Source organism: Crocodylus siamensis, chromosome 1 (genome assembly GCF_052110815.1).
Source record: "Crocodylus siamensis isolate JL-2025a chromosome 1, ASM5211081v1, whole genome shotgun sequence".
Lineage (NCBI taxonomy): Eukaryota > Metazoa > Chordata > Crocodylia > Crocodylidae > Crocodylus > Crocodylus siamensis.
The window spans coordinates 250,486,402-250,774,759 of NC_143395.1; positions in this window are offsets into that span (position 1 = coordinate 250,486,402).

The window sequence follows — 288,358 nt, forward strand, 5'->3', positions numbered from 1 at the left end:
ATGAAATCCTCATTCACTGATACAATATTAAATATGTGAGTGCTTTATATAAATGTCAAGCCAATATATTGCACTCACCTCCCATTGTAATAATCATCATCATAAAGCTTTTCAACTTTTTTTTTAATGGAGGAAATTACTAAAAACAATGACAAAACAAGGCAAAGCACTGCAAAGTATTAAGCAAGGCTTACAATTTAACAATATCACTGTTCCTTTTCCACTTGTCTAGCATTTTATAATAAGAAAAACATTAATTTACAATATATATTGTGAGGAAATGAGGAAAACAGTCCCCTAGACATTTTTGATTTGTTGTCACTGCCCATACTGTTGAATACTGTACCAAATTCTGCTTCTTCTATGGCAAATACCAAACACTGGTGCTTTCTTTTTTAGCCTTATTATTGAAAAAACTTGAGCCCCAACACACAAGCTTTTTCAGCTTTTTCCAAATTTTGAAATGTTTGTACCAGTATCAGGCTATTTAAAATGTTTTAGTTGCCTTCCAGAACATAGGCTCACAGACATGTTGCCAAAGGGGGATTTTTCTCAGCATCTAAGCAAGATTTATTATTAGATTGAAAGAAAAATAAAAATCAGGAAAATGGGAATATAAATTGGGGAACAGAGCTAGTACTGTACATAAAAGAGGGAATTATATGAGGTACTCAAGTCTCATATTCCTGAGGTGGTTTAACATTGAACTGAAGCTGCAGGAAGTTCTTAAGGCATTTAGTTCCTTCCCACCTATCACTCCTCATCATGATATCTCGTAGGATTAAAATATGGCCGTTAGTAATCCCATCAGGCAAGGAGTCAATAAAAGTAGTGTTATTACATAGTGATAAAACTTGCTTTGTCTAGTTTATCCATCCATTTCTATTTTCTTTTAGTGACACCTGCATAAACAATATTAAGTTGAGGTAGCAACTTCATTATATTAAAATGAACTAAACAAAATGTACATTCTCCCATTTCTAGAATCTTTTAAAGTCTGGTCATACCAAACTGTAATTTAGCAGGAGCCTTTGAAAACCTCTTTTCACCATTCTTTCAACCAGCCATCCATTTAATATCATTGCCAATTTCTTCTGATTTTTGTAAACACTTTTTGGCAACAGGCTGAATTACGCTTCTGTTACCCTGAATGACTTTAAAACAAAGGCCTCTTCACAAGACCATAATATGGTTAACAAAGAAGAAGATAGTAAAAAGGTCATAGGATGTAAAGTGTGTTTAATATAGAAGCAGAAACAAGACAGAAATGGAGAGTCAATAATGCAGAACTAAGCAAAAATTATGGCACAAGGTTAAAATTAGAGCCTTGTGATGCTGAAATTGGTTTTGGCAGTTCTAGAAATAGTAGAGAAAGCAAAGAGGTTGAGGAAGAGGTAGAATATATAGACAAATGTGCAGATGCCAACAAAATGGCAGTGGAAGAGCAAATTATGAGCAATATGGCAATTTAGCAATTAGGCAATTAATGAGCAATATGGAAAGTGAGCAGTTAGGCAAATAATGAGCAATTAATCAGTCAGGCAATTAAACAATAATGAGCAGTGTCTTTTGGTTCTTAACTATTCATTCAAACTTAAATTTTAAGGACCTTGGTTTCTCCTGTTTTGTAAAGTGCAGTGCTGCCAGTGCTCATTAAGTAATAAATAATAATGATGGGGATTCAGAACACTTTAATAGTAAAATTACTTTAAAAGGCTGTGTTTTTTGCAGCTGTTTCAGTTTACATGAATCTTATTTAGTAAGTGATGTGTTGCCAAGACTGAGATAGTCAATAACAGAGAGGTTAGGGGGAAAACTGCTACCAACACTGGAGTGTCACCATATTTCCACTTTCAAAAAAGAGGATAGTTGTGGGGGGAGGAGTGGATATATGATTGTGGGAGAGCCAGTGCTATTCCCATCCCCTACCCCTGCCCCTCTATACCACAGCTCCCCAACTCTGCTACTGCCCCTCACTCCTGATTCACAGTACCCTGCCCCCCACATCATGCTGGTGCCCCTCACTCCTAACTGCAGCCCCCCGTCTCTGCTGATACCCCTCACTCCTGACCCACAGCCTCCTGCCTCCCCCCCTGCCCCGCTGGTGCCCTTCACCCCTGGCCCACAGTTCCCTGCCCTCCCACCCCTGCCATTGTTCCTTACTCCCAACCTGCAGCCCCTTGCCTCCCCAGCCCTGCCACCCTCCCTGCTGCCCTTGAAGAAGCCCCCCAACCCTTCCCCTGATTCACAGCCTGCTGCAGCCCCAATGTCAGTAGATACCCACATGAGTATGCTCACACTTACCTGCCTGCAGCTGCTGGGGCCCATGTGCAGAGCATACCCCAGCCTACAATTACCTTCTTCTGCTGCCCTTAGCCTTACGCTGCTCCTTGTTAGGGCAATCTGGGAAGTTCTGGGAGAGCAGAAGCAGAGCAAAATTCTGGACATTTGTTTATATTCAAAAAAACACCCAGATTGAGATAGGAGGGCCCCAAAAGACCATATGTCCAGGATAACCCGGATATATGGTAACCCTAACCAACAGGATCATTTTGCTTTGTGTATGCTGGGATACTTTACAAGAAAGTAGGCCAGAGACATAAGAGGCTGCCTGTTTAAGGGGTTTACAGTTTTCAGGTAGATGTGATTGTCCTTAAAGGCCTGTAGATGAGAGTGAAAAAGGTACAGTTTGGGTTGCAAAGGGAAAATCTAATTATAGGAATGGAACACACAAGTATTTGTTAAGGGGAGGGGTATTCAGAACAACTCACATCCTTCATGCAAATATCATTTTCTAACTTTGGGCTGACATTTTCTGGACCAGTATTTATCAGGAATATTTTAGGGATATTTAAATCATAAAACCAATTAGTCTTTTTTTGGAGGTGGGGAGAGGAAGTCAATATGGGCGGAAGGAAGTCAATAAGGTATTCCTTTTTTCCTCTTCCCCAAAGTTCTTTTACATTTGTTACTTGGATAAAGAACTTAGTAAAACCACATTGTAAGATAGCCACTGGGGGCAGCTTTGTGATTGTGTGCTCTTGATGAATGTTTTTATTGTGTATATTTACACATTGCTAATAAATGGTCACCTACTTTTGTGGAATGTTAGATCTGCTAGTACAGAGCTATTACATTACATTATAATATAATATAATATAATATAATATATGCTGTACTAGAAGATTTAACATTCCACAAAAATAAGTGACCACCATATGTGTGTCTATGTGTGTATAATGTAAAACGCACAGAAAAAGAAAACAAAAACAACTTTCCCTTCCCCACAACTAAAAATATCATAAACTGCTTACTTCATGAAATACAGGACTAAATGCTGCACAGTGAATTCTCTTTTAATAGTAAAACGTTAACATATTTCACCCTCACGCATTGTATCTGCTTCACCTTCTGCAGTACCCTCATTAAATCACAAGGCATTGCAGTTACTACAAATGCCAAGTCTGGTGCAAATTAAATTTTAAAATAAACTTCCTGTGAAAAGAAATCAATCTCATGAACTTGTAATGCTCCCCTTATGAGTGCTCTGAGTCACACAATTAAAATTTAAAAGACAGTGATGCCCCAAACTGAATAATATATATTTAACCCCTTTTATCATGATCAGGTCTTTTATCCTAATTTGAGAGAAATGAACTGAGATAAAAATGATGGAATTCCAACATTTAGATTACTGACGACCCCTCTACATGTTCAAGTAAAGGTGCAATGGGCTGTAATGCATGATTGGCATGATTGCATTGCCTATCATGTAGAATATGCATGGCAGGAGGTTTGAGTGTGGGATCACACATTTGATTCCATTGTGCCTTATTGTCAGTGTAGAGGAAGCCTGAAGTCATGATCCTGTCTGTCCCTCCCACCAATTCCAGTGGCTATGAGCCCTACAGCTGACAGGGCTCACACCAGGGGTAGCATTCCCCACATTTCCCCTGCTGCAATGTGGTCAAAGGATCCCACTGTGAACCTTACAGCTGATGAGGCTCACAGTAGGGCAGCATTTCAGGTGTTGCCTCTACTACAAGCCCCACACCAAACAAGGCTAGAGAGAAACTAGTGTTCTCCCCACGGCCAGACCCACCACTGATGAGGTTCACAGTGCGGGCAGCCCTGGGAACATTGCAAAACTTGTCATCTGTAGGGCTGGCAGTGGGTGGTGAACCCCTGTGGCTGGAAGCCCTTCAGCTGGTGGGTCACTCTTTCAATTAATGGCATAATTAGAACAAGGTATAGAGTTATTACATCTTTTTTATGGAATAACTTGGTAGCTTATTGCTTGTCTTACCACACCCTAAATGGGATGAACAATTTGCCTTGCACCAGAGCATGTGGAGGGGTGTACCTTGGGACAACTAGTTACAGCACAGATATATGCCACTGCTGTTTGTCTCCAGCGAAATTCACATTTCTGCTTATGGGGACATGCCCATGGTGTCTACAAATTCCTGGGCATTTTGGTATTTTAGTGGCCCCATGGAAAACCTGGGTGATGCAAGGTGACAGTCTGTCAAGGATTTTGTTTTGCTCAGAAGGGAAGTTGAATTTTTCCAGGTAAAATTGGAATGGCAAGATCAAATATTATCATTTATTATTGATTTCTCTTGCTTTTGTAATAAATGTTTTCTCTAAGTTTTGTAATTTTCTTCTTGTTAGCGATCAGTGTCATTTCAGAATGTTTGATCACACAGATGGGTGTCTCCTGCAAGGACTATGGCCTATAGTGTCATTGTGCAAGCTGGAGAAAAGGTGTGATTGTTTAAACTGACAAAATCCTCTCTGCTAACAGCTGTCAAGGCCTGTGAGAGACAGGTAGAGAGGTAAGACATCCTGTGTCAAGGAGCTGTCCTCTGGCACATCTTGGTTTATTCTCAGTGGTCAGCAGCCAGACAGCAGAGAAGAGTTTGTGGCTGAAGTGCCTCTGAAGGTCTGAGAGGACCCCAGAATGTGCAACCTCCTTATAACAACTCCAGCATTTCAGCTGGCTTGATAGCTGAAAACATTTCTTTTTTTCCATTGTGATGCAGCAAATTGATTAACCTTTTACAGCAAATGCTCTTTCCTAATAAATTTTTCTCCTGTCCTATGCTGGTTCAGTAAATAATGTTTTACTATATTTTCTCCCATTCTGAAAGAAACTTATGAATTTATATTTTGTTTTGTTCTGTATTTCAAAACTACTTCCTCCATTGAAATACAGTGTCAAAATCATATAAGATGATACACATATAAATATTAATAAAGATCATGCACGTATAAATAAATAATGAAATAAAGATTATGCACATATAATCATATATAAAATCATATAAAATTATGCACATATAAATAAAGTAAATGGTATTTATTCCATATTAAAGACAACCCGTGTGTATGTGTGTACACATGGATTACCTTTAATATTTATGGATATGGATATGTATGGAAATGGAGATCTATGTATCTATCTATCTAGATCTCTATAGATATAGATATCTATATCTATATGTATCAGATAAGATTATGCACATGTAAATGAAATAAATACTGTTTATTTCATATTAGAATATTAAAGACAACCTATATATATAATTAGTATAATACATAGTATATACCTATATATATAATATATAGAGAGGTTGTCCTTAATACGTAACAAACACTATTTATTTTATTTATATGTACATAATCTTATCTGATTGTTATTATCCTGTTACTACAGGTAATTACTGTGTTGTCTAGATACTAGCTTTTATTCCTAAGGTCCAATATAATCTGACGTATACAGCCATGATTTGATTTTCCCAGTGGAACTATTGGTTACTTTTTTGGTATGATGTGACAGATGGCGATAGGCATTCATGCATTGTTTCATCTTAAAAAAAAAGATCTGGTCCAAGTTATAAGCAGTTAATAAAATCAAAACACTGGAATAATACATTTTCAACTCAGTATGTTAGTCGTTTCTGTCACACTGGCCCTCATACTTGGAGGCACTCCTTGTAAAATGGCTGTGAAGCCATCTCATTGTCCTCCTTCATGTCCCTTCCTAAACAATTTGTTGCCCTGTTGATGACAAAATCTTCACGATGGGTAGATAGCTTATCATGTATGGTCACACGTTGCCTCTGTCTGTCTCTATCTTCCTTTTCTCCTTTGTTGTACATTGGAGCAAAGACTGTTTTTATGTTCTGTTGCTGTACGGCACTGAGCCAAAGTAGAGCTGCTAGGCACCGTAACAAACACTGCTATTCTTTTCTCAGTTATTGGTACTCAATATTCTCTGTGCTTCAGTACAGAAATAAAAGGCTCTTGCTCTTATTAAACGGATTGCTGATTTCCTTACAAAAACAGAGATGGATTTAGAGAAGCTGAAAAAGCACAGTCTGTGTGTGCATTTAATTGCACTTAATGACTCCAGTGTAAGATAGTACTGTCCCCGACAGCACTATCTTACAGTGTAGTTAGTTAATTTACTGTGCCCTAATACCTGTGACTGTGATGCTTTACTATGGAGCTAATTAGTGTACTCCTTAGTAAAGTCCATGTGTAGATATACCCACTGTGGTCTAGATTCTCAGCTATAGTTAAAATAACTCTGTTGACTTACCTACAGTACAACTGTTTTAAATTGTCAGAGGATCTTACCCCATATTAGGATTTACTATTATGAAATTCCTTCCTTTAGAATATTCTGGTAAAGGGTTACATTGAGCAAATTGCAGGTACTGTGTAACAATGGCAGCTATATTACACAAGAAATAAAGGTAATACAGCTGAGGTCCCTGAAGTGCAGTGGAGAGCCAAGTTTCTTCATAAATATGGCTTGCTGGTTTGCATATCAAGGAGTTTAGTCATAGTTTGTTTTTTTTTTCTCCTCTCTTTTCTCTAAGTTGGGTGGCATATTGCCCCAGAAGACTAGGGAGAAAAAGGTCTTTAGATGTTATGTGGGTGATGCAAGATGCAGAAATGTTCTATTTTGCTTGCTTAGGGAACGCTAGTGAAAATAAAAAATAAAATGTGGCCCCAAAGTTGAATGGCAATTAGAATTCTGATGTACTCTTCTCTAGCTTCATGCCCAAGGCACTTGATCAATGAATTGTTCTGTTCAGAAATGAACAGAGCAATAAATGAATGAGCCATTAAAGATATATCTCATGGGCTCAAGGAATTTTCGTTTAACAAAAGGTCTTTCAAGTTTAATAAAGTATATTTAAAAATATATTCAGGCCCTATATTCAAACCCTTCAAAAGCAAAAACATCATTTGTATTCAGAGAACTTTAGCAAGCTTCCTCATTATAATTTGTGGCATGATCCAGAATGAATACATTCATGTATTGATGAAACAGTTCATAACATGACTGATGCATTCTAGTCTGCAGGATGTAACATGACAGAATTTTGGATGCATAACACATTGGGCAATTTAGCATTTATCCTTCCAACATGTGAAAACTGATGAGGATAAAAGTGATAGTAGAAAACTTTATTAGTTATTCATGTGGTTTGAAAGAACTCCTTTATGGAACGTTGGAATATTGAAATGAAATGAAAATCATACATTGCTTTCAAATTTTACAGGCCTTAATAAACAAACACATCAGGCATGTGGCTATTGAAGTCTTTTGGAATTTAAGCTGAGAATTATCAATTTTTAGCATATGTACTCCAAGGACTCTCATCCCCTTGCCTAGGGGTCCTCATAAAAATAATCTCCACAAAGGCAAATAGCTCTTGAATATTTATGGTTTGGAAGACAGTTCTGCTTTTAGTAAACCCTAAATGGAAATTATGAAAGAGAAATAAAAAATAATACAATTAAGAATTAATATAACAATTTATACCATATGTCAGTATATAATAATTTATAATAATATACATATTAATATAATAATTTTAGTATAATATAATTATTAGTATAACAACAACAGTAACAATAACAACAATAGTAATAACTTTTTACTGCCTTTCTTGGGTTTAGTCAATGCAGAAAACTCTTAAGGAAAGCAGGGGTGGATTTATCATGAAACAAACCATGCTGTGGCATGGGGCCCCCAAATTCAGGGGCCCCCACCGCCGACACTGCCACCACTGCCTAAGGGGGGAGGCCTGGCCCCTGACTGGAAAGTCTCCTGAATTTAATTTGTGGTCCTCCCTTCCATCCAGTGCGTTATGGGCTTATTCAGAAGTTCTGGCCAGAAATTCTGGCCGCCATCCTTCCCCTGCTGTGCCACACTAATTCCCCCGTGGATGTGCCGTGGGGTGGGAGGAGGGTCCCCACACCATGCTGGGATCACAGGGCCCCACTATCAATAAATTCTCCACTGCAGGAAGGTGGCCCTTGAAACTAAATATATAAATATAAACATACTCAAATTGTGATATGGTGAATTTTGTGGAAAATTTGAAACCTGGCTTTGCCTGAGAAAGCAGGTGATACTCACAAAATCCATGAACCAAAAAAAAAAAAGAAAACTTAGTAAAGATAAGATGCTGGCTCCTCAATGGGAACCAACAGTCCTCATGGCACTGTGGTCCAGCCCTGCAGTCTGCTGTGGGGAAGGGAAGAATGCGGGGTGCTGGCTCACACAGGAGCCCAAGATAGCTGCTGACCCCACCTCTCGCTACTGGTTGGCTGAGAGGGCTGCCTGTCATGGCTCTCTACCCCCTCCTCTAATCTGCAGTGAGGGGTGGGGCCATGCAACAAACAGCCCTCGCAACCAATCAGCAGTGAGTGGTGGGGCCACATATTGGACAGCCCTTGTAGCTTTTGATAATTTTATAGACATAACTAAGGTCTTTATCTACTAAAGATTTGATGTCATGAATTCATATTATTTTTATAGCAGGTCTTAATCTTGAAGAATTTACTTGATCGTTTAAAATGCATGTGTAATGGACTATGGGTTTTATTGTGATATTTCCTCATTGACTGTTCAAGTTGGTATAATATCATGTGACTCAGTTTATCTCAATAACCTGTGAAGAGAATGAAGGGTTAAACCTGGACTCCTTATGTGCAGAACTTGACAAAATGAACCATTAGCAGTAGCAAAGTATAAATGGCTTTGTTGATAGATCAACAAAGTTGAGATGCCAACACAAAGGAGGTTCCAAGAAGAGAAGTATGAAAATGGGAGAACAGGCTGGAAACAAGCCTGGCAGTTTCTGGCCAAAATTGTCTAGAGACTGAGGGAAGTGAAAAAGCCTTGGGGAGCTACAGAGACTAGAAAGGAAATAGATGAGTATCTCTGAGGGAGCTCACAGCTATGTGGGCTGAACTGGGGACATAGGGATGGCATGCCCTCTTTGGAAGGGACAGAGAACTGCTGGCTGGCTGGACTTTGGCCCACTAAATGCCTTTACTGAAGAAATTTATGCTGTCCTGCTTGGAGCTGTGGGTTGCAGTGGGTCATCCCAAGAAGAGGTGAAGTCCTTCTTTCAAGAGTGAAACTGGATGCTAGTTCTTTGAGTCAGGGCCACGGACAACCAGATAAGGTGAGGGAGGGATTAAAGCTGCAAGAGACTCAAAGTGTCTCAGAGATCAGACAAGGCTGCAGCAGTCCTGAGCAAGCACCACCCTGGAAGAAACTTCATTTTTACAGCATGTGACAATGTTGCATAGCTTTTCTGTTTTTAAAAATAATTCTAATTAATATATTTTTTATCTCTAAAGATGTATTAACATGACTAAATATATGGAAATGGTGACAATTTAAATAGACATACACTGTTCTCATTTGCTTACTTAGGCTGGTGTCACAGGGTCTTGCTACATGTTACACTTTGGATGTATATCATTTAGACTGTAGTAAGCATTATTACAAGTTTGATTTTTTTCTGAGAAGTCACATGGTAACACTTACTACTATCTAAATAAAGCATTTCCTAAGCACAGGGGCTGTTGAAGACTGTTACACTTCAGTGGGCAGAGGCTAGGCCTGGCAAACACTTGTTTTTCAGTCCCAGCCCTCCCACCCATCAGTCCTAAACCAAATTCTGTGCTGTGCTGGGGCTGGGACTTACTAAGAGCAGTTTGTCGTTTATCTGGAGATGCTCGTTGCCAGAAAAGACATAACTTTGCTACGTTACAGTGACCCTTAGTTTGCACTGTACTGCTTGGATGCTAGCATTTGAAGTGCAGTTAACATTTTTGAAGTGTAATGTGTGACAAGACCCAGTTACAAATGACAGTTCACAAGTACTAACTTTAATACATCACAACATTTCAGTGATTTGCAACTGTTGCGAGTGAACAAGTGACAAGTTCCTTATTTTGTGTCAACCATTTGGTACCATTCCGTTTATATTGCATAGTATCCTTGTTTTGCTATTAAATAATTAAAACTAGTACCAGAGTTTCACAAAAAACATGCTGGAAAAGTAGAGAGTGCTTTAGAAACATATATTCATTTTCATTTACCTTCTGTCAGCAAAATAGATAAATATCATACGCTTGGTTTATTTATCTTTTTAAAGGTTCAGATGTGAAATACTCATTTTGTTACCAATTTTTTAATTGTTTGGTCTAATGATTTCAACATTTTTAATTTTTTCACATTGCACTGATCCAGAGGTATATTCATTTTTCATAAAAACCAGGAGGATTTTTTTAAAATTTGATTATGCAACTAACTAAATAAACAAACAAAACAATTTCCCCATTTATTGGATGATATTACATTATTAAACGTATACCCCAGATACTGAAGCTTGTAGCACATCGCTAATGTGCCTAGAATTAGTAGAGAGACTATTTTCTTTTTGCCCCTTAAGATACAAGTTAATTGCTTTTTTCATAATGTAAACTATCACTGCCGTTCAGTGGTAAGATGACTTCATGGATCCCATGAGGACACTAAAGCTAGTGGTGTCTACATAAATATATTCAATGGTTTGAAAACTACACTATACTCCAAAACTCTTTTCCCTCAATGCATTGCCGGTATTATATAATCCTTTCTCTATAATTTTAGCTATGAATTTACTACAGGCCGGATTCTGCCACCCATCATTTGCATTAAATAATGGCGTTAATCATTGAATTAATCTTTATTGCAGAATTAAGCAGTACTCAGGGCTTTTCTACATTACAGTGTTGCTGTTGCCACAACTATAGCCAACATAGCTATGCTGGCAACGTTCTATGCAGACCAGAACTGAAGTCTAAGCAATGATACAGCTTCATAAACAAGTCCCACACATTTACACAAAATATACAATAACACTTCTTATCCCTCTGCTGCAAAGTGTTCATTATCTAGCACAGGCAAATCCAACTTTGAATAATGATTCAGGTAAGGGAAAGGTCAGGAGAGCTCATTAAGAAGGATGCAGTAGAAAGTGAGTATGCAAGTTAAGGATTTAAAGAATGAACTGCAAGAACCAGTAGACAGCACTTAGGGAGCCAGCAGGAAAATGCCAAATTTAAGGGGTGCCTGAAGCATAGAAGTAGATCCTTATTTATGGTGCATTTGTACATGTGTTACTTTTTTTTGCCTATCACCCATGCATTCTTCCACCAAAACATTTTATCAAATAATTTATTTGATTTTATAAAAATAGTAATTATTATACTAAACTCTCAGTTTGAAATCTCAAAATTTTCAAAGAAAACAGCGAAGAGGAGGATGACATAAAAAACACTTAAAAAAATTGAGACTGAAAAATGCAAATTTTTTCACTGGACTCCCACATTCATCTCTATCTTGCTTCCCTTTTTTATGAGTTCTTCTGCATTTGACTTGCTCTGAACCACAATTGGATTTAATGATAGAATTTTTTCTCCAATAACTACACCTCTCAAATGTCCTCCTCCCTGTATATCAATGTAGTTTTCCTAGTATACCCTGAGAAAGTGAAATAAATCTCCCTTCTACTTGAAGGAAAAATCATCTTTTACATTCAGTTTCTCAGGCCAATGGAAACATGCCTACTTTACTTCATAAATTGCACTGTCACATGAAGCTTGTCAGTATTTCATTTCCAAACTTCTGAATTTAGGAGTTAATGCATTTGCAGGAGAAAAATGACTCAAGTTGAAACCTGTCATGCACTTCTGTGAGACTAGGCACTTTCAAAATTCAAGTGAAATCACAGCAGCTATCATGTTAAGTATGGCAAAGAAAATAGATTTTCTTTTTTAAACTTATTCTGAAAAAAGGAACGTTGCTGCTCATGAAACGTGACAGATTGATCGTCCAAGACAGCCAAGTCCTGTGTAGATCCACAGAGCAGGTACATCATAGGCAGAGGAAATCAGTTTTCATATGACTATTTTAATGTGCCTCGTCTGATCTGAATTGAGACTCTGTAATGTTGAGAGTGTATTTTTGCTTAGGAACTGTGTATTCTGTCAATATGCACACTGATATTTGGAATACCACCACCAGAAACTAAAAATACTCACTTTTATTGACAGGAAATATTTGTGCTATCAGTCATTACTTTCAAATTATTTGGCAAGAATCATTTTGCTGTTTTTACTACAATTACACACACCCAGCCCCTAATCCTTTCCTGACCTGCACTATGGTTGGCCAGAAAGTTTCCACTTAAGTCAATGGAATTAAGTGATTAGTTATCTGGTTTGTTATGAAAGGGTGTCTCTTGGCTTCATTATATGATTTCCATTATAGAAGCTATTAATTTAATAAAAAAGAACCACCCAAACCTTAGCTTGAAGGACTCAGCAGAAGAAAGAGATGGAATCCTACCCATAACAGGTATGAAATCCTAAGGGTCTAAATAAGGGGTGGGCAAATATTTTGACTGGAGGGCTACTTAATGAGTTTTGGGGACCTGTCAAGGGCCACACCCATCTTTCTATCTCTCTCTCTATTGTCATCTCTTCTTCCCTTGCCTTGCCTTCTTTCCCATCCCCTCCCCTCCCCTCCCTTTTCCTCTCCTTTCTCTCTTTTCTCTCCAGTCTCTTTTCTCCTCTCCCTCTCTATCTATATGCTTCTCTCTCTCTTTTTCTTTCTCTCTCCCTCCTCCCTTCCTCCCGCTCTTCCTCCTTTGCTTCTTCCCTCCAGAACTCAGGCAGAGCTGTAATTTGCCAGGAGCCCCAAAGCTCAGTTGTGGACCCAGGCAGGGACTTCCATTTCAGTGGGTAGCTGTGGCATCAGCTGTGGCTGCAGCCAGCAGGTTCTGGAGCCAGATGTGGAACCTGTCGGCAGTGTCACAGCTGATGTTTCTGCCTGCTCAGCCCAACAGAAGCTCCTGTCTGGGTCCACAGCTGACGCTGCTGGCAGGTTTGGTGTTGGTACTCTGGGCAGGATCTTTCACTATGCTGGGATGGTGGTCGCATCAGCTGTGACCCAGCTACCAGTGCCCGTTGCAGACATCAGCACCCACCCACTGAGACAGAAGCCCTGCCTGGGTCTACAGCTGTTGCATCAGGAACTGATGCTGCTGGGTGGAAGCAGTCCTGCCCACCCGGCACCACACAATGGCCAGAGCCACCAGCCACCCATTGGTCAGACCCAATGAACTGGTGACTGGATTGAATCTGGCAGGCTAGAGTGAATCTGTTGGTGGGCCAGATCTGAGCTGGGAGCCATAGTTTGCACCCCCTCACCCCACCCATTCTAAATCTTCTTAGGATTTCACAGTAGCTCTGAAGTCCTATATCCATCTCCCTCAGTGTGCAGCACTCCCATGATGCCAATGGTCTATATGCATATTAACCCCCCCACAAAAAAACAAGGGAAGTCCAAGAGGCAAGAAGAGAACTTTGTCCTTGAAATTTTCTGAAGTACAGAACAATCTTGCAAGTTCTACAGCAGCTTTGAATATTGTAGCATCACACACAAGATTTTTTTCTGCCACAAATACTTCCATTGCCTATTCAAAGCAGAAAAAACTGTAATCCTCACACATTTAAAAATGAAATCTTTATCATGGCCATGAATAGTTAATTTCAAACTTTGTCCTTTTTGAACAGAAATCCCTCTGTAATCCCTTTAGGAAATGAGCTGCTATTTCATATTATCTTTCAGGTTCTGAACAGGCAAAATACAATCTTCTAAATCCTAAATGTACCAGGTTCTTTTTATCAAGTTCCTTTTAAACTATGTAATGTTTCTCTGCATTGCCTTATTTGCTTTAGCAAACAAATTACCTCAATCAGCTTTCAAGGTAAGCATAATTCAATTGCTAAAGAAAGACACAAAGAAAAGATTATGGTTACATCAAACCATTCAGAAGTGGTCCTTTTCCTCTGTTCTTTGGTTAATGGACTACAAAAAAAAAATAGTTGGCTGTCTTCTCTTTAGGGTGAGCTTCTGAAAAACAGCAGTGTTTAAGTTGAAATATTAATTTGGAAACTTGCAGCAGCAACAGGCTTCTTATAAGGAAGTGGTATCTGCTTGAAACACCCAGTAAAAACAAGTTTATTTTTCACAATATCTTATAAAAAAGGCATATTTTTGGAAAGCAAGGCCTTGGATCAGGAAAGCTGTAAATAACCTGAGACCATGTAAAATTTTCATAAATTTGCAACAATTTCCTGAGTATAATCTCCAGCCTCCAGGTTTTTGCAACTGTTCTTGTAACGGGGTGGTCAGTAAAGATGGCTCACTTTTTCTGGTTTTGAAATGGCTGTTTCTAGTTTTTGACAACAAAACAGGTTGTATTTAGCATTTCTCCCTTCATGACATTTTTCATTAAAGGGTTAATTAAAACTTGACACCCAAAGATAATCACTGGAGAATGAGAAGAAAGGGGTCAGAGGTGGGGAAGACAAGATTGTATAAATTGAAAAGGAAGAAAACTTTTGCAGTTCAGGCAGAATCTGCTGCTCAGCATGGAGGAAAAGCAGTCCCTCCCCCTCATTGCTGCTGGGCACTTTTTGCTGAAGCTTCCTGGAGCCCATATTCAGGTTGCCCTGTGGCTTTTTTTCACTGTCACCACTTGCCCACTGGGCAGCCTGGAGGCAGCAGTGACTGCAGTGGAGAAGAGCCACACGGCAGCCTGGACACAGGCCTGGCAGTGGTGAGGGAGAGGGGCTCTTTTTTCCCTGTGCCAGTTAGCAACTCTGCCCAGCTACTGCTGCTGCTCAGTCTGGGTGGGTGAGTCTGGCGCAGATGCAGGGTAGGCCAGGGTTGGGGCTGTGTGCATGGGTTCTGGATGGTCTGGAGCTGGCCTGCTCCATTGGTCAAAATGATGTGTGTGATTAAAAAAATTAATGTGTTAATTTGTTTTTGCATTCATTGCATAAGTTAACTGATTAACTGATGGCCCTACTAAAGATATGATTTTAGATCCTTGAGGTCACTTAAGGCTTTCAATGGCTTTTAGCTAGTGTTGAGAACACTTTTCAGTTGTCAGTATCATACTTATTAATGTGTCATATCGTAATATTAGAATGATAATAATTCTATAGGAAAATAGCTATAATATTTTTACTTTTCAAATAAATAGAATAAATGTTGAGATTAAAGATTTTTTAATAAATTCCAATTACATTTTATATATCTATTTTCTGCATTTAGGGAAGAGACTAAGGATCAAATTTAAAATGTTGAGAAAAACAAATATTTAAATATTGCAAATTATTTTGAGAGAAGTCAATGACTTGATTGACCATTAATTTTATGTATCAGATGGCATAGTAAGAGAGAGTTTTTGACAGGTAAAGGGATAAATACTGTATTTTTTTCCAACTTATTATATCCATAGAACACAATAATGCTTGAGCCTTTACAAAGCAATCACAACGGTTATTCTCTCTACCCAAAAAATTTGCAGTCACATGCTAGATATAATGAGATATAATCAGTGGAGATGATGGGAAGAAATACAAAGTTTAGAGTAATAAACTAAATGCACACATTATTGGTGCTTGCTAAGGCATTTGATTGGCAAATAGTGTGTTTTTTTAAATACTGACTGCACTTTAACTATAGTCTTCTTCTATAGCATACAGAAAACAAATGTTACTTAATGTAACAGGTCATACAGTTCATTTGGGATGTTCCATTCAAAGGTTAGACAAAGTTTGCTCTTACCTCCTATCCTCTAGGCTTGGTTCATGTGTGGATTTGTTTATTGTTGTTGTTGATCATTTTTTCTGATTAACCCAAAGTTTGGTGGAGGGTTAGAATTTTAGAAACAGGATTATTTAACTCCAAATTCATAAACTAGAACATAATATATAGTTAATTCAATTAGCTTCAATTGCTTTAAAAAGTATTTGAACACTATATTACTGCACAGTAAAGAATCTCATGTAGACACTCTCAGTGTGTAGCCATCTCACCATTTGGTAAAATGTCTAACTGCGAATACAGTAATTGGTCTGCCCTGATCAGAAGTACAAGCCACTCTAGCTAGGAGCCTTCAAAGTTAAATGCCATCAGTAACACTGCCAAACTGCAGTGAAGATCCCCAGGTTTGGCTGCAGGCAACACCCAGTGCTTTCAAGGACAAACACCCTGCTCCAACCTCCTTGTCCAACAGGTTTAACAGGTGGAAGGGGAAAAATTATTCTGTGCATGTCAGGGAAGCATGGGAAATACCCATAGAGGAGCATAGGCGGAACTATGTCTAAATCTTCCTTGACTGGTGCTTGTACAAATTCTTCTTGTATTTCCAGTGATAGAAATCCCACAGTTTCCCTAGGCAGTCTATTCCATTGCCTCACTCTTCTAACAACAAATAACTTTTTACTGATATCTGATTTAAATCTCCTTTGCTGCAACTTGAAGCAATTGGTCCATGTCCTCTCTCTGCAGCAAGAGAGAAAAGTTGTTCTCCCTCTTTTTTATAGCAGTCCTTTAGAGTTTTGAAGTCTGCTACAATGTTTCCTCTGAAGCACCTTTTCTGTAAGCTGAATAGGCCTATTTCCCTCAGCCTCTCATTGTATGACTTGTCTTCCAAGAATTTTAGCATTTTTATTGCCCACTTCTGGTGTTGCTGAGTAAAGAGGTGCTATCAGCTCCCATGTCTTGCACCTAATGCTTCGTTTGAAGCATCCCAAAACTACATCCACCTTTTGTGCAGCTCTATCATGCTAGACTCATATCGAGTCTGTGATCTACCACATCTAAATCCTTCTCCATAGTGCTCCTATCTAGCTGGGTGTCACATTTTGTATTTGTGATTTTAATTATTCTCCCCAAGGTATAGCTCATTGAATTTCTCAGCATTGAGTTTCACCTTGTTAATCGAGCCCAGCTTTTCAATCTAACAAGATCCTTCTGAATTGCTGTCCTGCCATCTGTGTTCACAATGCTCCCTAGGTTTGTAGTTTGCTCAAGAGGTTCTCTGTTCTAGCATCCAACCTGTCTTTAACAAACATATTGAACAGCACTGGGCCTAGAACAGGTCCATGTGGAAATATTTGTAAAAGTTCAGGACTACTTCAAGAAGGAATATAATTTTTCCAATAATATCCTTCTCTGTCCCTCCTGACTTCCTCTCCTCCCACTCCCCGGAAAAGCAAGCAGAAAATCCCCAAAGCATTCTATTAAAAAAGAATTCCAAATTAATTCCACTTCTAATTCCAAGTCCAAATTTCCAAGTGAAGCACCTGAAAATTAGACCATACCAGTATTAAAGTTGCTCAAGACATTTGAGTCTTCGTATCTATGATCATATGCAGACACTCCTGGGACCCAATCTCTGATTGTGCGTCTTATTTTAAGCCATGTGTTTTAGTCTATATGCCCTAAATTGTGGGGCATAGAATAAAACCCTGAAGACTAAACCATTGCAATTTTCCCATCACGTTATGGAGAGAGGCACAATCCTTTTTTTTGTTTGTTTGTTTGTTTGTTTGTTTTGTTTTGGAGCCAGAGCCTACCTGTGGCAGGGGGTGAGCTGCTGGCAGGCCAAGCAGCCCCCAGGGCCAGGGAGGCCCAAATCCTTCCCTCCACAGTTGCAGAATCCCCTGGGGCTTTCCAGGCAGGCTGCTACTGGACTGGGGACTGCCCTAACTTGGAGGCAGCACCTGGCCCAATTCAACTGTTCCCCAAGCCCAGCAATTGGATCAGGCCAGGTGCTGCCTCCAAGCTGGGGCAGCACCCAGCCTGCTAGCAGCCCTCCTGGGCTATCCCGGAGAGAGGAGGGAGGAGGGGGGTTACCACTGCTGTAGAAGGAAGGACCAGGACCCCCTGCAGTTCAGGGGCCACTTGGCCTGCCAGCAGCTCCCCTCCTGGCTGTGGGCAGGCTCCACCAGAAAAAAAAATAAAGATCAGGTCCCTTACTGCTTCTGCCTTCAGCAGGCACCTGCTGGAAGGAGAAGCAGCAAGGGGACCAAGCCGTTTTTTCCAGTGGAGCCTGCCTACCTCTCCCATGGCTGGTAGGATGAGCTGACAGTGGGCTGAACAGCTCTTGAACTCAGGGGAGCCCTGGTCCCTCCCTCTGCAGTGGTGGCATCCCCATGACTACCCAGGCAGCTGCTAGTGGTCCAGGTGCTGCCCCAGCTCAGAGGTAGCACCCAGCCCATTCCAGCTCTTCCCCACTCCGAGCTGGATTCCATTGACTCTAGGGTCCTGTGGCACCACTTCCTCACTATTTAGTGGTAGTTTGGGCCCATAAGACCAGCAGTGATTGGTGAGAGTGGATTATCCTGCACACCTTGGATGATGAGCGGTGATTGTAGAACTTCTGCACGTGATAAACCACCTTCATAGACATTGTCATCCTGACGGCCTCTCACATCAAGTGGCAAGACATCAATATGAGCTTACCCTGAGTCCAGAGAAGCAAGTCACCATCACCATCTGGAAGCTCACCATTCTCAACAGCCTCCATCCTATCAGCAACCAGTTTGATGTTGGAAAGTCTGCAGCAGGGGGGATAGTGTATGACATGGAAAACATCATCCAGAATGTGCTTCAAAACCCCTTCATCTAGTTGATCAACCTGCAGGAGGTCATCATCAGCTTCCATTGGATGGGTTTCCCCAACAGTATAACCATCCTCATCCCCATCCTCTGCCCACCCTAAGGCACTGTGCAGCTCATCAACATCAAAGGCTTCTTCTCCATCATCTTGCCAAGGTGTTATCAACCACTGTGGCCACTGCACTCCCATTTTTGATGGCTGGGTGGGTGACAACTCCACTCTCCACCAGATGATAAAGAATAAACAATATGTCCATGGGATCTCCAGTACTGAAAGCAGTGGTGTCATCATCTCACCCTCATAATCAGGGACTCAGATTTACCTCTTCTCCCCTGGCTCATGGAGCCATACATGAGACTTCTGGACCACAGGAAAGATCACTTCAACCACTGTTTCAGCAGGTGCTGCAAGACCATTGAGTGCGCCTTTAGTCAACTCAAGGCTAATGGCACCTCAGTATGCACCTTGACTGACTCGTGTTACCACTGGAATCCTATACAATATTTGAGTCCTCCAGGGCCATCTACCTTCCAATAACAACTGTGCCATCAACATCACCCACCCAAGTCCTGAGCTAACATGGCTCAATTATGTACTGGTAGTAGCAAGGTCACCTACACCCAGCTACACCCCAAATTTGACAGGGTCACCTCTCTGACCCATTCCTATCTGTTTCCCCTCTAGAATCAAAGTGCTTGATCTGGCTCTCATGCACAGGAGGTGGGTGTATGCCAATGTGTGGGTCATAGAGTGTTTGGGTCTGGATCTTCAGTTGTGGGGGTTTGGGGTCTGTGTTCTAGTCTTGGGGCCTGGATCTGTGGGTCTGTGTCTGAGCCTTGGGGATTTTTGCTCTACTTGAGTCTTCATGTAGGTCTAGGGTTACTCCCCCTAGTCTAGGGGGACTAGGTCTTGGAAACTTGAGAGCCTGAATCATGTGAAGGGGACACATCTGCCTCATCCTTCCACATCTCCCCAGAAACCAGAACAAAAGGTGGGGCTGGGAAGAGTGGGGTAGGCTTTCTTGGTCCTGAGGCAGCCTCAGCTGGAGCAGTAGAATGCAGTCTGAGTGCCAGTGTCTCTGTTGGGAGGTGGGGAGGGGCAACACACTCTGGACTGCTGGAAGACCAGCAATTTAATTTTATGTCAATATGGGAGCTGGACAAGCTTGGGTTAAACTGGTCTAACCCCTCTTAATCTAGATTTACACCTCCTAGGACAAGCTCTAACATTAGATCGCTCGCACCATATTTAACTAACTTGAATATTTGCATACCAAGCAATTTCTACCACATTAAGCTCAATTCTATTAAGCTAAATGTAGTGCCTTTATGCATCCATAGACTGCTTGAGCTAAGATCTTCCTCTACCTCTGAATTACTGGAGTGCTGCCCTTGAAGAACTGTTCATTCTTTAAATATATCACAAACACTTGCTAAATACTTAGTCTTCCTGCTCTTGAATTATGCAGACAGAGACCTGGCAGATTACCTCTGCATGCTAATCATGAGTTCTCCCACTCAATTATACAGAGTGTAGGTAGCTCTTATCTTATGAAAAATAATTATTTCATTAATATTGCTCATATATATTTGGCTTGTATCTGCCTAATCATAAGGCTTCACTGGTGTGCTTTCAATCAGAAGGACCTTATATTTGTTCAAGGAGTTTATATCCTTCAAGTCATTGGAGATATTTGTTGGTCATTTCTTTTTTTTTTCAGACAAGCCTTTTATTGCTAGTACTAAAAGGCAGATCTCTAGAAAAATCTGTGCATAAGATAGTAATCATGCTGAATTCACAACAAACTCTGGAGGGAAAGTCATATCATAAGGAATTTTCTTCTTATCTTACCTTCTGGGGAGATCCCAAGATAAAAGACATGTTGACTGCTTTCAGAAAATTGATTTAAGTGCTGTTTCAAAGAAGTAACTATCCCTAATATAATCTTGTCAAGATAGTGTCCTAATTTGCCAGAATTAAAAAAAAAAAACTGTTAAGAATCCTTATGGCTATTACATTAATAATATGCTGGACCCGTACATAGGATACTAAAGTGAGACTCAAGAGAATTTGATTCTATTTAGGGGCCCTTGTTGAGTGACCACAGAGAAGCCATCTTATCTTTTTGTAATATATTTCCTTCTACAGCAACATGGGGATATTTATTTTATCACTATGACCAGATATTCAGTGGACCTCTAGGGAGAATACTGACCCTGAGTAAAACCTCACTCTCTTGTAATTTCACACAGGAACAAAAATATATTCTACTGTACCATTTGCTGAATTGGGGCTTACAGGCACTATAGCCATGTAGTAGTATAAAGATGCTCAAGTTACCTTGGTACTGGGACTGGTCTAGCAGAATTTTATGAGGGCAACTTTACCCTGCTAAAATGCAGTGGCATGTGCTACATAGATTTTATTAGAAGCAATACTGCTAATAAAAAATGGGGAATCAGACTTTATCCAATGTATTCTGTTTTCTCTTGAAACTGGATGTAGATTAGTTTCTTATTTAGGGTGGTATGAAGTTGCACCAATTTATGTAGCTGCTGGTTATATACTTGAATATTATGAGATATATTCTTAAAGAGTTTATATTTAATCATCTTTGTTTTATGAACTACAGAAAACTGTATTACCAATGTACTAAGTCCTACTCAGCAACTATAGATTCATAGATTTCTAGAGTCAGAAGGGTCCTGGTAGATCATTGGGTCCAACCCCCTACTCCAGGCAGGAAAGAGTGCTGGTTACTCAGGCAGGATCTGCCTGCTATAAACCCATGCTGGTTGCCCCTTAACATTGCGTTACCCACTGGCCCCCCACAAATGTGATCCTTTATGATTTTTTCTAAGGGTTTTCTGAGAATAGAGGTGAGGCTAACTAGCCTATAATTACCCAGGTCCTCATTCCTTCCCTTCTTGAAACTGGGGACCACAGTGGCCCTTTTCCAGTCCTCTGGGACCTGTCATAAGTACCATGAGTGCTCAAACAGTTGCACCAATGGTTCTGCTATGTCATCGACTGATTCCTTTAGTACCCTTGGTTGAAGATCATTAGGGCCTGCTGACTTAAGCCCTTCCAAGTGCCTCTTCACTAGATCAGTGCTAACTGTTGTTGGATTGGTATTACTCTCACTCCAGACTAAAAACTCATTGGGAGGTGTATTTGTAACCATGTCCAGGAAAACAGAAGCAAAGAAATTATTACAGAGCTCTGCTTTTTCCATCCTATCAGTTACAAGTTGCCCTAGTCCATTCTATAGTGGCCTTATGTTACCTTGTGCCTTCTTCCTGCTTCCTATGTACTTTAAAGAAGGACTTTTTATTGTGCTTAACATTTGTTGCCAACTTGAATTCTATATTTGCTTTGGCCTTCTTCACCGTTTCCCTGGAAGCACAAACCAAGCAGGTACACTCCTCCTTGGTGGCTGCCCCCTGCTTCCATAGCCTGTAGGCTGCTTTTTTTCTCTTAAGGCTCCCTTGGATTTCCCTGCTCAGCCAAGGAGGTTTTTGGCTCTTTTGCCTCCTTTTGCATGTACAGGGATGGTGTCTCTCTGTGCTTGTAAGATCAGTCCCTTGTGGAACTCCCACCCTTTTTTGACTCCCATCTCACTGATGTGATTACCCTTCAGTCCCACCCTAAACAATCTCCTGAGCTCATTGTGTTGCCCTGTGGGGTCAGTCCAACTCTCAAGATTTCAATATTGCGCTGTTAGACAGGAGGGCATGGTGTACAATTGTACAGGCATACACTCAAAAATCATTTAGGTGGATACACAGACTCCAGATGCATGCACCCCCACCAAGTGTGCACACACACACTACCATTTCAGGCACATAAACATCCAAAATTACCAGCCTAGGCAAATGCATATCTATCAACAATTCAAGCACCTACACACAGTATACAGACCAAAATAAATTAGACTAGAATCAATGACCAATACCTGCACACCCAATACACATACACAGATCACTAATTCGTATATCATGTACACAATGACATACATACCACTCACCTACACATACACGTAGGTGAGTTCCTAACTTGGGTGTTGTGGTGTGTATGTATGTGCTTGGTGTACCTGGGGGAAGGTTAAGCGAGAGAGTGTAAGTGTAGGGGGTGAAAGTTGCTGGGACAGGGATTACAACCAGTAGACTAGAAAGAGCTGGGCTGAGGCTTGTGGTTACTTTAGGTTACTGCTGGTGGAGACTGATATGAAAGTTGCTAGTGCCAGGATTAGATCCAGCAGACTGGAGGGACATTGGGGTAACTTAAAGTTAATTGGTGTCAATTCAAAGCATAAAGCTGGCAGAGCAAAGAAGCAATGCCAGGGGGAAGGCTGAAGGCTGGAGTTGGAGCAGGGAGGCTACAGGGGAGCCGAGAGGTATGTGGGGAGAGGAAAACTGGGAGTGGGACTGCAGGGGGGAGGCTGGAGAACACAGCAAGAGAGAGAATTAAAGAGAAGGCAGAGATATAGGGATTGAGAAGAGGTGGCTAGAGGCAAAAAGTGGTGGGAGTGAGGCTGACAGCCTGCAGAAAGCAACAGGGCTGAGAGCCTGCAGAAAAGGGACAGAGAGGAGGCAAAAAGTGGTGGGAACAGGGCTGAAAGCCAAGAGGGAGAGACAGAGACAGAGACTGGAATTTAAGATAGGGAAGGGTCCGGGCCTCACTAAAACACAACTCAACTCAGGGTTACCAATGATAGTGGTTTCATTGAAAACGGGAAATGGTAACACAATATTTCATTGGTTCCTTTGCGCGCACACACACACACATACAATGGCAGCAGGGGTCAAAGAGGCTTGGTGCAGGGGCTGAAGTCTGGGAGGTTAGAGAGTCCAAACTGGAGGAGGAAATATGCAGGTGATATTTACCTATCCCAAGCTGAAAGTGGGTCCTCGATGGCCAGTTGGGGTCTCCTTCAGCTCGGTGTTGTCCAGAGGGGGGTCGCTGGCAGGGCCTCTGGGGTGGATAGGCAGTGTGACATGGAACTGGTTTGGTCCAGATGGAAATGGCGTTCCCAAGGAGTCAGTCTTCACTACCCCTTTTTATGGGGTAGACTACCTATGACCTCCTATCCTACCTATGATCTCCTCACCTGTCCAAGCAAGGTCAGTCCTATTACAGAGGGTTCCAGACATTCTAACTGAGTATGTGCAGCCATGGCACAATGATGGGTTGCCTCATCTTTTGTTTCTTGAATGCTGAGGGTGGTTCCAATGGCTGGGTCATTGGTCCAAGTCCCTTTCACCTCTACCCCCTTGTAATCTGACCCATAGGACTTTGATTTGCCTTTCTTCTGTCCCTATCTTTATTACAGAAGATGTATAATGTTCCCTAACATATAGAGCAATGCCTCCTAACCTTCTTCCCCAATCTATCCTGCCTGTATAGCCTGTAGCCCTCAATGCCCACTGCCCAGTCATGGCTAGGGTCCCAGCAGGTTTCTGTTAGACCAACCAGGTCAATATCCTTGTCTGCAAGCAGGAGTGCAAGTTACTCCTGCTTGTTTCCCATACTTCTAGCATTAGTATAGAGACACCTAAACCCCCTGATAGTTGCCCTTAGTATTCCCCTATCCTGATTCTTAGTGTCCCCCTTATACTTACCTGATCATTTCCAATGTGCATTTCGTGGCTTGTCCTACCCGATCTCATCCTGAATTTGGCATCCCTGTCCCCTGACTAAGCTACTTTAAAGGTCTATATAGGAAGTCTGCCAACCTGTAAGAGAACAGACTCTTACCTTTTGGAGAGAGATATAGGCCATCCCAACCCAGCAAGGTCCTATCCTGCAAGTACAGATCATGGTCTAGAAAGCCGAACCCCACATGGTGGCACCAGCTCCGAAGCCATGAGTTGACCTCAATGCAGTTGCCATGGACCTGGCTGCAGTCACTAACTGGGAGGACCGATGAGAAGACTACCTGTGCCCCCAAGCCTCTAAGCTTGTTTCCCAGAACCAGGTAGTCAGCCATGACCTGTCCTGTACTACTCCAGGCCACATCATTCATTCCAACATGGATGAGGACCATGGGGTAGTAGTCAGTGGACCTGATTAGGTCTGAAAGCCTCACTGTGATGTCCCAAATCCTAGCTCTGGGCAGGCAACATACCTCCGTATTGTAGGATCCGGGCGGCAGATGGCTCCCTCTATCCCTCTCAGGAGGGAGCCACCTACTATGATGACCTGACATCTTCTCCTCTCACTTCCTGGTTGCCTCTCAGCCTGTCTGGTGGTAGCTGTGGACATGGCCTCCATTGCTGTACTTTCTCCCAGTGATGCTAGGGCATCATACCTGTTTCCCAGATGCACTGGGGGAGTTGTTCCAGTAGTGCGATGTCTAGTTCTGTGACATCTAGATCTGGAACTGACTGTCTTCCATCCTTCTGTAGTGACCACCTCATGTGATGCCTTCCCTCCAGGTGTGTGGCCCTGCAGAGAATGGAAGTACCCGTCAATCTCTTTCTCAACTGCCCTGATCCCCCGCAGCCTGCTGACCAACCTGCTAACTATGTCCATGTTAATATATATATATGTATATATATATATTTTATGTACAAGGCCATTGCCTTATCTATGATAGAGATAAGCAGATGGTTTTGAATAAAACTAGCCCAATACTTCCAAATTAACCCTATTCCAGATTCTGTTTGAGTCTTACTAGGGTGGCAACATTCATCTCACTGCAGCAAGCTGGTTAAGCTGACCAAGTCAGGGGGGTTGAAATCTCCCACTAGGTCATCATGATGGATAATAGTTTAACAAATGAGGAATAATTCATGAGAGCCAACATGCTGACTGAAAGAGTTTCCTTAATTACAATACACTGCTAATGGAACTGCAGTGTCGTATTGTTATACAGACAAAGGAGAAAAGCTGTAGTAGAAAAGATATATAAGTTAACCAATTTCACATATCTGAGGAGACTGAAGGTGAGTAAATAAGTATCAGTACATGAAAAAGTTAAAAAAAGCAATAAACTGAACATGTGATACAGGGACTAAAGCTATGGATTATAAAGCTTCTGAAGATAAATTGAAGATATTATATTGGATCTGATGCAAATGCAAAAGCGTTTAGACTATTGCACTATAAATATAGTACTGCTATGGTATACTATGCTGAAAGGCTCTGAAATGTGCATATGCATGAAAAGTAGAAGTTGATATAAAAGAAAATAGGATCAAAATAATATTGTTTGATGAAGAAGAAATGCAGATGTGACAAAAGCTTGATGGGCTGATAACTTGAGTTTCTGACTCCATGTAAAACATTTGTGACATCTTTGAGAACTGCATCCTCTCAAACACTATCGTTTCTTCTTAAAATTTGGAAAATCTTTTGAGTTATTTTAGATTATGTTTTCTCACCAAATTTCACAGTTAGTGCAGTGGCAAATAGTAATAGGTCATAGGAAACTAGATTAAACTCTATAGAAACACCAACGGTTACCAAGTTAGCCAGTGTTTCAGTGAATAAGATGGTGACATATTGCTTCAAATGTCAGTGAGGTTTAATAGAATAGGTTAGTATTATTTGAATCCTCCACAGATTCTTCGTAAATCAGTAGATTCAAAGGAGGCTTAAGTCTAGAGGTACAAGCCTGGATGCTTTCGTATTAGTGATTACTACTGTTGTAATAACAAATATTACTTGTCCTCCACCAGTTAATCTTGCTTTTTTGAGTCCTAACCTCAACTGGGATACTAAAGGCATGGAGCTACTTTCTGGCAATGCCAGTTGAAAGGCTTTCATTGATGGAATGGATCAAACTCTGGAAATCTGAGGAGTTTAGTTCTCAAACTGGCTTTTCCAGTGTGGCAATAGATAGAATTGCCATTGTACCTTTGAATTTGTCCTAGTATTTATGACTGACAAATCTAGATACCAAAGGCATAAAGCAGATACATAAACTCTAGTGTTTGTCAATCAGACACCTTTATATTATCTTAAGATAAACTTTAAAGAGTTATACATTATTTTAAATCTATTTTTATTGAAATTTTGGAAAATGGAGAATACCAGACACTTTATTATAGAAACTATAAAAATCTATATATTATGCATACATTTATGCTATAGTGCTCACGTAGATTAAAATAATGTAAACTGCATATCAATCTTCAGCCTAAGAATATTGAACATCAGTAGAAGATACTCTCTAATATCTGGATTATAGAAATGATGATAGACATTTAATTACTAATAAGCATTGTGCCTCTATATTTCATATCTAATGAAGGAAGTGTCATGGGCTTTTGCTTAACCATAATGTGAGTAAAAAATGTAAATCTCCTATGTATTATTAAAATCAATTTTAAAGTTCAGATTGTGCCACTTTCTACTGAAGGAGCTTATGAAAAACTTGGCACTTTGACACTTACCTGATTAACACAGTCAATCATTTGCTGCTCCTCAATATCCTGTGGTTAGGTATTTTGTTACATAACCACCTGCTGGCCCCAAGTAAACAGGCATGAAAGGTAAACATTGTGAGTCACAAGGTGGAGAAAAACATGTGAAATTCAATATAATAAAGTACAAGAAAATGTTCAGTGAAAATAATGACCAGCGAGCCATATGTAAAATTCTTTAGAAATAAAAGACAAATAATTGGCAACTTGATAATTCAGAAGATAAATTACAAATTATACGAGAAATAATCACAAAAAAGCAAGAAACCAAAGCAGCTGAAATAAAGGTACTAATAGGTGAGGGGTGAGAGAATGTCATAAGAATAAAGCAAAATAAAAAAAGGGGACTTATGGCGGACCATAAAGGTAAAAACATGACATTAGAAGATAAAATAGACTAGGAAAACATATATTTCAGAGAAAGGAAATGAAATAAAACATACACTTGAGGATTACCCAAATTTATAAAAAGTATGGAGTTTAAATGGTATAAAAGACTGGAAGAAGGCCAATGTGGTGCCTAGCTTCAAGAAAGGGAAGAAAGTGGATCTGGCTAACTATAGGCCCATCAGTCTGACTTCTATCCTGGAGAAGATCTTAGAAAAGTTTATTAAAAGGCCATCCTTCATGGACTGGCCGATGCCAACATCCTAAGGGATAGCCAGCATGGGCTTGTTGCGGGTAGGTCTTGCTTGGCCAATCTCATTTCCTTCTATGACCAGGTGACCTGTCACCTGGACAAGGGAAAAGAGATTGATGTCATATATCTTGACTTCAAAAAATCCTTTGATCTGGTATCCCATGATCACCTCTTGGTGAAACTGGCCAATTGTGGCCTTGGGTTCACCACGATCCACTGACTGGAAAATTGGCTTCGTGGTCAAACCCAGAGGGTAGTAATTGATGGAAGTCACTCATCATGATGCCCGGTGACCAGTGGGGTCCCCCGAGGCTCTGTCCTTGGACCTATATTATTCAACATCTTCATTGGAGTCAGAAGCTGATGACACCAAACTTTGGGGCAAAGCATCCACACCAGAAGACAGGCGGGTGATCCAGGCTGACCTGGACAGGCTCAGCAAATGGTTGGACAGAACCTGATGGTGTTAAACACTGAAAAATGTAAGGTTCTCCACCTTGGGAAGAAAAACCTGCAGCATCCTTATAGGCTGGCAGTGCTACACTGGCTAGCACTACGAAAGAAAGAGACTTGGGGTCATGATTGACCACAAGATGAACATGAGCCTGCAATGCGATGCTGCAGTTAGTAAAGCGACCAAAATGCTGGCTTGCATCCATAGATGCTTCTCAAGCAAATCCCGGGATGTCATTCTTCCCTTGTACTTGCCCTTGGTGAGGCCACAGCTGGAGTACTGTGTCCAGTTTTGGGCTCCACAATTCAAAAAGGATGTGGAGAAGCTTGAAAGAGTCCAGAGAAGAGCCACATGGATGATCAGAGGTCAGGAAAGCAGACCTTATGACAACAGGCTGAGAGCCATGGGGCTCTTTAGCCTGGAAAAGCACAGGCTCTGGGGTGATCTGATGGCCACCTATAAGTTTATCAGGGGTGACCACCAGTACCTGGGGGAATGTTTGTTCACCAGAGCATCCCAAGAAATGACAAGGTTGAACGGTCATAAACTACTACAAGACCGTTTCAGGCTGGACATAAGGAAGAACTTCTTTACTGTCCGAGCCCCCAAGGTCTGAAAGAGGCTGCCATCAGAGGTGGTTCAAGCACCTAAATTAAACATCTTCAAGAGCAAATTGGATGCTTATCTTGCTGGAATCGTATGACCCCAGCTGACTTTCTGACCTTTGGGCACGGGGCTGGACTCGATGATGTTTCAAGGTCCCTTTCAGCCGTAACGTCTATGAAATCTATGAAAATACCAGCAATAGAACCTAAGAATGCTCTAGAAACTAAAACAGGTGAAAAAACAATAGAGTTATATTCATTTTTTGTGTGGCTTGTGTTTCTGAAAAGAAAAGAGGGAGAATAAACAGAAGACATTTAGAAATTAAACTGCAATATGATTTTGAATCCTATGAATGACTGAAATATAACAAACTGAAGTCAGAACCTAAATTGTAGTCTGCCTGCTCTAGTAGAGTAAAGCGCAAAAAAAAGTGGGGGGGGCACTTATTGTCTAGTAGCACTGGAAAAGAAATGATTTCTAGAGAGACACCATATGTACTGGGCGAGAAGTGAAGAATAAGGTGAAGACTAAGTGGAGGGATTCTTTCTTCTCCATGTGTCAGTTATAGCTCCACTGGGTTTGGCACTGGTAAATTTTACTTATTCTTTATAACAGTGGGATAACTGGGTATGTCTACAGATGTGCATTTACTGCTCAGTTACCAAAATTACTGCACAGTACAGGTATGCATCTACATGTGCATGCCTGTACTGTACCATAAATATGCTGACTTATACTGACTCGAGCATAAATCATGCAGGTAGCAAATTTATGCCCAATTAGTTACTGTGCAATAATGCAGATGTAGATTCCTTATTGCACACTAACACTGTGTGTGTGGACTGATTTGGAACTAAAATTTGTCCCAAGTCAGTCAACACATAGTGTTAATGCTCTTTACTTCCTGCATGTGTAGATGCCAGCCTCTTCCTGCTTACTGCTCAGTAAATTTAAGCCAATATAAATTCACATGTAGAGATGTCCACTGAGAAGGAGATTGTGACTCAGTTATAATTTGTCTCCAAGGTTGTTCCAGGCACAGAATATCTTTCATTCTAGATTTCTTCAAATACCAGAGTTGAGCTAAACCTAAATAATTAAAGGATATTTTGGGTTTGTATTTATTTTAAAAATCTGGAATCTGATACCAGACATCATAAATGAAGAGTAAGTTCTGCTGAAGACTGGCATGTTTCTGAAAGGTTATGTTGACAGGTTAAGATGATGGAGCAATGTACAACAGCTAAAGTCTTGTGACATTATATTAGTAGGCTTGGCTTACTTTGATAACAGGATAATGTGTTAATAAATTATATTTTGACCCATGATAGACAAATAATATATATAAATATGGCTAATATATATTGAAAATGTGTTGCAAGCCTTGGGTTTTTTTCTGTTCCAGTATGTCATTTATCCATCTTATCTCTAATCAAATCTCTTTGATAATGAAATTACAGGATTCTTTATGTCAATTCAACAAACATTTCTAAACTAGAATTTAGAATTTTTTCATCAAGTTACTTACTTATCAAAGAATTTCAATTCAGTTCAAAATTCCTTGAGTGATGCTTATAGATAAGGTTTGCTACTTACATACATACAAAGATATCACATAACACAAAATATACAAGTAATAATTCTGAAGCTACTATTTTATCTGAATTTTATTCATGCTGCCTTTTGCATTAAAGCTATAAAGAGCAGTAAAACATTCTTCTTCCTCTTTTTTTCCTAAGTATTAGTCAGTTCTCTTGAATTCTATCCTGAAGTCATTGAAGTGCTAAGAATTTCCCACTTCTTTGTTTTCTATATGGAATCACAGTTTCCTTTTACAAACAATTCTAGGCTTACTTGGCATACAAGCATACTTCACCTTGGATTAAGACTAAACTTCTTATTGAAATGCAAGTGCACATCATGTTTTAATTCTTCACAGGGTATTAACCTACAGACATACCTTCTAAGAATCATCTAACTTCATATAACAAAGTCATAACTTGGGTAGAAAATTATATGTATGAAAATATTTTTTCTTTTTAGCAGTTAAAAAGTTTGGAGTGCATCTACATGTGCTATTAGCATGCTTGTATAAAATTTGGAGTTCACTGCTCCAGAGTTTATTGCTCCTGGGCACTGCATATACACATGTGCCTGGGAGCACAGCATATTGAGCCTCAACATGCTGCAGAGAGGCTGGCTGGGGCACAAGGGTGCTTCAGTGTGGGGCTAGCCAGGAGGAAATGTAGCCACATGCCTACAGTGGTCTAGTTACTGGGGGGAGCTAGAGGCTGCTTCCCTGCTCAGCTGGAGTAGACAGCTTGGGCCAAGGCTAGCCCACCTGCTTTTGGAGGTTGGAGGGGCATTGCTGAGGAGGTGTAAAGCATCCTGGGATGCTGGGGTACTGTGAATTAACTTGAATTTGGAGGGGATCTGGGACAGATGTTCAATAAACTGATTTAACCTAAATCAATTATGTCTGCTACTACTTCTGTCCATGTTTATCTTAAACCAGTTTTGGCCTTTTGAAAGCAATTTCTATGGACAGAACTTCAGTTGTGTTACATATTTGAATCAGTTTCCAACTACTTATAGCAGTTTAAGTCCCTAGCTTGAACATTTGTGAAGTTTATATGAAGTATGCACAAGAATATCTTTTTTTTTCCCTTCTTGTGATCCAATGATAAAATAAATCATATAATTTAAGGCAGTGGGAACCCAGCTTTTGTACAGGCATGTTGTGAGGTAAGCCCTGCCCCTCTCCCCACTCCTCTGAGTGTCACTTGAATCCCGTTCCCTGCCCAATTTGTTGTTCTGTTCTGTTCTCCCTTTCTAACTGATCCATTGCTCTGCTTTCTCCAGCTTGCCCTATCTACTGTGGTTCTCTGTTCTCCCTGCTCCCTGCCAGGTGTGCCATGTACAAAGCAACTTCATTTATGGGTTCTAGCAACTCTGGCTGAAAAAACATCTTTGATACTAGTGTATGTAAGACACACTGGACCTTATTTTGAACTACCAGTACTGGTTAGATCTGTTTACCAACTGATTACTGCAACATGCTTTCCACAAGCCTCTCTTCAGTATGGTCCTTTGGCCCACTTGTAGAATTCCATTCTCTTTCCATTTTAGCTGTGCATCTGTTAAGCATTGCTTGTCTGTTTAGATGTGCATGAGACATAAATGGCTCTTGAATATGATTTCCAGCTATATATATGTTTTTTGAGTAGTTTGACTTTATAGACCACCTGGGTTATGAGAGGTAAGATTCATCATCTTACTACTGTGAAATATTTAATATATAAACAGCTCCAATAGAAGAGGCTGAAATAACTCATTCAACAGTCTGGAGATTAGGGCACTCACTCTGGATATGGAGGATAGGTGTCTAAAGTTTATGCTTGAAGTTAGGTGGAACAAAGAGGCTTTTATCCAAGTCTCGCACATCCCAAGGATGTTTTCTTTCATATGGCTGACTTGGAGCAACAGTTATAAATCCAGTTTAAGGTTACTTAACCAGTCTAATGCACTTGAGGAAAGGGAATATATCTCTGCAGTGTCACTGTCAAATTTGTTTAGAGAGCAGAATATTATCCGTAGTTTGATCAGGGTTGCCGCAGCGAAGTTCTGCAGAACTCCTGGTACTCCATTTGTGCATTAAGTGACTGCAGTGGTCATGCCTATTTCGGATCTGATATAGAACCTTCCATGTTTTTTGTGGAAGGTCAAAACCAGGAGACTTTATTGTTGGGTCGGAAATTAGGTGTTTATTCCGAATCGTGGTTTAATTCCACACTTTCCTCCAAGCCGTTGCACTGTTTCCTACAAAGGCTTGTGCATGTGTCCAGAAAGGTTTCCAAGAGACCAGGTGGTAAGATGGGAGGTTCTTTAAATCTCTATGAATGAGGAGGTCTGGGTTGTCATTCATATGGATGACGTCTCTGTATGGAGATTTGTTGTGGTGAATGTCTGGAGAAGTAACTTTGGCCAGCACCAGTAAAGATTGAATTGCTGTAGATTTTAGGGTTCTGGTGAGAGTATGCATTGCAGAATTTAACTGAACATCCACACATTTGGTGTAAGTGCTCGAAGCCCAAACAGATGCACAGTACTTGGCTGTTAAGAAGACCAGTGCCATAGCAGGGGTATGGAGAACTTCTGCAGTGACACCCCAGCTCATTTTGGTCAGTTTTTGCATTATGTTCACCCAACTCTTAACCTTTGCAGCTATTTTTTGAAGATGATTACAAAAAGTTAGAGTATGGTCAAGTGTCATGTCTAAGTAGGACAGAGTTGGATTATGTCATAATTTTCTTTTTTGAAAAAGTGACATTGAGATGTAAATATGCTTTGTGCTTTGTGGTTGTTGAGTTGAAATGCTGCAATGATGGACTTAGTTGGATTTGGTTGTGGCCTTCACTTGATGAAATATTCTGCCATTATTGACTGGTCTAACACCAACATGTCTTCAATCTCTTTGAAGGTCTTTGGCTGTGGTTAGTGCCAGGTCATCGGCATATGGAAATTTCTTCAAAGAAGTAGCAGGCATATTGCTTATATAAATGTTGAAGACAGTTGTGTCAAGAAAATTCACTGCAGGAGGACATTATTTGGAGTCCTTGATTTGCTCACTTTATCTCAGAGGTAGACATGTATCCATGCCTTGCCCAGAAATGTCCACAAAAGGCAGAGCAGTCTGGCGCATGGAAGAAGGCAGGTAAGTTTTAGCAACAGACCGTACTTCCAAACAGTATCATATGCTGAAGAAAGGTCCATAAATGCAGCACTGATCTTAACATTACTAAGGAAGCCATCTTAAATATTCATGGTGAGGGCAAGCACTTGGTCACAGCAGCTTTGCTGCAGCTTAAAACTGGCTTGTTCTTGGGGGATGGACACCTTGACAATCAGGCTAATCCTTTGGGGGATGAGCTGCTCCACCAGTTTGTTAGTTTTATAAAACAATGATATTGGCCTGTAGCTCCCAGGAACCCTGGCTGGCTTCCCCAGTTTCAGGAGAGCAGTATGTCCCGGGGCGTGGCGAAGGCATGAACCCCAAAGGGTCCAAGAGGGACCCTGGGAGGCAGCACACCATGGGGAAAGGAAAGGGGAAGAAAGAATAAACAAAAACAACTTACCAGCAGCAGGAATCATGGCAGGGCTGGAAGCAGAGGCAGGAATTGCGGCAGAGCAGAAAGTGGCGGCGGGTCCCATGTGGCTTATTAGCCACAGTTGGTTTAAAGGGGAAATAGCTGGGGAAGTGGGGGAGGAGAACCAGCGCGGGAGGATAAGAAGGGAGAGTGAGTCGCAGAGGGGGAGGAGAGGTGGCAAGAGAGCATGGGGAGAAGAGCTCCAGAGTGCACCAGGAAGGTGGAGGAGCCGGAGAACGTTGTGGCTGTCTCACAGGAGGAATCTGAATTCGGCCTGGGGGAAGACGCTACCGTCAGTCCTGACAAGACCCAGGTGTCTTGACTGTATGTAACCCTGGGGGCGCGAGGAGAGCCGAAGCTAAAGGCGTCATCAACACAGGTGGAGAACGATGGATATAGGAGTTAAGAGGGGATCCTCAAAGGAAGAGGGACTGAGACCCTACGTCTGGGATACAGCACCCTGACCAAAATTCATTGGCAGAAAATTCCCTTAATAGGGAGCTTAGCTTATTTTTGTGGGAGGTTATCCCTCCAGCCTTGCTGTTAATTTGGCATTTTCCTTTCACTACTAGTGTGGCTTGTTTCGTTGGCATTGTTCTCTGTATTATTGCTGTTCAGGGCTATTGAGTTAGAGGGAGCCAAGGCCTCTAAAGGTTAGAGTGGCCGAGAAGGAACCAGGGCTTCCTGGGCCCCGGCATGAGCTTAGCTGGAACCCAGAGGGACCCCACATCAAGCAGAGGGCCAGCCGGTGGCAACCCCTATAGCACACTGCTGAGGTGGGGTCTAGGGTGAGGTGCAGGGGAGGTGGAGCCTCGCGAAGAACATCACACTTCGGCCTTGGGGAGGTAGCCAGCATCAGGCAACCAGACTTCTCCACCACTGAAATACCATCGAAGTTGTGGCAGGCGGGATAAGGAGGGGCAGACTGCCTGAAGTGGAAGATCGAGGACTAATCCCTTAAGAGACGGAGCAGAAGGTTACCACCAGGCCCCTGGGCAAGGCAGCAAGGAACCGAGTAATCGAGGCCCGGCGGGTGCACAGTAATCATTGCTTCACACCAGATTCGAAGTATTTGGGTGATCTCCATCATGTTTGAATATAGGTGCAGAATTTACTTTTGAGCCATCAGTCTGAGATGGAGGAAGAAGTCTAGAGGGATTCCATCCTTCTCTGCAGCCTTCCTTCTTTTTGTTGCAGTCAGACCAGCCCTCAGTTTGAAGGATTTGGGGCAGTTGGCCATTGAGTCCTTCAGTTGCTGCCTGATGTTCTACTTGTAATGTTTGTCAAGTAGTTCCTTCAAGTTTGTGACCAACTTTGCAGTGGCAGCGTTCAGTTTGACCTGCAGATTCATAGCTTCTGAAGGGTTAGTTGCTCTTAGTTACCTCAGAAGTTTGCAGGCTTAGCAGACTGAATGTGTGAAATCTGAGGATTCCATATGCTCCATCCATTTCTGGCCTCTGGTGGTGTCCAGGGACCCAAGGAAAGCTGTAGCCAGTGCAGGATTCCCTGACTGTTAGTATTGTTGAAAGAGGTTCCAAGTGTGTGTCTAAGTGTATGTCCAAGCTATTCTTTGTCATAGAGTTTCTTGCTATGAAAAACATAGAACATCTTAGAATTAAAGTCTGAAAAAAAAAAATCCCAAATCTCATATTAGGGAAACAAAAACCTATGTCTTCCAAAACTCTATGTTGAACTTTAATACATATAAAATCATAAAACTAAATTAAGCCACCAATTCTTGGATAGGTGTATAAGTCTAAAACATTATGAACAAAACAGACCTTGAAGAATGTAGGGAAGGAGGAAATGAGAAATTGAAATGTATTTTATTATGAACTCTTATTCCATCACCCCCCATACACTTTTGCCAGTTAGAAACAAGGTATAGGAAAGGAGACAATGGTGTAATTTCTTGAAAATAATTCTTAGCATTTATCCAGGAAATTTTAAGCATTGATTATTCAGTCCTCTAAATAACATTGTAAAATAAGTCACTGCTATCCCAATTTTGGAGATGGGAAAACTGAGATTAAATTTAAAGGTCACGTCTAACTTCATTACATCAGTGAAACTAAGCTGTTAAATTCTGCAATGAAAAGCAATAAAGAAGATGATTCAGTAAAGTCTCATGCTTGCAGGAATGCAGTGGTATAACTTTTAATTCTGGTCTTTAGTTACACTTACTTTGTGCTCTTACTTTACTTAAGCCCAAGTTTTGAGACAGTATCATTTATATTTCATGCTAATTTACCATAAAGTATGTTTTATTAAATAAAGTGACATAAGGTGCAAATGAACTACTGTATCTCCAAGGTGACATTTCAAAGGAATATTTGGGAAAATAACACATTATACAGAAAAACACCCCCCCCAAAAAACCCTAGTGAAAACTGCTGTTAAAGACCTATACTCATATGAAAGCAAATATTTTAAGTTACTAGCAGTAATTAACAAGTGTGTTAGTCTTCACATTTTTGGCATATTACTAGAGCTTAACTTATTTTCTACTCTCTGGGTGCGTCTACACGTGATGCTATGTTTCATTAGCAACGCAATATGGCAATATAGTGTCACAGGCAAAAACCATGATGCCACAGCTACATCACAGTAGCAATGTGCTCCCTCATTATAGCATGCTGTACTAAATGACAGCACAGTCACAATGGCACTGTATGGCCACGTGTAGGCATGCTCACTATGGCTAATAAATTCAGTTAAAAATAAAGATGATGACCTGCATAAAATCTCATTTTGAATTAAAAGAGCATAAATTGGCACATCTCATTATTTTCCCAAATTGCTAATCAAACTTATTTGAGCTTGGGTTAAAGCTTTATTGCTTGTCTGTTTAGACATGTATGAGACATAAAAGGATCTTGAATATGATTTCCAGCTATTTTAATTAGTCAGCTTCTATTATATGCAATACTATACATACAGAGGTAAAATAATGCTTTTGTGCGTGCTCTTAAACAATTTAAATCACATTTATAATCCTAATATCTACATATAGTTATATAGTAAATGTAAAAGCATTTAAGGTTGTAATGGTATAGGCAAAATCATATAATTTGACTGATATAGCTATTACTAAAGCCGGTGTATTCATTTTAATAATTTTCAAGAAAAAAACTGCATGCAATTATCGTTATTAATGCTAGGCTGAATCCTTCAGTTGCAACTAAGTGAAAAATATTCTGATTTAAACATGCAATAAAAACAGTTTGAAGGGTTTTTTAATGTTCTTAAAGGGGCTCCTTGCATGTGTTGAAGGAAAGTCACTGCTGCACTGATTAGTTGATATGCTGAATCCTAGTGGCTATAGCTCTCAGAAGGCAATGTAGATATGCACTATTGTGGACTCACTAAATAAGCTACACAGAGAGAGCACAAACTCAAGTTCACTTCATCAAGTGCTATGAAAGGACATGCAAAAAGCAGACCATAAGATGTACAGAGATAGTAGAATACAAAACACAAAGGAGGGGAAAGGAGGGGAAAGAGAGAAAGAGATGTGAGACAGTGCTCGGAGACAAAAACAAAGGAACAGTAAGTCCATAGGAACAAGGGAGGTCACAAAAACTAATTCAAGTAATGAGATAAGAACCCATAGTCTCTGCTTAAACCAAATAATACAGTCCAGTTTGTGGAAGATTTAAGCACAGCTTGTCAGAATAAGCTGTATGGTAGGTACATCAGCATGTATATTCACCTCAATTCCTTGGGTCTGATATTCATTTGCTTGCATTTTACTGCTTATCTTACCTTACTACTATTCATGGCTACCCATTAAAACCTAAATCCTCCTTTTTTGTAGATTCATACTTTTTATTGGAGTAGTTTCAGTGAAGTCAGTGATATTACGAATGTTTTCAATGAAGTCAACAGTGCTGATCATTTAAGTAGAGGTGCAGGCTGCACTGATTTTAAGGATAGGTTAAAAAGGTAGCTGTCTATATCTGCAACACATGGGTAGCGAGAAAGCAAATGTGAAAGAGTGAAATATGTATTGTTTGCTGTCAATATTATTTTCTTCCTTAAAATTAGCAAAATAGAAATGCTGCGGAACTTGCCGCTGGGAAACAACAGGTGATAAGCATCATTTTTATTCCAGTATAACATATCTGTATATTACATGTCTACATAGTGTGCACATTTACATGTGCTATTAATACATGATTAAGTTACTGCACATTAAAATAAGGTGCAGCAACCTGTGCCTGGGAATGGGTCTATACATGTGCCTACATAGGAACACATTTGTTCCCAACAGAAGCATCTTAGACCAGGGATGCTTCAGGTCCACTACTTTTCTCTGCCCAGCTGCAGCAGCCAGGGGGAGCCCCAGGTGCCAGTCTGGAGCTGGCAAGGGGCACAGGGCTGGTCCCGATCACCACATTGGGGGGTGAGCTCTCCTCGGCAGATTTGGTTGGGTCTTCATTGTGTGTGAATCCTGCCTAGCAGTCATGTGGGGATGGGTACCCTTCCAAGCCCAATGTGCCTCCTGTCAGGTAGCATCTCCACTAGGTGGGGATGCCTCTCTCAGCCATGTGGGGATTGAGCCCTGACCTAATCCCCACATGGCTGGGATGCAGCAATTCCAGCTGGTGGGAAAGTTCTTCTGGCCATGTGGGGATCAAGATAGTCCTAATCCCCATGTAGTGGGGAGACAGCTGCCCCTGCAGTGAGTGCATCTCCCCCAACATCTGACCTTAGCCAGGCAGCTAAGGTAGTGCTGCTTCAGAACAAATTGCTCCTGGTAAGTGTCTACACATGAACTGGTGTGCCATAGTTAATGCACAGTTAAGCTACTACCTGCATTTACAGGCAGTAGACCACTGTTTATTAGTCTAATTAACTGTGCAGTAGCTGCTGCACACAGTTACATGCTGACACCTTACTGTATTGTCCACTGTTCAGTAAAGCATCTTGTATAGACACGAGCTGTGAACATTACAGTAATGCAGGTAGACTAAATAGCACTGAACATTAACAATAATTTGCTCACATTGAAACTGATTGGCCCATCTACTTTGGCAGGTGGTCATGACTGATGTGCTTCCAGTTTGGGATTTAGACTGCCTGAAGCATGACATGGACACTGGTGTAGCAAACCCCGCATTTTTTTTCTTTTTTTCTTTATTTTAAAATGCATTCCCTTCCCTTCCCCAACCATTTCTGACTTTTTTTCTCCTTCTCTATTTCCTATAGATAAGTAAGCTAAGATGTAGGATAAGCTTTAGCATTTTATTTTAGGTAGTAAGTTTTATTTTTCTCTCCCCTTTTTGTAAATAAGTTCCCTGCTATTTTGATATCAATACCCACTGTTTTATAAGTGATAATTATTATGCTTGTACTGCTTTTATATTGTATGATTACTCTTTTAGGCCTATATATGTTAGTTAGCATAAGTCATGTCAAGTTTCCATTTTATATGTCAAGCCTCCATCTTGTGTCCTCTGCCCGGGCATCCCGTGTTGCAACTGTATGAATCACATACCCCTCCCATGTAAATTGGTTCCCAGATGAATGAGAATGATTGGGCATAACTGAAATACAATGGTAGCAGGCCTCTACTGAATGGCCTGTAATGACTGGGCCATCACCTCCCATTGATTCATCCAGGAACCATGGACCTCACCCAGGAACAGAGACAAGAAACCAACATTTGAAAGACAAAAGACCCTGCAGAACCAGCAACTCTACCCCACTATTACAGACACCCGAAACTGCACATCCCTGCATGGAGCACACATGCTCAGTACACCAGGGGCTGACCCTAGCCTGGTCACTAGGGTCACACAAGGTCTGCCCCTATAAAAAGTGTTAATGAAGACTGACTCCTTGGGACGCCCTCTCCATCTGGACCAGCACCATGCCACACCACCTATCCACCCAGAGGCCCTGCCAGCGACCCCCCTCTGGACAACACCTACTGGACCAGGGCCCCTTTCTAAGCTGAATAGGTAGCTATCACCTCCCACCCCCTCTTCAACCAAGGATTTGGACTCTGCTTCTCTTCCTTACCTGGACTCCAACCCTTCCACTGAGTCTCTTTCTCCTGCTGCCATTGCGAGTGCTTGTGTGTGTGTGTGTGTGTGTGTGTGTGTGAATCAGATTTCTGCCTCAGTTTCTTTCCTGGCTGTCTCCTCCTTGCCACCACTTATCTCTCCCCCACACCCCAATTTCTCAGCTGTCTGCCTCAGTTTCCAGCCCCAGTCTACCTTAAGCAAACCCAAGCCTCAGTTCATCAGCCAGCTTATCTCTCTAGTCCACCGGTTCTGGCAACTTTCACTCCCTACACTTTAATTCTCTCTCTCTCACCTGACCCTTCCCCCAAGTATCCCAGGTACCCCAAGCACACACATATACACTGTACCATCCAAGTTAGGAACTTAGCCATGTGTATGTGTAGGTGGGTTGTATGTGTGTGAACTGATGAGTGTGTGTGTGCATATATATGAGTGTGTGTGTGCATATATATGTGTGTGTGTGCATGATATATGAATTGGTGATCTGTGTCTAACTTTTGGGATGTGTAGTATATGTGTTTGAGTTGGTTATAGGTATGCATGTGCCTAGGCTGGTTTGAATGTGTATGTGCCTGAGCTGGTAGTATGTGTGTGTATGCACCTAATCTGATTTGTGTTTGTATATGTGCAATTGTGTCACACCCTCCTGTCTAACAGCACAATATTGAGATCCTGAGAGTTGGCCTGACCCCATAGGGTAACACTGTTACCTGACATGCTAAGTTTACTATGTAGTCATAACATCAGTCATGCCTGGTCATACCTGGTTGCTTAGAAGTTCCTAGATCACCTTGTGTTTACATACATTTATAGTTAGCTGATGGTACTTTTTGTAAAACATCACTGGAAAAACTGAATGTGATATATTAACAAAAATGAAAATTTATTTCTAAATTTGAACATTGCAAAAGAAAAGCTTATGGCACTGGCAATAAAATGAAATGAAATCAAGTATTTCTGAAATAAACTGCTATGGCAATCTTAAAAAGATCTCACTGCACCTCAGGCTGCTGTGGTACCCTAGGAGAGAATCACTGGTCTGAAGTATGATTATACAATTAATAAAACTGTATTGAATTAATTATCAAATAAAATGTTGAGTACCTTATCTGGAAAGGCTTCTTTATTTGATCAGGTTGCAAAGAATCATAGCATCATAGAAAATTAAGGTTGGAAGGGATCTCAGGAGGTCACATAATCTAACCCTCTTCTCAAAGCAGGACCATCTCCAACTCTGTCATCACAGCCAAATCTCTGTTACCTGGGTCTTAAAAACATCCAAGGATGGAGATTCGAGAACCTATTCCAGTTCTTTACTAGCCTCCCAGTGAGAGTTTTTTCTAATATCTAACCTAAGCTTCCCTTGATGCAACTTGAGACCATTACTCCTTGTTCTATTATCTGCTTGTTGTCACCTGCAAACTTGCTCAGGGTCCTTTCAATTCCATCTTCCAGATCATTGATAAAGACATTGAGCCAACCTCTGGAATACTCTGCTTGAGACTGACTGCTGACTAAATGTTGAGCCATTGACTACTACCCTTCAAGCCTGATAATCCAGCCTTACAATCCACTCATTTAACTTGTACTTCTTTAGCTCACTTATGAGATTGTTGTGGTAAACTTTTTCAAAAGCCTTGCTAAAGTCAACGTATATCATCTCCACTATCTTCCCTGCATCCACTGAACTATTCATTTTGTCACAGAAGGCAATCAGATTGATCAGGCATAACCTGTCCTTGGTGAATCCAGGCTGACTGTCCCTAATCACCTTCTTCTCCTCCAAGTGCTTAGCAGTGGATATCTTGAGGACCTGCTTCATGATTTTACAGGGATTCAGGTGAGGCTGACCAGTGTGTAGGTCCCAGGATCCTCCTTCTACCCTTTCTTAAAGATGGACACTATATTTCCCTTTTCCAATCATCCAGGACCTCTCTAATTGGTATGCATTTTAAAAGATGATGGCCATTGGCTCTGCAGCCACATCAGCTAGCTCCCTCAATGCATCTCATCTGACCCCATGGACTTGTACACATCCAACTTTTACCAATGTACAGTAATCTGGGAGCTGACCTTGCCTGTGAAGACTGAGGTAAAAAGGCATTGAGTAAGTCAGCCTTTCTGCATCCTTTGTCACTAGGACGCCTTGCCCATTCGGTAAAGGACCCAAACTTCCCCTGATACTCCTCATTTTACTAACAGACTTGTAGACACCTTTCTTTTTATCCTTCACTTCACGTGCTAGCTGCGGCTCCAATTTGACTTTGACCTACCTGATTTCATCTGTGCATGCCTGAGCAATATTGTTTTACTCTTCACTAGTTATTTGTCCAACTTTACACTTATTAGATTTCTTTTCATGTTTTAGCTCATTGAGGAATTCCCTGCTAAGCCAAACTGGTCCTCAGCCATACTTACTAGTCTTCCTGTAGGGATTGTTGGCTCCTGTGACCTTAGTAAGTATTCTTTGTCATACAGCCATTGCTCCTTGACTCTTTTTCCCCTCACACTGGCCACCCAGGGGATCCTGACCATTGGTTCTCTGAGTGAGTTAGTCTGCTTTTCTGAAATCCTTCCTCTGCTGTTCTCCTTCCTTCCTTTCTTCAGGATCCTGAACTCAGTCATTATGTGGTCACTGCTGTCCAACTTGCCATCCACTTCTATATTTTGTACCAATTCTTCCCTGTTTGTGAATGGCAGGTCAAGAAAAGCATGGCCTCTAGTTGGTCTCTCCAACACTTGCACTCGGAAGGTGGACCCAACCAACTCCAAAAACTTCCTAGATTGCCTGATATTCAGTCACTGCTGTATTGTCCCACCATCAACATATTTCCCTCCCCCCCCCAAAGATATAAGGGTGATTGAAGTCCCCCATGAGAACCAGAAAACATTCCCCTTAAATGTTTAATAGATAAGCTCTGTTTGGCCTGCAATAAGCATAGTTTTTGAAGCATGCAAGGTTTTGTGGGAAATATGATAGTCTGGTGAAAAATGTCTTTTATGAACTACTTTGAACGTAATTCATAATCAATTTGTGGGCATATATTCAAAATGAAAATTATTCAAATTCTTAGGAATGATTAAGAAGGAAATTATGTCTGCTTTGACAGCTGTCAAGCACTATTCTATTATGTTTAACTGCACCTAAGACACTAGCAAATGAAAATGGATGACAATAATTATTAATTTGTTTCCTCAAAAGAAGTGACTGAGATGAGAAAGGTACCATTTCAATTAAAGAACATTTCATTAGATTTTTTTGAATGTTTCAGTTATTATTGATACTGGAATGACAGACCTACTCTTTGAAGAGTTAGAAAAACCTTTGAAAATCTCTCTCAGAAGTCTGAAGCTTGATTGTACACAATGGTGCAGATGTTAAAGGCAGATGTAATGGAGTTCAGAATGAACTTTTTATCTCATACTCTACATATTATTTTAATTTCGTATTTTATAATGCTTCAAGTTGTTATGCTCATGTGGTGGCATCTTTTATACGATTTACATTTTCCTGTGTTTTCAGTAAAGTACCAAGTTGTAATGTACCAACATGTGACAAAACTATTTTCAAAACCCTTAAATGAAACAAGATAGAAAAAAGTAACAGGATGTATGCATTTCAGTACTAATTTTTAAAAGCCTATGATGTTTTAATTTCAATTGTCTATAGTTCAAACCTAAAAGGGGGCTTAATTACAAAACCGGAAAGAAACCTGAACTAATGCAGAAAATAATTTTATATAGTCATTCTTGCCCCCATTTTTTCTATTAGGGCCAGAGCTAGACTCACAGTATCAAAGCAGGCTCCTCATTGCCTAACCCATTGCTGCCCCATAACACTTGCCCGCCACATGACACTCCTATTGCCTCCCCCATTGTCTGTCCCCCTACCACCTGCTTTGTTACTGCCCCCCTCATCACCTCTTCCTCCACTACCTGTAGTTCTGTGGAGGGAAGAATTTAAGATGATCCTCCAATAATCAGATTCCATAACTGGAAAATTATAAAATATATATATATAGATAGAGAGAGAGAGAGAGAGAGTATAGTATTTAATTATCCCTGGGTCATCTTATATTCATACTAAAAGAAACTCATATTATATATGGTACTAAAAGAAACCTTGCTTTTCTCTCCATGGATTGTAATGACTATAACACAACTGCAACCCTATTAGGTCCTTTAGGAAGTAAATTATGCTCAAAGTCTAAAAATAAAGGACTGCACAGGCTAGCCTGCATGGTGAGCTACACTAACTCCAATTTTCAGCAAAGCAGACACCTAAAGAATCTAGTACTAACTGCTAAGAAGACACGCTAATCCTGTCACTTTTCTTCCTTCAAAAGGAGTTAATGGTCAGTTTAGTTCCATCCTACTGCTTACTGTCTGGGTAGACTACAGAGTATTCTACTACTAGGCCCTGCTCTGCTGCTGTCTCTGGCTCTGACTTCTACTGGGCTCTGGGGGAGTGACTTCTTAGTCTCCTACAGCAACATTTGTACAACTGCCATCTTCTTGATTCTCTACAGTCTAAATGTCATCTGCTACTGATAAATATTGCCAGTTTTTAATCCTTTTTTCTGCCATCTGATTATCTGTCTGTGTTTTGCTGCCATTAATTAACTCTGCCACTTTTCACTTCATTGCTGCCATTTGATTAACTTTTCCATTGCTGTCTTTTGGGTTTTGGCCTGTTTTTAATTCATCGCTGCCATTTCATTAACTCACTCTGCCATTTAATTTAACTTTTGTCTTTTGATTTCCTTAGTGTTACCAGTTGATTTAACCTTATCTTGGTATGCTGCTTGACTTGCTATATGTTCCTCCCCTTCTCTATTATCACTTTCTTTATCCATATCTTTCGCTTCTTCCCTCTCTATCTCCTCAACTTCACCTCCTTTAGTCCATGCCTTATTTTTCCTCAATCCCTTTCCTAGGCCAGTATGTGCCTGAATCTATTAGCATTTAAAAAAATATTACAAGTAATCACATTTACTGAAAAGTGTCTATATAGTACATATGATACACACACACACTTGACTTATTAAAAATACTAAATGTCAATAAATAAATAAGGAATAATTATATGTATATATAGATACATCAGCTGTACTTTTTTGGTCTGATTCACTATAAAACACCATGTTTTACTTAAAACATAAAATCATGTGGTTATTTACTTTACTAAAAATACTATATATATAGGCATAGATATAGAATACACTCTATATATACTATATAAGTGCATCTATCTATATATCTATATATGCATCTATACTATATATATATTTATATATATATAGTATTTTTAGTAAAGCAAGTAAAAGCAACAAAAAAAAAAACTATTTAAACTTAATTTTGCCTTCCTGTCACTGTTGCCTTTACAAGGGTAAACATCTCTCTTCAGGCCACCCAAACTCTCCAAAATAAAGCTTTTTATCCTAAACAGGGTACCATACAACAAATGAGTTATATATACAACAAATATATATATATATAGTATTTTTAGTAAAGCAAGTAAACATGTGATTTTATGTTGTCACAACAATTAAATTTCCTTTCTTCTAATGTTCCATACAATACCTTGTCAGGCATCATTCTGCAAGTTCTCCATAGGCTAATGTATTGTTTTCTTTAGTGAATCAGACAAAGAAAGTATAGCTGATAATGAATGTTAAGGACAGGGACTGTTTTTCATATATCATTAAAGCAACTGTCCTTCTTTCTTCTATGCCTGTACGGAATGTCAAACTAAATACATATGCACTGAAAATAAATTAAGGCTTAAATAATATTTTTGAGATTTGAGGACATACCCTAGTTATTAATGTGATACTAGTATTTTAATAAATACACTTAGATATGCACCCTTATTTTTCAGATCAACTCAGTAAAAATTGACCTTCTCTAATCTCTAAATCATATTAATTATGGGCATTTTTTATTTTACTAATTCAAAGTATTATTTTTCCCCTACCTTCTACATTTTCAATATCTATAAATATGTCTAATTTCATGTTTTTGGTAGCTTTCAGACAGTAAACATGCAGTTCAGATTTGTTTCTTCTTTGTCACCTAACCATTAATTTAGAGCACTTTGTTTCTAACCTAGTAATTTTTTTTTTATTAAAAGACCATGGAAAAGGTAGACAGTTTTCTCTGCATCTCAGAGGCCTATTTTACCATTAATTCTTCAAAAAGATTGTCAGTACAAAACTATCTATGGAAACAAAAAGTTGATGGCAATTCAGTGATGACAACAGAATAGTGTATATTCTGAACTCTATAAAACAAAACAAACAAAAAACCCAAACCTTTCTGTAATGACTGCATTCCTTATCATCAGAAGGATGTTACATTTGGAGATGTCTCTGAAAAGTTGGAGGTATTGAGCTTCTGTTCAAAATTAATCTATAATTTTTTTACTTAAACACACTTAGCCTGCTTCCCCCAAGTTTATTTTTCACTATTGTTAAATCAGAGTTCTACACACATTACAACTTCCTTATTCCCTTAGCTCATCCAGTAAACTTTAGTGGATATGAAAACTGGCTTCACCTGCATTGTAAGCTTCTGTCTAATGGAAGAACTGTTCTGCATTTCAAACTGAGTCTTTGCAGTAAGCAGATAGACAATTTTCAACTCCTGTCCTATTGTGTTTGCTTTTCTCTTCCTGCTTGACCTGTTTTACTGTATTCACTTGGTGAGAAAGGAAATGTCCGACTTCTATACCTCTGCCTAAAAGACACTGAGGACTTGAACCTGGCTTTCCCACATCCCTAGTAAGTGCTATAACACTGTTTTATTTGTTATTCTGTGCTACGTTACTGGTTTCTCTTTCTCTCCCTCAGGGGATTGTGGGAGTTTTCAGGATATTGGGTGAGCTAGCATTTTGTTGTTATTTTGTGTTTCTTTTCTTTTATGTTGTTCTTCATAAAAACAGCATGTTACTTTAAGTAGTTATTCTGAATGTAGTTTTAGGCTTGTGTGCAGTGGTGATTTTATGTGGTTTTTTTGGGTTTGGTTTTATTTTTGCTGCCTCATTCCAGCTTTGGCATGTCTGGGTTGAGGGAGTAGAGGCAAACGCCTCCATTTGTTGATGATTCAGAAATTTTGACCTGTGGGCAAGAGCTGAGATTTTCATATCCACATATCACCTCTGATGAGTTTTTTTTTGCAGTAGGAGAAAGTAGTTTATTGCAAAATCTTCCCTGTGTGAGCAAAGCTGCTGTTTGTTAATGCACTCAGCCTTGTTAATCAAGTGGTTAGAGAAGAAATCATTATATATGGTATTTCTGTTCCTGCTCTGCCCCTGTGAAGGTAAAGTTCTTTTTTAAATGTTTCTCTGGTTTTAAAGGATGAGCACTTGGCTGCTGATCAAGCAAAATATGAAAGGTCACCAGTCCTATTAGAAGGGCTCTTTTGGGCTTTAACAGCCAAGAGTTTGGCATTGGGACTTTGTTGGCAAGTTGCCTAATTATTTTATTTTGAATTTTGGAAGAAGGGAAAGAAGAAGGGAGATTTTAATTGTATTCTTGTTGATGAGATACACAGGAGTCATTTGGAGTTGCATCCACTCTTCTCTCAGGCTCTTTAAACTATTTGTTTTTGAGCACTTTGGCTTTACCCTGAGTAGGATCACACAGTAGGTTGATTACTAGTGAAAATTTTCTGGTTATCACTTAGCTATGCTTTTTTTATTTCTTGATATATTTTTATTTATTATCCCTATGCCTGTTAGTTTCCATCCACATGGTCCCTACAAGTATTTCAGATCATGGTTTGTTTCAGTATATGTTAGGTCTTCCCTCCATTCAAGTCAGCCAGCCCTGTTGGAAGATTAATACTCAATTTTTGCATGGTACCCCGTTTAGAAAAATAAGCTTTGTTTTGTAGAGTTAGGGTGGCCTAAAGAGAGATGTTTATCCCTTTAGCGGCAGCAGTGGGAGGAAGGCAAAATGAAGTTTAAATGTTTTTTTTTTTTTAGAAATTTATGCAGCAGACAACTATGGACTTTAGCCAGAGCAGGAAGCAGTATTTGGTCATTACAGAACTTGAGAAAGGTCTGTTAGATAGTAAGACTGGGTTGTAGGAAGACTTGAACTAGAAATTATTCTCCCAGAACTTTTTGGACAGAATAGTTCAAGTCACATTGATTAGGACTCAGTTTTAGGGACTTTTTCAGATCAATGTGGCTACTCCTTTCTTTTTTATCTTGGAAAAATACATGCAGAATGGAAGGTCACTTCAGAGTATCAGCAGAGCAAGTGCTGATGCTATGAAGGTAATCAGAAATATTGCTCTTAGTTTCTTGTTTGACCTTTATGTTGCAGAAATTGTGTCTATTGAATCTGCTCAGGGATCTTCCCAAGGTTTCAGTGTTAGAAATGGACAGAATAAATCATGATGTGATGCTTCCAGAACTGACCCCACCTTAAATACTTTATTCTAGGGAAGGCACTTGACATAAATAGATTGTACATCAAGGAAGAGACATTTGGAAACATCTTGGGTCAGATTTGGGGATGGCCATTTTATGGAAAATTCTGCTGCTGAAGCAGTATGTTGCATGTTCCAAAAACCTGATACCCGATACCAATCTTCCAAGCATTGTCAGGACTTGCTGTTAGCAGCAGTATTACAGGTTAAGCTGTTTCTTTTAAAAATTAAGTAACAACTTTGTCATCAAGATAAAAATATCCCTTGAAGTTCTCCTTCATTTGTCCATGACAGTTGGCATATCCTTACATTAAGCAAGAAAGGCAGGGAAGTAGATATGGGGCACCTTCATTTTACTTAATCAACTTCTAACCTAAAAAGAAGCAGCAGTTTCATTCTATCAATGCAAATCCCACATACATAGCACCATAATTATGTGAGCCCTCAAATCCTCATTTGAACTGTTTTTGCACAATTGAGTATTGATTAGATGCTTGCGTAGGACACACAAGTTTTAACTTTTAGGTGTAGTAGTGGATGAATTTTCTGAATGCTATTCCTCATGTTCCTACAGTCAATAAATCAAGTGTTTGTATGACAATAACAAGGGGTGATAAACAGCCTGAGCATCCTGTCACATATTATGAGATTAGTGTGTGGTTGACAAAGCATTGAGAGGTTCAAGGCATTATTGAATGCCGTATTCAATGTGCATTTGACAAAAATAGAGATTGGATCAGCATCTCAGTGCCTTAAGTTATACTTCTTCCCTATGTATGTGTTGTTCATCCTTCATAAGCGAAGATGACCACATCCAGCGGGTGTGGGGGGTGAGGGGAGAAGACAGAAAGGAAGCAGGAAAGATAAAGTGAGGGAGAAAAGCAAAAAAGGAGAAAGAGAGGAAAAAGGAGAGAGAGGAAAGAGAGAGGCTGAGGGTGATGGCTAGGTCATGTGGGTATGCAAGTGACTTATAAGCCCAATGTTTGCCCTGAACAATGTTCTACAGCAGGGGCAGGAGAGCAGTGAGGACTGGACATGAGAGGTCCTTGTTTTCCTGGCCATGTGCATCATCAGTGCATCTGCCATGCACTGCTGCTTGAAGGCCAATGCTCCTCTCTGGATCGATGACCTCCAGGATAGATGGTCACAAGCAATTTGCTCCCACAACTCTGGGTCAATGCCGAAACTCTTTCCTATATATCCTAATAGGTGTATCAGCATTAATTGGTGTCAGTACTAGAACAAAAATGTGTACATTTTATACTACTGGTATTTCAGTTATTCTTCTTAGAGTTAGAATAGTTTAATTACTGTCACTGTTAAGAATCAGGAGGAAATAAGCTTCAGACTTCTGGCAACAAAGGATATCAAACCGGTTGCTCTAGCAAAAGGTTCAGACAGAACACTGCACTCTGATTTGGCCCTGATGTTCATTTTACAGACAGGCGGGGCAGAACAGAGGTAGAAGGAAAAATCTGATCCGTATTCGGGTCCAGAATCAAAAATGCAGTACTGTTGTCAGCACACAGTCAAGCACTAAATCTTCCTTCACTTATTCATGCAGCAGCAGGACACTAACCATGCTTTCCCCCCTGTATTACCTGTGGCAGGTTAAGGTGCTTTTGATGTCTTTGGGCAACATGGGTTGTAGGCGTTTGACAGGGTTGATTGTGTGGTTTTAGGAATAGGTTAGGCAAGGACTTGTTTGGGATGGTGGGACTTTGACCTTTATCAGGATGAAAAAAGCAATCTAAATTATAAAAGTTCTTGATTTCTACTTCACACCCAGCGCAATAAGTACAAGGAAAGCCAAAGCATTCTGGTTTTCTGGAGAACTTATGCAACATACATGGATCGGGATGCTGCTTTCTTGGGCAGGGGGTTGGATTAGATAACCTTCAGAGTCCCTTTCACCCCTTCCTCCCCTTCCACCCCTTCTCTTTTATGATTCTATGATTCTAAGACAGGGGTGTCAAGTTCTTCAGGACCTGTGGTCTGGATGAGTGCTGCAGGACCAGATGAGTGGCAGGAGGATTATTCATGAGTTGTATTGGGCCCACAGACTAAAGTTGAATCTAGCATACAGGACTGGTTTGGCATAGGTCCCATATGAAGTAGGTGCCATGGACTGGCCCCATGAACCACATGCGGCATGTGTGCATGCGCACATGAACATGGCACTCCCTGCATTCCCCTCCCCACAGCCCTAAGCAGCCCCTTGCAGGCTGGAACTCTGCCCACCTGCAGGGGGAAACCCACTGTTTCCTGCATTTTTCCACAGTGAACAAAAAACCTGCACTCATGCATGATACTTGGAATTTGGGACAAGTGGTGTCCCAGAGTCATTCAGCCCAGGCCCAGGGCTTGATATTCACATTTTGGGACTGGTATGCCAAGTTAGGGATGAGCGGTCACCCTACTTGCTCCATGCTTATTATTTGAATAGATCTAGAAGATCACTCTCCAGTTTTCTGGAAGCTAGTAGTGTTTGAGCATTCTTTTTGTAAATGTATTTTAGATCCAACCATTTGAATTTTCCTGTCTGCTACATGTACAACCAAGTACAGCGTTTCTTCTGTACTACTGGAAAAAAAAATCCAGCTACATTATGGTAGTCCTTTGATTTCTATGGATGGCAACTTCTCAGCAGGTGAAAGGGTTTGATAGTGTTACATCGTGCAACCCATTATTCTGGAAGGATTATTTTTGCTGTTTTTTTCCTTGCATGCAGTGCCAAGGGAATTTCAAAATAATGGCAAGTCTTGTGAAACAGAACAGGACAGAGAATAGAAACACCCCTTTCTGTCTCTTCTTTCTTCTTTCTCCTGCCTCTATTTTTCACCTTGGAAATACAAAGTGCTCACTGAAATATCCTCACTGTGTCAATATTCTTTCACTGTAAACAACAAGTTCAACTTTTAATAAAATGTCACATAAAGACACACATTATATTGTAATGTGTACCTTGTTTCTTTTCAGTTTCCAAAACAGACACATGTCCAACTGTCTAGACTGATTATAATACTATATACTTCAACACATCATTTTTTGCTAATTTAATTATCCAGTAGAATTATGAGAGGGAAAATATAAATATTAATGAAGAGTAGAATTGAAGTTGGGAGTAGAAACTACATATAATAGAAATTTTTATTGTATTATCACATAACAAGCTTTACATATATAGAGTCCATTAAAACAAAGGTCCTTTCTCCCATCTTGTAGAAGTCAGTTGCTTTCCCTACAACATTTAGATACAATGAATAAAAATGATGATACAACTTCTTAGTGTATTCAAGGTGAACAGGTGAATTAGTCATTATTAATGCAGTGACCATTTGATTCTCAAATGAATAAGGTCACAGTATGTCTGGATATTTTAATAGATACAATGTTAAACATACAAGTACCTATATTAAATCATGAAATTAATTAATGACCATATACATATTAATAATTCATTATTTTGGGTGCAAGGATCCTCACAAATAAATATTCTCTTCAGTACATGTGTTTAATTTTCTGCTACTGATTTGCTGCAAACCAGTACTTAATCCCAGAAGGCCTCTTGTAGCGCTTGTTGTATAACAAATTCTTGTGTGCTAGCAGGCATGGCATATTACTTTGTAACTTTAAAGGCTGTAAAGCAGCATGGGGTTGCTTAGCATCACACTAGCATTGTATGTCCTGATGTCTAAAAATCTAGCAGGTGACAACAAAAGGATGAAATGTATTATCTAATTTCTGTGACTTGTGACAAGGGAGAGAGAGAAAAAGATGTAGCACTGAGGAAAATATCTTAAATACAATTATGAAAATGCAAGTAAAATATTGGTCCCTCTAATACTCTCAGAAAAGAGAAAAATTGTATGAGACCTATATTTAGGTCTCATACATGAGACCCACCCTAATCAAGAAGCTGGTAAGTGAAGGGACAATCTTTAAACCAGGCCATTGTCTCTGTTTTCCTCTATGTAGCAGCACTGCTTTGATAAAGGTATCCAATGATGATATCTGGTGCATGTATATCCCCTTATATCTTCTACTACCTCAGTAGCCAGTCTCCAACTTTGTCCTTTTACTGTAGCTTTCATGTAATAATTTTCTTGATCAAAGAATTTTCACATTTGCAATATTTGCTACGATTCAATACTGTAAGTTCCAAACTTGTCTTTTTTGCTTCTTCCTTTTGGGAAGATAAATAGATTCTCTCCTTTCGTATTATATTCTCTATATACATAGTATATAGAGAATATGCTACAATCTGTATGACTCTTTATTACATTTTTCAGGTCTTTTACTTAGGGGTATTTATATACATTCAAATATGCATAAATAGATATAAATACTCCTTGTTTATATAGGTATATAATTTTAGACTGTGACTTATTCCTCATTTGTCTCTCTCCACAGCTTTCCATTTCTGGTTTATTTTCCCTGCAGAAACAATCAGTGAGAAGTTACACCTGATACCCCTTGTATTTCAGTTGATTTTTTTTTGTCCACATCTATGCCTAAGTGGTTCATAGAGCTGAACTGATTGATATTAATAGTTTTCACATGGCTGAGAGGCATTCATGATTTGTATTTGGAAATGATTTGATGACCCATACTTCTGTTTTCATAATTAACACTATTCTACTATGAATCATCCATTCACTGTTTTCTCCTGGGGAGATTTTCATAGTCTGCAGCAACAGTGTAAAGTATCCAAGCCAATTATTTCAGCCATGGAGACTTGGTTTTCTGGTCTTCTTGAGTATTTTGAAAGCTGCATTCAGAGGTCCCTGCTGAACCTTTTTTAAAGTTGCACACTTTTGGCTAACAAGAATGTCCAGGAGTTTTTCCCAGAACTTGATGATTTAGAAGCTGTGGGCTATATCTCTAGAGTTTCCAGAATTTTTTTTGAAAAAAAAATCTTTTCATTGGTATTTAAATTGATTGTGAGTGTCCTAGTTCTGCTTTTAGATTCAGCTTTTCTGAATATTTTCTCCTTGTTTCGATGATGCTTCCTTCAGAAATTGCTTTAAGTTCACAGAGCCTCTCTCAGGAGAGAGGGAGTTTTGTTGCAACTGCCTGTGAAGGTCCTTCATTTCAGTGATTCCCAATCAGGATGCAATGACACCCTGGGGATCTATGGGATCCTTTTAAAGGTACTGCAGGGTGCCTCACGGTATTAGCATGGCTAAATGTGTGTAGCAGGCTCACCTTTCAGAGCTTGGGTTGAGTCCCAGGCTTGAGATCCTGCTGTTTTGATTGATGGAGCCCATCCACCAGTCAGGAAGCAGCAAGGAAAATAAAGTCATGCCTCTTTCCTGAGGGGAGGGGGAGAAGAGCTCCCTTAGACCTGACTGAAGACTGCAAACCGTCAGGTCCAGAAGACTTCAGGGGTGGAGCCCTGGAACATATAAAAGGATCTGCGTGCCCCGCACAAGAGGACATGCAGCAAGGGACTCAAGAAGAACGGAGCCAAGAAAAGCCGGAGAGCTCTTCCTTGGCAGGCAATAGTCCCAAGGATCCTGAAGTTGCCACTGGAGAAGTAGTCTTGGGAGTGGTGTGAGATTGTTTGGGTTGTTGACAGTGCACAGGGACGGTGAGTGGAGACCTGGTCCTGGGAGTAGTGTGAAACTGCTCAGGCCCATCACAGTGCACAGTTCAGTGTAGGGAGCCCAGGCTTTGGAGCCACAAGCGGCAGCTTGAGCCTACAACCCCGGCAGAGCTTTGGTGTCCACTGTGAGGCAGCTCAGGCCTCATCTCCCAGCAAGCAGCCAGGTCCCATGGTGCACAGGGTGGCGCATGGGTCCGAGCCTTGGGAGCCAGGGCGCAGTGGAAGCTGCTTGAGTTAGCAACCTGGCATGAGGACAGCTGGTCAGAGCTTGAAGGGCCTGGCCCATGCTAAGAGAACCCTCAGTGCCGAGCCAGGGCACAGGGAAATAGTAGTGCTGCAGCGTGAGCCTCAGCACCCAGGAGCCAGCAGCAGTGGTGCAGCAGCTGAGAGGAGCTGAGCCCTCATTGCCCGGAGCAGGGCACAGGGTGGAGAGGAGCCCAGTGGCACGGGAGAGGCCTGGAGAGGCACTCCAGAAAAGGAGACTCCATCGGGCTGAGCCCTGACCACCATCACCTGAAGGAGCATGAGTCATTGGGCACTTGGGTCCCACAGGGGAAAGACATTTGGGGCAGGCAAACCCAGAGAAGGGGCTGGGTGAGAAGCCCCCCCACCATCTAGTCAAGACCCTAAGGGGAAGGGCCCCTGGTGCTACCTAGACACCTCCCCAAGGGACCCCATTGGAAGGAGGACTATCTCTTGCCAGGGATCAGGGACTATATTAAGGAAATAGATATTATTAAGATTGTTCATGTTCACGCCCTATAGTTTGCAATTGAAATGTTGTTGTGATGTTGTAAATAGTGTTATTTAGGGTTTGACCTTGGTTATTGGTTAATGTTCACTATAAATATATGTATATGATATTTAGTTCTATGTTTAAGTATATTATAATTGTATATAGTTAAGAAATTTGGGCTTGGGCTAACTCCATAGAGGAAAGAAGGATCTGCTCAAAATTCTGGCATCCCTCTCACAGTACCCCCTCCTGCCTACCCATCCCATACAATTGAGAATAGGGTACACCCTTGGGTGTACCCAGGTTACATGTGCAAGCACCTACATGGGATTCACAAGATAAACACAGAAACTTCAAATAGGAATCTATAGTGTCAAAAATTCAGACCTGTAGTAGAACTGGCATTTTCTGAAGGATGCTTTGAGTCTAACAAGGGATGTCTTCAGTCTACTGACTTGTGCCTTGAGTCAGAAAAGGTTGAAAACTACTGCCTTAAGGGATGGTAGGAGCTGATAAGTTGTGATCTTTTTATCACCATTCTTTCACACACTATTTGAATAGCAACTGATATTAATCACTGAGTCATTTACTGGTACCATGCGTGGTGGTTATTAACTGCCTCAGATTAGCATCTATTAGCTCAAAACAAGATCAGATTCCCACTATACTACACAGCGCAACCACTGAATGACATAGGCAGAAGTAATAGTACTCATTTTATAGAAATCATTATTAAAGATATGCTACCTCCTAGTTCAGAAATTGAAGATTGCTGATTTATTTTATCATAGACTAGTAACCACTGATTCTGAAAGTCACCTGTAATCCAGGTCATGAGGACATGCACTTTAAACTAGACCCCATCTGGTTTAAAAAAAATGTATCCATTCATTCCAATAGTGATTTACACCATTTTAGGTTTTTGCCCTCCACTTTTACTTCCAGTTATGAGAGATATTTGGCCACCATTTATATGTAATTCAGATATTTTTTTGATTAGTTTTGTTTACTTTATTTTCATTTGATTTGAAAAAATCAAGCAGTAAAATCCAGTTCATATTAACTGAAACTCACTTAAAGTCCTATCCCTTTGCTGCCTCTATCCTGATGGTTAAAATACTGCTTGTCTTACAATATAGATTAGAAACTATGTCCTGAGGAAAGTGGAATTTTGTTTAATGATGAAGTTTATGATGCATGAAACTGTACTGTACAATAATTGCTAATTTGTTTTACCTATAAAATAATTCAGAAATTTTCATTTGAAAACATATATTTGGAATCAACATATAAATAACAGTTGGGCACTGTCATGAGTCCAGCACTGAAACAACAAGGTCTCTTGCCTGACTGGTCCCCCATTGGTCCCTAAGGTTCCACCCTTCCTTATTGTTGTCTTTCCTGCCATGTCTTTGCTGTTGTAATTTCATTGCAAGGCTGCCACAGGGAGCAGATACAGGTTTGGGATAGTTCTTGGCTCACTTTGATTTAGCAGGGTCCGTTCACCCCAAGGTATGAGGATCCTGACTTCTCAGGTCCCAGCTTCCACTAGACCCTCACAGGCTCTAAGCCTGTGCTGCCTCAGTCTTTGCTATTAGGTACTCAGTCCTTTGACACACAACCATCCTCCTTCTGAATTATTCAGGTTTCTGCCCCACACAATCCATTGGACTCTGGGCCCTGGGAGCACCCTGGTGGCTTCCAGTCCTCCTCTTACAGCCACACCTAGTCCTCCAGTGTAAATGTAAATCAAAACAGGAGTTTCTGGTCCCAAAGAGCAAAGTTGGGATTAACCTCACCCCATTGTAGTCCTAACACAAAGGCTTGAGGCACATATCTGCTTAAGTTATGGGGCTTCTCCAACCCTTGTGTGGCTCTGGTCTAAGTATAAATCAAAACATGAACATGTGCTCCCAAAACACAATGTTCCTCAGTCAAGGTTAGAGTCCTTCCTCTGTAGGTAGCCTGGGCAGGCTCCTCAGAGCTTTACCACCTGCAACTGCCTCTTCTGGGCTAGGCCATGTGCTTATAAGCCTCTCCTTGGTTCACCTGATCTTCTTTTTCTGTTCTAGGCCTGTCAATGCACATGGGGTGGCAGGTGGCCATTTTATTTAAGGTCCCATTTGCTTTTATAAGTTTGTTTAAGGGGCTGGGCCTGGCTAACGAGCCCTGGGCTCTTTCTCCCTTTTAGTAATGGGGCAAGGGCCCTATTACAGGCACTTATTGTTCAAATGGAATATAGCTGACATTTTTCCTCAGTATGGCACAAAACAGTTTCCATTAAGGGTCTCTTATTCTTCTGGGTGCTTTTCCTCTACTATGAATTAAATAATAATAATAGCAATAGGAGCCATGATAAAGAGTAGTGCTTAAAGTACCAGATTGGAACTCTGTACAAACAACTATGCATGAACAAGTGTGAAAAACGTGGGGCCTCACGTATCAAACTTATAATTTTCAATTATGTCAAGATGCAGCAAATAGATTAAACAGACAAGGTTTTTGTAAAGGGATGTGGTAACAATCAGACTCCCATGTTGCACCAAGCTTTTGCCTAAGAGGATAAGAATACTGGGTAGATTTTGCCTAGGAAACCATAATCTCAGCTTTTCACTGATCATCTGGGAAACTGATTGAGTAGAAACCTACATTTTAGGCAGTAAGCTTTTATGACTGAAGTATTGTATAGAAATCTAAGTCCAAATTAAATGTGCTTTGGAGTTGGTACAAAGCTGGTGCAGGAGTTTGATCCCCCGGCACTGGCAATAAAGCATAATGGGATCTGATTTATGATCCTAAAATCACACCTCCTCCTATGCCCATGTGGAAAGTTAGGAAGAATGCAACCTTCAACTACAGAAGCAGGGGGGTTGGACTAGATGACCTCCTGAGGTTCAGCACCATACCTAGACTCCTGGTGGCCCCATGCAAACTTTTAGTATCAGGCTCCCCTTTACCAGACATAATGATCATAATAATACAAAAATATCCATCTGGGGGCCTACTTTCTTTCCAGGCCCCAGGCAGCTGCCAGGTTTACCCATATCTGGCCCTACTGAGGTCCCCACCAATCCTAATTTTCTGTGGTTCTGTGATTTGTGTGGGTCACACATCAGGTCCCATTACCCCACTACTTGAAAGTCTGGCAGGAGCCTACAGAACATTTTAATACAGGATTTTTAATTTTATGTTTTGGAGTTATTATAAAAGGAGTATGTTAGAAACAAAGGTCTGATGTTGTTTAATTGATATTGTTTTCCACAGTTTTGGTATGTCATTCAGATATTCTGGAAAAACAGAAGAATTAGATTAATCAACAAGTGAAGAATTCAGGAATCATTAATAAGGCTCTCTAATTTGAGTAGGAATGATCCTAAGATTTTAGAAATCCATGATGTTAAAAATAAAGATAAGAAGAAATCTTAATTAATTTTCATCCCAGTGTTAGTAGCACAGAATCTATCAAATGAATAACAGATGTTTTGCAGTACAGAATGACTAAGAGCTAAGTATTGAAGTGAAATCTGAATATGTCAGATGACTTCACCCTTAGAGGTTGCCAGCCTTACCTAAGTTCTTGTCCCTGATCGGGACATGGTCATTTTATGATAACTGCTGCCATTGCTTCCCTTACTTTCAGCTTTTAGCAGGGGAGTACTGTGGGTATTATTACTGTGACCCTTGCTTTCAATTTACTAAACGCTTTGGTATTTTTTTAATTATAGAATCTAATTAAACTTTTTGTCACCTTTTAATGAATTTTCAAAAGTATTGCTCAAAAATGTTGCTTTGGAGACATCTGAGCAATCTTTTCTCTTTTTTTTCCTTTCCTATCATTGTATGCATTGCTGACCACTTGGGCAATATTTGGCATGGAAAAATGTTCATAGAAGCTTAAGATGTATCCTTTGAGCAAAGGATGTATCCTTTGAGCATCCATTCTCTCTATTGCTGAGATGCATGAAATATTTCCTTTTGTTAGATGAAGAGTAATTTTGTTCTTGATTGAAAATGAGCAAAAACTCGCAAGTTTAAATTTATTTGCTAGTTTTCTCTGAGGCAAGTGGAAGACTAAAAATCATTGTTTTTACTCATGTCCCAAGCTGTTGACAAAATTGTACTCGTTGTAATACATTAGAGATGCATAGGAAAGCTGCCTTCTATTGAACAAAGCATGATGTAATGACTTATGAACTAAACTTCAGACAGAGTCTAATATAAATTGTCATAGGTTCATAACTTGATTTCATTGGAAATATAATAAGCTATGCAAGTTCAGGATTTGTGCCTCTTTATTTTATCCACATGCCTCATTGTTAAACATATATATATTTTTTAAGGTTCCTTAAGCATTTGATCCTGTGCTGTCCTCATCACTAACTCCATGTGAATTCCCATTTTTTATGATCATGAAATACAGTTATATTATAACTATTATAAGAGACAAAATTCAAATGTTTAATTTGGAAAGAAGGATATAGAATGTTCCTGTTAAATTCAGCAGAGACTTAGTAGTAGGGAACCGTCAATCGTGTGGATCATGCTGTACACAGAAGCAGTCTAGTCAGATGCCTGATGAATCCATTTGTCACTGACAAGCCAAATTCAAGAGTGACACAGTTTCTTACAAGTTTCACAGATACATGTATTGTCTGAGTTAGAGTCCAAGTTTACAGCACACTGCTTTCTTTTTTCTCTTTCCATAGATCCTCTGGATCAAAGCCACTTCATGTTGAGCTGCACCCAGTGCCAAATGTGCCCTCTAGATCAGTCAGGATTTTCCACGCTCCTCCTAGGTTCCTGTGTTGACTTCATATAATTTTTGCACACATCATGGTAGCACCATAGAGGGTCACTCCACTTTGTAGAGCTATCTCAAATCTCACTATACAAAATTTTTGGGGGGATGAAGTTTTCTCCCATTCTCTTTACATGGCCAATCCATCGCAACATTCTCTTCTTGATAGTAGTTTCTAGTAGGCCTATGCGAATAGAGAACTATTTAATTTGGATTCAGATTCATCCAAATTGGAGGCCAGTGATTTGATTCAGAGATTCAGATTGCTTTTCTTACTCAATTCAGCTGAATCAGCTTCGAAAGATTCGGTGCCAATTCAGAGATATTCAGAGATTGTATCATAGAGTATAATGGGTAATCAATGAAATATCTATAACCTTCATTTTTTGGCTGATTCACATTAAACTTGCAAAGATCGTAGCCCCTGCTGAGGCCACAAAGCCTGACAAGTTTCAACAAGATAGGTGCAGGGGTTTCTGAGAAACTGCACCTTAAGCTGCTGACAAGCAAAACTCATGAAATGGGTGACACTGCATGTTTGTTAAGGCACGGGAGGGGCGCGATGTGTGTGTGAAAACTGCAGGCCTACTAGGCCCTGCTAAGGCCATGAAGCCTGCCAGCTGTCAAGGATATAGGTGTAGGGGGGTCTGGGACAGAAAATCCTGTAGGCAGAGACTTTTATGCTGTTTCTATGTCCCTCCCCCAGACACTGTGATTGGAAGGGCAGTCAGGGAGAAATCACACTCACTGGCCACCTAGAGATGGCAGTCCTTCCCCCCTGCTCCCCCTCCCTCTTCTAAGTTTCTGTTTCCCATGAAAAACTGCCTTCTGAATCTTTTCCAAATTGATTTGGAGGCTCTGAATTGATTCAGAAAGTTTTAAGCTTCTAGCAATTCGATTCAGATTCAGAGATTCAGCCTCCGAACTGGGCTGAATCTTCTCTGAATCGAGTTGTGAACTGAAGCTTTGCACAGTCCTAGTTTCTAAGTGTATCAGTCTTAACTGCTCCAGTATCTTTGTGTTTGTTGTTCTGTCTTCCCACTTTATTTTCAGGACCTTACATAGACAACTCATGTGAAAGTTGTGTAGCATATAAAGTCCATGTTTCTGAATCATAAAGCAGGGATGGCACCACACAAGTCATATAGATGTGCATCTTCACCTTAACTGATAGTTTGCTTTTATTCCATGCACTTTTCTATAATAGCCCAAAATTCTTAGCTGCTTTTTCTGATTCTCTTAGTTCAAGAGAACCTTCTCTTAGGGCAAGATTCTTGCTAATCATAGAACTGAAATAGAAAAAAATGTCAATGTCACCAAGAGATTTATCCATCAGAGTGATGTCAGATGTTGGTTCTTCCATTCTTTTGTATATGGCCAGAGACTTAACACTCACTAAAGTATATATGTGGGAAATACTTTGAGACTCTGTAGTGATGGGTGGAAATCTACAAATCTAAAATAGCTTAGGTGAAATTAAGGGAAACACTACATAATTAAATAAAAGAGGATGGGATGGGAACACTAGTGTAGATGTCTGCTTTTCAGAAAATTCCTGTTCAGAGTAGAAAAAATGGAAAGTATTTGCTGTCCAACCCAAGGACATTGTGTAACTTTACTAACAACAAATAAATATTCACTACAATGATTTGAAGAATAATTACATTAAAACAGACCCATTTGATAATAAGAGAGAGTGAATTTGATCTACTTCTCAAGCCAGGGATGTCAGAAGACTTTACTTTCAGTGTAGTTCTGAATTATCTTGTCTATTTGTTCAGACATTAGTACAAAATACTAATATTTCTGTAGTTCACTTTGTTTTAGTTTTTATCGCTCGTAGTTTAAGTAGTGTTCAGAGCAGATAACTATACCTAATGCAACTCATTAATCCCACATACATTTTTTTCTTTTTTATTTACTCTCAATCTATCTGAGAGTTTCTTAGACATTTAAAAGGATTTTTGCCCATTCAATTTTGATCCTAACTAATACCTTTTACAGAAAAGCTAAGTGTTATTCCACTACTTACAATCAATAATCTGACACCATTCAAGCATGTCCATTAGTTTACAGAATGTCTGAGCAAATATTTGCTGTAACCCAGAATCATTTCACTTAATAATGACTTTTTAAGAAGTCTGAAGATTCTAATGTCTCTGCCCAAAACATCAGCCTAACAGCCAAATTTTCTTTAATCCATTATTAAATTCAATAATCTTTCAATAATATTTCCCTCAATGATAAATATATCCTTGTAAAAAGACAAGTGGGAAGTTACCACAGATCTTTTTCCTCTTTGGGTTTGACTTAGAATCATAGGATCATAAGAAAGTATGGCTGGAAGGGAACTCACAAAATCAACTAGTCCATCCATATGCTTAAGTCAGGAGCAACCCTGACTAAAACATCCTGGCCAATTGATCTGTCTAACCTGCTCTTGAAAACTTCCCAGGATGGAGATTCCACACCTTCTTTAGGTAGCCTGCTCCAGTATAGACTGGTTACTGATAGTCAAAGAGCGCTTCCTAATCTCTAGCCTAAAGTTCCCTTCCTGAAGCTTGAGGCTGATGCTTCTAGTCCTGTGTCCTACAGCCACAGAGAAAAGCCCATCGCCATCCTCTCTGTAATCACCATTCTGGTATTTGAAGAGCTAACAAATCTCCCCACTCAATCTTCTATACTTTAGACTGAATGATCCTAGTTCAATCAGCTTTTTCTCATAAATCTTGTCTCTCAGGCCCCTAATCATATTTTGTTGCTCTGCACTGAACTCATCCAAACAGTCCACATCCTTCTTGGAGTATGGGGCCCAAAACTGATGAGGTCTCACAAGTGCTGAATAGAACAGAAGAATCATTGATCTGCAGGTGATGAGAACTCATTATGCTGTTGGCTGTTTTAGCAACAAGAATACAGCAGGCACATCTACACATGCACATTTACTGCACAATAACCAAAATACTGCACAGTATAGGCATGCATCTACCTATGCAGTAGTAAATATGGTAACTTGAGCATAAATTTGATACCTGCATCATGAAGGTATCAAATTTATGCCCAATTAGTTACTGCTCACTAATGCAGTAATGCTCAGCAACTAAGGAGGAGTATAATAGCATTGCTCAGGCATGCAGAGATGAACTAAGGATGGCCAAAGCACAATTGGAGGTACAGCTAGAAAGTGGTGTGAAGGGTAACAAGAAGGATTTCTAACGATGTATGCCACCAAGCTTGGGAGCATAATAGTTATGCTGGAGGGTAGGGATAGGATTCAGAGTAACCTATAAAAATTGGAGTATTGAGCCAAAATAAATCTCATGAGGGTTAGCAAGGACAAGTGCAAAGTCCTGTACTTAAGACAGAGCAATTCCATGCACCAGTATAGGCTCAGGGTTCACTGGCTGGGCATCAACTCTTCAGAAAAATACCTGTGGGGTTACAGTGGACAATAAGCTGAACATGAGCCAAAATTTTGCCCTTGTTGTAAAGAAGGCTAATGGCATCCTGGGCTGCATTGGTAGTTGTATTGGCAGTAGGTCAAGGGAAGTGATTCTTCACCTCTATTCAACACTGGTAAGACTACATCTGGAGTACTGTATTCAGTTTTGGGCCCTCCACCACAGAAAGGAGCAATTAGAGGAGCAACAGGGGACAACACAAATGGCGAGGGGGCTGGGGCACATGACTTATGAGAAAATATTAAGGAACTAGGTTTATTTCGTTTGGAGAAGAGAAGACTGAGAGGGGATTTAATAGCAGCCTTACTTGAAGGGAGCTTTGAAAAAGGATGCAGCCTGACTGTTTCCAGTGGTGGCAGATGACAGAACAAGGAGCAACAGTCTCAAGTTGCACCAAAAGAAGTTTAGGTTAGATATTAGGAATAATTATCATACTAGGAGGGTAGTAAAACAGTGGAACAGGTTATCAAGAGAGGTTGTGGACACTGCATCCTTGGAGGTTTTCAAGGCCTGGCTAGACAGACCTTTGGCTGGGATGATCTAGTTGAGGATCGTCCTGCTTTGTGCAGGGGGCTGGAGTAGATGAGCTCCAGAGGTCCCTTCTGACCCTAATTTTCTATGATTTTTATGATAATCAAAGTAACTTGGTTCCAGTAAAATATTTATTTATACCAGTTAAGAAACTTGTGTATACAATCATATTCTATAAAAAACGTATCTTTGGTGCATCTACATGAGATGCTAACTGCGCAATACCCTAATAATTCTGCAGAGTTGTGTGTCACAGCATGAACTGTGCTATACCCTACTGCATAGTATCATTAAGCGACTTCAGAGTAGCATCAGTAAAAATGTGTTCACTGGTGTGACTGCACACTAACTCTGGTTACTGCACATTTATTTAGTACTTGATTATACATGTACTAAATTAAATGTACAGTAGCCTCTGCACATTAATGAACATGTAGATGCCTCCCTTGTGTAAAAAAAAAATGTATTCTAATAAAGTTAGGGAATTATTTGTAAATATATTCAGAAACTTTCTAATTTATTTCCATATAGGTGATGTTGTTCACCACAGAACTTTCAATACTCTAATACAGATACATATTTTTGCAATAAAGCAACACAAAAATGTTTTCCATTGAATGTGCATACTTTTATAGTGCACTGAATTAATAAGTAACTGCCCAAAAATGTGCCTTATTCGCCATAAGAGAAAACAAAACATGAATGAATCCAATTAAAATAGTAAATAGATTAATAATCACAACAGAAACAGTAAATATACAAATATTCTTTGTTCCATTGTCAAGTTGCTCTCTTTATGCTAAATTCTCGATTTTCACTTCTCAAGATGCAATGAATAGCACAACATTTTAAAATGTTGTTTGCTTTTTCAGTTCATTAAACCCACACAAAGATAAATCTTCTAATGGCTAATAAATAAATGACAAAGTTCAATCAGGCTGATAAACAAAGATAAGTCCTTAAAAAGACAGATTCAAACAAGTATTCAGTAACAGAAATTAGGAAGACAAAATGTCAAGTAGAGTCTATGAAATATGGATAAGAGTAATGAGAACAATTTACATGATAGTTGAAATCATCCTCTGTGTTTTTGGTAGACTTGAAGGAAATTTATCTGAGTGTAAATGGAAATAGAAATACAGTATATTGAGAAGTGTTGATTGACTTAGATCTGAAATTAGGATGGAGACTAGGTTTTTTTAAACAAAAGCATGTATGGTTTCTCCTTACTGGGACTCAATTTATATTTTCTTATAGCTCTGTGTTCAAATGTTTAATATCAGTAAAGTGATATGCAACACATAAATGGTCTTAGTTTATCCCTGTTTTTATGTTGATCATGTAAACAGCAAGTACTTTGATCATTTTGTTCCCTGACATTTCTTAGGCGGACAAGGTTCCTTGGGTGAATCTAATATTTTTTATTAGACCAACTTAAATAGCTGGGGGGGAAAAAAAAAGCAAGCTTTTGGGTGTAAAAACTCTTTGTCAGGCTGATGAAGTTTCTGTGGTTGGTTTGTGCTCTTCCTGGATGGAATAAAAAGTAAAGAAGCCAGAGGCTGGAGTGTATGCATGCAAGACAGGCAGTCAATGAAGATGTAAATTGAGGAGTCAGTGGGTGAGAGAGAGATTATATTGTGGTGGGGGAGAAAGGGAATGAATATAGCAGTTAAACAGTGGAGAGGTTCCTGGGGAGTTAGATATTGGGCAGGTTATAATGTGTCATAAATCCAACGTCTATATTTAGTCCATGATTTTTTGTGTCCAGGAGGTTCACCCAAAGAACCTTGTCTGTCTAGATCCTTAGACCAACATGGCTACAACCTACACCCCTGACATTTCTTAGGATTTTAACAATGAAATCAAATTATATTTGGAAATCTCTGTTTTCTGCTGCTACACATTCGCCTTTAATAGCAGAGCGTGTTTAACTCTCCTCTGAGCATGTTAGTCCCAAGTCAATGGGCACACACCATGTGAATGCGCAATAGCACATCTACATGTTCACTAATGTGATTAGACTCTTCAGGCATAAATCTGATACCTGCTTTATGTAGGTATCAAATTTAGACTCAAATAGCCTTAAATTGCTAGTTTTAAGGAGTACTAATAGTGCTAATTGGGCTAATGTGCATTAAAAGTGTATGTGTAGACATACCCTTTTAGTGTGTCTAGCATAACTTAATGAGAGCAAGTTCAGAAACGCATAACCAGAAGACTTCCATAGGAACATTCGAGTCCAGAGCTTACCATTTTTCAAAAGCAACTGAAAACTTCACTATTCTCCAGCCCTGCAGGCACTCTGGGTGAAATCTTTAGCTCTATTAAAATAAAATGCAAGTTTGAAATATTTACAGTATGTATGGTTCAAAGAATCCTTTCATGTTAATAGGAAATCCACTTCCATCACATTTAGGGCATGTTACACTTAGGGTATGTTAACTGCACTTAAAATGCCAGAGTCCATATGTTCAAGCAGGAAAATGCGTATTAAGTTCACTTGCCTCACAGCAGTTAGGACTTCTCATTGGAGGAGTATCTCCAAATCTTATTAAGTAGCATTGTCCAACTTTTCCACAGATATAATACTAGCAATTTGTACTGATTGTTGGTTCCAGTCCTGGGACCTTAGAGGAGTCTGGAACTGGGTCCAGTGTGGTCCCAGGCCTGAAACCAACAATCAGCTGATCATTCATCCCAGTCCTAGGACCATACCAGAGTCTCAGACTACTTCCAGTAAAGGGCTACTAGAAGATCTAGTGGTAGGCATCCTGGCTTGACCTCGACTCCTTATGCCTTCCACCAGCAGCAGAGATCTAACTCATCAGAGCTCTCTATAAGGCATGTGGGCTGGGAGATTGCAGTAAGCATTACCAGATGCTGCTCAGAACACACTCTAACTTTAAATATGGCACAGCAATACTTGCTACAACCTAAATAACAAGGCACGTTATACAAACCTAAATAACAAGGCTCCTATACACATGCAAGGAGCTGGCTCTGACAAGCTGGAAATCCAGTGCATAAGAGCAGACTTTTAATTAAGTCTGCTGGAACACAGAAATAAACATGCTCCAGCAGACACTAGCATCATCTGTATCAGTGTCCCTGCACTGAAAAATGGTCGTGGGGTGCTTTGAACTAAAGCTCATCAAATGAGCTTTAGTTCACAGCACCCTGCCACCATTTTTCAGTGTCAGGGATGCCGATACATGTGATACTGAAGCACTTTTAATTAGCACCCCCCCACCATGGAGCATGCCCTTAATTTCTATTAAAAGCTCTATTTTTTCACCCTGCCAAAAGCGATTTTTGTGAAGCACATTCTAAAGAAACAGCTGTAACAGTCCCAACCAGCTTAGGGACCAAGTTCTTTTAGGTCATTTTTTTATGCATGTTGACATGGAGGTTCCAGGGGATTGTAAAAATTAAAGAAGTTAGAAATACCTTTAATTTATAGCAGCTTTTTGAAACAATTGGCTCCAATATTCGCAAACTATGAAAGTTAAATAAAAGGGCAATTTATTCAGAAATAAAGTACATAAGCTTCAATTTTCCAATTGAAAGAGTGTAACTGATCTAATTTTGCTGTATACCATATTTACAAAGCCTTCCAGTTCTGAAATGAAAAACAACATGGGAATTTACATAAGTTTCTGAGGCAAAGGAAAAGCGGTGGTTATGTGCACATGCATGTGTCTGCATAGGGTATGGAGAAGGAAGGGGAAGGTGTAGACTGAAAGGGAAAACTCAGATACTTGTAAATGAATTCTCAGCTGAATTGTTTAACAAGTAAGAGAAGAAAGTTTTCAGGCACTAGGAAAAAATTACTGTAGATAAGGTTTAATTAAGAATTGCTATAATAGCAGGACTGTGAGTCACTTTTAAGTAGCAAGTAGATATATTACAGTTAGGGTAGAATTCTGTTTCCCCATTTTTTTCTGAGAAACTCAATGCAATTTAAAAAATGAATTTCAGTAAAGTGTGCAAGTGCACTACACACCTAAAATGTGGTCAGATAAAACTGACTTAGGGTGTTGACAGACATGGAAAAAACAAAAAAAACAAAACACACTCTACTGGAAGCAGCCACATGTTACTTTGGCTCAGCTCCACAGCATCTGCAGAGATCAGATACATTAGTGGTCTTTGTGGAACTTTTAGCTAAAGCTAATTCAAAAAGGCCCAACAAAGCTCTCTAACTATACAGATGTTGGGAAAGCTGGGTGCAACTAACACGCTGCCTCTTTTGGGCATGTGCTGGGCTCAGTGCAGGAGTGTGCGGTGCTTAATTTAAAGCATCATTTTTCCATCTCTGCAAGCAGCCACATGTCTTGGTGTCTAGCCTTTTCTAGAGGCATAGCAGTACTATGCATTTAGAGCCAGTCTGTTAGACATCCCTAGACATCTAAAGCCCTGTACACCTAGAAAAAACATAATAATGTTTCAGTACTTTGGCTCTAGTTCCTGATCTGATTGGTGACCACTTCAGTAGACATATTGTACCTGTGCAGGGAGAGTTTAGTTAGGCAGGCACAGCTGAGACTTGGATCATTCAGAGGGACAACTGAGGGACAACTGAGGGTAGTCAAAGGAAACTAGCTACAGTTAGAATTAGGGCATTCAAATTAGCTACAGGGACCAGAAAAGCCAGAGATCTGTAAAAGAACCTTGTCTTAGCCAGCTGTAGTGCTGCTTGGTGCATGGTTTAGTCCTGCCCCAGTCCAGTCTCCCAGGATTCCCTCTCCCCCTTTTTCCCTTCTTGCATGCCATGCCTCGATGTTGTGCATCTGCTAGTTAGGAAGGCTGACCCCAGAGACTTTAAGTGCAATTAATGAATGTTGGCTAAGCCTAGCTCACCAGTACTCACCCCATAAACTTGCCCATGCTTCACAGGTATTGCTAGCATTTAATTCACTGTACCTTCCTCCTGGACCTGTCATTCTCTCTTCTTACCCAGCCCTGCAGGGCTTCCTCTCCACTGTTTCTTCCCCTAAAAGGAATCAAAGCATGGCTGTCTTCCCAAGACACCCCTCCCCTGTTCTTCTTCTGTGGCCTCCTACCACAGGAAGCAAATGCAACAGACTGTCCAGACTGTATTTTTAGCACTCATTTTTGCATGTCTAGAGAGGGAAATAGATTTCTGCCCTAAATGTTTGGAAAGAGTTGCACTTGCAATATCTAAGCAAAAGCTTTGGTTCTATGCAATCCCTAAACATATGGAACATAAAAACACCAAGGCTAGGGGCAGATATTACACATAAACTGATTTAAATGATCAGAAACGGTTTTAAACCTATAACAGAACAGAAGTTCAGTGCACATAAGCCAGTTTGAAAATGGCTGAAATCAGTTTGAGATAAACCTGGTTGAACGTAGTATCAGACTTAACTAATTTGGGTTAAACTGATTTATGCAATGCCTATCCCAGACCCCTTGCTGGTTTAAGATAAACCAGACTATCCCAGCATTCCAGCATGTTCTCTGGGCTGGGTGGGGATTTCTGCTTCACAGCAAGGCTAGCCCCTCCCCTCTGCACCCTCACTGGAGCTCTGGCAGAGACTTCCAGGCACATTGCATCTGCATAGTTTCTTCTAAACAGGGATTATTCCTCCATCCCCTCTGCCTTATGCAGACACCTCAGCATTAGCTAGCAGACTACATGCTGGCTACAGTCCCTGCTGTGGGAGGAGACAAAGGCAGACAGACTTTTTGGAGCTAATCAACAGGTAGCTTAAAGTCCTTCCTTGGAAAAGCTGTTTAAGAAGAGCTTGAACTAATAGAGAGAGGCTTTGTTTTCTTAATGGGTCGATAAGCAGTTAGGGGTGATAAGCATTCCCTGCTCCGATGCTCAGGAGGGAATAATAATAGTGTCCTACCAGGGCCTGGCCATGGGCCCCTTAAGCTTAGCACTCTGGAAATGAAGGGTGGGCTGCTCTAGTGCTCCCCTGGCTTCTAGCCTAAGCCACTGCAGGCATGTGCCTGAATTTTTTCAGTCCAGAGGGAATGTTTGTGTGGTTAGAAAACAGTTTAGCCTAACCAGGTAAGACTAACTTGCAAAGATTGAATCAATTCAAGCTCAGGCTTTTTAAAGTCTGTCCTTAGCCCAAATAGAACTTTGTGTTTTTGTTTTTGACTCTTGAGTAACATTTTTTGGTTAATCCACTAGGCTCTTGATGACCATAGCTGGACCATGTACATGACTTCCCTGTAACATACACAGTTTTCCTTCTACTGATTCCTACATAACTCCATAGTAAAGGATCTGACAACTGAGAAAAGACAGAGTCTTTATGGAATATACATGCTGTATTATTTAGGTTACATCGTGCTTGGTTGCAATCTACAGGAATTTAGAGGTATTATGTTGCTACATGAGGGATCTCACTTTCCAATTAATTCAGCATGGAACATGTTGAGAGTTACAGAAGAAAAATATTAAAACAGTGAATGTAAAGAATATATTGTGTACAAATTAAATGTGTTTCTTTAGTTTATTACAAGATGCTAATTCATGTAAACAATAGGATATTCCAGTTTGATTTCACTTAGTTTTTGACCATTTTAAAATTTAAAAATGAAATGACAAAAATATGTTGATTGTCACACAACATTTAGGACCAAAGGAGTAAAGTCAGAACAAAAAAATGAGACTAGATTTCAGCCATGGTCCCAATCCAATTAAATATTCCAAGTGATTTTAAAGCATATTGACTCTGTGCCATGGCCATGCACTGCTGGTACCTCTGTTTGTTGTTTATCACTGGAACATTTACAAGTAACATTGTAAGTAACATTTATCACTTGTATACAGCTTCACAATACTTTGCATAGTCCTTACTGAAAGTTCCAGTAAAGAAAGCATCTTATTCTTTCATTTAAAAATGTAGGCAGTGAATGGTTGATACACAGAGATCCTAGTAAGCTGTTTGGTTGACATTGAAATTGTATATAAAAAACCTAAATCCATGAAGATTATATGGTATTTCAGGATAAACTCGTTGTATAATACCTTCAGGATAAAATTTACTTTTCATGGTGCTCAAAGCAAAATAAGAGTATTTCCCCAAAAGTTTTACAATTGTTATCACAAGTCTGATTTTATAGGCCTTTCACTTCCAAGATTCTATCTGATTTAACTGAAATTACACCCATATAAGGTTAAAGAACAATTTCCATTAACTGTCATCAGCTTTGTGGGTAGATGGAATGTAATACTGGACTTAGTGTCACTATTTTAGCCTATTGCAAGGGGGCTTCCAGTTAGTGTAGACAGCACTCAGAAATAGAAACAGAAATATTAGTACAATGTTTCAGTGACAAAGCTTTCAGTGTGTTGTGCACCGTAGCAGATTCAAAATTATGTTAACACAGGGGAAGGTTTTGTTATGTTTCCTTATCCCTTTTGTTAAAAACAAACAAACAAACAAACTTAAGCAAATAACAGCTAGCTAGATAGATAGATAGAATAGAAGCGCTGGAGCATTGCAAGAAACAAACAAAGTAAAAAAATAGTAAAAACCCCAGAACAACTGAAATTGTTGCAGTCAGTGAAGTGAAGTAAACATGCCCTAATTCAAGTCTTACAATACATGTTCAATAACAAGGATATGTTGTAGGTTCCTACTGATTTTTATGACTTCAAATGTTTATAGAAATATTTGAATAATTATATATGAAGGCTACCCATTTTTGCACATTTTCAGCTGTACTGCATGAAACATCACCTATTCACACTTTCCTAATCCATCTGCTCCTATTTTTCACATGCAGCTGAAGTCTCTTCACTTCTCAGTGAAGCTTAATGAGTGCCATAAAGATCACAAAAATACTTAATTTTGAAAAATATGATTTGTATGCTATACTAGCAAGCTACAGAAATATTTTATATATTAAACAGCGCTAGTAATTAAATCTCATGCTATATCTGTGACAGCATGTGGGTCATGAATTCATCTGGGTGGCAGCCAACTGAAGCTAGTATCTTTATGTTTGTCTGCAAGGTAAATATTTCAAACACACACAAAACTAAACAGCTCTTTCACAAAAAAATTCTCAGATTAAAGAGTGAATTTGCTGCATCTCTTAATTGTAGCTCTGTGGGACATAGCTAGATGGGAATGTGATGTTGCTAATTATGCAGCCATGTTGAGTACATATTTTTTTTACATTTTAGAAAGAAGCAAAATGATGTCATATCACAATGGCCATGTAATAATGGACTAGAAAAACTTTCCAGCAGGGATAGTTTAATTTACAATTAAGAGTCTTAAAAGAGCTACTTGCTTATGTCATTTTAAATAAATCTTGGATTACCATGAGGTTTCCAGACAGTTGAAAAAGGCTACTGTTAAAAGGGATGGCCTGAGTTAACTAACTGATTTAGAGCCTGACATCAATACTAGACAAAATAATGGAAGAGCTCATTCAGGTGATAAACAATGTGAGCATATTTATGTACCAGTGAACATGGGCTAATGGAAAGAAGATCCTGTCAAACAAACCTGATTTATTTTTTTGAGGAGACTAGAAGTCTGGTTGATAAAATAACAAAGATGTTATGTACTTAGACTTGTATAGGAAATTTTACCTTGACTTGTATGACATTTTGCTTATTGTTCTCTTTAGCAGAGAAAAGCACAATAAAAAAAGCTTTCAGTTATTGCTTAAGCCTTACCAATATGAGCAGTAAGTAAGGTGCACGCTTTCAATACGTGTGTTTTGTGTTGAGATGTGGGAAGGCACATTGACTACTAAAACAAATTACCAATGGAAGTGGTGGGTTACATATTTATTGAACTTTCTGGTCAAGGCTTGATGCTGTCCTGGAAGATTTTCTTGAGTAAAACACAAGTTACTGGACTAAGTACAGGAATAATTAACTAAAAATTAATGGCCTGTGGTATATAGGGGTTCTTCTACACAGTCTCTGGGCAAGTAAGGGAGCAATGTCATCTAACATATGATCTACACAATTGTTACTCCTGCTTGCCACACATTGTCAGCCTTCATTTGATGATGATGTCACTGCTGCAGGTTCACAGGGGAGCAGTATTGTCTTCCCTGATCAGGCTTACAGTGGGAGGCAGTGCAGAGAGCACTGTCACCACTGCAAACCTTGTCAGATGTGGGTCTGGCAGCAGATGATACACCTCTATGGCTGGGAGATCCTTAGTTGATGGGGCTTCCAGTCACAGGGTAACACTTGGCCACTAGGGATTTGTGAAATGGGCTATATTTGATTCAGATTTGGCCCAAATTGGGGACAGTGATTTGATTGATTCAGATCACTATCCCGATTTGATTTGGCTGAATCTGAAGATTCGATGCTGATTCAGAGACTCAGCAATTCAGCCATAGACACAATCTGAAATATTTTTTGTGCATATCTCAAGGTACCAGGCATGGCTCATGAATGCTATGATGCTGGGGCAGATGGAGCATCCCACAGAAGTGCACCCCCCTGCCCCCCGCATGCTCAGTGGTGGACCCAGAAGTGGACTGGAAGTACTTGTGGTTCACCTCTGGGTCCACAGCCGCATGTGGGGGACACCCCCCCACACACGTCCCTTGCTCAGCAGCCAGCTGTAGGAGCACCCCGGGTGCCCCCCCAGACCCAGGAGGCACCATTCACAAGCCAGGGGGAGGGTCCCCTACATGCTGTGCAGTGGACCTGGAAGCAGACTAGAAGTGCTTGTGGGATTCTCCATTCACATGAGCATCTCAGCATTCATGAGCCACCTGGAACCTTGAGGTATATAGAAAAAACATTTAAAGCTGTGTCTATGGCCAACTCATGCAATCTCTCTGAATAGATTCAGAGAGATTAAAGGGTCTCCTGATTCGATTCAATTTTGGAGATTCAGCCACCAAATCTGGTTAAATATCCGCTAAATCGTATCAGCAATTAATGGTACAAGTAGAACAAGCTACAATATTATATTATTACCCATTTTTTGTGGACTAACTTTGTAGCTTATTGCTCCTTTTATCATGCCATTAATTGGGTGAATATGTAACTGGCAACAGGTTACCGTTAAAATGTAGATGGTGTCTTAAAGGTCAGGCTAGATAATCTGATGGTTCCTTCTGGTCTTTATTTTACACTTAGGAGTCCTCAGTTGCCCAGATCTCTGACATCTTTAAAATGATAAAGAGATCCAGTGATACTGTTAAGTTTCTCAAATCAGTTGCAGGTTTTGTGTGCACAAAAGTTTGGTTCCCTGAAAAGCAAATGGATGTGGCTGCTAAATTACAGTGCATTGGCCAATCTTATAAATATGTTTCAGAGATGTGCTGATGCTTCCAAAAACAAAGTACCTGCTCAAATCCTTTGCTTTCCATTTTATGATATTCCATGAGCCATACTAGAAATCTCAAGTAGGCAACAGAAGGAGCATAGCTAAAGGTGTATAAATAGCAGGCCTTGAAAGAAGTACTGGTAGGTCAAGTGAGCATTTTAGAATCAATCTACAGGAGGAAAATGAATTTTCCAAAAATGAATGGGAAATTAATTCTGACAGTGGAAGACAATCCAAGATTTATTTTTCCCCTCTCTCTGGGTATCTTTCTCATCAGCAACATATGTGCTGTATGCATTACCAGGAGAACAGAAAACAACTTTTTTGTCTGTATGTCTCAACAGACATTGCCTGTAAATATATTCTGCTTAGTGATTTTTCTCAGTGGGACAAGTTGTCTGACTAAACAACAACAGAATTTAACAGCATTTTTGAAATGTAGATTAGTTCAGGGTTATAAAGGGACTGGTAAATCTGAAGAGTTTTGCAGGAAAGTGTGTTGCCAACTAAGCTTCATAATGAACATCTGGACCATTATAGGTCTGAATCTATAATGAATATTATAGGTCTGAATCTTTTCAAATCCTTACTGAAGATGTTAACTTTACTTTTATGAGCAAGTCTCTTAAAAGTCAGTAAGGCTAATTGCATGGTCTAAAATAAATGTGCAATTATTTTGTAGAACTGGATCCTCAGACTAAACGGTGTGAAAATTGGCTTTCCTGTGAGATGGTTTTAGTTTCTGCTTTATCCCAGGTGACTAAAGTGTAGGAAGATGTGATGGCATTTCAGCCCTTTGGTTCCCACTAGAAATCAAGAAGTGCAAAGATGTAATAAACAAGCATGTTAAAACCAGAAAAAAAACACCCCAGGCCATTTTTTAACAATATAATGTTCTTTTTAAGGGTAGATTGTTTATTGGGTTAATATTCAGTTCATTTTGTTCATAGCAGTTCAACACCCACTCGGGCAAATGAGGATCTGGGCATTTATTTAGAAAGTTTTAATTACATTAAACAGTGAAACTTTCAAAGAGAAGAATTATACAGCAGTTAGTTGTAGGTGGTCTAATGCAGTACAGCGAATCAGGTTTACCGTGTGTATCTAGTTTTACATATTTTAGTTAGCATAATTTGAATGGTAAATAGTACTAGGTGGGAAATAAATTAAATGACCTCCGACCTTTCCACCCACACAGACACATTTTCTTAGTATGTGTATAATCCATATAAAAGTTCCTACTTTATCTAATTCATAAAAATTAAGTCATTTTTAACCGTGGTGTCGAAAGTCTAAAGTGTGAGTACCTAGATCATAAGCATATTTGTTATTTTAGTACAGAACTCAGTCTGATTTTAACCAGCAATTTCAAGCTGGACTTGATGAAATTTTATCAAAACTGGTACAGACCAAAGTAATGTTCAAGGCTTTGATGAATTGGCATTTTCCAATTTCTTTTCATTGAAAAATTCCCACCCAGCTATAGTGACAAACACTTGCAGTTTTTCAGGGAAACACTTTTACTCAAAAAGAAGCAGAAAATGCTTTTAAGTGGCCATTGAGACTAATTTTCAAATAATAATAAAAAGATGCCTTATACAATGTAATCTCTTAATTACAGATGTGTTTAAATGGAGCCAAAGCTCCTTGGCTCTGTTTCACATAGTTAATATTTTTAAAAGCAGAAAATCTGGAAAAATTCTTCTCTAAAAATAAATGTATCCAAAATTAGAAGAACTAGAGATAATTTAAAAAGAAGTAATATAGCCCAAAAAGATGTGCCAAAGGTAAACTCACTGCCATAAACAAAGTAGGCAAACTGATTTTTCATATCTATAGACTAAGCACACCAGACACAAGCAAGACTATAGTGCTTGTCTTATTTACGTCATGGGTACGGCCAGACAAACAGGCACATGCCTCTTGCAGCATTTCAAAGGCATGTGTGGTAGAAACAAAAAAACCTTCCTCATGCTGCAAATTTACAGCAGGGGCACAAGTAGACCTCTGGATATCCAGGGGTCAGAAAATACCCCAGGGGAAAAGAGCAGCAGGCTGAAGCAACCAGAGGCTCAGGTCCTCAGAAGAGATGCTCTGGTTGGCCCTTGCCCCGGTGCTGAAGCACGCTGCCAGGAGATAGACCCAGGCTCCATGATGGTAAGTAGGCAGTGAGGGTGAGGGGGTTGGAGGAGGAGACAGGGGACTATGCTGGCCCCATCTCCTTCCCGCTTCCTGAGCCCCCGGGATCACTGCCCCACCCGGCCATATCCCCTGCCTACCCCTGAGCCCTGCAGATCAATGCCCCCCTGCATCCCCTGCCTGCTTCTCCAGGCCCCCCATGGCTTCCCCACATGGCACCATCCCCCACCAGCTCCCCAGCATCCCAGCAATTAAAAAAAAAGCCCCACACTCACCAACAGCAGCAGCTGCTGTCAGGGTCACTGGGGCTTTGTGGGGCCTCCCCCTCTCAGCACAAGGCAGCATTGGGCAGTGGGGACTGGCCTCAGCTGCCTGGCACCTGCATTGCCATTGCCCCATTGCATGGGTGAGGCCAGGGTCAACAGGGTGTCGCATGGCTTCATGCACTTTTGGGCACCCGGGGCTGCTCAGGCTGAGCTGTGCCAGGCCCTGGTTGACATGAGACAGTGGCAGTGTGGGTGCCAAGCAGCTGGGGCCAGTTCCTGCTGCATTCTGGTGCCCTGTACTATGTGTGTGGGGGTATGACACAAAGCCCCACTCAACCCCCATTTGGGAGCTGCTACTGCTGGTGAGCATGGGGCTTTTTTTTTTTATTTCTGGGATGCTGGGGCTAGGTGGGGCAGTAATGGGGTGGCTGGGGCCAGTGGGAGGTCACCCCATGGTCCCCTCCCCCCTCTTCCAGCCTCTCCCACTGCCTACTTACCAGCCAGGAGGCCCCAGTGACCCTGACTGCAGCTGCTACTGCTGGTGAGTGTGGGCTTTTTTTCTTTTTTTTAAGTGCCGGGAGGCTGGGGCTTTGTAAGGCAGCCATTGGGGAGGGGCTTCAGGAGCCAGTAGGGGATAGGGACGGGGGTGCAAGCATTGGTAGGGCACATGGGTCCCGCAGGGGTGGGTGGTACCCCCTGTGGGGGTTATGTGACCCCTGTTGGGGGGGGCTGTAGCCCTGTGCAGGGCAGTCTGTGAGCTGTGGAGGGGCAGTCTGTGAGCTGTGGGGGGGCATGGGACCCACCTGAGCAGCCCCCCCACAGTCTACCCACATCCACCCACACCTATCCACACACCCCACAACCCTCCCATCCCTCTACAGCCACCCACATTCCCCTTTCCCAAACCCCTTTTTTGCAAACCTCACATCCCCCCCACCACACTCTGTGTGTCCAGCTGCCAGACAGGATGAGACCTGCCGGCAGGAGCTGCTGCTGCACAGGCAGCTGTTCCCACATCCTGGCTAGTGAAGAGATCAGGGGAAGCTCTAACTGCTCTATGATAAAACCAAAGGCAAACAGCAAAACATATAGGTATTTAGAATTAATTTTATTATGGTGATAGAGACACTGGTAGGCTTCCAAACTGCTTTAACACTATAGATATATCAATAAAACATTGCCCAACTGATCACTGTCTCTCTGTCTTTTGCTCTCTCTCCCTATAAATAGTGGTCTTTTGTTTTAATTGTGGAGGAACATGGATTTTGAAGGATTGTACAGAGTGACCTTTTGGATTTTTTTATCAGGGATTTTTCAGTTTTCAAACAGGGAACACCAGAATTCCTGGTAGGGAGACAAATAGGAGGACCCCGGCAGAGGAACCTGCTCAGAGTTGGCACCTTGGACCCATCTGTAGGTGGCTGAATTTCTAGTCAGTTGGGACCAGGACAGTTGAAAGCAGGCAACCACACTGGGAACATCTTCCAGGTGATAGCTGCCCAGATGGCTAGGTAGGGGCACACAGGGCAGTAGTGTTGTACAAAGGTCAACTCTGCAGCCACAGTCCACTGGATGTGCAGTCCCCAACCAGGTCTGGCAGGTGTGAAGCAAGTCACAGCCAGGCAGCATCCTGCCACTGCCAGACTGCTACAGCAGGTAAAGAGTACAGGGAACTCTCAGGGCTGCTTCAGCAGTCCAGCTGGCAAAACAGGTAGTGTCCCCAGGTACCAATTGGCTGGGCCCTGGAAGCTCCTGTCTATTTGTAACATGCAGATATCACGGGCCCCTATTGTATGGGGACTAATGGGTGAATGCTACAACAAAATACTTGGGATCACAAAGGCCAAGAGGGGGTTGACCATCAGGTCTCGGGACTTGGTAGGGCTGTGGATGGGGTGACCTAAAACAAAAAGGTTGGGAGGTAAAATTCAACCAGAATCTTAGAAGGATGTTCTGGTGGTGGAGGGGCTGCTGCCTGGTGCACTCGAGGGTCATGTGCACCAGGGTCTCCCTCTTCCCACAGAAGGGGCAGGAGACCAAAATGTCTGTGAAGCTCACCACATACACTCCCATGGTGACAGCTCCATGGACAAGCCACCAGCTGAGGTTCCCAGTTGCTTGAGGGTTGAGTACAGACTCAGCCACCCCAGAAGCTCCTGAGAGCAAGTACTGATGAGGCCAGGCCAAGGCAGCTTTTTATACTGATGGGTCCAGCATATATGCTGGCCCCAGGCTCTAGCTCCCCCATACACACACACACCGGCTGCAGATTTTGCACCACACCAAAATGCATATCCGGACATGTGTGCTGAGGCAAAAAGCCCCACCTCAAATTTGCACCACTTCCATTCAAGCTGTATGGATGCCCCCCACTATTCAAATCTAGTTCTGAAGAGAGGTTCATAAATGAAGCAATCTCTGAATTATCTAAAAAAATGTATTCAGATATTATTCTGTGTCTGTACAATTATTATTAACACAAAGAAAAGATGACAGGGAGAGCATAGGGAGAAAACATGTGGTCTTGCCTTTAGTCAAGGTGCCCCAGAAGTGGGAATCTCAAGATTACCAGTGAGCAAAAGTAACCAAAACATTTGAAGTGACAACTGAAGGAAATAATCTAGAAAATTCTGCACCCTAGGCTGCACTGGAAGGAAGGAACTTTTATCTGGAAACAAAAAGATAGAAAATAATTTCAATTATATTATCCATTTAAAAATGCATAAGAACAAATTTTGAGACTAACCAGAGTTTATACAATACTATTTCCAAGCTATTTCTGACTTCAGTATCCTTATACTCAAAGGGAATCTTCCAAATATCTTTAAAAGATGTATTTGGAAATAAAATTCATAAGATGACTCAATACTAGGAACCAAGGACTGAACACTGATATTGATTTCATGGCACATAAAAGCCAGGCATAAAGCCCAACATGGGTAGACTCAGAGGGAGTGTCCAGACGAGTTTGGTCATGCAGTATGTGGTGCTACAAACACATTTGCAGCACCACATACCACACAGACCAGTGTTCTCCACACTGCAAATGCACACTACCTGAGTGTGCACTGCTCTGGTTTTTTTTTTTCCTGAGGTTTTTCTTGACTCCTGCATATCCAGGCTCCAATTGGTAGGATCACTGTGGCTGGAGCCCCAGGCCCCCAAGTAAGAGGCCCCCAGGACCCCTATGCCACTCAGAGCAACTTGCCATGTGCCAGGGACAAGAAGCAGCAGTGCAAGGTGTGCTGCCATTACTTGTCCCCAGGGAACCACACATCCACACTCTACATGCATCCACAGAGTGTGTCCAGATGAGCACACATGTGCAGGTTGTGGCACTGTAGACCTGTCTGTGGTGCTGCAAACTACACATACTGTGCCTGCAGGCATTCACCATGCTGCTAATTTGCACAGTGGTTAGTTTTTTTGACATCACTGTCAAAAAATAACCTATGCCAAAAAAGAGCTTGGCAGCAGCATGCACCTCCCAGAACTGGAGCCTAGTCAGCAAGAGCTACACTCTGACAGCTGGCCCAGCTCTATGTTCCTGGATCACCACCACTGGAGCCCTAGGAGGCCCCCAGGACCCCAGATAAAGCTACCAGGGCGAACCCAGGTGCTGGCCCATGCCTTCCCTATCTCACCCAGGGCAACTTACTGTGCATTAGAGTGCATGTACATGAGTGATCCCTGGGGACCAGTAGCAATGGCACAACTATGTGCCTCTGCTACTTGTCCCCAGGGAAACACACATCTGGACATGCCCGGAGGTTCTGGTCTCCCTAAGTAGGGGCTCTGCTAGTGGCTGAAGCAAGTCTTCCCCTGAACCCAACTGTTTGTTGTTGTATATTAATGGTGGAGAGCCTGGGAGGCTAGGTATAGATGTACTCTGGGAATGGTATGCTGTCCACAGTAGTTTGGGCCATATGCTGTACCAATGACCTCTAAGGCCCTGGATTAATTAACTTGCTACTCTCTGCAGTCATAAGCTGAATCTGAGGTTTGTATAATGCATGCACTTTCTAATGGAAGTCTAGCATAAAAAAAATTCAAGTAGTAAATAAAAGGATAAATAAGTTGTGTCACAGTAATTAATATTACAATTTGTCCAGTATGTGGTCAGGTTACTTGTATGTAGCTTTCCATAATAAAATATTTTGCTGCCGTTAAAAACAATGCAGTATTATACTAACTTGAAAAATGAACTTTCATTTACAGTCCTTAATGACTGCAATACTGCATGTGCATTTTCAACCGGTCTTATTATGATAATTTATATTTAACTAAAACACATTAAATACAGACACTATATTAACACAATATTAGAGTAAAGAAACACCAGTAAAGAAAAGACTATACTTGAGAAAAGTATAGGTTTGGTGGAAAATAGTGGCGTATAGAGAGATAAATAATAAAGAAGGTCTTGGATTTACATCTCCACTGTGTTGGCTAATTCACTGTCAATATAACAGCAGAAGAAAATGGTGTTTTCTATATATTGGCACATATGGCCTCCTCACTAGAGCAAGATAGAAGAAGTAACCAGATTGTGCATGTAGTCCCTCTGTCTTCCTCCTAATCTGGTGATACAACTTTGCACTGCCCTATGCTTGGGATGGGCTGTAGGGTTTTAAGCTCATGAAAGTGAGGAAATGCCTTGTTAATAACCCATCACAGAGACAACCTTTACTGGTTGTTTCTTATCTCCCCTTTTCTCTGAAGTACACTGTGAACATTTTCTGTAACAAATACATTACACGTTCTTAACAGAAAATGTAACTCTGTATGCAGTTGCATATTGAGCTGTGGTATGAATTATAGATAAACATTGCTACAGAACTATTTAATAGCTTGTTTTTATGCTGCCTACAAATGAAAACAAAACGTGTTTTTTCATTATATATGTCTGTATTTTTGCATTTAAAAGTACCACGTTAAAAGCTATAGCAGTATAGATTTTAGCATTTGATTTCCTTGTAAAAGGACATAAAAGACAATGGAAGAACTTGGACAAGAACTGACAAATGATATAGACTATAGGAACAGAAATTTACATTGTAGAAACCAAACATTAAACCATTTGTATTATATTAGAACTGCAAAACTAAGAAGTCCTCCTCAGTAGACATGTGTAAATAGAAAAGAACATAACATGTTATTGATTTTTATGTGTGGTATATACCAACATTGGCTAGAACATTCCTACTCTCCCTTTGTTCTGCACACCAATCATGTAGTTGTGGATTTCCTTTCTTCTGCAGTTGTACACACCTTTCTCCTTGACACCGCAAAAGATTTTCCATGTGAATGATATCTGCATTTGGGCAATCACACAGAGGCTGTTGACTGTGGTGGTTGAATATGAGTTATAAGTAGTAGACTACTGGCAGAGTAGTAGATTAGAGGCTGGCAGAAACAGACAAGCCCCTTTAGAGGCATATGGTGTGGCCAGAGTAAAAACCTTTTATCGCCTCTTCAAGTGAACGGACAAGAAAAACTTCACAAAGAGATCTTTGAAGACAGATGTTCTTCCTCTGGGTTTTAGGGCACATCATAAGGGACATACTTACAATGTAACCTGTATATTTTTCAGAGGTGAATACTTGCACAGAAACTACACTAAAGGTAATACAGGCAGCACAAAGAGCTCCTGTTTTGTAAGGAAAACATTCGCTTTCCTGCTCTACCTTCGTAACTTCTTTGCCAGCTCCATTCCTGTGGATAAGGCATAGGGATATAACTGGAGTAAGGGGCTAAAATCAGAGCATAAACATGGCCCAGCAATTTCCAGCCTCTTGGTACTACTGGGAAGGAAAAACAAAAGTAGAACTGTTCCTAGGCTGCTGTTTTATATGAAGAGCAGCCAGCACTCTTTGGACAAGTGTACACATGTGTATGCATACTAATACTTTTGATGATAAGGAGCTCTTCTCAGTTACATTTAAGCATCTGAACTATAATTGCCTCTACATTATATCAAGAGTTTATGGAAGTTTTGAAAAGTACTTTATTCAAGAATAAACTAAACTGGTATTCCTGAGGACAGTATCTATGTTCATGTACACATCCAATTCTATTTAGGTTACATTTTAAGTGCATCCCTTATCACATACCATCAGTAATTCAGATTTCAATATACCCTACTTGTAAACATTCTGATAAAAATACATGTCCAATGTTTCAAAATAGGTATTAGATTCAAATTATAAATGAATAAGAGTACCAGCTACAGCAATTGATGTTTTTGAATATATATCTTGAATGGGAGAAATGCCTTTACACTGTTGGCTAAGGCGACAACATTTTGTAGGTATTAAGATGATGAAATCACAAAATAATGCGATCACTTCATACTTACTGTGGATGCATTATGAAGAATGCATGATATGTCAATATGCTTGTCACCATTAGATTTCTTTTCACACTGGCTTTTCATAATAGTACAATAATGTCATGTGAAGGTAAGTCAATCCAATGGAAGTAATATTGACAAATTATGCATCTTATAAACCATGTCATAAGTATCTAAAATATTTTATGTGCAATGCTGAAAATAAATCACAATGACCTTAATCACTTTAGGAGTCACTGTACAAGCACTGTACTGTGGATATAAAGAGGCTTATTTGGGATAGAATCATTTCATTCAATGTACTTTGGAAACTGCCCAGTTGTATGGCACTGGATAAGAAATTGGAAGAAAAAGTTACTTAGGCCCTAAAAGACATTAAAGTAAAGATGCGATGGACTCTGCTGTGGGATCCCAACAATTGTGCTTCCTGTCATTCCCCACATGCATGGCAGGAGATATGATACCATTGCACCACATTGCCTGAGCTTGGACTCCCCCTGCACCAGCAAGTAGCAGCTGATGGGGCTTCCAGCCACAAAAGCACAGGGGGTATTTCCAGGTCTGGGAGCTCTGATCACCTGAAGGATGCTCCTAGGGTTCCCATGTGATCCAGAGTCTGGGCACTACCCACACATTCAATTAAAGGCCTGATAATCACCAGCCACAAACTTATTGTACAATATATGTAATTCATAGTTTGTCTAGTAACCTTGTGGTTTATTCCTCATCACTTCATTAATTGACTGAATGTGTGACCAGATCACAAAATGCTACTCACAGCAAAAATTGCAATGCAATAGAACAGTTTCTCCAGAATTTTCTTTAAAAAGCAGTGGATGCCTGCAGCTGCTTCTCTCTCTAAGTGGGAATTATATGAGTGATTTTGTACTCAAAAGAAAACAATATACATTATAGAGTAATTCTTCACTGGCAGTTGGTGCTCTTGGTCAATAGGAAAGAAGTTGGTCATGTCACTCAACAGTGAACTCTCTATCTGACCTCCATCATTAGTATTCTTAAGGAGACTCCTCCTTAACTGTAGCTTAATTATGCAGCTAGCATAAGGACTCAAATACAGAAGAAGCAAAACATGAGCAAATGGAAAGATTCTCAGTACTCTGACAGTACTTTGGGATACCCCATAAGGTATGTTGACATCATGAGAACTTGTCTGCTCTAAGAAATGTTTATATTTCATATTTTTTCACATGACTAGGCCCATTGATTTTGCTCACCAGAGTAATCTTGGCTAGGAGCATAAATATTGCAGGATTGAAATAGGATATATTAATATCTGATTAGTAATTTCAAGATATATTGGGAATCAATCTTACCCTATAACTTTTTGTTGCTTTCTGTCCCTTTTACTTGGCTAAATATAACTCAAATAAAAATGAAATATTTGTGTGAACTATGGGATTAAGAGTCTCTTTAACAAGTGACAAAGAGATTATTTGAGAATATATGATTAGGAAATCCATTAGATCATATGATTGTATACGGTGGTTGCTAGGTACTTTGGAGCTTTGAAAGAGGCTGACTTACCTTGCTAGAAACAGGAATACAAATTCAACATGCATTCTATATGTTGTTATCTGTATTATAGGTGTTTATCTGTCCAGGTTGAGTACTGAAAAAAGAGGCAAGAGACTGGCCTACATCCTGATGCTTACCTTCCAAAACATAAGAACAGAGAGTTGTCCCATAGTCTATCTGGCTTCCTGTGACAGGACAACAGATTATCAGCTGTATTGGCCAAACAAACTCAAGAAGGGGGAGGAAGATGGCATGCAGACTAGTAGCAGGTCTTCTTGAATGTGCTAAATTCTCCAAATTTCCCTCTAGCCCTATACACTATATTTAGAGTTGGCTTACTCAAATAGCCTAGAAAATGTTCTCTGACTGGTTTTATTTAAACTTTCTTTGTACCACTGAACCTTTTGGAACTGGATTGAATCAGTTCTCCTGCAGATGTGGAAGGCATCAGTTAATGATCATTTATATTCCTGTGAAAGTTATACATCTGGAAGGAAGGATTCCTTATCTTCTTCCTTCAAGATTATAGAGTACTGCTTGCCACCATCTTGTTTTTCTCTTCACCTTCATTTATGATGTCAACTGGCATGCTGCTTGTTTTTAAAACTTACCTAAGAAACTTACAAAAATATTTCTATCATAGTGAAACAGCATGTAATACATTTGGTTACATTAAATCACTACTATAAACATTTTAAGATTAGATTAGGCAACATATGGACCAAGGACTGGATTCAGTCTGCAGAGCCATAGGGCTTTCTTTGCCTGTGCCTGTGCCTGTGCCTGAGCCTGCATTGGGGCTAGGCAGCAAGGAGCTGTGCTGTGACCAGGTAGCTGGATGATGTGCCTGCTGTTTCTCCCTGCCTCCCCTTCTACTTCTCTAAGGCTAGGGGCAGACATTCAAAAAGCCCAAGCCTGAAGTGATTCAATATTTGCAGGTTAGTTCAATCTGCAGAGATTGAACTGATTCGCAAGTGGATAGACATTCACTTTTCATTCCAGAAATGCAGGCACATGCCTGCAGTGGCTCAGACCAGAAGCCTGGAAGTGCTAAATTATCCTCTCCCTTTCCTGTCACAGGGAAGCTGAGCTGAGGAGGAAGGGGAGGAGTTGCCAGGCCCAAACAGGCCTGAATATAACTGAGGAGGGGTTTAAACCCTCACCTTGGCCTGCAGGGCACAGAAGGTGAGGGAAGAGGAAGCATGACCAGTTGGGGGCATGACCAGTCTCCTGTGATGAGGGAGGAGGAAGAGGGGGAGAGCCCTGCCCGCCACAGTGACTCCCTCATAGCACTCCGGAGGGGGGCTCTTTCCCTGCCTCCTCCTCCTCTGCTGCCACCACCATGGAATGTGGAGGGGGGCTCTGTGCAGTGCTGCCAGGCTCCAGAGGGGGATTCTTTCCTCTCCTCCCCCCGCACCACAGTGTAGGTAGGGGGGCTCTGTGTGGGCTGGGGGAGGAACTCCTCTTTCTCCTCCTCTTCCTGTCACTGCAAGCTGGGGAAGGGGGCTCTGTGTTGTGCTTCCCAGCCCAGCCCAGCCTAGATACAGGGAGCAGCTGTCATTAAGCCACAGCTCCTGGGGAGGGACTTGCCCCCTCTGGCCTGGGCTGGCCCCACTCAGCCCCAGCTGAGGCAGCTGCATGGCAAGGCTGGCCTGGGCTGGGATGCAAGGGCAGGGGAAGGGCCCTTCCCAGGGGCTGCAGCTCAGTAACAGGGAAGCTGAGCCCTGTTAGTGAGAGCAGCCTGGCCTGGCATGCTCAGCGGGCACCTGGCTGGGCAGCAGGCTACTCGGAGGTACCAGTAGGCCTGGATCCTGGCAGCCACTCACTGCAGGGGCTTGCTGAGGACACATGAGCCTCTGTAGCACCTCTGAGCTAGCCTGTGTAGCCCTCTGCCCAGCCAGCCATTACCCATCCATGCTAGGCCAGGCTGCTCTCACTGACAGGGCTCAGCTTCCTTGTCATTGAGCTGTTGCCACTGGGCCAGGCCCTACCCCCCACAGCCCAGGGTGGCACTGTCATGTGGTTGTCTTGGCTGGGGCTGAGCAGGGCCGGCCCGGGTTGGGAGGTGGGGTGGGGCCCTCCACAGTGGCTGCGGCTTATTGATAGCAGCTCCCTGTGCCCAAGTTGTGATGGGCTGGGCAGCGCTGCACAGAGCCCCCCACCTCCACCCTGCAGCAGTGGGGGCAGGAATGATGAGGAGGAAGAGTGTCTCTCCAGCATAGCATGGCACCCCCCTCCCTGCTCTGCGTGAGCTGCCACCTCTGCCTTGTCCGATCATTTGCAGACAGGCAGACCTTCTGCAGTGGAGGGGAGGGAGAGGAGGGAATTAATCCTCTCTCTGCCCACTTTGCCTTAACAGGGCCATGCTGTGATGCATTTAGTCACACCCCTGTCCCTGCTCATGCTAAACAGCAGAGGGAAGGGGCCAGCCCTGCTCTCTAGAGAAGAGAGCACAGCCCAGCCCAGGCCTTCAGAACCTGCTGGGGTGCTGGAGGACTCTGGTTTAACTTAAACCAGGAAGGGGTTTGGGACAGAATTTGCATAAACCAGTTTGACCTAAATCAGTTAAGTCTGATAGCATATTCAACCAGGTTTATCTTAAACCAGTTTTGGCCATTTTGAAATGGGTTTATGTGTACTGTACTTATGTTCTTTTACAAGTTTAAGCCAGTTTCTGATCTGTTAAACTGGTTTATGTGTAACTTCTGTCCCTAGCCTAAGGCTGCAGCATAGGCACAGCTTCCAGCTAAAGGGGAGCTGCACAGGAGTGGGGAGTTAGAAACTGCACCCATGTAGCTACCACTGCCTCTTCACTCCCCCTTCCCTCCTCCCCAAGGCTGCAGTTTCCAGCCAGAGCAGAGCTGTACCAGAGCTGGGATATATAGGGTGGGGGAAAAGGGGGAGAAGTAGGAGCAGCATGGAAGAGCATTCCCTGTCCTGGTACAGCTCTGCTCTGATTGGAAGCTGGACTTGCATTGCAGCCCTGGGGGAAGGAAGGAGAGTGGAAGAGGGAAGGAGAAGCAGAAAGAAGTGGTACAGGCACAGCTTCCCACTCCCTGGCCTCAGCTCACTTTCAGCTCACTTTCACTCACACCATAGCCAGGGATCATGGAGCAAAGAGAAGCAGTAGGAGTGCAAGCATCACTTCCAGCTTTGTGACTGCAGTGGAAATTCAGGGAAGGACAACCTTACTGCTGAGATACCACTGAGGTCACCTGGCCTACAATGGACTGGGGCTGGGTTGTTCTAGCTTGCAGCTTGAAAAAGGTTGCTGGCCCCTGTTTTAAGATAAAGATATATTTAGATAATTTAATTTAAGGTCTTCCCTTATAATATATTCTTTCAGGCCTTGTGGTTTGTTTAATTGGATCTCATTACTGGTCTAGCTGGAAATGCTGACAGCTTCCTTAATTTTGTTGATACAGCTGGTTGTCACTCCTTCATTCTGTGGTCACTTGGAAACAGGCAACAGCCTTTTAAAAGCTAGGACTAACTACAAAAACTAGTTTCTTTTTTATTGCAACCAGTGAGGGATCAGGAAGGCAAGCATTCCTCATTAATGTGTAACAGACTAACAGGAGTTAGGTGGCTGGAAAAATGGAAAAACAAATGTAATTCATATAAACTCACCCACTGGTAACATTTCTTCAATTTTAGGTCAGAAGTGCCTGTGTAATGGACTGAAAGAGCAAAAAAGAGCACACAGGAATCATTTTAACATTCAACAATGGTACAATAGAGAAGTGAGAACAAAAAAATTAACCAAAGTTTCTCAAGTTAGTATATCTTCATTTACTAATGAATGAAAATTGGTGCCATATAATATCTTTCTGTTGACCTAAATTAAATTACTTGTTGATCTTTGTAATGTCCCAACTGGATGCATGTATATATCACTTGTTCTTAGCCATTTCTATATTGTAACCTATGTTAGTTGGAACAAGATTTTAGAATCTCTCTTGTATCTGGTAATAAAGACGAAAATGTCTTTTGAAACTTCTAGCAACTGAGACACAACTCCAGGTTGAAATTCCATGGTCTACAATATGAATTACACATCCTATTATTAATGCTAATAACCACGCCCAATTGCACTAACTTTTTTTTAGCTATTATCTAAAATAGTGACAACTCAAACCCCAAGGATTATCTATAGCCTTCTCTCTTGAGATCTTTTTCAGAACCAAGGTTTGTTTGGTGATCTCAGAAAAAGGAATAATAAAAGAAAAAACATGTTAGCCTAGGGTAACAGGATATAATGTCCATCCTTCTCTGAACTTTGCTAAGTATGTGTTATGTTGCATTGCATCTTGAACCTAAAACTTTGTATGATATGCAACTATGTGAAACTCAGGCTAAATATTACAGACAATTCTGTTCTCTTTGGAGATCAGTTTGCGAATTATAGGTTAGTTTACAAATAAGTCTGGTGCTCTGAACAGAATCTCCATGGGGTATCTATGTCTATCCCCAAAATACCACATAGATTTTTACAATGTTGTCGTAATTGCAAGTCTTTGTCCTTGAGAAACCCAGAAGTAGAAGAAAATGTGTTTTAATGTCAGGACTGAAGAATACTGTTGAAATAGCTGTCTTTGAAAGACACAGAAACTACCCACATTATCAGTTGGTCACAGCAATTCTGCTTCCATGTATACTGAATTTACATAGGCACATTTCTGGGTTTGTTCTATGAAATAAACCTGGTGATACAAACTGGTGAATGTAATCAGCTAACCTTAAAACATCATTAAAAAGGAAATAGCCTTCCTACACCTCTCAGTTCATTAAAAACATGTGAGTTCCTACTTTTGAAATATTCTGTAATGGCAGACCTATATAATCAACAATATTCATTTTTAATTAGGGACTCATTTGAAAACCCCCAAAGAGGTGAAAGTTCCTTATAAACTTTCTGTGGTTTCAGTGGTCCTAAGTCAGAAAGGTGAAGGCATATTCCTTTGCATTTAGCTTCTGAAGATTAGTTATTGACCACCCTGCTTTGTCTACCTTCCTTTGCTTCTGCAGCTGAACAAGTTATGCTGTACTACATACAATGACTTATCAATGGACATATGCAGCACTGTAAATTTTAAAATGTTTGTGTGGAACTTTTGCAAACTTCACTTTGTGGGAGACAGGAAATTTCAGCAAGATTCCATTTTCAAAATGGTAACAGCCATTTCTTGGCTCAGGCTGTGGGAGTATTTTAAAAGCTTCTGTAAAAGGAAGAAAAATCTTGCCATTTTATTTCTTCATGGTGTGAGGGCCTCATATTGTTTACTATTTTCATTGCATTTTGACCATCTCTATTTAAAACAGGAATGTTGAAACTTGCCAGTGCTGGCACAGGCTCCATACACAGGTGTTTTGGACAATGCAGAAAAATTAAACACAGAGTGAGTGAAGTTGAATAATTTTTGGAAGGGGCAGGGATTTGATTAACTGAGAGTAGAATTAAATCTGGAGGCACATAACTAATTAACATAGAGAACTGTTATATCCATATGAGGGAATGCAATGGACTTGAGAGTATAGCTGAATTTGGTGGTGGTAGGGAGCAAGAAGAATGAATATTGTTTACAGCTAATGGATATGTCCCCTTGACTAAAACAGGTTTGGGTTTCAGTTTCAATTCCCACATCACAAATGCATTACTTTTGCACTAGCTGGCAGTTTAACTGGGAAATCAAAGATTGCATAGGCTATGAGTGTCAAACTAACCCAGGCCCCTCGGGCCAGATCTGAATCCTTCTGCAGGGGTTAATGCAGTCAGCACTTGCCCCCACCACTAATGTGAATTCCCAATGGGCCTCCATATCCTACTTGCTTTGATCCTAAATTCTCAGGGCATTTTGGAGCCCTGTAGACCAGTCAACCTGGCTCCTCTTTTCGTACCCCTGGCATAGGCCATAGTGATTGAGTCATCTCTGTTCTTGTTAGGGGAACCCAAATTAAATTTCAAGTAATGACAGAGGTAGTTAGCTGTGTTAGTCTAGAGTCTAAATGTAGGGCAGGATAACTGATGAAGTAGGTTGTTCCCTACAAAAGCTTGTGTCTTTATGAATCACTTGATCTTTAAGGCCACGTACAGGCATTATATTTGTACCAGGAGAAACATCAGTCTTCCAGTTGAAACTGTGTGTGTACAAGCATTCATTCAAATTCTGCTTGGAGAAACATGTCCCTCTGGGGAAAAGATCTTCCAGGTTGAAATCTGGATGTCCCCTGTGAGAGAGTTTTTTAACACAAGAATAAATGTCTGTATGCTGCTGCACTCTCCTTCTAGCCTGGTCCAAGAAAGGAAATGAAGCAGTAGGTCACTGCTTTCTAGGGACTGCCTGTTCTGAGGAATAGGTAGGGGACATTTCCTTGCTGCTTCAGTACCTTCCCAGTCCAGTCTAGTAGCGGAGTGCAGCAGCAATCTGCTGCGTCTTGCCCACTCCCCACATTGGAGGATCTCCTGTACACAGTTTCCTCCACTCCACTCCTTGAAACCTTTAGCTAAGTAAGCCTCTTCCTTCTTGCTGCCACACCTGAATTAGAACTCCCCCACTGCTGTGGTATGGAAAACGGTGGTGAGCAGTGTGGGGCAGGTGGTGGGTAGGTGACAGGCAGTGAGGGAGGTAATAGGCAGTGTGGGGTGGAGACAGGTGGTAGGGGGAGCCAGTTGGGGAGGAGGGCCAAGAAGCTTGACCCCCTCCCTTGGCCAGTCTGAAGAAGGTGCAAGGAGTCTCCCTGTTGTGCCATTGCCTTACCTCTCCCAGGACTGCTAGCAGTCATAGAATCATAGAATCATAGAAGTAGAGTTGGAAGGGACCTTGTAGATCTTCAAGTCCGACCCCCCGCCTGGGCGGGAGAAAAACTGGACTCAAATGAGTCCAGCCAGGTAGGCATCAAGCCTCTTCTTAAAGACCCCCAGGGTGGGAGCTAGCACCACTTCCCTTGGAAGTTGGTTCCAGCTCCTAGCCGCCCTGACTGTGAAGTAGTTCTTGTGGATGTCTAATCTAAACCTACTCTCCAATGATTTGTGTCCATTATTCCTAGTTATGCCAGGGGGTGCTAGGGGCAACAGTGTCTCCCCAAACCCTTCTGGTCCCCCTTAGTGAGTTTATAGACAGTCACCAGGTCCCCCCTCATCCTTCTCTTGTGAAGGCTGAACAGGTTTAGGTCCCGCAGTCTTTCTTTGTAGGGTCTGCCCTGTTGTCCCTGGATCATGCAGGTGGTCCTCCTCTGGACCCTTTCAATGTTGTTCACATCTCTCCAAGGTTGTTGTCAGCCTTTCCTATACTGGGTTCATCCTGGATTGGGAAAGGCATGGAGAGCAGCACAAAGGGGGTGGCTACAGGATGAATCTATGTAAGGCCTGTCAGTTCCAAACTTTTTTACCAGGACTAAACACACACATAACAGTCTATAAATGGTTGTTTATAATGGCATGCAAATTATTCAAAACTTGCAAAACAACCCATTGGTTATTTGCACACTTCCTTGCAATAGTGCTTCAAGGATAGATACCCAAGGACTTAGATATCACAAGACTCTTGCAGAAACATTGCAATATAATTGGAGCACCTAAATGTGATGCCTTGCCATCTATTCGAAACCAGATGAGATGAGATAGCACCTCCCAACAGGGATGTGTTAGCTCCACAGACATTTCATGGGGAAAGGTACCTATTTGGGGTTGAGATTCATTAACTCAGTATTCTTTAGACAACTGCTTGAACTAGACAATAGGAAGTGCTGGGGTGGGGAAAGAGCCATGCCAGAATCAGATCAAGGGTAAGCAGAAGGGGAGACAGGCAGCGGGGTGGAGGCTCTGGGGACAGATGCAGCTTTCCACAACACCTGCCTCTTCCCCCACCGTCTGCCAGTGAGTGGGATGAATTTAAAATTATCCCCCTATAATTAGATACTATACATAGAAAATTAGAACAAATTTATAAATTGTCCATATATAGAATGTAATTGTTGGGGGATTATTTTAAAATCAGGGTCATCTTGGATTTAGGTAAACACAGGATATAATATGCCTTTTGTGTATATGACACGACACATTCTTACTGACCACACCATAATCTTCCTCACCATTTATCCTTCCTTAAAGTTGTCATCTCTGCTATGAAAATATACTATATGATGATATGGGGCTAGGAAAAGAATAACAAATTGGGGCTATAGCAGGATTCTGACCAATGTGCTTATGAGTTACCAAGCACGTAATATGAGTAGTCAGGAGGTTAGCAGGGCAGACATGGAAGGAAGGAAGGAGCATATTGATGATACTGGGCATGTCTACTCATACATTAATGCACCATTGTTACTGCATATTAAGTTTAGTACCTGTATTAACAGCTACAAACTCAATGCATTGTAATTGGCACTATTATGCAGCAGGGCTGTGCAAAATTTCAATGGATGTTTTGTTTTGAAGCTGTTTCAACAAGTTTTGAGCTCAAAACAGTGAAATTGAAATTAAATTAAAGGCTTCGAAACAGCTTTGAAATGAAATGAGGGCACTTGAAACATTTCAAAAGTTTCGAAATGTATTGAGTTTCAAAGCCGGCTTGCTTGCAGTTAACAGAAACTAAGGAGAGGGAGGGGGAAAAGCAGGGAAGGACTGCTCTGATATTGACTACATAGCTGTGATCCTTCCCTGAGGTCCTTTCCAATCCCAGTGCTCTGGGGGAGGGACGGAAGAAAAGCATAAAAAGTATTGTTTGAACTGAGATTTGTCTGTGCTTTCCCACTTAGAAGTGACGCGAGTTTTGCTCTGAACAGTTTGAGGTACAGTTTCCCAGAAACCCCTGCACCTATCTCTTTACAACTTGACAGGATTCATAGCCACAGCAGGGACTAGCATCCCTGTAGTTTTCACCCTGCTGCACCTTAACACACACACAAAGTCACACGTCATGAGTTTTGCTTGCTAGCAGTTTGAGGTGCAGTTTCCCAGAAACCCCTGTACCTATCTCTTTGAAACCTGTCAGACTTCATGGCTTCATCAGGGGCTACCATGCCTGCTGTTTTCACCCCCCCCCCGTGCCTTCACACTTACAAGTGACATGAGTTTTGCTCTGAACAGTTTAAGGTGCAGTTTCCAAAAAAAAACCCTGCTCCGAGTAGGTGCTACCATCCCTGCTGTTTTCATTCAAATCAGGAAATAAATGACAAAGTTATAGGCATTTTTGTTATGATTATAGTGTGAATATGATACAGTGTATTTCAAAATGTTTTTGTTTTCATAGTCTCCCTCTGACTCACAATCTCACAGCAGTTTGCTTCGGTGTCTCAGAAGAGTTTAGACAATGAAACCAAACAAAACTGTTATCTAAATCAGTGGCTGTGTAACTCATTCATCATTATTGTTTATTCATCAAGGTATTGCCCTCAGACAAGTATATCCTGGTAGTTGATAACTTAGAACTTTAAAAATCCTTAAAATAAAATTCTTTGGGACAGCTTTTTGCATTTACTTTCAAAAGATTGCAAGATGACTAGATCAGGATGACAATGCAGGACGAGCATTGTATTCAGTTCTGTGTGTGCAACACATTTCCCAAAGAACATGGAATACAACATCTCCAAAAATGCTTGCTACTGATCACCAGAGACATAATGAAATCTAATGGCAGAATGAACAATTGAAGAAGCAGAAAGACACTAAGTCCTAGTTATTCCTTCAGGTACTACTTATTCATTACAGAATTTCGCCTAATCAACTTAGCATTGAGGTAGCAGTAGGATAGCAAAGGATACCAAATCTTTCTGCTGAAGTTGTATTCTCATAAAGGATTGTAAAACAAAGCTTCTTTAACTAGAAAATAAAAATATCAACAGTAGGCATATTAACAGTAACAACTTTTTATTTTGTGGGGTGCATCCATTCCTACCTTTGACTAGGGCATTGATTCTCCATATCTAGAGAGGAATTAACTTCCCATTTGTAGTCTGATGCCTTTTTAAAGAGATGTTGTAGTAAGGTTAGTTCAGTCTGTTAGTGCTGATTGATGGGAACAGAAAGCACACTTGAAGTGAACATTTAAATTCAGGCTCACAGTAACATTTGCCTCACAGAGACAAATTACAGAAATTATACAGAAGGAGCACTTAAAAACCAGGAAGATGAAAAAAGTCACAACCGTGATAATGAACTTGACCAGAAAGAGCCTGATCTAGCAACAACTCATGCAGACTGAAACAGGAATGGAAATGTCAACAGGGGAATGATACCGCCAAGAAATGACGATTCTAGAAAAACAGATAAATAAAAGATTTGCCAGACATTGGAAAGTGTATTACAATATTTATTACATAAACTTGGGAGGGAATTGCCAGTTAACTTTAACCAACACCTACAGTTGAGTTATTGCATCATTGGGTAAAGTCAAAGGAAGTTAAAATGACATGGAGTCATATAAGAAAGAAAGACAACAGGGCAGATCCAAAGGTAGTATCATGTCCCACCCTATTTTTGAACCAGGCTGTCAGAGCAGCAGTCAGAACTTTTTAAAGCCCTGAAAGTTAGTAAAAATTTCTCCCACTCCCTTCCTGTCCATGTTTATATCACTTCCCCTCCTCTCTTATTTCTTCCCACCTCCACTTGTCACTGCCACTGCCCCTGGCTGATCTGGAGGCTGGGGGAGCTCCACAGGTACTCCTGTGTCACTCCATCCAGGCTGTGTGAAACCAGCCTCACTCAGGGACAGCAGCAATGATGTGCAGGTTACCTTTTCCTGTCTGGTTCCCCCAGGTATCCTCTGTTAGCCTAGAAATAGATACAGGAAGAGGGAACCTCCCTACCACTGCCACTGTCTCCAGCCAATCCTGATATCCCACACACCCACTTTCCATAGCTGCAGTTAGAATATGGCAGGAGGGGATGGACCATGTCACTAGTGGATGGCTGCAAAAGTGAGTAGAGATGGTGAGGAAGAGAAGAGGAGGAGAGGAGAGGGGCTGATCACTGAGCAGAAGGGAATACCAAATGGGTAGGGATTCTTACCAGATTCAGAGACTTAAAAAAGTTCCCAGCTGCTGCTTCTATGGCATGGTCTGCTTGCTATAGTGGGGAGGTGAGGGAGGCCTGGAGCGGGGCAGTGCAGCTACCCTTCAAGTGCCAGACACTGTTCCAGCATTCCCCTTTTGATAAATCCTGGACATGTCTAAAGAAGACAAGGAATGATCTGATAGACAGACCTATATGCTACATTAAAGAAGGTGGTGGATCTAGGCCCCCCAGTAAAACTATAAGCCTAGCCTAGCCTTCCTAAAGTAAAAAAAAAGGGGAAAAAAGGCCACTAGATGTGTAACAAGTTAGTACTGGTGACAATAACTGGGGGGGAAAGGAAACAAAATTAAATGAAACTAAACTGGAACAAGAGTAAATAGCAAAGGCTAATAACTAGGGTTATAAGTGGGGACACCAGGCAGAGATCACCAGCCAGAACCCACTGCCCCTCAAATATAGTCAAAGAGGCTGAAGATGCTGCCCAGTGAAACCCCCCCTGGAGATGTGTGTGAAGGAGTGAGGAGCAAACAGCTCATGGTTGCCTGGGTTCCTCCCAGCCAGGGCCTCCTTCCTGGTCTGAAAGATTGTAAGCTTGGCCAGAACCAGGAGGAAGTTGACCAGAAGGTCCTGGGTCTTGATAGGGCCACAGATGGGAGTGTGTGGTACAGCTACCCCTACAGTTCCAGTAGCTGTTCCCACAGCCCCTTTTTAAGATTATGGCTTTCTTCTGGAAGACAAAATATGATCTGATGGACAGAAGGATTTTAATCATTCATTAACCTAGCTACCTGGTCATCTGTTCTTGACAGTAACATCTCCTATTGTGGTTGTAGTCTCAGAGCCTGGTTGGATGCTAACTAGTTGGGTTATTGCCTGAGAAATGTGTTTACAGGACTGGGGCTTTTAATGACTTAGCTATGCTGGATGCATAGTTCTTAAATGACCAATATTCTGTTCTCTGTTGGACCGTGAATAGGCGAATATCCACTACTGCTACACATGACAAAGTCTTAAGAGTTGCTGTAAGTTATGACTAAACTGGATATTCTCCTGACGGTCTCCAGCATTACATGATGAGATAACATTGTTTAGGTATCTGCAAAAATGCCAGCTGAATTTGGAAGGAATGAAGTCAGTCTCCCAATACCACAGATGGTCCATCTGTCAGTTCAGGAAACCATGTGGTCAGGACTGCAATTGCCAATCTTGTCAAGTTCTCCATATGCCACTGCGGTGTTTCACAGGGTCTTTCCATTGTGTTATGAAAATGCCTATCTAGGGATTTAGTTTAGATCCATTTTACCAGAGTATTTAGGACTACTTTTCAAATGAGGCTTTCACCAGGCTAAGTTTTTCAGTTGTTTCTTTTACTTGGGTTGTGCTATGTGTGTTTAATGAAATGGTATGGTTTCTAATCATATCAGCTTTGTGAACAGTTTGTTAATTTACTAGAAATGGAGCTGAGATGAGTGGAGGAGCTGATCTTTTGAGAGAATTTAAATATTTGTGACTTAGACACAGTGCTGAGTAGCCTGATTTTTCTGTAAGTAACCATTGCAGAAATATCAAGGGAGACAGCTATGGAGTCATAGAGGGCATGTGCGTGAGATGTTTACTGCACAGTTGACTAATTAACTGTGCAGTAAATGTCCCGGCATCTATGCACATGTCCCTCCTAGTGCATATGAAACTAACAAACTCTGCAGCAGAGTAGTACTTGTAAAATACAAGTAGTATCTGACTGCCAAGTTTTTTCATGCACAGCAGTGCATATGTAGCTGCTTCCCTGCCTGGATGGAGCACAGGGTGCTTTAGTGCAGGGCTAGCCAGTGAGGCTTTGCCCCATGTGGAACCCAATTGGAGCAGCCCAGTCTGGCAGGAAACCTGGGGGTCATTCTGACAGCCCAGGGCTGCTCTGACTGGGCTCCACATGCTGCGGAGGGCCTGGCTGAGACATGATGGTGCTTTAGGTTGGGGCTAGTTGGTAGCACACAAATAAATTCCTGAGCAATAAGATCCAGAGTTTATTCATACACATTGACTGCATGTGTAGACACACCCGCAGCATCCTTTAGTAGGTCTAAACTAATCTTTGGAAGCTTTTTCTCTGGTTGACAAGCAAGATGGAATCAACAATTTCAGGGACTATATGATGTACACCTATCATTGCAGAATAAAAGATACTTGAGATAGGTTTTGATGAAAAGAGGTACAGTGGTCATGTCTATAGATGCATTTCATCCAGAATCAGTTTACTCATGAGTAAACTGCTTGTGAATAAATGCTCCCAGGAAGGTGTCTACACATGCAGGGAAGCAGGAGCAGATTTGCTTCCTGAGACCCTGCAATGGGCCCCTGATACCAGCAGGCTGTAGGCTCCCCTTGGATGCTAGCCCAAGGGCTGTCAGGGAGTACTGGGCCAAGAGGCAGCTGTCTCCTGGCTAGGGCTGGGACATTAGACCCTGCCCCTGGAGGGCTGCCTGATGCCAGGGTAGGGACAATTTCCCTCTGCCTCAGCAGCAGGGAGCTTCTGGTCCTGAATTCCTGATCAGGGGCAGGTTGCTGCTAGTTGTCTCACTGGCAGATCAGGGCATGGGGCTAGGATTTACCCCACCCCTGAAGCTCTTTCCAAGCCCCATGTCTCAATCACCCCAGGCAGAGACTGGAGAGCCTGTTCCTTGCTCAGCTCCATGAGTGTGGAGAACAGGCTGGGGATCTTGTTCCCCACTCAACTCCATGCTCACAGAACTGGGAGGGGAACAGCCCTCACTAGCAGGGAGCTCCCAGTGCCAGCTCTGCTCCACTGCAGGGCAAGTACTGAGAGACCCTTATCTCCCAGTTCCAGCTCCACTACTATGGGGCTAGTACTGGGAAACTCTACTTTCCCAGTTCGAGCTCTGAGGTCGTGGGACCAGTGTGGGGAGATAAGGATCTTCTAGCCCTCTGCTTGCCGCTTACAATTATGGAGCAGGGGCTGGGACGTAAGAATCATTTAGCTGCTGTTCTCTGATTGCAATCTTGAAGAAGAGGGCTTGGAGCTTCTTGCTGCCATGGCAAGGGGACATAGTCTCTGCCTGGAGGTGGAGCCGGCCCCAGCCACAGGCAGCTTCTGGGGGCAGGGAGCAGTCTCCCGCTCCTTGCTGGACAGCTGACTGGGAGCAGATTTGCTTCTAGTCAGGCATCTACATGAGCACTACTGCACCATTGCTAACTGAAAGTAAGTTTTCTACTTGCATTTTCAGATAGGAAATTTACTTGTGATAAGCAAGGTTTACTATGCAGTAAGCATGACCACATGTAGATGCACATGCTTACTATGCAGTAAACTACACTATTGTGCAGTTAAGCATGTTGTGTAGATGCTCCCAGTGTCTCCAAACTGAAATGTAGATAATAGAACTTTAAATAGAAGCAGAACCCAGAAACTCTAAAGACCAATCCCCTATTGAAGATCATAGGACTTTATTAATTTACACTAGTTAATGGAGAGGCCCATAATGGTATCAACCTAGACTAGTGTAAATATAGGATAAGGAGAGATTAAAACCCATGACTACTTTGAAGAAATATCCAGAAGAAAGTATAGTTTTAGTCAAAGGAAGAGGAGAGGGAAAGGGTAGAAGGAATCTGAAGATCCTGCCTACTGTCAAATAATAAAGACAAATAGTTGTAGGAAGTCAAGACAAAAGAAGGAAACAAAAACTTCACTCCTGTTCCCTGATTCAATAAGTGTGTCAGGTGCCCCATCAAAGTAGATTATACAGTGATTTTGTTCCCATTTATAATTTCTCTAAATTCGATTTGTGTAATGTATTTAGTTATGCTATGCTTTCATTTTTTATCAATGACAAAATGAAGGATAAAAATAACACCTTTGGTGTATTCTATAATCACCTCCAAATATACATTGTCATGCACTCCTGGCTAATTGGCATGTGAACACATCTTAACCCACTAAATGTACAAAGTTTGCTTATTGCAGCAAACACTTTGAAAGGGCAAGTTCCACAGCTCACTCAGTATAGCTATTTTCATAAGCTTAGGCAAATATTTCTGGAACTTAAGAAATGAGTGTGAATGTTTAATTGCAGTATAATAGTTACATTTACTTGCTATGAATTTAAAGTTATGAAGTTGCAGAACTCCTATATAAGATGCAAGCATGCTGTAGTGCATATGATAAAATCAGCCACTGACTTGTCAACAGTTTTAAAGAGGATTAATCCACTGGAGATGACTGCTTACATTTTGCAAGTTAAAAGCTCTAGCTAAATGTGAAATAGATGGATTCTTTATTTTCCTACACTTTTTTTTTCTCTTAAGGCAAGTTTCTGATGAAAATGTCCCCCATAATCACAAATTTGTGCAGTTGAGATCCCCACATCTGGGGAGACCTGCAGGAGTCAGCCTACTTGGAATGAAAGGGACAGGCTTTACCCTATAACTTCATCTTAGCCCAGTACTTATTCCTTTATGGCAGAATGGTAAAATGCAATACCATTCTTTTTTGCTGCAAAGTATTTATTTCTATATGCATATATCTATCTATCTATCTATCTATCTATATATATATACACACACACACATATACATACTTCTGCCAACCTGCCTTGTGACTGATTTGGTTCATTCAATAGTCTAAAACACACCTTTACGTCATTTTCATTCCCATTACAATAACTGCAACGCACATGTGCTGTTCCTTAGAAAAGGATATCCCAGAACCTATGGTTAATGAGAGATATCATATCAGATATACAAGAGAGGAAAAGAAACATGTTAATAATGAATTTAGACCTGGAAAAAGCTTTTGATGTGGTTGAACATGCTTTTGTGTTTGTGAACTGTTGTAGAGGATGAGGTTTCCACCAAGATGATTGAGTCGTTTAACTGGGAAGTATTTATGAATGGTTACTTGAGTAAAGCATTCCCCATATGAACAAGGATAAGATAGGGATGCCCATTGTCTGCCTATCTTTTAGTGTGCACAACGGAGTCATTGGCTCAGAGAATTCTTGATGATAACCTGATAAGCAGTGTCAAAATTAAATAAAATGAAAAGTACATTGGTGAGAGTGGGGAATTGGGACAATTTTCAGAAGTTCTGAATGTGAGTGATAGAGGATGTAATCAAAATATTGGGATCCCAATGGGTGTCAAAGGGAAAGGAACAAAGCCATGGGAGAAGTTAGAGGTAAAAATGAAGCAGATCTTTGGATTGTGGAGTGATAGAACGTTTTTTTTCAATGGTAAATTGTTTGTGGTAAAAAATGGTAATCTTATCAATCATCCTTTACATGGGAGTGGTGTATCCACCATCCTGGCAGCAGATAAGGAGGGCACAGGGTGAGATATGTGTTTTTTGGAGAGGGAAGTGAAAAAGAAAAGATAGCCAGAGCAGATCTATACAAAGCCAGGACATTAGGAGGTTGGGGAATGCCAGATTTGAAAACTTTGGGTATACTTATTTTATAAGTATGTTCTGAAAAGAGGAAATGGAGGGAGTAGGGAAGACTGCATGTTTCTGCCATTACCCAGCAGGAAGAATGTTAAGAAGATGGAACACGTATGGGGGAGTTTGGAAAAAAACATGGGTGTGGCAGCCACTGGCCCACTCTGAGAAGCTGTACAATTTCTTAAAGGTAAATAAACTAGAAGGGGTGCATCTATGCAAGGTGCTTTACTGTGCAATAGAGCAAATTACTGCCCAGTAAACATCACAGTCTACATGTGCAGATGCTTACTGGGCAGTAATTTGCACTAAGCATGGGTAAATTTGCTACCTGTAAATACAAGTAGCAAATTAAGTCCCAATTAGTTACTGTGCATTAACACATATGTAAACTCTGAATGGGAGCAAATTTGCTCCCAGTTGGTCCCACCACCAAGAGGTCACCTGCAGCTTAGCACCAGGGCCTTGGGTCTGGGAGCTTCTTCAGCCCCAGGACTGGGGCAGCTCTTTGGCTGCCCTAGCCCCAGGCCCTAAAAAGCCTGCAGATACACTGGAGCTGTGGGCCACCTGCAGCCAGCCTCTGGCCACTGACTGGCCCAATAGAAGCTCCTGGCCAGCCGCAACAGCCTGCCTGCACCCTGATCCTGGTCCCTGGCACCATGTCATTGTGTGGCTGCCAGGCTCGTCCTGTCTTACTGTGCTGGGTGATGCCGACACCTGCCAGGCCTGGCAGCATCTTGGCCACCTTCAGCTAGCCTCTGCTCACTGAGTCCTGCTCCAGCTGGCCCCAGGCCAGTTGCAGCAGCCTGCCTAGAACCTGCCACTGGTGCCTGGCACAGCATCACCACACACCTGCCTGTCCTATGACATGCTGTTACGCTGAGTGCTTCACGCACCTTCCCAGGCCTGCCAGCACTGAAATTGGTGCACAGAGGCCCAGTGAGCCATTGAGGGAGTCATGCTCACATCCTCCCCAATGCCACATGCCACCTCCCAGGGACAAAAGTGTTTGACTTGGCTCACCCCATGTCTGTATCGATCAAGTGCATCAGTGAGGCTTTTTGGGGGGCTTTTATGTAATTGCTGATTGAATCAGAGATTAGAGAAAAAGCATCAAAAAGCCCTGCTGAAGACTCTGTGGACCCAGGTCAAACTAATACACTTCCTCTTCCAGTAAAGCCGCATTTTTTCCCATGTCTTTTGGTGCCCAAAGTGTTCAAATATAAAAGGAAAAATGGAAACTATTAATGAGAATGAAAGCTTAAATGAAAACCTTTAGCTGAAGAAGCAGACTATTACAAAACATTGATTTGCAAAACTCTTGATAGCAAAATGATGCCCACATAGTACAAGTTTTCCTTGTGTGTCTCCCATTATGGATATCTTTCTAGGCAGTGAGCAGATACTATGTGCTAGAAGAGATTGTTCCCATGTGCTCAATGATTGATAAAAAGAATTATATTGGCCTAATATTCAGGAGCTTCGTAATGTGTCCCAGTGAAGTTGTGAAGGATGAACTGCTTGAGTCACTCCTTCCTGAGTTATTTCAATCTTCTCTTTGCAATTATCTAGATTTCAAATTTGTTTTGGTCTGGTGTCTTAGGTTTGTTGTTTATTTATTGTAGGTATTTTTAACTATATCTCACAGTATATCTTCTTTTTACTTTTGCATATTTAGCTAAAGCTCTTTAGTAACTTTTTAAAAATTATCTGAAATTTCTTCTAAATGAATCAAAGCCTTGTTTGAGTTATGGAGTTCCCGGAGCATTAAAAACTATAAAACCCTTTTTCTTTTATGTAATTTAAAATTGCCGAAACTAATTTAAAGTGCCACATATTATAGATGAAGTATTATCCTCCAAATGAATTTTTACACTAGTATTTTATAAATCCCTGAAAATAGAGGTATGTAATGGAAAGAACAGAGATTGGCATTATCAGTTATGTTTCTCCTGTAGCAAACAACAGACAGTCATTTTAACATATAATGAAAACATATTTTTCATTTCATCTTAGGCCTACTTGCTCCATTTTCCTAACATTGATTTTATTGTGTAATCATATATCCATTCCTGAGAAAAAGCAGCTTTATAAAATCCCAAGGTAATATCTCTTTGGAATTTATTCATTTATTTTAAAAGTTTCCTTAGGATTTACTGAAGTGTGGACTAGGCAGACATACAAAATGCAATTAACTGTGTAGTGACATTTGCAAAGATATCATATGACATGTTCAGCCTTCACATTCCATTTAAGTATATGAAAGCTAGGGGTCACTCAGTAGCTCTTTAAACCAGCCAGTAACCCAGTTCTGCTCTTACTGTATTCAATGGGAGGAATCACTTAGATTTTTTTGGATAAACTCAATCTTTCATTATCATGGGAGTTTTTTAATGTTTCAGTCCTGTGAACTGCCTCCAAACTGCTTCCTCTGTTTACAATCCCTGTTCTCTGGCTCCCTGGTCATAAACAGACAGTCCAAGTGACCAGGGGACCAGTGAACAGGGAGAAGCAAACAGGATAGTTTGCAAGCAGTTCACTAGTCAGTTTGCAGGTCAATTTGTCACCCCTCTCTTTGAATCATAGCCTGAAAGGTAAGATATTTTTTAATATGTCATTAGGATTCACTAACCTACATAGATTCATAGATCTTAGGGTCAGAAGGAACCTCAGTAGGTCATCGAGTCTGACCCCCTGCCCTGGGCAGGAAAGATCGCTGGGGTGAGACAACCCCAGCTAGGTGCTAGTCCAGTTTCCTCTTGAAGACCCCAATGGTAGGGGAGAGCACCACCTTCCTTGAAAGCCCATTCCATATTCTGGCACCCCTTACTGTGAAGAAGTTCTTTCTAATGTCCAACTTAAATCTGCTCTCTGTCAATTTGTGGCCATAGTTCCTACTTACTCCAGGGGATGCCCTAGTAAATAGAGCATCTCCTATTCCCTGCTGCCCTCCCTTGGTGAATTTATAGGCAGCCACAAGATCACCTCTCAGCCTTCTCTTGCGAAGAGAAGGTCCCTCAGTCTGTCCTCATAGGGCCTTGCCTGCAGGCCTCTGAGCATATGAGTGACATCCTCTGAACCCTCTCAAGATTCTCCACATCCCTCTTGAAGTGCGGCGCCCAAACCTGGATGCAGGACTACACCTGCAGCCTGACCAGTGCCACATAGAGGGGAAGCATCACCTCTCTGGCCCTGTTTGTCATGCATCTGCTGATGCATGATAATGTGTGATTAGCCTTGTTGATCACTTTGCCACATTGACGATTCATGTTCATCTTGGAGTCAACTATGACACTAAGATCCCTCTTCCCTGCTGAGAAGGTCATCCCCCAGGCTATAAGTGTGTTGGTGGTTCTTTTTGTCCAGGTGCAGCACTTTGCTGCACTTTGCTTAGTCTTTGTTGAACTGCATCCTATTTCGTTCTCCCCATTTTTCCAACCTGTCTAGATCTGCCTGGATCCATTCTCTATGTTCTGGCATGTTAACTTTGCCCCATAATTTGGTAACACTTGTGAACTGGGACAGGGTGCTCTCCACGTCCTCATCCAAGTCACTGATGAAGACATTGAATAGCAGTGGTCCAAGGACCAAGCTTTGTGGGAGTCCACTTGCCCACATCTTTCCAGGTCGATATCGACCCATCCACCACCACTCTCTGGGTGCAACCCCTAAGCCAATTTACCACCTACCTGACTGTGTAATCATCTATGTCACAGCTCTTCAGTTTATCTGTTTGAATAGGATGAGATACTGTACTGAAGGCCTTCTTAAAATCCAAATAGATGACATCTACCTCAGTTCCTGCATCTAAGCATTTTGTGACCTGGTCCTGAGAAGAAACAAGGTTAGTCAGGAAAGATCTACCTGCAGTGAATCCATGCTGATTTCCTTTCAGCATTATTTCCCCTGTGGGCTCCCACAAATGTGATCCTTAATGATTTTTTCCAGAGTTTTCCCAAGGATAGTGGTGAGATTAACTGGCTTATAGTTTACTGGTTCCTACCTTCTCCCCTTCTTGAAAATAGGGACCACAATGGTGGCCCTTTTCCAGTTCTCTGGGACCTGACCATGAGTGCTCAAACAGCCATGTCAGTGGGTCTGCTGTGACACTGGCCAATTCCTTCAGCACTCTTGAATGAAGTTCATCCAGGCCCCCTGATTTGAACACATCCAGTCCCACCAAGTGCCCCTTCACTAAGTCTGTGTTAACAGTTGGTGGGCTGGTGTCCCTCCTGTGTCTATCTGTGATCCAGTTGGGAGATTTGTTTTGGTCTGTGTCAAGGGATACAGATGCAAAGAACTCATTGAAGAGCTCAGCTTTGTCCCCCCTCTCTGTGACCAGTTGCCCTAGTTGTCCTGTAGGTATCCTTTGCTACCTTGCACCTCTTCCTTTTGCTCCCTATATACCTGAAGAAGGACTTTTTGTTTTCCTTAATTTTTGTCACCAGCTTAAGTTCTAATCCTGCTTTGGCCTTCCTAACTGATACCCTGCAAGTGCGAGCCAGGGAGGTATACTCCTCCTTGGTAGCTACCACCTATTTCCACAGCCTGTATACCTCTTTCTTTGCTCTTTTCTGGACTTCCCTGTTTTTATGGAACTCCAGAAGAGTTTCCATAAAAAGCTTTTTATGGAAATCTTGGTCTAGCTGCTGAATGTTAGCTGCTAAAATAAAACTATGTACCAAGGTAAGCACTAAGGGGCCCAACAGAATTCAGGACAGGGAGGTACCAAGGGTACCCATCTCTGGGTTTAAATGTCTCTACACTAATGCTAGGAGCATGGGGAACAAGGAGGAGGTTATGGAGCAGGAGTATGAACCTATGGAGGTCACGGAGCACCTCTCTTTTAGACTCACAAAAAATCCTTCTCTGTGACCTCCATAGGTTCATACCCTTGCTCTGTAACACAAAAAGGAAGCTAACAGGAAGTGGAAACTTGGATAAACAACTTGAGAGGAGTATAAAAATATTGCTTAATAGGGCTGTACAAAGCTTCAATCTCTGATTCGATTCGGAAGAGATTCATCTCAATTTGGCAGCCAAATCTCCAAATCTGAATCAAATCGGGAGACCCATTAAAAGGTCCAGAATGAATCAGAAGCCTCTGAATTGATTCAGAGAGATTTGGAGAGATTCAGAGATTTGGAAGGTTTTCAGCAAACAGAAACTGAGAAGAGGGAGGGGCATAGGGTGATCTTCCATATACGGAAAAGGCAGAGAGGGTGGCAGGAGGGAAGACTGCTCTGATATTGACATCTGTAGCAGGCCAGTGACTGTGATCTTTCTCTAAGTTCCCTTTCAATCACAGTGCTTTGGGGGAAGGATGTAGAGACAACATATAAGACTGTGTGTGAAGTGATCCGTGCCTTTTGTAAGGTGTGTCTCTCTTGAAGCATCAGTGTCTGAAAGTCTCTGGCTTGCTAGCTAGTCTCTTTTTGTAAGTAGTATCTAATCCTTTCCTATTTACCCTTGCCTACAATCCCTATTGTTATCCCTATCCATTCCTTTCAACTTATTCTTTCACCAAAATCCTCTTATTTGTTCTTGTTAGTCTGTCTTGATTCTTTCCCCCTGCAAAAAGAACTCTGTGTTTTCCCTGACAGTGTGTCATCCCTATGCAGAGAAAGCACAACACTTATTACACACACACATACACTTTGCAGAATACCAAACATTATGAAGCATGCTGGAAAGGCAGGTGCCAAGTCTTCTGGCAGGGGTGGGAAAGGTAGCAGCGAGAGAGCTGCACGTTCCCCCCACCGCAAACATAGATGCACTCTCTTTCCTGGCAGCAGTAAGTTTTCTGCTGCTATTGGAAGCAAGGAGGTGGTAGCAATGCCTGCACCTGCACCAGCACCACTAACCAGCAGCAGCATGACATTCTCCACTCCAATTTCAGTTCCCAGCATGAGCCTTCTAGTGCCAGAGGAGCTGGATCTGAAAGCAGAGGAGGTGAGGGCCATAGCTAAGGAAATTCTGGGGAAGGAGGGGGAATCTGCATTTATGCTTCACACCCCTCAAAGTTCCCTTAGAGGCAGGTCTTTTCTGGGAGGAGATTGTGGGGGCAGGTGGCTCAGCTCCTCTTGTTGTTGTGCCTCTGCTTGCTGAGGAGGGGGATAAGCAGGATCTCCACTCTCAACCCAGAAGTGGGTGTGCAGTGTAGTATGGGATCATTTTGAGGTGAGATAATCCCAGATGATCACCCAGGGCAAGTACATGAAACACTTTGCCACCACAGCAATGCTCCTGCATCTCAGGAGGCAGCACCCCCTTGCCCTTGTTCTTTCTCAGCCTGGCACTATTGATAGTGCACCCAAAAAGTCCCCCTCTCCCTCCAAAGCCCCCATCCCCAAGAAGCAAAGGCAGACCACCCTGGACCACTTAGAGAAAAGTGGAGACAAAGATGGGTATGTTCTGAAGGTGAGTGAGGTCACCCAGAGCATTGGGGACATGCTTGCTGTCAATGGCCAGCCCTTCTCCATTGTTAACCATTCACATATCAGGCAGCTCATGGAGCTCATGGCCCCATTGTACCAAGTGCCTGCATGCACCACCTTTAGCAGGATTGTGGTGCCATCCCTCTATGAGGTATGCAGGGAGTACTTGATGGAGGAACTGCACAAGACAGGTCCACAGGTAGTCTTGCACTTCACCTCAGACATCTGGAGCAGCCAGGATAGAAATCATGCCTACCTCTGCCTCACAGGACAGTGGTGTGATCAGTCCAGGAACTGGTGGGCTCTCCTTCAAGCAGAGGTGATGGATGAGTCCCACACAGCAAGGGAGATCATGGTGGCCATGAACCGCATGGTGCAGGGGTGGTTCATTAGGCAGAGAGAGCTCACTTGCAGGTTCATGGTCACTGAGACAGGGCTTCTGGTGATGGTTCCTTTACTACCAGCCAGTTCATTTTGAAATCCAGGAAGGTGATGGGCTACTTCCCCCAGAGCATCAAGGGCAGCAAGATGCTGTGGGACAAACAGGCAGAGCTGAGCATCCCACAGCACAAAATTGTGAGGGGTGTGGAGATTTGGTGGAACTCCACATACTTGATGCTGGAAAGGCTGGTCGAGGAACAGAAGGCCATCTATAAGACCTTCTTGGTCAGGGAGATTGGGATCAGTGGCCACTTGAACAAAATGGAGTCAGCTACCACCTTCCAGATCTTGGTGGTCCTCAAGCCATTCCGTGAGGCCACCGAGATCCTCAGTGCTGGCGGTGCTCTCCTTAGCCAGGTGATCCCCATAGTGAAGGAGCTTGAGAATGAAATGGAGAATTTCCAAAGGATCTTAACAGTTAAGAATTAAGAATAATCAGCCACCTTTAGTCACTTGCACCTGAGCAGCTTTTCCCAGACCAACTGCTTTCTGCTTACTGCTCAGCTGAATTGTTCAGTAATGCTTTCCACTGATGAAACTTTTTTGTTATTGCTTATCCATTTGGGGGTATTTTTGCTTAAATAAGATTAGTAGGTTTCTCTTTTTCCCAATGAGTCTATTTTAAATATCATTTTAAATAAGTGTAGCTAATACTCTTTGGTATACTTCCTACATCAAGGCTACTAATCTTCCATGTTATAAGTTCAATCATTTAAAATGTAGAGGTACTGCCAGGAAAGGTTCTTTCAGTAAACCTGATATCTTTTATTAGACCAAGTAAAATAGTTGGAAAAATTCTTCTTTGCAAGCTTTTGAAAGTTCATGGTCTTATCTGTGAAAGGTGTTCTGTAAATTCCCTTTGAGGATTAGAACTGAGAGATTGGAGAAAGAGTGATTGTCTTGTGAGAAATGTGCTCCCACGAGTAATTGGGTATTCTTGTCTTTAATAGATTTTTGGTGTGCATTTTTTCTGGTATGTAGTTGCTGTTTGGTTTTTGGTGGTGTTGCCAGATATTTTCATGTTGGTGTTTTTTACATTAGCACTGCAATCTTTGGTCTTGTTCCACATTAATTTTAGGCAGCTCCTGGAGATCTTAACCCCTGAATTGTTCACATACTAATAGCTGAAACTAGTTTTAATCATATATTAGGCAGCTCAAAGTTACTCCAGTCCAGGACAGGTTTACCTCTGATCCATGTTACATGGCTCATGTTCAATCATGTGGCCATTCTCCACAGATGAGCCACTCAAGTTATAGTCCTCCAGCATCCCAAAATTCAGTGACCCCTCCCACACCCTCCTGTTTTGTGTGTATGAACTTTCCACCTGAACTCTACTGCCCAGGGGCCAGTTCTACCACCAATCCAAGTCCCCATGTCAGCTAGCTAGGTTGCAGATCATGGATGGGTCCAGGAGTGGGGTTTAGGGGAAGCAAGGGAGGGGAGACCAATTTAGGGGGACAGATTGGCTCCCCATGAGCTGAAGCAGTGTCTCCTCCAAAAATGTCTTCCTCACCCCTCCCACCTCTCGCCCCCCCACCCCCCAGGAAGCATGACCAGCATCCCCATACCACAATCTCAAATCCCAATTTATTAAAACATGAGACCTTCTTTAATTTACTTCCCTCTTATTTCTTTTTAAATTATTTTATTGTATTTTGCTTTTCATAATATCCTTCAGTGGCTGATTTGTTCATTTCACCACCCACTCCCCACCCACATTTCCTTTCCACCTTCTGTTTCATTAGTCACCTCTACCCACTTTCATTCTATTAACTCTCCACCACCCAGCTTCATGTTTCATGTTTCTGCATTCCTCCCAATCCATTTGTCCACCTCCCCCCACTCCAAGAAGGGATAGAAGTCTATCCTGGCTCACTAGTTCTGTAGTGGGGAAAAGGTTTTTAGCCTTAAGGCATGACTACTTCAAACTTTGGCTAACATTAACAAGATCAAAATTAGAGCAGCTCAAAGTGCAACATGTAACAAGGCCCTTTTACAACTGGCCAACCTCATCTCCTTCTATGACCAAGTGATTCATTGCCTGGACAAGGGAGATGAGGTTATTGTCATATATCTGGGTTTCAAGAAGGCTTTGGCTTGGTCTCCCATGATGTCCTCATGGCTAAGCTGGAAAACTGCTGCCTCAACCGTCTCATGGTCCAATGACTGGGGAACTGACTCTGGGGTCAGACCCAAAGAGTACTGGTTGATGGAAGCAAATCAACTTGGTGCAAGATAACCAATGGTATCCCTCAGGATTCAGTGTTTAGGCCATTACTCTTCAACGTCTTCATAAATGATCTGGATTTGGGCATCAGATGTGGACTGGCAAAGTTCACGGATAATGCTCCAGTATGGGGGAAGGTGGTCACACTGGAGGATAGGCTGGAAATACAGACTGACCTGGATAGGCTCACAAGGTGGGCAGGCCAAAACCTGATAGCATTTAATGCAGAGAAGTGCAGTGTGCTCCACCTTGAGAGGAAGAACCAGCAACACATGTGTAGGCTCAGCAGTGCTACACTTGCTAGCACCATGACCAAAAGAGACTTGGAGGTCTTGATTGACCACAAGATGAACATGAGCCACCAATGTGATGCCGTAGCTGCCAAAGCAAACCAAACTCTGGCATGCATCTATCGATGCATCTCAAAGAAAACCAGGCACATCATCTACCCACTCTACTAGGCCTTAGTGAGGCCACAACTGGAGTACTGCATTCAGTTTTGGTCCCCCCACTTCAGGATGGATGTGGATAAGCTTGAGATAATCCAAAGGAGAGCCACCTGCATGATCCAAGCCCAAGAGAGCAAGCCTTATGAGGAGAGGCTGGGGGACATGGGACTTTTCAGTCTGGAGAAGAGAAAGCTCAGAGGGGACTTAGTGGCAACCTGTAAGTATATAAGGGGGGTGCACCAAGATCTGAGAGATAAGTTATTCACCAGGGCCCCCCAGCAGATAACTAGGTCTAAAGGCAACAAACTTCTGGGAAGCTGATTTAGACAGGACATAAGGAAAAACTCTTTTATAGTCAGAGTGTCCAGGGTCTGAAACAGACTTCCCCCAGAGGTGGTACAAGCACTTACTCTGAACTCATTCAAAAGGCATTTGGATATATAACTTGCTGGGATGATTTGACCCCAGCAGACTTCCTGCCTATTGCAGGGGGGCTGGACTTAATGATCTCGCGAGGTCCCTTCCAGCCCCTAATGTCTATGAAATCTATGAAAACATACTAGAGTTGCGAATTATCTTTTCTGTTTTCATTTGGAAGTCTACCATGGAACTTGCAGAGATCTCCTCTCTATACATTTTGTATTCATTTTTCATTCAAATATTGGGAAAATGTAATTTATTAGGTGTTGTCCTTAAAATTAAATGGATGCATTCATTTTAAATTAAGTTTACTGAAATTTGATTATAAACATGACAAATTTATTCTAGATAAGTAGTTTGATTTAAATTAACATAATTTATTAAAAATGAAATTATTTATTAATACTCAATATGTACACAATGGGCATGTCTAGATGTGTGTAGACATTTGGTTCCCCATGGACAAGTAGCAGTGGTGCACCTTGCACCACAACTACTGGAGTCTTGGGTCCTGGAAGCCTCCTGGGGCTGCAGCTATGGCGATCCTGCTGGGGAGTGCCTGGCTGGCAGCCGCAGCATAGCTCCAGGCAGCCCAGCTATGCTTTTCAGTAGTGTATGCTACCTAAGCATGTGCTGTTCCATTTTTTTTTTATGTGTTTTTTTTTGACCCCTACATGAGCACAGTTGTGTTTGTGGTGCCACATAGCACACAACTGTGCTCATCTGGACACACTGAATGAATACATATGCACTTTACTACAGAGTAGAGTAATTAGTTCTGCAGTAAAGCATCACAGTCTACATGTGCACTGGTATTAGAGTGCAGTAAACTACTTAACACTATTAACTCTTAAACTAATTAACAGTACAATTGGGATAGTACTGCCAGGGCCAGTACTATCTTACAGGGAAATACTTTACTGCACCAAAACATACATGTAGATGCTGACTGCAGGCATACATTATGCCTGATCTGTCCATCCAGGTGAGGGCTTGCTCTGTCCCAGCTCAAAATGCTGCTGTGGCAGGAGCACATGTAGATGATGCACCTAGATGCAGTGTTCCAGCATGAGCTGCACTGCAGTTTATCACATCACATTGATTGCTCATATAGATTCACCCAATAAATATACATATGCTTTTTTAATGAAAGTGTAGAGAATGAAGGTACAGAGGTGAGTAAGGAAATATTCCACATAACTAAATACAATAAAATAAACAAAAAATATTGTCTGACATTTTTCAGTCCCAGTGGGCGACTGTGTAGTATGGGTGTGTGACTACATGTGCATGCCCATACGGCACAGTAAATATGGTGTCTTATGCCAACTTGGGTGTAAGTTTGATACCTGCATGATGCGGGATGTTAGGTATCCTGCATGATGTGGGATGCATGATGCAGGTATAAAAGTATGTTCAAGATGTCATACGTTAGCATCATGCATGTATCAAATATATGCCTGATTAATTACTGCACAGTAACTACATGCACCTTACAGCACAGTAACACTGGATATGTGGATTAATTTAGGACTAACTGTAGTCACAAATCAGTGCACACGCAGCATTAATGAGCTTTTCACCTGCATGTGTAGATGCCAGCCTATTCCCTTTTACTACTCAGTAATTTACTGTTCAATAAATTTCAGCCAGTGTAAATGCACATGTAGACACACCCACTGAGTTGCATGGAAGAAAAATATTTAATAAGTGAAGAGAAGCACCTGATATCAATTGTATGTAAAAGGAGAAAGGGCTTCTAAAAATGTTAATTGTCCATATTCTAATTGTGGTTAACAGATGTTTACATTTCAACATTATGTGATAATATATAATGTTTGTTGGGGAAAGTGTAATCCAATAAAAGCCATTTCTACATATCTAACTTTATAACTGAATACGCTGGTATAACTTAATTTCTTGAATGTGTGATTTTTACTATAGTTTATTCGGCAGTTCCTTAATAAAGTATTAAGATTTAAAATATTACTGAATCATTACTTTTACTTTTCTCTAAACAAGGATGTCGGGGCTTTGTTATTCATATAGTAACGTTAAAAAGCAAAGGAGTGAATACATTGTTTAGGATGTTTCATTAATATCCACAGATACTGTTAGTTACCAGTCACAAATGACTTTTTGACACCAAAGCTTTCAGTCTTTGAAAAAGAAATGTATCTATTTTCAACTTTTTTCCCTCTTCCTTTCACTTATTTCTCAACAGAAAAAGAAGTCAGGTTAAAAAATAGGTATTGGACGTACTGCTTTCTCAGGGTAGAAAATAGTTAAAATAAAATAAACAGAAAGTTAATTTATAGCTTGCTTTCATGGATGGTTTCTCATATGGTACAAAATAAATAAAAATAACTATTTGAATCTACTTCTTCCATGACAAAGGCATAAAAAATTGGGATTTTTTTCCAAATTCAATAAAATTCAATGTACAGTGTATTTTACTCACTGTATTTAAATGTCTGGCACTTACCACTTTAAACCAAAATGTATTTTTTCCTGAATTCAGTTTGCTTTGAAGAAGTCCACAGGTCTCACAGAAAGTATGACTTTTAATCAGGATAACTACTTTAAAGTAAATCATTGAAGTTTAGAAGAGGGCCACTGAAATGAAGGACTCTACACTCATTTGCACAGGGTTTTAATCCTTTGCTTTCTGTCTTATTGTAATGATACTGATGGGGTTTTCACCACTTTACTCCACTTTAACTTTGTGATTATTTTGACTTTGAAGAAATGTGTCTGTAACCCATTATTACATTTTGAAAATAGCCTACTCTATATCAATCTACATTTTTTCACCTTTCTCTAATTACAGTCGCGTTTCTCCATTCCCTACTGGATATGCCATCTTGATCAAACAATATCTTTAAGATGTACCCCATTTTTCTGACTTTCAACTTAAGAAAAAACTCCCATAAAATAAAGTCACTTTATGAGATATGGGCCATTTTTAGAAGAAATGGTTGTTTTTTAAAAAGTGTATCACTGCTTTGAAGAATGTCATTTACTGTGGTTGTATGACTTATTACCCCCACCATTTTTTCATATTAATAGATTCCATGGCAATTGTGGAATAATACTATATTCATTAAAAATAATAGAATAGTAAGAACCCCAGAATACCGTAGCCATAGTTTCCCCCCCCCTTTTCTCTGTGGAATCTCACCTATGCATCTTAAGATGCCACTACCACAATGGTGGCACAATGGCAGCACAGCTCTGCTTGATTCTGCATGCAAATCTTGTGAGGTGTTCATATATATGCGAATCATGCAAGCATTCACATATATACATGAATGACATGCATCTCAAGGGGCATTTTCCAGTCTGGACCCTAATAAAAAAACTGCATAAACATGAGGCACACGCAAGTTGGAATTGTGTAAATTGGGGGTCTACTGTACATCCATTAGGACCGTGGCTTCACATGGGGTTGCAATGACAACTTTGGGAATCACTGCTTTGTTTCTAAGTAGAGAGGCATCCATATCACAAATGGAACTAGAATGTCAGTCCATCCCAGCAGAGGTTCCAAGGGCTGAATGAAAATGAAATTTAAAGTAGTTCTTCATTCCTACATTGTCCTTTAGGAAGATGACCAATGTTAAATGTCACCATTTTTGTTTAGTTGGATTACCATATACTATTTTTTCCATATTGCCTTCATAGATTCATAGATGTTAGGGTTGGAAGGGACCTCAATAGATCGAGTCTGACCCCCTGCATAGGCAGGAAAGAGTGCTGGCTTCAGATGACCTCAGCCAGATGCCTATCTAACCTCCTCTTGAAGACCCCCAGGGTAGGGGAGAGCACCACCTCCCTTGAGAGCCCATTCCAGATTTTGGCGACTCTAACTGTGTAGAAGTTCCTCCTAATGTCCAGTCTAAATCTGCTTTCTGCTAGCTTATGGCCATTATTTCTTGTGACCCCCAGGGTTGCCTTGGTGAGCAGAGCCTCACCAATTCCCTTCTGTGCCCCCATGATGAGTTTATAGGCAGCCACAAGTTCACCTCTCAACCTTCTCTTGAGGAGGCTGAAGAGGTCCAGGTGCCCTAGTGTCTCCTTGTAGGGCTTGGACTGCAAGCTCTTAAACATACGAGTGTCCCTTCTCTGGACCCTCACCAGGTTATCCACATCCCTCTTGAAATACGGTGCCCAAAACTGCACACAGTATTCCAACTGAGGTCTGACCAGTGCCCAATACAGGGGAAGTATCACCTACTTGGTTCTGTTTGTCATGCACCTGCTGATGCATGATAAAGTGCCATTAGCTTTTCTGATGACTTCATGACACTGATGACTCATGTTCATCTTGAAGTCCACTAGGACTCCAAGATCCCTTTCCACTTCTGTGCTACTGAGCAGGTCATTTCCTAGGCAGTAGGTGTGCTGGACATTTTTCCTCCCTAGGTGCAGCACTTTGCATTTCTCCTTATTAAATCGCATTCTATTGTTTTCTGCCCATTTGTCCAACCTGTCCATGTCTGCCTGTAGTTGTTCCCTGCCCTCCGATGTGTCAACTTCTCCCTGCAGTTTTGTATCATCCGCAAACTTGGACAGACTACACTCACTCCCTTGTCCAGGTCACTGATGAAGACATTGAAGAGTATCAGTCCAAGGACCGAGCCCTGTGAGACCCCATTGCCCATGTCCTTCCAGGTTAATACCAATGCATCTACCACCACTCTCTGGGTATGACCCTCTAGCCAATTTGCTACCCACTGGACTGTGTAATCATCCAAGTCACAGCCTCTTAATTTGTTTACCAGTATGGGGTGAGATACCGTATTGAAGGCCTTCCTGAAGTCTAAGTAAATGATATCTACCCCTACTCTTGCATCCAGGTGTTTTGTAACCTGGTCATGAAAAGAAACTAGATTAGTTAGGCATGATCTACCTGCTAAGAACCCATTCTGGTTTCCCCTCAGCATAATTTTTCCTGCTGGGATCTCACATATATGAGCCTTAATAATCTTTTCAAAGACTTTGCCAAGGATGGAGGTGAGACTGACTGGCCTATAGTTCCTCCCTTCATTGAGCTTCCCGTTAAGATTCAGGTGATTTCAAACATCATTTCTATTGTATTCAAAACCAGTGAAACAAATAAAAATGCTAAATAAATCTTTGGACCCCTCTACACGTGCAGGTAAAGGCACAATGGGATCTAGTGTGTGATTTACACAATCATGCCTCCTGCCACTGCATGTGCATTGGCACTATTGTGGCATTCATGCCACTACTGTGAGCTCCATAGCTGGGGAGGCTTGCATTTGGACAGAGTTCTTCCCACTGCAAGCCCTGCAGCTGGCAATGATGCCACCGCTGCCAGTTCTGTCAGCTATGGGGCTGGCAGTGGGTGGTATACCCCTGTGGCTGGGAGTCCTTGTGCAACATGGTGGAGATTTCCACTGCACATGCCATTTTTACTTTGGTTGAAGTGCTGTGAACACTTGTACACCTATCATTTCAACTAGTGGAACTGAGATTCTACTTGTAGAAATCTTAAATAAGTCAAAGAGAGAAATAGGAAAGATGAAAATGACATGAGGGTGGAGATAAAAACAGGAGCCCAAGGGCCATATTCCAGTGGTATTATAACTGACTTCAGTGGAGCCAGCCTTTCATCCACAGTGTTTGAACCCAGCCCTTCCATCCACAATCATTGTTTCTAATACTATTTTTAAATCCAATATTATTACATATTAGTGTTTTAAATAACATTCAAATAATAACATTAATGGTTTAAACTGGAATATTGCATTTATATAATAATGCTCCCAAGCAGGATCAATATATATCCCCAAGGTAGTAAAATGTTTGTCTCTATAATTCTTTTCCTCTCTGCTCACTGATAGACCAGTAGTTGCATTTTAAAATGTTTTTACATGGCTTGAACATTTTTAACAATTCAAAGTAGTTTTCCACATTAAGTCATGGAGAATAAAAGAAGAATAGGTCATTTCTTTCAAACTGGTCAAGATTTTTCAAATGTTGCTACAAAATAGGTCTTATTTCCATGCCAGCAAGAGAAAGAACATATCAGAATCCTGGCCCAGCTATCTAGCTGGGGAGGGTAAGCACTGCTTCTCATGTAGCCGTTAGGGGAGGATGGCTTCCTTCACATCTGTATAGCTCTAGTTAAAGCCTGGAAATTGTACCAACAGCTTCCAAGGTATTAAGCGGAAAGAAGTAAACTGGGTAGTTTGCATTTCTGTAGTCAAGAAAAATTGCAAAAGTGGTTGCAGAACCCACATTTATAACTTTTCATCAAGAAAATTCGTGCCTATTATACTGGTAATAATGAGACCTGGCCTATGACATCTATGGTAAGTGGTTTTGTTATTTGGGTAGCATGTTGTCTGGTTACATGGGCCTTACCACATTCTTGCTATAGTGAAATTGTTTTATACACTTCAACTTAAGAAGAATGTCCTGTTATCCCCTCCACCCAAACTACCTTCCAGGTGATCAGAAAAAAATTCCTTTATCTTTAGTAAAGGAAAATTATATTCATCTTGTTCAGCTCAGCCTTGCTGTCAAAAGGTAAGAAATATTTCTCAGCATGAATATTCTATAGAATAGATTTTAAAGAAAAGTTTCAAATTACACTTCCACTTCAGAGCCCATTACTTTTTGGTACCAACCTTGATCTGAATAAATGACAACTATCCTGATCCTCCTAACATTGGTGATAAATACTAATTTACTTCAATTAGGTAAAGGCTTGGTCCCCTTGTTTTCAGCACTTGCAGTAGGAGACTAATCAGCGCGAAGCAATTTCCAACTTGCTTTATTAGTTTAGCTACGAAAACAAACACTTTTATGTTTAAGATGAAAGTGAAATATGCTTCCATTTAATCATGCTGAGAAAAGCTTTTACTTTTAATTTTTAAACTTTCAACTTCTAAACTTTGTTTTTGAACAAACCATTCAAAGACTTCTTTTTGTTTCTTTTCTTTTTTCTATTTTAGGCAAAAGATTGAAAAGTTGCTGTTTTCAGCTTTTAAATTTCAGACTAGAGGTACTACTTGATCATAGTCTGAGATGCCAATGTATCTGTAAGGGAGCAGCAGCAGCAGCAGCAGCTAGAAGGATTTTGGTCATGGAGATATCCATTGGGACTCAGTAGCAATTGGTCTATGGTTAGGAAGAGCTCAGGGTGCACTTCTAGTAGGCTGGCTGGTACAGAAGTAGATGGAACTCAAAGCCCACACCTCTACAGTTCCCAATATTGTTTATAAGAACATCTCAGCTGTTTGTTATGTTAAGGGACTATCTCATGCAAGATTTCCACTGTTTTTTCTGGTGATGATGTTAATGGCCTCATCCCATCCCAGGTAAGAGCAGGCAAATATGACCCTGCTTCAGGAGATACCACCTCCTCTGAATTAAAGAGGAAATGATGATAGACATATATTTCTTAAACAGCACTGGACACCAACCTTGGTCCTTGTTGGTCAGCAAACAGTGAATTCAAAGAGCCTATGAATATGCTGATTTTAAAAAGCACATACTGGCAGAATTCCAAAACATTTATGTTCAGTGACTGACTGATATTTTCTTCAGTATTATTCACTGGTAGGATCCAATGGTATTTTGTGTTTAGGAGGAAAATAGCCAAGAGAAAAACTCCTCATGAAGAAATGTTGACTAGTCATAGAAATATTGTTTTCCAAATTACTTTTAATCAAGAACTGTCACCTTACTTTTCTTACCTTAGAAATCAATCATCTGATTTTGTTTTGTTTTGCATTGAATTTCATTATTTTTGGTGGAAATTATGGAAAACTCATGTGCCTAAATGGTCTCTGGCAAATTACTTCCTGGCTTTAATTTTCCAGTGGAACTGATACAATCTTCCAAACCGGGAGTTTTAAGGAAAATTCTCACTGATTATCTTTTAATTATTGAAGTAGAAATAGTTAAACTACAATGACATAGAAGTCACGGAGCCAATTTAGCCAATACCTTATTGAAAGAGATACTGGATTTGATTTCCATCTAAACTTGTATTATTTCATAGTTTACCATATTTCATCAGGCACTTCATTCTTCTGTTGCAATGAGTATAATTTAATACTCACTTAATTTACTTTCTCTAGAAGTTCAGTGCTGCATAATGTCTTTTCCTAATTACAAAAATGCTATAGGCATTTTACTAAAACTCTTTACAGAATACAGAGTGGTCACTCTGCTATTGTCTTCATGAGCCAGAACAAAAAGTGCCTCAATCAAAATTCTGATTAGGCAATGCATCATAGCACACTATTTGAGAAAGAATGATGGACAAAAAATAATATTAGTTGAAATAACTTTAATGTAATTTCTTAGCTTAAGTTTCCTATCCCAGTGCAGTTAATCAGTTAAAATTATGCTAAACTTTAAATATGTGACTAGTTTAATGATGTGCATGGGGAGGTTAAAATGTAACTGTGTACTTTGGTTTCCACAGTCCTGTAGTTCTAAAAGAAGTAATTTAAAAAATGAATTCCATGACTAATATGCTGAAAGTTACTAATTTGGTGCTTAAACAAATGATCTTAGAGATGTTTGCCTCTCCCTTCTTTAGATTCTATTGATATAGAAGAATATATCTTTTTCTGCACTATATAGAAGAGACTGATGATACACAGGATACTAGGAAAATGTGGGATTCTGTCAATTCACTGCTGTTTTAGCTATAACTTAAGAAGTAGCTGCTTGAACACTTTTAAGACTGCCGTGCCAAAATTGCTTTTTAAAGCACATTATGGAGAAGGGAATGTGATGTGAGTTTGGTTGATTAAAGAAAAAAAAGTATAATTTCTGCTGGATGAAACAAAGGGGTCCTATAGATATGTGGGGAGCTTGCTAAAATGTGCTGGCAATTCAGCGTGTCAGAGCAGAGTTGATTAATCAAGTCTACCGGAGCACGGAAATTGATGCACTCTGGCAGCCTTCTGCGTCAGGTTTATCAGCATCCCCGGGTGTCCTCATGCTGAAAAAATGGTGGTGGAGTGCTTTGAAATAAAACATGTTCAGTGAGCTTTAGTTGAAAGTGCCCTGCTGCCATTTTTTTCAGTGCAAAGAGCTGTACAGATGCTGATACACGTGACACGCAGGCACTTGTAGTTAGCACAGCTCATTAATTAAAGCAGCCACATCCCAGAGAACAAGTAAAAATGTCCAAAGATACTACCTGATTGACCAGCTTTAAGGGGCATTAAACTGTGAGTACTGCCAGTATTATATTGAACTAACTCTTGATAATGGTTCTTCAACAAATTTTCCTGAGAAGATAAAAAATATCCTCAAGAATTATGGACTTGATCCTACACTGTCCAAGACAATTGAAGTTTTCCTGACTTTCCTTTGTAGAATGGTAGTGACTTCATGCATGTGTGTGTATAAATCAAGAAAATATACATATGAAATTGATGATCCGCTCCCTGCAACATTTGATGGGAGGGATAAAAATGGTCTATTTATCCAGAACAGCTTCTGAAATTTCTACTGAAAAAGCTTCTTTCATACCCCATCAGAGGTTCTCTGATTTTGTGAAAAGCTTAGCCTTCTCTTTAATATTTTGTATCATTTCTCTAAAGTAGATTGCACTGCTTTCTTTTCTAAGGCTTTTTGTCCTTGGATGCTTGGAACAGAATGTTTTTACTGTATTTTTCCACACTTATCCCAGCAAATTTTTTAGCACTATGTGTATTACAGTCCACAGTTATCAAACTCACCCAGCCCCCACTGGCTACATCTGGACAGCAGCAGTGATAGCCAAGCAACAGAATTCAACTCAGCAATCATTTGCCCCCTGCCACCAATATACATTGGTCCATGCCCCAGATTTAGGCAGCAGACCCCTACTCTCCACTTTGCTGAATTACTAGACTCCCTAACTAGTCCCATAGGGGCCACACAATATGGTTTTGCAGGCTCAGTCTGGTCAGGGGGGTATAAGTTGAACACCCCAACTCATCTATGTTAGTTCTATCAAAATTCAGGTCTGCTGATATCTTTTGTCCCACTTTTAGTTAACATTAATGTATAAAGCACATTTTTTACACTAGAAATGTACACTCTATTCAGTATGTACCATAATAAGTTCTAGTAGCTGGTTCTTTCAGATGTTGTAGAAATATATGAATATGATCGTTTTGGTGCAGCAGGAGGTCTGAAGTTTACAACCCCACATCAAAACACCAAAAAAGAGTTTGTTATTATTAATGGTTCCTTAACTAGGCCATTAGAGAATAAGATACAACTTCAATGGTAATTAATTGGCACTTAAGCAAACATCCAACAACTCCCTTGCTAAGTGATTAAAAATGAGAGTTTTGTCTGTGATTATCAGAACAAAACCTCATTCTTTTAAAATAGTATGTGGTTATAAATCATAATAATAAATACATCTCCAAAAGGGCATAAAGTTAACTTTGCTCTTATTGGGAAGAGAATGAAATAGACAAAAATCATTAGTACTTGATTTATGCTTTGTTTTAAATAATTTGTTTTTCTTTAAACGTGATTTAAATATAAATCACACTTTTTATAATCAGGCTCAGCTATATGAGGTTATGCACTCCAAAATTTAGGTATCCAACATCAGTTTCATTTTTCATATTGTCACTGTAAAGACCTAACTATTTACAGGCTGTATTGTTAAATGGACTATGCACAGGAATGAAACTTGCCAGAAATTCTAATTCTGTCACACTCACAGTTTTCTTAGATGGTTTGGGGATTGTCACTTAAAAACTACACTCTGCCCACCCTCCCCCACATAATAATATTTCTTACCTTACAGGAAGATGCTATGATTGCTTATTTACTAATAGCTATGTCTTTACTGTGCTTTGACTAATTAAAGAGTTACCTGAGGATAAAGTATCATACTACACTTCTTTAACAAAAATATCATTAAATGTACTGAACGTACATATATGGATATTCTAAAATACCTTGTATGGAAGTAGTTTGGGTTTTCTCAGGGAGGGGTAATGTTTCTTTTTAGTGAAGCAGTTTACAGTTTTTCTGTACATATTTTGTCATATCTTTTTATATCAATATCAAAAAGTTATAAAGAAATACAATAGAAATTTTCTGAAGTGTTTTTTACTTATAATTTAATTCATAACTGTCATTCTTTTTCTTATTATATTCCATCAGAATATTCTGAGATCTCACAGATGTTTTTAAATCAGTTCTGCTCTCATTGGATGACTCCTTCAGTGCATAATGACTGACATAGTGGACAACCCTGCAGTTCCAGAAACTGGCACAAGAAACAAGAGAGGGTTCCACTTTTATACTGAAAATCATAGGGGTTAGGGTTACAAACCAATGGGCTAAAGGGAGGGAACTTAATTATCCCCTCCCCCACAACTCCAGACATGTCCCCAAAAACCTGCTTTAGTCCCAGAGTGTTCGAGCTGTTGTTATATCAGATATCTGATAGGCCTGTGTGAAATGGCAAGTATTTACTTTGGATTCAGCTGATTCAGTGATTTGAGCTGGAGATTCAAATCACTGTCCTGATTCAATTCAGCTGAATCAGATGCGAAAAATTTGGTGCTGTTTTGGAGATTTAGCCATAGAATAAACAGGCAGCTGACACAGCTGCCTCCAGCTGGTAAATCTGTTGGGCTTGGGGGAGGGGGAAGGAAAGAGGTGCGAGGACAGAAGGGGTTGGGGCTCGGACTGGGAAAAGCTGCCCACTTGGGGTGGGAGGGCATGTTACTCGGGGAGAAGGGCGGGGGGTGGAATGTGGCCATGGAAGCACTTGGAGTGGAGGCTCTGCCCTGCTCCCACTTGCCCAGCTGGGGCAGTGGGGGTTGGGATGCAGGCTTGCTCCAGGCATAAGGGGGCAAATGGCAGCAGGGCATGGCCCCTGTTCTCAACTCTGCTGTGCCCTTCCCTGCGTTCCACAGTGTCTGGAATGAGGGTGCAGCAGCGCTGGGAATGGGGATGGCACCCTGCTGCTGCTTGGCCCCTTCAGCCCAGAGTGAGCTGTGCCCATATTCCTCCCCCTTTCCCCAGCTGGGCAAGTGGCAGCAGGGCAGAGCCCCAACTCCGAGTGCTGCCGTGCCTGCATCCCATGCCCCTCACCCCAGCTGGGCATCTTGTCCCAGCCCATATCCCTCCCTCCCAGATGCCCCTTCCCTCACCCCTCCGCTAACTGGATGCAGCTGTCAGCTGCCTGTTTAGTCTATGATTAAATCTCCTAATTGGCTGAAACTTTTCTGAAGCTTTTCTGAATTGATTTGGAGGCTTGGAATTGATTTGGAACTTTTAATTGGTCTCCTGATTTGATTTGGATTTGGAGATTCAGTCCCCAAATCAGGCTGAATCTCCTCCTAATTTAATTGGCTACTGAAGCTTTGCACAGCTCTAATATATAATACACTATGGGTTATTCCCCAATTAGTCAGACTCACTTCTGCTCTTGTGAGGGATAGATCTGGCTAAATGAGGAATCCTAACTTCCCCACTCATGGAAGAGCACCCCAAGATTGCCTGTGGTGCCTCTCTGTAAGCGAGGAAAGCAGCCAGATACTCTGGGGACTTGAGGGACCACCAAGCCCCAAGAACATCTGCCTAGGGTAGCTGGAAAGTAGGAGAAGCTCAGGATACCCCTGCTTTTTGCCACAGGCCAAGAGGAATAAAGCAGCAGAGTCTGTTGCTTCCTTTTGTTATGCCACTCAGTTTCCTTTGATGTGGCACTACAAAGTGTAAAGATGTCTATTTGCTCATAATTTTTGCTTCCATAATTTTTTTTAGGATGGCACTCCACCTTTAATGACAATTTTTTAAATCAGATCCTCAGCTGTCTTAAATCAGCAGTGCTGTAGTGAAATTAGTAGAACCATAATACTTTTCAGCTTAACCTTATTTTAATAGGTCTGGAAAACACTTAATACATTGTGATTACAACCACAATTTTAACAAGGATTAATAACAAACGTGTAATGGCAGATAGAATTTGGGATAGCTGATTCACGTTGTTGTTGTTTGTTTATTTGGATTTTGTTTTTCAATATAGATTATTTTAGCTCATAACCTTGATTTGATTGGATTTCAATATGCCTTAGTGTCATTAGTTTCTATTCTAAAAATAATTAAATCTTTAAGGAAATAGTGGTTATAACTCAAAGTAAAACCATTACAAAAATGGTTTTAATCTACCCTAAGTAATCTATCTAATATAGAAATAGGTGATCTAAATTTATATTCAGGAGATGTTAAATTATTTGAAAACATAAAATTGTATTTGTCCAGAACAAAAAGGAAACTTGTGCCATTAAGGCAAAGTTTGAAAAGTAAACAGAATGATAAGGGAACTGTCAATCCACTGTGGCATACCCAGTGCAAAGGTGTCAAACTCTGATATAAAGTTCAATATGAAAAATAATAAATCTAGGTGTACTTTAGTAAATGTTGTTTACTGGAAATCTTATTACTACTATGCTGTTTATAGGATTATTTAACATACTCTGCAGACATCTGTATATATGATATTATACAAATGAAAATATAAATACAGTGTTTAGGCTGAGGTCAATAAAAATGCACCAAATACAATCAAGACACATTTGATAAGTAAAAGATTAATCCTCAAAGTAGTATAGGTTTACCTGATAGAGATATGTCAAAGAACATTTCAGAAACATCTTTCAGAAAGAATATGAATGGTAAATTGAAGGGCTAAATTCTATAAACAGATATACAAAACGTTAATGGTGGCATAAAATTATAGAAGATAGAAGTATTTAATATAAATTATATAATAAAAAGATACAGACATAGATGATAATTTGCAATATCAGTATGAGGGAACTTAGGTCTAGTGTTAATGTCCTGGCATAGTCCTTTCCACATCTATCCTTTTGTTTCATTGAAGATGTGTCATGATTATATCAGATAGGGTTTTTGTTTGTTTATATGCTTGTTTTTCATATTTTGGGGGGAGGGAGGTTGAATAAAATATTAAAATCTATTAAATTAAAAAATAGTAGCATTTAGTTTTGAAATTTTAAGAAGATAATTACTTTTCATTTCACATTTTCTGTGATTTCAAAAAGCTGAAACTTTTTATTTATGAAAACCAAGACTTTCTGAACCACAAACTGTGGTTAAATAATAAATCTACCAAGTAATCATGTGTATGCTCAATCAGTCAAGAAGTCAGGAAAACATTCCATGACAGAATATCACAATCTGTGCTCAGTAGTATCCTCTACACAAGATGCTATGTCGCCACAGCAGTGAAACCACCCAGCCAGGGGCTCACTGCTAGCTGCTCCGCCAGCAGATTGGGGTAGGGGGTTTTGACCTGCTCCTCCCCCACAACTCTTTCCAAGCTCCCTGCCCCCAGTTTGGGAGCTGGGCCTGGGACCTCCATACCACTGGAGCAGGACAACATTATCTCAGCTTGGGCTGCGGCACCAGAGGCCATCTTGGCAGCAAGCAGCTCCCAGGGGGAGGGAGCAATCTCCTGGCCCCATGGTACAGCCGTCTCCTGGCCCCATACCCCCTGCCAGCTCCTGGGCTAGCACCCAGGGGGGTCTTAAACTCCTCCTGGGTGCTGCAGTGGGGCAGAGAAGGGTGCAAGTAATTCTATCCAGGCTGCTCCCATTGGTAGAAAATCTGCTCCCTAGTGCCTGCAGATGTAGACACCTGCCCAGGATATGTTTACTTTACACTAAATTACTTCAGAGTAAACCCATCCAACAGCATTTACATGTATAGATATTCCCAGTCAAAATAAACAAAACCCCCAAAAATAAATAAACACATTTGCTTTCAAAATTAATTAGGCAATATCATTGAGAACAATTCTAAAATATTTTTTGTTGGAACCAAAAAAGTCCTAAGAAATTTTGTTATAAAGATATACTATTTTTGAGTAAAGAATGCCATATAACCATGCTGACTCACTCTAGTTTAATATGCTCTATTTTAAGTTGACAAAGTTGCCAGATTAAGGTATATCGTGAACCACTGTACAATGGGGAATGCTTAAGGATTCTGAAGTGGTAACTTCAGTAAGATTATTTTTAGAGTAAATTACTTCTCAGAGCATGTAAGGATATCACAATCTGGTCTTTAAAGGATTATTTCAAATATGATTTTATTAGGTTTCATCCTTTAAAAACTGACTGGAATACATATCCTTCATTCAAAGTAATTGATCGCAACTGGAACAATACATTCTTGAAAAAAAGATCAAAGGGGCTAACATAAGGAGAGAAAAGAGGTAAACTGAAAGCAGAGGGTATATCTACACAAAATGTTTACCACCTAATTAGGTCCACAGTAAAGTCTCAGCATTGACTCATATGGCTTAACTACGTTGCAGGAAACTAATAAACACTGCCATAGGACAGTGCTTGTCAGCACAAGCATTATCTTATGGCAACATCATTTAATGCACTGCAACACACATGCAGGTGCCGAAAGGGCTGGCTGAGTCATGAGGGTGCTTCAGTTAAATTAACTCTTAATACTTCCCTAGGTTTTTATTCTGTGTCAGCATGCTATCTGAACATCTGTAGCAGGGTACCCTACCCCTGCTTCTAGAAGTGAGGGAGTACAGTGTTAAATAGAAGCTAGCTGCATAACATTAAATCCATCTCCAGGACAGACAGGTAGAAGGCAACAGAATGTAAAAGGCAGGTCAGAGCAATAAGCCTGTTAATTAGAAAGAAGAGGGAACCATTGTGCCTGGCTCTGAGAACTAGAGGCTAGGTGACAAGAAGATGGGAGGCAGAAAGGCTATGTAAGTCTAGCCTAGGGTTAGCAGTTCAGACCAGCCCTGACTCTGAAGAAGTAAAGAGCTGTGGGATACATCCTTGAGTAAGTACATTTTCAGTTGAATTGTTTGTAGCCTATCTGGCAATTTGGGATGGCTGGGAAGCCATGACCAGGGCACCTGGGAAACACCCTGTGGTAGAAGAGGCTGAGGTCCAGAGAAAGAGTCCTGCAAGGGTTGGGGACACAGCAGGAAGCATGGGACTAAAAACTGAGGAGAGGAGAGACAGAGAAAAAGCTGGGGGGACAGTCTTGGTGGGGGGGTGTTGTGGTCACAGGCAAGGACCTGGTGGGTCAGGGAGGCTGAAGTCAAGAGAGAGTGTACCCTGCAACAGTCTGTGCCCTGGATAGACTACATGTGCAGAAGCTGAGCTGTGTAAGGGCTCTCTGTCCTCTGGTCCCATGGCCCTTCAGACAGTCAAGGCCTGGAGGGTCACAATTAGGACCCATAAGGCCTGGTTGTTGCTGGTAATGCCAGGCATAGGGTGTGGACAAGAAGGTCTGGGACCCATGATCCAGAGGCAGGACTGCAAGCCCAGAGACAAAATGGCAAATGAGGCAGGCCCAGAATTCCTAGAGATGAGGGAATGACCAGAAGAGTAATGTTTCGCTTTGTAGCTCATTACAGGTGTCAGGAGTTAATCCTTCTGCCCACTAGTGGTCTTTCACTAGCCCTCACTCTCCAAACTTGCCACACCTTTGATGTTTATTTCTTATGGGAGAAGTCTCTGTATGTCTACAATATCTTGGAGAAAGAAACAAATCTATTGGTTTTCCTGGTGGACTCCCCTGCCTTTTCCAGTTACTGTTTCTTTAAGAGGACAGCACTGTGGCATTTTAGGAGTGTGTCAGGATCTCACCTGACAATGGCCTGATCCCCTTTTAACCTCTGGCTCTGCCATCTGACTGAGTCCACTAGGTAGGACCCAGCCTTCAAGGCTTTACCACTTCTTTCTTTCCTTACTGCTCCCTCTTGTCTGAGGGTGGGTCCACCACACCACCACAGTCCTTTTCCCTTAACTCTGGAGGGTTATCTGTAATCACTTGCTATAAGAAGGCTCATTCTGTCTCATTCTGTCTCTACTCTGTTTAGTCAATGCCCTTCCCTTTCCCCCTCACTTCCATATCCCCACAGCTATATCTCTACTCTGCCTGGGCACTAGGCTTCTGGCCCTACCTTCATCCTGTTTTGGCACTGCTAGGGTCTTCATCACCCTGATAATCCCAATCCAGACCTCCAGTCTCCAATACAAACAAACATCATCCTACCGGCCCAAAAACCCCAAGTCCCTCAAAAATATTTGTTGCAGCTTTCCCCATAGCTGTGAAGGTTCTCTGATAATATTTTTATCCCTTTCCAGCCCATCATAGGCATCAAATTGCTTGCCTCTTGCCACTACCCATCGCTAGAGTTCTGTCTTGCACCATCAGACTGTTCCTGCCCCTCTCTCCCCTGCTTCCCACACAGGAGGGAGGGAACTTACATGACTGAGCAGCCCTATTTCAATCTCCTGATTCCCTCTTCCATCCCAGATCCTGGTGTCACTAATAGACTCATTATTTGACTGACCTTCAGCCCTGTACTAACTGTCAGAGTCTTTGTAACAGGGACACAGGGTCCCTGTTACACTCTGATATGGATAGAAGCTAGAATAAGGCTACCCAAGGACGAGCAAGCCAGAGTGAAGCACCCAGAACTTACTCTGGTCTCTGGCCTCCCATATTTTATTTAGCTATCAAGGACCATGCATTTATAAACATGAATTAATCTCTTAAATTCATAAAGATTTCATTATACTTGAACATACCATAAATATATTTGTTCCAACTGAAAATGTCTGATCCTGATATCAGTTAGATTGGTGTAGTTTCAGAAGAACAATATATTTTTGTAAGTTTGCCATCCTGTAGACTCTAAGTGCTTAATAATAACAGTATTAAGACCCAGGCTAGCCCAGAGAATCTTATATGCTAGCTTATGGTGTTGTAAAGCATCTTAGCTAGTGTGTTAACCTTTTCAAAGTGCTTTTGGCAAATTCTTTTATTAAAGATCCAGTTTATATTCTGACAATGTACCTCATTGCCATATTAATTCACATTTTAGTAAAATAAAAGATAAATCCAATTAATGTGAAACACAAAGCCTGGAGTCAGAATACTTTAAGATTTTTCTTTTGGTAAATGCTGTAGATATCAACAAAGAAAAGAATAATTTGGGTGGCTTTGCCAATATATTACATTTTTTAGGACTTGTTAGGGTGTTAGATAGTTTTCAGAATGCTGTTGCACAAATTTACTAGAGTATTTTTATTAAAATTAAATTATTAGTGCCACAGTCAAACTCAGTACTGGACACTACCATTCCAAATTAAAACTGTCCACAGTTACTTTTCCTGCATTGAAAAAAAAAATATGAGTATATACTTTAAAATAAGGTCATGCATTGCCATGTGTTTCTATTAAATTTTACATCAAGCTCTCCAATATACATGAATCTCACCCACAAGAATATGAAAGTTTGATTATTTTTTGTTGTAGCAAAGAAAATTATCTCTCTCAGCTTTGAAGTAAAAAAAAAATCCTATTTAGCATGGAGAGATGAAAGTTACTATATATAAGTACACAGAAACTGTGAATCTGGCATTTAGAGGAAAAATACAAATCACTTGCCTTGGCATAAATCAATCAGAATGCAAGACTTCTCTGAAAAATGCTTTTGATAGCTTTAAGAAACCATCTAAAATGGAGAAAAATACTGATAAGCCGTTGATGTACAGACAGAGCCTTCTGTCTAAGATGTACTTTCTACTTAAACCAAGCTGTCAATCAAGGCATCTGCACAAACAACATGTTCCATTGCACTAAGGAGATTGGGTCTTTGAGACTCCCATATGTTCCTATTCCTGTAGTCTTATTGCCTGCAGTTTGAATTTGTATATGCACTCTGTTCTAATTGGGAAGTTTCATTTTGACAAATACAATGCATGATTATTACTTGAACTGTCCTCAAATTCATTAATTAATCAAAATCTAATCTAAAGCCTTTTAGGGCTAATAGGAGGTCTTCCATTGACTTCAGGGCATTTTGGATCAGGTCGGTTTTCCCTAGGACAGGTACTGTGATTTAAAGTCAGAGAGCTTCATTTCAGAAATCAATTTTTAAAACTATGCTTTCCCAGGGATATCTATTATTGTTTATGAGTAAAAATTAGCAGAAGACAGACAAATATTTTCCGATGTAGAAAGTTCGCATTCGTATTTGTATATACTTTGAAAAACACAGGTATTCTCTTCACAAAGTAGCAAAGCTAAATCCTTCCTTAGACTTTTTATTTATTATTGATAAACAGGAAGGCTTAAAAATTGAATACAATTCATAATCAGAGAAGATTTTCGAGGTTAAGGAAACCGGGATTATAGTTTACTTAGATTTATGACTTCTCTATAGACAATAACTTACTTTGAAGCTGGTGCTCTGAAGTTTGCCTCTCTTGACAGCATTGCTTTACTGTGTTTAGCACAGGCATTTCTATGTTAATAATTCATTCCTTTGAGAATAGCATTTATTCTTATCATGGCCTTACAGACACCAGCTAAACTCTTACGGCTAGTTATCACTTCAGCTTTTTACTGTAGTCTGACTATCCATGATGCTATAGTTAGGGGACTTCCAATGCTGTTATCAGGATCATATACCTTGGCATTCAAAGCCAACAAATCACACTACACTAACATTTGGCAAATAGGAGGCCATATTTGTGTATTTGTTCTCTACCTCTGACAGAAGGTAGAAGTATAGAAGCTGCATTGATTTAAATAGAAGATTAGCATGTAGGGCAATTTTCTGCAGATTTTTACATGAAAAATATGTTCAGCCATTTCACTAATTAGTAAACCTGGGACTTTTCTACTAGTCTCTGAGATGGTTATGGTCATTAATTGTAAGTGTAAATCAGCTTTCTTATTTGTAAATGTAGCTACATATGTTTAACGATATGTCTACACTGCAGTGTAGTGACACCTAAACTCTTTTTACATAGGTGTCTTTGGTATGAGATACGGTCTAGGTAAGTTAGAATATTACTCAGGACAGGCAATTGTTTTTCAGTTTCTTGGCAGGGTAAATTAACCTGCACAAAGCTCCCTGTTTCCATGATTACACTGTTCTCATACCTGGACTAGCTTGTATAGTTTTAGTTTGCTTATTTCCATGTGTACCCTCACCCTGTTACTAGGAAGCAGATCAGCCTCTTTAAGACTCGAGTCTTCAGAGAAAAGCTCGCCAGCAGAGCAGGGGTTAAAGGCTAAGCCTTGCAGGCTGGTCAGCTGACTGGGGCTGTCAGATGACTGGGGGAGGGCCCAAGCCAGAATTATATAAACCCTGGTCTGAGATAGCTAGAGGAGCCCAGGCTGAGACAGAGGGCAGACTGGAAGACTCCAAGCAAAGCAGCAGCAACTCTGCAAGTGAGAGCAACAACCAGCAGTGGGGACTCAGAGATGTGGAGCCCATGGGTAAGAAGGCTAACTGACTACATTAACTCTTCTTAGTTATAGCCCAGGGGCTTCCTATGTTATAGTATAATTTGGTGGTTTGTGGCTGAAGCCATAAGGGAGGTTGAGCACCCATGGGGGCACAGCTACAGGGGCCAAAGAGTGAAGCACCACAGGGTGCAGCTATAGGGGGCCAGAGAGCCCAGTGCTATAGTGGGTGCAGCTAGACCCTGTCTGGGAAACCATGGGGCAGCCTCTCTTTTAAGAATCAAAGAAACACCAAGACATGGCAGGTGAGTGAAAGGGGGTCTGTGCCCATAAGCAAATAAAAATATATAAAAAGAAAGGACTCTGGGGGGTGCCTCCAGGTGTATTTCAATGTATTTGGGGATGGCACCCTTTTACAGCATGCTATGCTGCAGGTGCAGACTAGACATACCTTAAGAAATAAGGGGACATTTAAAATTCCATCAAAATTAATCAAAGGGTAAACTGGAGACAAAACCTGAGATATATCATTTCATAAGAGTGAAATTCAAGGGCAAGCTCTAAGTCTATATGAAATGGCTATGTTTCATTTCAGATTCAGCCATTTCAGAGGCAAGTGTTTTGTTTCAGTGTTTTGGATCACTGTTCTGTTTCAATTCGGCTGAATCAGTTTCAGAGTTTTGGAGGTAATTAATTCAGAGATTCAGATCTCCTGGTGAGAGGCAAGTACACCTAGGTGACTGCAGGTTTTCCTGCAGCTCCTCTGGCTGTGCCTGCCTCTGTCCCAGCAGGAGGAGCCGTGGGAGAAGCCCCCATGGATGCACTACCCGGCCCCATCTCCCACCCAGCCCAAGCCTCCCAACACTTAAAAAAAATATAGCAAAAAAGAAGCTCAATGGCTGCAGCAGCAGTGATCAAGGCTCATGGCAGAGCCCCACCAGGCATTGTAGGGCAATGGGGAGCAGCAGAAATAGCCCTTCCCCCCCTGTCTGGCACCCTCATGGCGGCTGCCCTATGGCACAAGTGCAGTACAGCTCAGCAGGGCACTGCATGCTATCTTGAAGCTGGGGCAGCTCCAGCAGTCACCCGCCAGCACCACTCAGCTCCAGTGGCCACAGTTCCCAGACAACATGTGGCACCTTACTGAGCCATGCTGTACCTACTCCATGGGCAGCTGCTGCACGGGTGCCAGGCGGTGGGGTGGGGGATGATCCCTGCTTCCCCGTGCTGCAAGGGGGGGAGTCTGCCATGAGCCCTCAGATGCCCCAATCAGTGCTGCTGCATCCAGTGAGTGCAGGGTTTTTTCTTTCTTTTTTTTTTTAAGTGCCAGGAGGCTTGGGTCGGACAGGGGATGAGGCCAGGCAGGGCAGCCAGGGGGGCTTCTTCCACAGCTCCTCCAGCTGCATCTGCTTCTGCCCCAGTGGGGGGAACTGAGGGAGAAGCTCCCATGGCTGCCCTGCCCAGCCCCATCCCCTGCCTGGCTCCAACCTCCCAGCATGTTAAAAGGAGGGCAGTGGGGCTGTGCCAGACTATTCCTGCGGAGCACCTCTGAAACATTCAGAAACATCCAAAACGTTTCCAAAATTTTTTGGATGATTTTTTGTGTGTGTTTGTTTTAGAGATGTTTCAGAGTCTTCTATTTTATTTTGGATTTGGTGTTTCAGGTGCTGAAAAGGGGTGAAACACCTCCAAAATGAAACGGCTGCCAAAATTTCACACAGCCCTGGCAGTCTTTACTGTTCAGAGGCAGATTCATCATATCTAGCCTTGTAACATTAAAGTCTTTCTTAAGCCTTCTGTTGACCATTTGTGCAGACTGAATTTCACTTTGTGTGAATTAAGACAATCAACTAAACAATAAATAGCAAAGGAAGCAGTCACATTTTAAAAAATATTTTAAAACCTAGACTTGGAAGCATCTTCTAAAAAATATTTTTTTTTCTTCCAAAGTCTCATTCTTAGTGAAAGAAGTTTCTTTCTCTTTTACTTCTTTTCCATTGACTAGTTTTCATAAAATTGTTTTATTTTTCATACAATTGCTGCAGTAAGTTTAAGATAAAATCAGTGGAATGCTTACCAAGCAATTAAGCTAACTTAATCTTTTCACAATATCTATAACCACAGCCCATTTTATTTTGGCTATTTCTCGCCTATAATTTTTGCTGTTTCTGGAGCCATGTTGGCAGATGAAAGTAGTTCTCCTGAGGAGTGTTGTACTAAATTTAATTAAGTGGTGGGGTGAATAAAAATAAAATGATGGGTGAGACTATTCTAGTTTCAAATCCTAATTTATTGAACACATATAAAATACCATTATTTACTCAAGGCTTTAAATATAACATCAAACTTCTAAGCAAACCCTATAAACATAAATATTCTTACGGAAGCCTTATGATGGATAGAGTGGTTTCAGCTAGCCAGGTAGTGGTCATGGCAGCAGAGCTGTTGTAGTAGTTGTTTCTTTTCTTGTATCTTGATCTCCCCCAATTTTATGGGTTTTTTCCCCCTAGGTTTTTATATACTTTTTTACAGTTCTCTTCTGTATGTTCTATATACAACTGTGTCATAAATATTCACCAATCACCTTTTACAGCAGTTGTCTTCCTGTCAGGTTGGTGTCTGCATACCATTGTCTTAAACAGCTAACCACATCCTCTTTTAATTGTATTGCTGATGTGGGTTATAAAGAGGTTACCCTAAACTGTGACCCAGATGCTTGCTTTTAGTTAGTGGTGTTAGTTATGTTAGGCAAAAAAAGACATTGTTTATGCTAAGCATTTTACCCTGTAGGCTTTCAGGCCTACAGAGTAAATGTATAGGTTGTGGTAAAAAGATACACTTGTGATAGTGGCCAAAATGAATATTGAATGACTTCTGTGGGGTTTTCTAAAAGTACTAAAGAGTACAATAGAACTCAGAAGCATTATTTGAGTAAGGAGAAAGAAAATAAAGGGTGCTAACATCTATAATTGGGCCAAGTTCAACTTGTTGAAGCACCCATACTGTGCAAAATGTTTGAATTTACAAAATGAATGTGTCCCTGAGTCTAGGTCTAGGCTTTAATTTTATTTATATATATATATTCCAATCCTCAATACTCCATAACACAAACTGTTTTAAACAGCCATTTTATGTCTGCTTTTAAAAAGTAAACTTCTTAGTTACAACCTTTTGGTGTATAGATTAAAGTAGGTGAATAGACAATCACGTCTCATCAGTGAGAGAATTCCTCCTAATCTCCAACCTAAATGACCTCTGTTCTAGTTTGAGGCCGTTGCTACTAGTCATGTTCTCCTGGCCCCAGAAAAGCCCATCTTCATCCTTCTTATAATTGCCCTTCAGGTATTTAAAAAATGTTCTCAAATCCCACCTCAGTCTTCTCTTCTCCAAACTAAATATCTCTAGTTCTTTCAATCTTTCGTCATTAGAGGCTTGGGAAGCATGACTTATCATTTTTGTTATTCTATGCTGGACTCTTTCCAATCTATCCATATGCTAATTGAAGTGTGAAGCCCAAAATAGATACACTACTCCAGGTGTAGCCAAATCAGTGCTGAACAGTATGGAAGAATTACTTCCCTTGATTTTCAAATAACACTCCTATTAATATAACTCAGTATACTTGTATCCTTTCTAGTCACAAGAACACACTGTTAGGTTAAATTTATCCTACAGTCTCCAGCCTGGGTGTCCAGCTTGTCACATGGGTGCCGCAAGTGACATGCAGCAGACTGGTGAGGAGACCGGCAGCACAGTGGCAGATAGAGAAGGGAGCAGAAAGCAGAGCAGCAGGTCAGGAAGGGAACACAGAGCAAGCAGCAGAAACCTGAATAACAGATGAGGTAAGAAAAAGGGATCCAAGTGTCACGTAAGGAGGGTGTAGACCTGATTTGTGGCATGCCTGCTGAGAAAAGATTGACTGCCATTGGTCTACTATAACCTCCAGGTCCTTTTCTCTAGTTCTACAGTCCAGACACTCATTACCCAGTGTTATTGCATGCAGTTATTTGTTGCAAGTGCAGGGCCTGCACTTGTCCTTGTTGAATTTCAGACAATTTTTCTAGCTTATCCAAGTCATTCTGTATCCTACCCCTACCCTCCAGACTGTCTGAAACTTCATTCAGCTTGGTGTCATTTGCAAATTTGTTAACTGGGCACTTGATCCAATCATCCAATAATTAGTAACATATTTAACAATAGAGGATCCAGGACAGATCTTTCAGGAAGTCCACTTAATACCATCTTCCGACCAGAAATTGAGCCATGGATGACTACTTGATGAACACAATGAATCAATCAGATCTGTATTCACCGTATAGTGCTTTGATCTAGTTTGTAGACAGTTTGCTTGTTAATGGTAATGTCATGAGAGACAGTGTCAAAAGCCTTGCTAAAGTCAAGGTATATCCCATCCACTGCTTTCTTTCCACCCATAGAGCCTGCCCTTATCTGAATGATGCTTGCCCCGGAGGCTGGGGGTAGAGGTGCAGCAACTGCCCACAGGCAGTGGGAGTGGTGTCAGTAGTGGGGTGTGGCAGGGAGCTTCTGCAGGCAGACATGGATGTGTCAGCATCAGGGGTGGGCTGAGTGAGGAGTTCTTCCAAGCAGCCACAACAGTGTGAGCACCAAGGGGTGGGGTGGCTGGTGACCACCCACAGACACCAACCACCCAGCAACCAGTGGCAAGCAGGGAATACCTGCAGATGCTGCTGGCAGTGTTAGAAGCAAGGGGAGTGACAACTGATGACCACCTGCAGGTGCCTCAAGCAGTGTTGGCAGTGCTTTTCACAGGGGGTGCACGGCCAATCTCGGAGGGGGGTGCGCATGCACTCATGTGCACCCCCTATGTGTTGCCAATGCACCTTATCATGGAAGGAAATTTGATCAAGCATGACTTGCTCTTGGTGAATCCATGTTGGCTGTTCCTGATCACCTTGTTCTCCTCCAGGTGTTCGACAGTAGATTCCTAGAAGGAATTCTCTATGATCTTTCCAGGTATTGAGGTTAGGCTGATTTGTTTGTAATTTATAACTTCAAAGACTAATATTTTGGCTTCCCAACTGATTAAATATTTATATTTTTGAAAACTTTCATGAAATTCTGTTCAAATCTAAGGAAGAAAAAAACCCCCTCAGAATCAGAACTTTGCATTTTAAAAAGGAAGGATACGTTCAGGGGTGGAGCCAGGGATGGTGCAGCAATGCAGTTGCACCCTTCTTAAGCTGTGCCCTGTATAAACAGTAATCTCTCATACCTCACCAGCATTTTCGTGCAGCTCCTTCTGGGACTTCTGCATGGGCTGCAACTTCTGTATGCTTTTTGCTGCTCAGCACAGGCTCTGCCCAGAGTCCCCAGTTTCAAGCAGCTCTGGAGACTGGTGCTTGTCACTCTTGCCCTCCCTTCTTTTGCCCTGATGAATTTAGGAACGAAGAAATGACAATCAACATGCAGCCTCTGCTTTCACTCAGCTTGGAGGCTCTGTGCTACTGCTGCTAATCCTATTTTCTTCTTTCCCTGCTCCTAAATTCAGTAGGGGATAGGAGATAAGGAAAGGGAAAAAAAGCAGCAAGCTTGGGAGCTCCTTGAAAGCAGGGACTCTGAGCAGACCCCCTACTGGTGAGCCCACAGCATAAAGTTTCACCATTTTGACCTCCTAATATAAGGTTCCCTTGCTTTATGTGGGTTCTGTATGTGCAAACTTGCTCTTATGCGATGACCCTTTTTACACCAAAAAATTGTGATATGTAAGGTAAATTCACTGTTATGCAATCAGTGTGGTAAAAGTCCAGTTAGCTGTTTTGTGCAGTGCATTGTGGGAGTGATGCACACCAAAATATAGTCTCCTGTGTGGATCTGTGCTCCTCACTCACTGTCTGTGATGTGTTCCTCTGGTTGCCATCCCCATTATGGCTTCTAAGCCTCTCTTTACCTTATCTCCTACCCTTCTTCCTGATTCATCAGTGAAGCCTTCGCCACCCCCTCTTTACACCAACTAAACATTCACTGCCCCTCTGTTTGTGTGTACTGTCTGCTGTTTGTGACTACCAAAATTGTCTTGTAGAAGTGGTAGAACTGGGTCTGGGAGTCAGTACAGTCGAAGTCTCAGAATGTATCCCTATTTGTAACATTGTAAAGTGGGTTCCCTTTATATGAATTTCAGTTATGTGCCATTTTCCAGGAATACATGTACAGCATAAAGTGAGGGGAAACCTGTATACCTATTACTGAATACAGAATTGTAATGATAGGGGAAGTGGCCACACCTTCAGGTATGGGGTATATACATGAAGAGGACATTATGTGCTACATAACAGGAGCTGCTGAGAGTTCACTAGAAGCCAGGATCACAGCAAAGAGATGAGGCACATGCATAAGGAGCTCTTTCCCACATATGTGCCCCACCTCTAATGGGAGGTGTGGCTACACCCCTGTCACTGCAATTCTGGGTCCACCAAGTGGTACATTAGAAGGGACAGTCAAAATAGTGAAAACTTTAAGTCTCCACATTTCAGCAATCTGTCACATTCTTAAAAGAAATCACTTTAAATTTAGCTATGTCAGTGGAAAATGATTTCAGTAGGTGCAAGCCACAATTTTAAACAATACATTTTCAGAAAATAAATTAATTCTTAACTGAAGTAACTAAAAATGAATTTTTAAAATAAAAAAACAGAAATGGAAGGAGTAGCCACATTTAGATTTTGTTAAATGTATTCTTCTGTAAAACAAAATTAACTATTTTGAGATGATATTTGAAGATATTAAAAGATAAGGCCCTGATGCAATGCACAACTCCCCACATAGCTAGCCCATTTAAAAAGTCCAAATTTAATTAACTTATTTTTTTCAGTGGATACCAAAATTATTTAGATTACAGGTAAAAAGAATTAAATTTGAAGCAGACAACCCATTGGCTGCCAGCTTTGGCTCTAAATGGCATCCTTCACCCTGACTTGTAATTATCTGACTACATAACTTGAAAAGTAACCAATCTATTTTATTGGCTGGTGAGAGAGAGATGTTACTCAAACAGGAAAAATCAGTCATTTTTCTCAATAATTTTCCTCTTTTTATAGCAGCACTAACTACATCACTCTAGCAAATAAACTGCTGGATATTAGATCTCACATATATTGATATTACATATCTTACTTCATGCCTAGAAATACTGATGATCTTTAAATATGTTTCAAACCTTTAAAGAAGTTCTGAAGTTTGGAAAGACTGAGTAGGAAAAAATTAACTAAGCAATCCTTTAATGCCAACTTTTTATGAAAATATACTGGTATGTAATTAAAACTACCATTCCTTACATGACTGGTACTTAAATGATGCTGTTTTAGTTATGAAATATACACAAGTCCAGCAATTAAACCAATGTATTAATTAAACAGGGAACATCTCTTGTCATGAATTTGAAAAACAGATGTTTCATCCTGATTGAATTAATACTTGACATCAATAGAGGAGGCTATGTAAAACACATTTTGTCCCGCATCCTATTGCATGCATTAGGTGTGCAAATGTGATTCTATTAGACGCTCTGTAAGTCCCTGGTGGGGGGAGGAAATTGCAATATGCCCACATCTTACTCTTCAGACTAAGTCACATGAAGAGAAGAGGAGAAAATTCGAAGTCTGTGGGCTAAACTATCAAACAGTCAGGTGGGTAGGAAGCTGGCTGTGGGGTAGGCCCCAGAGTTCTAATGAATGGATCTATGTCTTCTTGGCAGGATGTGGTTGGTGGTGTCCTGCAGGGGTTTGTGCTTAGTCTAGTGCTATTCAACATCTTCATCAATGATTTGGATGTGGGGGTGAAGAGCTCACTGGTCAAGTCCACGAATGATACCAAGTTATAGGGAAGCATGGTTACACTTGAAGATAGGCTGCAGATACAAGTGGACCTAGGCAGACTGACAAGTTGTGTGGACTGGAACCAGATGAAGTTTAATGTTGAGAAATGTAAAGTGCTCCACCTGGGGATGAACAATCCCCTGCACAACTACAGGCTTAGCAATGCCAACCTGATCAGCATTATGAATGAAAGGGATCTGGGGGTAATAATGGACCACAGTATGAACATGATCCAGCATTACGGTGCTGTAGCCAATAGGTCTAATGATACCCTGGCATGCATCAATTAATGCATCTCCAGCAAAAACAAAGAAGTGATTCTTCCATTCTACTTGGCATTGGTGAGACTTCAGCTGGAGACTGCAGCATCCAGTTCTGGGTGCCGCACTTTAACAAGGATGTGGTAAAGCTTGAGAGTATCCAGAGAAGGGCCACCTGTATGATCAGAGACTTGCATGGCAATCCCTATGAGGAGAGGCTGAGGGATCTGGGACTCTTCAGCATGGACAAAAGAAGGCTGAGAGGGGTCTTGGTAGCAGCTTACTGCTACATCAGAGGCGTACATCAAGGGTTCATTGAAAAACTGGTTACCAAGACATCTTTGGGGAAAACTAGAAGTAATGGTCACAAACTCCTGGAAGACCATTTCACGCTCAACATTAGGAAAAACTAGTTCGCAACTAGGGTGTCCAGACTGTGGAATAAGCGCCCTCCAAAGGTGGTGTAATCACTTACCCTGGAAATTGCCTACCTTTCAAGAGGAGACTGGATGGTCACCTTTCTAGGGTTACTTGACCCCAGTTGTCTTTCCTGCTTGCTGCAGGGGGCTGGACCCAATGATTTTTCTGAGGTCCCTTCCAGACTTACAGTCCATGAATCTGTGAAGGAAGAAAAAGATGATCCACCATTATCAGAGTTAATGGTTATCAGAGACTCCAGGGGGCATGTCCACACAAGAAGAAATGTGCTATTTATAGTGCCTAAAAGGCTTTTGAGGTGCCACAAAACGCATGCAGTGCATGTCAAAATTAGATATGGGGAAGTACCAGTATCTAAACAAATGTGCAAAAAAAATGGGGCAGGACACATGGCTGCAGTATGTGCTACCTGAAATTGGAGCCTGGCTCTACATAGGCCCTCACTACCCCAGATTAGGCTACTGGGGCCAGCCTAGGTGCTGTACCCAGGCTCCCCTTCCACACCCAGGGCAATTTGCCCTGCATTAGAGCATGTATGCAGGGGCATTCCCAGGGGACAAGTAGACACGGAAAAACTATGTGCTGCTGCTATTTTTCCCCAGGGAAATGAGCATGTGTGCTTGTGGGGACACCCAAGGAGTCTGGCATAGGATTACATTTAGCCACCTATTAGGTGGAACAGGATTTGGTCCATTATGTATCCATGCACCTCTGATTTCATATTCCTCTATGTCTTTCCTGTTACTCATTAAAAAATGAAACAAAGATACCTATCTCAGTGTTTGCTAATGTTGGTTTCCCCTTCCATTGGTGATAGTAGACAGTAGATGATATGTCTGTAAAAGAGTATTGTTCCTTTTTTCTTTTTAAAACAAATAGTACTGATTTACAGCTATCGACAGCTTTCTAAAATGACATGAACAAAATCTTAAGCAGACAGCTATTGCAGAGAGGTCTTTAAATCATTTTGGTCACTTATTTTCTTAGTGTACTTAAAAAATTCTTTTATTCCTTAAGTGAGAAGGACCATTGGTCAAATCCTATTTGGAAATTAAAATAAGTGTACCCCTAAAATTATAGAAGATCAATTGTGGTGACTATTATAATTTATCTGTAAAAATAAAACATATGTTAAACTGTTAGGAAGCTGGCTAACTTTCACGTCACATTTTTCCAATTTGACTTCATTACAGGAAAAGGAACAACCCATAATAATTTTGCAAAAACTAAACATCATTCATCACATTCAGCAAATGAATAATCGTGTCCTTTGTCTAGCACTTGAAGCAGAGAAGGCACTTAATACAATTTTTTGGGACCATCATTTTGTGCTGATGAAAAATGTCAATATGTAAACACTTTAGCAGCTCTCCTTTGGTATTTCTTAATCTGTACAGGTCTTGACCAAGGTGATTCTTTCCTCGAGGTTGTCATGGCAATATTGTCTTTTTCAATCTACTTTGTTTGGTCTATGATGTGGGTGGGCAAAGTCCATCCTGTGGGCTGAATCAGACCCATGGCAGACTCCATTTCCTAGAAGCGCCTACCCACATGGCTGAAGCTGGTTTCCACTGAGACACCAGGAGTGGCAGAGTCATTACAGCCTGGGGCCAAGGTTTCCATGGAGATTGGCCCCAGCAGTGCTGGCAGGGCATGTGACAGGGTGAGGAGCTGCTCCAGGGCCGGGATCTTGCGGCAGTGACAGTGTGGTCTAGAGTTGGGACAGAGCTGTGATCCACTTCCTGCATACCCCATACAGGAGTGTGGAGGCAGAGGATTGTAGCTCTGCCCCAGCTCTGGAACTTGCTGTCACCACTGCAAGATCTTACCTCTGAGCACATCTCTGCCCAGCCACATGCCCTGCCAGCACTGCTGGGGCTGGTCTCCACAGAAACCCTCACCCCAGGCTGTCATGACTGTGCCACTCCTGGGGTCCCCATGGAAACCGGCTACAGTGACATGGGCAGGAGCTTCTGGGAAATGGAGTCTGGCCACTGGCTAGATCCACCACTTTGCCCACCCTGATCTATAAATTCAGCTGCTTGTGATGGCTATCAAATCTCCAAAAATTCTGGAACAACAATCCATGATAAACAGCACAAGTTTTCTGTTTACACAGATGCTATCCTGTTCAGTGAAATAAGTCTCTATGTAATATCTTAAAGAAGTTGTAGATGCCCAAGACAGTATTATGTTTATACACCTGTGGGTGCATCAACATGGAATACATTGATGTGCATTAGCCTAATTTAATGCATGATACAGATATGCATCTACACATGTGCACCCTTACTGTGCATTAAAAATGGTTAATTGTACCTAAATTTGATACCTTCATTTTCAGGTATCAGATTTAGGTACTATTAGTTGAAGTACATCAACACATATGTAGACATGACCCACCACTAACTTTAGTGCTGAGCCACTAGGGGGCAACCCTGAGCCTAGCCCCAGGGCTCCTGGCTGGCTGCCTCTCCTGCTGCATCCTGAGCTGCTCTGTGGCAGCCCCTAGCTCCATGATATAAAAGCCTCTAGCCATGTTGTGGCCCAGAGCACACACACTAGGACCTTAAACAACTGTAGGCCCTGTGTGCCCCTTGGACAGGACCCAGTGTGACAGGATGGCCCCTAGGGGTGCCGTGACCTCCCCTAGTGCCCTTGCCTACTGTGCCAAGTCTGGGTCTTTAACACATCCTCCATCTCTCCTGCCACGTCTTTGATCTTGTTAGTTCAGTTTAAGGAGGCTGCCTTCCTACCCTTCTTGGCACGGGGCCGGTCTCACTATGCCGGGATTTCCTCCGAGTCCCGGTGGTGGTCCTCTCCCGGGGCCTACTCGCTATGCGCGCCTCCTCCTGGGCGTCTTGCTGACTGCGCCCCTTCTCGCCCAGACCGGACTTCCCAATGGGCTTATTCCCCTCTCGGGACTTCGTATCTCACAGGCAGTGCCCCACTCGGGCCTGCCTCCCTTATATTCCATGGCCATTCGCATCCCAGCCTGCATCCCGTGCTCTACGCGGTCTCTATGCCCGCCCTCGAGCCTGTAATCACGCCTCGTGTGCTCGTTGCCCGCACTCGAGCCTGTAATCGCATCTCGTGCGCTCCGCTGCCCGCACTCGAGCCTTCTATGCCCCCACTGGGCCCTTGCTCACGCTCCTTGCGCTCCGCTGCCCGCACTCGGGCCTTGTATGCCCCCACTGGGGCCCTTGGTCATGCCTCTTGCGCTCCCCGCCCGCACTCGGGCCTTCTATACCTGACTCGGGCCTATGGCCCACTGGGGCTCTTCCCAATTGGGGCTTCTAATTGGGGCCTGTGCCGGTAATGCCCACACTGGGCTGGGGTCGGGATGCCCCACTGCTTAGACCCACCTTCCTGGACCCACACCCTACTGGGCTTCTGCTTCCACTCGGCTCTTCCCGAAGTCACCCCAATGGGCTGGGGTCGGGACCACCCCACACGCGGCACCCTCCTTGGTGCCAGGAACTCCCCCACCTTACTGGGTAGCTCCTGCTGAGGCCTCCTCCACCCCTACAGCCTCGCCCAGTCCTCCAGTGTAATAATCACAACTCCACAACTATGCTGGCTCACTCACATACCTCTGTCAGGGTTCTCTCCACCCCTGCATCATTGCAGCCAGTCGGAGTGATCAAGCTGCAACCACTGACTCAGGCTGCTCAGCTCGCCCGCACAGCTCCTGCTCCTGCAGCTGCCAGAGGGGAGCTGTGTCTGGCCTCAGCCTTCCCTCCTTATGAAGGCCAAGCCTTACCCCCTGGTGGTCAGCTGATCTAATCAGCTCCCAACTAGTACCTGCTGCCTTAATAACTGGCAGCTAAGCCATTCCCTATCTTCAGTAGCAGGCAACTCAATAGCCCTGCTACCTCTGCCAGTCCTGTCCCCCTAGCCAGAGCTCCTCCTTGGCCATAGGTGAGTGTTGCAAAGGGCTGCAGTCTGATGCTCCCCCTGCCAAGCCCTGGCATCTCCCCAGGGCTGCTTCCTGGCTGCCTCTGGCAGTAGAGCCAGAACCTGCTCCCTGCTATTGCTCACCCCCAGCACTGTTACCTGTGTCTTCAGATGCTGTGGCACATTTGCCTGTGTTGTTTGGCTCCCAGTCCCTGGCTGTACCCCTCTGGCTAGCACTAAGTCCAGAGGTAGTTTGCATGGGGTGGGTGCTTGAACACCCGTATTTATGAGGTCCAGTCAGGTGGGGTACATGATGAAAGGCACTCCAGGATAGCATGGCAGTGCTGAATAAAGATGAAGACCTTGCAAGCACAGTGGATGGCCATGACTAACCACAATTATTGGCTTGGTTGTGCTCACAAGACCATGCCCTTTATGTAGGAGATGACCCAAATTTTGGCTCCCTGGACCCAGGCCACAACCCTGCAGTGTTTACCAGTAGGGTCAACCTGGCTGAATCCACTCCCCACCCTGGACCCTATAGGGGTGACACCTACCCAGAGGAGGGGGTCTTTGGTGTTCAGCACCTCCCTCCCTCCCCCGATACTGCACCCATTAGCAGACCAGGGAGTCCTGGCCAACAGCTGCCTCACTAGCGCTGTACAGCCAGAGCCCTCCAAAAGGAATGGGTAGCCATGATACTGCAGAACCAGCCCCTCCCAGGGTGTGTGTGTGGGGATTGGGTGCTGGCTCACTGCAGACCACAGGCTGAGGACACTGGACAGTTGTCATCACCAGGTATCTGGGTTTTTGTTTTCCATGGAAAAACAGAGGAAACCATGGATTTCCCAATTTTATTAGAGGAAACCATGGATTTCCCTCTTTTGCAAAGAGCTCTGTGAGCTGGTAGAGTTCCAGCCTGCAAAAATGCAGGGAAATCTCTTTGCAAAAATGGCAGGGAAAATCCCAGCCCTGTCTGGAGGGGAAGGGAGAGGGGGCAGGGTAAGGCCTGAGGCTTTTAGTCAGTCCCAAGTCTTGGGTCAGGCTCACTTTCCTTCTGGAGCCTGTGAAGTGGAAATTGCAGGGGGTTTGGGGGTTGCCAGGCAGGGCTGGGGGGACATTTGCTGGGGGCCAAGTGAATGGGAAGGTTTGCTGAGAGCTGGGGGGTTTTGCAGCCAGCTGGGAGCTGGGAGGTTTGCAGGAGCTGGAAGGTTTTGCAGCTGGCTGGTAGCTGGGGGTTTGCTGTGGAGTTTGGAGTGGCTGGGAGCTGGGGGATTTTGCAGCCAGCTGGGAGGTTTGCAGTGAGCTGGGAGCAGGGGTTTTGCAGCCTCCCCAATCCATCTGGAGTGCCCCTTACTTAAAATTGCAAATAGCTCAAATCAAGAGCAAGACCTTAAAAAGGGGATAAGGCAAAATGCTATGTTTAATGATTACAGAAAGCAATTACATATACTTGAACACACCAGTCATACAAACAGACATACACAGACAAAACCACTCCAGTAAGATGAGTTACCAGCAGAAGTTACTCAAAATTAGCAATGGATGGCCAGGTCCAGACTTACTAAGGATATAAGCAGCGGTATACAGGCATGCATGCCTGTGCTCCATGAGGTTTCAGAGAGTGGATTCCCCATCTTGGCTTGTCTGCATCTCACGTCTGTAGGGATTTCAAGTCTTTGTTCATCACTGGGGTTTTTCCAAACTCAGTTTTTAATTAGAGATTGTTTCTTCTGGTTATCTCAACTTGAGGTAATCCTAGTAAAGTTGGTTATCTTTGCCTTGAAGCATTGTGTAGCTTAAATGGTAGGATATGCAAAATTCTTTCTTCTTACTATCTTCTTTGCACCTGATTACAGATGAGTTCTTCAGCCATCCATTAATTAGTTTAATTAGTTTACTGTCTGGTAACTTATACATTGGCACCTTGTTGCTTAAACAATCAATTAAATCTTCTGTTTTCATGCAAGTAGCTACCATTCTTTCACCATTCACCCTCTCGCACAGACACTCATGTACACAGGGCATACAAAGTTCATTTATTCATGTCAAGTGGGGAACAAGCACAAAATGGAGTTTTAGTTGTTCATGCAATCATAGGGATTGATCAAACATAGTAACTAATATACAAAAATTCATACTGCATCCCGCAGGCTGCAATGCCTTACTGCCAGCTGGCTGCATATAGAACACACTCAGTGCTATCAACCACCCTGGAATCAGCTCCTCCATATGCGGCTTCCATTTAAGGGCCAATAGCTGACTCATAGTCCACGTGCAGCTGGCCAGATGGCCACTCCACATCTTCCTCAACACCTTCCTACTCATATAGCCCACAGCCTTTTCCCCATGGGAGTGTTTCTAGTGTTTGCACACATATGCGCACATACAGATGCATACACACATGTACTCCAATACATGTGCACAGGGGTATGTGCACAGATGCACATATGCACACATGCACATATACAGGTTCACACATGAAAGAAGGGCATCACAAGATGGGGAGACTGTAAGGAGGAGTGAGGGCACCAGCAGGGCCATGAGGGCTGTGAGAGGCCTTTAATTGTAATCACAGATTTGGGGTTTTTTATCAGAGAATTTGGGTATTTTTTATCATAGAAATCCAGGATTCCTGGTCATCACCAACAGGGAAGCCCATGTACAGCTTCCAGCATCACCAGCTCCAGATATATGGTAAGTCCTGCATTGGTGGGGTGGGATCCTAGTTCCAGCCCATGCCCCTGGCTTTGGACCCTGCCCCCACTTCCTGCCCACCTGCACGCCCCTTGCCCCAGGCCTCCCCCACCCCCAGCACACAGAGAGGTGGGACATGGTTCATAATGTCATTGATCAGCCTGTGTCCCTGCAACTGGGTGGTCATGGGCCTCTCACACACTAAGGAAGGTGTCAGTGCTGGTGGCAATGTCCTCCTCAGCAGCAGAGGGAAGCAACATGTAGCTCCAGGTGGTGGTGGAGGTTGTGGGGCAGCCTGGGCTTGCCCCCTGTGCTATCATAGCTCAGGATCCTGAACCAGGAATGCAAGTGTGCCCAGGGCATCAAAAGGATCATCAGAAGCAGGGCATAGTGGATCATCCCTCTGCCTGCACAAATAGCTCAAGTTGCATCACCTGGGGCACATGCAGCAGGGGCACATCAGAGCAAAGGTGCCGTGGACAGCCTTCTGTACCCGGCAGCTGTGTACTTGCTCCCCACTGCCCAGGCCATGTTCAGGGCCCTCACAACAGGGCTCTGCCTGACCCCGGGAGGAGGCCATTCAGCACCTCCTGTTCTTGCCCAGCCTCTGCTCTGCACCACCTGCCTGGGCCCAGCCCCACCATTTGCCCCAAGGCCATGCAGCCAAAGAGGTAAAGGTGCCAAATGCAGCACCATGTGTGTACTGGCTCTGGACCGAGGCAGCCAGAAGTGCAGCTTCCTGCTGCTAAGAACAAGCTCACTGCATACTGTGGTAGTTGTGGCCCCTGGACCTGCAGGGAATTGGATTGAGGTTGGAGTGTTGGGCTCTTCCCCCAAGCTCCCCCTCCCCCCAGGACCAAAAGACTGAGAATTTTGTAAATAGGTGACACATTTGAAAAGGTTTTTTTTTTATTTTTTTATTTTTTTTTTTACTGTTGATGGGTGGGGAGGCACTATGTGTTGGGGACAGGGCTTTATGTTTTGAGTGGGGTTGGATTGGGGTGGGGGTTGAGAAGGTAATGTCCTGAGAGTGGTCCTGGAGTGGGACGTACAGGAGGAGGGGGTTGGGCAGGGCCTCCTGCATGCTGTGCCCTGGTCCCTACTGACAAATGCATGGCTGTCCTGGGGCCTGAACAGCAGAGGGTGGGGCAGCAGGGCCAGCACCATGGCCAGCAGGAGCTTGGTTGTTGCTGGCAGGGACAGGGAAAGAGGCAGGGGCTGGGGAAACAGGGTGAGCAAGGAGGGAGCTTCCACATGCTGCTCCTGTGGTGGGATCATGGCTTCTGGGCAGGGAAAGGGCTGGTCAAGGATTAGAGTTTCCAAGATGGCTGCCAAGTGCTGGCAGCTGGGTCTGGTTTCAACATGGCTGCTAAGTTCTAGCAGCCATGTAGCCAGAGATTGGAGCTTTCCCCAGTGGCCACAGTGGCACATGGCAGGGCTGGAGGGATGGGACATGAGGGTGCTTCATTGTGGGGGCTGCCTGTTGGCTAGCCCTGCACTAGAGCATCCTCACCAGCTCCTTCACAGCGTGTTGAGCTGGTGGGGAGCAGTCCCAATCTGGTAGGCTGACCTCTGGGGTCCCCTGGCAGCCAGGGCTTCTCTGACCTGGCTTAATGTGCTGCAGTCCCAGTTGCACATCCCTCAGCCCTACATCCCTGGTGGCATTGAGGGGGAGCTCAGGATCATTAAGGAGCCCTGAGGGAGACCTCAGGCCAGAGGAGGGACCTAGTGCCATGCCCAGGAAGCAGGGTAAAGCCTGGGGGTGTGAGAGAGACCCTGAGTGAGAGGGGTGATGATTAGAGTGCCCCGATGAGCAGGCAAATGAAGGCCCAATGTGGGGTACAGTGGCGTGGCAAGGGCCAGGAGCGAAGTAGGCCAGCAGTTGTAGAATTGCTTAGTCAACTCTCAGGTGAAGGTAGAGGGAGACACCCAACAGATTGCATTGGGGCTGACTGAGGTGTGGAGAGGTAAGCCCAAATCTGGGTGAAGCTGGGTGGTACAAGTCTGGCCCTAAGAGAGAGGAAAATATGAAAGAGTCTGGGTGAGAGCCAGCAGAGTGAATGGGGCCCTGGTGAGAGAGGGGTAGCATGTGAGTGTCTCTCTGGGGCTGTCAAATAGAGATAAAACTGTGTGCCCAGTTTCCTCTGGGCATAGTCTGGAGAAGTAACACACACACAAGAACATCTGCTAGGCATGGGATCCATGGAGGGAAGGTCAGAATGGGTATTAAGACCTTTGTCAGCAGGGTGAGTAAGAGGTAGCCTCTCACCTTAGTAACAACTCTAATATTTTTTTCATCAAGGCGTGGCAGAAAAGCAAAGTGGGTGGTTACCCCAGGAGCAGGACAGCTGGTGGAGACCCAATGAGGAGGCCACTGTGTAACAGTGTGCATGGAGGACCAAAGCTGAATTAGGAGTACAAGGCCTCTAAGAGATGGCTTTAATCTACCCATAGAGTGTATGGATTCACCAGGACTGGAAATGCTGAAAGGAGAGGAAATCCCCATTTGCTAAGGAATTGTAGGGGCACCATATATTTTCACAGCTTCACCTAGCAAACTGTCTCTGTTTGCCTTCAACACCTTGGGGGGAAAAAAGGGTATTTAAGTGCTTTACTTCCTATTTTCAACCTACTTGTGGGGAGAAAAGAACAAATATACATTTATTTATGGACCATGAGAACGATATGCACCTTCTAGACAATGGTTACCAAGTCCTGTTCCTTCATCATGACATCTTGTATCTAAGCACAGTATTTTAAGGTGGATGAACCTGAAAGGAGGAAGTAGAGATACTGGAGAGTATCCAGTGAGAAGAAAACATTACAAACATAATGGAATACAAGCAGCATGCTGAAAATAAAGTATGTTTAGTCTGAAAAAAAGTTGATTAAGGAGGGATACAAGAACAATTTTCAGATGCTTGAAAGAATATCAAAAGATGGGAGTGAAAATTACCTTTTGTAATCCTGTTAACTGGTTTTTTCCATTTTGTACCTCCTAAAAAAAGATACGAAGAACTTTTTTATGAAATGGTAACTTTAAGTTATTACGGAATTCAAAGAGGTCCAGACTCAATAGAAATACAATTGTAACAAAAAAAGTATGTGTTTTTTTTTTTTAAACTTTTTAAACAGCTTTAAAATGTTTTAGTTCTCTCTAAAAATAAATATTAGAGCTGCCAAGATGACCTTAGATAAAATGGTGTTGGATTCTATAGGAACCCTAAAATACCTGAATAGAATGCAATGTACAGTACACAATGTTGTATTTTTAACTGATTTTATTGAATTGGCTATTCTTAACAGAGCCCAAAATGTCAAATGTGCTAGGCTCATTGTTTTAAACTCCCAGTCAAGCCTGTTGAAAATAATATAAGCATTAAAAATATGGTTCTGTACAATAAATTTTGAATACTATACTCCTCAAATATTTAGATGCCTAACTCCAAATGAGTGCAATTTGAGTTATGAATCTGGATGCCCTTGAAGACATGAACCTCCTGATCTGGCAGACGCTCAGTTGGTTCCCGTTACTGAGGCCCTGACTCATGGCCATCTTTTTTTTGTTTGTTTGTTTTGTTTTTTTTGCATGGCTTCAGCGATATTTTAGGAAGGATTAAAGCTCAGGTATTCAGAGCTCTTGATATTAGGAACTGCTGAATAACTCCATACTATATTAGTTCATAAAACAGCATCACTATGGTAACTACAGTATAGCCAATTATATTAAATGTCTAACACAAATACCTATCTTAAATCATCTGGGACTACAATGTTCTGACAAATGCTTGTTAATATCTATCAAACCAGAAACAATTGGGAATTGACTAGATTAAAATTTATTTTAGTCGAACAAAAAGGTGAGTTCCACATAGTTGATCTTAATTTAAACTAATTAATAACTGCCAATATTTGACATCTAATAACAGTGAAAGTTGTAGGTAGTCCATTTTTCCTTCTTTATAGACAAATATTTATACAATTATCTTGCCTCGAACAAGTTAATTAATCTATGTATATCAATGTTGCTTTTATTTTACAATTCTTTGTTGAAAGATGTGATTGATTCAAGTGAAAATTATTAACATGGAAGCTGCAGATAATAATTTAGGTAGAAGCTTCTTATGGTGAAATGAACTGAATCTCAAGTTGCTTCAACAGTTCATTAGCGTAAGTATTTTAGAAATGTGTCCTACCTGGCTCCTGGAAGGCTAATCTTAATGGATGAAATCCTGGTCCCATGGGGTTATAGGGAGTTTTGAGTTCAGGTTTGTATGCTGTCTCTAAAAATCACCAAGAAAGCTTTTCAGTTAGCAAACTCACAAAGAAGTCACTGAATAGCTTTTAAATTAAAATAAGCTATCTTTTATATTTGTAACGCATTCTTTTAGAAAAGAATTCAAGTATAATGCATTCGAAATACTACCTATATTTAGCTGGAGACGTGTGAAATACTCATTTCAGTATGTAAAACTAATTGACATTTTTCATACTACTTTTGGGATTGCACACACCCACCTTATTTCAGATTGAAAATGAGCCTGTTTTTTAACAAAGATTGTTTCCTGATGGAAACAAGGAAGTGCTCCTTCTTTTTCATGTTTTCAGTGCAATGATACTCACTAAAGTGAAGTTTCACAATAAGTGAAATGGCTTTTTGGGGGGAAAAAACCCATATAGAGATATATTGGAAAGGAAATCTGTAGAAGGTTGCTCCTATTTATCTTCCGTATCCCATATATCTGGTGCTTTATGCTGGCAAACTCTAGCATAAATACATATGCATACCCAACCCCACCTCTGCCCTCCCTCCCCCCCCCACGCCCCCTCAGAATCTGGGAAAATAATCCATCTGGGAAAATAAAGTAATATTTTTTTTTTTATTTGTACCTGTTTTGATTGCATTCTCCTGAAACTAATGGAAAATTAGCTTCTGTCATACTTACCCATTTCCCATTGTAGCAGTAAAGAATACTTTCCCACAAAGTAAATTACAAACCAAATGGAGAGGGGTAAATGTACTGAACTAGAGGGAAAAAAAGAGGTCATCAGTTTTCATATGAGTTAGGATCATAGTGTTAGGAGCACAGCAATGACTCATTTTTTGACAATTCACTCAACTTTTAGTCAAATCCATAGTTGGTAGTGATGAAGAATCTTTAAATCATCTACCTATGTAGAAAACCACCTTTGTTAATGTTAAGCATACTCTGGCATGGTAGGGCAGGGCATGTGGGCCTTGCAGGGGAGTAGCCCCTGTTGAGGGGATATAGCCCCTGTTGGGAAGCCGCAGCCCTGTTTGTATTACACTAAGGTATAGCCATTCTAGGCTACACCTCAGTCAAAACACTCCACCTACCATCCCTCCCCTAAAGGCCCAGACTGGGTCCACTGCCCTCTCTGCCCTCCATAGTACTCCAGATTCCCACTGACTACCTTCCCCTCCCACAGTTTAATTGTGGCTGCCAGAGCTGTCAGTCCTGGGGAACAGGCAGGGAAGCATTTAACTGCCTGCCTGGTCTCTGCTGCTCTCTGAGTGGAATCAGCCCCTAGAAGAGGAGCAGCCTGGCAACAATTGTTAACCATTCCCTACCTACTCTCCTGGGGCAGAGCTGGGCAGCTACAAGCAGGTGGAGGTGAGAGCAGGAGTTGTCCTTGGGGTCTCCTCCTGTCCTCCCCTCATGGGAGAATACAAGTAAATGGAGTCACTATCTTGAAAATGATTCAGGCATTTAAGCTCCTCCACGCAGACTCCACAAGTTTTAAGATGTATTGTTTCAGAAGAATAAAGATAACTGTAGGCTGTAGCTTTTTTTTTTCCCATCCTAAACCCAAATATGCTGTATTTCACACCAGTTCTCCTTCTGTGAAGAATATTCTGCCAAGATACCCTTAACAATTGAGTGAACTTATGGAACTGGGATGATTCCAAATGCTGCTGTTAGCAGTTAGTGCAGTTCTTGAAGGATCCACAGGTCAAGAGTGTGAGCCTCACATAAAGGGAGAGGGACTCCCCAGAGAAATAGATGCAATGAGAAGTGGGGCTGGGGGAAACGCCCTGTAAGTTAAAACTTTTAGGGTCTATCTAAAAGTCTAAAAAATTCTGTCTTTTTCTTTCTATCTGCAATATAACAGGTTGCATGCTCTTGGGCATTAGACATTAATGAACAAATACTTCATTACCGGATACAACAAAATTCGAAATTTATGTAATAGGTATAACAGGACCAATGTGGTAAAATAGCATACAAATTTGAAGGTGGTGGCTGAACAGCCAAGTAAGCAGTAGTGATGTGAGAAGAAGAAAACCATCCACCTATTACTAAAATTAACTTAAAACAATAAGAAATATATTTAAGATAAACAGAGTATTGATGTAAATTTGCACAATTAATGCACTATATTACTGTTTATTTAATAATTAGATTTGTACTGTATTTCCTGAAATAATTCAAACCTATAAACTTCTTTCCTGCACTAACTGGTTAGAGGTTGAGAATTATTATTCAGCTTTCCTAACCAGCTTCCTATTGAGAAGACTATTCAACTCTCCTATGGTAATAATATTACAATTCTTTCCAAATTGGCTTTAACTAAAGGTTTAAGCACATATATTAATTTAGCAAGGCCAGCAAAAGGGAGAAAGACGAGTGATCTGAAAAAGAGGTTTTAGAAAAGCGATGAGTAGGCTTCTGATGTTTAGAACTAGGGCTAATATTTTTAAGGGCCTAGTATTCAAATCCCATTACATTTCAAGGAGATTTAAACTCCTTTAGTTGCCTTCCAAAATCTCATTTTAGACTTGTAGTTTGAAGAAATATCTCCTTCTGGTAGGATAAGAATGTAATTGTGAATATGTATGTGTCATGGATAAACTTTAAATGGTTCAGCTCTTCTATTTAAGTCAGCACTACAGTATTTTAATGTTTCTCTGAACAGTCTAAATATATGGCTTTCTAGAATTGGACTGAAATTGTAAAGACATGTATGTGAAACAGGAAAAATAATTAGTTGATGAGCAAAAAAAAATCACATAAATCTGTGAAAAAAAATTCCCATGGATTTTACCAGATTGTCACAGGACCACAATTGCTTACTTAACCACGATTAGTAGGAAATCTGAAACAGAATGAAAGAAAAAGAATGAGGTGGTTCTACATTCCATTAAATGATAAAAAATATTTATAGTGTGTGTTTTGTTTTTTTTAAACAGCATGCTACCATGTTTAACAGGTATGTAGTCACTACAGGGCCAGAGCCTCATCTAATATGAACAAGAATAGGTCCACTAAGTCATTAGCTACTATATGTAAAGAACTGACACAATGATGCTGTGTAATGTATTTTATTATGGCCATGCCATGCTATTTTATTTCTAGTTACTGTGTTGAGCAGATCAGCAGAAGACATTTTTCCTCCATTTCATTGTCCATATATTGAATCCATTTCCCTAGTACTGGAAAAGATTAGAAAAAAATGTGTAATGGCTTGACTAATGAGTTTCTTTATGGTATGGAAGTTAAGGTAGCTGATTTATACCAAAATTAATATAAAACAGAAATCATATGTTTTCCATGTACAACACTCAAAATGAAGAGAGACAATTTTATTTGGGTGCAAGAGATTCTTATTGAAATGTTTAGTTCAATTCCTTATTATTAAATCAACCAAAGACTGTGGTGCTGGTGTCATCAGGAAGGCTTTGGCTTCCATGAACACAGCCCATTCTTTGGCGAGAGAGGCAGTGAGCTTCTGGGAGGAGATGGCCTCCACCTCTCTCCCCTGGGGAGGAGGCTCTTCTCAGCCAGACTGGCTGACCTGCTCCACCAGGCTTTAAACTAAACCTGTTGGGGGACAGGGGGACTACCACCACCACTGAGCAACCCTTGCAAAGCCAGCAGGCCAAGGCACTTAAGGGAGCCCACCCTTGCCCCAGCCCAGGTACAATCTCTGGGCAAGGCAAAAGCCCCCAAGGGGACACTTGCCTGCCTGTACACAAATGCCAGGAGTTTGGGAAATAAGCAGGAGGAGCTTGTCCTCTTGCTCAATGCAAATAATTACAATGTCATAGGAATAACAGAGACCTGGTGGGACTCCACCCATAACTGGACCTTGGGTATGGATGGCTATACCCTGTATAGGAGGGATCATGTAGATAAAAGGTGTGAGGGTGTAGCTCTCTATGTTAAGGAAAGCTACATGTCCCTGCAAGCTGACATTGGCAACCAGGGTGGATGACTGGAGACCCTCTGGGTTAAAATCCATGGGGAACGTGGCACAGGGGACACAACAGTGGGAGTCTACTACAGACCTCCCACCCAAAGTCTTGAGCTTGACCAGGAGTTCACTGGGGAACTGGCTGAGGCCACATGCTCTAGGACCATGGTTGTCATGGGTGACTTCAATTACCCAGACATCTTGTGGGAGGATCACTCAGCAAAATATGAGCAGTTGCAAAGCTTCCTCTTGTGCGTGGATGACCTCTACCTGACTCAAGAAGTCTATGGGCCAACAAGAGGCAAAGCGCTGCTCAACCTGGTACTGCCTACTGGGGATGACCTAATTGGCGACCTAGTGATAGATGGGAAGCTGGGTGACAGCGACCGTGAGCTGATCACCTTCACCATGCACCGTAAAGCTGGCAAGTTAGTCAGCAACACGGAAGTCCTTGACTTCAGAAAAGCTGACTTTGACAGTCTCAGGAGGCTTGTCAGTCAGGCCCTAAGGGACCATGACCCCAGGGAGAGAGGAGTTCAAGAAGAGTTGTTGCTCCTTAAGGGAGCAATCCTCAATGCATAAGCTAAGTCTATCCCACCTCAGAGGAAAGGCAGCAAGAGGGCATAGCAGCCCCCCTGGCTCTCCAGGGACCTAGCAGACCTCCTGAGGCTAAAAAGAAAGGCCTACAAAGGATGGAGGACGGGATTCACCTCCAAGAAGGATTATTCTGCACTGGTCCGGTCCTGCAGGGAGCAAACCAAGAAAGCCAAGGCTGCAACTGAACTCCAACTAGCTTCAAGGATAATAAAAAGTCCTTTTTCAGATATGTGGGGAGCTGGAAGAAAAGCAAGGGCAACATTGGACCCCTGCTGAACTGGATGGGGCAACTGCCGCCCAGGAAAAAGCCAACCTATTAAATGGGTACTTTGCATTGGTCTTTCATCAGTCTCATGGGACGCCCATACCCACTACGGGACAGGGAGGTCCAGGTGAGGGAGATCCCCTGCCCCCATTAATGCTGACCTCATGAAGGAACACCTTGAGAAGCTGGATACCTTCAAGTCAGCCAGTCCTGACAATTTACACCCCAGGGTACTCAAGGAGCTGGCGAGCATCCTAGCCCAGCCCTCGACACAGATCTTTGAAAACTCTTGGCGCTCTGGTGTAGTGCCCGAAGACTGGAAGAAGGCCAATGTGGTGCCTATCTTCAAGAAAGGGAGGAAAGTGGATCCGGCTAACTGTAGGCTCAGCAGCCTGACTTCTATGCTCTCCACCCCAGGCTGTTGAGGGAGCTAGCAGGGGTTATTGCAGGGCCCTTGGCATGGCTTTACGAGCGCTCATGATGCTCGGGCCAGGTGCCAAATGATTGGAAGATAGCCAACGTGATCCCCATCTTTAAAAAAGGGAGGAGGGAGGACCCAGGCAACTATAGGCCTGTCAGTCTTACCTCAATCCTAGGGAAACTCTTTGAGAAGATCATCATGGAGCACATCTGTGATGGGTCAGCCTCAGAGATGATGCTCAAGGGCAACCAGCATGGTTTCATTAGGGGCAGGTCATGTCAGATCAACCTGATTGCCTTTCATGATCAGGTCACAAAAGCCTTGGATGCAGGTGTTGCTGTGAATGTAGTCTTTCTGGACTTCAGCAAGGCCTTTGACACTGCTTTCCACCCCATCCTCATTAAAAAAATGGGTGACTGTGGCATTGATGCCTATACAGTCAGATGGATTGCAGATTGGCTGAAGGGTCACACTCAGAAGGTGGTGGTGGATGGGTCATATTTGACCTGGGGAGAAGTGGGCAATGGAGTCCCCCAGGGCTCGGTCCTTGGGCCCGCACTGTTCAATTTCTTTATCAGCGATTTGGATGATCCTGTGAAAAGCACCTTATTTAAATTAACTGATGATACCAAAATTTGGGGTGAGGTGAGCACGCTAGTAGGGAGGGAAAGACTGCAGCAAGACTTGGATAGGTTACAGGGGTGGGCTAGCAAAAATAGGATGGGCTTCAATACTGACAAGTGCAGGGTGCTGCACTTGGGCAGTAGTAACCAGCAGCACACTTATAAGACGGGAAACTCCCTTCTTGAGAGCATGGAGGCAGAAAGGGATCTTGGAGTCATTATTGACTCCAAGATAAACATGGGACGACAATGCGAGGTCACGGTTGGCAGGGCTAACTGGACCTTGTCGTGCATCCACAGGTGCATCTCTAGCAGGGACAAGGAGGTGATCCTCCCCCTCTACACAACACTGGTCAGGCTACAGCTGGAGTATTGCATCCAGTTCTGTGCGTCCCACTTCAGGAAGGATGTGGACAACATTGAGAGGGTCTCCCGCATGTTCTGGGCACAACAGGGGAGACCCTACAAGGAGAGACTGCAGGACCTAAACCTGTTCATCCTTCACAAGAGAAGGCTGAGGGAAGACTTGGTGACCAGTCTATAAACTCACTAGGGGAGACCAGAAGGGTTTGGGAAAGACCTTGTTTCCCCTAGCACCTCCTAACATAACAAGGAATAACGGCCACAAGTTGTTGGAGAGTAGGTTTAGATTAGACATCTGTAAAAATTACTTCATAGTTAGGGCAGCTGGGATCCAGAACCAACTTCCAAGGGAAGTGGTGCTGGCTTCTACCCTGGGGGTCTTTAAGAGGAGGCTTGATGCCTACGTAGCTGGGATCATTTGAGCCCAGTTTTTATTCCTGTCCATGCAGGGGGCCAGACTTGGAGATCTACAAGGTCCCTTCCAACCCTACTTCTATGATTCTATGATCCCGGGGAAGATCTTAGAAGAGTTTATTAAAGAGGCCATCCTTAATGGACTGGCTGACGCCAATATCCTAAGGGATAGCCAGCATAAGTTTGTTGCGGGTAGATCTTGCTTGACCAAGGTCATTTCCTTCTATGACCAGGTGACCTATCACCTGGACAAGGCAGAAGAGATTGATGTCATATATCTTGAGTTCAAAAAAGCCTACGATCTGGTATCCCATGATCACCATTGGCGAAACTGGACAATTGTGCCCTTGGGTCCACCACGATCTGCTGGCTGGGAAATTGGCTCTGCGGTCGAACCCAGAGGGTAGTAATTGATGGAAGTCACTCATCATGGTGTCCTGTGACCAGTGGGGTCCCCCAAGGCTCTGTCCTTGGATCCATATTGTTCAACAACTTCATTAATGATGTGGACATTGGAGTCAGGAGCGGACTGGCCAAGTTCGCTGATTACACCAAACTTTGGGACAAAGCATCCACACGGGAAGACAGGCGGGTGATCCAGGCTGACCTGGACAGGCTCAGCAAATGGGCGGATGAGAACCTGATGGTGTTTAACACCGAAAAATGCAAGGTTCTCCACCTTGGGAAGAAAAACCTGCAGCATCCTTATAGGCTCAGCAGTGCTATGCTGGCTAGCACTATGGAAGAAAGAGACTTGGGGTCATGTTTGACCACTAGATGAACATGAGCCTGCAATGTGTTGCTGTGGCTAATAAAGCGACCAAAATGCTGGCTTGCATCCATAGATGCTTTTCAAGCAAATCCCAGGATGTCTTCTCCCCCTGTACCCGGCCTTGGTGAGGCCGCAGCTGGAGTATTGCATCCACAATTCAAAAAGGATGTAGAGAAGCTTGAGAGAGTCCAGAAAAGAGCAATGCACATGATCAGAGGTCAAGAAAACAGACCTTACGATGACAGGCTGAGAGCCATGGGGCTCTTTAGCCTGGAAAAGTGCAGGCTCAGGGGTGATCTGATGGCCACCTATAAGTTTATCAGGGGTGACCACCAGGATCTGGGGGAACGTTTGTTCACCAGAGCTCCCCACTGGACGACGAAGTCAAACAGTCAAAAACTACTACAAGACCGTTTCAAGCTGGACATAAGGAAGAATTTCTTTACTGTCCAAGCCCCCGAGGTCTGGAACAGCCCGCCATTGGAGGTGGTTTAAGCACCTACTTTGAACGCCTTCAAGAGTAAATTGGATTCTTATCTTGCTGGGATCCTATGACCCCAGCTGACTTCCTGCCCTTTGGGCAGGGGGCTGGACTTGATGATCTTCCAAGGTCCCTTCCAGCCCTAATATCTATGAAACAAGAAAAATACTTTTTATTTAATCTTCTTTCCCTAACCACATCGTTTTTGGACCACTTCTTAATTTTTACTTGTGCTCTAATTTCTTAAGTTTGGTCTTGGTGGAGATTTTATGTTTTTCATGGAGTTGTTTTTCTGACACTGGAGAGTTGCATAGGCTGAAACATGTTTGGTCAAAACATTCAATGAAGAATGTCAAGAAAAAAGGTTAATTGAAATTTGCTCTTGCTTATAGGCAAACAAACAAAAAAATAGAGTTAGAGTAAATGCTTAATTATGAACCAGTTGCTTAGCTGATTTAAATTAATACTATTCCAGCTAGAGTTATTGTTAGTAATGTTATTGCCTAGTGTCCATTTTCTATGTGCAGGGAGTGTAACCAATACAATTTCTTTTCCAGTAATGCAATATTTCTTTCAATTTTCTCTTATCTCTATGGCTTTACTTTCATTTGTGTAGGGTTTTTTATTATTTTTCTTTAGGCTACCCTCAGTTTAGATGATACTACTTTTCTTTCCCTTTACTGTTGCTTCCTAAGCACTCATGACCTTTTCTACCTATACCTAATATACCCATTAAATCCTGCCATTGCAGACTTCATTCAGCCTCATTTTTCTCTCCTGTTCTCTAAATAAAGGGAACAGGAGGGAAAAATATTTTGAAAGATATGACAATGATAGACAGTGAATCTGGATGTTCTGTAGATACTCTTAAGATGGCAAACAATGGGTTCTCTATAAATAAATAGGCATTTATGAAATGCTGCCAACTCATGCCTAGTAATAGTTTTAAAGTAATAGAAGCCATAATACTAGGTAGTCATATAAATGCCACTGTCATGGACAGCAGGGAGAGGGTGAGTTGTTTGTTTGTTTTTGTTTTTGCTTTTATTTTTTTCTTTTTTTTTTTAAGAATGCCTTGTGATTAAATGATTTTACCTAAGCTACAGTGGAGACAATAAAAAGAAAATGAGATTTAATGGAAATCTAATTCAACATATTTGTTTTGGGCAGTTTTGGAAATGACAGTTAATCCATTCACTATGTAAGAGGAATTTAGGATTTCATTCCAATTTTTACAGGCATTCACATCACTAAACCTACAATAATAAACATCCAGTAATATATATTGATAGTAATGAAGAGGAAGATATATATGATGATTGTGGTGATCACTGAGTTCAATAAACAAAGGCATACAATAAACAAAGGCATACAATGAATGAGAAGAAATAAACAATAAACTTTATTGTGGAGCAGTAAGTAGCCTTGGCAGAGCCCTTTGTGTGACTAACTAGCTGTTCCATCACTGAAGGACCTTCTCCCAATTCTCAACTCCCTCAGTCTTCTGTTAGGGAGCATTATCTAAGTTATAGCTTCTATTGCGACAATGATGATCTTCCAAATTCTTTTATTAGAAGTACAGAAAATCCTCAAACAATTATAACCCATACAAGAAGAAGACACAATCCTTAAAAGATCTTCCCAGAATCACCCATCTTCACTTTTAAGCAAGCACCACACCTCACCAATCTCATCACCAGAAGCAAACTTCCTATGGCCCAAAGCACACCAAATGGATCTATCTAGACCATGCTGAGACAAGAAATGTAAAACCTGCCAATATGTCTCCACCACTTCCGAATAAATACACCCTACCATTGCTGGATCTTACACCAGCACCTCCAGAAATGTAATATATCTCATCCAGTGTACTAAATGCTTTGATGGAAAATATGTAGGAGAAACCAAACAACAGCCGCACACCAGAAAGAACACACCGAAAATCTATCAAACATGAAAATTCCCAATTACCTGTGGGTGCCCACTTCTCACATGACAACCACTCTATCTCCAATCTCTCAGTTCTAATCCTCAAAGGGAATTTACAAAACACCTTACATAGATGAGGGTACAAACTCCTCTTCATAAATCTACTGTTCAGAAAAAATCATGAGCTAAATATAGACATTGGATTTATGGTACGTTATAAACTGCCTGCCATCCAATAACTCCAGGTAACCTCACTACATTTTACCAGCTACATTCTATCACCAAGTCAACATTCCCCACTTTCCCACACCCCACCTCCCCATACCACATTTTTGTCTCCCATGGCCTCTGATCCTCACTGATACACAGACCTGCATTTTGCTTATTGGCTTCTATTCCATCCAGGAGAACACAAAACAACAGCAGACTCTCCCTATGCCTGAAGAAGGGTGGTTGTGACTGAAAGCTTGTGAAAAACAGTTTTTCCAACCATTTTATTGGTATAAAAATATATATATTGCTCTTCTGTCTGTCTAGTTACAAGGTATACCACTGACAGGGGTGTATTTGTGGGGGAAGGGTGCTACAGTGGTGCAGTTGCACCCACCGTACCTTTGATTCCTGGTCTACCCAAAATTTAGAACAAATTGTTTGGCACTGACAGCAGCATTTCTATTTGGTTGGAGTGATGGAATCAATTGACTACATGGCGCATAATACTCCACCTAATTCCTTCTAAACTTTGCATTCCACAGGTGTTAACATTATCCTGTCTCCATTTGTAATGGTCTTAATGCTCCACTAATTAAGCTATTCTTTCTTCTATAATTCTCCTATCTGTTAGCTGCTTCTGGCAATATAGACCCTATTACATAGCCCTGCAGATTTTTTTTTAATCGTTGCTAAAAAAGGTAACTGAAGCGTGGAAATAAATTTCAGTGACTCATTTGATACTCTCAAAATGTTCAGGAAGTCTAGATATGGTTTATGAATCTGAAAAAGAGATGTCCATTAAATTCTAAAGACTACAGGACTAATGAAACAATATATTTGGATATTTTTTTGCCCAGTTTGTTGTGGGTTTTTTTATACATAATATATAACAAATTTATATTCTCTTTTGTTCCAGTCTTAAGACTGAACATTATATCCCTATACTCCAAGCTTCTTAATAATGCTTCTAGTATATTTTCAACTCAATAAAATTATGCATTATGATTATATGTGGTAATGCACCACATCATCTGCACCCCTCTTTTCAAAATCCTAGTTCTACACATGGCCACTGACTTCGTGCATGTTGTTAGATTTTGTCTCCCTATACAAGAATGCTTCCTATTATGCTCTGTAGGAAGCAACAACATATACATTTTGGAATTATAACAGAATTAATTCATACCTGTAACTTCATTTAAGTTAGCAAACCAGCAGAAAAAAATGGATGCATTAGGTTGATTTTCATTGAGATATCATGAGTCAAATTTATCTTCTTAACTTTTGTTGACACTTGTAACATGAAAATCCATCTACAGTTTCATGGATTAAATCAAGAGTGAAAAGAAGTATCCACAACAGAAGAGGCATTAAAACTATTTTGTTCAATTAAGATTGGCCATTTATTTGTACAAAGTCAATAAAAACCAAAATTAACATCCTCAGTAAGTTAGTAAGTGAAGAACAAACTATTTCTAAAAATCATGCTGAGATTTTCAAAGATGAAAGGCATTGCATTCTGTATACTGAGTAAAATGGTCTTATTTATTTATTTATTTATTTTGTTCTAAACACTTCAATAACTTTAAGACTTGTTAGCCATTTAAATAATGGCTTCTGGTTGCTATAGTTTAGGGCTGTGCTGAGTGAAACATGAAAAGTAAGACTGAACATACTAAGGAATTAGTGTGCCTCATCCTCTTTAGGTATGATTATAATGGCATAGGGAACACACTAGATTACAAATGGTGTCAGAAAAATTGAAGATTGACTGTGTCCATTAGCCGCCTAGGGGGTAAATTTCACATTCTCTTACATTTGCAGAAAAAAATAAGATTAGAAATTGTACATCTATAAATGGTGGTGTATGCGTCTTGCACACTTCTGAGGTATTCTGTAATCTTTTGTTACTGAGAAAGTCTTGTCAATATGCATGTGTAAGGCCATTAATGTGAAGAGGCACTACATATGCACACCAGTGGGACAGCTAAGGAGCAAATCCTAATCAGAACGTAACACTCAAAGGAACCTCCTGAAACATCCAGTCCTACCCCCTGCTTTCATATGAACCACATTATATAACCTTTTTCCTAAACTTATCTAACTCCATCTTAAAACTATTTAGTCGTTTCCCTTTACCTTGTGAAGATTGACTCAACTCTGCTTGAAGAAGTGTGCTGACAAAATGGTTTCATCACCTTGTTCCAGAGATCTGAGCTTAAAACTTGCCATGAACTAATGCTAAAGGCTGCTTTGGCTTGACCCAGCTGTAAATGTTTGACTCATTGTTTGGGGTAGCAAATAAAAAGTGGCTGGACATGATGGTGACCCGGTATCTCTCTTACTACTGAAACTGGTGTGCCTTAACTATGTAGCCTAGTGGGTTGCTAGGGGTGAGTGGACCTTCAGCATTGACTCCAAATGTAAGGCTATGTTAGAATGTGATTAATGTGGGACTTTGAATTTTAAACCTAAATTTATTTGTGTCTAGTCTATATCCATTTCTTTCTGTGCCAATATTGTCCTTTAACCTAAATAGTTATTTCCCTAAATAGTCCTTTCTTTCTACTGATCGTGGTACCATATTTATTCAACTCTAAGATGACCCTCAGTAATTTAAAAAGACACCCCAATAATTAGATTATATATATGGAAAATTATGAATTTGGTATACTTTTCTATGTATAGAATTTGTTGGAAGGCCGTCCTTAATTCATCCCTACCACCATTGCTTGGTGGCTGACAGTGGCGAGGTAAGTGGTGTGGGGAAATCAAGAGGCTTTCAACCTGTTTATGCTTAGCCCCCCCAGCCTCTGCTCCCCTACTTTTCCCCTAGCCTGAGGTACAGAGCACAGCCCCAGGCCAGCCCAGTCTATGAAGCCTGCCAGTGCTGAGCAAGGATAAGGTGGGGAAGGACAGAGGCAGGAAAGGGTGCAGATGCTGCATGAAGGGGAGATGGGGAGAAGAGGGAGCAGAGATGGCAGTGGGGTAGGGGAGGAGCAGGCAGCAGCTGTGGCTGTGGCCCAAAGCCTGCGTAGGAATTAGAGTCTGAGCCGCAGTAGCCACTTGTCCCCCACCCCGTTTTCCCCCATGTTAAATGGGGGGAACCTCTTCCTAGAATTCACTAAAAATGTTATTTACACATGTAATGCAGTTACAGGTAGTCATGTTGCCTCTCAGCTTTCATTTTGCTAAACTAAACAAATCTAGCTTGTCTAGTCTCCTGATGTAGGATACACTCTCTCATCGACTCCTCCTAGTAGGCACCATCTATATCTATTCCAGTTTGAATCTACCTTTCTTTAACATGGACAACAAGAACTTTACACAGTGTTCTGGATAAGTTTATTTCAACATTTTTTTAAACTTAATAAGGCATCTCCATCTCTTCTTGAAATACTTTTCCTGACACTGCACTTGCCTTTTGCACTGGTCCATCTCGTTTGATTGTTCATAATCATTTTGGGTGCAGCTAGTACACTTAGGTCCATTTCCCTTAGTGGGCTCTGAGATTATAGCAGTCATCACTGCTGCTCCACCTTATTTGTTATCTCAGCATTGTCTGGGTTCACATCCAGGATCCAGTAGTTCAAATTCCTCCATTTTATTATAGTGTCTCATAGCATTTTGCATGTAAGCATTTTATTGCTTCTTACTCACCATACATGTCTTATGTTTAATAAGTAGACTTGGTTTTTTCACTAGCTGTATTGTCTGCATGATTGTGTCAATATTAGGACTTTCTTTCTCTTTGATGTCCATTCTTCTGCCCACTGTTATTCCTTCTATACATATGAGGAAACCATATTATAATTCTGTTTCAAATGGATCTTTGAATGCTCTTACACACAGGGAGCTGGACAATAGTACAAGGAGCAAACTTGGGAAAAGATTAGTTTAAAGGATGTGTTACTATGCTGCTCTTCCCATCATTCTCTCCTAAAAAGAAAACATTAAGACTACAAAAAACTACTTTATCTTAGGCTGTAGCCCACTTACTCAGGCTCGGAGCTACACAACAGAATTTTGGCTTTGGTGCAAACTGTCTTTTTCTAGTTAAATAATGTTTTCTAATCTAAATTTCAGACGTTATGTCTTGATCAGAATAATGGGAAAAAAGAAATGCTCTTACTCGGTTCTATAAATCAATAGCAACATCTATCATTTTAGACAGAACTAGCAGTAAATAGAAAATGGTGCAAAGAGCGATTTAGGAGGAAGCTAGATTTTTACATGTAGGCAGTTTTCCCCTGAATATCAGCTACCCAGAGCTGCTAAATCATTTTCCATAAAATGAACTCAGTCATCTATCTACCTATGTCATTCCATAATCACTTATTTTCATGTTATGTCCTTCTGTTTCCGTTAAAAAAACTACAAAATTATCTTAGAAACAAAATCTTATCATGGCTGGAAGGAAAAAAAAAAAGATGATAGAATCATACATGACTAATGCCTTCTCTTTTAACTTATAAGAGTTATAGTTGTTTTGCAGGTCTTGAGAGACATGCACAGTAATGGTCAGGTTAAAGCTTGCATATTTTATGTATCCATGTATGGTCTTCAGTAAACATGTAAAAGGAAAAGTCTGTGCACTTTTGTCCTTCTATCAGAGGCAATAAATGGAGAGAGACAAATAAATTATGTACACCATTTACCATGAAGTTTTTCCAATGGACTCCTGTTGTTTTAACCCCACATGAGAATTTTCAGTTTCTACTAAGTAATGAGTGGTAGTTTTAAAAATATTCTTCATTAACCATATCTAGGTATCAGTAAGGAATTGCTAGTTGAGTGCATTCACTGGTTGTGTGTTTGTGTGTGCTTGATGGAATATAGCATAGCACAAACCCTATTAGAATATCCCCTTTCCATTCCCTAACTACTGCACACTATGTAAGTCTTTAAGGAGGCTACCTGCCTGTTTCCTTAGCAAAACACGTCTTTTAGAATGGCAGGCTTTTCACAAGGACCTGCCAGACAGGGCACCACCTGGAGACAGGTGTGGGGTCAATATATTGAAAAGGTAGGAAAGAGAAGATGATAGTTTCTCTCCAAATACAAGGAAGGGAGTTCCTGGAACTTGGAGACTAGGAGATGAAAATGTCTTTCATTCAGTTATTTGAGTTAATTAGTCTTGAACCTTACAGCACAAAACACTCAAGTTTGTTCACTGCCAAATTTGTAAACAGGGTTTGGGTCCATTAAGTTACTAAAAATGTGACTCTACCATTGGTTCTGAAATGGTATGGAGAAATTGCCAAATTAAAGTGAGTTAACAGGGGTGAGGACATGGTAACGTGAGACATGATATCTGTGTGTCCGTGTAACAGGGGATTTGTACCCCTGCTGCTACTAGTGAGAGACTGCAGTACCTCAGAAAGGCTAGCTGCAGGGTGGAAGAGCAAACCCCTGGGCCTGACCCTAAAGACCAGCAGTCAGGTGACTTCCAAGGAAGGTGAGGAAGGGCTATATAAACTTAGCCCAGGGCCAGTCTTAGATTGGCTGTGATTCTAAAGAGAAAAGTATCTGAGAATACTTTCTCAAGGTAAGTATTTGTTGAACTGAGTTGTTAATAGCTTGACTAGCAATTAAGGATGATTAGGAAGACATAGGTAGGGTACTTTGCTGACACCCTTGTGGTGAGGAGCAGGGAATGAGAAATAGAAACCTGAAAAGCAGCCCAGCGAACTAGCCTGCACAGCAGGTTGCTGTGAAACTAACAAGCAGGAGTGAGGAACAAGTCACAGTCCAGCATCCATTATTACGGGTACCAGGGAAGAGTAATTAATAGCCTGCCCTGGGGGACCCAGTCCCTGTTCCTGCCCCACTGTCTCCCTCACCATGGGAGCCTTGATCTCCACCCATGCCTCTTCCCCCATTCCCTTCCACTCCACAGACTTACCACCTGGGAAAATCTAGAGATTTGAGGGTGCAATTGAGGGTGTTCTCAAGTTTCTAGAAAAGTGTTTGGAAGCAGCAGGAGACTATTTCCTTCTCAAATGAGTGTGAAAATGTTTCCCTTGGATGTATCACTAGATATGAGATAGAATGAACTCCAAGGTTGAGAACTAGAGGAGGGACATCTCCTTTGCAACGCCAGATCTAGGTCCAATTGGAACAACTTGAACATGTGTCCACACTCTAAGCTGCAATACTCATGTGTTTTTCTTGTACTGGTTCCATTTACAGGGTTTGTAAATGAATTGGCATTCAAAAATTCTGTTATGCATGAATCATCAAGTGACTGGTCAAGATAGCTTTTGTGCTACTTTGTACTAATGGAAGCTCTGGTCCTAGTTGGTATTAAAGGAAGCTGATTTGGTAACACTTATTAGACACATTTACATGTACAATTAATGTGCCTTAAGGTTACTGCACATTAAAATAAGGTACAGTAAACTGCGCCCAAGAACATGTCTACATGTAAGTCAGTGTTAGGAGCAAATTTGCTCCCAATGGGAGCAGTTGAATCCAAGTCTCCTCCTTCCATCCTGCCCCCTGCCCCTCTCTGGTCCCCTGAAGCAGCCAGAGAGAGCACCAGGCTCCTCCAGTGCCCGCCACAAATTTTCAGGGAGCACTGGGGTCAGGCTTGGGCTCCAGGGAGTGGGGAAGGGGGGGAAAGGGAGGTGTCCCAGAGCAGGGAATACCTCCCAGCTGCATGGAACTTCTGAGCACAGCCTGACTTGGCGGCACTTGCTTGGGGTGGCCAAGCTGTAGCAGCACCCTGAGATCTCCCCTCACTTTTCTTGCTGAGGTAAAAAAGGAGCTTTCTGTCCCCACCCCCAGCACTGCTTAGCCTCAGCTCCCCCCAGGAGAAGTTCCCTGTCCCCTCAGCAATAATACACAGAAAAGCATAATCATCTACACATGCATGAGACTTACTGTGCTGTGAATTAAGTTAATGCATGGTCTGCTAGTACCGAGAAATACAGATACTAGATTAACCATGAATTAGCTGCTATACAGCAGAGCACATGTGACTCGGACCAGTTTGCTCTTGGTTATCCTAGGCAGCCAGGGGCCACAGAGGGTGGCGCAGGGAATGGGGTAGGAGGAAGGATCACAGGCCAGCTTGGTGGATCTGGTTTGGGGCAATGTCCCATAACAGAGAAGCAGCAGTACTCTGAGCTCTCCCTTTTCTTTACCTGCTGAGGTGACAGTGGAGCTCTCAGTCCCTGAGCTCTCTGTTCCTACAGTGCCAGGCCAGAAACAGAGAGCTGTTTCCTGTCTGCTGCTCTGTACAGTGCACACCCCAGTCACTTTCTACTCCCTTCCCGTGTGTTGGGGGAGCTGGGAGCTGAGCAGCACTGGGACCAGGGCAAGCAATGGAAGGGAAAACAGCACTGGGACTGGTGGGGAAATGGAGAAGGGTAAGGATCACCAGGACCGGGGGGCAGCTACAGGGGTGTAAGCATCACTAGGACCAGCAGAAGCTGCAGGGGGTGGTTGGTAGCACTGGAATTTGGGGGGAGAATAGGAGGAGACATGAATCCTCTCTGGTCCTAGCACTGCTCCCAGCTCTCCTCAGGTATGGGTGGGAAGCAGAAACCAACTGGGGTGAGGGGCCTTTAGGCAGCAGCAGGGACAAGTGAATGAGAAAGCTCTCTGTCCCTGGCCTGGCAGTAAGGGGGCTGAGTGCTCCCCCATCCTGATACTGGTCAGCTCCCAGCTCATTAGTCTCATCTAAAGAGAGATTAGACTAAGGAGAGATTTGTATAAAGTGAGATTAGTGTAATACACAGGATTATTTTAACCCAGTGTCCCAATGGATGCGTCTACATGAGACATTTACATGAGATAGTTGAATAATTAACTGTGCAATACACATCTCAGCATCTACATGTGCACCACTGTTAGGGCGCACAAAACTAATAAACTCCATAGCAGGGTAGTACTTGTGAAATACAAGTACTATCCTTCTGTGGATTCTTTTCAAGTGTAACAGCACAGATGTACATGTTGTTTCAGGTGGCTGAGGCACAGGGTGCTTCAGTGCAGGGCAGAATGCCAGGCAGCCTCCCCACTGAAGCACCCTTGTGCCCCAACCAGCTGCTATGCAGCATATAAAGCCTACTTGGAGCAGCCCAGGCTGGCAGGGTATAAGGGGGTGGAGGTAGGGGGTGGTCAGCTTGCTAGGCCAGGGCTGCTCTGACTGGGCTCCATGTGATGCAAAGAGGTTGGCTAAGGCACAAGGGTGCTTCAGCATGGAACTAGCCAGCTCTGACTGGGCTTCATATGTTGCGCATGAATAAACTCCACTGCACGTGTATAGAATCATATAAGATTAGGGTTGGAAGGGACCTCAGGAGTTTATCTAGTTCAACCCCCTTCTCAAAGCAGGACCATCCCCAGCTATCTCATTCCAGCCAGGACTTTGTTGAGCCAGGCCAAAACCTCAAAGGATGGAGATTCCACAATTCCTCTAGATAACCTGTTCCAGTGCTTTACTACCCTCCAAGTGAGAAAGTTGTTTTTCCTAACATCCAACATAAACTTGCCTTACTGCAACTTGATACCATAGCTCCTTCTTCTGTCATCTGTTGCCACTAAGAACAGTGTAGATCCATTCTCTTTGGAACCACCCTTTAGGTAGTTCAAGGTTGCTATCAAATCCCCCCTCAGTCTTCTCTTCTGCAGACTAAATAAACCCAGTTGCCTCAGCCTCTCCCCAGAAGCCCTTCTCCCCCCGAGCCCCAGAACCATTTTCATTGCCCTCCACTGGACTCACCCCAACTTCTCCACATCCGTTCCATAGTGGGGGACCCATGAACTGGGCACAGTATTCCACATGTGGAATCACCAGTGCAGAATAGCATAGAATAATTACTTCCCTCAATCCGCTGGCAATGCTCCTACTAATGCAGCCCAGTATGCTTTTAGACTTCTTGGCAACAAGGACACAGTACTGACTCATGGCCATCTTATTGCCCAGTATAACCCCCATGTTCTTTTCTGCAGAGCTACTGCTTATCCAGTCAGTGTCCAGGCTGTAGCAGTGCATGGAATTCTTACGTCCTAAGTGCAGGAATTTGCACTTGTCCTTTTGAACCTCATGGGATTTCTTTTGGCACAATCCTCCAATTTGTCTCAGTTACTTTGAATGCTAGCCTTACCCTCCAGCATATCTACTATACCCCGCAGCTTGGTGTCATCTGTAAACTTGCAGAGGATGTGCTCTATTCAAACTTCCAGATTGTTTGTGAATATATTGACTAAAACCAGACTCGGGACTGACCCCTGGGGCATTCCACTTGATACTGGCTGCCAGCTAGACATTGAGCCATTGATTACTAGTCATTGAGCCTGACAATCCAGCCAGCTTTCTCTCCACCTTATCCCTTCATCCAACCCATACTTCCTCAGCTTGTGTGCAAGGATGCTGTGGGGGATGGTATCAAAAACCTTGCTAAAGTCAAGGTATATTACATTCACTGCTTTCCCCGCATCCACAGAGCCAATTATCTCATCATTAGAAGACAATCAGGTTGGTTGGTCTTGACTTACACTTAGTGAATCCATGCTGATTGTTCTTAAGCACCTTCTTTTCCTCCAAGTGTTTAGAAATGGATATTTTGGAGGCCCTGCTCCATGACTTTTCTGGGGACCAAGGTGAGGCTAATTGGACTGTAGTTTCCTGGATTCTCCTTTTTCCCTTTTTTAAAGATGGGCATATATTTGCCCCTTTCCAACTGTCCAGGATCTACTCCAATTGTCATGAGTTTTCAAAGTTAATGGCGAGTGGCTCTGCAATCACATCATCCAACTCTCTGAGCACCCTCGGATGCACTGCACCCAGCCCCATGGATTTGTACACCTCCAGCTTTTCTACATAGCCCCTAACCCGTTCTTTCACCATCTTCTCTGAGGGCTTCTCACCTTCTCCCCAAACTGTGTTGCCCAAAGCAGTAATTTGGGAGCTGACCTTGCCTGTGAAGACCAAGAGGCATTGAGTACTTCAGCTTTTTCCCCTTCAGCTGTCACTAGGTTGCTCCCCCATTCAGTAAGGCGCCTACACTATCCCTGACCTTCCTCTTGTTGCTAACATACTTGCAGAAACCCTTCTTGTTGCCTTTCTTGTGCCAATGTGCATAGATTTCAAATATGAAGTTAAAAAGACATGGAGAGTACAGAGGAAGACCTCAAATAAAATGTTAATTTATGTCTGTGGATCTTTTATTTATTTATTTTTAAACTATACACTGTTTGCTAGGTTAGACATCTAAAGAAATAATTTCCTGACATGTCATCGGTCCTTTAGGGTGGGAAATTTTGTTCTATTTTTATGACATTTTATGTCTGTATGAACATCTAGTGGAGAACACTGTCTCTTAGACATGTTAAAATGTGGCTCTTAGTGATACTAGAGAACAACTAGATATAAAACACATTGTATACTATTTTCCTGCTGCATAACATACTTTCATGTACATACGATTTCTTCTATAAAATTGAGAATTATTTTCCAATAATTTGTATCAAGGTCTTTTATCTCATAATGAATATTTTACTAAACATCTGTTTAGTGAATATTTTACTAAACATTCTATTTAAGAATTATCTTCTCTTTTGTATCTGACCCAAAGAGAGATATAACTACAGTTGCTTGTTTTCTAATATCTGTTTCTGTAGACTATGGAGTAGGTTTATTTTGGAACCAGGGCCAAAGATCCCTCTAGCTCCACTTACCATGTCAGCCAAAATTAATTTCTATTCCATCACCACAGATTTTACAAGCACTTTCAGGGTGCTCCTTTGCACAGACTTTCTTTATTGATGAACTGAGTGTAATGTTTTTCATTTAGAAGCAAGAAATGAAGAAATGTAACGCACATATCAACTTTGAGTTATAACAATTCATGAAACTATAACATTAAAGAGGTTCATTCATAAAATAAAAAGTATATTCAAATCAAGAATGTTCTACAATAGATAGTGTATCCTACAATACTAATCTTACATTTTTGGTCAGAATGAAATGCAGTAGTTCACACTTTTAAAATGTGTGGAGAGCTCAACAGTAGTACAGGCAAAACTAATAGCACTGCCTTTATTTATGTTGCTTGATATTTCCCAAAAGACCCTGTTTTCAGTTGTTCATGTCTATGCAGAACTAATTGTTCTGGCTAGAGTCCTAAAACTGTGTTTTGTCTATGCTGAAGAAACCATTGGGACCCTTACTTTTTATATGAGAGCAAAGAAATTTGGCATAAGAGTGCAGCCTTATACCAGGGGTATGTCTTTTGCCATTTCTGTGAAAATATGCAAAAACCTCTAAGTAAAAGCCTTAAAAAATGCAGTTCATATATGTGCTTCCTTTTTTTGGCTAAATTAACCAAAGAATCCATCTGCATTCACCATGCTCCCACATGTGTCTAAATAGGACTCTGCCATGGACAGTGGGGCAGCAGATATGAGATACTTTACGTCATGGTTGGGCAATTATTTGGGCCTGAGGGCCACATAGGCTGATTTGTGAGCGGTTATGGGCTGGGTCAGCACTCCTTCTTCTCCACCTCAGTGCAGCAGCTTACCAAGGCTCCCTATGTGGGATGGGGACCCCAGAAGCAGTGTTCATCAGTGGGATGGGCAGGTGAGACTGGGATCGGGGGTGAGAATGTGGGGAAGCGAGAATGCGGGGCTGGGGCCAAGGCCAGGTCAGAGCCATGATCCACTTCCTGCATGCCACTGCAATGGATGCAGGTTCTGCAGGCAGGGATGTGCAGGGAGCAAATCACACCTCTGCCCTACCCCAGCCTAATGCTATCATTCCATCATGATCTTGGTCTTGGCGGTAGATACAGCTCCCTGCCTGCCTGCACCCCCTGCCCATGTAGCTACCTGAAGCTATGTCCAGGTCCAGGACTGGGATCTTGAAGTGGTGACAGCGTAGGGCTGGAGCACAGCTGGAAGACCTTGTTTGGAAGCTGTAGCACCCATGAGGAGGAGAAGAGGACTGCAAACCTTGCAGAGGCTCATGAGGAACTTAGCTTCTCTCTCCACTCCCCTCGGCCATCTCCTTCCGCCTCTTAGGTCATGCATCCCACAGGGAAACATCAAGGCCAGCAGTTATTCCAAAGCCTGCCATGCACTTGCAGCAGCCAATACCAGTCTGGGGCCAAGGGAAGCAGGCCGTGCTGGTGGACCCCCAACCTGTGCCAGCCCACAGCTCACCCCAAGTTTCCTGCATAGCAACAGCAGCCCCCAGCCCCACCATCTTGGTGTGGGGTAGAGTGGTGAAGAGCAAAGTGGTGCAGGGGCAGTAACCTCCAGGGCTCTGTGTCTGGCGAGACCAGACCCCCCCAGCCCTAGCTCCATGGCGACTGGCCCCTGGCTCCAGCCCCAGACATACTGTCCTTCCTGGGGCTACCACTGCTGCCTCTGCTCTGCTCTATGCCACTCTGCCCCATGCCTAGTCAGCAGCACTGGGGGTGCCAACCTTGCATAGGCATCTCAGGGTGAACTGTGGGCTGGCACAGGATGGAGGTGCCATTGTGTCACCTGGCAGGGCTGAGGGACCCAACGTGGGCCAGGCAAATTCACTCCACAGGCCAGATCTGGCCCAGGGGCTGTTTTTTGCCCACCCCTGCCTTAGGTCATGGTAAGTCTAGGCACCTAAGATAGATGAGCCAGAAGATTATGACACAGAGTCTTGGAGAGCTGACTGCCACTGGTGAGCCAAAGAGATTAGAATAAAAAATGCAGGGGATGTGTAGAGCTATAAGGGAACAGAAGTTTAGGATTGGCTGGCAATGCAGCTGGTGGGGAGGCAGAAGATAAAGTTTAGATTAAGAGAGAGGGTGGGATTGGGAGCTAATAGGAATAGGAAATATGAGTAGTGGGGAAAGAATTGGAAGCTGGCAGAGAGAGAAAGACTAGAGGAATCATGAAGCAGGAACGTTGACTAGATGGGCAAATAGTCTGTGGACAAGGACTTGGGAGATTTAGAAGAAAATCAGGAGGTATGAGCAAAGAAAGAAAGAAATGAGACAAGGAGCAAGTGCATAAGAGAATTGGGACACTGAGGCAGGATAAATAGAGCATCTTGATCTGTATTCCACCGTAGCTGGACTATTTCTAGTACTGGCATAATGTGGCATGGCAGGAGGTGTGATTCTATGGATCATGCATCAGATCCAATCGCACCTTTTCCTGAATAAGTAAAGGGAGCCTATATGCGTATGCCTCTGAATGTACATATACAAGAATATATAGATATAGACTCATATTGATTTGTAAGTTATCCTTTTGCCATATATTTAAAAAATATTCTGTTATACAAATCCATGGCAAGTTGGTATGGCAAAAGAGAAACTTACAGTCCCAGATTAGTTTATTCTCAGTTCAATTTGTATAATGTGTATGGACAGAACTTTGTAAAGAAGTAGTTTTAAAACAACATTTCCTCAGTGTTTGATGTAGAGATTTAGAAACAAATGCAGAACTTTTCACAAACGTTCAGAAGTATTTTAAGAAGGAAACTCCCTGAGGCTATCTGACACCAAAATACAGAAGATGATGCAAACAGGTGTCTATAAGTTTTTCTTTGTATTTTTATTTGAATTGAACAAGGGCTAAATAAAATCTTTGACGCCTGAAATACGTTAATATTCTATAATATATAACTCCTTCCATTGTCCAGTTCACAGAAAAGAGCAGATCAACCAACTGTAACATCAATCTACTGGCAAGGTCACTGATTTCAACAAGTTTGAAGGAGTCCAAGTAATTATTTCCAAATGAGAGAATTTCTTGCATACATAGAGGATAAGTTCACTCTGAATCAATGGAGCAATGCTGTTTTCATTCATACTCCAGCAGCTTACATCTGAGGAAGTCAGCAGAAAGATGCTGTAAAATGCTTCAAAAAATCACTGATTGCAGCAGAACAGCAAAGTGACACTGGTCTAGCTACAGGGAGGGTCACATTGCTGTTTAGTTGTATTAATCTGATTTATATATTGTCATATTCTGTCTTGCAGGGTTTATTTTTTCTTTTGGGATGGTACAGCAGTAGTGGGAATGAAAGAAGCTATACTTCACTGAATAATAATTTATGCTAATGTTATAGTTGTACTCATTTAAAAAAAGAAAATAAGATATTTTCTTTATTTGAATACTTTTTCATGGAAATTAATTTTAGTCTTCATACAAAAATAGGGCATAAACAGTTCCTTTATACAGGTTCTATTTGTATAACCATTGTGTTTTGTTAATGTTCTTGTAATCTTTGCTTTTTTTCCTTTACCTTTCTATTTTTCTATTTTAGCCAGTAAACAAACATTTGAACAAGAACAAAAATATGTAGAACCCTATTTTACATTTTATTAAATTTCCTGGCAGAAAATATCCTTTTAGGTTATTAACAGAGACCCTGAATGTCAGATCCAGATATATGTTGGCAATTAGTAGGTCCCATAGCCACCTCAAAATATGTACTTTTTCTCAGTCCCTTATTAAGTTGCTTATTTTGGTGTCTCTGATTAATACTAACCCAAACATATGTGTACTTTTCACTTAGAAAGTACTCCTAGAAAGGAGTTTGATTTTTTTTGTTTTGTGTCTTTCTTGCAAGTATCTGCTCCCGAAGGGAATGATTAACAAATATGAAATAAATAGCAGTGTTTTCCCCTAAGCTATTTGCTTCCTTTGGGACAGCTACTCCAGAGTTGTAAATCAGCATAGCATCATTAGTTTAAATTAAGTTATACTGATTTATGCAGTCTGGTAAGATATTCCAAGGTATTAAATGTATGGCCCATGGGCTGGATCCAGACCATAGAGCTGTGTTTCCTGGAAGGACTGGGAAATCGGGGGTATGGTGATCGGGGGATACTGGGCTATGGAGCTCAACTGGGGATGCGTTTCAATGGCGGTAAGGTAAGTAATGGCTGTGTTAACTCTCATGGATCTCTGAGGTTGATTTCCCTGCCAGGGCTGCCCTCTCCAATACTAGCTCTGGCCCATAAGGAACCAGAACCGATCATGGTGTTTGACAGCCCCAATCTAGTCCACTGCTCTTAACAATCCAAAATGTTCTCTACAGTGCAATTCAGTTATTAAAAGTTTGCTATAAATGAATAGAAACCAGAGTTATAGTAAGAAATTAAAATGTTATTTTCTTAGCCCAGGTGCTGAAATGGAAACAGTATCCATATTTATATTGAATCCAGTGCTCACTGCTTCCTTCTGAAATACATTTGCAAAGCTTTTCTTCTTTCATTCTGCGCAGCCATTATTTTTCTTTAGCAATCTAGAAAGAAACCTGTGAGATTGGGGAAACAAATGGCACACATGTTTGTAATGACATGTATTGTTTTCTGCAAAGGACTATGTCAATGCAATTTAAAATACTCAGGGGGGATCAAAGAATGATAGGAAAGTAGTGCTGGAAGGGACCTCATAAGGTCATCTACTTCAGCTCCTTGCTCAAGGAGAATCATTCCTGACTAAAACCTCCCAACCAAGTGCCTGTCTAACCTCTTCTAAATGTTTCCAAGAATGAAGATTCCACAACTTCTCTGGGTACACTGTTCCAGTGTCTGACCATCCTCATAGTCATAAAGTTCCTTCTAATCTCCAACCTAGATTTCCCCTGCTGCAGCTTGAGGCCATCACTCCTAGTCTTGTTCCCCTACAGCCATTTCAATCCTCTATTATCACCCTTTTGCCATTTGAAGACTGTTATCAAATTCGCCCCCCTCAGTCTTCTCTAGGATAAGTAATCATTGTTCTTCCACTCTTTCCTCATAAATAATGTCTCCCAGGTCCCTAATAATTTTTCTTGTTGTGTGCTGGACTCTTTCCAAACTCAACATCCTTCTTGAAGAGCGAGACCCAAAATGGGACACAGTACTCCAGGTGAGATCTCACCAGTGCTGAATACAGCAGAAGAATCATTTCCCTTGAATTGCAAGTGGCATTCCTGTTAGTACAACCTAGAATGATTTTAGCTTTCTTTGTTTTTTCTGCAGTAAGAACACACTGGCCCATATTCAGTTTATGGTCCAGCACAATCCCCAGGTCCTTCTCTGAAGAACTGCAGCCTGAGTCATTGCCAGTCTTTATTTGTTCATGTAGTTAGTCCATCCCAAGTTCAGGGTTTTGTTCTTGACCTTGTTGAATCTTACGTAATTAACTGTTGGCCATTTCTTCAGTCTATCCAGGTCATTCTGGATCATAGCCCTGCCCTCTGAAATTCTACCCAATTTAGTGTCATCCGCAAATTTGCTAAGCATGCACTTAAGCCCATCATCCAAATAATTAATTTAGTTTGTATTTCCTTAATTGCAGGATGGTAGGTAAAGCATGGTCTTGGTGCTGATAACTTTAATTAGTTTTATTTTAAATTTTGTTGTGATATTATCCTTCTGGAAAAAATGTTTTCTTCTTGAATGGAATATAATGTTACAAACTTTGGAGGATCATGTTAACTCTGCTAGGTATGGGCTGTGAAATTGTCTTATTTAAGCATACATATGTTGGCAATAGATGCCATGCTCCATTTTTCAATGGATTTATGTTAATCCTTCCAACTTTCTCCAATATGACATTCTATTATTGTCAAGTATTTTTCCTTCCCCGTTCCAGCAGTACCAAGTACCTATTTTTCACTATGCAGTTATTTTTACTTCAGCCCTTCCTCACTTATAAAAACAAAAGCTGTAGTTAGAAAACTTTAGTTGGCAGCAGGATTTTTTTATTCTTTTTTGGCTAGGAAAAAGAATGTGCTTATGCAAAGTAATACCTAATAGAGTGAAAAATCCTAATGTAGGCAAAGATTGGCTTAACTGACTGAGGTGAAGTCTGGGGGGAGGAAAAATTATACAATTTAGGGTCCCATTAGGGTAAGTGCTCTTTTAATGAAGAGTTGTGTTTTTTCAGTGTGAAATTCTACAGAACTTTAGTGAGAGAACTGAGAAGCTGTGGAAAAGCCACTGCTTCCCTGGACTATCATTGACAGCCCACCCCTTGCATAAATTATGGAGAAGGACAATGATCACTACCTTTCCCCAGTGGAGGGAAGTGCTGCTCCAGACGAGGCATAGTAGGCTGGCAGGACGCTATCTGACTTCCAAAGGGGGAGATGGGTATTAGTTTAAAATAAAAAGAAAGAATGGTGGTATATCACCTTATTTCATCTGGACCACTCAGTTGGCAGAGACGAGAGTGATGAAAAGAAATCTTTCTGCTTGGGTGAAGTTTTTTTCCTTCATACTATGAAAGAAAGGGCAGAGAGAAGCAGGGAATAGCATACCTGGGGTCCAGAGTTGAAGTGTTAAAATAGAGATCATTATGATACATCTAGGAAACTGAAACCAACCCAGTGACAAGGGGTGACTAGAGCCAAAGCTGGCAGCAGGAATAAGGACTCATCACTCTGTTTATATTGCTCTCAGAGAGGCAAGACTACAATCTGTCTGTTGAAACTGGGTGGGTCTACATGTGGCCATTTAATGACCATTAGCCCAATTTAAAGCACATTAAGGGCATGCATCTACACATGTGCAGCCTTATTGTACCTTAAAATGGTGATTTTAAGCTAATCACACCTACATTTGATATCGGCATAAAGCAAGTACCACATTTAGGTGTGATTAGTTGAAGCACTTTATTTAACATGTAGACATGTTAATGTGCATTAATGCAGTGCAGAGCTTTCAGTGCTGGATTTGCCCAGCAACTAGGAGACCGGCTAGAACTCAGCACCAGGACTCCTGGCTGGCTGCCTCTTCAGTTCCGGGACTGGACTGCTTTCTGGTAGCATGAAACTGCAGGCTATAAAAACATCTAGCCACTTTGTGCCTTGGGCACACAGCATAGAGAGCTGGAGGAGCCTGCACTTTCTCCAGGAGCCCACCAGGTTTCCTTGGGCCCCACTAGACAGAATCCAGGTAGCCTCTGCCCATCCTGTCCCCTTGCTGGAGCTGTTCCTTGGCCACAGGTGAATGTTGCAAAGGACTTCAGCCTGCTGTACCCCTTGCACCCCTGAGATTCTCCACAGGGATGATGGCTCTGCTCTCTATGGCAGGTCCTAATGCAGCACTGTGTGGAGCTTCTCCAGCAACACCTGGCCAGCCACGGCCCTTGAATCCCACCCACTGCCCCACAACAGGTCTCCACCTGGGCCTTGAAGGAGGGCCTCCACCGCCTCCCACCTGTAGGAGCCCCTGGCATTTTCCATGGCCCCCTAGACCTGTGGGGGAACTGTCCAGAGTCAGGGTGCTGGTCACCTGCTACCAGGCTCTGCTCCCTGGGCGTTCCCAGCCCATCACCCCCCACTCTGAGACTCAGACAAAGACTGAGAATAATGTATATATTTTTCAGTTTGGGAGAAGGGTTTTTTATTCTTGGAGGGTGGGGAGAGTGGGGGGGGGGCTCTGTGTGTTGAGGAAGGGAGGGGAGGGGGCTCTGTGGGTTGAGGGGGGAGATAGAGGGATGGGGGTGGGGAATAAATGTTTTCATTACAAACACATGCATGTCCTAGCATTTTGCTTGGAGGTAGGTAAGGTGTAGGTGGTGTGGGGGGGGCAGGGACTGCTGGGAGCTTCCCCATGTCCTGGCACTCCAGGTGGGGCAAGAGCTGGTGCAGTAGGTCTTCAAAGGTAGCCTGGGTCATTTTAAATGTATCAACCCACTCCTGCAACACAACACACTGTCACCAGTTCCTACTGGTGCAGTGAGTACAGGGGTGGTGGGGCTGTTGGAAAAGGAGGGCAATGGTACTCCCAGTGATGGTGTCCTGGAGCCCACAGTTGCTGAGGCTGGTGGAAGCAGCTGTGTGCTGGCAGGGGCCCTGGAAGGCCATGTACCAGTCATCTAGCATGGGTTTAGAGTGAGTAGGGGAGTTGGGTGGTGCAAGGTGGCCAAGCAGCAGGTGCGCTGAATGGTGGTGGGCTAGCAGGACAGCTGCAGAAACCCTGAGGAGTGGGAGACCCTGTCCTTGGATGCCAGGGCCAGGAGCTGGGGCAGCTAGCACTGGGAATTGCAGCTGTAGGAGAAGCAGATCAGGCATGTGCTGCCTGTGTCTATGTTACACTGATACTCTGACACAGGAAGTATCAGCTCAGGGGTTACAAAGCATAATGTGTGCTTTCAAGATGGCTGCTATGTGCTTGCAGCCATGTGTCTGGAAGCTGAAGCTCCCTTGGTGGCCACAGAGGCACACAGCAGAGCTGGACTGACCTGGGACTAAAGTTAGTACTAAGTCCTACCACATATAGACACCTGTCAGAAAATGTCTTAATGCATATTAGCTTAATGTGCATTACATTTAAGCCCCCTCAAGTTCACACGTAGATATGCCCACTAAGTATAAATCTCTAATTGAAAGCTGCCTTATAAAGGAGGATTTTTTAAGTTTTAACCCTGTTCTTTCTCCCTTTGATATTTCTGCATTTCTAAGTCATTGGATAAAATGGATAGGCAACAGCAGGTTGGCTCCCAATCTATTTGGGGAAAGTGAGGGTCAGGACTTACCTTCCCCCTATGCCCTTCATTCTGTTTCATTGAACCACACCCCTTATGGCTTGCTTCCACAAATTTAATCATAATTTCAATGTGATTTTTGTCCCAGAACTGTGTCAAGGCCTGGGTCCTTGGGCTATCTAAAAGGCCTTCAAAGACATGATGCTGAAATTATGGTGGTAAACTTCTCATAGAGCATAAGAATAATAGAAGTAGGGTCAGATGAAGTGGGAACCATAAAGAACTTTGATGGAAAAAATCTCTTTGGGGGTATTTCTGAACAGACATGCTCTGAATAGGGGACCAAGCATAGTAAGACCTATGGCTTCCATGAATCAGAAATCTTCTTTTCTTCCTGTTGAAAGATCCACGCTCCTACAATTTCAATATTCAGTGTACAGTCCAGTAGGGAACCAGTATGACCAACTGACTTTCAATGTCCAGATGGAGGGCTTTGTTAGAGCATTAACTTTGATAGAGCCTTCACTTTGTTAGAAAGTAGATCTTACATCTATTCATCCCCTTCCTTTATGACTCTAGATTTAAGATCCACGCAGATGAAGTTATTCCTGCTCAAAACACATATTCAAATTGGCCTCAAATCACAGCAAACAGCCTAGAAAATGTTGAATCAACCACCATAAGGCTTGGAATATCCAGATTTTCCAGCCATAAAAAGATGACAGAAGTATTCCATGTTGCATTGTTTTATTATGTGGGAGATAAGATGCCATAAATATTTTGTTAACCTTCATAAGACTTTACATAGATGCCTCTTTAGGATGGCAAGTGTTGTGTAGCACCATTTCATCATTTTGGCATTTAATATATTATTCTAACTGTTCCTATCACTTCACACAGCAAATACATTCAATATTCAGCAGATTATTTGCATTTAAGGAACTAAATTATTCAGTTTAATTTCTAAGATAGAATAACATCCCAAAATCTAAAAATTATGAGTCAAACTCCCAAGATTTTTTTGTCTTCTGTTTGAAAATACTAACCCATAAGTTTCAAATCTTCTGTCTACAAACATGAGGGCTAGATTTTTTAAAAAATACAGAATGATCATAGATATTCTTGCTTAATTACGTATTCCCAAATACTTGTGCTTTAAACATCACTAAGATTTGTGACAAAAAATGCACTACAGTTGGCATTTTCATTGGCATCTTCTGGACTCTCTCAGGTTTGTTCTCCTGATAGAAAAATTTACCCAGGACAGCATAAGCATTTGACCACATACAATATTTTCTCACATATAGAACAGCCCCAAATAAAACAGGTGCTTTGTGTTTTGGAAGGCAGAATGTAGAAAAACTGATTTTTCTAGAGTCTTGGCCAACTAGGTGACAGAGTAAATCCTCCTGGAAACATAGAGTTTCCAGGAAGTGTGGCATCAGGAACTGCTTGATATGGCAGATTTTCCTACAATGCCATGCTGTCTGGGTACTCTATATTTTCAGGAGGACTTATTCCATGCCACACACAATTAGAACCCAGATCCTTGCAAAGGGCAGTTACAAGACTATTAGATTATTGCTGTTAGTAATTGTGTGTGTGTGTGTGTGTGTGTGTGTAACCACACAAACTGTTTTTTCACAGTTTCCATGAAATCCTCAAAACCACAATTGAGGTAGGTCACTAAATAGATATATTTTGGTAGGTCCCTAATATGTATGTATGTATTTTACACACATACACACATACATATATGTATATATGTGTGCATATATATATATGTGTGTGTGTATACGTGTTTGTGTGTGTATATATGTGTGTGTATATATGTGTATATTAGGAACCTACCTAAATTGTGTTTTTGCAGATTTCACAGACACAATGGAAAAACAGTGCTGCCGCAGTCTCTAGGAAATCCAGCATTCACTGTGATTTCCTGCAAAATCAACCAAAAAAATTAAGTGGTGATGTCGACTGAGTGAAGGCATCCTCTACCAATCAGTGGTGATGGGCAAAGCTACCAGGTCCTCTCTGCCAATGAGCAGTGAGGGCTAGAGCTGCTGCAAAATGCCAGCAAAGTTGGCCCTGTGCACTGTGATTGAGCCGTGAAAACCCCTTTGTCTTGCTGCAACTTAATTACATCCCTATTTGTATAAGTTCCTGTAAATGCTTTATTGCAGCATTTTCATATCACAAACCTCATCACAATGCTACCAGCAGTTCACTTGCTGCTTCAGGCATAAGCTAAAGTTACAGCTGTGAGAGGGTTCATGCAGGACTCTACCCCTTCAGTTTGCTTAGCAGTAGGGTTGTGTGAAGCTTCATTCCCTGATTCGATTCAGCAGAAATTTGGCCCAAGTTGGCGTCCAAATTTCTGAATCTGAATCGAATCAGAGGACCCTTTAATCTCTCTGAATCAAATCAGAACCCCCCAAATCGATTTGGAGAAATTCAGAAAAATTTGGCAATTTAGACATAGACACAGCTTTAAATGTTTTTTCTACATACCTCTAGGTAGCAGGCATCTTATGAATGCTGTGAAGCTGGGGTGCATGGAGTATCCCACAGGAGCACGGGCAGCTCCCCAGTGTTCTCAGCAGCAGACCTGAAAGTAGATGAGAAGCACTTCTGGGTCTGCCAGGGAGCATGCAGGGCCTCCCCCCCAAAACCCCCTCCCCGTCTCAGGAACTGGTGCCTCCTGGGTCTGGGGGGGCACCTGAGGTTCCCCCATGGCTGATTACTGAGCCAGGGTGGGTCTGGGGGTCCCCCCGTGTGCTCCCCAGAGGACTCGGAAGTTCGCCGCCGAGCATGTGGAGGGCCCCCCTGCACTCCTGGGGGACGCTCCATCCACCCCAGAATTGCAACATTCATGAGCTGCTTTGGTACCTCGAGGTATGTAGAAAAAAACATTTAAAACTGTATCCACATCTGAATTATTGATTCTCTGAATTAGCATCGAATCTTCAGATTTGGATTCAGCCCAATCGGATTAGGGACAGTGATCTGAATCAATGAATCAAATCACTGTCCTTATTTGGGCTGAATCCGAATCCAAATTGAATAGTACCTGCTTCGCACAACCCTACTAAACAGACCCAAGTGACAGCCATTTTGGTAGCTGCATGGCATTCACAGCATCTCTAGGAGAGTTCTATTTTAGTGAAAAAAATAGCACCCCTCCTTAAATCACCCCCCCCCCCCAAATTTGGGGGTTCTGATTTGCAGAAACAATGAGTGTGTTGTACATGGTAAAATATGGTATTCTATGTGCAGGTATTAACACTTGAAAATCACATTTTGTGAGTTTTTTCACAAAAGAAATAAAGTGGTTTACAAGCAGCTGCCACTTGCAGCAGGAACAATCATTCATGAATCATCTGAGCACCCCAGACAGTTTTTTGGTATGTTTTGTTTGGTGGGAACTTCATTTATGGATTTTTCATGCTGATCTAATTGATTTGCAGAAGGGCTAACAACCCTATTTCCTGCACCTGGTTTGACAATTGATACCATCTGGTTCATTGGATTAGCAGCTGTAGTTCACAACTTCTATCAAATCAGACACATTTGACAAGAGTTCTGCTTCTTTGGTCTCTTCCAATTCATTTCCCCCTTTATATGCTGAAATGTGCAGAGCTTCTTCACTGCAAAGCTAGGTTTCTTTAATTTAAAGGACAAGGATAATAGGATGATGATAATTATTATTCCAGTCTAGTTAAAACTCACTGGGGAAAAGTGCATCATGCCTACAGCAAACAAGAGAGGATGAATTAACACTGAAGGACACATCTGCATTTTATTTACTCCAGTGAAGATGGAGGGTGCTCAGCATCTTAAAGGATCAGAGCATTCATCATGAAGAAAATAAATATAATTATCCCATTTTATGAAATATAACCCAGGTCTAATTCGTAGCTATGTTTAATGCACTAGAAAACAGTGACTCCCTTTCCGTATACTCCATGATCCTGAGATTCCCCCTTTTCTGTTTATCAGACTAGGATAAATTGGCATATTTTCAAATATTGCTTCTTTTACATACAGTTTTACTGTTGGGAAACTGAAGCACAGATAGAGACCTTTTTTTTTTCAACTGATGAACCAGGCAAAGGCCCAGTCATTATGTGAGCTGGGCTTTAACCTTGGTGTCCATCTATAAAACAGATGATAATGCTTGTCTACCTTATAGAACAACATACTTTAATCCTGATTCCAAATTATATAGGCAAAAGTACCATGAAAGAGGTAGATAGAAATCTCAGGATTCCTACATTTAAACAATATATTTTAAGTGCTCACTCCTTATACATTGCTCAAAAATATCACTTGATATAGACTAGACTTTTTCATCGTCTGATCTACCTTAACAACTGCAAAGAAACCAGCATGACCTCAGAAATTGGAAGTAGTCTAGTTTAGAGGTCAGCAACCTATGGCCACTAGCCTAACCCACAGAACTGGGACTGTTCAGTGGCATTTGGCACAGGGGCACTTTCCCCATGTTGCACTGTTGCCAGGTGGCTGGGAGAAGTGGCACAGCAGTTGGGCCCTGATGCTGGGCCTCTTAAAAACTGAGCTGGGTCAGTCTGGCCTGCCACCAGGAAGCATTGCTGAGCGCTGGTACAGCCGGCATAGAAAGCAATCTAGTACAGCTCTATATTGGAGAATGTCAATACTTATCTGAGCTAATTAGTCCACCCAAATCACTGTAATAAAGAGGCTATACTGCTTCCTGTTTAAGAATTAGGACCTGTGGAGCAGGGCAGCACCTCAGCATGATACTGTCTGGTGCAATGGGAATTTGTAGGGTTATTTTAGAAGCCAACCTGTGGCAGCTTATCAGCCCACCAGTAAATTACAAAGCAGCATTTGAGAATCCCTTATGCAGACAATCTAGCAAACTATTGTCAAGCAGCTAACTTCCCATTTCTGGTTAACATGATTGTGAAGAGTGTGGTGAGAACTTCTTCCTGTCTCCTTCTTGATGCTGTGTAAATAGATGTTAGATATCTTTATGGTTATTATTTAATCTTTTGATACTGGCTCACTTGTAACAGAGCTGTTCTTTTTTTCAGATATTTTGTTTCTAACTTTTGGGAAGATACCATAGATTCACTTGGCGTTACTGAGAGGGCTAATGACCAGGCTTCCTTCCAGCCTGCAAAGACTGATCACAATCAACAGATCTGTGGTAAGTTCCTGTTCTGCAAGTCCTGTACTATCCAGGCCCAGCATAACTACTCTGGATAGGCCAGTTACACTGATATAGCTGCACTGATGCAAAATTCCATGGCAGAAAAGTCCTAAGCCTCTTTCATCACAGCCGATTAGCACTACTGGATATCTTAATGTTCTCTAAGGAGAGAGGTATGGGAGAAGGTTAGCTGGTTGGAGTTTATCAGGATAAGCTACAAATAAATGTTGGCAGGATTTGGGAAATTAATGGAAGATTTGGCAAATCTTATAATTGCACCTTTATTTTGATGGCCTGTGTTTGCCATTTTTTACCTAAGTCTGCAGATAGAGTTGGATTTACAGGAGGTAATGTATGATTATATAGCAGCTTCTTTAATGCTTTTTCTGATAAGGAGAGCATTAGCAGTCCTTTGTATCATGATCTATGCCTTTATAACTATAACGGTAAACTATTGCTCTGCATGGAACTACTTCTTCAATCAATAGGGAAACTCAAGCAAGTGCTTCAAATGATGGGCTTTTAGTTAAGCAGAATGTCTATCCATACATGTTATCAATATCTGGTATCTATACTTGCTGCCCATTGCTACCAGAGAGGAGAATAAGTTTTAACCCCAAAAGCCATAAATGGAAATCACTGCCAAGCTATTCTACATGAGAGGTTCTGAACAAAAAACAAATGGACAGAAAACCTAGAAACAATAATAACAAATGTATGAGCATGCAATAAATTCATAACCATGAGTAATCATGTTACACCAAGCAATTATGTTATATGTACCATTTTAATAGATGTGCAGATAGTTGCAAACCTTAAAAATGTGTCAGTTAGGGTCCTTCAAACTTAACCTATTCTTGAAAATAATGCTAAATTTGACTGCAATACCATCAAATGTTATTGGATTTATCAAAAATCATATTAGTTTCTATAATTGTATGCATCCACTTAAGATAGTTTTAGGTATTGAAATACACAAAATTATTTACAGAAACGTTCAAAAAGTCACCTAGAGGCAGAGACTGGACAATTTCAGCCCTAAGCAAATGTGAGAAAATAATGAGACAGTTGATAAAATGTGTTACAAAAAATTAGTATTTTAGCCTTCCCATATCTGGAACTACAGCTGCTATTGAAACAATACTTCCCATTCAGTGTTTTCATCAAAAAAGTACATCTCAACTATTAATATATGAAACACACATTGTTTGATTAAAGGACAATTTGGTGAAGGCATGAGGTGCTTTAAATGACCTATTACTTCATTAAAATGCTCTTAACACATAGCATTTGACTCACTGAAGAAAAAAGCACTTCATGGAGACAGTTACCAGCAATGAAATCTTAACAATCTGTTCAAAAAATAAAACTTTGAGGATCTCTGAGAACAGGTAGCCAACAACTTTCTATTCAATACACTGCCAGCAGGAGAGCTTTTGAACAAGGTATTCATTAAAATTACTACCATTTCCTAAGAGAAAAGGATATCCAACTGCTGTGTGACTATCAAGAAGGTCATTGTTTGTTTCAATGAGAAATGGTAAGATCAATGGCAGCTCCACTTTTCCCTAGAGTGTCTATTAAATTTCTATCAGATGATTTCATACAGTTCAATGCTAGATATGGTATAAACATCTCTAGAACAATTTACACAGCCTACTACTTTTTCAACATATAAATATATAGCAAACACCCACCTTCCGTATATTTGATCTATTTATCTAGCTATCGATAAATAGTTGGGGAAAAAACAGATATTTTCTGCCATCGTGATTTTATATGCTGATGAGGTGCTATGGGTATTTTGACCTTTGATCTGAAAGCTCTGAATTATATTTATATAATATATGTGTGTGGGGGGGGATGTATGTGTATATTTCTATTACCTTAATAGATATTCCTTTCTTCCTAAAATGGAAAAAAAAAAGTTTAGCAGTAAACTGCCTATGTTATGGGCATTTGGGTGGGTTGTCTACAGTTTGAGAGTCACTGATTCATAAAATTTGAGCTACTTTTTGGAAGGAAAATTAACTATCATTTCATACCTCCTCCTCTGCCTCTGATGCAGGGGAAATTAACTAGTTTTAAGAATGCAGTATTTAAAACATAATACTTCAGGAAAAATAAGTTTGATATTTTTGTCTTATGCTTTGCTTTCAAATGTTAGTGTTGAAATATCTCCAGGACTATGTAGTATATCCATTTCTTTACTGTCACTTATGAGTTCACTCCCATTAAAGTTAAACTGTATTGTGGCAACATGTTTTTATTATAAGTGGATGTGGGGGGAGCAGTGATAACTGTAAAGGATGACTCTGTTTGAGATAATTTGCAATAGTTGTCTACATGCAGAAATCTTGTAAAGACCAAGTATTGCATGATCTTGGTCACTGTTTTTGGAACTGGATCCAAATCCCCATAAATTGATAGAGGTCTTTATGCTGCCAACAGTGAGATGTGTATTAAGATATTATAAGGTATTATATTTCCCACCAATCTTAATTAACACACTACACCATTGTCATAAATGGTAATTGCACCAACCCCAATGCTAGATAAAGTAAATGCCATCTATACTTTGCCTTTTCCATTCAATACTCAATGGATAAAATTAATAATTAAATAACAGCAAAATGGTTTCTGCCCCACTGGGCTAAGACCCAGAATTCAGGGTCGCCTCCGTTCCAAGATAATGCCCATCTCACTGAACTTCAAAGCAAGTCTTCCTCTGGCTTGCTCTGATTCTGGCTGACCAACTTCACCAATAGGGATGGAGGATCCCCTTGGCTCTGCTTAACCTGTAGTCCGCAGGATATGATACTTTGCTAGGAAGCAGGAGTTGTTCAGACACACTCAGAGGTGGCAGAGATTGGATTCAGACCACTAGCCTATTGGGCTAATTGGAGTGAAGACCCTTTTCTGCTGTCCCCCACTATGGAGTTTTCAGAGGGCGTAGCATCTAAATCTACTTAAGAGGCCCAAAGTGGTTAAAGTTATTGGTATAAGTTCTTCTTACCTGCCACAAAGTAGAGTCAGATTTGGTGTTTAGTCTGTAGGTTGTTCTTGAGTATACAAAATTGACAACCAAGATGCAGTGGTTAGTTTTACCTGGATTTATTTCAGTTCTAGAGTCAGAATAATTTCAAAGAATAATCTATTTGATGCAAATATATAATATATGCGCTAAACATTTATTTTGCATGAATATCCTGTAAAATTCATTGACAGTTCTTTAGATCCACAAATATTCTTGCAAATAAGCTCATTCACTGTAAATGAAAAGAATGGTGAAATTATATTCAGGTACATATTTTCTTTTAAGCTATTCACCTACCTCCAGTAATAAATCACAAGATGTATCAGATGCATATAAGTAATGCGGAGTCTAAAATCATTGTTTGTTTTTGTTTGCCAAAATATTTTTCTCTCTCACTTTCTAAAGATAAAACATGATGAGACAAAAATTGGTTTATCTAAAAAGTAAATATAGCATATTACGTTTACTGAATTACCAGAGATATTAACAGATTTGTTTTAGAAAACTGTGGATAAAGGAGGTTGTACACTTTGATTTATAAAGCATTTTAAAAAGTTCAGATGCATAAAGCTATAGAACAGAGAAATAATGTCATTCACTCTTTGGAGCCTCATCTTTTTTAGTTATTTAATAGTTAATTCATATTTGATATAGTTCAGTTAACCAAAGGAAATAATTTAACAAAAACATAAACAACATTTGTATTCTGCCCACTCATTGGAACAGAATACAGCACATAAATCACACTTGCACACTTGTCAAATAATCTCTTTAATAAAGATTTCTCTTTTCTAATTCATGTAAAGAATTTGGGCCAGATCCTTTGCTACACTTGCCAAGGGGCAGGGTCCATATCAGCAGTTCCAGTGCAGTTCCAGACAAGATTTATAGGGACTGTCTAAAAGATATAATTGGAACATGTACATATATGACAAAAAGCCCAAGCTTTTGTAGAATCTTAATGATATCATATGATGGTGGTAATGTTATCAGGTCAAGAATGAGCCAGAGAAGGAAAGGAATGGAGATTGGTAGGGCTGTGTGAAGCTTTGGTCCCTGATTTGATTCAGCCCAATTCGGTGGCTGAATGTCTGATTCCGAATTGAATCAGAGGACCTTTTAATCTCTCCAAATTGAATTGGAACCCTTCAAATTGATTCAGAGAGTTGGAAAGATTTGGAGATTTGGATAAAGACACCGCTATAAATGTTTTTTCTACGTACCTTTAGGTACCAGGTGGCTTGTGAATGCTGTGATGCTGGGGTACATGGAGTGTCCCACAGAAGCATGGGGGCTCCCTAATGCACTTGGCAGCAGACCCAGAAGTGGACCAGAAGCATGTCCGGTCCACTTCCAGGTCTGCTGGAGAGCATGCTGGGAGGCCCCCCCCCACCATGCTTCCCTGGCTCAGTGACTGCTGCCTCCTGAGTGTGGGGGGGGGCATCTGGGGTCTCCTCAGGGACAATCACTGAGCTAGGGTGGTACAGGGCCTCCCCCACACACTCCCCAGCAGACCCTGAAGTGGACCGGAAGTACTTCTGGTCCACTTCTGGGTTCACTGCCAAGCATGTGCAGACCCCCACCACAATCCTGTGGGATGCTTCATCTGCCCCAGTATTTTAGCATTCACAAGCTACGCTGGTAACTTGAGGTATATAGAGAAAACATTTAAAACTGTGCCTGTGTCCAAATCACTGATTCTTTCAATCAGCATTAAATCTTCAGATTCGATTTGGCTGAATCAGTGACAGTGATCCAAATCAATGAATCAAGTTACTGTCCCTGATTCAGGCCAAATCCAAGTCTGAATTTGAATTGAATAGGGCCTGCTTTGTATACCCCCTAGAGACTAGCAGACTAACCTCTCCTCAGTTCTTCTATTCCTCCCTCTCTATGAGATGATCACTACCACCATCTCTGCTTTCATCTACTGCCCCAACCCCATGCACACTGAACTTCCTCATAGTGCAGCTAGGTTATTTGTCTAGAATGTCAATGTAAAGCACCACATGAAGAATAGATGATGGTAGTGGTGCTCATAGCCCTACAGACTGGACAAATGGCTCTGGTGTGGCCCACAGGCCCAGTTGGGTTCTGCACCATCCCCATTTGCCAGGATTGGGGCTGGAGGTCCTCTATGACCCCTGTCTTGCCAGAGCCTGATCCTGGTCAGGTGGGAAAAGCATGTGACTCCTAGACCCTGATCCCAGCTGGGTGGGGGCCGTTTTAGTCCCCAGAGCCTGATCTCAGTGTGCAGGGATTGAGCAGAGGTGATAGACAGAGGTGATGCAGGGCCTGATCCCAACATGATTGTGGTGTCCCAGGATTCTGTGCTACTTCTGCCTGGATGCAGTCAGGCTCCAGGGGTCATGCACTGCCCCCACCTGGCCTCCATACACTGGGATTGGGCCCTAGCTGCCCTGCATGTCCAATCTAGTGTGCAGGGCCATAGTCCATGGAGCTCCCATGCATTTCTGGGGAGCCCTATAGGCTGGATGCACAGTCCTGGGGGCTGAGCACCCCTGAATTATGGCATAAAGATTTGCCACTACAACTTATACATAGTTAATGTCCCTTTTATCATTACAGTATTCAAAAGTCTACTCTTATGTAAACTCTTACATGCACAGTTAACTTTACCTCCATGAACAGTCATTGTAGAAAAAGTTAAAAAGGTTTGCATGGGTCTTCAGGCTCATGTCCTAAGCAATGTGTCTAAAACTTGCTATGCATGATTATTCTCCCCCCAGAGTAGAATTCTGTGTTGTGTCGTCTTTTGCTTTGGTAATTTATTTCCCTTCATATTGTAACTAATTATGCTCAAAGCAGGTCAGGACTGGACGTTGGTAGCTTCTTGATCTTGGGGCCACATGTACACTGGTCTAGGACCTAGCAAGGTCTTGAGTATGTGGGTTCTCTTTTCCTTACTGGAACTGTGATTTAACTTTAATGTAAATTAACAATCTTAAGGTGATCAAGGTCTGGGAATCTTGACCTCTTAATGTGAAAAAGGTGCCAATTCAGTTTAGGACACAGGAAAGCTTTTAGATTAATGAAAAGTGAGCATCACAAATACAAGAGAGTGAAAGATCTATTATAGATAGATAAATCTAATATATAAATTTCATGTATGTGGATAGATAGATGCACACCCACACCCACACCCACACACACACACACACACACACACAACTGTATCTATTTTAATGTTCCTTATTTTGTTCCAGTAATTAGCTGCTGAAGAAGCTGTTTTTACAGGCATGACTCTGTTCCCCTCCCCTACAAAAACATTTTTAAACAAAGATTTTAATAGAAATATTAAAAATCCATTGCAACTCAGTTATTTTTAGCTTAGTAGAAAGTCTGAGAATTTTGTCAAATCCATGTATGAGTGACCCTGCCGTGACTCAAAACCTACAAAATTACAGGGAAATATAATTAGCGAGGGTATAAAATGGCTCAAAGGCACAAGCAAGGACAGAGGCCATACAATACATTTCTAAGACTTTTTTTTTTTCCTTTTGTCATCTATGCTTTGAATATTTGGCTTTCCTAATACCATAATTGTCTAGAACTTGTAAATGGGAAAAACACGTTGGCTACATTTCTCCTTTTCCTTATACAGCCATGGGGTAGGGAACGTACAACTACCTTGGCAGGCCTTGCATGGACAACAGGAGACCGTTCCAGAATTGCACCCCTAGAGTCAATGTAGCTTAGATTCCATTGCATAAGGAACAATTCTATCTCAACAGAAACAGGCAAGAGGGAAGAATGGATAATGCTTACATTTCAAAGAAATAGACATGGGAAGCCTTGTCTGCTGGCTATCCAAATCACTGTTCCTCCCTACTTTATCATTGGTCTGAGTTGGTGATTGATAATTTGTTGATTGATTCTGTATACTTTTTATATTTGAAGTGAAAACAAAATAGTTGGAGGTGATATATTTGATCAAATTCTAAGAACATAAAATGTGATTCTTATCTCTTTGGAGACCCTACCTTTTCTGTTCTTCTGTTTCCACTCTAACTGTGTGACAGGGATTATGCTGAAAGCACAAACAAATCTTCCCTTCTACAATCTCCCTCTCCACTTCTCCCCTGTAAAAAAAAAGGGGGGGGGGGCGGGAGGAGAACACACACACACATACACACACACAAAGAAAGTCTTAAGGTAATAGTGTTGATGAATTGGAACAGATTTTAAAGTGTTTTGGCTTACAACTCACTCACAGTGCTCTTCCAACCCTCCCCGCACCCCCCTCTCCCGAAGTAAAAGACTATTTCTAACATCCTTTTTGTTAGTTGTCTGCTCCAAAAGTCTGAGATAAAACATGTTGACTCCAATGGGCTTTGGGTCAAGCCCTAAGTGTGACCCTTGGAAAATATTCTGCAGCCAGGCTGTGCTCAAGCATTCAAAAATCATGGATCAAGCCCAAAAGAAAAATCATAACATTGATTAAGAAATCAAAGGGCTTTTAAAAATAAGGTATGCATTCCCTTATCTTCAGGTTGTCTAGCTTTTTTGAAATGCTTAGGTCACATTTTCATGCTTCTTTATTCTGTAACCAGTCTAGAAATAGAATGGTTGCAGACAGATAGACACTTTGTTTTAAATGAACAATACTAAATAACGCAAGACTTGCAATCAGATCATAGGGGTTAGAAATACTGATTTGCTCACTGCTTTTGAAAATGCATGCTCAGTTTCTGGGTGAAAGGGTGGCCGGTGGAGTTCACCATTCTTTCCCATCAATGTTTCATCATTCTCAGGTGCAGAGCCTTGTATAGAATTCCTGGCCTGAAATTCAGAACAAGAGCAGCCATAGGCAGCAACTCAGAACTCCAATCTATTCCATGAAAAATCAGCAGAGCCTATATGCATCTACATGTTGCCAGTGGGTCAATGTGTTTAAGTAATTTTGAGAGCACATTGTATTGAAAGCAACATAATATCAGATCACTTGGGCAAAATGATTAACGTCAATAGTGGTAAATGGACTATGTCACAATTGTTAAATGCTAAGTGTCATAAACCTGTCCACTGGGAACCCCCAGAGCCTCAAGTTTCCCCCAAGGAATAGATGAAGATTGCCCTGAGGGAACTCCCTATTCTAGCACTTCATATCTTCTGCCCTTAACCTGGAGTCTGCAGAAACAGTGAAAGAAGCCCCAATTCCATTTCTGAGTTTTGGAAGAAGAAATTATAGGTTTCCCCTCTCTGTGGAGAGGGTCAGACTGGATATCACTTACCCAGAAGCCACCCCTTCCACAGGCAACCAGTAAAGAGATAAATTAAGAAAACAGAGCAAGCATAACAAACCATAACCATATGTTGAAACACAGGCAGAGATGTAAGAGTAAACAAGCACACAGAAATACAAAAACACTGACCTGTTCTTATTCCACAGCTTAAACCCAAAGGTGCAGTTCTTAGCCAGTTTCAAGGGTCTAAATGAGGCTTCTGGTTCTTCCATCATGGTTTTCTTCATTCCCCTGCTTGCATAGTTTACCCAGTCTGGTTGGTGGAGGCTCAGCCCCTCTCCCTTGTATCTGCAAAGACTGAAGGCAGCAGTCATGCTCTCTAGGCAGACTTAAGTACCTTTTCTAATCTGGTTATTAATTTACATCACCCCTTAATTTCTAGGGGGCTGACACTATGACAGTAACTTCTTGACACCCCCAAAAGTCTGCAGGGAGACCAATATACAAACCAAGTCAAATATTAATTCTTAGCCATTGACTCTTCTAGGTGTGACCACATATGAGCAATTCAAGTTAATCACTGCCTTACCGACATCCTTAGCTGAAATATAAAGATACATCAAAATTACATTTATATCCAATACTATAACATAAACATATATGAACACAGGTCTGCACTAGCTAGAATTAAAGACCAGACAAACCAATAGCAAATCTATCCATGCATGCCACATGGTGAAACCCCAGAAGTAACTTCATCTTAGGGTATGTCCATGGTGCTCAGTTGCACCTGCAGCCACTTTTTCCACCTCTCAAGTTCATCATTCAATTGACCAGGCTGACTTCTTGCAAGCCACTCCAACTACTTATAAAAGAGAGCTGGGCTGCAGCTCTGGCAACAGTAAGAGTTGTGGTGATGGGGTGCATATAGACACTCAAAAGATCTGAGAGAACCGAATTGATTTTGTTCTGATAGACAAACCTAACAGCTGGGAATTGTACCAGTGTTAGTGGGCCTGGCTGGCTGCTCTACAGACAGATTGCACTGCTGATGGCACCCAGCTGGGGTGCTATTGTGCATGCACCCCAGGACACTGCAGGATTCCCTGACTGCCAGAGACATCGGACATTGGTGTTGGACACAAGTTAGGGCTGACTGGCTGGCTGTCCCAGGGTACCATGCCATCTCCCTTCCCCAAAATACCCATCCCTCTCTCCTAGCTGTTAGACTTTGAGACAGGAGACCCAAAGTGTGTCTTTTCAAGACAGTCAATTTCCCCTCCAGGAGTCTGCTGCTCTGGCACCTGCTGATGGATACAGTTCCAGTGCAGGCCAGTATCAGTACAGGTCAAATTAATCTGATTAGGGTCAGGTGCTGGCATGTTGGGTGCTTGCAGGTTGGTGCTGCTGTGAGGAGGTCTGGGGCCTTGTTTCTGGTAGAGTTGGGGTCTTGGATATTTGGCCATGGGGGTGGGTTCTAACAAAATTCCTATAAACATTTTCTCCCTATGTTATAGTTTTCTTAACTATGTGAGCTGTGTTAACTTTGCATTCGTCCTGAGAGCAGCAGACGGTGGCAGCATGCTGTCAGCATCATCTTTCATTCCATCAGTGTTTCCTTGCATACACGATGGCTCTTGCCGACACTCCATGGGCAGCTTTTCCTTCTTTCCAAGGCCAGAATCTTAAAAACTTTGCTCCTAAGCTTTCAGCATTGAAAAAATAAGTCATTGCAGGATGGGAGGATTCAAGCAATTCTGCTTTCCCACAGTTACTTTGAGCCTTATCTTTTACACTATTTCAATTCCTGTTTCCTTGTATTTAAACATCTTCCTGAGAATGGAACAGATTTATCATATTCTATATGTGTGGTCAGTGTCTGATCATCTCTGACTCTAGTGGACGAAGATCACGGAATACACACACAAGAGGCATCGTTCAATATTGCAAGCATTGTGGTTTTACTATCTACAAGACACAATAGTAACAGAATTGTTTCAACAGGGTGCTATTGTGCTTGTATATTCATTACAGTGGCATTTAGCATGAAACCACATCGCCTAAACCAGTCAGAGTCCAAGTTTCCCAGCTATTCTTTTATACAGATCAACCTATGTTATTAAGCAAAAACATGTTGACTAAAATATTCTACATATTACATTCCACTGGCATCTGTTATGGACTAAGGCATGGGCAGCCTGGAGATGGTCATCTGACCAAAGGTGAACTCCAGAGGCTGGAATCCCAGGGAGTCAGGAGTCCAGATATGCCAGGAGTCAGAACCAGAAGCAGGAGCCAAGAGTCAAAACCAAAGATCATTCAAGTAAAGCAAGGGAGTGCACAAGGATCAGGTACCTAAGATAGAGTACATCTACACATACACTTTAATGTGCATTAGCCTATATTTTAATGCATATTAAAGCAGCACAAATAATCCATGCACTTTAAAATAGGCTAACGAGTTTTTTTCTAATACCTCACAATGACGGGTGTTTTTTCACGTGTTGCAGGGGCGGAGAGGCGGATGCTTTAATTAGAGCGGCTCCAAGAGCTGCTCTAGTTAAAGTGCCCAGAGTGTCTCCTGTATCAGTACCCTTGCACTTCAAAATGGCAGCAGGGACACTTTATTTGAAACTCATCGAATGAGCTTTAGTTAAAGCACCCTCACCACCATTTTGAAGTGTAGGGATGTTCATTAACAAGACGCGGAGGCTGGCTGGAGCACACTAATTACCATGCTCCAGTAGACTTGATTAATCTATTCTGCTCCAACACACTCTAATTACACTCTAATGCTAGCAGCTTCCTGGCTCAGGTGTGTGCAGAGGAACCAATAAAATATTGTGTCACCATCTCCTCTGTTCAATAAAACCACTATCATTTGTAACTCTGAGTTGGGTTGTGTTTTACTGAGCCCTGGTCCCTTCCCGATCTTAAATTCTGGTCACTGTCTCTCTCCCTCCCTCTCAGCTCTCAGCCCTGTTGCTTTCTGCAGGCTCTCAGCCCTGCTCCCACTATTTTTTGCCTCCTCTCACTAATCCCTATTTCTCTCTGCCTTCTCTTTCACTCTCTCTCTCTGTGTTCTCCAGGCTCCCACCGCAGCCCCACTCCCAGTTTTCCGCTCCCCATGTACCTCTTGGCTCCTTGCTCCAGCTCCAACCTCCGGGCTTCTCCCCGCATTGCTCCTTTGCTCGGCCAGCTTTCTGCTTTCCATTAACACCAATTAACCTTAAGTTACCCCAACTTCCCTCTAGTCTGTCTAGTTCTAATCCTGGCACCAGAAACTTTCATCTCAGTCTCCACCAGCAGTAACCTAAAGTAACCACAAGCCTTAGTTCCTCAGCCCAGTTCTCTTTCTAGTCTACCCATTCTAATCCCGGTCCTGGTGACTTTCACCCCCTACACTTTCACTCTCTCTCTCTTACCTTAACCTTCCCCCAAGTACACCAAGCACATACATGCACACCATAACACCCAAGTTAGGAACTCCTCTGTGTTTGTGTAGGTGAGTGGTATGTATGTGAACTGATATACATGTATGTCACTGTGTGCATGATATACAAATTAGTGATCTGTGTATGTGTATTGGGTGTACAGGTATTGGTCATTGATTCTGGTCTAATTTATTTTGGTCTGTATAGTGTGTGTAGGTGCTTGAATTGGTGATAGGTATGCATTTGCCTAGGCTGGTAATTTTGGATGTGTATGTGCCGGAATTGGTAGTGTGTGTGTGCACACCTGGAGGAGTGCATGCATCTAGAGTGTGTGTATGCACCTAGTGTGTGTGTGTATGCACCTAATTGATTTTTGAGTGTATACCTGTACAATTGTACACCATGCCTTCCTGTCTAACAGCGCAATATTGAGATCCTGAGAGTTGGCCTGACCCCACAGGGCAACACAATGAGTTCAGGAGATTGTTTAGGGTGGGACTGAAGGGTAATCACATCTGTGAGAAGGGAGTCGAAAAAGGGTGGGAGTCCCACAAGGGGCTGATCCTACAAGCACAGAGAGACACCATCCCTGTATATGCAAAGGGAGGCAAAAGAGCCAAAAACCTCCCTGGCTGAGCAGGGAAATCCAAGAGAGCCTTAAGAGGAAAAAAGCAGCCTACAGGCTGTGGAAGCAGGGGGCAGCCACCAAGGAGGAGTGTACCTGCTTGGTTTGTGCTTCCAGGGAAGCAGTGAGGAAAGCCAAAGCAGATACAGAACTCAAGTTGGCAACAAAGATTAAGAACAACAAAAAGTCCTTCTTTAAGTACATAGGGAGCAGGAAGAAGGCACAGGGTAACATAGGGCCACTACAGAATGGACTAGGGCAACTCATAACTGATAGGATGGAAAAAGCAGAGCTCTGTAATAATTTCTTTGATTCTGTTTTCCTGGACATGCATATAAATACACTTCTCTTCTACAGCCCTTCTTTGTCATCCCTCATCAAAGCTGCCTGTGTGCTGGGCATGCAGGCTTTTATCCCTTCCAGGGTCTCCACCCACAGACAGAAAATGGACCAGTGGGGAAGCCTGAGGGGTTAGTTCCCCCTCACGTCCTCTTCTTCACCTCACCCCTGGGTCAGGGTGGGGTAAGCCTACCTGCTTCCTTCTCCTGATTTGTGAGGAAGGGAAATGGCCCCACCAATTGACCTGAGCCATCCGGGCTCAAGTCAACAAGCTGTGCTGTCAGTGAGCCCGCTGGCTAGGCTGCCACACTAGTCTGCTCTAGGAAGGGATGGGAGCAGCAACAGCTGTTACTTCATTCTCCCCCAGCTGGGGACTGCCTAGTTCAGAGAAAGGGCTTAGTAGCTTTACCCCACTGCTCCTCTCCCTTCCCAGACTAGTCTGGGAAGGAAGGGGAGAAACAGCTAGTGCTCCATTGTTCTTTGCCAAACTGGGGGCTGCCCAGTTTGGGAAGCAAGGAATGGGCTTTATCAGGTTCCCATTTCCACCCCCACCACCCAGACTGGCAGCAGGAGTGGGGATTTTATTGTCTCTGCTGCTCTACTGGAGAGCAGAAGTGAGGTTTACAAAGCCCAGGGGTTGGGAATTAGAGACAGGGAAGATATCCTCACTCTGGTTCACAGCCCCATGGGCTTTAAATGCCTTGTGTTCTGCCCATCTGGGTGGCACACATGCTGACTAAGAATCTGAATAGCCAGGATTGAGGATTAGGGAGGCTGTCTTTAGCCCTGTTTCCTTGAACCTCTGATTTTATTGGCTGTACATGAGGTGATTTAAAACTTAGGATGTATAAAATCACCCAGGATGGCAAATCAATTGCATGTTGTGTGTTATATTATTTATGTCTTTGTTCATTTCAGAAAAATGTTACATAAACCTATGCAAATCATACACTCTATAGACATAGTAATGCAAATACATTCAGAGTTCAAGCTGGAAAGTGCCATAATGGACTAGTGTAGAAAATACATATAATGCAGGTAAGTATGTAAAACATCTCAACATACATGTCTGCACGCTGGGAAACATTTAAAGATTCAGTGATCTTGTTTTCAGATGTTTAAATAGCATAAATACACACTATATTCAGACAAAGGATGCAAGTTATTCATGCATGTTAGACATTAGTGGAAGGTTCACTTAATAAGGCGAAGCTCCTGATCCCAGGTCAACATGGCTTCCTGACTATAAATTTGGAAATGAGAGATAGGAAATGATTCCTTTCAGGAATTGCTATGGAGTGATTATATAACACTATACTGCAGTCAAAACATACCTGATGCCCAACAAATCAATATTCTGTTACCATCTGGACTTTTTATATGAATTTTAGAGTACCTGTTCATTCTAGGATCATATTGAAATCTGCTGAGGCTACAGTGTCCGACAGTGGATTTTTGACTGTATGTTTTAGCCTCCATATTTCCTGCCTGTCAAAAATCACAAAATCTCAGCTAGCAGCACAAAGTATACACAGCTTCTCACCACAACTCCTTCTATGTCAGTGTTATCATTTTACAGATCAGTTAGATTATAGGGAGGCAACATGAATGTGAATAAAAAACTAACCTTGCAAGTTTAGAAGGATTTATAGACATCTCTTAAAATAAAGCATTGCAAGAAAAAATAATGAATAATGACACTGTAGGATGAAAATAAATATATGTAGTACTGAGCTGCAATCTGGGGAGTTAAAGATCCAAATTCAACTGATTTTTCTGGAACCTATTTAAGAACAGTGAATTCAATGTTTGTTTTTGAGACTATCAACATAAAATAGCAAGAGAAGCAAGAGCTCAGCTAATGTGAAAGCATTCTTAATTTTTATAAGAATATATTTGCAGTGGAGGAGTAAGAAATTTTAATCCACAAATGTATTCCAGTAGAAAAATATATTGAAAATAATTACAGATAAAATGATTTTTTTCTAAATGATAAGACTAGCATGATAATTAATAATTACTTTGTACAATCTCTCCCAATGTGGTCAAGTAGCACACTGAAATATCACCCATTTTTTGGTGATAAATTCCTCTCCAGGGTAATGCACTTCTAAGCCCTTTAAGACACTGAAGAGTCAACTTAATACATCTTTCTCTGATCCCTCTTCTTACCTGAGATCTTCCTTGAAGTGTGGTATTCTACAGTCCAGCTTTTTGAAGTCTTGTCTACACTGCTTTTGGTGAATCTCCAGACCACAACTGAGATGTCATACTACCGACTCACTTCTGTTTAGGATGCACAAAATCCAGGGAATCAGGCAGTGGTACTGGCTTGGAGAAACACAGAATGTGCAGCTTAGCTCCATTCTTAGGCTTTCTGGCTTGGCTGCAATTATTGGAGCATGACTAGGTCTACCCTAAGACAGAAACACTAACTGAATTCTGAATTTTAGTGCATGCTGAGCAGGACTAAGTAGGTACAACATGCTTCTGTGCAATGGTCATGGGCTTGGCATGGGAATAGGGTTGACATAGATTTAGATACCATAATTAGTGTCTCATATGTACTGAACCAAGAGAAAAAATATTTGGAGATAGCACAGCCAGCTTCAAAAGGAGGTTGGATAAATTCATGGATGATAGACCTATAACTGGCTATTGAACAGAATGGTTGGAGATGTTTCCTCTAGCATCTCTACACCAATAAATGGTGAATGCTGGAAAGGGTATTGAATATATATTGATATATCACTCTGGATATATCCAGTAACATGCTGTCCCTCTATGGAATCAATGCCTGCAACTGTCAGAGACAGGATACTAGGCTAGATGCACCACTGGTCTGACCCATTATGGCACTTTGTATGTTCTTAAACTCCTCCCCCCTCTGGCCTATTTGTTGTGCAGCAAGCTGCCCTGGGGGTTGGTTGAGGAGTCTGGGGCCGGCACTGAACTGTCCCCAGAAGCCTTACTGGTTCTGGGGACCTCCTGGGGCTGCAGTCACAGTGATCCTGCTGGGTGGAGCCTGGCTGACAGCTGAAGCATGGCTCTGGGTGGCCCAGCTCTGCTTTTCAGCAACTCACACTGCCTGAGCATGAGGTGCTCCAGGTTTTTGTTTTTTTTCCCCACAGGATATCCAGGGGTCAAAAAAAGCCATGAAAAAACCCCAAACCGGAGCAGTGCATACACGGGCAGTGTGCCCTTGCAGTGTGGAGAACATCAGACTGTATGGCATGCGGCACCGCACATACTGTATGACCTCACTCATCTGGACTTGCCCATTGTGTTGACATTTTTTTTAAAGAGAAAGTTGCTATGCAAAATAGACACCATAGTATTAGCTCACAGTTGCATGGCACATACTACAAAGTTTTCCATGTAAATGAAAACAAAATGATTAGTTTTGAATGTATTATACATTAATTGAATACTAGTTTAAGGAATACAGGTGTGTTATTCCATATAAAATAATCTTTTACCAGTTCAGTACCATCTGTTAACTTTTGATCACAGTGAGGTATGAGGCTAAAAGATGCTTAAATCTCAGCCAAAGGACAATAGTAATATGGTAAACAAATATTAGCAGTTTTTGCTTAGAAGTTTGTGGACAGAGCGGGCGGGGGAGGTTGTGCAGTGAGGAGGGGATGCATTGTCTAGGAACATAATGGGGGCATGGGAGTAGAGGGATCAGATGCAGAATTGCTCAACCTTAGAGTGACCCTGGCTTCTGGACCAGACTGGCTTTACTTACTGTTTCTTTCAAGGACTCATGTCTTCTCACAATGCCTATTTTAGGGAAGGAGGGAGAATGGCAAAGCGGCAAAATCTTTTTGGTCTCTGATGTATTGCAATTTATCTTCAACACAAATGTCCTATCAGCCCCATGACACTGTGGGGAAGGATGGGACATTGAATCCTGACATAAGCGGGTTGTTTATGACTCTTGCTGAGTTTGAAGGGGTGAATGCTAAAGCTTCTGCCACAGTGTTTCATAGTTTCATATTTTCTAGGGTTGGAAGGGACCTGAGCAGATCATCGCAGTGTTGTGGGAGGCTGGTTGAGTCTGGTTTCATTCCAATGTTTGGGGTGGAGGAGAGGAGTTATCAGCTATTCTCAGCAGTTTAGGGTGGCCTGATAAAGATGAGGGCAGCCAGACCAAGACAGATTTCTGTTCCCAGATGCTGACTGATGATGAGGCACTAAATGCCCAAGGCTATGGGCTGGGTGCCTCTGATCTAAGGAAAGGAAGGGAGGGGCATGTGATGTGTCCAGTGCTGACTGCTAAATCAAGTAATTAGTATCCTGAACCATGTGTTTTATGTGGGCAGGGTGGAACCATAAGACCATTTCCCACCTCCCTCTATCCATGGACAGGCTTCATGCTTTAGGGGTTTTCCCCACTGTTGGCTGCTTGTGGGATCTGGACACAGGAGTAGTCTATACAGGACACTCACCCCATGGAGGTTTCTAGCTCAGAGTCAGAGTACTGGGCTTCAGGTCTGTGGGGCGGTACCTGAGTCTTGGAGTTCCCTTAACCCAGCCTAAGCTATGTCAAGGCCTACAGGTTTAGAGTGAACTAATCTTGATTAGATTGATCTAAATGCAAGGCTTGTACAGTGAATGTGCCAGCTTTCAGGGGAGCAGCTCCAGCAGGGGCTGCCCAAAAGGCGGTACAGATCTGGGCTGCAGCAGTGTGCAGCTGCTGTGGCAGGAAGGTAGCTAGCAGTTACCTGGGGGCAGTGGAGCTGGGAAAAGAGGCACAGAAGAGCTGACATAGCTTAAATAGGAGTGAGCACAGCAACAAGGCTATCTTTGGGTGTTGCAGAAACCATGCTGCTTCCTTCCCTATCCAGATGCAGGCAGCAGCTGGGCTGGCATCACACTCCCCCCACTCAGCTGAGGGCTTGTCCTGGTGCTGTGGCTCCTAGGAGAGGGCACTCAGCTCACAGGTGGATGCCCCAAGTGTGTTCCAGCACAGCACATCCATCCACCTCACACCCTCAAACTAGTAGAGGCAGTATGGGTCTTTGCCAAACATCGGCTACTTCTAACTTAGAAGTGTCAGTTTATCTGACTAAGCCCTATTATTAAAGCTCTATGCCACAACCTGTGAAAGGCTATAGTTACTATTCCTTCTCCAAAGAAAGTTGGATAAATATATATTCTTCCTGAATGACCACCTCACTGTAACTTAAATCATGCTATGTTATTCAAAACATTAATTTTAATATATTCAAATGACACTTTGACTTCAGACCCCCCAAAAAAGGTTGGCACCAAGTTAAAATGAATGGATAGTATTTTTTTCTGTAATTTTCCAATGGGTTTAGCATTGCTATTGTTATTTTTGGTAACGTGAAACTAAACAAAGATTATAAACAAAATATTAAAATACTTATCATTTATATTTTTTCTTCTGATTTTTTTGTCTTAATTTACTAAATAGAATAAAACAGGGAGACACATCTGTAGTCAGTGCTATCTTACCTCTAAGATAAAAGATCAGCATGGTATAATGTCAAAAGCATTCATGCTGTTAAACCTCATGCTGTACTTGGAAAATGAATTGGTAAAATATCCAGTTGTAAAATATACAAATCAGAACTTATGTGTAGATCTGTGCATGCCTCAAAACAGGTTCAATTGCAATCTAAATTTACTTTAAGGCCATTTTATAAAAAGAAGCACCTGGGAATTGACAGGGGATGTCTATAATGACAGTGCTTCCTGGATTAAAAGTGCTGTGGATATTCTTACTACCATCCCGCAGGGATATATACAGCCAGTCTTGGACTTAGAACATTTTGAGTTACAATGTTTCACATTTACATTTATAAATTCACAACTTTTTCCAACTTTCTGACATCAGTTTTGACTTTACAGTGCTTTATCCAATGTGACACCATGCCAGTTCTCTGTGTCAACCATCTCTCTGACGATTATCTGTCCAAACTTCCTTGGACACTTTCTTTAAGAAAGCAGACAAGACTCCAAAAAAAACCTGCAGCCAAGACTCCAGAGAAGGCTCCAGCCAAGAACCCTTCAGAAAGTCCAACCAAGAGTCCTTCAAAAAGTCCAGCAAAGTCACTTCAAAGAAGTCCTTTCAAATCAATATGAATGCTATTTACAATATAAATACATTAATGTAGCTATATTACTCATCTATAATTGATCGAATACAAAATTCTGGGGTATTTTTGGTGAAAATAGGGTATCGAACCTTAGTTCAGGAACCAATCCCCCATTTATGACATTGTATTCACATTACTTATTTGATTCTTTGCATTTTTGTAAATTCATTCATGTCAAGATCCCCCAAAGTACTTAAAACAGAAGCCTAAATCAAATATCTTGACTGCACTCAAAATTTGTGTGTGTCACCAATCTAAACATGCATTAAGACTTTGTAGTTCCCGTATTTCCTTACCAGGCAATTCTGCCGCCAATTCTTTCAGTTAATTAGGGTAGCAGATGCTATTTGTGTAAGTACTGAAGTACACTAACATCCAATTAACTGATTTACTTACTTTTCTGATTTTTCTACTGTTTGAGCCAGTGTTCCTTTATTGCACATTTATATCATATCAGCAAGTTACAATTTTCTCTTGTCATTCATTATTAATGAAATGTCATTATTTCATTACTGCAAGGATGTTCATGAAACATTTTCCCTCTTTAAGAGTAATTGATAAAACAGCATATCATTTATATCACTTTTGGATTTTCCATTTAGTAGCTAGATGCCTCAACAATTGTATCTCTGTGCAGATGAAACATTTCAATTGAGTCTTTTATGAATATGAATAGTAATATTCTAATTTAGTGATTATTGTAAGCTCATAAAGGAAATCAGTGTCCATTGTCCTTAGGGTTTGAATAAAGCTAATGAATTATGAATTCAGTTTTATTTCTCTGAAGTTTTTTTTTTTCCCCCCATCTCTAAAATCTGTTGCATTTAAAATTTTAATTCAACTGTGCCATGTAGTTAGCAAGAAGTTAATTTGCTTTGTGACATTTGGTTGCTTCTTAGCCATGTCATATACTGGACTATGTGTCTGGTTCTCTTGTAGGAAAAAGAGACAGAGAGAACGAAGCATTTAGATTAGGGATGTACGTATTATTTTTTAAAATTATTCATTTAGCCTCCTCTAATTCTATCTGTTGAATGGGTAAATGGTCCCACAGTAAACAGGCAGGGCAATACAGGCAGCTGGAGCCAAGGGGTGAGATGCAGGATAGTGGTGAGTCCTGCTACCAGCCAGGACTGAAGCCCATGGCCACAGTAGGGTCTGTGTGGTGAGTGTGTGGGAGTGGGCAGATAGCAGCAGTGAAGGGTGGTGGGGTCTGGTGGGATCCCCAGCTCAGTGCCTCCTGCTGTCAGGGAAGCAGCTCAACCAGGGGCTGCCCAAAAGGCAGCATGGATTTGGGCTGCAGCAGAGTGCAGCTACTGTGGTAGAGAGGTAACTGGAAGTTACCTGAGGGAGAGGAGCTCGGCAAACAAGCACAGCAGAGCCGGCATGGCTTAAATAGGAGTGAGCACAGCGGCAGGGTTGTCTTTGGGTGTTGCAGAGACCATGCTGCTCCCTTCTCTGTCCAGATGCAGGCAGCAGCTGGGCTGGCACCACACCTCCTACTCAGCTGAGGGCTTGTCCTGGGAGAGGGCACTCAGCTCACAGGTGGATGCCCCGAGAGTGTTCTAGCACTGCACATCCATCCACCACACACCCCCAGGCTGGGAGAGACACTATAGGTCCTTGGCAAGCAGCAGCTACCAGAGCCTGGGAGGCAGGCAGGTGGGAAGGAAATACCACTTGGGACTGCAGGTGTTTACAGGCTGAAGGCATGACCAGGGCATGGCATGGCTGTCCTGGCAGGCAGGAGTCCCTCTGGGTGCAAATGGGTGGGGGGGAGTGAGGGGGCACATGCCTCCATGCAGCCCGCCCCTGCAGCACTCATTTGCAACACTTCCACTGCACTTACTCCAGTCAAGCCCTACCAGCTCCACTGCAGAACTTTGCACAGCTCCACCTCCCCGGTAGCAGTTAGCTACCTCCCTGATGCAGCAGTCGCATGATGCTTCAGCCTGGATCTGTGCCAACAACCAGGCAGCCCCTGCCAGAGCTGCTTCCCTGACAGTGGGCACCACTGAGCTGGGAGGTAAATGGTAAAGATTAAACAGTATAAATATAATTATCGTTTAACCACGTAACATTTTACATCCCTTATTTAGACCACTAAATAGGATTCCTATGCTTTTCCTATATCTATTTTTATTAATCTTCCCTGTGTCTTTTCTCTTCATCTTCCACTACTCACCTCTGCATACCTACTGGTATTTTGTGGAATACCGTACTAATATGTTTTCTTTGGTATATTCAATATGCCTTGTTCCTTTCTCTCCTTCTGGGTATATTCAATATGCTCTATTCCTTTTTCTTCCTCTTTGATTAGACTTTATCAAGGAAAACAACTATGGACATTGCTGGTGTTCTTCAACATCTATGAATTATTTGGCTGCTTGACACTGTCACATGAGGGAGTGTGTCCTCTTTCTGTTATTCCTAATACGTCTGGAAAATACAAAAAGGCTATGGAATAGAAGAGGGACCAAAAGTAGCTAACAGAAGAACAGATATATTGATTAGTGGACTATCAGTACCAAAAATAAGGACAGAGTGTTGTTAACATCTAAAGAGTGAAGAGAGATTAGTATGAATCAGGTAGATTGTACTGAGCCATTAAGTCAACTGACTCCCTCACCACTGCCTGAATAGAAATTCCCCTGCTGCTGCTGAGCAGTTAGTTTTAACCTTTGATAAAACAGGAATTAAAGGGAGGTTGGCCCACATATCTGTACCCTCCTAGACCTGCCTATGTGATTCAGTGATGCAAAGAAAAATTTGCAAGTACAGGCTATATGTTTTGCCCCTTCACTTACGGTCTGCAGTTATAAATGAGTGCCTAATACAGTTAAACACACAACAAAAACAAATCTGTGAATATGTTTGGGGGCTCTCTAATTCTGATGTATTTTACTATCAACAGGATACGCAGATGCATTTGTTACTAAAGCCTGTACAGTTCCTGCCATAAACAATTCAAATCAAAATCCTGTTGCTTACCCACTAAACAATGACCTGACTTTCAGGATTTCTTATGTTAAACAATAGAAATCTACTCCTGACCTATTTTAAGTGATGATATAGTTTTTACAGTTCTCCTCTAAAGCCTGTACTTTGATTTTTCAGCAATGTAGGCACACACAAGCACAGACAACCAAGCAGACTAATTAGTAGACCCAGAAACAACTTCTCAGATAAATGACAGAGATTGAAGCTTAAACATAGCCACAGGGGAATGTAGTATATTTCCCCTTTCAAAAATGGATATACCCAAACAGTAGAAGCATTAATATATAGTTGATCCAGGGTTGATCTGATGTAAATAGTAATAGCATGCTAAAATTATGAACAGATCAGTATCCAAGCATATCTATTAACTTAACTCAATATTCACACACACAAAAGAAATCCCTACAAGTCACTGCTTTTTCTTGTGGAGTACATGCTGCAGCAATTTTAGTGAAGCCAGGTGGACTACTATATGCTCTCACTGGCTGTGTCCAGATGAGTGTGGACATTTGGTTCCCCGGGGAATGAACATGCCACACACGTTCTAATGTGCAGCCAGTTACCCTGGGTAGGGTAGGGAGGTTGGGACCAGCAACTGTGCTGGCCCCAGAAGATTTACCTGGGGTTCTGGGGGCCTCCCAGGGCTGCAGCCATGGCAGGAAGCCTAGCTGGCAGCTGAAGCGTGGCTTTGGGTGGCACACGCTGCCACCACATGCAGCACCCCCGTTTTTATTTGGCGTTTTATTTTTTTTCCTGGGGTCAAAAAACACCCTCATGCCACAAGGGAGCAGCATGAGAACCACCTGCACATACGATATGTGGCACTGGAGATGGGTCTGCAGCACCACATACCACACATCTGTGAATAAGAGCAACTTGGTAGGCAAACCAGGGGTAACAGAAAAAGCAAATTATCAGGTGCAAACAGTTTTCTGGCAATAATTGTTTTCTGTTAGAACAGATAATTGGTAGTGTTGCAGAATTTTCTGCTGGACAAGAGGGGATGACAGGTAACAATTTCTATTCATCCTTGTTTCCAAATGTATCTATCACACTGAAGAGCCTATTAACCTTGTCTATATCAGTCACATGTGAAGAATGCAGTTTTTATAAATGTAAATGTATAAAGACAAAGTTGTTTTTGATAATGCCTCAGTCTTGGTCATTGGGTCTTGCTTTAATTACATTTGAAAGTCAAATTGGGAAGAGTATCGATCCCAAAAGTTCTGTCCATGAGGCTACATGTCCCAAAGCAAGGAAATTCACTAAAGATGCTAACTGCTAATCCCAAATCTTTGTGGGAGGAGGAAGGCTTTTAAAGGAATGACTTGTGTGTTTGATTTTCAAATCTTCCACTTTATGTATATTCATTGATATCACTAAACAAGGATGATTAATTTTCTTAGAGTTTTACTTAGAGTTAGAAAGTGAACAAGGGAGGTATGCAAAAAGTACCCCTGATTACCCATGGAAAAACTGCAGTTGACACAGATGCTGCAGGCTCTGCTGTTATCACTGAAAGTTAAAAATGTACTTGATGAAAATCATACATAACATAATGCTAACACTCCAAAGGCATATAACACTTCTCTAGATACAGAACAGGAAAAGAAAGAGAAGTTGAAGGGAGGGAGAGACTTTTAAGCAGCCCCCACCACATATATCTGAGCAGTACAAAAAAAAAATAATATATAAACAAAAAGAGAAGGGGAGAAAGAAAGAGGTTAGGGAAGGTGATTTCAAAAGTTTTTTTCATTAGATTCTACATTATACAGTGTATTCAGATAGTAAAGTACTTTCAGTGTATATACTGGGATTGGAAAAGTACAGGGATTTCAAATTCTAGAACTTTTAAAATTATTATTTTTCCTTTAAAAAAACAAATTGAGTTTGTAAAACTTCTCATGTAATAGTCATTTTTCCATTTTTTAATGGAATGTTTTTCCTCCTAGGTTCATGGAACCCTGCAGTAAAGGCTGGAGATAGGATAACCACAGAAGCTCAACCGATGCTCATGAGCAGTTTATGCAAGATATGTATTGCTGCTTTCCCCTGACTTCTTTTTACTCTTTTTTCCTAGGTTCCCTCCTCTCCCCCCCCAACCTCCTTAGAATGAACATTACAGTATGCCAGTAATAAATCCAACAATGCTTGGCTTCAATTCAAGCTTCTGCACCTTGAAGTCTGAAACTGTAGCATTTAGTTTTGGTGTTAATTTTGCTTCTCCCTCCATTGGAAAAAAATGACTGTTTTTCACATCAAAACTTTAGAACTGATTATGCAAGAATTGTAATACTGAACAAGCCAAAATCAGAAGCCATCTGCCTTGCACAATAAAAAAACCTTATTGAAGCTGTAGTCTGATGAAAAATACAAGATGCAAGATACATACGTGCAAATAACATTCTCTGTGATATGTATGCTATACATTCCTAATTTGTTCTGCTCATAATTTCCTCATCTATCTCACAGTTTTGTGTGCAAGCCATTCAATTTGGTAACATTAGGACTAGTCATGCCAACCAGATAAATTGGGGAGTCTGTTTGGCAGCCAGCCATAAAAATCAAGTTGATTTTTATGATAGGGTCCACAGGAGGCTTAGGGGCAATAGTAGTATGCACTGCAGAAGTACCAAGAAGCAACAGATCTTGGTGGATGTGTCAAATGGGTAAGAGGTACTGGACCAAACTAGGTGGATGCAGTCAAAAAGGCAACACCAAATTATCAAGATCATAGGCAAGGCATAGCCGGGGCACATGCCACCCTGAGATTGGCTGCCACTGTTTTTTTCAGGTGATCACCGCTCACCCCCCCCACCCCACCACCAACATAGCTGGCAGCATCTTTGGGTGCTCCCTGCTCACCACTCACCCCCCCCCACCACCAATGTCATTGCCGCTGGTGGTTGCAGGCGGTCCCCACTTGCTGCTGCCAGTACAGATGCTAGCAGTTATGGGTGGTCCCCACTTGCCACTCACCACCACTGCCACTGATACTGGCAGCTGCAGGCGGTTCCCACTTGCCATTTACCACCATGCCCCCCACCCCCCCCGTCTCGGGAGACAACAGTCATTCACATAATCAAGATAGCAGGGTGGAACATTGGTTCAATGATGGGTTGCAGTACTACTGGATGATGACATGAAGGACAAAGTAATGCATGTGGAGCAGCCCAGCAGTAGGGTTATATCAATCAATCTTGTGTTTGCAGGCAGAATGATAAATGTCATCAGTCCATATGCACTCCAACTTGGCTGTGACAAATAAGAAAAAGTAGGTTCTGAGAGGTGATTAATAGCATGCCACAGAAGATCCCCAAGAATGAGATGGTTATCATTAGGGCAAGTGTTTTGACCATGAAGTTATTAAACTTGAAAGGAAGGCAGGCAGTTAACTTCCATATCCTCATCTACAGCCTACTCTCCATGGTTTTTTACTGAAATTAAAACATTGGACCTTACATATATACTTGAGTGATCTTGTTTTGCTCCACAACTGCCTGGCCAGAGCACAATGCTACTGAGTATGTTCAATGAGAATGTGCAAGCTTATGTGCACAGATAAGTAAAGTGTAAAGTAAATTGTAAAGTGTACATTTAAGTTAATGAGTTTAAATAAGATTTAGCCCTAAGTCTTTTTTTGGCTACTTAAGTCATTTAAAGTTGCAGAAGTAAAACTGTGTTTCATTGCATAAAATAATGTGGCTACAAACCTCATTTAAACTGACTGCTAGGAAGTGTTAGCCAAGAAATAGTCAGAGTTAGTCCTGTGGAAAACAACCACCACCACCATTACAATGTCTTAGAAAAAAGGATGATCCAGAAAAAGAAGAACATTTTGGGGGGTGCAGTTAATCTCTAGTGTGAGTGAGAAAAATCAAGATATGGTACTTTCAGCTAGTGAAATATTTTTTATAGGTTCAATGACAGGGTATATAAATCAGAGCCACTGAAATTTCAGTTAAACTGGTATTTCCTAACTTGTATAATTCAAGATACATCTACAGCAGTAGATGTAGGTTTACTAAAAAAATAAATAAATCTATTTTCAGTTTACCAGGGACTTGAGTGAATTAATAGATATTTCATCACATTTGTAGTCATTTCCTGATCAGAAAGAAGGAGAAAGTTCAGGAACAGAGACAAGAGTAGAAAAGTTTTTAATCTCTGAAGCCTTATTTCAGAATATAACATTAGTATGATAACCTATAATGTCCCTGGACAGATATTATAAGATGCCAAAATACAAAAAACTTCAAAGAAATGAGTCTAGGTGTCTTTTATGAAGTCATACAGCATTTTAATTGCTACTTGTTATCTTTTTAGTAGACATATTAGACAAGTATTTTAGTTTCACTCATTGTTCTGCTATATCAAAAAACAGGACTAAGAACATGAATGGCAGAATAAACTGTGACATATGTAAGTTTATCCAAAGCAACAATCGAGATATGGGAAGCAGGCTTATGTATAGTCAATACTGCACCCAAATACATCAGATATAGTTAAAGTTATTCAAAGACAGAACTAAAGTTTGGCAGAAAACTAAAACAAACACATCTGACAAAAATAATATTGAAACACATTTAAACTCTTTAAGTTATGACAATATATTCGGTGTCAGAAAATCTGGCTAGCTGTGTGGATAGAATTCAAGTATTTAGAATGGAACAGTTATACTGATAGTATAAGATTAGTATAGGTACAACTAACTGTACTAGGAACTTTGTTAAGACTCTGAATATTTCCAATGGGTGTATACAAGGCATTACTGTGGAGCTAACTAATTAACTCCACAGTAAAATCTCAACATCAGTGTGCATTTGGTATGTATTACACTTTAAGAGGCCAGGCACCCTGCTGAGCCACTAGTAGGTGGGAGTCAGGCGAGAATCAGCTGACTCGAGAGCTGGCAGGCTCCCTGATCAAGGGAGTTACCTGATTGCAAGGCAGATCCCTGATTGGAGGAGGGCTGGGCTTAGATAGGGTATACACTCAAACCCTGAGAGCAGGGCTGGCATTAACATCTTGGGAGTGAGTGTAGGAACATCATCCAGCAGGAAGGCTGCCACTCCTGAATGCCAGCAAGGACAATAATATCTAGAAGTTTGGGTAGGAAGTGAGGGGATGGAGGAGGTTCCTTGGGACCCAGTGTGGGGTCCAGAGTCCTGAGAAAGGGCTGAATGCCTGGGCCTGCTGAGAGGCCATGCCAGCCCAGGATGATGATGAATGGTGCTAGTCTATTTGAGGAGCAGAGATCAAAGACGGGGCAAGAGATGGAGGATTCAGAGTCAAGATAGAGCCAGGGACAGAGGGTGGGGCAGGGGTGTGTAGGACATCTAGGGGGAGCCCAAGGTGGGACATGTAAGATTAGGGAGACCTGAAGACCACTCCTAGATAAGACCTAAAAGTGCAGCCTACTAGAGCTGGTTAGCATGATGGGACTGCCTCTGACAAAGCAGCCTCCATGAAATGCCCACATGGGCCACTCCAGGGAAAGAGGAGGATGGGGCACTGGAAGGCCTCAACTCTCATTGCCTCATCGGTGACCCCATAGAGGGAGAAAGAGGGGAACACTCCCCAACAGAAGAGCAATTAGCAAGGAAGACCATATGAACTACTGCGGGATCCAACAGCCCAGTGAGGGGCCCAGACAGCTGGAGCCATATGGACACAATGAGGGTCCAGACAAGACTGGGGCCTTATGGGTCCAGAGGCCCAGTAGGCTAAATGAGTCCAAGGGGCCTGAGCTGCACAGTGAGGCCCAGTGAGAGCAGTCTAAGCCACATAGTGAGGTCCAGTGAATATAGTGGTATCAGAAGGGCCTAATGGTCCAGTGAGGGCCAGGAATGGAGTCGAGGACCAGATGGATCCAAGGGATGGTGAGGCCCAGTGAGAGGGGCCTGAGTCACATAGTGATGCCCAGTGAGAAGGGGCACTCAAGAGTGTTCAGAAAAGTGGAGAACAAGGTGGGTCCAGGACAAGGGATCAGCAGGACCTGACCACCTGGAAAGGGTTGAGAAAGACAAGGGCCTGGTAGCCCAGGGAGTAGTTGCACAAGACTGATGGGCACGAGGGCATAGAGAGGTGCCAAGAGGAGAGACTGAGGGGTCTGGTAACCTGAGTTAGGAGTGAGAGAGAGACCAAGGGTTCTGAAGGCCCAGAGTGGGGCTGAGAGAGGCTGAGAGGTTGAAAGGCCCAGTGTGGGGCTGTATCAGCAATAGGGAGAACATCTGTAAGGATGCCATCTGTGAGACATGGGACATGGTGTAGGGGAGGTACTGAGCCATGTGACTGATCCATGGTGACACCAGGTGGTTTTTATAATAAGATCAAGATAGCTTGCCACAATATCTATATCTACTAACAGCAAGACTTGGCAGGAGAGAGTGGGGAAGACTACCTTTAAATGGGGAAGACTACCTTTAAATGGGGTTTTATTTTGTTTTGAAGCACTGTTCCATTTCGTTTCGTCAAAACTGTTTTGATGTTTCTACACATTTCGATGTTTTGTCCATAGGCTATAATAGGGAATCATGAAAATGCCTACAACTTTGTCATGTCATGCCTGATTTGGATAAAAATTGTCAGGATCATAGCCCCTTTTGAGGGCATGAAGTCTGCCAAGTTTCAAGGAGATAGGTATAGGAGTTGTTGTGAAACTGCACCTCAAAAAGGTGAAAGCGAAACCCATATCACTTGCCAGCAGCAGCAGCCTCCTGTCATTCCATGTGCAGATCCAGGGGTCGACAACCAATGGGAGGAGTCCAGCACAGCCCCAAAGTTCTCCCAGGAATGCTGGCCCCTGAACCTGAGGGATGACAGGAGGCTGGGGCTCCCCTTTGGCTGACCCCCATCTCTCCTGCCAGTCCTGGGCTACTCCACACAACTCAAATTGCTACTGTCCCAGGTGCACATGTAGATACTGCACCTGGGAGCAGTTTCCTTTGGCTCAAACATCTCCAGAGTTTATTGTATTGTGCCAATTGCCCATGTAGATGAGCTTACTGGCCACGTTTACATGAGATGCTGACTGCATTACTGATCTGCAGTAGCATTGGTTGGCATGAAACATGATGCAGCACTACTGTGTAGTAGTAATCAGCTAGTGCACAGTCAGCATTACGTAAAAACCATTCAGTGATGCTACTGCATGGAAACTCTGGTTACTGTGCAGTCATTTAGTACTTGTATAGATAAGTACTAAATGATTGTGCAGTAACAACTGCACAGTTAGTGTCTCATGTAGATGTGGCCACTGTGTAGCAAATTGTTTCTTCTGTCCCTACTGGCTTGAAAGCATCTAGCACAAGACTGATGGGCATGAGGGCATAGAGAGGTGCCAAGAGGAGAGACTGAGGGGTCTGGTAACCTGAGTTAGGAGTGAGAGAGAGACCAAGGGTTCTGAAGGCCCAGAGTGGGGCTGAGAGAGGCTGAGAGGTTGAAAGGCCCAGTGTGGGGCTGTATCAGCAATAGGGAAAGCATCTGTAAGGATGCCATCTGTGAGACATGGGACATGGTGTAGGGGAGGTACTGAGCCATGTGACTGATCCATGGCTAACTATCCCTAACCTATTTTTCCACTTTAGACTGTTTGTCTCCTTTTTATTTGCTGCCAACTGCACTTGTCATCTGGTAATAGTCCCTATTTGTGAAGACTGAAGTAAAAAAGGCATTAAGCACTTCAGCCTTCTCTGCATCTTTCATAAATAGATTGCATTCCGCATTAAACCTTTTGCATGTCTTTTTTTGTGAATCATATGCATGTCTCTACCTAAGCTGTAACTGTATCTGGAAATGCAAAAATAAAAATGACTTATAGTAAAACTGAAACCATTTTACAAGGAATATCTTTTTTATCTTCCTTTTTCTGCGCCATTGTTACATAGTGGAGTGAAGGCTCCAATAGAAAAAGTACTGCTGCTGACCTTGATCGTGTCATTCACACTGCTTTTGTGGTTCTCAACCTTCAGAATTTTTGAACAGCTTGACAATTAGATTTGAAAGGTACAGAGGAAGTATCAGTGTATAAAAAGGAGAAATATTTTTAAAGAGTATATTCTTGCTCTTTTTCCTCAATGGGGAAATACAAATATTATCAGAAGGGAGGAACAAGGAGTTCTAATTAACCTCTAATTTGAATTAGCCATCCTAATAGTTTCAAGAATATATAATTTTACAATGGACTGGAAGTCAAGTTTAATTCCTACTTCTACCACAGACTTTTTGTGTGATGTTAGATTATGTAGTCCAATGTCTGTCAAGTTAGATTTTAAACTATTTGGACTGTAAACCAGAAAAGAAATATTTGCTTGTCTGAGATTGCCAGTTCAATGAAAGCAAATGTGTTTGTGAAAACAAGAATCATTTTGATAAATTTGCCATTATATAAATGCATTGAAAAAACATTGAAACTGTCAAAACACAGTTTCAAACTCACTAAATTGAAGAAGTTACTGGGTTTTTTTTGGTTTAAAATGCAGGTAGCCCCCTCACTGAAGCACCCTCATGCCAGAGTTATGTGGGTCAGCATCTACATGTGCACTGCCATGCACAATCCCCACCCCGTGCAACATGATTGTACTTTTATTTACAAGTACTACCCTGTTCTAAAGTTAATCAGTTGCCTAAGACCTAAGAAGGCCACACATGTAAATGTAAGACTTTTAATGTGAAGCTAATTAATCTGCTCTGCAGTAAATGTCTCATGTAGATGTGCCCATTGTATTATATATTTTGGATTGTCTTGTCTTAAAACCTAATAGAAATAAATTATGACAAGTGGAAAGCACTTCATAAGTAAAATGGACATTCAGAAGAGATTTATTGAATTTGTCAATGAAACTGTGAATGCTGCAAGCTTCATAAAAATGAATTGACAGGTCAAATTTCACACATCAGATTTCCATGAGAAGGCATAACTGATAAAGTACTTAAAAATAGTAGCAAATAAAGCACTATTTTAAAATAGTAGCTGATGATTTAAGTGAAAAGTGTACCCAATGATGGGAATCCAGTTGCCAACTGGCTATGGTTAGCATGAAGCAGGTTAAGAGACCAAAGCAGAATACATTCAATTTACTGCCCAGTTTAATTCTTTTTTTCCTTCTTAAAAAGAATTTTCCATGTGATTTTTGGCATTATTTTTAATGGTATTTCTACAGTTGACCCAATTAGGTTGAATTTTGAGTTGTTTATATGGTTTATATGGTAGGTTATGTCCCAACTGGGCTATTCCCAACATAACTTAGAGTGCCGCAGGGTAGCTACATGGGTGTATTTCTAGGTTTGGAGTATGTAGACAAATGCAAGTGGGTGAACCATGCTTTGGAAAAGCCTGGCTAAGATAGAACAGTATTGACTACTATCATGGTGTTGACATGTCCTTAGAGACTTCTAGATGTCACTAAATGTTACTGTGTCCTACATCAGGTAACTGCCAATCTACTAGAGGAGGCATTAACACAAATTATCCTAGGAAAACAAGTTTTGCTCCCACTGATGCAGGTCCTGGTGAGACCCACTCTGTGGATGTGTCCAGATCAGCATGCATATATAAGGGGCATGCATTTACCATGGCACAAATAACAGTGTCTCATATTTGTGCCACTGCTTTGTGCCCCAGGGCACACCCTTGCACGAGAACTCTGGTGTGTGCCAAATTTTCCCAGGTAGAGTAGAGGAGGATGGGGTCAGCACCTATGATGGCCCATAAAGCCTTATCTGTAGTCCTAGGGACCTCCTGAGGCAGCAGTGGTGCTGATCCAGCCACATGAAGCCTGGCCAGCCAGCTGCTTGTTGTCTTCCCCAAAGATACAGACAGTGATAAAAAGTTAAGATGTAAAGGATATATTTTAGTCAGAATTCCAGTTTCAAAGGTTTCCCTATTAAAAGTTTATTAAGCGGAAATCAAAACCTATTAATATATTTCATACGTTTTGGACAACAAGTTTAGAAGAAAGCCTTTTCTTTGTCCCATGTCTTTGGGATGAACAGGGTATGTACCCGCATGGGAGTTTAATATTTCTGGTGATTGATTATCAGGATGACAACTTGATAGGAAGTCTGCAGCAACCTAAATTCAATATCAAAATGAAATGGCTGTAAGGCGAGAGTCCACTGTATGGTCCTGGTATTATGCATTTGAGTGGTTTGTAACCACTTCAGTGGCACATGATCAGTAATTAATGTGAATTTATGGCCCAAAATATAGTAGCAAAAATATTCTACTCCCCATTTAATTGCCAGGCATTCCTGTTTGATAGTAGCATACCTTTGTACCTGGGGGTTATGTTTCCTGCTAACATAGGCAATTGGGTGTTCTATCCCTTCCACTTTATGAGTTAACACTACTCTGATGGTATGATTAGAGGCATCGGTCTGTAAGATGAAAGGACATGTAAAATCTGGAGTATGAAGGACCACATTGTTACATAAGGCTTGTTGAGTTTTTCGAAAAGCTTCTAAATCTTCCTCATCCCATTTTATTGGCACTCTTCCACTTCAAGAGGTCTGTTAAGGGGGCTGTTATCTCTGCAAAATGTGGGATGAACCTGCGATAATAACTAGCTAATCCAAGGAAGCCATGCATTTGTGTTCTTGTTTGGGGAGGTGAATAATCTTGTATCATTTCTACTTTGTCTATCAGGGGACAAATATGTCCTTGTCCAACCATGAAACCTAGATATTTAGTTTCTGCTTTGCCTAAGGCACATTTCCCTGGAGTTGCTGTTAGACTGGTTTGTCTGAGTTCTTGAAGGACCACCCAAAGAGCTTTTAAATGTTGTTCCCATTCATTAGCATATATGATAATATCATCTATGTAGGCTGCAGGGTACCATTGCTGAGGTGCTAGGACCCAATCAATGAGTCTTTGAAAAGTTGCTGCAGTTCCATGTAGGCCAAACAGCATTCATTTAAACTTGTACCAATCCCATGGTGAACCAAAAGCAGTGTTTGCTTGGTCTTCTTTGTGTACTGATATTTGCCAATAACCTTTAGTTAAATCCAATGTGGATATGAATTTGGCTTGTCCCACTCTCTCCAATAGTTCACTTATTTGTGGCATGGGAAAAACATTGAGTTTCAAAATTGCATTCAATTTTTGAAAATCAACACAACCTTAGTGACCTTACCTGTTTAGGTATGATCACCAATGGGCTTTGCCAAGGGCTATGTGATTCTGGTATTATTCGAGTTTGTATTTTGTATTCTTTGAGTTAGTATTTTCTCTATTTCCACCTTTATTGACTCATATCTATAGTAAGATATTCTGTGCCATATTTCCCATATCACTTTTCCCTCAAAAGTAACAATGTTATGACTTATCCTTTTAGCACAGCCAGGGTTCTCATTAAACACATCTCTAAATTCCCATATTAGTTTTAGTTGATCATTTTGCTTCACTGTCAATTGAGCTCCTAGACCTACTTCTTTACTTGCTTCTTGTTCTTTTTGGACCCTGGTTGTTTTCCCCTCAAATTCTGCATCCTCTCTCATGGTAGAAGCCAATAAACCTTCCGATTCGCTCCACAGTTTTAATAAATTCACGTGAAAAATTTGTTTTTCTCTTTTCTGTTGAAAAGAGAAAGGACTTCATAATCAACTGGTCCAACCCACCTAACTATTGTGAATGTACTTTTCCAACAAGTTAAGAACTTATGTGTGGTATCAAGGAGGAGAACCAAAACCTTTTGTCCTTCCCATATTTCCCTTTCCTGAGCACTTTTGTCATCATTTGTTTTGTTTCTCTTGAGCTTGCCTAAGATTATCTTGGGCTAATTCTCCTGCTTTTTGTTGTCCTCCTCAATTGCCTAACATATTCTGATGTTATCATCCCTGGGGTTTCCCCTTTTTCCCCAACCCTCTCAGACCACATCCAACAGGTTCCATGGTTGATGTCCATAAACCAGCTCAAATGAGGAAAACTCTAATGACAACGGTGAAGCTCCCTCACTGCGAACAGCAGGGGTGGTACAACTAAGTCCCATTTTTGTGGTTCTTCTTGCACACATCTGTGCATCATATTCTTGAGAGTCCTATTAAATCCTTCAACTAACCCATTGGTTTGGGGATGATATACTGTGGTTCATAGGTGTTTTATTTTTAATACTTGGCATAGACTGTGCATCACATGGGACATAAAATTTGTTCCTTGGTTGGTAATTATTTCCCTGGAAATGTCAAATCATGATATTCATTTAAACAATTCCTCTGCTACTTGAGGTTCAGTGACCATTCTCAACAGGACAAGTTCTGGGAACCTAGTGCCATAATCTATTAGGACTAGTATGAGTTGGTAACCTGTTGAACTTTTGGGTAATGGTCCAATGATATCTAAGGTTATGTGAGAGAATGTTTTTTCTATCACCAACATGCATTGTAAGGGAGCGCTCAGAAGTTTTTGAAGGCTGACCCTCTGGCAGCTCAGGCAAGCCCTACAGTAATCTTCTACTTGTTCATACAATCTTGGCCAGAAGCACCATTTAATTAACCTAGCCTACATTTTAGCTCTACCCATGTGTCCTCCTAATGGGTTCATATGAGCTAGTTCTGAGATTTCTGGTATGCTTAAGCGATCAAGAACTGTGGTACCTCTGTTCCCTCTATTTGGCTTGACTTTATTCTATACAGCAGGCCTTGTCTTAGTTCAAATCTGGGTAGTATGTGGCACCACTCTGGGTATATTACCTGCTTGTCTTGCTTGGCCAGCCCAGTCTGCATTATCGATCAAAACAGGTCTTTGCCTCGTTGAACCTCTCAAAAGCAGAAGTTGCTTTATAAACCCTCCAAATCCAATCCATTGGGTTCAGTATAAACCTCGGTGTCTTCCCCAGTTAAATCTTCTAGTTTGTATTCTTGTCTTCTCATGGTGTCTAATATATTATAAATATCATTCCAGTCTCTACCCAATATCATTGGGTAGGGTAGATCTTTAGCTAAGCCCACTGGCATCTCTCTTACAGTGTCTAAGATTTCCACCAAATATTTCTTGTGTGGGTACACTGATGGCTGGCCATGCATGCAAATCATCTTTACTGTATTTATATTTGGTGCCCACCCTTGAGGAGCTAGATCTGCTTTAATCAAAGGCTGGGCACAGCCAGTGTCAAATATGACTCTTATCTTCTGTCCTCTGACACGGGCCCAAATGATAGGTTTTTCCTCTGACCCATCCCAATATGCCTTCCCAATGCTTCAGTTCATCATTTCTACTCGTTCGTTTTCACTCCTCTCATTTCTTTGTATCCAGCTAAAAAATGGAGGTTCTCTTGGGCGCAGACTCAGTTGTGGATTGCTTGTACACTCCCTTGCCATGTGTCCTGTTCTTCCACATCTGAAACATTCAATAGTCCATCTTCTCTCTTCTCATACTTCTTTTTACTCATTTTCTCATAATACTTGATTACATCTTGACTTTGGAGCTTTCTCTCTGATTCCTTCCATTTGTGCACTATCAAAATCTTCTGCTAATTGTAGAATTTCCGCAGATGTCTTTGGGTGATGACACCATAACCAACTTTGGGTATTTGCGTCCAATCTACTAAGAACTGCTCTAATGATATCTGATCACACAACTCCACTCTGGATACTTCTTGTCACTTCAACAACTTTTCCAACAGATCAGCCAATTGCTGAAGCAGGATTCATGGAGATTTCTATTTTTTTTCTTCTTTTTCATATGAAAAGCCTGATGGTACTTTTCAGGTTTGATGTTCAAACAACACAGAATCTCTTTTTTTAACTTTATCATAGTCTACGACTTCACTCTGCACCATAACTCAATAAGTGGCTTGTGCTCTTCCTATCAAGAGCATACCTAATTGGCCAACCCATCTGCCTCACTCTAAACATAAAGCTATTGCTCTTTCAAAATGTTCTAGAAAGGCTTCAGGGTCATCTTGTGGAATCATCTTAGGAACTTTTAATTTGACTTGGTTCCATTGAACCCATGCTTGTTGCTCTAGCCATTTTTCTTCAAGCATAATTTGTAGAGCTGCTTGTTGTGGTTGTTGATGCAGTAGTTGGCCCTGCAAAAGTAAGGTTTGTTACAGGGGTTCTGGACTCCCCATGGTGCTTGGTTGTATCTCCATGTGGTTTCTCAATCAGTCCTTTGTCAGATTTCCAGGCCAATGAACCACTATTGTGATTCACTTACGGTACCCTTGTTTGCGCTTCCCACTATTTTAGCAGCCGTCAGTATGCCATGACTTTCTTGCCTGCCACATCTTTGATGTTCTTATTATTAATATTAATTTTAGGTATTTTTAGTTGGGAGGGTTATTTTTCATTAGTTTGCTCTTACTGTAACCTTTTGATGGGGTTCACGTGAGATGCCTATAACATCTGATCTGCTTATTCGTATATATGACTGCACTTGAAGTTAGATATCCAGCCACAGTTTCATTAAGATAATTGACTTTTCTTTCTTTCTTTCTTCCTTTCTTTCTTACTTATTCACATCACATGCACAGACAACAGGTGATAATTGCATATCTTTCAAATATCTCTTAAACTATTAACTTTGTAAGTCTTCCCACTCAAAATGATGTTGCTTTTTAACAGTTAAAACACAGATAAACTGAACTTAGTATTAATGAACTGAATTTCTCCTGGAATCTTCTTTCTTTCCTTTTTTCTTTTTTTTTTTTTTTTGATGTCTCCTAATTTGAAGAGAGATCTTATCTCTTCAGATCTCCTTGAATATAATCCATCTATTTTTACTAACACTGGAGTCACCAATCAGCCTTCGCTTTTACTGGTAAGCTTGAGTCTTCTTGGTGACCAAACTGATCTAGTCTTTAGCATAAACAGAGAGCTTTAAACATATAACTCTTGTTGTCTGTGTTCTTGCTGCTGTGGATGGATGTCCCACATACCTTGGAGCCTCTCCAGGAATCCACCTCTTGCTCTGTTCTCTCAAGGACCAAAAACGAGTACCCGTAGTTCCTCCACAGATCCTCCAGTGGATCTCTCCTTGTTCCTCTCTTTCATTTTTTCTTCTCACTGTCCCCTCCTGGACCTCATGTTCTGCCACTTTCTTCTTCTCTCAGACCTTCTATCTTAATTAGGTAACAGCTCCAGAAGGGGCATTCTCCATTGTCTCTTGTCACACCTGCGCTCGTGCTCACTCCTCCACAATCATACTTGTGGGAGTCCAGCAGGAAAAATAATGCTGCATGGCACAAGCATGAATTTGTAGCAGGTCGATCATGCCTGACCAATCTGGTTTCATTTTATGACAGGGTTACAAAATGCTTAGACACAGGAATAGATGTGGATGTTGTTTTCTTGGACTTGAGAAAGGCCTTTGATACAGTATCTCATCCTATTTTCATAAATAAATTAAGAGGCTGTGACATAGATGTTTACATGGTCCAGTGGTTTGCAAATGGCTTGGTGGTAACACCCAGAGAGTAGTAGCAGATGGGTCAATATCGACCTGGAAGGATGTTGGTAGTGAGGTCCTGCAGAGTTCAGTCCTTGGACTTGTACTCGTCAATATCTTCATCAGTGACTTGGATGTGGGTGTGAAGTGTACTCTGTCCAAGTTTGTGGACGACACTAAATTGTGGGCATTCTCTAGAGGGTAGGGAACAATTGCATGCAGACCTGGACAGGTTAGAAAACTGGGAAGTACACAATAGGATGCAGTACAACAAGGACAGATGAAGAATGCTGCACCTAGGGTGCAAAAATATCCAGCATACCTACTGGCTGGGAAGTGACCCTCTCAGCAGCACAGAAGTGGAAAGGTCATAGTGTCACAGTGGACTCCAAAATGAACATGAGTCATCAGTGTGATGAAATCATCAAAAAAGCTAACTACACTTTATCATGTATCAGCAGATGCATAACAAATACAACCAAGGAGGTGATATTTCCCCTCTATGTGGCATTGGTCAGACTGCAGTTGGAGTACTGCATCCAGTTTTGGGTCCCATACTTCAAGAAGGATGTTGATAGACTCTAGAGGGTCCAGAGGAGGGCCACTCGTATGGTTAGGGGCTTATAGGACAATCCCTATGTGGAGAGACTGAGGGACCTGGACCTCTTGAGCTTCTGCAAGAGAAGGCTAAGAGGTGATCGTGTGGCCACCTACGAATTCATTAGGGGGATGCAGCAAGATGCTCTGTTCACCAGGATGCCTCTTGGGGTATCAAGGAACAATGGTCACAAGCTGAGAGAGAGCAGATTTAGGCTAGATATCAGGAAAAATGTCTTCATGGTAAGGGTAGCCAAAATTTGGAATGGGCTTCCAACAAAGATGGTGCTTTCCCCTACCTTGGGGGTCTTTAAGAGAAGGCTGGCTAGGCATCTGGCTGGGGTCATCTGACCCCAGCACTCTTTTCTGCCTAGGCAGGGGGTCAAACCCAATGATCTGTTGAGGTCCTTTCTGACCCTAGCATCTATGAATCTATGAATCAGGGCATTAAATGAGCAGTCTCCTGCCTAGGAACAACTACTTCTGAGTTGCATCAAAGGTGTGGCAGGGAAGTCAGATGGAAGGACTGTCCTAGACAGGTGGGCAGGCCAGTGATTGGACCAGACATGAGATGGCCCACTGTCACATACATCATATAAAATCACAAAAAACACACTGACCTACTATTATCATGCAATAGGAGGAAGTCTAACTAATTCTCAACAAGGAGAGAAAATTTTTAGAGAAAATTCAAATACTATATATATGCACACTTGAGAACTTTTATCAGGAAGATGACTTAGATGGGACTCCTATAGATATGTGGGGACCCTGCTCTGATATGCTAGAAATCCAGTGCATTGGAGCAGATTTGATTAATTGAGTCTGCTGGAGCACGGAAATTGATGTGTTCCAGCAGCCTTCTGCATCATGCGTATCAGTGTCTCCATGCTCAAAAAATGGCAGCAGGGCACTTTAGTAGGAGCATCTAGTGGCATTTTGACACTGAGTGAAGTCATGGTTCTACCCAAGTCAATGGCAATTTTTTTTCATTGCATTTTGGATCTCATCCCATATCTGGACAGCATGTCTGAAACTTAGAAATTATGACTTTATTTTAAAAATTTGGCAAGAGGGAAAGAGAAACATGATTGGATTTTAACTGCTTTTTTGGTAAAAATGTGACCCTGTTTTTAAACTAGGTAAAATACTGTGTGGTAAATTTTTGGTTTTTTTTTTTTTTGGTAATTTTGAACAGGCACATTTTTATTTTATTTTTTAATTACTTTCCCCAAAACAGTCTCTCATTTATTTTTTTTTTACCAACTTTATCAAGGTCTTATGCAGAGGAAAAAGAGGAAGGTTTCTTGTGCCTTATACACCTTCCTGCATACCCAGGCTAAGGTAGGCCTCATACAACACAAACTGTGCTTGTGTAACATTTTTGGAAACTTAAAAGTACTATAGGATTGTTAAAAGTTATACCAAGGAAGCATTTTGCATCATTATACAATGGTACCATGCATGACACTATGCTATCTACAAATGGTTGGAACTGCAGACTGCCAGCCTGAATTTTACAGGTGAGATTGTGACTGAAAGAATCAGCTCATCATGATTTTCATGACCACTTGTAGAATAAGTTTTTCTATTCTCCAAATACTAGACAGCCCAAGGAGTATTTGAATATGCTTCCCCTCTTAGAGGTGAAAAAAATTCCTAACGGTACAATAAAGAAGGCTGGGTCATGGGCCATGCCTTGTGCATCATCCCTGTGCATGGAACCACCAAAGAAAACAAATATGCCCACATCTGTGTAGTACCCTACTGTGGATTAAAAAATTTACATGTTTGCCTGAAACTCTTTGTACTTCTTTACTTTTAATCACAGTTTTCACTACTGATTTAACTAATATTTGTCACTTATGTGGTACTTTTATAGAATTTTTTGACAGCATACATAATAAGAACCAAGGAATGTTTCAAACAGACATACATAATAGGAAGCATAGAGTACAGTCACCACAAGGTTGAAGCTCATCCATCCATTATGTTAGCCTGCCATTAAGGATCACTGGCTAATGGATTTCTGATGTAGATGGAAGTTTTTGTGGCACTGAGATATTACTGTGACATATGAGGTCACACTAGTTTTAACTGATAGTCTTTCAAGCCTGAAGAGTTTGCTTTCATGACTCCTGCTGAAGGATTTCCAAAGCAATGAGATACTCAGAGCAGCCAAATTCTCTCTGCAGCACATGTTGCACTTTCATATGTGTTACAGAGGCCTTAATAAGCTTGTTTCAGTGATAAAAGTATACATCATGTTAAGTAAGAGAAATAATAAAGAGATCTTAAAGGACAAAGAAAAGGCTCAAAAGGTTCACATCATGAAAAGTTATCTTTTGAGTAACATTTGTTTGAAAATGAGTTCCTTTCTCTCTCACTTTCTGAGATCTCCGAGCCTATAGAGGCAGCAATGCCATGACCTAAGAGTAGATTTTTCCAAGAGAAAATTATTCAGATCTTTAATAAATGCTGCTATATTGAAATTCCACCACATTCAGCGGATTGGAAAAAAAACTCACATGGACCTGAGACACTGCTCTCCAATAAACTAAGGACAGTAAAAGAATTTAAGCAGAAATATGGATTATAAACAAATGTACTATGGATTAAATTATAATTATTTATAAAAAATTTTCAAACAACTTTATTACCAAAGAGGGAGAAATAAAAACACATAGACCTGATCCAGCAAATTTTGGAAAATATTTTCTGATGGCCATCTTTTTAATAATTAATACCTTTCACTTCCCTACTCTTACTTGAAAATTGTGCGTGTGTTTGTGTGTGTACATACACATACAAGGTGCATTAACACATGCAATTAGTGTGCCTCAGTAAACTCTTATGCAGTTTATGCTAGAGCCAGCTGTTCCCGGGCACAGTATCTTCATGTGCACCCGGAAACACAGCGATTTGAGCCAGGGAGGAGCAGCCTCAGGCTGGCAGCAGGTTCAGGGGATCAGTTTAGAGGTCAGCCCTGGGATCCACGTTGTGGTGTTGGGCAGTGGAGGGGGTGGCTGGGGCCTGAGGGTGCCCAGGTGGCTAGGTGGCAGGCAGGCGTCTGGCCCCTTGTTAGCTGGGCTGACTGGGCACAATTTATGCTCAGATCAGTGTTTACACATGTGTTTAGGTGCAGTTATTTTCATCACCATCCTACAGTGGTGAAAATTAGTTTGCTGCAGTTTAATAGCATCACACATGTGATGCTTTACACCATAGCAAATTAGTCTACTGCACAGTTAAGTGCATGTGTAGATGCACCCACATATATACACATACATATAATTGTACTTGCAATATGACAGAGATTAAAATTCAAAGGAGCAAGTCTTCTATTTTTATCTTTGTATAATATAAAAAAGTATCTTTTATACTTGTATAATTAGTAAAAACCACAACAGGACAGTAGTTTTCAAAGTTTTTAGCCACTTGCTGCTTAACCTGTAAACTACTGCTTCTCATACCTCTCTGTATGTCCCTTCCTTAAGGAGAGCATTGATGCTGATGTCAACATGCAGCAACTCCATTATTCACCACATAGAGACAAATCAGAAGCTCTGCCACTATCATTAAAACCTGCACATGTATCTTTTATAAATAAAAGCACCATATAACCCTGGGGGTATGTGTATCCCAGCTTGAAAACCACTCTTGTAGGGAAACATGATGTAAGGTCAGAAATTGGGCCTGAGTCAATGAAGCCACACACCTGTGGAGTAGCCTGCACATGAGCATGGGAAAATAGGTTAAGGCATGAACTGTGAATGACCTTATAGAAGAAATATATGCAGTGCACATGGGCAAGAGCCTAGAACAGGGATTCCCAACTTGAGGCTCCGGAACGACATGCGACTCTTCAGAAGTTAATATCTTCTTGAATCTTTGCACAAGCACACAGTGACCAGCTTCCACTCAGATGTATCCCCAGTAATTTAAAAAAAATGTTTTTTATCATTGGTTACTACATTCTCAGTTCTGTTAGACACATGAAATGTTTTTAAAGAGATGCATACAAACATGCATGTTCATGCATACATAGGTGACTGGTGCCTCTTGAGTCCGGGGGTGGCACCCACAGAAGTTGGTGGCAGGGCTGGGGCTGGGGAGCACCCACAGAACCCACTGGCAGCATTGGCGGTGGGGATGGGGGTGGCAAGCACCCACAGAAGCCATCAGCAGTGAGGATGAGGCTGACGAGCACCTGCAGAAGCCTCTGGCAGTATTTGCAGTGGGGACAGCCTATGCATGCTGTGGTGGTTGTGCTTAGGATGACTCCTCATACCCTTTTATGATCTCCCAATGAACTGTAGGTACACCAACTTTCCTGCCTGCCACATCTTGGATGTTATAATTATATGTTCTAATTGATTATGTCACTAGTTGGGAGGGTTATCATATATAGATCTTCTTTTTATTATGCCTCTATTAGGGGTCCTGGTACTATGGGTAAATACCTCGCTCGCTTTCTTGAATATCCACACGCACTTGCTACTATATATATATATATTTACAGTCTGATTCAGATTAACACTTGTCTTTATTTTTATCTTTTATCACTCTATACAATTTTGCTTTACTTTCAGGCAAAAGCTGTCTTTTTGTATCCTTTTTCTTTTCTTTCTTTAACCTTATCAATAATACCAACTTTGTAACTCTGCTTATATAATGTTCTTACGCAACAGCTATCAATTTGGCTGAACAGAACTTAATATTAGTAAACAAACTCTCTATCGTGTTTGTTTTTCTGTCTCCATTGCAGGCTTTCATCTTCAAACTCCGCTGTATACTCTCTCTTTTTTTTGTTGATATATGAGTCTACCTTTTATCCTCAGTGCAACTGAAGCTTCAAATCCTCTTGATGGACAATCAGATGTCATCTCCAAGTCTGAGAGAATGGGTCAAAATTCACTCTCTTCTTTTCTTTGTTTACTTTACAGGTCAGCAGTCTGACGTGTCCTGCAGTTAGTCTCCTTGGGGATCTGCCCCTCTTCCTCGGAGATCTGCTCTCCCTGGCACTGTGAGGTAAGCTTTGTATCCCCTGGGGATCCTCTTTCTCCCTCTTTTTCTCCTTTAGCCCCCCACTCTTTTTCTCACTGAAGCTCCCATCTCCTCTCCTAGCTCTGATCTCAGAGCTTCTATCATAATATAATAATGGCTCTGGAAGCTGCATTTTCTGGGTCTTTTTGCCGCATCCGTGTTTACTCTTTCACACATGCATATATTATATAATAAATTTTGAAATAAAGAAAATGTTGTGTTCCAATGGTTAAACAGTATCAGGTCAAAAACAAACAAACAAAAAAGTGCTTTTTACCAGAACTATCTTTCCAATTTCAGTTGCTAACAGAATTCTAGCTCCTTCTTTGTTTATACCAGCATGTATAAATCTACCATCTGTTCCAAAGAAAATAAGTTATACCTTCCTTTCTTCCCTCCCTCATACAACAATTGTTTTATTTGGTCTAGTGGTTGGGGTAGTAGCCTGTGACTTGTAAATACTGAATTAGATTTCCTGCTTCATCATGCACTTCACATATGACCTTGGGGAAGGTAACCAAGATCTTGCCTACATAGTTTCACTGGTATCATCAACAGAATAGATTTATACCAGTATATTTAAACTATTTCTCAAACTTATTTCTATTAAAGGGTGGCTTTTATCAGTTTAGTTAAAATCATCACAGAATAGGTTTAAGTTAAACCAAAATAAGCCACTTTTAAACCAAAACAAGAGTATCGACAGCGTGGATTGCCCCAATTTAACTTTAATGGTTTTAAAACAGGGTTAAACTAGCACAACTTTCCCATATTGGCAAAGCTGAGGTCTTTTTGTCTCAGGTCTCCATCGCTAACATGAGGGTGTCACCTTTGTACCTCATACAGGTGTTTTCAAGAAAAAGGTATTTAAGACCATCAAACACTGAAATACTATAGTAATGGGTGGTATGGAATTATTTAACAAGGTAAAAGAATAGAAGATGGGGCATTCTTGCAAAAATAAAAATATATGGCTGGTTATGGCAAATGTGTGTGTATGTATGGCATTGTACATGTGATAACATACTATTACCACATAAAACACAGGATGCTGTGCTTTACCACCATGCCTCACTGAAGCTCAAAATGGTACAAATAATAAATTCTACCCTTTTCAAAATGAATGCTCCATTCATATTTGCCTTGTATTACACTTTTTATTTATCTTCCACCAATTCATGTTGGCTACTGTTCATGACACTGTAGATATTTAAAATGATAGCTGGGAATGATTATTTGTTTTAATAGCAAGCATAGTTTATTTAGAATGTTCACCCTATGCACATTTCTTTTGACTAACAAGCTAGCAAGATTTAATCTTTTTCATTCCAATTTTACATTTAAGGCAAAGTGTTGCTGCTGATATTTCAGGCTCATATTTAATGAACTATAGCTTTAATTTACTTTATTCTTTACCATTTGTATTTATAAGCTACATATAGTTGACTTTGACACTTTTTTGAATGGCAAGCCCATCTTTTGTCTTGAAATCCCTGCCTCCCCTCTTTTCTTTTTGAAAACCTACTTTATTTTTCTGCATTGGTTGAATTATCATTGTATTTCATGTATTATTCTTTAAAAGATCTCCATAATCTCTTTTTGTACTCCTTCATTATTATTTATAGATATGAAACTTAATTATCTATTCCTGATCAATATATCTACTTTTGTTGTTGTTGTTGTTGTTATTACAGTTTAGGAGGAACAGTAGTTAGCCTCTAACATTAACCATGCACATCAAATTTTCTTTTAAATGCTTCAACTCAACATTGTCATCAGTAATTTTGCAATAGTGTTTGAAAAGACTTCCCATTGTAATACTTCACCATTTCATATATTGGGCAGTAGACTAAATTAAATACTTTTCACCCCTTCCTCCCAGCCACAGATCTATGCAGTTAAAGGGTTCAAGATGGACAGCAGGGTTTAATTGATTTCTAGAGAGGTTGGGTCTCACACATAATATTTCTCAGTTTCCTGAAAGCAGACAGGCTGTCTAACAGAACAAGGCCAATGGATGGACACAGCCTGAGAACTGAGGGGGCATCTTCTATACTGTCTAACACAACAACGCCAACAAGGCTGGGAACCAAGGGATTATGTACTATACTGCCCATAACACGAGATATGTGGCACCAGCTGCAAGGCCCCAGAACAGAGGGGGGCCGGAGACCCTGTTTTGGGGGAACAGACTAAATTAGGAGAAGGCCAAAGAAGGCTATGTGGGTGTGTGACCACAGAGAGACAGCCAGCCAGAGACAGCCATGGATCAAAAGTCATCAGGAGTCATCAAGAGGGAAGGAAATTACAAAAGCAGAGACACGAGAGTAACAAAGGGTCCCTCCCTGTCCCTCCCTTTGTCTCATTTCTCTCATCTCTCCTCCTCCATGAGAGGGGTCCCTGTCACTGTTCCCCAGGAAGGGTCCCCAACGCCACCACGGACCAGGGCCATATGACTAGCCTGTCTCATACACCCCACTGGAGGGGGTGTGGAGGCATCCCACCTCCAGACTGCTGATGTCTGACACCTAAGAGAGAAACCCTCAGAGTGGAGTCTGCATCCTGACCAGATGTACTTTGACCTTCTGATGACAACCTAGGATTTGGCAGATATATAGAATTGCTTGATTGTTTGTATTTTTTCTTTTCTGTTATCACTGTGTATAAGTAAATTTGCCTATTATTGAATGGGAGGGTTGTGGTCAGTCTGAGGGTGGGTGGCCCCCCTCTCTGGCCTCTGTGTCCTAAATCCAGAGCCAACAACATTCACCATCATATTTAGCTTACTTAACTGTTTAAAAATCCACAATTATTTTGTATTTGTCCTTGGATAATAAGTATATTTTTTTCTTTTTCACCACCTGGCTTATTCCAAAGCATTTATCAAATTGATACGAATGTGTTAAGTATATACTTGATTACAGGATTTTAAAAAAAAAAAATATTTTTAAATGTAAACTTGAGTGCCTGTATTTTTAATTTTCCAGTGTTTTGCCACGCTGATGTTTATGTATATTATATGACAAAGTCCCTCATAAAGAGAGGCAAAGAGTAGAATTTTTATAGGGACCAGGTACAGAAGTTACTCTTATTGTGTGGTAAGTGTGCAGAAAGCTTGCATTCTGCTGGCAATCCATGGGGCTTTGTGGCACCCTGCTTACCCCCTCTCCCACAGTAGTTCTCTGGTCTGCCCAAGTACTAAGCCAGCCTTGCTCCCAGACCCTTAGTGACCCAAATCAGTGAAGCTTTTATTTCCAATGCCCCCCATAATCTGCTGTTCCCTCTGGCAGGTCATGAGCCTCTGTCTAATATTAGTGCTCAGTGTGTGGATTCCATTTACCACAACTGGGCATTTGTAAGGATTGCAACTTTCAATTAAGCGCTTTTCTCCATGCTGGACACTGCATCCACAAAGGTGGCTGTTCAAGGTGTTCTTTTTGTGCAGTGTTGTTTTGAAGCTTCCCAACCAGATCTCAGTCTGTTCAGTTTGACCCACAGCTCTTTGTCAAGGTCATGCTTAATGGGAGACTCATTTGGTGTTGGTATAAAATGCTGTAGGGATAGATTTCAGGCCAGAATTGTCTGAAAGATCATTAGATTTCCATTCACCCCATTAGTTAACCCTAGTCTAATAGCTCTGCACATGTAGATGCCCAATAGTCTACTCCACAGTAAACATCTCATGTAGACTTACCCTGTGTGTGTAAGCTCTGCAGCCTCTTATGACTCTCTGCACTTGTTAACATTTTGCCAGACAACAATCATTGGCCTGTAATGTTTGAAAACTCAGTGAAAATTACTTCTGTAGGTTCACTATATTTTCTGTACCTGTAGAATGACTCACTATGTAATATTCATCCTTTAATTAGACCACAGTAGTCCACCTGATCACTATAAGCTTCAGCACAGTTATGGTTTTTAGTGGAAATGCGTAGGCACTGAGCAAACTTCTGGCCTCTTGAAATCAGTGGTAGTTTTGCCATTAGAGCTAGGAGTTCACCCCTAATTTCAGATTTTTTGGCTTAATTTAGCTGCTAGGCACAGCTTCAGACTGGAAGATTTAAAGGCAAAAACAGTTTTCTACATGGAAGAAATTCTAAAGAGACCAAGAAAAATGTAAGTAATTTCAAGTATAAATAAATAAACAAGTGCAATTTCTTGCTTTATGGCAGGACCTGCAAGTTCTGTCTGTCCCCAGGCTACTTCTGTATCTGAACACCCTGGGGTTTATTTATGACCCTTAACGATGGTTTATATGGCTGGAACGGTCTGAGACACAGCCCTAACTCGGTAAACCTAACCAGAGTGACCTACTGATATTTGAGCACAATGAAAGATATTGTGAGAGCTTAATGGCATTTAAGGAATGCACCCCACATGAGGTTAAAGCATATACAATACCTGCTCCAATAGCTTTATATCCATGAGTCATATGAATATACTCACTTTGCCAGATATTCCCTCACTACCTAACTTGTAAGAGGGAGGAACACACAGTTTTAATCTGTTTACTTACTTAATGTACCTTCATGACATCCACCTGTAACACAAGTGCCATCAGCTTTATTGCAGCTTATCAGATCAATGATCCTTGATCTAAGATATTTATATAGGACCTGTAATGAAGTAGAAGCAGCCATGACATTTTTCAAGGTAAAAAAAAAAAAAGAGAAAGTAACCTTGAATTGAACACAGTCTCTGAACGTAATGGTTCTAAAGGACACATCAAAGTATGAAGAAAAATATATATATGTTTTTAAACTGTGGGCACATCTACATGTGATGCTATGTCTTTGTAGTAACACACTATGACAACATAGTATTGGTGGGTAAAAACTGTGGTGCCGCAGCTATGTCACCATAGTGATGTGTCCCCTCAGTATAGTGGATCACTATGGTGGTGTAGCAGCTTAAATAACTGTGTGACATGTGCATGGCACAGTATGGGATGTTACTGGGCCATCATTTAGTACTTCCAAAAGAAAAATAATAAACGACAGTGCAGTAACAATGGCACCATAAAGGTACATGTAGATGTGCCCTGTATTGAATAATGATTTGGCAGAATATTTCTGGCGGACTATCATATCATCTTTTCTAAAGGATACTCCTATCAGACATTACTACTTTAGTATGTATATATATAAGTATATATATGTGTGTATATATATATATATATATATATATATATATATATGCTTTGGATAAAAGATAAAAGGAAGCTCTGACACAGCTCCTCTAAGTCGTTAGGGTCGTGTCTGCTTGCAATAAAGCTAAGCTTGGTGTAAGTAGGCAGATTTTATCAGTTTGAAAAGGCAAGTTCTAAAGAAAGGTAAAGATGCAAAGATTTTAAAAAATCTATGTTATTAAGTAAATCTAAATTGTTTAATACTTAAGTTGCAACTGATGATTAAAAACTTACAACCGAAGCTAAAGTCTAGTAACCCACATTAATGTATATCACATTAAACAAGTCATATTCATTACCAGGACAAAGAAGGGTGTTGAGGTTAGAATCCTGGATTGATTTTGACCATTTGTTGTATCTATACTGTATACTATGACAACATTAAATAAATGTTACTATGGAAGCTTCTAAAACCAAGAAGCTTCTCAATCTAAAAAGCTTCCATAGTTCTTGTCATAGGAATTTACATTAAAGACCTAGCCCTATTCCCATTAATATATTCAGTTTTACAGTGAAACAACCAAAATTTGTCAAATTCCTTTAGCCATTCGATGTGTTGCCCTGAGGGGTCAGGCCAACACTCAGGATCTCAATATTGCACTGTTAGGAGAGCGTGGAGTACAACTGCATGCACACACATAAAAATCAATTAAGTACACACTCACTAGATGCATATACCCCTATTGGGCATATACTCTCACACTACCAGCACACTATACACCACAAAAGTTAGGCACAGATCACTAATTCGTATATTATGCACACAATGCCATATATATATATGTGTGTGTGTGTGTGTGTGTGTGTGTGTATGTGTATGTGTATATATACACACACACACACCCTCACACTAGCAACTCAGATACATGCACGTTCAAAATAATTAGTCTAGATTCACACACACTACACAAACCAAATTTAGACAGAATCAGTTACCAGTTACCAACACCTGCATATTCAATACACATATGTAGATTATTAATTCATATACCACAAACACACACAATTATATCTATATATGTATATATATATATGTGTATTCACTAATTTACACACATACCAACCACCTATACATACACATACAAGTGAGTTCCTGGTATGTATGTATGTATGTATGTGCTTGATGTACTTGGGATACCTGGGGAAAAGTTAAAATAAGAAAGTAGAAGTGTAGGGAGTAAAAGTTGCTGGAAATTAAAGTCACCAAGACCAAGGATTAGAACTGGTAGACTAGAGGGGCCTGGGCTGAAGAACTGAGCCTTGGGAGTAACTTTAGGTTAATTGACCTTAATTGATTAAAAGACGATGCCCAAAGCCTGCAGAACAGGGAAGCAATGCCAGCACAGCTACCGGGGAGCTGAAAAGGTAGGTAGGGAGAGGGAAAAATTGAACTAAGGGAAAGTGTGGGTGTTAAAGAGGGGCTCTGGGTGTGGGGAGTCAGAAGATGGCTTCAGGGCAGCTAGAGAAGTTGCAGAGAGTGGCAGTAGGTGCTGGAAACTGGAGAGAACTGCAGGACAGCTAATAGGAGCTGGAAAGCTGCAAGAGGGGAGGGGGGAGATTACAGAAGGTGCAGGGGAGGGAAGCCTGAAAACAGAGAGATGGGCAGCAGAAAATCACAAGAAAAGCAGCAGGCAGCAGGGACAGGAGGAAAGCAAGGAGAGGCTAAGAGGTGGCAGAAAAGGGGAGATTGGGAGGAGATGGGGAAACTAGCAGAGAGGGTGGGAACTGGAGCTGAGAGAGAGAGAATGAGGCTGGAATTTAAGATAGGGAAGGGACTGGGATTCAGTAAAACATGACCCAACTCGGGGTTGCAAATGACAGTGGTTTTATTCAACAGGGGAGATGGTGACACAATGCTGAATTGGTTCCATTGTGCATGCATGCGCGTGTGCGCACACACACACACACACACACACACGCACATGCACATGCACACACAATGGCAGCAGGGGTTAAAGAGGTTTGGCGCAGGGGCTGAAGTCCAGGAAAAAGAGAGACAGAGGGAGAGAGAGTCCAAATTGTAGGAGGAGGTATGCAGGTTGTATCTACCTACCCCAGGCTGGAAATTGATCCTCGATGGCCAGTCGGGGTCTCCTTCAGCTTGGTGTTGTCTAGAGGGGGTCACCGGCAGGATCTCTAGGGTGGAAAGGTGATGAGAATCTGGTCTGGTCCAGATGGAAATGGAGTTCCCACTGGGTCTTTCTTCACTGCCCCTCTTTATAGGGGCAGAACATGTGTGAACATAGTGACGGGAGGCATGCCCAGGCAAGGGTCAGCCCCTGGCGTACTAAGCATGTGTGCTCCATGCAGGGATGTGCAGTTTTGAGTGTCTGTAATGGTGGGTACAATGGTAGAGTTGCTGGTTCTGCAGGGTCTTTTGTTTTTCAAATGCTGGGTTCTTGTCTCTGTTCCTGGGTGAGGTCCATGGTTCCTGGATGAATCAATGCAAGGTGATGGCCCAGTCATTACAGGCCATTCAGTAGAGGCCTGCTACCACTGTATTTCAATCATTCCCAATCATTCTCATTCACTGGGGAACCAATTTAAATGGGAGGAGTACAATGAATCATACAGTTGCGACACAGGGGATGCCCGGGCAGAGGACACAAGATGGAGACTTGACATACAAAATGGAAACTTGACATGACTTTGGTTCACTTACAAACACAGGCCTAAACCATACAATATCCATATGAAACAATAAAAAGCAATGCAAAAATGATAATAATACAATATACAACAGTAATATTAATACAAACCTAATAATTATAAAACAATGGATATCCAAAACCAAAAATTTTCTACCAAAATAAAAATGTTTAAAGCTTATCCTATGTTTGAGCTCACTTATCTATAGGGAATGGAGAAGGACAGAAAAGTCAAAATGGTTGGGGAAGGGGAAGGGAATGCATTTTAAAATAAATAAAAAAAAGAAATACTGTGGGTTTTGCTACAGATGGACCAGGACCAACCAATTCACAAACATGTACCCAAAGATAGTTTGTGCTTTCGGTCCATATTCACTTTTCTTCAATTCTGATGTGCTGCTAAAGTGGCAATGAGAAATATCTGTAATACATTAAAATGCTTTCATATTAAAATACCAACTTTTTTTATCCAGTTCCAAAGTCCTCCTCTTAGACTGGATTTCTAATTCAGTGCAAATCCATAGACAGCTGCAGCTCGTCCAGCTGGAAATAGTCAAGATTTTTAAGATGTATTTAAAATAGACATATGAAGCAAAATGTTAGCATCGCTGTCTCCCAGATAGTGCTAAGGGGTTGTTGAAGCACAATGAATTCTTAAATGAAACATGAAATATAAATGCAGACAACTCAGTGTCCTAAAATCAAAATCTAACTTTATTAGTAAAACAAATATTATCTTAGCAGTTTCTGTATTCAGAGAGAGAAAAACATTCAGAACAATAATCTCACCCAACCCCAGATGTTACTTTGCTCAGCAGAAAAGATGGCTGCTCAGTTCCTGGAAGGTGCTGGAGGCTGGATTTGTGATGACAATGACAACACCTAACTTTCTTGCTACCCCCTTTTGTGCTTTTCTTCAAATTCACTCCTTCTATGACTCTTTGCTGTTGGATTGGTCTCTCTGTGGTCAGCATACTGCCCATCTTTTACCCTGTCAGCATATTGCTTTGTTCGATAGATCCGTCACTTAGCACACCTCTTAATTTGCCCTTTCCTGATGTTTTACTTTGGGCATTGTCCACTGGTCTCCCTTATCACCTTTCATTAACATATCCAATCATTTTAGCCCTCTGATTCAGTTGGTTAATGCCAAGGTCAGTTAATTTAAGCTGGTAACAAGTCCATTGTTATGCTATGTTAGAAGAACTTTTCACAGAGATAGAAAAGAAAAGATATAATAAAATGAGCACTTTAAGCTCTATGAAAACAACTCAAGGACAGATAATAAACAAAATAAAAAGTTAATAAGGCTATACAAAACTTAAGCAAGGATTTAATAAGGCTAAATATAAGCAATACTATAATCCACCACTCTATAAATAGGTGCAACTTTAAAGCATAAAATACGACAAGCTACCCTAACAAAGCCTCCTCTTTCAATTTATGTTTCTTTTGCAGTTTGTACCTTAGGAAAACATTTTCTAGCTTTTCTTCAGAGCACTAGAACTAGAATCTTACTTTGAGTTTTTGAAGGCTGAAATCCTGACGTAATTCTGATGTGAGAGGTGTTAAAGCAGTTAAAGGAGAATCCAAAACACATGGATTTGAGGGTATGGACATATTTGGACCCATTTCTAAATGGGACCTTTCAAAAGGGCAGCAGTTTTATTCAAGGTGTTACATGTGGACAAGCCAGGAATGAAACAAATGTAGAAAAAGCGCTCCAACATTAACTGCTTTTTCACTTTTGAAATGTTGCCCTTTTAAAATGGTTCCAGCTGTATGAATTTCCATACTCTGAGCCTTTTACAAGAGTTCTATTGAAGGGCACTCCTGGTAAAACAAAAGAAGTCCTTCCACCTGGGGAACTTAAAGACAACCAAAAAAGGATGGTATCTATATAATTCTTGCATGCCTCTGTCTACAGAAGCCGTCTCCAGACGAGTGCACACGTGTTTCCTCAGGGAACATGTTCCTGGGGTGTGCCCCTGCATGTGTTCTCTGGTAAATGAAAGATTGTCCTGGTAGGGTAAGGGAGGGTCCTGGGCTGGCCGCAGCAGCTTTACCTCAGGTCTGGGGGAATCCCAGTGATGTTGCAGCAGTGATCTGGGTGCGTGGAGCCTGGCTATCAGCTGAGGTGGGACTCTGGCCAGCCAGGCTCCAGTTTCAGGTGGTTCATGCTGTACCACGTGCACCACCCAGCTTTTTTTAAAACCTTTTTTTAGATACCAGTATTTTCCAGTATCTGATTTTGGCTCCGCACTGCAAATATACAGCATAGAGAACATTTTCACAGGTACCGCGTGCATTTTGTAGCACCTCAAAAGCCTTTGAGGTGCAGCAAAGCACATATCTGTGCTTCTCTGAATGATCCCAGAGTGTGGGATACCTTGCCCACACTGGCTGAGCGAGCCACTACCATCAAAATAGGTTTTTGACTTTGTTGAGATTTTGATACAACTGCATGACTCTTTTTGATTTAGGAAAATGAAGAACCATGGCACTGGCAATAAAAATATGGCACTGAAGTTTCAGCTCCTTTACTGGGATGACTAGGAGAGCCACTAAGTTAGTGGTAGCACACCTTTTGGACAGGTATGCCACAAAGTAAGGCCTCTCTAGAGTGCCTCTAATCCCCACTGCAGAGCCCTACTTTATAGATTTAGAACCCTGGCACACTCCAAAGAGGCAGGGGGATCAAATCTCTGGCTACAAGTGCAAATGCTGCTGTACGAAGTGGTGTCACCACCAAGAGCCAGGTTCACCCTTTCCTGGCCCTGCAACTGCTGCTGTTTTACATGGCAAGCAAGGCTCCAAAGCCTTGACTTGGGGGCAGCTGCAGGACCATGAAAGGGTTAATCTGGCTCTTGGTAGTGACACCTGAAATCTCCTCTCATGGTGTTGAGCCCCCTGCCTCCCTTTTAGCACCTTCTTTACTAAGCAGAGGCTGGTGCCTTTGGCACACATGCCATGTGTTGGCCACCCATGCACTGACCCCTCAAAGCTTGTTTTCTGACCTGGTTCTTCCTTGCTACTACCCAAGCTGCTTAGCTCTTTTTCAAAGTAATGCATCAGAACTGTTTAGAGACCCATTAGTTAAGATGGATTTGTCTGTCACAGATTATTTTTCTCCGGAATACAGTATCACTAACAGAATACTTAGTAAATATAAGACATCTGTAAAATGGTGACAAGCATTGTTTTCCCTCATAGCAGGACATTCAAATTGCATTGCTTGGATGCAAATTCTCATACTGTGTCACTGTATTCTGAAGCCATTATCTCCATAGGAAATAACAGCAAGTGGATACTTTAATTGGGAGTTCTGCACAATAATAAAGAAGTTAAGGTGTGTCACCATCACAGCTATGTGAATCAGAACAGAAAGAACTGACATAGCAATCAAAGTTGACTTCTACTGTAAATAAATTTATCAACAGTAAATATTGACTATGAATGAGCTATTGATGCCCATAGGGGTATATTTTAATGCTGCTATTCTGTTACTAAATTTTGCATGAAACGTTATCTCCCACTGTGGCCTTAACTTTACTGTGCCTCAGTTTCAGCACCAGTATAATAATGATGGGGATAATCCTTCACTACCACACCGAGAGTGGTGTGAAGATTAATTAAGCCTGTACAATCCTATGGACGTGATCTGTGATATGCTGCATAACCTGATGATTGAAGACCAAATTTAAAAAAGGATATAGAAGCTCTATTCAGAAAATAAATATAGTGTTACTTAAGTTGATAGTGTGACTTTTCAAGGGGATCCAAGGGTGTTAAACATCCGTCCATATTCAATGTGAGATGCATAACATCAAAACAGAGCCAAAGAACAAAATTAGAATGGGCTTGAAATAAGCAAAAGGGTTCTGGGTTCACATTTTAAATGACCCACATCCTTTGGTGTATTTCAAGCTGTGATTATGGAAATGTATGGCTCCAATACATGTATATGTTCTGGGCACTGGATACACATTAGATAATGTAAGCCATTCTCTTCAGGGATGAGCAACAAATAAAATAATTATCAACTTGAATAATCAACCAAACCTGAGCACACACTGAATGAAATACAACTTTAGTAATTCCCAGGGAAATTTACCAGGACACACTTAAACTTCGTCTAAAATTGGCCTGCATTTTAACATCCAGTACAGGAGAAAAAAACAGTTACAATGAGTGAAATAGGACAAGTACACATATAAACATGAATATAATTTGTGAGACCACCTCTCAGGTATGACATGAATATGAGGGTAGAAGAGCCTAAGGGAGCCTTTTCCACGAGTATGACTGAGAAGGCAGGATGTTCGTTCATCTCATATTTTGCCAGAACAATCCCATTTTAAACAACAGTCCCCAATCTCCCATACTTTTGGACAAGTGAACACCTTGGTCCCCTTTTCAATGGGATGCCTAAGACAGGTGACTAAAATGTGCCTATCTCAGGAAAAATGGCAATTGTTTAATACTTTAAAAAATCAGTTTAAGAAAAAATGTCAATTGCTGAATAACAGCATCTTTATTGTACCAGTAAGTGCCTTCCAAAAGCATTAATAGTTTTCCTCTCCTGGCCATTATGTATTAATGAATGTTATTATTTTCCTCTTTATCTGGGTTATTGCCTATTTTTGTTTGTTTTTCTTTTTAATCTGGCATGATATACTATGATTCAAGTCTAATGTTTTTCTTTTAACTGAAACAAAAAGTGGCAATGTATCCTTCTTTTCCCTAAGGAGACTAGGCTTTAGGATATAAAACATATATATGAAGTGGGAGGAAATTGAATAAAAGGTGGCAATAAAAATATATGTAATTTTGTAGCTGATGGCACATGCTCCCCTTGGATAGCACTGTGTGTGTATGAGTCAATTTTTTTCTCCTGACCTGGTCTGTTTTCTTGATTGGGGCTTTATACACCAATCCCAGCTGAGAAGCACAGCAGTGATTTTTTTTTTTTTTTTTGGAATTGCTAAATGTAGCAAACACTAAGGCCAAATGCAAAATTAGTATTATTCTGCCTTTCTCTTTCCCACCTACTATCTTAAGATACCAATCCTGCAAACCTACTAGCTTTAATACTCACTATAGTCCTATTAATTCCTATGTTCATTTGGGACATGTAACAATCCTTAGGCATTCAGCTGAGCTCCATATCAATATGTGTACAATCAGAAAGAAAAATATACCTCTAACACTGAAGGTAACATGGGGAAAAGAACAGTATATAGTCATTTTTGTACAAGATTGCTTGTTTTCTAATATGAAAAAAAAAGTCCAATCTCTTTAAGAGATAATTTAATAGAACTGAAATTCCTGCAAATAATGTTTGGATATTGATTTGAATGCTAGGAAAAGAATGGAAATGTAAGGCAGGGGTTAACTTGTTACCTGGTAGGATTTCAGATGGATGCATAATTTATTAGTGGGGTATACTAACTGGCATCTGTCCAGCTATAAATCCTGTACAGTTACCCAGTACATCTCATTGCCACCATAAATGCTTTTTATATAGCATTAAAGATTTTGTCCCTCCATTCCAGCTTGAAGCTCCACATTATACATTGAGGGAAATTATATACTTAGTATTCAGGAGTTGTTTCTTGGCTGTAGCTGCGTGTCAAGATTCAGCTGCAAAGGACTATGTAGAAATGATTACCCTGGTCTTGTTGCTAGTGTGCACATGTATTTATAGGGATGGAGTGGGGAGCGTCTGTTTGATCCAACACACTCTACAGTCTGATTTATAATATTCCCTTATAGAGACCAACAACTGATATAGGACTAGATCCATGAGGAGGGGTTTGGGGTTGCATGGTTGACTGTTGCACCATGTAGCTTTTATATGTTTGGCTATGCATTGCACAGGAAGAATTAGACTCACTAACACAGAAGTCATGAATGATAATGTGCTAAGCAGTGAGCCACTTAAAACAAGCCAGTAGGAAATATTGAGAAGAGGGCTTTATCTCCAGTGCCATCCCTCTCCAGAATTTAGCCTAGACTGAAAGAAGAACTTCCTTCTGCTAAACATTTGTGGCCCTGAGCTGTCTTTTGGCATCTAAGTCCTTTATTGTTTGTTGTTATGTTTTTTTGTGTTGCTGTTGTTAAAGGAAAGCAACTTCTTTCTTACAATAGATGGCTGACAGTGACTGTGGTGGGGAAAAGGAGGAGGCACAACACACTTGATTGTACATTTGCCTAGAATATGGGGAACTTGGATTCAATTCCCACTTTTGCCTGAAGGAATTGGAATTCAAATCTCCCACAAATAATCCAAACTGCCAATGTTTATTCTGGCCATATGGTATATTCTCATTCCTCCTGTATGAGCTAATTCATTGCAAAGCAAAACTAGTGGCCCCCCAACTGCATGCTACAATGGATCTTGTATCAGGCACATTGTGCCCCACTCCACTTCCATGGTTTCCAGTCCTCAGTAACACTGCTTTCCCTCATCTCTGCTGCACAAATGCTGAAGCAGACTTACTAGACAGCTTCTCCAGTGCATAGGAACATATTCCATCTATGAATAGCTCAGCTCCCCTCAAAACATCAAGTATGGTCCACCCTTTCAAAACACTTTGACTTTTCCTTAGTTATTCAATGGCATGAAGAATGGTCAGCACAAGCACCAATCAATCACCACGTCATCTCTGAGTACAACCAGTCAACTAGGATATAACTGGCTATGCCATTATCGAGTACTTCTCAACCATTTTTGAGCTGGACAGGGTCCCTGTGCCTCAAACCTATACCAATGACGCCTTTACAATGACAACAAATGCCCTCGTGGAGAAGTTCAAAACATGTTGCACATTGTTTGCTTGTGGCCATATACTATGCTACCCAGTGGGCTTCAAACCCTTCACACTGGCAATGACATCACCTTAAGATGGCTGAAATAATATGCTGAAACTGCATAGGCTAAATAAATAAATTCCTTCTGTTGACACTCTTCTGTTTTCCAGGAGATAAACAGTGGTTAGGGTGCAGCAAGAAAGACTCTCTAGCATAGTGGTTAGGGCATTTACCTAAAGAAAGGGGAGAGCTATGTTCCTGTCCTTGCTTCAGAAAGTATTTCACTATTTTCTATTAAATATTCAGGGGAACATGGCCTGAGACCTGCAGAGGTCTGCAGAGTTATGTTCCCTACTCTTTCTCATTTAATATGTAATTAATTCATACAATAATCCAAGAGAAAGGAAGGACTGCCCTCCTCCCCCAGATTTATCTCCATATATCTTACTTTTTATGAAATACTACTATACATAATCATGTAAAAATATTTATATAACTCTATGTTTGATAACACTGCTATCTAAACAGAATTATTTTCACTGGGCACATCTACACATGCCATTAAGATGACATGATAAACTCTGGTGAAGTCTGCATGAGAGTTTATCACAGTGTCTTAATGGGACATGCAGATGCTCAAACTGCTGCAGTCCAGGGTGCATGTGAAGATGCTACACCTGGGAACCACAGCAGTTTGAGCTAGGGCAGAGTGCTCCCGGGTTGACAGGAGGCCCATGGAGCTCAGCACTGGGCTCTGGGAGGTGGCATTGAGCATCAGAGGTTTGGCTGGGGTATGAGACTGCCCCAGCATGAGGAGCCCTGTAGCTTAGTGGCAGGCAGAGGTCTGGCATAGTGCTGCTTGGGATGACTGGGAGCAATGTATGCCCAGGTCAACGTTTACACGTTTGTTTAGTCATAGTTATTTTCACCAGACTAAGATAGTACTGTACCCGAGAGTACTATCTTATGGCAGCAAAAACTAGTTTGTTGTGGGCTAACAGTGTTGCATGTACAGACTGATGCTTCACACCACATCAGATTAGTCTGTTGCACAATTAAGTGCATTAAGAAGATGCATTCAATGTCCACATCCAGATGAGTGTAGCCATGCAGAATGTGGTACCTCAGACATGTCTACAGTGCCACATACTACACGTTCAGCTGTTCCCTGTGTTATAAGGAAGAAGCATGGAGGTTTTGGTTTTTTTCGGGGGGGGGGTTGCTTTTGGGGGGGTTTTGTTACCCCTGAATATCCAAAATCCAAAAAAAACCTGTGGGGGGAAAAATGCTGAGCACAGCGCACACAGCGACAGTGTTCCCTGCCTAAAGCCAGAGTCTGTCTGGCCGGAGCTGCACTCCACTGTCAGCCAGGCTTTGTGCAGCAGGAGCAACATGGCTGCAACTCTGGGAGGCCCCCAAGACCCCAGGTAAGGCTGCTAGGGCCAGCCCGGTGCTGGCCCCAACCTCCTCTACCCTACCTAGAGTAACTTGTCACACACCAGAGCATGTGTGGCACAAGCGTTCCCTGGGCACAACTGGTGGTGGCCCAAGGTGAGCAATTACTAGTTGTCCCTGGGGAACTGAATGTCCACACCATGTAGGGACACAGACAATATATCTTATTCTTTTCTCAAAGAAGCGATGCCAAACCTTCCATTTGGCCTGAACAGGAGTTGTATCAGTTTCAACAGAAATTGGATCAGCACTCTCATGACTTAATTTTCCTTAAAATCATTGAGATGGTACACCACAATTGACTAGATGCTTCATTGCAGAAATATAACTTTTCCAAAATGGAGTGGGAGGAGTAGCAACTAAATGAAAAAAAGAATTTATATTCTCATTTCTCTTAGCCCATGTCATTTGTTGTTTGGCAAATAACTAGAACTTTCTTATTCATGTGATCAATATCAAATTACAAGATGGAGAGTTGTTTTCTCAAGGTTTGAAGATATGACCTTTACAGTTTTCTAGCAAAAGACCCCAATATCATTTCTTATCCTTGCTTTCATCAAACCAGGAACTTGTTCTTGTTTGAAGGAGATTATTTGAGCCTCTTAACTTCCGATCTTTGAACTGAATATTTATCCCATTAGTAAAAGATAGCTTGTTTTGCTCAGTATGGGGGAAAGCAAACTATTCATAAATCAGCAAAGGAAGCTCCAGTATTTCTGAATACAGGATATTATTTTTCCCCAGAGAGCTATATTTTGGATTTTTTTTCTTAAGGTCCCAAGCTTGTAAAAGGAACACTTGAAAAGATGTGTGGGGGGTGTTGTATTGTAATATTAATGAGATGTGGCTGCTCATTGAAATACATTATAAAATGGTATATAAAATTGTTTAAATTGTAAGTTCTTCAAGGCAGGGGATGCTTTTAGTCTGCATTTCTATAGAGCTCAGGACAATGAGGTGTCAGTCTTGAATGATTCCTGCATAATACTATAAGTATGATGAGTAACAGCAAGGCATATAAATAACTTGGAAACAACACAGACACCCCACCAAAAAATATCAGTTATTTAAGGTGAGGTCCAGGAATTGTACTCATTGTGGGGAAAAAAAGTAAAAGAAAAAAGATAAACCTAAAAGCCTGTAGTGGGTGCCACTAAAATAGTCTCTGGAACCAGCCTTTCGCCTCATATACAGCTCACAAACACATCACATGTGTAGCAAAACCCCCAGTTTTTCTTTTTTTAATTTATTTTAAAATGCATTCCCTCCTCTTCCCCTCCCCTTCCCCAATTATTGCTGACTTTTTCTCTCCCTCTCTATTCCCTACAGATAAGTATAAGTGACCTAAGCTGTAGGATAAGCTTTAACATTTTATTTTAGGTAGTAAATTTTATTTTTCTCTCCCCTCCTTGCAAATAAGTGCCCTGTTATCTTGATACAGATGCCCACTGTTTTATAAGTGATAATTATTATGTTTTGTATTGATTTTTTTTTTTACTGCTTTTATATTGTGTGATTACTGTTTTAGGCCTATATATGTAAGTTAGCATAAGTCATGTCAAGTTTCCATTTTGCTTGTCAAGTCTCCATCTTGTCCCCAGGACCTGGTTGTGTAACCCATGACTCACACCTACCCCTCCTATGTAACTTGGTACCTGAATGAATGGGGATAAATGAGGTTGCTTGAGAGACAATGACAGTAGGTCTAAAAATAGCTCCCTCTGAATGACAGAACCATCAACACCAATACCTGGACCAACGACCCAGCTCTCGGAACCACCCTCAGCATTCAAGAAACAAAAGATGAGGCAACCCACCATTGTGCCAGGCTGCACATGCTCAGTAAGAACACCTGGTGCCCTCTGGAACAGGACTTACCTTGCCTGGACAGGACCTCCCCATAGGCGATCAGAGGTACTCTGCCCCATAAAAGGGGTAGTGAAGACTGACTCCTTGGGACACCCTCTCCATCTGAACCAGCACCATGCCACACCATCTATCCATCCAGAGGCCGTGTCGGCAATCCCCCTCTGGACATCACCTACTGGACAAGGACCTCTTTCCAGCCTGGATAGGTAGCTATTGCCCCCCCCCACCCCATCTTCAACCAAGGACTTAGACTCTGCTTCTCTTCTCTACCTGGACTCCAACCCTTCCACAGAGTCTCTTTCTCCTGCTGCCATTGTGAAAGCATGTGTGTGTGAACCAATAACTTCATGGGGCTGTGTAGTGTGTTGTCTGTGTAATAAAACTGTTATTTGAACCCATAGTAAATTGGGTTTTGCTTTACTATGGTTTGGCCCTGCTCCAATCTCTACTTCTCTAACTTCTGTCTCATTTCTCCCTCTCTTGCTTCTGGCTCACCTCCACCTCCAACACCTGCCCTGAACTCCTCTCTGCCTCTAAGCCCCCTGTTTCTTTGCCACTGCCTTATCCTCACTGCCTTTTCCTTTTTCTCTGAGCAACCAGGTTTCTGCCTCAGTTTCTTTTCTGGCTGTCTCCTCCTTGCCACCACTTATCACCCCACCCCCCAATATCTCAGCTGTCTCAGTTTCCAGCCCCACTCTACCTTAAGTAAACCCAAGCCTCAGCTCCTCAGTCAGCTTCTCTATAGTCCACCTGTTCTAATCCTGGTTCTGGCAACATTCACTCCCTACACCTTAACTCTCTCTTTCTCACCTGAACCTTCCCCCCAGGTACCCCAAGCACACACATACACACTGTACCATACAAGTTAGGAACTTACCTGTGTGTATGTGTAGGTGGGGTGTGTGTATATATATATATTATTATCATACATATATATATATATATATATATATATATAGGTATTCATATATCATGCACACAAGACATATATACATATATATATATATATATATATATATGTCATTGTGTGCATGATATACAAATTAGTGTATGCACCTAAGTGATTTGTGTGTTTGTATATGTGCAATTGTATCACACCCTCCTGTCTAACAGTGCAATATTGAGATCCTGAGAGTCTCCCTGACCCCACAGGGCAACACATACACACATCCTAATTTGTTTATTTACCAGTTTCTCCTAATTTACCAAAAACAGATCCTAAGGGTTCTGCTGTTTGGCATTGTGACCTACAGAGTCTCCTCCCTCTGTTTGGGTACACTGTTCATGTTATGGAGCAGTATGGTACATGTTTTCTTCTGTTGCCCCACTAGTGTGTTTACTTGCTGCTTGCCTGTGTCAGATATAGTGGGACTTGAAAGAAACTTTGTTGCAAACACACTTTTAGAAATCAATTAACCCTTGCCATTCCCCTGGACCCTTCTTTTAATGCGTATCTATTTTATCAATAAGCCAATTCCCAAAAGCAAACTTCTAAATAGCATTTTCTAGACATCAGGAGGGGGCAAAAGACCGTCATGTAATTTCCTTAGAAACAAGTAACTAAGGCTCTGTCTTCACTATTGCTACCAAGCAGCTCTCTAAACCTAAATATAAATGGCTATATTGTTACTGTTATAAAAATATAAGCATCAGGACTGAAGTCCAATAGAAATGGGCAGATCTAGGATTTTTAAAAGGGCAATAAATATGGTGTGGCATATCATGTAAAAAACTAGATCTTCCAAAGGAGGCTAGATAATCACCTAGTCAAGGTCATCAGACCCCACTCTTTCCTGGTCATGGCAGGGGGTCTGACTTGATGATATGCTCAGGTCCCTTCTGAACTTGTCAACTATGAAACTGTGAAACTATGAGATGCTTTACTAATATGCTAAGAGCCTAGTGCTACCTTAATCAGTTTAAAATGAAAGCAAAAACAAATATAACTTTAATAGAACATGGACTAATTTGCTAGTGAACAATTTAAAAAACACACAAACTTGGTAAAAATAGTGAAATGAACATCTCTTATTCATATTCATAAAGCAAAACGTAGTCTTCTTGGGCATTTTGATAGTATCTTCAATACTTCGGTATCAGTCATTTCTATACCTGAGTTAATAACACCACATCTAGGTTAAGGTATGCAGGTTGTAGCCATATTGGTCAAGAGGGAAATGCAATCAGGACCTGTAGTAGAGGTGATATCTTTTATTAGACCAACTAGAATTTTGCAAAATAAATAAATAATTAAACAATCTTGCATTGCAAGGTTTCAGGCACAAACACCCTTCCTCAGGCATTGGGAACTAGATTGTAGAAGTTCTTTTGGGTAGAAATGTAAGTTCATATTTCATAGGATTTCACAGAAGAGACAGTAAATGGAATATACCTCTGGGCAGGCATTTCTTAGCTGGTAAGGTGTCTCAGGAGCTCTGTTGTGAGGCTCTAAGATGATTCAGGATTAAGATGATTAATGTTCAAGGTAATTTGCATCATCATGGAGCCTCACACCAGAGGTATATTCCATCTAGTATCTCCTCTGTGAAATCTGATGCCTGATGAAGGGTGTTTGTGCATGAAAGCTTGCAATTAAAGATTTTTCTTTTTGCAAAATTCTAGTTGTTCTAATAAAAGATATTACCCCTACTATGAGTCCTGATTGGTTATACTTAGGTTAAGGATTTTATCTAGAGTTAAAAATAGTCTGTGAAATAGAAGAGAGACATTACCAGGAATGGGTAATATACAGCAAAATTGCAGAAGAAAGGATAGTTTGAATAGTGAAAATCAAGACAATGAAAAAGGAGAGAGGTTCTGTGAAGAGTTTAGCAGAAATCATGTAGATTTTAATGAGTCATGAAGTCAGTTGACTCCCTCACCACTGCTTGAATAGAAATGTCACTGCCCCTTGCAGGTATTTGGTTTTGAATTTTGGGTAGAATGGGTATCAAAGGTGGGGGGGGGAGGGGTGCAATTATACTACTGCATCCCCTCTCCCTCTCTCTGTATCTGCCTCTGCCAATATTTTTGTGTTTTTCCTGTCTATCAGCAGCAAATGTTCTTTCTCCACTTTATGTGTGTGTGTAATATTTAGAGTTTTTATGTATCAGGGTAACATGAGTTGATCAATCTGAGAACATTATGATATTTAATTTTACATGGATTTTCTTTGATAGTCTGTGCTTGAATTAATATCCATTTGACAGTGTGCATGGTAGAAAAACTGTATACATTTTCTCTGCTCTGGCCTAGCATTCCCTATGTTTCTCCATAATTCTACATGCTGTGTAAATATTTCTATATTGTTTGCCTACTCTTGATATATCATTGAGGAGCTTGGGTTATTCTGTGTTTATCTTTAAAGTTCTAGATATTTGAGTCCCTGTTACATGGAAATCACTTCTTTTAAAAGAAAAAAACCCTAGACTTTAAGGTTAGAGAGAAAAAATCTTGAAAACAAACCTACAAATTACTTTAAAAATACCTTAACGATTATTTGCTTCAACATCATGGTTTTACGTTAACTTCATGTTTTTGAGAGGTTGATTTATGAAAGATAATATTAGGAGTGAGAATCTTTTTTTTTATTCTGAATACTGTTTACAAAGTGCTAATATTCACAAATTCTTAATACAAAGTATAGAAGATTGATTTCATTGACATTTACCTTGCACACAGATATCATGTATCCACATTTGAAATGCCTAATGCTACAGTCAAATTGAATTATATGAAGAGAAGACTGCAATCAATGAGAAATTAACTCAGAAGGCTTTATTAATGGATTAGATGGAAATCAAATTTGAGCATTTATACTGTAATTATATTCTGTCCTTGCCTTAGATCCATTGTTATTTTAACAGCTGAGCTTTTGAAATATTAAAAGATAACAGATTTTGGCACCAAATATCACTGACACTTTAATCAAAAGCACCTGCTTCTTTTTGTGAAAATGTTCCAAATGTGAGCTAATTAAAAATTCACAATGGAGAAGATTTTTCTTTCTTTACATCTGAAGAAGAGCTACTCACACTGTGCTGTATCATATACACCACATGAGTATATAGTTAGAAACAATCCAAATGTCAATAACAGAGCTATCAATACTGCTATGAAACTCAGAGGTATGTTTTTCTATTTTTCATCATTTTCATTTATTGTCACTAGATCATCTGGGGTTAGGAAGCCTAAATCAATTGAAGCTCTATAATTTATGATGGTATTTGGAAGTTCTAAATAAAAGGGGGGGAGGATTATCAAAAATCCAATGAAATAAAATAAACAATAGCCAGAGTTCCTACTCAACAATGCCTCTTTTTCTTTCCTTTCCTTCCATTGCCAATAAACACCCTATACCCCCAAATACATTTTGTACTTAAAAGAGGATCTTAGGCTCTGTTTTATAAAGTCTTCTGGGCCACTGTCCTGAAAAGTAGTAGGACCCTCAGGTTTGAACTCCATAAGGTGAAGAGGAACCTAGAATCTAGATTTTCTACTTCCCCAGCTTAGGCTTTAACCAAGCTGTTGGGCAGAAGCTAAATTGTCACAAGCACTACCAACTCCTCTGGAGGAGTTTGCTTTACCCAAGCTTTATCCATGCTCTCACTGTTAACAGCCTTTAGGTATGCCCTGTCCCCACCTATGGAATCAGGAACTCAGGTGAACTTGAGAAGCAGATGCCCACTTCACAGTATCTGCATTGTGCTGGAGGGCATTATGCTGCATTGTGCTGGAGTGAAACACAGGTCGACCACGGGCAGTATAGATCAGCCAATCAGGGCTGCCGTATGCAATGCTGCCACCTGTTACCAGACAGTTTGGGTGTTTATACACATGCTCTGGGAGTGTGTGTGTGTGTTGGGGGGGTGAGGGGTGGGAAGTGCTTTAATTGAAACAATTCTGAGAGCCACTCTTGTTAAAGTGCCCAAAGCATCTCATATATCATCATCCCGATGCTTAAAAATGGAAGCAGGGTCACTTTATCTAAAGCTTGTTTGATGAGCTGTAGTTAAAGTCCATCACTGCCATTTTTAAGTGCAGGGACAATGATACAAGAGAGGCTGGAGTCTGCTGGAGTGCAGTAACTACCATGCTCTAGCAAACTCAATTAATCAAACCTGCTCCGTCATGCTGTAATTACAGCATCTTGGAGCATCTTCACTGCTTGTGTTTAGGCATCCTTCTTTTTTTAATCCCTGTTGCCAGGTAGCCTGCAGAGCACAATGAGATATGTGCATACTGCCCTACCCCCTGTTCCACTCTCAGCTACACAGTGTTAGCCCTACAAGCTGTCCACTTTTCTCGATCCCAATATATCTTTGCAAGTCAAAATGGAGGAAGCTAATGAACTCATGTACCTAGAAGAACTGCTGGAATAGGAGCAATGTAAATCACTTATTGTGACCTATGCATTTGAATTTTTTATACTCTTCTACAATGTGTACTTAGATCTGGTCCAAATATTTTAACATAGAAGTTTCAGGAACCAGTGGCCACTTTGGATGGATCCACACAAGTAGTGGGGTGTGTTTTCACCTGAACAAATAGTAGTTGCAGTTCACAGGGAAATCCTCATAGCAAAATTTGCCCTGGTGCTTCAAATTAGCAGCACTGTGCTTGGTTTAATATACAAGGGGGCGTGGTTTGTGATGTCACAAAGAGGTCTGAGGTACCACAAACCACATGTGCCTGCATGTCTGGATACTTTCTTCGTTCCAAATAGCCTAGTAGTTACAGCCTTCAGCTAGAAAGTAGGAGACCTAGACCATATGCTCTCCTCAAAGTGAAATAGTTCAAATGCACATTTCCTCATCTCCCAGAAAAGCATCCCTATGACCAGGCATAGTCCGACCCAGCAGAACATCTTCTACTGTGGGCATATCTACTCATGCCTCTTTTAAGTGGGCCTAGACTACAATTGCCATTTTAAAGGTGCATGAAGGGCACATGTCTACACCTGTGTGCCCTTAATGCACCTTAAAAATAGCAATTTAAGACTAAGTGAGCCTAAATTTGATGCCTACATAGAACAGGCATCAAATTTAGGCACAAAGACCTAATTGCATTAGCACTAATGCAACATAGTTATTCATGCCTAAATTTAATATGCCTTAATGTACATTAGTGTGTCTACATATGGATGCATGCCTAAATCACTTTAATGTGCCTTAAGTAAAGTCTCATTAAGTTTAGGCATGAATAAATACACATGTAGACATGCTCTGTCTCTTTCAGCTGGGCCACCATGTGGCAAAGAATGTAGGATTAATAAGACCAGGAGGAGAATAAGCAGAAGAGCCTGACTGTATAGCTGAGTGATTAGGGCACTCATATGGAAGGGGAAATCCTCACCCTCAGTTCTTGCTCTAAGAATTATTTCTGATTTTTACCCAGTGACTATTTAAAGTAAAATACATAAAGAGTCCAACAACCAAGCACTAGAATATAGGAATCCTCACTCCCAAGTGAATCCCCTAAAAATTAGGATAAAAGAGTTATTACATTTCTTGCTTGTCTTCCTTCTGGCTTCATGGATCCTGCATTTCTTCTACACAGTGGTCTAGCTTCAAGGGCAGGTTTGAATGGCTTCGTCACTTCATCTGCCCCTGCAGACTAACCTATAGCCTGTCTGAGGAGGGCCTGGAAATCATGACTTTTTCTAGGCTATTAAAAAAAAAAATGGCTAGTACTAGCCATGTTTTTAATGTAAATTCTAATACTACTGTGGCTTTTGCTGAATTCCGTGCTAGGTTTCTAGAAAGCAATTTTGGACTAAGATGCATAAGACCTTATTTTTGGATCTGCCAGGTTAGACCTTCTTTGCAGGGAGGAGACTGTGCCTTTGACACTGACCTCATTATATCTCAAAGCTTAGAAATAAGAGACTTCAAGTGGGCTACAGTAGCATGCTTCAAATCTCTCATCTACCATGTCTCTGAGTAATACATTAACCACCAAGTTATGAGGTATTTCAAAATGGGGCTTTCTATCTCCTCTGTTGAAAGATTTCTATTTTCCATAAACATTAATTGAAGTAAGAACCTGAAACTAACTCTTGTATATTTTAGGTGGTTATCCTAATCACTGCATTCTAGAGCCTCTGTTTCTGGGCCTTAATGAATAAAAAATAAACATAATAGGGCAGCTCCCACAAGGATAACAGAGAGATCCATTCCTGATGTGCTACTGAGACCATTTTTACTGGCTGCTAAATCATTCAAAGGTCCTTTTGAAATATGTAATTAGATAATCAAGATAAATAGGAAACTAAAATGGATGTATCAAGGATTTCTTTATAAATCTATCTGATTACCTCCTGAAGAGATAAGTAGTTCAAATATACCAGATGCTAAATATGTTTTAATGAATGAAAACTGAACAGATGGAAAGAGAAATCAAACAATCTGATCTTCAAATTCAGGACTTGATGACATTGGGGATAACACATCTACTTGTTGCAATGTAGATGTGCTGCGGTGATATACACAAGGATTGGTATTTTAATCTCTCTTTCCCTCACATCTACATTAGGGTTTTGCAGCTGAGAATTGTACAGCTGACAAACACTTCCTGTAAATAATACTCAGAAATGGAGGAATCTGGGTACTACAGATCTGTCCTCAGAATCTTTAATAAATAATATCAGAAGACAGAAATTGAACATGTGCCAGTGAAATAATTTTAACTGTTATGCATATAGGAGAAGTCACTCTGGGTAAGTACCATGCCTCTTACCACCTGCTTCCCCACACTGCCATTTCTCAACACACCCCAAATATTGTAAGGGAACACATGCCAAAATAAAAACTACACTTGTAGAATAACTTTCATTTGCATATCTATAATTGCTTTTGAAACAGTAATAATGATTCTCAAGACACTTCTGAGGGAAGAAGTAAAGTATCATGTTGAGCTAGGAAGAGGCACAGATAAATCAAGTCACTTTTCCAAGGTGAGAACTCGTCTTCTGACTCAGTCTTGAATATTCAAAACAAAGAACGAAATGATTCTTGGTTGTAAAGTATTTATTCAAGGCACAGCTAGTCCTTAATTCTGGATAATGCAGCTAAGCATTCCAGTAATTCTTCATCCAATTTATCAGAAGAAAAGTTCAACAGAAGGCAACAGGAAAATATTGCAAGCACAGAATTACATTTTCAGTATAATCATGTAACTCTTCTAAATTCCACAATGACTTATTTCAACCTGCAGAACCAATTAATGTCAGAAGCCCTATTCTCATTTTTCTTTGTTTATTAAATGCTATAATTTATTTTCCATCAAGTAGTAAATTTAGCCTACCGTGAGCTATATTATTATATAGCATGTGGTCTGGTGACCCCCCTGCAAGTAGAATACTAGTGTGAGGAAAATACAACAGTCCAATGCTGAGCTTGTAGAGCTGAAAGATTTTGAACATTCTCCAATATTCTGCGTGAAGAATAATGCACAATTTCTGTGTGTTTGGCTGCCTGAATGAAGAAATTGGAAATGTGCTGCCTTGGCTATCTCTTAAAAATATACTGACATTATAAATTAGAATTGTACAACTTATAGTGAACCCATCAGTTTTCTGATTCTTTCTTTTCCTTTCTCTTTAGAAAAATAACATCAGTTCATAATTTGCATTGAATGTCTTTGTGAAGGTGGTGATTTCAGATACATTTCTGTCCTTTCTTTCACAAAGGAGTTTTATTTATACATTTAATAATTTGTGAATTTATTTTAAAATGTACTGCTGATTATTAAAAAAATAAAAGAAAATCAAAAGAAGTCAGCCCAAAACATTACAAAAAAATTGGCTTTTCAATAGAAAGGTTTAAATTAATGTGTGTTCACACTTTTATACATCATTCATGACAGAAGGCTTTGAATCCCCACCCACACAATAGTTAATTTCTACTTTTATTACTACCAAACACCATGCAATAAACTAATTCTTACTTCTACTATTACCAGTGAGGAATTAAAAATAAATTACCTGTATAATATAAATGCATAAATAACATTTCTTTGTATTGCACTGTAAAAATCAACCAGATTGCATTTCATAGGTTACATTACAGACAGTATTAAAAAAACCAAACGTATTAATACAGTAGGATCACATGGTGATTTCACTGAAAATAGACCCAAAAATAAAAGATGCAGGCGAGTTTTCAGTTTCTTTTTTAGATAAAGAAAGTGAGGAAGAGAGTCCATTTTTTTTCTTTTCTACTTATGTTTTTAACAGATGTCTTTCCCAATCACAATCCTGAAGCTGGGGGCTTGGAGCTCCCTGCTGCCATGGCAGAGGGACATAGTCACTGCCCAGGCTCCAGTGGTGCCCAGCTGATGAGGAGGTTTGCTCTCAGTCAGCAATCTACATGAGCGCTATTGCACAGTTAGCAATTGCAAGTAAATTAGTTAGTAATTGCAAATAAATCTACACATGTAGATGCATATGCTTACCACATATTAAACTATGCTACTTTGCAGTAAAGCATCTTGTGTAGATGCACCCAGTATGTTGCTGGCCTTTTTTTCAACCAGATCATAGTGTCCCACATATTCAGTTTATGGTTTACCATAACTCCCACATCTTTTTTTGTAGTACTGCAGCCTAGCCATACATTTCCTTCCATCCTAAATATAGGACATTGCACTTATTCTATTGAACCTCACCTCATTGATTACAGACCATTTCTTCAGTCCATCCAGATCATTCTGGATCCTAGCCCTGTCATTCAGAATATCTGTGACACTTACCACCTTGGCATTGTCTGCAACTCTTTTAAGTGTATGCTCAATCGCACCAGCCATATCATTAATGAAGTTGTTGAACAATACTGGAACCAGGATAGACCCCTGGGGAACTGCACTTGATACCTCCTCCCAACTAGACATTGAACCATTGATGATAACTCCTTGAGCATGATACAACCCGTTATGTTTCCACTTTCTATTACTTTCACCTAGTTTGTATTTCCTTAGATTGTTAATGAGAATGCCCTGAGACACAGTGTCAAAAGACTTGTTAAATCAAGGTATATCGGATTCACTGCTCTCTCCCCATCTGTCAGCTAACATAGAAGGCAATCAGTTTAGTTAGGCATTACTTGCACTTGCTGCCTTCTTTGTGAAAACTGGAAAAAAACAAAATTCAGTCTTGTCTGCAACATCCATAACTATATTGTCTTTTGAATTCTGTAAGGGACCTATGTATCTCCCTGCTGTTCTTCTTAGTTTTGATATACTTGTTGAATCCTTTTTTATTGCCTTTTATATCCCTCACCAGCTGCACCTCAAATTGTATCTTAGTCTTCCTAATCTTCTCCCTGCACGCTCATGAGATACTTTTATATTCTTCCCTACCACTATGACTAAGTTTCCACTTTTTATAGGTTTCACAGAAATTGCTTTCTAACCAGGCTGGTTTCCTGTTGCATTTGCTATCCTTTCATCATATTCGGTAGCTTGCTTCTGTGGCCTTAAGAGCACCTGTTTGAAGAATAGCCAGCTCTTCTGTATTCCTTGTCCCGTCAGATCTGCCTCCCAAGGAATTATTCCCACCAGTTCCCTGAGTGTATTAAAGTCTGCTTTCCTGAAGTCCAGTGTCCTTATTTTGCTGTTCCCCTTCCTTCCTCCCCATAGTATCTTGAACTTCCTCCCTTTAGTATCTTGAATCATTTCATTGTCACTGGGCATGTCTACATGTGTCCCTACTGTGCCTTTGTTACTGCATCATCCTTTAGTAATTCCTTTTGGAAGTATTAAATGATGGCACAGTAACCCCCCCTAGTGTGCCATGCACACCATGCACAGTTATTTTTAGCTGCTATATTGCCATAGCAATGCACTATAACAAAGGAGCGTGCTGCTTCAGCAGTGTAGTTGTGGTGTCATGGTTTGTCACCGTTGATGCTATGTTGCCATAGCATGTTACTACAGTGACATAGCATCACATGTAGATGTGCCCACTGTCACCCAAGTTACTTTCCACTTTCATGTTGTCAAACAATTCCTGTTTTGGGAGCATTAGGTCAAGAAGAGCTTCGCAACTTGTTGGTGTCTCTACCATGTACATCAAAAAATGACTCTCAAAGCACTCCAGTATTACAATTGGGAAGTTTCCACCTGTTGTTTAAAGAATACTTATCAATCTCCTTTTCCTGGTTTGCCGACCTGTGACAGACACCTACTGTGTGCTTTCCCCTCTGACCTTCACCCAGAGGCTTTCAATTAAACTAACTTCTATGTTTCACCTTTATATATAGGGCAACATCTCTTCCTTTTTCCCCCCTGTTTATCCTTCTTGAACAATTCTGCCCCTTCATGTGAACTATCCCCTAATCCCAATTATGTTATAATTTTGCACCTATACTAGGACCTCCCATTCTTTTGTTTTGTTCTCCGTACTTTCTTCATTAGTATATAAGCATTTCAGAATGTCTAATGGACTGCCCTATCCTCTCCCCAAGAATGCTGATAATGCTTCCATTATTACTTCCCCTTAACAAGTTTTTATCCAGGTCCCCAGACTTCTTATTACTTATCTCTAGGATTTTGTCTCCATCCCCAGTGAACCTAGTTTAAAGCCCTTCTCACTAAGTTATATACATGCTAATACAATGGTTCTAGAAAGATTAATGTCCATGGTGCATTTGTTTCTTCAAGTAGGCAAGAAAAATATACACATGAGCCACAACAAATAGGTACCTTTATGGTGTTACCTATGGAAAAAAGAAGTAAATTATTTCTTTAAAGATACTTTTATGAAATGTGATGGTCAACAAATACATTTCTCTTATATTTTTATAAAGGCACCTGCTTTTCTATTTTGAATGTTGACATCTATGAGCACATTGATTGTTAGATGCATGTATTTTACCTAATTGCATAAACAGGAAAACTAAAAGTCAACAGTAGCTAAAGAGATTTCTCCTTAACAAAACACTTTCCCTAGAGCAATCCCTTAATCTTTTCAACTATGCTGAATTTACTGAGCAACACGCACAGAACCGTGATAAGCTAGGGACGAGTAAACAAATCAGTTCAGATAAAGAAAACTAAATTGCTGCCCAAACCATCCTCCCTGATAATAGCCACCTTCACAATTATGAATTTGAAACACACACACGCGCGCGCGCACACGCGCAATGGGACTTCTGTATTTGTCTGTACTTAATGGGTGTCCAAAAGTTTAGGCACAAGCAATTTGTGGTGCCACAGACCTCTTTGTTGTGCCACAAACCACACACATTACATGTTAGACTGTGCATGGTGCTGCTAATTTGAAGCATGGGGGAAAAATTGCTACTGAGATTTCCTGTTAGCCAAAAAAAAAACCCATAAAAAAAGTGGGGCAGAGTACACAAAAATAGCATGCACAAGGACAAATGTGGAGACTGGGGAACAGGCAGCCTCTGAAGTCCCTGAGTTGAGACACTGCAGCCCAGCCAAGCACTCCATGGCTGGATGGGCTACAGTGCACCTCGAGATGGGGGAGCAGGCAGCCCTGGGATGTCTGCTCCCCTATGTTCATGTGCTGCTCCCTGGCTAGCTAAGGTGCACAGTGCCTGCAGGGGCTGCCTGCTGGTTAAACCTGTGCTGAGACACCCTGTGCCTCATCCCCCTGCAGCACATAGAGCCTACCTGGGAGCTGGGAGAAGCTGGGAATGGCTCGCAACAAAAGACAATCGCAGGAGTGTACACTGTGGCACAAAGTAGCAGGACAAATTTGTGCTGCTACTATTTCTGTAGCTACAAGTGCATGCCCCTGCTTGTCAGGACATGGCTACCAATTCTATCAAGGAACACAAGGAAAAAAACTCAAATTAAGCCAACAAGGATACTGCTATTTTCACTTCACCTGAAACTAAAATACTTTATCTACCTCAGTTAGCAGACCCTGGAAACTGACAGATTTTTTTATTTACAACTCAGCTTCTGACTTTTAGGGGCTTATCCTTAAAATGTGTCCCATGGGCTAAATGAATCCCATCATGCCATTCTATTTGGCCTGTGGGGCTCCTAAAAAATTTAGAAAATGAATATTTATCTGTCCCTGGCTGCCTGTCATACAGCCCTCTATGGCTTGCCAAAACTCAGTAAGCAGCCCTCCACCTGAAATAATTGCCTGCCCCTGCCCTTAAGAGTAATCTTCTTTTGAGGATCAAGTTACTGCACAATTGAGTTGTGGCCACTTGAGTAAATATGTAACTCTTATGCCCTTTTTAAGTGGCCTCTGCCAATTACACTTTTTTTTGACTTGCAAGGTACAAGATAAAGCCTCAGGCAATCATACTATGATTGAATGATCTAGGAAGAGATTTGGGCATCATACAGGCTTTTTTCTCCTAATGTAAAAATGGCTTCCTGGGAGAAAAATAACCTGGGAAAAGCCAGAGTCAAATCACTCCCAGGAGAATATATCCTGGAAGAGCATATGTCTGTTCATGTATGACTTCTCTAAGAAGAGAATATGGTCCTCCAGCCTCTTCCTCCCCCACTTGCCCTTCCTCTCAGGGAGACAGCTTGTCACACTCTGGACAATGCTTTTCCTGCTGAGCAGGGAGCAAAAAACACCCCCTTCACAATGCCCACACTGTTCTGCAGGGAAACACAGACTGACCATGGGCAGTATGGGTCAACCAAGCAGTGCTGCTGTATGCACTGCTGCCATCTGTTGTGAAGTACACTAAAACAGACTGAAGAGTATTCTAAGATGTATACACAGGGCCTCCTTCTGGCTGCAGTGTCAGGACTGCAAGCTCTCCACTTTTCAGGGCCTCATTATTCAAATGCCTGTAAGTTTTTCAACCAGGAGAACAAACACAGTCTTCATTATTTTCTCAAGAATCTGACATTATTCCACAGGTGACTGGTGCCTCCTGAGTTAGGGGGCACGTGCCCCCCCAGCAGTCAGTCAGTGACTGAGTGGAGGGAGGCATGGCTGATCTCACCAACTGGGGAGGAAAGGGTTCCCCACAGCTGATTGAACTGACCCAGAAGCAGGAGCAGCACTCCCAGAAGTGCCAGCAGCACTTCCAGAAGTACCAGTGGTGCATCTGGTACCCCCACTTCCTGGCTGGCACTCAGAGGGAAGGCATCAGTGGTCCCACCTGCTCCCCCTGCCCATTGCCTAAATTGGGAGCACTGGCTGTCAGGAAGTGCACCAGTGCTCTCAGGGGGTGTACGTGAACCCCCATGCATCCGCTATGCATTGCCACTACATTACTGAAAGTTTGCTCTGTGGATTTGATTTTTGTCTTTGGGAAAGGAAGACTCTTGCAGCTTCATTTATGGAGTGTACCTTTACAGGATTAAGGCAATAAAATGAATTTTGGGACCTTATTCCCAAAGACTTTTATATTGATTATTCCTGAATGACACACTTCAAGAAGTATTAAGTGCACTGAAGTCTTTCAAAGTCCTTATTTAGATTATATCTGTCTCTGTCTGCATTATGATTATATAAGATTTTCCCTTTAGTTACAGTGGATACTTTTGTTTCCTTCTTTGTGCTGAATAATTTACATAGGAGTTTGAACTGATAAACTAAAAAAAAAATTAGTATTATTGACTCCTTCTACAAGTCCCCAACAGCAAAAACAGCTTGAAGGCTTCACCCATAAAGACAACTTAAGATAACTTATGCCATGGCATTTTTGATTGTGCGATTGTACAAATTTCTGCATTATAGGAATAATATTCATACACACTGCACCAAAATTTAATTTACATGACAGGCATGTTTTAAAAATCCTATTACTTAATATGATTTATTCCCCATCATAAGTGAGTTAGGAGGAATATTTATTATATAATCCCAATTTAATTTCATTTTAAGAAGCAAATATTTAGCAATATTATGCGCCTTCCACTATCGGAACATTATTTCATTAGTGTGTCTTTTACAAGTTTTGATTTGAAAAGTGAGCAGCAGCGAAAATTGGGATGTATGCCTTGTTTAATTTGGCAGGATAAAACACCCAGTGGAGGAAAAGTGGATGGCTATAGTGCATAGCTATAGCTATTATTTTCTACAGTTTATACTGGACTTATATTTAAAAAAGAAATGGGGCAAGAAGGAAGCAGAAGAAAACACTCTGATTATTGTTTTAGGGTTCTGCATTGGTCTTATTAATTCACACTATCTGTTGGCCTTGAAGTCTCTTCTAAAACTAATGAGCTACTTTCTTAGAATGTCTGTGAAAGCCGTATATGGTAGGCCTAGTTCTGTAGTCACTGGGGCTTACTTTGTTCATGATGTTACCAGGGTCTCTTTGTGATTTGTATATGCACTGACCATTGGTTATATTAATCCACACTCCAGCAAGGTACACATGGACCTCCTTAGTAAGAACGATTGGCAGCCCTGCTATTAGAACAGATTCAGAGAATAAGAAGGTATGAGATGTGGTGGGAACAAAGATATGAGTTGTAAACCTGATACACAAAAGGATATTTAAATGGTGAGTGGGACAATCCACTGTTGAACTTTCATATTGGGATAAATGACACTGACAGATTCCTACTGGAAAGAATTAAGGACAGGCCAATGAAGACTTTTAAAGAAGAAGATGTTTGGACAATGTTCACTGGAATTCTTTCAGGGCAGATGAAGGAATAATAAGTAAGGAACACAAGTCTGGATTCCACCTAATGACATGGGGTGTTAGGGTTAATGTATAGCATTGAGGCTAGCGTAACTGTGGACACATCTACATGAAACACTATATCACCACAGTAATGTGCTACAGTGATGTAGCATTGCAGGGCACAAACCATGATACCACAGCTATATCACCACAACAATATGCTCCTTCACTATAGCATGTTAGTGTGGTGACATAGTAGCTGAAAATAAACATGTGTAACCAGCACAGTACAATATGGGCTCATTGGGCGCTTACTGTGCCATCATTTATGACTTCCCAAAGGAAGCACAGTAACAACAGCTCCATATGGGCACATCTATGTTAGGCTCCGGAGCGGCAAGAGACACGCGGGTGAAAACCCGCTGTGTCCCTGCTCCCCCAGCAGCCGCAGAGCCCACCGCCGACCCCCAGCACAGCCAGAGGCAAGCAGGCCCCGTGGTGGGAGAGGGTTAACCCCTTAGTGAGTGGGAGGAGGCGGCTGAGTGGAGCCGGGCTGGGTCTCACCCCGCTCAGGCCCCTAACTTTGCCCAGCCCCCCAGGGACCCATGCGACCGGAGCCATGTGAACAGGCTGCACAAACAGGCATGCTTGTCTGCTGGCATGTGAGTTAGTGCACAGTTGATGCAGAAGGGTGTGTGGGAGGGCCCAAGACCCTTCCTGCAAACCCCCCAGGGTAGGCAGTCCCAGCCATAGCCAGCCTACCAGAGGCATGACACAGATGGGCACACGCTGCTCCCAAGGGTCCCCTCGGGTTCTGCAGGCCCCCCCCACCTGGAACCTCAGAGATGGCCACCCAGACGGAGCCCATGCTTCTGGCTGCCACACAGATGGAGCCCCTGACTCTTGACTTCAGGGGCTGCCTGTCCCTTTTTCAGGCTCTGGAGCCCAGGAGCATGGCCACCTCCCTTTGTGGGGTCTGCTCCCTTTTGGCATCTCTGGCACACCAGCTGGAGGAGCTCCAGGCCACAGTCCAGAGACTGTATGCCATCAGGGACTGTGAGCACAAGACAGACTCCTACTGCCAGGCCCTTCTCCCCCGGGAGTCAGAGGGTTGACCACGGTCTCCCTCCAAGACAAAGAAAAACTCTGGGACCTCCCATTCTGTCCAGTCAGGGGCATGGATCAAGGTGGTCGAGGGCCCTAAGGCCCTCTGCACCAAGGCCCCTGCCTCACCAGAGCTTAGCAACAGGTACGCACCTCTTGCTGCTTCAACAGAGCCTGATGGGTTGCCAGCTCCCGCAGGCAACACAGGCTCAACTGCAGCTACCACCCCCGCTCTCCCCAAGGCAAAACATAAAGTGTTTGTCATGGGAGATTCCATCCTGAGGGGGACTGAGAGGGTAATCTGCCATCCTGATCCCTTAGCTTGGGAAGTCTGCTGCTTCCCGGGGGCCTGCATCTTGGACATTGTGGAGAGGATCCCTAAGCTTCTCCAGCCCACAGACCACTATCCCATGCTCCTTATTCATGTGGGCACCAATGACATGGCTCGGAGCGCTCCCAGCCAGGTCATCAGTCACAACAGGGATTTGGGAGCGGGGCTCAAGGGTCTGGGGGCACAGGTGGTGTTCTCTTCAATCCTCCCAGTCTCAGGGTATGGGCTGAAGAGGGAGAGGAGGATCCACGTAGTTAACCAAAGACAGGGGCGCTGGTGTCATCAGGAAGGCTTTGGCTTCCATGACCACAGCCCGCTCTTTGACGATAGACGAAGCAAGCTGCTGGGAAGAGATGGCCTCCACCTCTCTTCCCTGGGGAGGAGGCTCTTGTCAGCCAGACTGGCTGACCTGCTCCACCGAGCTTTAAACTAAGCCCGCTGGGGACAAGGAGACTACTCCCACTGCTGACCCGCTGAGCAACCCTTGCAAAGCCAGCAGGCCAAGGCACTTAAGGGAGCCCACCCCTGCCCTTGGAGAGCCGGGGGGGGGGGCTGCTGTGCCCTCTTCCTGAAAAACAAGGGCAACATTGCACCCCTGCTGAACCAGATGGGGCAACTGACAACTGACGCCCAGGAAAAAGTCAATCTATTAAATGGATACTTTGTGTCCATCTTTCATCAGTCCCATGGGACGCCCATGCCCTCTATGGGACAGGAAGGTCCAGGTGAGGGAGATCCCCTGCCCTCCATTAATGCTGACCTCATGAAGGAACACCTTGAGAAGCTGGATACCTTCAAGTCAGCTGGCCCTAACAATCTACACCCCAGGGTACTCAAGGAGCTGGTGAGCATCACAGCCCAGCCTCTGGCACAGATCTTTGAAAACTCCTGGGGCTCTGGTGTAGTGCCCGAAGACTGGAAGAAGGCCAATGTGGTGCCTATCTTCAAGAAAGGGAGGAAAGTGGATCTGGCAAACTATAGGCCCATCAGCCCGACTTTTATCCTGGGGAAGATCTTAGAAAAGTTTATTAAAGAGGCCAATAACCTAAGGGATAGTCAGCAAAGGTTTGTTGCGGGTAGGTCTTGCTTGACCAATCTCATTTCCTTCTACGACCAGGTGACCTATCACCTGGACAAGGGAGAAGAGATTAATGTCATATATCTTGACTTCAAAAAAGCCTTCAATCTGGTATCCCATGATCACCTCTTGGTGAAACTGGACAATTGTGGCCTTGGGTCCAGCATGATCCACTGGCTGGAAAACTGGCTCCGTGGTTAGACCCAGAGGGTAGTAATTGATGGAAGTCACTCATCATGGTATCCCATATTATTTCACATCTTCATTAATGATGTGGACAATGGAGTCAGAAGTGGACTGGTAAAGTTCGCCGATGACACCAAATTTTGGGGCAAAGCATCCACACCAGAAGAAAGGAGGGTGATCCAGGCTGACCTGGACAGGCTCAGCAAATGGGCGGATGAGAACCTGATGGTGTTTAACACAGAAAAATGCAAGATTCTCCACCTTGGGAGGAAAAACCTGCAGCATCCTTATAGGCTCGGCAGTGCTACGCTGGCTAGCACCACGGAAAAAAGAGACTTGGGGGTCACGATTGACCACAAGATGAACATGAGCCTGCAATGCAATGCTGTTGCTAGTAAAGCAACCAGAACACTGGCTTGCATCCATAGATGCTTCTCAAGCAATTTCCAGGATGTCATTCTCCTCTTGTACTCTGCCTTGGTGAGGCCGCAGCTGGAGTACTGCATCCAGTTTTGGGTTCCACAACTCAAAAAGGATGTGGAGAAGCTTGAGAGAGTCCAGAGAAGAGCCACACGCATGATCAGAAGTCAGGAAAACAGACCTTATGACGACAGGCCGAGAGCCATGGGGCTCTTTAGCCTGGAAAAGTGAAGGCTCGGGGGTGATCTAATGGCCACCTATAAGTTTATCGGGGTGATCACCAGTATCTGGGGGAATGTTTGTTCACCAGAGCGCTCCAAGAGATGATGAGGTCTAATGGTCATAAACTACTACAAGACTGTTTCGGGGACTTAAGGAAGGAAGGAAGGACGTAAGGAAGAATTTCTTTACTGTCCGAGCCTCCAAGGTCTGGAACAGCCTGCCATCAGAGGTGGTTCAAGCACCTACATTGAACACCTTCAAGAGCAAATTGGATGCTTATCTTGCTAGGATCCTATGACCCCAGCTGACTTCCTGCCCTTTGAGCAGAGGGCTGGACTCAAGATCTTCTGAGGACCCTTCCAGCCCTAATGTCTATGAAATCTAGATGCTCTCTGTTTAAAGAATTTTAAATTTATATTAATAGAGAGAATTTAAAATAAACTCAATCTCCATGCCTGATACAAATATGAGGGAAAAAGAAAATTGGATAAAAGAAGACTACAGATACTTGACATCACCCATGCCAACCCACATTGCAGGCCTAAATCATACAATGTTAATATGAAACAATAAAAATAATGCACAAATGATAGGAATGCAATGTAATACAATGTAAAACAGTAAAAATTAATACAAAGATAACAGAACACTATTTACAATATGAAAAGTGGGCATATTAAAATGTGGGAGTATAAGAAATTAGCTTACCTGGTATTACTTGTAAGCACTTATAAGGGATAGAGAGGGTGGAGAGAAAGTCAGAAATGGTTAGGGGAAGGGGAGGGAGTATGTTTTTAAATAAAAAAAAGAAAAACTGGGGGTTTTGCTACAGCACAACAGCTTAATATGAAGTCTTACTTTCTATATTGTGGGGGGTAGGGGGAATGAAGGGTTGGGTATAGATTTGTTGGGGGCTGTGGGTATGGGTGGGAATGGAGTTTGTAAGGGGCTGTGTGTTGGGGTGTGGGTCCATGTTTGTGGTGAGATGTGAATGTAGGACTCACCCTATGAACACACATACACACACAAAAACACTCTGTCCCTCTCTCCTTGCACACACACACACAAATACACAACCTCCCGCTCTTGGTTACAGGGTACTGGCATGGGCCCAGTGCTCCCACAGTCCAGCGATGCAGCTCGGAGCCATGTGGTGCTGGAGCGGCCAGCGTGGGCAGGTAAATGGAGAAATAGCAACTACAGGTTAGGAGAGTGGCAGCGTTCTTATCTGAATTTCCTTCTCTGGTGGAGGGAGGCACAAACAGTCTCAAGGTCCCAGGCCAGAAGGCTCTGCTAGGCAGAGGCTTTTGGTTGGAAATAGGGTAGAGTGAAGTGGGCAGGGCTTGGCAGGCCTTGCTACTAAGGAGATTAGTCCTGCTGCCAGATTCCCCTGGGTCCTACTGCCCCTGGTTCCTGTCATCTTTGACAGGTAGCCAGGAGCAGATAAATATCAATTTTCTAAATTTTTTAGGGACCCCATGGGCTGGATCTGCCCCATGGGCCATATTTTGCCCACCCCTGTATTAGTCTACTATTCATCAAAAATACAGCCTTTTTAAAAATAAGAATGTGTTTGTTTTCAGACTTTTATTTTAAAAGCTTGCCTTCAAATATTTCACAATCCCACCTGCTGCTGTTATGTATTTTGATAATTTCTTATATAACACTAATGTATACTGATAAGAAATATTTTTAAAGAAATAGTCACTGAAGACCAGAACCTCAGATGCCATTAATCAGCTGAACCACATGGTAGAAAGTGGACATATGCTGATTCACATTGGCTGAGGACCTCAACTGGAGCATTTTATTTTTTTAAAAGGACATAAAATATTCTTCTCTCTCTCTCTCTCTCTCACACACACACACACACATGCACCAGCATCTTTTTAAGTAGCTTTTGAATCTTGCTATAAAGTATCATAAGATACAGTTGGGAGTTCTAAAGCTTTCACTTTTCTCTTCCCAATCTATGAATTTATAAGTGATTACAGTCAATATGAGAATAATATCAAATGAGCAGACTCAACTGTAAGAAAGTGGCACTTTTTATAGGTAAGCAGATGGTATAACTAGATATTTTATTCTATTCTTTAAAAAAATATGGGATTCTTGCCCTAAAACTATGACAGATTAAAAGTAAAATTGCATGCATAGAACCAACTGTTGCACAAGGGAAACCTAAAAAATTAAGATGATTAACTACCGAGAGCAAATACATACTCTATGCAAAATATGTCAATGTGTACTGTTGCCCCCACTTAAAAATAAGTACATAAATAAATAAATAAAACTTGGGGGGGAATTCTCTATTAGAGCTTGCAATGAATGATTTAACTAAGCTCATAAAGGAACATGTTAAACTACTGTTGACATTAAACTTTGAGGAGAGAAACATCTCCACTCTTCATGTATTCAAAGATAATAATGCAATTGCAGGATTTAGCCTGTCTGCATACATAAAACTCCCAGTTAGGGATGGAAAGATTCCAACTATATGATCACATCTTACCAGAGAAGGCTCACACAATACTGTAATTTACCACTCAAGCCAGTGCAATTAAAGATAAACATGACAAGCTACCCTAACAGAAGAAATGCTTCAAGGACACCCTCAAGGTGAACCTGAAGAAGTTTGGCATTGACACAACAAATTAGGAAAAATTAGTCCAGCACGGGGCTACATGGCACCATCTTGTGAAAGAAGGAACATCTTACTTTGAGGAAAACCATCTTACCCTGGAGGCAGAAGAATGACAGAAATGGAAAAAAAGGAAACAAGACCAAGATATACAAGGTCCGACCCACCACTTAGCCACCACTTGTGGTGTTTTTCACAGTTTTCAGGTCTAGGATCAGCCTTCTTAGCCATAAATAAACTCATTTACAACCCTTTACTTGACCCATTAGGAGTGATCAGCCTTAACCATGAGAGACCACTAATAGCAATGATAGGAAGGAGCATCTGAAAAGAAGAATACAAGGAGTATTTGTACTTCATTTGTTTTATTCAAAAGCTAGGGGAAGGTATAGGGATCAGGATCAAGGTCAGTGAAAAGGACCTATCTTGGGCAGTGGTTGACAATATACAGCATGTCTACCAATTCACCAGGCTTTACTTTTGTACTTGCTGACCTTGGGACTGAGCAATGAAGAGCTGCTCAGTGTGAGGGAGCTGGAAGCTATACATATACTACTAATGCTTCTCTCTGCGTCCCTATTCCCCTCTCCCCAAGACTGTGGTTTTACCACATCTTCCAGCTAGAGGGAATATGTGCTAGGGCAGGGCTGAGAGTAGTAGAGGCAGGGAGAAGAAGCAGAAGTGTGGTGGAAGCAGCTTCCAGCTCCCCAGCCCCAATGCAACCCCTTTCTGGGTAGAACCTGTTCTCTCACTGCAACTGAAGAGTGGGGGAAACCTGTGAGTAGCAGGGGCAGTGCAGGTGCAAATTCCAGATGGATCCAGGACTGGGAAGCTGGAAGCTGCAAGTTGCTTCTACACTGCTAACAATCCTCCACACATCCGTTTGCCCAGCCCAGCCCAGACAGAGCTCCCTTCTGAATAGAAGCTGCACTATAGCTGGGTAGTAGGGGGTGGAAGAAGCAGCTGTGGCATGGGCACAATTCTCAGGTTAATGACTCTAGTGGGGGCGAAGGGAATGCCCTCCACCCCCATATCTCACTGCCAAAGCCAAATGGCCCATGTTTGAACAGAGCAAGGTTGTCCTGACCCATGGCTTGAAAAAGATTGCTGGCCCCTGGTCTAAGAGACAAGGACGGATATCAGACAAGACTTATTTTGGGCTATATTCTATGTTAAAGCACAAGAAATTGCTGTAGATACAAAACAAATTCATTTTTAGTAGTCAGCTTTTCTGCACTGTGATGTGGGATGTGTATATACAGTTCAACTAACAGTCACAGGAGTCATTGCCTCAAGGCATTCAAGATAATCAGAAAAATGTATCACTGAAGCTTGTCTGAGAATGAAGATTAAGGGCCAATTATTATTAGATAGAGCAAGCCTGCCAATTATCCTAACCACTACAGCCCAAATATTATGAATTTTGGAAAATGTGGATTAAGGTATATGAATAAATCAAACTCTGAAATAAATAATATACTCTGATAGATAGCATGTGCAGGTGATGCCTAATTTCTACCTCATATCACTGTTGGCATCTTCTGTTGTTTCCATCATGAACTTCTACTATAAGTGTACTGTTATGCCCTCTTTTTTTTCTAACTAAAGCAAACTAAATAATTTATTAAATCTTTTTTTTGCTCTTTTTTGTTTTGGCAGCCTCCATAAAGCATCAGAGGTGCTGACTATAGGTTATGTCAAGGTTTTTATTATTGAAGGCAGAACAGTTTCTGTTAACATAATCAGAAACGAATCAAAACAGGGAAAAGCTTGGCAAACATTATGATTAAGAATTGTTTCAATACAGCAAATAAAAACATAAGGTATCTCTTTTTTCTGGAGATGTGGAGAAGTGCTGCCTTCCCCAAAATCAGATTTGCCTTTTTTTATAATGCATAGAACAGTTCAAGCAATTCTTACTGTGGATACAGAGAACTCTGCAATTTATTTCTGCTTTTCATCCTGCCATTCTTCGGTCAGCCAATCACATTTTAAAATCATTTTAAAATCATTTAAAAATCTCATCCAGCCTTTTCCACATCAAATGTTCATATTACATTGTATTTACAAATATTATTTTTTCCAATGTAATGAACTTTATAGTTTTCACTTATTTTCTTACATGTAAAAATAAGTCCTGTTTTTCTTCCTTCCTTTTAGAGATACAGTGACAGGACCACATTGCAAGGTAGAAGAAAAGATAAAAAAAAATTTTTCACAGATAAAACTCATTTACCATCATGTTCTGCCCTAAATACATAACATTACAAAAGAAAAAATGGCTTTGTCCTTTCTTTATTACATTGCAACTGAATTGACTTAACTTCAAATATTAATGCATGTTAATTCAGCTCTGATGGGGTCCTGTCTAATGTACCTGAGACTCATATATATTTTTTTCCACTTCATGAAAATAGTGTGGATCCTTTGTTAACAAAGGAACTCACTCTCTTTTACAGTAGGTTTATGTCTTTAAAATATTTTTTATGTACATTCTTATAAGGCATATTCATTAAATCAAAATTCTGTAGGATTTCACAGGGATGGAGCCAATAAGGTTCTGTAAATAACCATCTTAAAAATGTTTAGAATTGAATATGAAATGATATACTTACTACTAAAGTGTTAAACCAGTCTATTGAATTTCACAAAGAATTACAACTTTAATAGAGAACGTTTAAACCAGCCTACAGCTGGTTTGTAATTTGCTATTAAATTCTATGAGCTGGTGAAAACTTATATCTCTCTCCATCGAATTCTACAGAATGTTCCATCAGGGTAAGTTCTGTACTGACTTTGCCAAATGTGGAATGTCCAGCTCATAAAAGTGCAGAGACAGAAATACACACCAGCACATTTAGTTTCCCTATACAGTATCAGTCATATCTTGCCTAATAAAATCAGTCACATTGGAGAATCAAAAACCCCAAACCAAAAATACAAACAGCATTTAATTAAATGCATTTTCTGCTGCATCTAAGCATCTCACTTTATAGAATCAGCTATTTATTAGAATCAAAATATAAAACTGTGATTTATGAATACAAGATTATTCTCCTGATGGCTGTCAGAATCAAATCCACCTCTGTTCATGCTGCCTGCATATGTACATGCTCACTAGTCAGGTAGGTCTCCATAACAATGGCCAATATCTGAGCATGTGAGCTCTATTATGGCACCAACCACCTACCATGAGCAAAAAGACAGCAGGTTTTCTGACAGATAGCTATATTTATTGAAGGGGCACCTTTTTCTTTCAAGGACCACCTGATTAAACCTTTGATTTTTAAATATGTGTCTGTTTATGCTGGAAAGAAGCAGAAAGACAATGTTAAAGTGTATTTCACTTGTAACATGTCAGATACTAAAAAAGAACCCCACTGGTTATGGGAAACAGAAAACATCCCCAATGTTTTTGTCGAGTGTAGACTCTGCCAGTTGACTCCGGAAGAAATGAAAAATGCAATGATAATTACCTGAATGTTCAGGGGTTTTCTAAACGGATTGACCTAAAAAGACCATGATCTCAAACAGGCAGGAAAATTATTTTGCTGATAGTCAGTCCTAACCTTCATTTACTATTCATTTCTGTAATCCAGAATAACAAATTATTTTTTCTCACAAAACGACCTTCTGACTATGGCATTAAGTAAAAAAGTATAACACAAGTAATCATGGGAATCACCAGAATGCAAGGTTCTGCTGGAGCCATTGCCAACTGAGTCACTCTTCTGAATACTTTTCATATGTGAAGTCATTCTTAGAATGGTTAAAAGGTGATGCCATCTGCCATATTTTTCCATCAGGCAAGCAGGCAATTGGCCAATCTCTGAAATTTGCAGGGGAAAAAAAAAGGTATTAAAAATAAAATGCTGGCCCCCAGTGGGAGCCAGCAGTCCTCACAGCTGTGCATCCCAGCATGAAAGGCATTGCTGAGATGAAGGTGAGTAGATAAAATGGCTGCTATCCTCCATCCCACCCCCTGCTGCTGCTGATTAGCTAAGAGGTTGCCTGTCATAGGGCCGCACCCCTCTCCACCAGTAATCAGTGAGCAGAGTTTCATGATGGACAGCCCTCTCCACAAATCAGCAATGTGTCCCTATTCTGCCCTGCCTTCTATAGACACACACACACACACACACACACATACACATATATAAATATATACACACATATAGATACATATATATGTATGTGGGTACATATATGTGTGTGTGTGTGTGTGTGTGTTGTGTGCGCATGTATATATATATATATATATATTAGTGGCATTTCATTTTAATCATGGAAAAATGTGGATTCTGGATTAGTTTTTTTAATCGAAAACTTCTGGGTTTTTTTTGGTTTTTTTTATTAAAGAAAACTAGGATCCCTGATGATGATGAACTGACTTTCACAGCACAGTTGAACAAATAAGACATTATAGATAAAACCCAAGAACAACATGAGTCACAGGAACCTCTTTGCAACAAAGTCTGTAATGAAGCTAAAACAAGACAACAGCTTTCTCTGCTGAAAAGGCTATTTCAAGTTTCCACTGTGCTTTGGAATAAAGTGACCATGCAGTATATGATTATAGAAATCTTACATTATAGAAAAGTTATTTGGGTTCCTGAAAATGATGACCCCACAGACAAATTTAGATGAGTATTTTAGGCAGCAGACATTGATTTTAGATATCAGATTTACTGGACTGTAGTGGTTACTACAAGTTCATTACTTAAACTTCATTTTGGTTTACTGTTATTTTGTAGTTAATAAATGAGTAAAGTAAAATGAAAGCCTGAATCTATAGAGTTTTTTGATGGGATACCACATGAATATTTTACTCTAGTTTGCTTTGTCTGTGCCTTATTAAAATCATTGGTTAGTAAGTTCAAAAATTTTTATCACAATTTTACAGATACACGTGGCACTGAAGTACAGAAGAAATTATAGGGTTCTGATTGAAGCTTACTTGATTGTACGGTTGCAATATGGTTACTTCTATTAACTAGACAATTTCTAAATCCCTAACTCTCACTGTTTGCTAAACATTTCTAACTAATAAGATGACAAGAATTTACATAATCACATTACATTTTCTTTTAAAAACTGTACAAATCGTGGTTTGATTTTTATAATATTTGCATTTTGATTGGCCCCTCAGCTTATATATACATCATGCTGCCTCCCAGCAACAAAAATGTCATATTAGCTTCTTGTCACTCCTTTTTCCTGAGAAATTACAGTGTACACAAGAGACTGAAAAAACATTTTAAAAATCTTTTGTGTTGGAAATTAATAGGCACCCTTTATACCCATGTAAAATTAGCTGTTACTTTTCTTTTTCCTCCTCCCTTCACACCCCCCAACAGCTATATTCCTCATTCCAATCACACACATGGCTATGAATGTATGTGAAAAAGGCTTATGTGCCAGAAACATGATACAGGCATTGTGTTTCAAATGCATTTAAAACTGTATCGGGGAACGTGCTTTTTCCCCCCCTGAATCTGTTATATTACTTGGTACCAAAATGGAAAAGCAAGGGAACAGAGTTTCACATCTGAAATTATATTCTTACCCAACTCTGAAAGGGCTGTGGCTAGGACAGTGGTTCTCAACATGTTTAGCCTCATGGCAGCCCTCTATAACGTTCTGAAATTTAGCTGCATCCTGTTGAGAAACACCGTGTAAATAGTATGTGCCAACACTGCATGTGTGCTGAGGCAAAAGGGCTTCACACCATTAATCAATCAAAGAAGCAGTTCTGTTTCCTGATCAAGCTCATTGGGGTTTAAAGAAAAATTTCAAATAGAACCAAAATATGGTTTTAACTATTCCATAGAAAAAGTGTCCATTATATGCAATTGGATGACATAATGTTACTGCTGTTAGCATTTCCCCATGAGGAAAAATGCCTAAGTTAACCAACCTGAAAGCAAAAAATAAATTAAGGCATGCACATTTCAGGATATGCTGAGAAGGTCAACGATAGCTGGTGAACATTAAGAAATGGCCTTAGAATGACTGGCTATAAGGTGAGGCAACAGGCACAGGACATCAGCCATGGTCCCTCCTACTGACCCTAGGAACATGGGAGTAGTGGAGGAGATGAAGCCACACTTTCTAGTCTACCCTATATCTGCCTGTCTGTACATGAGCTCACAACAGAACATGCTGCTGCAAACTCGGGGGGTGGGGGAGGGGGCTGGGCAGAGGCTTCTGGGGAGGGGGAGCAGCTGGAAGCACCATTTGTTTGGAGTATGCTGCCACATAGGAAAAGAAGAGATCCTCCAGGACTCTAGGGCCACGTCCAGATGTGAGTGCATGTTTGGTTCCCTGGGGATAACTAGTGGTGGTGCACCTTGTGCCACTGCTAATTGTGCCTGGGGAATGCCTGTGCTATGCATGCGCTGGTGCATGGCAAGTTACCCCAAGTGGAGTAGAGGAGGCTGGGATCAGGGCATCAGCATTTGGTTGGCCCCAGCAGCCTTACCTGGGGTCCTGGGAGCCTCTCAGGGTTGCAGCACTGGTGATCCTACCACACAGAGCCTGGCCAGAACTGGAGTGTAGCTCCAGCTGGCCAGGCTCTAGCTTTGGGCGGTGCACACTGCCGCCATGTGCACCACTCCTGTTTTTTTCCCCCTGTTTTTTTTTGGTTTTTTTTGACCCCTGGGTATCCAGGGATCAAAAACATCCGCCACACTGCTCCCTCACAGCTCAGAGAACAATGGAATGTATGGTCTATGGCTCTGCCATTGTGTCTGCAGCACAACATACTGCACAGCCAAGCTTGTCTGGACACAGCCTAGGTGATCAAAATATGTAACTACATGGGTATCTTTTCTGATACTTTTTAAACTGCAGAGGTTCTATCTGCATTTTGAAATTTTAAAAACATTTCATGGGCTCTACACTCAAATTCATTAGACCAGCCCTATTCAACCAAACATTAAAAAATACAAAAATTAAAAAGTGCCTAAGAAAATGTTAGATGTTACTTACACAGTATTTGCATTAATTTACATGAAAACTATTTTACTATGCATTTAGTTAAACTCTACAAAACCCAAGTACAGACAATCTTAAATCAGTCTACCTAGCACTTACATCAATGTAATTAATTGGAATGTATTTCAAACAATATAAACCTGATATAAACTGTCTTAAAGCTAAATCAAATTAAGTTTTATGCAGGCAACCCCTTAGGTTGCCTATATATGAGTTCAGGAGCAAGGGAGGGGGTTGTAATTGGAGACAGGTGCTTTAATTAAAATGGTTTGCCGTCACATGTATTAAGCCTGCATGTTTCAAAATGGCCAGGGGATGCTTTATCTAAATCTCATTCAGCAAAGTTTATATAAAACACACCTGTGGCCATTTTGAAACGTGTGGGCGGGGGGGAGGGCTTTATATACATGACAATAAGGCGGTGCTGGAGCATTCTAATTAGAATACTGAACAGATTTGATTAAGTCTGCCCTGATGTATTCTAATTAGAAAATTAATGAGTACATCTATAAGCACCCTTAAAGCACAGGCCCTTTGCGGTACCAGTATCCTTGTGCTAAGCACTAATGACTATTATTCAGACCATTCCATTCTCTCCTACATATTTTCCTTGAAAAAAAACTGGATCTTACAACATAATTTGATATCCTGGTGCACCTCTGAACATATTTTTTATTTAAAACAGTTCCCAACAAAAGAGTGATAGTAATTAATGTGTTTTATCTAATCCCATTCTAACACTGAGTTCATATTTTCATAGTTTCATCGTTAGTAGGGTCAAGTCCAACCCCCTGCCATGGCAGGAAAAAGTACTAGGGTCAAAGGACCCCAGCAAGGTGTACATCTAGCCTCCTCTTAAAGACCCCCAGGGTAGGAGCCAGCACCACTTCTCTTGGAAGTTGGTTCCAGATCCTAGCCGCCCTGACCGTGAAGTAGCACCTGCTGATATCTAGCCTAAATCTACCCTCTGCCAGCTTATGACCATTATTCCTGGTCACTCCTGGTAGTGCTCGGGGGAATAGGGACTCCCCCAATGCCTGCTGGTCCCCTCTGACTAGTAAGTAACAAGCCAATAGATCCCCTCTTCAGCCTTCCCTTGTGGAGGCTGAATAGGTTCAGGTCCCGTAGCCTCTCCTTGTAGGCCCTGCCCTGCTGCCCCGATTATGCAAGTGGCCCTCCTCAGGACCCTCTCCATGTTGTCCACATCCCTCTTGAAGTGCAGCACCCAGAACTGGATGCAGTACTCCAGCTGCAGCCTGACCAGTACTGCATAGAGGGGGAGTATTACTTCCCTGGACCTGCTTGAGATGCATCTGTGGATGCATGACTAGGTGTGGTTGGCCTTCCTGACTGCGTCCCCACACTGCTGGCTCATGTTCATTTTGGCATCAGTGATGACTCCAAGATCCTTTTCTGCCTCTGCACTGACGAGGGAGTTCCCCAGCCTGTAGGTATGGTTCTGCTTCTTCCTCCCCAGGTCCATCACCTTGCACTTGTCAGTGTTGAGTCCTATCCTATTCTCATCCGCCCACCCCTGTAACCTGTCTAGGTCTGATTGCAGCCTATTCCTTCCTTCTAGCGTGCCCACATCCCCCCACATCTTAGTGTCATCAGCAAATTTGAACAGGGTGCTTTTTACCCCCTCGTCCAAGTCACTGATGAGGATGTTAAACAGTGCAGGCCCGAGGACTGAGCCCTGAAGAACCCCACTGCCCACATCCCTCCAGGTTGAAAATGACCTATCCACTACCACTCTTTGGGGGCGGCCCTCCAGGCAGTTGTCAATCCATTTGACTGTGTAGGTGTCGACACCACAGTCACCCAGTTTCTTAATGAGAACAGTGTGAGAGACAGTGTCAAAAGCCTTCTGAAAGTCCAGGAAGACTATGTCCACTGCTACCCCTGCATCTAAAGATTTGGTGACGTGGTCGTAGTAGTCCACCAGGTTGGTCTGACAGGACCTGCCTCTAATGAACCTGTGTTGGTTGCCTCTAAGCATAATCTCTCCTGCTGGCCCCCCATGGACATGTGCCAGACTAATTCTCTCAAAAAGTTTACCCAGGATTGAGGTAAGACTAACTGGCCTATAGTTTCCCACATCCTCCTTCCTCCCCTTTTTGAAGATGGGAACCACATTGGTTCTCTTCCAGTCCTCTGCCACCACACCACAGCACCACGAGTGCTCATAAAGCCATGTCAAGGGTCCCGCAATTACCTCAGCTAATTCCCTCAGCACTCTAGGGTGGAGATCATCCAGACCATCTGATCTGAATACATCCAGTCCCTCCAGAAGTTTCCTAACTAGTTCTTCACTAACCCTTGGCCTAGGTGTGCCTCTCCTGGGGTCTAAGGGGGTCCCACTGGAAAGGCTGTTCCTGTTCCTACTCAGGAAAATGGAGGCAAAGAAGTCATTAAATAGGTTAGCTTTGTCATCTGGTTTGATGACCAAATTTCCTAGCATGTCTTGTAGGGGTCCCACGTTATCTGGAACCTTCTTTTTGCTGCCTATGTATTTAAAAAAGGACTTCCTGTTGTTCTTGATCCAGGAAGCTAGTCCCAGTCCCATCTCCACCTTGGCCTTTCTGACTGCCTCCCTGCATCCCCGAGCAACTGCAGTGTAGTCCTCTCTGGTGATGTCCCCTCCCTTACATTGGGTGTGTGCCTCCCTTTTAGCTAGGAGACATTCCTGGATGATTTTGGTGAGCCATGGGGGCTTTTGTGCCCTCCTGCCCCCTTTGATCCATATTGGGATTACCTCCCTTTGGGCTTGGAGGATCGTCTCCTTAAGGAGTGACCACTCTCCTAGGACACCTGGCTCCCCTCCCCTCTGGGACCTCAGTGCTTCCCCGACTATTCTTCTTAGCTCATTGAAGTCTGCCCTCCTGAAATCTAGGGCTGCTGTCTTGCTATAGGCCTTTGCCACCTTGCACTGGATGGTGAATTCCAACAGGTGATGATCGCTGTCGCCCAGGTGGTCAAGAACCCACAGCCCTCTCACCAGGTTGTCGCCAGTAGCCAGCACCAGGTCCATCAAGGCATCTCCCCTGGTGGGGCTGTGCACCTCCTGGGTTAGATGGAGGTCCTGCATTCTGGCTAGGAACCTACGTGAGTGGTCAGATCTGGCTGACTGCTCTTCCCAGCAGTCTGGAAAGTTCAGGTCACCTATGATGATCATGTCCTTTGACCTAACTACCTCTGTGAGCTGACTTAAGAATTTCCAGTCTAGATCTTCCCATTAGTTGGGTGGTCTGTAGTAGACCCCCACCATTAAGTCTCTTTCCCCATGACTGCCTTGTATTCTAACCCAAAGCACTTCAGAGTGCCCCTCCTCTGACTCTTTGCTAATTCATGAGGATGTGTATTCCTCCTTAATGTAGAGCGCCATCCCCCTGCCTTTCATCCCTTTCCTGTCCCTCATGTACAGCCTATAGCCCTTGATATTCACCGCCCAGTCATGCATTGGGTCCCACCACACTTCAGTGAGCCCCACTATGTCTGGGTTGGTATCAGCTAGCAGGAAGGTAAGTTCCTCTTGCTTGTATCCCATACTACGAGCATTTGTGTAGAGGCATTTGAGGCCTCCTGAGGATGTGTGCACTGGCCCCCTACTCTCAGCATTGCCCTGGCCCCGGTTGCTTACCTGTGTATATGTTCTGCTCATCGGTCTAGGCTGGGCTGTACTTGTGGGTGTTGCTTGGTTTGGCAGTCCAAGGCTTCCTCCGCCCTTGTCTTCCCCTTCCCCCAATGAGCCTAGTTTAAAGCCCGCCAGTGGAGATCTGCCAACCTAGAAGAAAACACATGCTTACCTTTAGGGGAAAGGTGGATCCCATCCCATCAGCGCATGTCTGTTGTCGTGATGTATGGGTCATTGGCAAGGAAGCCAAAGCCCGCCTCGAGACACTATTCCCGAAGCCACCAGTTGGTCTCTGCGATGGACATCTCATGCCGTCTTCCAAGTCTGCTCACTGGTAGGACAGAAGAGAAAATCACCTGTGCACCTACCTCCTTCAGCACGCCCGCCCAGAGCGTGGTAGTCAGTCATCAGGTGATCAGGGATTCTCCTGGCTGCATCATCGGTGGGCTGGATCATGGCCTGGATCTTTGGTCCTGAGTCTTTGCTCAGGGTAGGCAGTAGACCTCATGTGCCGAGGGGTCCTGGCGACAGATGGGGCTCTCTGTACCTCTCAGGATGGAGCTACCTATGACGATCACTCGACACTTTGTCCTCTGGGACTGCTTAGCTCTTTCATCCTGCTTGGAGTGTGAAGAGTGTGGAGTTGCTTTCTCTCCGGTTGCCTCCTCTCCTTCCTTCTCCTCCAGTGTTGCCAGGGCCTCATACCTGTTCTCCAGCCAGACTGGAAGAACTGGTACTGTTGTGTTGCGAGCAGCTGTGGTTCTGGAGGTGACCATCTGCCACTCTGCAGTGGAGGGCACTTCCCAAAGTGCTTCTTCCTTGGGTGTGTGACCCTGCAGGGAAAGGAAATAGCCATCAATTTCATCTTCTGCCTCCCTGTTTCCCCTGGAATTGAATGACATGCTGGGGAGAAGAATTCATATCTCATTCATCCCAGTGAAAATTTTAACTTCAAAGAATATTTGGGAACTAAATTAGAACACGATGAACTAAAATCAGAGTAGCATTGCTAATTTTTTAGTTTTTTGTTAATTTCAGTTTTCTTAGATTTTTAAAAAGCCTTTAACATTTAAATATTGCCAAAGAAAAGTTACAAAAAGGATGTTGTTTTGGCAGGACAGTTTGTTTCAGCAGTTGGATTTGGAGAGTTTTGACATCCATAAGAGTAAAGAAGACAGTTTGGGAACATGGGATAAGCCATTAACTGGAATATTCATGGAAAAACAAATGATGGTTAGTGGAACTGTTAACATTTAAACATTGAGCATACATGCTTGTGAAGTACTTTGACTCCAGAGATTTTCACTTGTGTAACTCAATTTAATCTGTAGGCCAAACCGTGTTATGCTTGCTCTCATGGAAAGTCCTTTTTTTTACATTTTTTTTTTTAACAAAACTATTTCAATTGGTGTTAGTAAAGACAACACATACTAGTAATATAGAAATAATTAATTATATGTGTGTGTGGTGGGCTAAGTAAGTTCCTTATACTAGCAGAGTGCATAATATTTATTATTGCTGTACTGTTTCTTATTGATATATCAATCATTTTAAGTGAGCCAATTATAATAGCCTTATAATTTTGTGCTGGGAAGTATGAATTTCAATCCCAAATTGAGAAAGTACTCAATACTTTATATGTTAACTAGCCTGTACTCAATCCTGAGGCAACCAGCTATAGTCCATTCCCAGAATAGTCTTAAATTGTTCTTTTTTTTTTTTTGTGGGGGGGGGGGGTTCAAGATAGAAATGTATTCATTGCCAAGATGGAAAACTAAGCCAAGTTACATGTGTATTTGTATTTTGCTTAATTACAACCATTAGTACACTCATATTCTGCTTTCCATTGGAATGTAAATGGACCTCAAAAATTGCAGCTTAATACATCAGTAATAGTTGGAGTCTAAAAAAAAAGAAACCCTAATGGTTCCATTATTGCTCTGTTGTGTTTCATGCTGCATTTTAATTTATAATGACTTAATATTTGCTTTAATTAAATTATAGTCACTAGGTCACCTTTGTATATTTTATTTTCCAAGGTAACAGTAATTATAGGATCTCTACTGTACTTTGCACAAGACATACTTGTATTGTTCCTTTCAAGCTGTGCCTATACAAGCGTTATGACTTATATATTCTTAAATTAGATTTTCAATTACCTTTCCTGGTACATAGATGGATCTCCTTTATTTTTAATTCTCAGTCTCTGTTGCTGTTAGCAATTCTCCAAGATTCAGAAACAGTTGCTATGTTAAATAATATATTTTTATTATACTATGAAGATTTTAGTTTTTTATTTTGGCAAAATATATATGAATATCCAGTTGCCTAACATTTCTGAAACTGTTCTAAAACTTCCTCTCTAGACATTTTACTCTTTTTTACTCATTTCCATGAAAGAAATTTTGAAACTCTCTTAGTTCTATACTAAAATCTGATTTAAAAATAATTTCAGCATCACTTATCTGTTTGCTCAAAAAAATATCAAGGAGCATCATAGAGCGAGCCTACTGAAGGTTAATAAACAAAAGGAGTTCATAGGAGCAAAGAGTTTTTTTTTTTTCAAATGATTAACTAAGGGCTGGCTCATAGATAGTTTTTGTTGCCTGGAAAAATCCAGGCCTGTATTTTTTGTCAGGACAGAGCTGGATCTCTTTAGCTTTATCTTATTTTTGATTTCCCAGATCCTTTCTTTGGGCTTCGGCTTGGAGGAGCTAATTCTGCTGAGAGGAGGTGCCATCTAGCCAAGTAGAATGAACCTTTCTCCTCTGCTCACAGAGAGCTTGGGTCTTGGCATTGATCTCATCAAGCCAGTCTTCCTGTCATTCTTGAAAAGCTTGTTTGTTTTTGTCTCCTAGCACTGCCTCCCTCCCTGCTTTGTCTCTCTCTCTCTCTCTCTCTCTCTCTCTCTCTCTCGCCTCCTATCTCCCCACACCCTTGTTTTTTGTATTTTAAAGGCATGTGTAGATGTCCCATTTATGCCAATACAACTGCATTTGTGTTTGCATGACCCAGGATTTCCCACTGCTCTAAAAGTCCATTTAGCACCTTTAACCAATGCTACTAAGATATGTGTTACTTGTGATGCTCCCCAATTATGCCGCTATAGATTTGTTTATGCAAACAGGCAGACTCCAAAGGTTTCTAATTAATCTGCCTTCCCATGATGTGGTGTTGTGTTCAGGCCTTCAGTGAGTATGTGCTGCTGTGTGGGGTTTTTAACTCTCAGTCACTCCTCACCCCTCCATCCTCTCTCACAACATGCAGTAGAGTGGTAACAGTTTTGGGTTGGGTCTTCAAATTATTATCTTTATTTTTATTTTAGTGAAAAGAAATGGGGGAAGAAATCAATATTCCCTTAATTTACTACTCCCTCTTAATTCTTCCACCCCCCCATCACCTATAGTGTATGTCCTCCTGCCCCTGCCCGTCTACCCTCCACCTGTGTCCCCCACACCCACAGCCATGTGCTGTCACTTACGGTAATTGTAAGTTTTGTGCCAGTAGTTTGAAACTTTGGAATGAGTGGTTGCATGGCTTCCTTCAATACTGTGAACCTTCTGAACTTCATCACATTTCATTTCAGAACCACAACCAAAAATCCAGGGACAGGGCACTGGCTGCCAGACTTGACACATAGGATATGTAGTGTCCCTGCTGATATTTAGGTAATATGGCCCACCGACCTTGTGGGGGGGGGTGTGGGGGGTGGGGCAAAGGTTTGGTTTTTCAACTGTCCTCCAAACCCCCTCCTCTTCTTCTTCTTCCTCTTTCCCCCTCCCTGCAGGAAACTTTCATGGGTGGAACTTGCTGGGAGTGGCAATGAATAAACATAAAAAATGAAGACCATGAAAGACGTATATTGTGCAGGGTTGTAGTTGTTATTATTATTTTTTATATATAATTTGTATATATTTTATATTGTAAAGGCACTGGGAAGGAAGATCCCCTTGTTGTGTAATACTGTTATCCTTTTTTATTGAAAATCTTCATTAATTTATTTATCATTTATTACTCACTATTTAAATTCTCTTTATTATCTTTTTTTTTTTTTTTTACAAAAGAAGAAAATGCACCACACCTCCCTTTTTTGAATAAAGTGTTTTATTTTTGCTCTATATATGTGTCATGTTTTCTTTGGGGTTGAGGGGTGGGGTGGTTTTCAGAGACCGCACCTGCCTCAGCATGGGGATGCTGTGCTTGGGGTTTTTTATGGAGTCATGGAATTACTGGAAAGAGTTGCAAAGAGTTGCAGGGTGGACTGGTATCAGAGGGAGATTGAATGCTTGTTAAATGCTAGGGTGCAGCCAGCATTTCTTTGTAAATAAAAAAGACTAAACAAGCCCACCCACCCCCAGCAGCAAGCAAGCAATCTGAAAAACTTCTCCATGAATGGACTTCCCGGGGTCTTTAGCCTTCAGCAAGTCTTCAAAGACTTTAGGAAGTCTTTAATGCATTGTAATGCATTTCATATACATGGTTCCTAAAAGGGGCTGGGGATTAACGCCTGCTGCTGTAGCTCCAAAACAGCTTCTTTGTTTTGCTGAAGCTCCTGGGGTTTTTTTCTTTGCAGGCTGTACTGTTATGGGAGGTGTAATGCAAAAATTATTATTTTTTCAATGCTTTCTAAGCAATGCAATGTTTTCTTTACAAAAAAATCTGGCATGCAGTACCTTTTGGAGCCAGGTTTGCAGACCACGCCCCCTGCCCCCCTTCTCTTCCCCTGGGATGGCTGCAACCTGCTCTCCCTGGAGAGGACTCATCAGATTTTGGTCAGGATTGCTTTGTCCTCCCTTGCCCTACCTCCCCTCTCAGACTTCTCAAATGACAAGAAGAAGGTGAAAGAGAAATGAGGAGCAGCACAAGACACCCCAGAGTAATCTGTTCAGCTACCTCTAGGCCTGTGCAGAATCAAGTTTATTCAAAGAAAGCATGATTGTGGGAGAACTTTTTTTCATCCAAATTAAAGAAATTTCTCTGCATTTCAAGTCAGAGCAATGGATACTTCCTACTAGGGTATACCTACACTAGGTATTGGCATGTCCTCATCAAATGAGTATCAGCTACCCAAGCAGGGGAGCTGCTAATCAGCCAAGGCCAAGGTTTCAAAAAGCACTCTTCTCCCTATAGAGAGGCCAGAAGTGTCATGCAGCAGGTAGCTATCCCCAGATTTATTACTGAGGTGCCTGGAGGGGAAGCCAACCAATCTGAAATATGGGCCCTGGGCAGCTTTGTGTCCAGCCAGGGAGCTACTGCACTCCCAACCCTGGCCAGCCGCAAACTGCTTCCCCACTCCCAGGTCCATGTCCAGAAATCAAGCAGGATCAAGTACAAATCAGATTTTTTTTGTTCCTCATCCTTATTTTTTTCACCATAAATTGAATTTCAATCTATTCAATTGATAAATCACAATAAAGAGGCAGGCAATCAGGCAGGCAGGTGATGTTTTATAGAGGTTTTACAATATTTTATACTGTAAAGGTGCTGGGAAGAAAAATTCCCCCTGCTGTTATACTACTTTCTGTTATCCTTTTTTCTTTAAAAATCTTCCTTCCTTTCACAACTCAGGGAAGAAACTCAAGGATACAGAAGACTCAAGGAGATAGACTGGTGGGTAGGTGGAATTCAGAAGATGTATTCCAGTACTCAGAAGACATGTACCCTAGTCTGAATTTGCTGGGACATGACCAATAGGGCTTTTCAAAACTTCACTGGCTGCTTCATTTCAATGCTGTTTTGACTCATTTCAAACTTGAAACAGCAAAATCAAAATGAAATGAGTGCATTTGAAATGTTTTGAAAGTTTTGAAACATTTCAAGTCTCAAAGCTTAAGCTGGGCTTGCCTGCAGGGAAACAGAAAGTAAGGAGAGGGAAGAGATGGGGGTGGGGGGGAACTGGTCAAATATATATTGACTGTGTAGCTAGCCAGTGACTGTGAACCTTCCCTGAGGTCCCTTCCAATCCCAGTGCTCTGGTGGAGGGATAGAAAAACAGCATAGAAGGCAGCACTGTTTGAACTGGCCTGTTTTCTGCCTTGGGATCTGACAGTTATTGAGCTATCTTCTAGCATCTCAAGAGTGTTGGGCAATGAAGCTTACTACTAGCATTGATTTGAATGATTTCCTACTTGCTAGCCTAGCAAGTGGGATCCCACAATACCTTTTGCTTTCTTCTAGACCCTTTTATTTTATTATTATATTTATTTTTTTCAACTTTATAATTATATTGGATATTACACTATAGAATTAAATTTATATAGCAAGGGAGATGCATTTATATTTTATTTCTATGCATTTATGCCTTACGGAATAGACTACACACCTTATAGAATTTATATAGGAACACAGATACATTTATATGTCTGTATAAAGACAAGTCACTATGAAACACGGCATGAAGTACAGGTGGAAAGGCAGCTGACAAGCCTTCAGGGAGGGGTGGAAGAGGGGGTAGAGAGAGAGGTGTAAGTCTCCCCACCCCCAAACTGAGATGCATCCTATTTCCTACAACTAGCAGAGATGAGGCTTCCTGAAGCAGCAGGGAGAGGGGAGCAGTGCCTGTGCCACTGACTGTGCCTGAGACTGCAAGGGCACTACCCATAACCCACGACCACCATGACAACAAGCAGAAACAGCAGCATGATTGTCTCCTCCACTGCCATTTCACTTCCCATGCTGAACCTTCCAGTGACAGAAGAAGAGCTGGAGCTACATCTGGATTTGAGTATCCTAGCTAGGGAAATTCTGGGAAAGGAGAGGAAATCAGCAGAGTTTGTGCTCCAGACCTCTCAGGAGTCAGATCTCCTTCCCCAGAAGGCACTTCAGAGGAGGTTAAGGTAGAGGCTGCAGAGGCAAGTGGCTCAGTTTAGTGTACTCCTCCTGTTGTTGTGCTGCTGCCTGCTGAGGAAAGGAAAATTCCAGCATCCTCACATGCACCCACACCCAAGAAGTGAGCAGGTAGTGTGGTCTGGGATCATTTTGAGCTGGCAGATGATAATACATATGCTATCTGCCTGCACTGCCAACCCAAAACCAGCTAGGGCAAGGGAAAAAAACACACAAGCATCACGGGGATGTTGATGCAACTCCCCAGGCATCACCCCTTGCCTTTGCTCCTTCTCAGTCTGGCACCAGAAGGAGCATACCCAAAGTCCCGCTCTCACTCCAAAGTACTTGTCTCCCTGAAGTAGAGGCAGGACACCCTGAAACAGTGGAAGAAAGGTGGACAGAAAGGAAGGCACATTGCAACGTTGAGCAAGATCACCCAGAGCATTGGGGAGATGCGTGCTGTGGATGGCCAACCCTTCTCCTTAGTTGAGTGGCAGGGTTTAGGCAGCTCATGGTACTCATGGCCCCATCCTACCAAGTGCCCACATGCACCACCTTCAGCAGGATGGTGGTGCCCTCCCTGTATGAGGCAGGCAGGGAGTACTTGAGGGAGGACCTGCACAGGCAGGTCCTGAGGTGACCTTACACTTCATCTTGGACATCTGAAACAGTTGGGGTAGAGCTGACATCTACCTGTCCCTCACAGGGCACTGGTGTGACCAGTTAGGCTGTTGGTGAGCTCTCTTTCAAGCTGAGGTGATGGATGAGTCTCACATGGCAACAAAGATCATGCTGGCCATGAACTGCAGTGAAAAAAGCAGGAGGGCTTTGCCAGCAACCAATAAAACCTCCACAATTCAAAGAAGAAACTCAAGCTTCAGCTGCACTTGTGGCCAGCACTAATTTAAAAGTTACAAGGTGCAACAGAGAGGTGTAAGTCAGAGGTGGTTGAGTGGGGCAAACACCCAGCAGGCATGGGCCTTCTACTCAGCCCCTGAAAGGAATTTGCTGGAGGGCTTGGCCAGCAACCCTGAGGAATTCCTCTGCATTTGTGGCCATCAACAATCCTGTAATTACAATTTCATAATACGCTCATTAGCAAACATGGTCAACAACAGGAGGATGGCTAGAGTAATATGACATGTATCTGCAGAACTTGTGCAACTCTTACCATACTTGAGCTGATGCTCCGGCCAAAGCCTGTGAAGAAAGCCTCCACAATTCAAGTAGTACACTGAAGAGAAGCCTCAGCAGTACTTGTGGCCAGTAAATGGAAAGAGGGTGAGAATAATATGAAATGAACCTGCAGAACTTATGCAACAATTCAAGTAGGCAGAAGAGAAGCCCTAGCAGTACTAGTGGCCATAAACAATTCATATATTATAGTGTGTAAAGGCAATTCATAATTCTTACTAATTCATAATTTTTAATAATGTATGTATTAACTTTAGTATATATTGATTTATTTATGTGCTTATTTGCAGCAACATGCAATTGATATTAGGCTAGTGAGGGGACTGTTGCTCAATGAACATGAGTCCCCTCAATGATACCCTTTATACTGCGTAGTGTTCTATTGAAAATAGCCTCAGCTGCATTTGTGGCCTGGCCAGCAACCAAGGTGGAGGGCAAGAATAAAGTCTTGCCCTCCTCCTGGTGCAGTGTCAGGCTCAGAATTCAGTACTTTTCCCCAAGCCAGAAAGCTCAGCCATGAGAACAGAGGGACCTAGAGAGGATCTTGCTCATTCTTATGGCTAGTAACCAGGTAGTTGGCATTCTTCCCTCCCCCAGCCATGGGGAAAGACACAGGAATGGTGCATAAACACCTGCTTTATACTGACTATCTGTTTTCTCATCATAAGGAATCAAACAGCAATTATAAGTCTGTATAATGTAAGTCTATATAACATAAGTCTATATCATATATATGTGTGAAGCTATATATATGGTGGAGGCCCAGGATTTGTGTGATGTGTTCCTAGGATGTTTGGTATAAGAAGCAGATGGGCAAGGGGGAGGCTGTGATAAAGCAGATCTACCTGCTTTGAAATGCTGTGATAAGGAATTGAATCATTACAATTATTACTGACCATTAATAAATCATCATTAATATTTCTTGGACATCTGAAACAGTTGGGGTAGAGCTGACATCTACCTGTCCCTCACAGGGCACTGGTGTGACCAGTTAGGCTGTTGGTGAGCTCTCTTTCAAGCTGAGGTGATGGATGAGTCTCACATGGCAACAAAGATCATGCTGGCCATGAACTGCAGTGAAAAAAGCAGGAGGGCTTTGCCAGCAACCAATAAAACCATAATAATAAATCATCATTAATATGAATATTATTACAAACTCTTATTAAAATATTACTGTTGAAATTGTTGCCCTGTGGGGTCAGGCCAACTCTCAGGACCTCAATGTTATGCTGTTAGACAGGAGGGTGTGACACAATCACACATATACAAATACACAAATCAGTTAGGTGCATACATGCACACACTACTCAGGCACATACACATCCAAACCAGCCTAGGCACATGCATACCTATCACCAATTCAGGTGCATATACACTACACACACCAAAAATTTGCCAACGATCACTTGTTAATACCCACACATTCCATACACATACATGGATCACTAATTCATATATCACACAAACAATGGCATATATATCTGGAAACTTGACATGACTTATGCTAACTTACATATGTAGGCCTAAATCGTATAGTATCAGTAAAACAGTAATATAGAACAGTAAAAATAGATATAAACATACTAATTATGCAATATAAATAAGGAGAAAAAACAAAACAAATATAACTTGCTACCAAAATAAAATGCTGAAGCTTATGCTATGTCTTAGCTCAGTTAAACTTATCTATAGGGAATAGAGAGGGAGAGAAAAAGTCAGAAATGGCTGGGGAAGGGGAGGGAATGCATTTGAAGAAAAAAGAAAACTAAAAAGTGGGGCTTTTGCTACAGAATTAATATTATTATTATTGACTCCTATTATTAGTATTACCTGTTACTATATTATGAGTCTATATTAAGTCTATATGATTAAAGTCAACTATAATTATAATGCATAATAGTTCATTTGTTATGAGAATCCTGAAGGAAGAGTTGTCATCTTTTTCATCTTCTCTTTCTTCCTTTCTCTTTCTGTCTCTTGTCACACCAACAGGGATCAATTATCCTGCAGATAGCAGTGGAAGGGGATCTAAAAAATGGAGGGAGGGAGGGAGGAAAGAAAGATCATTAGAATCTGTATTGGTGCTTCTAGTGCACCTTGCATACCTTCCTTCACAACCATAGAATTCCACCAGCCCCATTTCCAATAAATGTGAATTAAACAATGTGTTCCCTACACCAGAGCTGACCATATTAGGGTGTAGGGCAACTGTGCACTGATGGCAGTGGGTGGATCAGCTG